A 288,358-nucleotide genomic window follows, 5' to 3' on the forward strand; every position below is an offset into this window, starting at 1 on the left:
TAGGAGTAGAATTGTTCCATTGCATGATACGTTTACATCTAACTGTTTAAGAAAAAGCCAAAATGTTTTCCAAAGTGACTATACCATTATATATTCCCATTAGCAATGCATGAGGTTACATTATCCACATCCTCACCAACACTTTGTATGTTTTCTTTTTTTAACCATTTTAGTCCACCTGTAGTAGTGTCTCACTGTAGTTTTAATTTGCATTTCCCTAAGATGTTGAGTATCTTTTCTTGTACTTGTTAGCCATTCATATGCCTTCTTTGGTGACATGAGTATTCAAATCTATTGCCTATTATTTAATTGTATTATTTGACTTATTATTGGGTTATAAGAGTTCTTTATATATTCTGGATCAAGTCTCTTATCAGATAAGTGATGTTCAAATATTTTTTTCAGTTTGTGGTGTGACTTTTAATTTTTTAATGCTATCTTTTGAAGAGTTTTAAGTTTTGGAGTGCTTGGGTGGCTCAGTTGGTTAAGTGTCTGACACTTAATCTCAGCTCAGGTCTTGATCTCAGGATCATAAATTCAAGCCCCATGTTGGGCTCTATGCCCAGGGTGAAGCCTACTTTAACAACAACAACAACAACAAAAAAGAAGTTTTAAGTTTTGATGAAGTCTATTTGATCAACTTGTTCTGTTACGGATCATGGTTTGAGTATCATATTTAAGAAATGCTTGCTTAAAAAAAAAAAAAGAAATGCTTGCTTAGTACAACATCACAAAGATTTTCTTCAATGTGTTTTAGCTATGATATTTAGATCCATGATCTATTTGAAGTTGATTTTTGTGTCTTGTGGATTAAGGATATTTTTTTCTTTTGCCTCAGGATCATTTGTTGGAAAAATGATTCTTTCCCCCATTGAATTGCCTCGACACTTGTTGAAAATGAATTGGCCATTCGTATAGAGATTTATTTCTTAATTCTAATTTTTAATTCTGCTTCACTGATATCTATATGTATCCCTACACTAAAACCACCCAATGTACTTTATGGTACATTTTAAAAATAGCTATATGAAATCCTATACTGTTCTTACTTCTCTCTCTTTTTAAGATTTTATTTACTTATTCTTTAGAGACACACAGAGAGGCAGAGACATAGGCAGAGGGAAAAGCAGGCTCCCTGCAGGGAACCTGATATGGGACTCAATCCCAGGACCCCGGGGATCACAACCTGAGCCAAAGTCAGATAGTCAACCACTGAGCCACCCAGGCACCCTGTTCTTACTTTTCAAAATTGTTTTGGCTACTTCAGGTTCTTTGCATTCCACATACATTTTGGGAACAGCTTCTCAATTTCTATGAGAATGCTTGCTGGATTTAGATAGAGATTGCATTGCAACTATTGGTCATTTGGGGAATAATTGCCACCTGTTAATACTAAGTCTTCCAATCCAAGCACATGGAATGTTTCCCACTTATTTAGCTTTCCTTTATCTTAGCATGTTTTCTAATTTTTAGTGTACTTGCCTTTTATTTATTCCTAAGCATTTTGTTCCTTTTATACTATGTGAAAATAATTATTAACTGTATAGAGATTCCTCAAAAAATTAAAAGGATTAGTATATGATCCAGTAATTCCACTACTGGGCATTTACCTGGAGAATACAAAAACACTAATTCAAAAAGATATATACACCCCTTGTTTATTACAGCATTTATTAGTCAAATTATAGAAGCAACCCAAATGTCCATTGGTAGATGAGTGGATAAAGATGTAGTATATATACACATGAAATATTACTCAGCTATAAAAAAGAATGAAATTTTACCATTTGCAACAATATGGATAGAGCTAGAAGGTATAATGCTAACTGAAATAAGAGAAAATCAGATACCATATGAGTTCACTCATATGTGGAATTTAAGAAACAAACAGAAAAAAAGAGACAACCTGAAAAATAGACTCTTCTCTATAGAGAACAAAGGGTTACCAGAGGAGAGGTGAGTGGGGGGATGGGTAAAGTAGGTGACAGATTAAAAGTATACTTATCGTGATGAGCACTGAGTAATGTGTAGAATTGCTGAATCACTGTATTTATACCTGAATTTAATATAATACTAACTACATTGGAATTTAAAGAATTATTTTTTGATTTTGTCTTTGGATTATTTGTTCCTGGCATATAGAAATACAATTGATTATTTTACTTTATCTTAGATCCTACAAATATGCTTAACTCATTTATTGGTTCTAGTAAACTTTTGTTGACTCTAGGATTTTCTCCATATAAGATTATGCCATCTGGAAGTAAAGACTAACTTCTTCCTTTCAATCTATATGCCTTTAATTTATTTTTCTGGCTTTATTGCATTTCTTTACTACAATGTTGAATAAGGGTAGTGAGAGCAGACATTCTTGCCTTATTCTTGATGTTAGAAAGTATTCAGTCTTTCATTATTAAGAATAATGTTAGTTGTAGCTGTAGATGCCTGTTTTATAAGGTTGAGGAAATTCCTTTCTGTTCCTATTTTGTTGAGAGTTTTTATCACAAATAGGTTTTTTTTTTTTTAAAAAAAAAAGATTTTATTTATTTATTCATGAGAGACACAGATTGAAAGAGAGAAGGCAGAGATACAGGCAGAGGGAGAAACAGGCTCCATGCAGGGAGCCTGATATGGGACTTGATTCTGGATCCTGGGATCATACCCTAGGCCGAAGGCAGATGCTCAACCGCTGAGCCATCCAGGTGTCCCTATCATGAATAGTTTTTGACTGTTGTCAAATGTTTTTCTGTTTCTATTAAGATGATTGTGTAGGTTTTGTCTTTTTTTTTCTATTAGCATGATGTATTACATAAATTGATTTTTGAATGTTAAATCAACCTTGCATTCCTGGGATAAATCACACCTGGTCATGGTATACAATCTTTTTTGCCCATTGCTAGATTTGGTTCACTAAAATTTTGTTAAGAATTTCTGTGTCTATGTTAATTAGTGATATTGATCTGTATTTTTTTTCTTATCTTTGTTATTGGGGTTATACTAGACTCCGAATGAGTTGGAAAGTGTTCCTTCCTCCTCCTCTATTTGCTAAAAAATTTTATGTGGGATTGACATTTTTTTCTTCAGATACTTGATAGAATTCAAAGCCATTTGGGCTTGAGCTTTTCTTTGTAGGAAGATTTTTAATTACATATTTGATATCTTTGTTATAGGTCTATTCAGCTTTTTTATTCTTTAGTCAATTTTGGTAATTTGCGTCTTTCTAGGAATTTATCCATTTCATGTTGGTGTAAAGTTGTCCATAGTAGTCCCTTATAATCCTTATTATTTTTGTAGGGTTGGCATGGATTTTTTTTTATCTGATTTTGGTAATTTCTGTCTTTTTTCTTGATCAGTCTAACTAGAGTTTATCAATTTTGTTGAGGTTCTCAAAGAACCAGCTTTTTTTTCTTTTTCTTTTTTTAAAAGATTTTGTTTATTTATTCATGAGAGACACAGAGACAGAGAGAGAGGCAGAGACACAGGCAGAGGGAGAAGCAGGCCCCATGCAGGGAGCCCGACGTGGGACTCAATCCCGGGTCTCCAGGATCAGGCCCTGGGCTGAAGGCGGCGCTAAACCACTGGGCCACCCAGGCTGCCCCAAAGAAGCAGTTTTTGTCTTTATTGACTTTTTAAATTGTTTTTCTATTTTTTATTTCACCGATTTTCATTCAGATCTTTATTATATCCTTCCTTAAGCTTCTTTGTGCTTTAGGTTTATTTTACTCTTCTTTTTCTAAAGTATTAAAATGGAAGCTTAGATTATTGATTTGAGATCTTCCTTTTTATTTATTATTTTTTTAAGATTTTACTTATTTACTTTAGAGAAAGAGAGAGAACAAGCATGTGGAGGAGGAGGGGCAAAGGGAGAGGAAGAGAGAGAATCTTAAGCAGACTCCACACTGAGCACAAAGCCTGACTTGTGGCTGGATTTCACAACCCTGAGATCATGACATCAGCCTAACTCAAGAGTTGGATGCTTATTAACCAACTGAGCCATCCAGGTGCATCTGAGATCGTCCTTTTTATTTAGGCATTTAAAGCTATAAATTTCCTCTAAGTGCTATTTTACATACATCCCACAAATTCTGATATGTTTTTATTTTCATTAGATTTGAAATATTTTTAAATTCCCATTATGAGTTCTTTTGACCCAAGAGTTATCTAGAAGTGTTGCTTAATTTCCATAGATTTGGGGATTTTCCAAATTCCTTTCTATTGATTTCTAATTTGTTTCATGGTAGTCAGTTATACTTTGAATGATTTAAGTCTTTTAATTTATTGAGACTTGTTTTAACACTGTCCATGTGGTCTGTGGTGGAGAATACTCCAGGTATCCTTGAAATAATGTGCTTCCTGCTATTGTGCAGTGAAGCACTCTATAAAATGTTAGGTAGGTTGAGATGGTTAATAATGTTCAAGTCTTCTATATTTTTGCCAATATAGACTACAAAATGTGTAGTCAGATCATAATTTGAGCTTTTTAATTTATTCTGACAATATCTGCCTTTTGATTGGAGTGTTTAGTTCATTCACATTTAATATAATTATTGATATAGTTGGATTTACATCTGGTATTTCATTTATGTATGTCTAAAACTTTTTGGGAGACCCCTCAGTAGCTTAGTCAATGGAGCTTATGACTCTTGATCTTGGGGTTATGAGTTTGAGCTCCATGTTGGGTATAGAAATGACTTAAAATCTTAAACCCTAAAACAACCTTTTTGTTACTCTGTTTCTCTTTTCATATTTCTCCTTCTTTCATGTTTTTTTTCCTTCTTTCATTTTAAGCAAAAATTCTAGTGTACCATTTGAATTCCTCTGTTGATTTTTTAATTTTACATTTTGAATTGTCTTCTTCATGGTTTCTGTAGGGATTACAAGTTTCTTTTTTCTTTTTTTTTTTTTTTAAAGATTTTATTTATTTATTCCTGAGAGACACAGAGAGAGAGGCAGAGACATACAGGCAGAGGGAGAAGCAGGCTCCATGTAGGGAGCCCAACGTGGGACTTGATCCTGGCACTCCGGGACCACGCCCTGGACCGAAGGCATACAACTGACCGCTGAGCCACCCAGGCATCCTGGGATTGCATGTTTCTTAATTGATAACAGTCTACTTCAGATTAATACTCATGTAATATTGGTAAAACAAAGGAACTTTATTACACTGTTTCCTTCTCCCTCCTTATATTTGTGCTTGTTAAGATGCTATTTGTAATGCTGATATTTAATATATTTTGTGTATTTACATTGATATAGTTCATAGCATGTATAGATTTAGCATACAATACAATGGAATATTACTCAGCCATTAGAAACGACAAATACCTACCATTTGCTTCAACATGGAAGGAACTGGAGGGTATTATGCTGAGTGAAGTAAGTCAATAGGAGAAGGACAAACATTATATGGTCTCATTCATTTGGGGAATATAAATAATAGTGAAAGGGAATATAAGGGAAGGGAGAAGAAATGTGTGCGAAATATCAGAAAGGGAGACAGAACATAAAGACTCCTAACTCTGGGAAAAGAACTAGGGGTGGTGGAAGGGGAGGAGGGCAGGGGGTGGGGGTGAATGGGTGACGGGCACTGAGGGGGGCACTTGACAGGATGAGCACTGGGGGTTATTCTGTATGTTGGTAAATTGAACACCAATAAAAAATAAATTTATTTAAAAAAAAAGATTTAGCATACAAATGTGCTATTACATCTACATATATATTTTTTAAATTTTATTTATGCGGGCACCTGGGTGGCTCAGTTGGTCAAGCATCTGCCTTTGGCTCAGGTCATGATACCAAAGTCCTGGGATAGAGCCCCACATCAGGTTCCCTGCTCTGTGTGGAACCTACTTCTCCCTCTCCCTCTGCTTGCTGCTCCCCCTGCTTGTGCACTCTTTCACGCGCGCTCTCTCTCTCTCTGTCAAATAAATAAATAAAATCTTCTTAAAAATAAAGATTTTATTTGAGACAGAAAGAGGGAGGGAGTGAGACAGTACAAGTAGGGGTGGGGGCAGAGGGAGAGGGAGAAGCAGACTCTTTGCTAAACAGGTAGCTTAATGAGGGGCTCAATGCCAGGACCCCAAGATCATGACCTGAGCAGAAGACAGACACTCAACCAACAGAGCCACCCAGGCATCCCACCCCTTTTCTTTTTTTAGGTACTGAAATGATACAAGCATACGCACCAGAATCTACCAACACTACTTGCAACTTAAAATGAGTACATGACATTAAAAAAAAAAAATCTTCTAGTTTGAATGGATATCATGGCAGCTAAGTTATTCAATCAGACGCATGCAGACACTTTCCAAAAAGTATCTTTGTCCTTATATTGCCAGCTGAAATGTGTGGTGGACAGAACTTCCTGACCAGAAAACTGAAGAATTTTAGAAGAGTTGGCCTGGTACAGATTTTAACAGAAACCAGACTGTCTTCAGATTTACAAATATATTATTTAGAACTTACTTAAAAAGGCCGGGGCACCTGGGTGGCTCAGTCTGTTGAGATTCTACCTTCAGCTCTGGTCATGATCTCAAGGTCCTGGGATCAAGCCCCACGGTGGGCTCCCTGCTCAGTGGGGAGTGTACCTCTACCTCTCCCCTCTGCTTTCCCCCCTGCTCATGTTCTCTGCCTCTCAAATAAATTAAATCTTTAAAAAAAATTAAAAAGCTGCAGAATGCCTTCCTTTAGTGAAAAGATTCCAGAAATTTTTGTTTCATACAGAATCCCATTTTTTTCTGAATACTGACATCAGCAATGCAACACTAGTGTACTTTTAGAGGGAAAAACTCTATGTAAGTGTTTCCAGATATCAGAGCTACTTGACAGAGATTTGACTGTTAGACACCAGCAAAGTGCCTCCATTCAGATCATGCCAGTTCAAACCCAACCTTGAACCTGGCTCTATGTATTTCATAAATCTGCCTTGCCTGGATATAAATAGAATAGCCAGCAGCAGCAGTAAAATATCCAAGTCATTATTCCTCTGTTTGTTCCATTTAGAGTGAAAAATATACATATTTTTTTCCTGCAGGCACGTGTTTATAAGTTTCTGTTCAGCAGGGGAAGCTCACACTGAGTTTATTTCAAGCATGCAGGCAGATGCTTTTATATGTATGTAAAGGGAACTGGCTAATAATCACATCAAGGAGGGGAATTTAGGTGGATATGTCCAGATAGAAGTGAGCATAGTGGCTGCACTGAAAGCTCTTACTAGAAAAGGAGAAAATCTCATCATCTCATCAAGCTGTTGGGGAGGGGCTTTGGAAAAGTACTGCTCCCAGTACAAAAGTGCCTTTAGTTACCTGCCTTGGAGTCACTGAAGGTGCGTTAGTGCCAAGGTTGCTCCTGTCCCCGCCTCCCCTGTGGAACACTATTACGCTTCAACTTCAGGACTTCCTTTCCACCTGCCAGTGATCATATGAGTGGTTTAGGAGAGGATGACAATTTAAAGTGATGTCTTTTAAGTAACGGGCAGGCAGTCCAATTGGACTATCACTAGGAGCACATCCTAATCCCTATAGGCCAGGTCATGGGGTAGCAACAAAATGCATTTTCCAAGATGGCAGTGGGATGAGTCAGGTGGAGAACTTGTGACCTTCTTCTTTTAGAGGTGTGGGCAGAGTTTGGAGAATAAAACATGCAAGGCCTGGGGACCCCGAGACTAGCAGCAATGGAGACACTAAAACCCCTTAAATGGAAGGGACAAAGGGAGAAAATGGTGTCACTGGGGAGCAAGTACTGTCCAGTGGGAATTCTTTTGGTTTTCTTCTAAAGTTTTTATTTAAGTAATTGCTATACCAAACCTGGCACTTGAACTCTCAATCCCAAGATCAAGAGTTGCATGCTCTTCTGATCAAGCCTGCCAGGCTTCCTGGAACTGCTTTCCTGGAAGGATCCAATTATTGCCCAAGATGGGACTTGAAAGCCAAGAAGGAAGGGGGAAGAATATCCTGACTTATCTCTCCTGCCCTCTAATTTCTAGCCTCCCATTTGCCAAACTCAACTAGAAGCCAAAGGCAAGGAGCTGAGTGATAAACTCCACGTGGATCTAACTCTGAGGTTGGGGCAGAGCCGAGAGGGATGAGGATAAATGGGTGGAGGGAGGTAGCAGGGATAATGAGAAAAACAGAAATTGCAATTCCGCAGCTTTCACTCTCCTTTAACTATTTTTATGGGAATTGGTCTTTTTTCAAGAAAAATTCATATTTTTCTTTTACGAGAAGTAGCTGTAATGTTGGAACTCTAATTTTTATAGGGTCTTCACATAAATGTCTCAATGTTGTATTAACTCTAAAGATATCAGCGACTGTGACTAAATTAATAACCAGAATTATCAGAGATTTTTAGAACTTTTGATCCAGAAATGTCATTTGGCACAATTTTTGTAGGTAAATAGCTTTAAAACATTGTTTATATTCCACAAGAACAACTCAAAAGACATTAGCATATTTTAATTAACACATTTTAGTAGTAAAATTATATTTAAATTACATTTTGTTATCCTCCTAATAGCTTTACAAGTAATTTTCAGACATATTTGAAAGTCTGCCCGGAGGGTTTTATTTAATATAAAACAACCAAATAATTTTGCAATATTTATAGAAAGTTTTGTGTAAACATCCAAATTTCTTTTTTTTTATTTTTTTTAAATTTTTATTTATTTATGATAGTCACAGAGAGAGAGAGAGAGAGGCGCAGAGACATAGGCAGAGGGAGAAGCAGGCTCCATGCACCGGGAGCCCAATGTGGGATTCGATCCTGAGTCTCCAGGATCGCGCCCCGGGCCAAAGGCAGGCGCCAAACCACTGCGCCACCCAGGGATCCCAACATCCAAATTTCTAAAGCACATCAAGCTCCAGTTTTGGATTCTATAATGAATGCATAATCAGTGAAGAAGGGACACAGAGTCACCTTATTATAGTTGTCTCTGCTTTATGGATAAGGATCAATCAGGTTCCTAAGTGTAGGGCAGACCCAGGGTCCCACTGCGGGCGATAGATACTGACCTATGAGAGCCAGTTCTGTGCATTCCTCTCAACTCCCTGGGCAGTGACTTCACATTGATAGTTTGAAATCTGCTGTGATAGGAGCTTCACACGTAGATGGACAAAAGGTGGGGGCGCCTGGGTGGCTCAGTTGGCTGAGCATCCGACTCTTGACTTCAGCTCAGGCCATGGTCTCAGGGTCCTGGGATCCAGCCCCGTGGGGGGTTCCTCGTGGGGCTCCACGGTGGGCAGGGAGTCTGCTCAAGGATTCTCTCTCCCTCTCCCTCTGCCCCTCCCTCTCCTTGCACTTTCTCTCCCCCCTCTCTAAAATAAATAAATGAATCTTAAAAAAAAAAGAAAAGAAAAGAAAGAAATGGGTAAAAGATACAAATAAGGGTTTTCTTTTTCTTCCTTTTTTTTCTCTCTTGCTCTCTTGCTCTTTCATTCTTCCTTTCATTTTTCTCTATTTATTTATTTGGGAAAACATAGAGGCCCACCAGTTATTTAGCTTTTCGCTTGGACCTGGTTGTACTTATAATGTATTTTTGACTAAGATTTGCTGAGGATGGTTGGGTCCCTGCCCATATGATTCCCAGGGTTTAACTATTTCAAATTTACTCTGTGTTCGGGGCTAATAATACTGGAAGTGTTCACCTTGTAAATCCAGTTGATACCTGCATTGGGTGAGGGGAGGTGTCTCCCATCAGTGGCGTTCTCCTCTGGGCCTTTAAACTGTCAGTCTCAGGGAGAGGAGGCCTCTTTGTTTCACCTCTGTGCCCAGGAGTGAGTTGAGCCAACTCCCAGCCACTACAGTACCTCCTACCCCATCAGCCTCTGCTCTGCCAGCCTCCCTCCTGCTTCTTCTAGGGTCCCTTGCAGCTTGCCTAGGCCCCTCCAGGGTCCTGCTGCCTGAGATCCTGATTTTGACTAATTTTAATAATATGTACTTTTTTGGGGGGATGAATATCATCCCTTTACCTTCTCCTTACACATTCCTTTTACTAAACGAAGGGGGTGGAGCAGAACCCAACTCACTCCTCCCCCACTTTTTCAGTACAGAAGCTACATAAGCTGAGGCAACCAGCCAAGATCCCCAATTAACCTAAACTATAATTTTTCTTCTAATACTTGAAACTTTGGCAAGTTCTGGGCATAAAGCCAGGTGCTTTCTATCCTAGGCTACAAAGGCCATCATTACCTAAATAGAATTGTGCCCAAAATAGAAAAGTCAGCTCTTTGTTAGTGACATTTGCTTTATGCCATTATAATTTACTATCTCTGGGCACCCTGATAATGATGAACTTCCTATTCAACACTTTCTTATTCATATTTAAGAATTGTACTGTTTTACCAGATAATAGGCAAATAGAAGTTTAAAAAATAAATTACTTTACACTTGACCAATAGAAGGTCTAAGTCCATGTAAATATGAGCAACTACCACCTTCTTGGCAGGTAAGTTTCCCCATCTGCAAAATGGGAACCACAGTGGTACCCACCTAGCTAGGCTCAAACAAGATGCCAAATAAAGCTTGCACAGAGCAAGCAACCAAACGTATTAATCAGTATTGTTAGGGTGGATCCATCCATATGTTCCCTTTCATCTAAACTTACTTTGAGCACATATGATCTTTCTGAGTCCAAACTAACCTCAATTATTAATCAGGTTTAAAATTTTTCTACCTTAGAATTGTTTGGGGTTCTTGTCATTTGTTTTACTTTTGTGAAGAGAGATAATATAAAGAGATCATATAATTTATTTAATTTTTTAAAGATTTATTTATTCATTCATGAGAGGCGCACAGAAGCAGAGATATAGTCAGAGGGAGAAGCAGGCTCCCTGCAGGGAGCCCAATGTGGGACTGATCCCAGGACCCTGGGATCATGACCTGAGGCTAGGGCAGATGCTCAACCACTGAGCCACCCAGGAGCCACCATACGATTTATTTTAAAATAAATAAAATATTTATTTTAAATATTTTCTTTAAAATATTAATAACAGATGCGTCAAATATTACTATTGGTGAGGGGTGGATATTAAACGTGGATATTAAAAGTTGTTTTTGAACACTATCCATTCTGTGTTTCTAGAAAGAATTCCAAGATGCTGAAGAAATTGCCATCTAAGAAGAGTTTAAGGTGAAATACAGAGCAACAGAGCCATATAAAGGGTTTTATAATGAGACAGAATTTATCACTCTGACTTTGATCTTGCCCTCCATGCATGGAATTCTCTCCTTATAGCAAAACAATGTAAAAGGTGAGGTGTGATCAGAGGAGCTTCCACAGCAGAATATGCAGAGATTGGAGGAGGGAGAGATACTTCTGTAACTGAGGAACACATTTTATTAGTAGTGATTTATATAATATCCATTTTTATTATCCTGCAAAATCTATGTATTATGTTGCAAACATTTAAAATTCCTCCAAGTATTGGGGCTCCTGGCTGGCTCAGTTGGTGAAGCAGGCACCTCTTGGTCTCAGGGTCATAAGTTCAAGCCTCATGTTGGGTGTGGAGCCTACTTAAAGAAAAAAAAAGAAAAAGTAAAGAAAACCAGGGGCGCCTGGGTAGCTCAGTTGGTTGAGATTCCAACTCTTGATTTTGGCTCAGGTCATGATCTCAGTGTCATGGGATCAAGCCCTGCGTGGGGCTCTGTGCTCAGCAGGGAGTCTGCTTCTCTCCCTCTCTCTCCCTTCCTCCTCTTTCCTTCCCCGTTCCCACTCCCAAGCATGCTCTCTCTCTCTCTCAAATAAGTAAATCTTTTTTAAAAATTCTCTAAGTACTCATTCACTTAATAAATTTAAAAACATATGAATAGAAAAAATAAGAGTTCCCTAGATATTTAAATGTTGATTACAACTTAAATTTTTACATCTAATATATCAGATTCTTGCAAATGCTTTAAAGCCTTTTAAGGATAGATATAGAACAGCACAATGATTGCAGAACAGATGCATACATGTATGCTATCAATAGTCATAAAAGGGTTAATACCACGATTTAGAACCCCCATTATCATTTTTACTCCAACAAGGAGATTCGTATCATAAAAGCCTGGAGTATTTCTCACCTAACTGCTCATCTTCTCAGATGGAAACCCTTGACATTCATCCAATTTCACTTGCCAGATTAGGATGCATAATCATTTCGGACCTTTTTCTGTTTTGAAACCGAAATGAGCATTCCTAGTTCATCCATATTTCTGTTGTAATTCAGCTACAGAGTAATGGAAGGTTTGTGCCTTTTAAGCCTTTCAGATATAAACAGATTTGCCTGAATCTAATAATCCAGGTAAGGGGAATTATAATCTAGAATTATCCTGGATGAAGAAATACCAATCAGCCATGTGTAAATTGTGCTGGTATTTCTCATACTTATGGCTTTTATTCACCATCCCCCTTTTTCCTTAATCTTTCTTCCCCCCAAAATCAGGCTCTTCTAAGAATGTAACCCTTCACCTCCAGTGAGATTGAAATACAAAGGGGTGGGATGTGCCCTGAAACAATCACTTTATGTTGTTACTGAACCACCTAGGCCCACTGCTAACTCAGGAAACGAGTCAGAGAGCCCTGGCGCACTGCTGCCGACCGCCCTGTCCCTGGCAGTCCCCGGGGCACCGGGCAAACCGAAGCATAGCTCCTGCCTTGGTTTGCCAGGATGCAAATTTGGATAAAGTTATCGCCAGAGACGCCAATAACTGAAGAGAGGAGGGTTTGGAGAAGAGAAAGGGGGAAACTTATTTTGAGTGCCAGCAGCCGTGGCAGGTGACAGGCTCAAGCCTTAACAAGCGGCCTCTCTGCCGTCAAGCTGGACACCCAGAGTTTTCGAGAGGTTCAGGAGGGTATGGGTGGGGTGTGCAAGAGGCAGGGAGCATGTGATTGTGGGTGGGGGGTGGTTTGTGTTCAGGATCATGGGCAGGGAAGGGGACAAAGTGTGGGGTGTGGTCTTCTAGGCATTCCGTGGCTATCAGGGTTTTTCTGCTCTGGCGGTTGGGATGCTCTGGTCATTGCAAAACGCTTTCATGGATGCCTCAAGAAAGTGCGATAAGAAATAGGCACCGTGGGTTTCAGTTAGAGCACTAGTTAAGCAGGCTTGTCTATATTTGCTTTTAATTGCTGGGGTCTAAGGTTGAGCAAGAGGGCTCACTAACATCAGTGTAGAGACAGGACTGCAGCTTGTTCTGGGAAAGACTTTCCCTCTGGACTTAGCATGACAAGTCTTCAGTCTGGACTCCGAATGAGATGGACTCTTTGAAGCAGAGGAAACTAGTTTCATCCAGGAGGCAAATGAACCAGATGCGCTTTTCAAGAACCACCAGAACAACCAGGAACTAAAAATGATGGGGTCATAGAGTTTGGATGGATGCTGGTAGGGTTGCAACCCCTGCCTGTGGGTGAGCAGAGCTGTTAGCTGCTGACCAAGAGTGTGTAAGCCACTCGGCCAGCTGTCCCGGTATCCAGACTGCCCTGGGACACACAGATGTGTTAAGGGGGGCGATTTATAAGAGCTAAAAAACGCTCTGCTTGGGTGAGAGGACTCCAAAGAGTTATCTAGAATGTCGCCTTCAGCAACAAAAGGACAGTGAACATGAATGGTGAAAAACTCACACAAACATTTTTGGAGATCAATACATATGTGTTAAGCCTTTTACTTTTAGAGAGAGAGACTACTGGCATGGATATTTTCAAGACAAAATGGAAAGCCAGGCAAAGATCACAAACTCTGAGGAAAATATATAATATAGAAGAGAAAGACCAGAATAATATGGGAAAAATAGTCCCCACAGGAAACAAATAACAAAATGAGCACTCTAGAACTAAAAAAGACCAGTTAGTATCTTCAGGAAGATTTTAGAGGATATTCAATCCGTGAAACTAAAACAGAGTCCCACAAAAAGGGGGCATTGCAGAATAACAAAGAGGATTCAGTAAAAATGTGATTGTCAAAATGGAAAAAAAAAAAAAAAAGCAGTATAAAACTTGAAAAATGCAAGTAAGGAATTCTAAACTAAAGTTAAACCCAAAAGGTAATGCATTGGAACATGTGAGAGAAAAAATGGTAAAGGGCATTGAAGTCAGTTGAGGGAGGTCCAAATCTGAAGAACAGTGTTCTATAAAGAAAGAGAGCAGAGAAGAAAGAAGTAAGGAAATCCTTAAAAGCCACGGAAGGGACAAAACAGGAAACAATTTCCCAGAACAAAAGGCTTTTGGGTTTCATATTGCAAGGGCTCCCCATGTGTCCATTTGCCTAGACAAAAAGGAGCCAGGCCTAGACTCAGTCTCCCCCAGTCCCTGCTGGTCTCGGGTCATTAATCCAATTTGGCATCTTCTACTGCGTCCTCCATCCCCAGACTCCGTGGCCTCTCTGGGTTTGCAAAAGAATAGCCCACCACACACGGAAAATCTAATAAGAAAATATTTTAAAACTATACCAAAACACCAGTGCTGCCCAATCAAAGGATGTCCCCTGAGACACCAACAGATTCTTTTCATCTCTTTTGGAAAACACTTCATAAACAAATTCATAATGAAAAGAAACATCTCTGTCTCTTTAATCTGTAAAAGTGCCTTAAGAAGACGTGCAGAAGACAGTGGAAAGAGAGGTTGAGCGCGTGTGTGGCTGAAATTCAGACACACCTTTCCTGAATTAGATATGAAATGAGAAGCTCCCATTGAAGACCATTCACTTGCCAACATACCAACTCCTGGAACAGAAGCCCAGGAGCTAGACATTTCTGAAATAAAGCCTATGGCTACTTTCAAGCATTTATCCCGAGAAGCATACTTTTATTTATTTTAAGATTTTAAGTAATCTCTACACCCTACGTGGGGCTGGAATTCACAACCCTGAGATCAAGAGTCTTATGCTCTAAAAAAAAAAAGAGAGAGAGAGAGACTCATGCTCTTACGAATGAGCCAGCCGGGTGCCCCAAGAAAGCATGAATAAATAAATCTGTGTCTCTCATGAATAAATAAATAAAGATTTTATTTATTTATTCATGAGAGAGAGAGAGGCAGAGAGACACAGGCAGAGGGAGAAGCAGGTTCCATGCAGGGAGCCCGACGTGGGACTCGATCCCGGGACTCCAGGATCACGCCTTGCCCCGAAGGCAGGCGCTAAACCGCTGAGCCACCCAGGGATCCCCAATAAATAAAATCTTTTTAAAAAATTAAACTGATCGCTTAGGTTTAACAGAGCATCGCAGTTACTCTGACATGTCCGTGTGTATTGGTTTGGTTGCGTGTGTGTGTGTCTGTGCACGCGCGCGCGTGTGCGCGTGTGTGTGTGGGTGTGTGTGTGTGTGTGTGTGTGTGTGTTGGGTTCCACAAAAACGTTGGGACGTGTGTGTCTTGTCCATCTCTCTACCCCGTTGTCTAAGACTGCCTGGCACCTTGTAGGTACACTGTTAACTGTGGAATGAATGAACAATTGAATGAATGAATGAATGAATGAATGAATAAACGAATGAACAAACAGAACTTCCTGCTGTGCAGTTTTCTTTGTACCTCAGGAGACTCCCCAGTCCAAGTGTGGTAGTTGGTGTTGACAGTCAAGCTCTCAGATGTGGAAGCTGGGCTCAGATGCTAGGACTTCTGAGGAGTGCTTCTTTCCCATTCCTCCTGTCAGCTCTGTAAGCATAAGTGGCAAAAGTAAATGGGGACAAAGGCAATATTTGCTATGATAAAACATAAATGTCCATCAGTGGAGAATGGGGAAATGTTGAGATTTCAGGAGGCAAAAAAATGATACTGCTTTATTTCCCTCTTGAGAGGGAAATTTTCTTCCTTTCTTCCCTCCCTCCTTCTTTCCATCTTTCTCTCTTTTTTTTAAAGACTTATTTTGAGAGAGTGTGAGCCAGCCCAGGGGAGTGGGATGCAGTTGGGTGTGGGAGGAGCAGAGGGAGAAAGAGAGACAGAGTCTCAAGCAGACTCCCTGCTGAGTGGGGAGCCCAATGTGGGGCTCAATCCTGCCACCCTGAGATCATGACCTGAGCCAATATCAAGAGTCAGATGCTTAACCAACTGGGCCACCCTCTCCCTTCTCCCTCCTCCCTCTCTTCCTCCCCCTCTCTTCTTCTCCCTGTTTCTCTTCCTCTCCACCCACATCGCTTTCTTTTTTTTTTTTTTTAATTTATTTTTTTTAATTTTTATTTATGATAGTCACAGAGAGAGAGAGGCAGAGACATAGGCAGAGGGAGAAGCAGGCTCCATGCACCGGGAGCCCGACGTGGGATTCGATCCCGGGTCTCCAGGATCGCGCCCTGGGCCAAAGGCAGGCGCCAAACCGCTGCGCCACCCAGGGATCCCCCCACATCGCTTTCTAAGGAAAAGTCCTAATTCCAAGTCCACATAGAGCTTCACTGGAGAATGTGACTGGAATGTGAGGCCACGTGTAGGCTTGCTGCTGGAGGCCAGCCGCAGGTGCCTCCTAGGGCCACCACTCTGACCACAGCCTAAAAAGGACAGGCCACTTGTGCCCCTTTTCTCCTCCTAGCCCCATGGATCAGATAAATCACTCCTACTGAGGGGATGGGATCACTCATACTGTTACACCCTGGGGGTGGAAATTCCCTCAGGAGGCATGTGGGAATAAGATTTCCCACAAGATAAATCGTCTGTGGACACCCCATGTTATAGAATGCATCCATTTACAGGAATAAAGTCAGGTGTGCACTTACTGACACAGGAAATGCTCCAGAGGATATTATAAGTAAAGGGGAAATTGCGATGCTATGTATGACTTGATTTTTGCAAAAATAAATGAATAATTTTAATCCATGTTAGCAAGAAAGAGGTCTATGCATAAACTTAGTGATGGCTGTCTTTGGGGTGGAATTATAGGGATGTCTGTTAATAAACTATAGTTGTGACGATATCTGAATTTTATATAATGGAAAGGCATTTCTTTTACAACAACTTGAAAAAAAAAAACGAGTTGAAGAAGGAGAATTAAAAAAGAAGTAGATTTTTCTTTATTTCTTCCTAAAATTGCCTTGAGGAAGAAGAGCCAAGCCAAAAGGATGTCTGGAATGACTGGCCATGCTGATGGCCTTGCCCATGGGTGCTAGCACACATGCTGAGGGCAAGGGGTTCTGGCCACCTGGTACCCTCACTGCGTCTGGGACAGGAAACCACAGTCTGGGGCCTGAATGTTACGGCCTCTGAAGGCACAGAAGAACAAGCACGGGCTTTGGTGTAGGTGAGCCAAGGCTCAAATGCTAGTGCTGCCATGTCCTTACTGTTTGAATTTGGGCAAATTACTTATCCACAGATCATGGTCAAAACTCATCATACTACACAGTTACAATGGGTGCCTTCTATTGTATGTAAATTCTGTCTGAATAAAGTCGATATTTTATTTTACTTTATCTTATTTTATTTAAGATTTTATTTATTTGAGAGAGAGTCTGGAGAGAGAGAGCACAAGCACGGAGGAGAAAGAGAAGCAGGCTCCCGCTGAGCAGAGAGCCCAATGTGGAGCTCCATCCCAGGCCCCTGGGATCATGACTTGAGCTGAAAATCAAGAGTCCGATGCTTACTGGCTGAGCCATCTAGGTGCCTCCTTCCTTTTTTTTTTTTTTTTAGTGTTTTTTTTCCCTCAACCAACAGTTATTATTTTAAACATTCATAAAAAAAAGATTATTTATTTATTATTTATTTTTGACAGAGAAAATGCACACAAGTGGGGGGAGCAGCTGGCAGAGGGAGAGGGAGAAGCAGCCTCCCCATGGGAGCCCAATGCGGGACTCAATCCCAGGACTCTGGATCACATCGAGGCAGACGCTCAACCACTGAGCCACCCAGGCGTCCCAACAGCCTGGTTTTAATAGTGTACTACTATAGCTATGTAAGATGTTACCATGGCAAAGCTGGGTGAAATGCATACAGGGTCTCCTGTTATTTGTGCAACTTCCTGTAATCACAGAGGTGACGCTTGACAGAGCAGAGCGGAGATCCTACAGGGAATATTGACCCTATGAGACTGAGAGACAGGCCGACTTGACACCTGAGAAGTTCACAGATGAAAAACCCATTGACAGGTTTGATCGGGACAGACCACTGAGAGGCCGTGGAGGCCCCAAAGAGGCCATGCGAAGCCGAGGCAGAGGTGGCCCTGGGAACTGAGCTTTTGACAGTTTTGACCTGAGAGGAAAACGAGATTTCGAGAGAGCAATCAGAACCGAAGACAACATGGGTGGATGTGGAGTTCGAACCTGGGGATCGGGTAAAGATACCAGTGACATGGAACAGACTGCACCAATGGAAGAGATCACAGGGGTAGAAGAGTCCCCAGGCCCCCTGGAGGAGGAATCTCCAGACAATGGACAGTGAACATCCAGTAGGAGTTGCAGGACCTGCGCACCCTTGAGCAGCTGCATGGCAGTCTGGTGGCTGACTATGCTATGAAATTCTTGCTTCTGCACTGCCCTGTCAAACTGTAAAGTTATCACTAAAATTCCTAATAAAACAGGTACAATTTTTTGATAATTTCAAAAAAAATAAAGCTTAAAAAAAATGTTGATGTATTGGAAGACTTGGTTTGATTCTATCATATCTCCCTAAACTGGCTAGAGTCAACACAATCTCACACGTTTTTTTTTTAAAGATTTTTATTTATTTATTCATGAGAGACCCAGAGAGAGAGAGAGAGAGAGGCAGAGCACAGGCAGAAGGAGAAGCAGGCTCCACGCAGGGAGCCCAACATGGGACTCGATCCCGGGTCTCCAGGATCATGCCCTGGGCCGAAGGTGGCGCTAAACCGCTGAGCCACTGGGCTGCCCAATCTCACACTTTTTAAAAGTAACTTGGCAAAGTGGTTCCAGAATTTATATGGAAATGTGAAGAACCAAGAATCACCCACATTCAAAAAATTCTTGAAAAAGAATGAAGGAAGAGAACTTGTCCTACCAGATGTGAAGATTTATTATAAAATAAGGAATAATAGGTAACAAGAAAGTATGGCATTGGCATAAGAATGAATAAGTTGATCAATGGGATGAATGGGAGTGAGGAACTATGAATGTAGAAACAGTTGATTAATGACTAAGCTGGCATTATAAAATAGAGGAAAAGATGGATTTTTCAATAAAAGGTATTGGAAAATCTGGGCATTTGTATATAAAAATAAAATTAGATCCTTATCTCATGCCTGACACAAAAATCAACTGAACCATCATAAAACTGCTTCAGTGAGCAATTATGAAGACACGTAAAACAAATGAAAAAACAAATTCAGGAAAAAAGCATATAAAGAATTAAATGGCAATTTTATGAAGGAAACATATAATAATCTAAATTTTAAAATTCCTTGGATGGACTGAATAGGAGAATGGAGAAGACAGAGGAAAGAATCAATGAACTTGAAACAGAATTTTACCACATGTTTAAAGAATAATTAATACAAATTCTACACAATATCTTCCAGAAAATAGGAAGAAATATTTCTCAACTCAGATGATGAGGCCAGTATCATCCTGATATCAAAACCTGACAAAGACACACACACACACACACACACACACACAAAACTACAAATGAATATACCTCTTGAATATAAAAAAATATGTATTTTGAGAGTAAGAGAGAGAGACACACACACATACACAGGAGCAGGGACAGGGGTGGAGGGAAGAGGGAGAAGCAGACTCCCTACTGAGCAGGGAGCCAGATGAGGGACTTGATCCCAGAACCCATTTAAGCAGACACTTAAATGACTGGGCCACCTAGGCACCCCTAGATGCGCATTTTTTTAAGATTTATTTATTTATTTATGATAGACATAGAGAGAGAGAGAGGCAGAGACACAGGAGGAGGGAGAAGCAGGCTCCATGCCGGGAGCCCGACGTGGGACTCGATCCCAGGACTCCAGGATCGCGCCCTGGGCCAAAGGCAGGCGCTAAACCGCTGAGCCACCCAGGGATCCCCTAGATGCGCATTTTTAAACAAAATATTAGCAAATAGAATTCAGTAATATATAAAAGAATTATACACCATGACCAATTATACACCAATCCTTGTTCCAAGGATGCAAGATTGGTTCAGTAATTGAAAATCAACCAAAGTAGGGGTGCCTGGCTGGGTCAGTTGGTTAAGTGTCAGCCTTTGGCTGGTCCTGGGATTGAGCTCACATCATCTGGTTCCCTGCTCAGTGGGGAGTCTGTTTCTCCCTCTCCCTCTGCTCCTCCCCCTGTTCATGCCCTCTCTCTCATAAATAAAATCTTAAAAAAAAAAAATCAACCAATGTAATTCACCATATTAACAGACTAAGTAAGAAAATTGCAGAGTCCTGCAGATACAGAAAAATATTTGACAAAATTCAAAACCCACTCATGGAAAAAACTCAGCTGGAAATAGAAATGGCCTTGATTTGATAAAAAGTCATATGCAAAAAATTTACAGAGAACATCATACCTAATGGTGTAAGAGTGAATGCTTTCTCATTTAGGATGAGAACAAGGCGAAGAAACCCACTCTTAACACTGACTCTCAACATGGTACTGTTAGTCCTAGCCAATGCAGTGCAGCCAGATAAGAAAAGAAAAGGAACATGGATTGGAAAGAAAGATTGAAAATGGTTACTATTTGCAGATGACATAATGATCCACATAGAAAATGCCAAGGAATCTACAAAAAAACAAAAACAAAAACAAAAACAAAAACAAAAAAAAAAAACAACCAAACCCAAAACCAAAACCCTCCTAAACTAATAAGTGAGTTCATCAAGGTTGCAGGATACAAAATCAACATACAAAAATCAACTGCGGGGGATCCCTAGGTGGCTCAGCAGTTTAGCGCCTGCCTTCAGCCAGAGCATGATCCCGGAGTCCTGGGATCTAGTCCCACATCGGGCTCCCTGCATGGAGCCTGCTTCTCCCTCTGCCTGTGTCTTTGCCTCTCTCTGTGTGTGTCTCTCATGAATAAATAAATAAAATTTTTTTAAAAATCAACTGCATGTCTACATTCTAGCATGATCACTTAAGATGTAATGTCATTTACAGCCCCGGTGGTACAGCAGTTTAGCACCGCCTCCAGCCTGGGGTGTGATCCTGGAGACCCGGGATCGAGTCCCGCGTCAGGCTCCCTGCGTGGAGCCTGCTTCTCCCTCTGCCTGTGTCTCTGCCTCTCTCTCTCTCTCTGTCTCTATGAATAAATAAATAAATAAATCTTAAAAAGAAAAAGGTATAATGCCATTTATACTCCCTCAAAAAATATACATAAACCCAATAAAATATAACATTTATATATAACACATTAACTTGCATGCTGAAAGCTACCAAGTGCTAATAAAAGATATCAAAGTAGATGTAACTAAATGGAGAAATACCACGTTTATGGAGTGAAAATCTGAATACAGTGAAGATTTCAATATTTCTCAAGTTAATATACAGTTTTAATGCAATTCCTATCAATACCCCAGGAATACTTTTTGTGAGAGAGGCAAAATTATTAAAACATTTACATGAGAAGTCAAAGAGACTAGACTAGCTAAAACATTTTGCAAAAGAAGAATGAAGTGAGAGAAATTAATTCCTTTCTAGGAGTTATTGCTGGGACAGACAATCATGTACTTACAGGCTTATGGTCCCCACCTGGCCACATAATAATAGGCCGTGGGCTTGGAACACTTCCTTACCCAGAGATGAAGAGCCCACACAACCTGTGCTGGGCTTATCACTTCATAGGGGAATATCTTTCCCCATTTCATGCTCAATGAATGCTCTTTTGTCTTTACTTGAAGCTTGTGCATCACATGGCACCTGCTCAACTCCACTGTATATCTGTCCTCCTTGGGGATGAGACAGTCTTCCACTATGGCACAAGAAAGGCAAATTGCTCTGGGTCAGCAACCAGGAGAGACCTGCTGGCCAAAGGGGATCAATGCCCACTATTGAAACAGATCTTGCTTGGCCTGTTCTCTATGCAAGTGAAGCATTATTCCACCCAGTGCTTGGCAGCATTGTGTTCTTACGGATCAAGAAGCAGTAGCCACAACTGTTTGGACTTTTATACCTGGTGGCTGGCATTGTGGTGATCCCTGTAGCCTCCATGTACTTGGAGTCCTCCTCTGGGACTGGTAACTGGTGAATGGTAATCTGCTTGCCACCTGTTGTTGTATACAGTATTTCAGACTGCACGTTACTGACGAAAGATAGGGTTAGATGAATGGAACAGAATAGAGATCCATAGATACACAGATTTTTGACAAAGGTGCAAAAGCAATTTAGTGGAGGAAGGATAGTCTTTTCAACAAATAATGGAAATGTAAGAGCAATCGGATGTTCACAGGCAAACAAATAAACCTCAAAAAAAAAACAATAAAAACAAACTTTGACCTACATCTCACAACTTATAAAAAAAAAATGAACTCAAAATGGACCACAGATTTCACTATAAAATACAAAGCTCTAAATCTCTTAGGAGGGATCCCTGGGTGGTGCAGCGGTTTGGCGCCTGCCTTTGGCCCAGGGCGCGATCCTGGAGACCCGGGATCGAATCCCACGTCGGGCTCCCGGTGCGTGGAGCCTGCTTCTCCCTCTGCCTGTGTCTCTGCCTCTCTCTCTCACTGTGTGCCTATCGTAAATAAATAAAAATTCAAAAAAAATATTAAAAAAAAGTTTTTAAAAAAAAAATAAATAAAAAAAAATAAATCTCTTAGGAAAAGAATATATGTGATGTAACAAAAAAATAGACAAAATGGACTCCGTTAAAATGTTTAAAGTTTGTGCATCAGTAGACACTATCTACAAGAGTAAAAATGCAATCCATGGGATGGGAGAAAATATTTGCAAATCGTATATCTGATAAGGGAGTAATATCCAGAATATACAGAGAACTTCTAAAACTAACAACACAAAACAACCCAGTTAAAAAATGGGCAAAGAACTTGGACTTTCCTCCAAAGGAGGCATACAAGTGGCCAATAAGCACAAGTAAAGATGTTGAACATCACTGATTATCAGGGAAAGGCAAATTAAAACTACAACTACATCTCTTGCCCATTAGGATGGCTACCATCAAAAACCCAGAAGACAACAAGTAGAGTATGTGGAGCAGTTGAAACTCTTGTACACTGTTGGCAGGAATGTAAAATGGTACAGCCACCATGGAAAACATATGGTGGTTCCTCAAAAAACTAAAATTAGAATTACCGTATAGCCCAGCTATATGGTAATATATATTACCATTTCTGGGTGAGACAGAATTCCATTTCTGGGTGAATTCCATTTCTGGGTGAATACCCCAAATAATTTAAGCAACATCTCAAAGAGATTATTTGTACACACCCATGTTCATAATGGAATGAGTCACAATAGCTAAAATGTGGAAGCAACCCAAGTGTCCATTGATGGATGAATGGATAAACAAGATGTGGAATACACATACAATAAAATACTATTTAGCCTTGAAAAGGAAGGAAATTCTGCAATATGCTACAACATGGAAGAGCCTTGAGGATATTATGCCAAGTGAAATAAGGTAATCACAAAAAGCATGATTCCACTTATAAAAAGTATTTATACTTCCTGACTTCAACCTCAAAATCATAGAGACAGAAAGTAAGAGGGTGACTGCCAGGGGCTAAAAGGTAGGGGGAATAAGGAGTTATTGTTTAATGGGTATAGAGTTTCAGCTTTACAAGATGAACAAAGAGTTTTAGAGATGGGTGGTAGTGATGGTTGCAAATGTATTTAATACCACTGAACAGGGGCGCCTGGGTCGCTCAGTTGGTTAAATGTCTGCCTTCAGCTCAGGTCATGATCTCAGGGTCCTGGGATTGAGCCCTGCATCCAGCTCTCTGCTCAGCAGGGAGTCTGCATCTCCTTCTACCCGTGTCCCCCTGCTTGTGCTCTCTCCTGCTTTCTATCAAACAAATAAATAGAATCTTTAAAAAAAAATCCATGAGATGTTTCCATAAAAAAAATACTTAAAAAAATACTGAACAGACACTTAAAAATGATTAAGATGGTAAATTTATGTTATGTGCATTTTACCACAATAAAAGAACTGAAAACAAAAAACAGAAAACCAAATTATTCAATTAGCAAAAGGCCCTCCGGTTAGAGTGATTTAACTAGCATGGTTCGAAGAAATAAAGTGCACCATCAGATGCTCTGGAAAAACCAAAGACAATGCTACACTTAGGGAAGAAACAAGAATAAAGTAAAAAGCAAGACAAGAGTCCCTATACTATTGAATAGAGTTATAAACTTCCTCCCAATGCAGTAAGAAGAATAAAAGAGGATTAGTTATTGGGAAAGTGGTGGTAAATGGACATGCTTTCGGAAGTTGTGATTGTCCATATGGAAACCAAAGGAGTAAAAAAAAAAAAAAAAAAGAGTGGGGCACCTGGCTAGCTCAGTCCAAGGACCATGTGACTCTTGATCTTAGGGTCGTGTGTTGAGCCCCATATGGGGTTGTAGAGATTACTTAAATAAATAAAACTTTGGGGATCCCTGAGTGGCTCGGCAGTTTAGCACCTCCCTTTGGCCCAGGGCATGATCCTGGAGTCCTGGGATCGAGTCCCGCATCAGGTTCCCTTCATGGAGCCTGCTTCTCCCTCTGCCTGTGTGTCTGCCTCTCTCTCTCTGTGTCTCTCATGAATAAATAAAATAAAATAAATAAAACTTTAAAAAAAGATTAAAATTCAGGCATCAGCAAGGTTGTAAAATATTAAAAAATCAGTTGCATTCCTATGCCTACACTCAAATAATTAGTTCAAAAAATAATAAATTGAGAAAGATCCAATTGCCAATGTAACAGAAATTTAAAATACCTAGAAATAAACCTTTTTTTTTTTAAAGATTTTATTTATTTATTCATGAGAGACACAGAGAGAGAGGCAGAGACACAGGCAGAGGGAGAAGCAGGCTTGACGCAGGGAGCCCGACGTGGGACTCGATCCCAGGTCTCCAGGATCACACCCTAGGCTGAAGGTGGCGCTAAACTACTGGGCCACCGGGGTCACCCCTAGAAATAAACCTTTAAATTGAAGTCTTAGATCTTACTGAAAATTATAACATTTGATTGAGGGACTATAAAAGAAGATCCAAACCATGGAGAGACCTACAATATTTCTAGATAGAAAGACTTAATTTTAGGGGTGCCTGGGTGGCTTAATCAATTAAGCGTCTGCCTTAGGCTCAGGTCATGATCCCAGGGTCCTGGGATTGAGCCCTACATCGGGCTCCCTGCTCAGTGCGGAGCCTGCTTCTCCCTCTTGCACCGCCCCTCTCCTCTTCTCATATGTTCTTTCTTTCATACTCTTCCTCTCTCAAAAAGAATCCTTAAAGACTTAATTTTATATTATAAAGATATAAACTCTCTCCAAATCTATTTCCCACAATCTAAGTACCAATGGGATTTTTAAAAAACTGAACAAAATTACTCTACAGTTTATGTGAAAAAAATTAAAGTGGGAAAATAGTGCTATTTTGGAAAAGAGTAATACTGTTGCATTACTATGTTTAGTAAGAAAATTTTCAAAATGTATTAACTTGTTGAATGGCAGATTGCAAATGGCAATTTCATTTGCAATGTGGAAGATTACAAAATGTTACAATATAATCTCTGTAATTATGGGGATGCCTGGGTGGTTCAGTTAGTTAAGTGACAGACTCTTGATTTCGGACCAGGTCATGGGTGGGGTGGGGGGCACCAGGACTGGGTCCTTGCTTAGCTTAGCTTAACGGTCAGCAGGGAGGCGGGAGTCTGCTTCCCTTTTCTCTCTCCCGCACCCTTCCCCCCATGCACACACAGTCTCTCTCTCAAAATAAATAAAATGAATCTTGAAAAAAAGTGAATTATGCATAGAAAGGGGTTTGGAGTAAATATTAACAAAATATTGTAAGTGGTCTCTGGGTGATGGAATGAGTAATTCCTTTTAGTTCATCTGCCTTTCCTAAGTTTTCTACAATAAGTGTATGTTGATATTATAAAGAGGAAAAAATGTTTACCATATAAGAACTCAGATTACATCTTTCCTTCTTTCAGAAAGTTTTCCCTTAGTTAACCCCATCCTTCCTGATCTGGGCTGCGTGGCTACACTTTGTTATTTCTATTATTGTAGATACAGTGTAACATAAGTCTTTGACTTTCTCTCTTCTAGGTTTGTGACCTTTTTATAAATGAAACTGTGTGTTTTATCTCTGCATCTCTAATACAGAGTCTAATTTGTAGTAGTTCCTCAATAAGTCTGTTGATTGAATAAGAAAAAATACGTATATACAAATAAGAAAACGTACAACTCCTTATACCACCACTAGAGGGAACCACATCCCCACCAAGATAGTTCTTGGAGCCTATTGGCTTTTCTTTCTTTTCTTTCTTTCTTTCTTTTTTTTTTTAGGCTGTTCAAATCTGAGAAACCTTCCAGAAGGCATTATTGAACCCACCTGAGGGAACTGAATTTAAACCTTTCCTAACAGTGAGGTGTCTATTCTATGATTGGATAGTCCCAAGATCTCCTACCTTGTCCAAACTCACTGTACTTAATATCTGTTCCATTCAGTCTGGCACTGAATCAAAAGCTATTTTGTTGGTTACCAAATTTTGTGCTGTGTCTGTGTCTTGCCTCCACAACAAGAGAGTAAGCTCATGCTTAAGCTCACTTCTCTCTCATTTGCCAGCCCAGTTCCAGTCAGTAAAGGTATGCAAAAATATTTCATTGAATTAAAAGGTTAACATTTTCCCTTGTGCCGCAGTAAGAAAATCTCATGCAAAATTCCAAATGTACAAAGCATAACAATTATGTGACGGTTCTAAGCACATCCTCAGATTACAGAGGGTTTCAACACAAAGTTACAATGGAACACCTCTCCTGATATACTTAAAATATGGCCTTGTTTTTAGAATTAAAGTGACAGCCACTTTTCCAAGGGACAATTACGATTTAAGTAGTGACTGTTGCTGATGAAAACCTGCAGGAAGGACAAGGCCATTTAAGGTGGGCCTCCCAAGAAGGCGTGATTGGAATGCATTTGATGTTAAAAAAAAAAAAAAAAAAGGAGGGGAGGAGGACTAACCCAATCTCAGAACTGCTATAGTATTATAAGGGCTGCGATGCCTTAGAGCAGAAGGAAAGGCCAGAGAAGGCAGGAGCTTCTCAAGTCTCCAGCAGCCTCCACTGGAGGCAGATGTCAGACTTGGCAAGCAGTCAGTGTGCAAAATACTCCCTAGTACGCATTCACTAGTATTCATGCTCATTACTGTTACTCACTACTATTTGTTAAAGCTTATTCAACAAATTGCACAGAAAATTTTCAACAAATTGTGCATGGCACAGGGTAGGTACTATACAAGCAGGCACTGTTACTATATGAGAGAAGGCATGCAGTCATGAGACTACCCTACAGCGCGATAATGCAGCTATGACTATGTGGTTTCTCTATTTGGATTCATTTCAATAAGTAACTTTTTGATAGTAAGTTAGCATTCTTTTTTTTTTAAGATTTTTTATTTATTCATGATAGACCTAGAGAGAGAGAGAGACAGAGACACAGGCAGAGGGAGAAGCAGGCTCCATGCAGGGAGCCCGACATGGGACATGGGACATGGGACATGGGACATGGGACTCGATCCTGGGTCTCCAGAATCACACCCTGGGCCGAAGGCGGCGCTAAACCGCTGAGCCACCGGGGCTGCCCAGTAAGTTAGCATTCTTTGTAAACATTTTGCTATGGAGAAAATGTCCTGGCAAGCTGGATGACTCATGTTATACTTTATTAATTGAGGATGCAAAATAAGGCCACATTTTCTTTAATGTTCCATTTGGAGGGACTTTCAACCTCTTCCTGACCAAATGAACAGAAATTAAGGCTTTCTCCCCATAAATATCATTAAGGACACGGGGTTTGTTCAACTCAATCAACAAGAATTTACTAAGCATCTGCTACGTGCCAGGCACTATTGAAAACATTGCAGTTAAAGCCGTGAACAAAACAGCCCCCAGAGACCCTGCTTTCATAGGACTTGCATTCTACAGGAAGAGACAAATGATCATTAAGGAATGAGTTAACCAATATTACAGCTGAATAGTGACAAGTACTAAGGAGAAAAATAAAGCAAACAAGAGGGATCTATGGGAAGGGGGAGAGGGGTGATGTAACTAGACAGAGAAGCCAGGGACGTCAGGACCAGAAGGAGATGAAGGTGGCATCCATGGGTATAAGAGCAACTATTGGTCTGTGACTCACCCACTGTGATTTTTTTGGTAAGTAGGGATTCAGATGTTCCCCAGTCCACAAATGTTACCCTAGGCTATCTCTCCTGCTGGCACTCACAACCATGGGGGGGGGCCAGCATCCCCCAAGTCCACCTCTCCTACATGCAGATGCCTTCTCTTAATCCTGGCAGTCCATGAGCCCCTGCATCCCCTGCTACTGGTGCCTCTAACAAAGACAATGGAGGCCCCCTGGGATCAGCTCATCCCCACCCCCACTCCCAACACACATACCTTCCTCCCTCCCCCCAATCTTTCTGAGTTGGGCCCAATGATCACAGAACATCCCTCCCTCTCTTGTTTATAACCTCCTAAAATGATAGGCAGAAAGGTCTTCCTTGCCCAAATAGACAATCCCCAGATACAATCATCCAATATAGATCTAATTCCTAAGGTCTGGGGCATTCCATCTCAGTCACAGGTATCTTCTTACCAGAGGACTCTGACCCAGGGGTCATGCAACTTTTTCTGTAAAGAGCCAGGCAGGAAATAGTCTAGGTTTGTGAGCCACATAATTTCTGTTATATATTCGTCTTTTTGTTTTACGATCCATTAGAAAAATCTTTTTTTTTAAAGATTTTATTTATTCATGAGAGACACACACACAGAGAGAGAGAGAGAGAGAGAGAGAGGCAAAGACACAGGCAGAGGGAGAAGCAGGCTCCATGCAGGGAGCCTGATGTGGGACTCGATTCTGGGTCTCCAGGATCACGCCCTGGGCTGAAGGTGGCGCTAAACCGCTAAGCCACCCGGGCTGCCCAAAAAAATTTTTTTAAAAAGTTCCTTGCTCGTGGGCTGTCCCAAAACAAGCCACAGGTCACCATTTGGCAACCCCCATTTCAATCCACTTGGGTTACCTGTATTAAAATTAATAATTGCCCTCACGGTTTATAAATCAGTCTTTTGTTAACATGTTTTTGTTGGTTCATTTAGCATTGATAGGATGCAATTATCTGCTGCATCAGATTATGTCTCATTTGTTAGAGGCATTCCTTTTGTTTCAGGGTGAATATCTATTATTTGAACAGCAGGTACCAAAGTTCCTCTTCAGGAATTATCTTCTTTGAAAAGACCTTAATCGATCACCTTGGATGTGGAGGTGATACTCCATGGGCATGGCTGGGAGGGAGGTAGTGATGAAAAGGGACAGCCCCACAGCTGCTCTGCAGGAGCAGACATTAATAAGCAGGTGAATTTTGGGGAAAGAGCAGATGAGAGCAGTGGAGGGAAGTGAGGCTGGATGGCATGGGAGGCCACTAGAGCCTGTGGGAAATGTGTCCAGAGAAAGCCCTGTGGCAGGGTGGCCTAAAGGCTTTTTTGCTTGTTTGTTTTTAAATCAACAAGGCTAATATTCCACTTTATTTGTATGGCAATATAAACCCCTTGCAGATCCCAAACCTCCAGGTTGTGGCTTTTTCTTTTCTTTTTTTTTTTTTTTCATCACAAGTGAAAACACAACTAACTTTAAAACGGCCCTGTTGTATTGTAAGATATGAAGCAGATCAAAGAGTTCAAGGAACAGCTGAAGACCTGAGGCTGCCCTGGGGACCCCAGGCTGGCCTGCTGCTCCTGGGGTCTGCAGTGGCTGCTGCTACCGCATCTGAAGCCTGGGAAGCTGGCTTCTGCTCTGCCAGCTGGGGAGGACACCCACACATTCCAAAGGGGCCTGCTGGGCAGACAAAACCAGAGATGCCCACTACCACAGCCTCCAGCAACTCCTGTGAGTGGCATGTGGGGAAAGAGGAACGGGGGGGGGGGGGGCAGTAGAAAGAAGGGACGAGAAACAGACAGGGAGAGCTCTGTGGACACAGGAACTGAGAACCAAAGGTGACTGTAAGAAATGAGTCCCTAGAAATGCACTCGAAGCCTAGGGAGGCCCCTGGAGCTTCCCAGCATGTTGGAAGTGTCTTGAATCAAACTTTAAAAAAAAAAAAGATTTTATTTATTTATTCATGTGAGACACACAGAGAGAGGCAGGCTCCCTGCGGGGAGCCCTGTACAGGACTTGATCCCAGGACCCCAGAATCATGATCTGAGCTGAAGGCAGACGCTCAACCACGGAGCCACCCAGGCGCCCCTTGAATCAATTTTTATGAAAAAAATCTAAATTATATATTATTTCCCTTGCCCCATCCCTGAATCTGTGGCTCTACTGAGCCTGTGAGATTAATGATCAGACCTGATATATGGGACAGGGACAGTACCTCTGAGGTCACTGCCTAAGCAGCCAGCTAGTGCCTCCCATTGAAATATAAAAGGGGTGCATTCTCTAACAACCCCGTATCAGAAAGATCTTCAGGACCTGGATCTAGGACTTGGGAATTAAGAGAGAGCTTTTTGAGACCCTCATTCTCTCATTTTATTTACCTGCCCATTGGAATGCTAAACCAAAGCTTCTCTGAGTGTGGTCCCCAGACCATGGTAGCAGCAACCCAGGAACTTGTTAAAATGCTAATTCTAATGCTAAATCCCCCAACTGCCCCACCTACGAGCCAGAAATTCGGGGGCAGGGGGATCTGCATTTTAACAGTCCTCTAAATGCTTCTGGTGCAGGCTCAACTTTAAGAACAACCCCCTTTGGGATTGCCCACAGTCACAGACAGTGAATGAAAAAAAGCCAGAAGATTCCCAGTGCACGTGTCTTACACGTCTCTTTCAAATCTCTTTCAAATCTCTCTACTGAAATTTGGACTTCAAATTTGTCCCTCATGCAGTAAGTAGTAACATTTCATTCCAATTAACCCTGCATCTGCGCCCAGGAGTGGTAGATACTTATACTCTGCCCCTGGAATTGTGTCACTGTTGCCAAGATTTGTTTTCCCTATTTCCACAAAGTCAACCCTGTTGCTTTGGATCTTGTCTTCCTCCAATTATTTCCTCTGAATCAGTCCAACAAGGGCCCATTTCTGCCTCATTCACTCTCTTGCCAGTAACTTCAGTTCCTCTGTCCCTACTGGTACCGGTTCTAGGATGCCTCTCAAACTCCAGGGCTTTAAGATCATTCAGGGGACACCTGGGTGGCTCAGTGGTTGAGCATCTGCCTTGGGCTCAGGTTGTGATCCCGGGGTCCTGGGATCGAGTCCTGCATTGGGCTCCCTGCAGGGCGTCTAGTTCTCCCTCTGCCTTTGTCTCTGCCTCTTCTTGTCTCTCACGAATAAATAAATAAAGTCTTTAAAAATAAAGAGAGAGAGGGACCTAGGGACACTTTCTTGCCTCACCATGCTGCCTGGCATCACAGGAGAGGAAGTATAGCACCTCAAGCTTCATCCAGAGGTGCACATGTCAAGGTCAGATTATATAAACTGAGTCAGTTCTTCCATGGAATGTTTTCTCAATTTTCTCCTCCTTAGTCCCTTCCCAGCAGCGTCTAACATGTCAAGCCACAGCATAAGAAGCTATGAAGTTGTTAGAGGAGAGACAAAAAGAGTAAGATTTCTAGGGATGCCTGGGTGGCTTAGCTGGTTGAGTGTCTGCCTTTGGCTCAGGTGGTGATCCTGGGGTCCTGGGATCAAGTCCTGGGATCCAGCCCCTCATTAGGCACCCTGCTCAGTAGGGAGCCTACTCTCTCTCTCTCTCTCTCTCTCTCTGTCTCTCTCTCTCTCTCTCTCGTTCCCTCTGCCTCTCCCCTCTGCTCATGTCTCTCTCTTTTTTTTCTCTCTCTCTCTCAAATAAATAAATCTTAAAAAACAAACCAAAAAAAGAGTAAGATTTCTAGTAGGACCTCCAAGACCAATGCGGATATTTGTCCTCAAAGGAATCCATGGCCATCTTGTTCTCGTGGAGTTTGGGCACCTGGTGACCTATAGCACTTTCCTACCATCACCTACATGCTTCTGGGTCAATCTGGGCCTTTCTAATATCTTGGCACTCCTCATGGGATTTCCTGGAACATTAATAATGGAGCCAAATTCCAAAACCGCATAAATCATACGGAAGGAGTGATGGCTCACCATGGTAGATACTAGTCTCGGGAAACGTGATTACAGGCTATCACCAGGCAGCCCTGTTAAGGGAATCATAAAATCAAGGCTGCTGGAGGTCTGAGACACAAAAGGAAGAGCAATACCAGTCAAAGCTGGGTTGGGTTAAAGGTACAGCTGTTCAACCCCTGCCTTAATGTTCAGTACGATGTCCTTGTGTGTGGGTGAGTGCCCTGTTTTAGGACTGCATCAGCGTGCTTGACTTTCTGCCCACCACCCCCTCAAGGGACAGCCCTGACACTCTGATCCTTCCAGTCTTTTCTCTCTTTTTTATAAAATTTTATTTTATTTTATTTTTTAGATCCTATTTTTCTTTTTTTTTTTTTTAAAGATTTTTTATTTATTCATAGAGATGCAGAGAGAGAGAGAGAGAAGCAGAGACACAGGCAGAGGGAGAAGCAGGTTCCATGCAGGGAGCCCGATGTGGGACTCTATCCAGGGTCTCCAGGATCACGCCCTGGGCTGCAGGACTCACTAAACCGCTGAGCCACCGGGCCTGCCCTTTTATAAAATTTTAAAACAAAATTGAGATCATACAGTATTTACAGTATATATGTATTTCCTTCATAATTTATAACATTTTCCAGCCATTGTTTATTTTTCCACATTAGCAGTTTATTGTGTATGGAGAGTTTCATTGTGGATAAATAGGTAACGCAATATAGCCAATCAGTTCTTATTTGGAGGCATATACGTTCTTGTCTGTATCGCCTTTGTAGTGCTTCTATCATTTATCAATATAAAAATAATCAGATTTGTTCCATGTAATATTCTGGTCCCAAATCCTATCTTATATGACTTTAATATTAGCACATCTAGATGGATCCCCTTTGGTTGCATTGACCTGTCAGTTCCACTTAGGGTGTGTGAGTGTGTGTATTTGTTATTGAGATAGATAGAAATAGATATATCAGGGGTGCCTGGGGGGCTCAGTCAGTTTAGCATCTGCTCAGGTCATGATCCCCTGGGTCCTGGGATCAAGCCCCACTGGGCTCCTTGCTCAGCGGGAAGCCCGCTACTCCTTCTCCCTCAGCTGTTCTCCTTGCTTGTGCTCTCTGGCCCACTCTCTGTCAAATAAATAAATAAAATCTTTTAAAAAAAGATTTAGATACATCATATGCATACTCATTTTGTAAACAGCTCAGGACTAAATTTCTTTTCACTTAATCTGAAAGTTTTTTTTTTTAATCTGAAAGTTTTGATAGAGATTTCAAAGCCATTCACCTCTATCATGACATAAGTTATACTCTGTTCTGTTGATTTATCTTGTGGTTTCTATTTTCACTGCTTCCTGGTTATTTCTCTCTTTTTTTAAAAAAATATTTTATTTATTTATTCATGAGAGAGAGAGAGAGAGAGAGAGGCAGAGAGATAGGCAGAGGGAAAAGCAGGCTCCCTGCAGGGAGCCCAACGTGGGACTGGATCCCGGGACATCAGGATCAGGCCCTGGGCTGAATGAAGGCAGGCACTTAAACCCCTGAGCCACCCAGGCAGCCCTCTCTTTTTCTTTCTTACTATAGTAATCAAGTTTACTTTTTTCCCCCATTTATGATTTGGAAATTATATAGCTTTGTGTTTTTTACTTGGGTTTACTTATTTTAGAACGTACAAATATATTTGGATTCTATTTCTTCATTAATTAAAACTATACAAGTAAAACATAAATACATTTGCATTTTTAAAGTTTATTTATTTTTTTTAATTTTTATTTATTTATGATAGTCACAGAGAGAGAGAGAGAGAGAGAGAGAGAGAGAGACAGAGACATAGGCAGAGGGAGAAGCAGGCTCCATGCACCAGGAGCCCGACATGGGACTCGATCCCGGGTCTCCAGGATCGTGCCCTGGGCCAAAGGCAGGCGCTAAACCACCGCGCCACCCAGGGATCCCACATTTTTAAAGTTTAAATCAGACCAAGGTATATAGGGGTGCCTGGGTAGTTTAGGCAGTTAAACGTCTGCCTTCAGTTCAGGTCATGATCCCAAAGTCCTGGGATCGAGTCCCACTGGGCTCCCAGCTCATTGGGAAGCCTGCTTCTCCCTCTCCTTCTGCCTCCCCCCTCTATCCCCTTTGTGCTCTCTCTTACTCTGCTGTCTCTCTCTCACTCTCTCAAATAAATAAATCTTAAAAAAAAAACAAAATATGTAAAATGAAAAGTGAATTTCCCCAATATCATAGCCCTCCCCACAGAGACCATTCCCCTAACTCTGATGAGTATTTATCCAGACCTTTCTGTGTGTATATGTGTGTGCGTGTGTACAGATTTGTAGATATTTGAAAAACACAGAGGATCAATATACTTTGATTACTTCTTGCCTTTTCATTCAACAATGTGCTTCTTTGTAAATAAGCGGATTCAGTACTATATCTGTTCTAACATATTGTCATTGTCATAGCTGCCCATGAAATAGATTTACCTAATTTATTTAACCTTTCTTCTGCTTACAGATGTTTAAGTAGATTCCCATTTTTCACTTATACAATGCTTTAATAAAAAATATTATTTTATATCCATCTTTGTGCACCTGTGCAAGTATTGCTATAGTATTAATACCTAGGAGTGAAATTACTGAGTTAAAAAATATGTACAGTTAAGTTTTTGATAGCTACGATCGAATTATCCTTCAAAACGTTGTACCATTATACACTTTCAAAAACTCGATGGGAGTACCTGTAGCCTCACATCCTTACTAATGCTGGCTTTTAACAGTCTAAAGGTTTTGCTATGTGATGGCTGAAAATGATATTATAGTATTGCTTTAATTTCTAGCGCACTGTGTGACAGTGAGGCTGTGAATCTTTTTGTGTTTATTGACCATTTGGTTCTTTCTGTGAACTCCACGTACTTTTATTTTACCCTGTACCAATGTACTTTGTCCATTTGTCTATTCTATTACTTATCTTTTTTTTTAGCAGCTTAAAACAACATAGATTTATTGTCTCACAGTTTCTGTGGGTCTTATTATTCATCTTTTTTCATATTAATTTGTAGGCACTCTTTGTATTATGGGTCTAAATTCTTGGGCTATTATAAATGCTGAAATTATACATTCACGGAGTCTGTGCCCTGATTTTTACTTGTTTATAGTGATGTTTGTTCTACAAAAGTTTAATATGTTGTTCTACAAAAATTTAATATATCTGCATCTTTTCTTTCAAAGCTTCTAGGTATCTGTCTGCCTTCCCTACTGCACAATGAGAAAGTCTACATTTTTTCACACTTTTTAATTCACATTTTAAAATTTACTTACAGTAAAATTCTCTTTGTCGTGTACTAGTCCATGAATTTGAAAAATTCATAGAGCCAAGTATCCACCACTACAAACAAGATATGGAACAGTCCCAGAGATCCCCAAATTCATCCACACCTTTCACCACCACCCCCAAACCACTGGTGACCACTGATCTGTTTTTAAGGATTTCTCACGCAAACGGATTCATAAAGTATGCAGCCTTTTATCTGATCTCTTTCACTTAGCATATGCACGGTGTTGCATGTATTAGCAGTTTGTTACTTTTATTGCTGGTTAGTATTCCATTGTATGAAAGTACCACAATTTGCTGATCCATTCACCAGCCAAAGGGCATTTGGGTTGTTTTTGGTTTGGGGCTATTACAAATAAAGACATAAGGGACATCACATAAAGGTTTTGGGTAAATATAAGTCTTCATCTCTATTGGCCAAATACCTCAGGAGGGACTACTGGATCATGTAGTGTGTGCTTAACGTATTGAGCCATCGAACTCTTCCAAAGTGACTGTACTATTTTGCCTTCCCATCCACAGAGCACAAGAGTTCCAGATGCTCTGCAGTTAGTATTGTCAGGTTTAAAAAAATATATATTCTAATAAGTGTATAGTGGCAACTCATTGTGGTTTTAATTTGCATTTTCCTCAACTAATGATGGTGAGCATCCTTTGTTATATTTATTTGCCGTCCATATGTGTTATTTACTGAAGTGTCTGTTCAAATATTTTGTCTATTTTTAAAAGTGGGTTATTTATTTTTTAGTGTTGAATTTTATTTTATTTTTTTAAAGATTTTATTTATTTATTCATGAGAATACACAGAGAGGAGAGAGAGAGAGAGGCAGAGACACAGGCAGAGGGAGAAGCAGGCTCCATGCAGGGAGCCCGACGTGGGAATCAATCCTGAGTCTCAGCATCTATCACACCCTGGGCTGAAGGTGGCGCTAAACCGCTGAGCCACCCAAGCTGCCCATAGTGTTGAATTTTAAAAGTTCTTTATTTGTTTTTTCAATAGAAGTCCTTGGCCAGATATATAATATGCAAATATTACCCCCAGTATGTGGCTCATTTTCTCAATCTCTTAACAATGTCATTTGCAGAGTAAATTTTAATTTTGATGAAGCCCAATTTATAATTTTTGTTATGAATCATGTGCCTTTTGCATTATATTTAAGAAATCTCTGCCTGGGGATCCCTGGGTGGCGCAGTGGTTTAGCACCTGCCTTTGGTCCAGGGCGTGATCCTGGAGACCTGGGATCGAGTCCCACGACAGGCTCCTGGTGCATGGAGCCTGCCTCTCCCTCTGCCTGTGTCTCTGCCTCTCTCTCTGTGTGACTATCATAAATAAATAAAAATAAAAAAATAAAAGCCTATCCAAGCTTTGCCATATTAAAAAAAAAAAAAAGAAATCTCTGCCTGACCCAAGTTCACAAAGATTTTTTCTGTAAGTTTTATTATTTTGGATTTTACATTTAAGTATATGATCCATTTTTAACTATTTTGATATAAAGTGAAAGGTTTCAATTGAGGTTGCTTTTGCATATGGATGTCCAGTTGTTTGAGTACCAACAATTGAAAATACTCTCCTTTCTCCATTGAATTGTGTTTGCACCTTTTGTCAAAAACCAGCTGGCCAATTTGGTCTATTTCTGAATCCTGTGTCTTTTTACCACATTACAGTACTACACTGTCCTGATCTCTGCAGTTTTATAATAGCTCTTGAAATCAGATAGTATGAGTCCTACAACCTTGTTCTCCTTTTCCAAAACTGTTTGGTTATTTTAGTTCATCTCCCGTATCAATTTTAGATATGATATCTAACAAATAATAATCCTATTGGGATTTTCATTAGTCTTGCATTGAATCCATACATTAGTTTTGAGAAAATTGGCATCTTCACAATATCGAGTCTTCCAATCCATGGAGACAGTATTTATTAGGTATTTGCTGTCTTTCATCAGTGTTTTATAGTTGTATTTACACAGAAAATGCATATTTTGTTAGATGTATACTAAATATTTCATTTTGAGAGGGTACTAAAATGATGCTATTTGGGGTGATAATATTGTTTTTAATTTTGATTTCATATTTGTTCAATTCGTTCATATTATTGATTTTTGTCTTTTCACCTTGTATCCTGCAAGCTTACTAAAATTACTCATTAGCTCTAGTAACTTTTTGGTAGATTCTTAGGGATTTTCTAAGTAGATAATCATGTCTGAAAATAAAGTTTTATTTCTTCCTTTCTAAGCTGTATACCTTTCCCTGCATTATTGCCCTCGCTAAAACCTCCAGTGTATATCTGAGTAGAGTGAGTGAACATCCTTGGCTTACTTCCATTCTCAGGAAAGTCATTTGGTCTTTCCTCATTAAGTTCAATGTAGGTTTTTTTTTTTTTTTGTACATGCCTTTTATTCAATTAGGGAAACTCTTTTCTAATGCTAGTTTCCTAAGTAAAAACATTTTTTAAATGAAGTATAATTGGTACAAGTTTTCTAAGTTTTTAATCATGAAGGGATTTTGAATTTTGCCAAATGCTTATTCTACATTTATGGAGATTATTACCCCAGTACTTTTAAATTTTTATGCTTAGATCCCTAATCCACCTAGAATGTATTTTTGCATCGCATGTGGAAGTGACTGAACTTTATTTTTGCCCAAATAATTAACTAATTGTTGAAACCATTAAATACATTGTCTATCACTTCACTCATTTGAAATGTCACTTTTACCATACATTGATCTCTCATAAACTGTTCCATCAGTTTATTGGTCTATTCCTCTGCCAATCTACAGTGAGTCAATTACCAAAGCTTGATGATATGTTTTAATATCTGCTAGAAAACGTCATTCCGGCTATTTTTCTCTTTCAGATGAATTTGAATCAGCTTGCCAAATTCCATACAGAAACTTGCTGATCTATTGTTCAGGACAGCATTAAAATTATAAATTTGGGGAAATTATTTTTTTTTAAGATTTTGTTTATTCGTAAGGGACACAGAGAGGCAGAGACATAAGGAGAAGCAGAAGCAGGCTCTCTGTGGGGAGCCTGATGCAGGACTCTCAGGACCTCAGGATTACAACCTGAGTCAGAGGTCGACTCTCAACCACTGAGCCACCCAGGCGTCCTAAACTTGGGGAAATTATTGTTTTATAGCACTGAGCTTTTCTGTTGAGAAACAGTATGTATTTCACCATTTATTCAGGTCTCTTTGTATGAACTTCAATTCCATTGTATGTTTTCCTTTATGAAGACCTTTCTTTAGTTATCTTACCAGTTCAAAAAGTTTCTTAGACACTTTTCTTGTTTTTTTCCAGGTAGATGGAAATATCATTTGCCCAAAGTGAGTTTTGTATCTTCCTTCCTATATTTATATCTTTTTTTTTTTGCCTGAGTTTTTATTTTCCATTATTGCATTTAATGGACATCTAGTTCAATGCTAAATGGGAGAGCTAGGAGCTATTGTTCCCCATTTTAATGGGAATGTTTCAAGTATTTCATGATTAAGCATTGTTTGTTGTAGATTTTTGGTAGAGACACCTTTTCAAATGTAGAATGCTTTATTCTATGACCTATTTACTGAGATTTCCTTTTGAAACTAGGAATGTGTACTGCATTCTATTAACTCCATTTTTGGGGGGCACTTACTGAGATAATCATCTTTTTCTCTTCAGAGAATAAAATGAAATCTATTAATGTATTTTCTATTTTCTGACTACTCTTCCACTCCTGGGATAAACTTAATTTGGGCATGATGCAGTATGCTTTTAATATCTGCTAGATCTGATATGCTAACAATTTACTTAGAAATTTTGTATTTATGTTCATCAGTGAAATTAACTTTTTAAAAATCCCATATTCATCTGATTTTAGAACTAGGATGATATCTACCTCTAGGTGAATTGGAAAGCTTTCAATCTGTCTTATGGGTTACAACCATTTATATAACTTGGAAAATATTTGTTCCTTTGTTTTGGTAGCTCTAGATTACAAAACTACTTGGGTCTGGTGCATTTGAAAACTTTTGGGGGGTAGCTTTTAAGTTAGTTTTCTATTTATTTTTAGGCAGATGGTCTATAGGTTTTCTCCTGCTTATTGAATCAACCTTGGTGATTTATATTTTTATGGATCATTTCAGCTTAATTTTTAATTGTATTTATTTAAAATTATACATAGCAGTCATTCAGCTTTTTCCCACATTTCTCGTTCCTTCCACTATTTATGTCTTCTTTTTTTAAAAAATTCTGATTCACCAAGAATTCATCTATTGGTTTTGACAAAGAAGTAGTAATTGGTTTTAGTACTGAAGCCCCATTTTAAAAAATTTCATCAATTTCTACTTTAATTCTTACTCTCTTTTATTTCTTTGGGTTTATTTTTCCTATTCTTTTTTCTGGCTCTTGAATCAAATGCTTAGTTTGTTTATTTTCACAATTCTGTTTTCTACAAGCACTTAAAGCTGTAAATCTTTCCATTTGCACCACTTTGGCAGCACTCACAAATCTTGAAATGTAGTGTACTCATTTGTTCATTCCTAAGTAGTTTGTAATTTCAATTTTAATTCCTCTTTAATCCAAGTTAATTAGAAGTGTGCTTTCTCATTTTCAAGAGGATAGAGGTTTTTTGGGTTTGTTTTTTTTTTTGGTCTTTTTTACTATTTTTTTTTTGTTAATTTTATGCATGTGGTCAGTGAATGTAGGTTGTGTAATTTCTACTTCATAGAATGTATTATTTCTACTTCAAGAATATATTTTCTTTGTAAATATCCCATAGAAGTTAAAAATATATATATACATATATATACACACACATATATATATCTCCATTATTTCCTGAGTATAAAGTTTCTTAGCAATGTTGATTGAATCTTCCATAGCCTTTTAAAATTTCTACTTAAAATATCAATTTGATTTTCTTTGTTATATCTGTTTCTATTAATCTTTAATTTCTGGGTCATTTTGTTTCAGGAGTTCCAGGTAGACAGCAAGAGCTCTTTAAGGTTTGGGGCTTCTTTCTTTTCCTTTCCAATCTGAGGGGCTCTGTGTTCTCACAGGCTTAGTAAATCCACTCACATTGTGACTATTGACACTTTGGGCTAATTCTTGCATCTTATTTTTGTCTTCTGTTTACTCTGCTTTATCCCCCCCCCCCTTTTTTTTTTTCCCTTTTCCCCTTTCGCTGAATTGATGACATTTTCCTAATTAATATTTTTTTCTTTTATGGTTAGGAAGTTATATATCCTATTTCAGTATTTCTAGTGGCTACTCTAATTTTTAAGCACCTACTTAAACTTGTTTTATAAAATCAATATCCTCAGTTAATGAACACAGATAAGCTTCTCTCTGAGTAAGTCAAGAACCTTTTCATGCTTTTCCGTTTCTCTTTTGCCCCTGCTACCTCCTCAGTAAAGATCATTAGAGTTTTTAATTCCATATTGTACCCCTTTCCCCTACTCTCCTCAATCAATAATGATTTTAAATTTTACCACAAGTTTTGCTGTGTTTTGTGTCCCTCAGCCCTTCCTCTTTGATTCCTCTTTTCATTTTCCTGAAATACACTGTTTAGTTATTCTTCCAGAGAGGGTGCTTGAGTGGTATATTTTCTGAACTCTTACATTTCTGAAAGTGTTTTTATTTTGCTCTCGCACTTGAATGATGAGTTCACCTGGGTATAGAATTCTAAGTTCAAAATAATTTTCTTTCAGAACCTTGAAAGCTTTGCTCCATTGTCTCCCTGCATCCACTGTTGCTGAAGTCTTCCCGCCTAATGGTCATGGATGTCACTGCTTCTCCTTGGGGACTAGAGAGCAGAATAAAAGGGACATCCAATTGGATGCCCCTAGGGCTGCATCCCCAGTCCATGCCACTTCTCAATCACTAATTCATTTAGCAAGTATCTTTGTGCATGTAATGTTCCAGGCTCTGTCCTGGGATTTGTTCTTAAAATATTTCATGCACACAGAAAAGTGCAGACAGTAATAGAGCAAACAGGAGTGTATCCACCATCCATGCTGACAAATCTTACCATTTTGCCTTCTCTGTTTTGGGTTTTTAAAAAATAAATAAAGCACTAAAGAATTCATTGAAATTCCATTCATTCTCCTTCTATACCACAGATAACTGCTCGAGATTTGGTGTTTACCATACCCATTAATGGATTATACTTTTCATATACGTATATACTATGGATATGCACAGCTAAACAGTATATAGTAACTGAGTGTTTATTACATGCCTACAGATAGTCTAATTATGTTACACATATTAACTAGTTCTCACTACAATTCAGTGAAGTAGGTGCTATTAGTATCTCCTTTTATGAATGAAGGGAAGTTACTTAATCAAGGTCACACAGCAGCTGACCAGCTAACTAAGCCATGGCACCAAAACCTGGCAAACTGGGTGTAGCATTTGTGCTATTAACGACTATAACATTGCTAATTTGTTAATAATTCCCATGCACTTAACCTTTATGTAAATGCTAATCATATTAGACACTTTGTTCTAAAATTATGTCTTTTTTCCTGCCCTATTTACTGAGCAGAAAACATTATCCATGATCTAGCTCATTTGGGTTCATCATTTATTTTTACTACCATATAGTACTGCCTTACATTTTTATGAATCTGTAGATTGCTTCAAAACTCTGCAGCAAATGTTATACCGAACATATTTGCAGCTGTTTCCTGGAGCCAAGGACAAGAATTTCTCTAAGGTATATACCGAGGTGTGCAATTTCTAAGTCACAGGGTATGCTCACTGTCATCCTTACAAGTTGTCAAATTGCTGTACCAACTTGTATTTCTCTGTGTGTAAGGACAAGGTCCTATGTCTTGTGCCAGGATTTGAATCTGGCTTATTAGACTCCACACATATTGCTGAACTATTGGGCTATTATACTGTAGAACCTTCTATCACCCACCTTTTTTCCATTTTAATACGGACACCTCAATTGGGCCTTTGCTCTCAGTCTCATTACGTAAAGATATTTGCCAATTATTTACCATGTGCTAATTCTTCCTGTCAATGGTTATTTTTTAAAACCCACAATGCTGCAGGCACTGAAAAGCATTTGAAATTAGTCCAATAGAGGCTCACCTGTTTTTCATAAGGTCATGTGTACTTCACTTAGACTTATAAGTTAGCACAAGCCTGAATGTAACATGCAAGGAGTCCAGCTGTGTTTAAAAGAAACCTGACAGTTAAGAACACAGGTGTTTCTACCAAGAATTGAAATAAAATCTAAAACAATAGATTTAAATTATTAGATTATATGAAAGAGAAAATACTTTTATAGTTTAATACTTTTAAAAATACCTAATGTCTTAACCATTATACTAAAAAAATACTATACAGATAATTATATATGGCATTTTGAGAAACTCTACCAAGAGTTAGAGTTCCTGTCCTCCAGAAATTACATATAAAAATATGTAGTTTTTTTTCCTTTAAAGATCTTATTTACTTATTTATTTATTTATTTGAGAGAGAGAGAGAGAAAAAAAATAAAAATAAAAAAAAAGAGAGAGAGAAAGAGAGACAGAGACAGAGAGAGCACAGGCAGGGAGGAGACAGAGAAGCAGGCTCCCCATGAGCTGGGGTCACAACCTGAGCCGAAGGCAGACACTCACCTGACTGAGCTACCCAGGCGCCCCAGCTTTTTTTTCTTAAAAAGTAGGCTGCAGGGCAGCCCCGGTGGCGCAGCGGCTTAGCGCCGCCTGCAGCCCAGGGCGTGATCCTGGAGACCCTGGATCGAGTCCCTGGACCAAGTCCCATGTCAGGCTCTCTGTATGATGCCTGCTTCTCTCTCTGCCTGTTTCTCTGCCTCTCTCTCTCTCTGTCTCTATGAATAAATAAATAAAATCTTAAAAAAAAATAAAGTAGGCTGCATGCCCAGCATGGAGTCCAACACGGGGGTTGAACTCACAACCCTGAGATCAAGACCTGAGCTGAGATTAAGAGTCGGACGCTTAGCCAACTGAGCCACCCAGGTGCCCCCCAAATATGTAGGTTTTTAAAAACTTTTTAAATTCTGTTGCTCAGCCAAGGATGCAGCTTCCAACGGCAAAAGCTTCAGACTCATAGATCTGACAGCTGGCTCAGCATCTCCACTTAGATGTCCACACAGCACTGCAAAGTCTCCAAAAGCAAACTCCCACTTCCCACCTTCTATATCCTGCTTCTTCAAAAGTCTTCTTTATCTCAAAATATTTATTTATTTCAGTTGCTGTACTGAAATTCTTGGAGTCCATCATGACTCCTTACCTCCTCTTCTCCCAGCTAGCAGGTATCCCACATGCTCACCGCAAAAGACACCCAGACTCTGAGCACATCCCAGCACCTTCCCTGCTACCACTCTGGTCTAAAGAACCAACATCTTCTGCTTGGATTTCTGCAGCGGTTAACTAACCATTCTCCTGCTCCACTCTGCCCATACTCTTGTCTATTTGCCACATAGCCACCGGGGTGAACCTCTAAAAAAAGTAATTCAAATCATGTCACTGCTCAAAATTCTCTGAGACTTGCCATCTCTCTTTACGTGGGTTTGTAAGGTCCTATTTGACCTGCCTCCCATCCACCCAGAATCCCTGAATTCATTCATCTCTTACCCTGATCTTACCACCTCTTTCCCTTCACTTACTCTGCTTCAGCCAAGCAATGGCAAAATCCTAACTCTCCAAAGACATCCACATCCTAAATACCCAGAACCCATGAATATGATACATTATTATAGTGATTTGACCAGATATGATAGTGCTTTGGATTATGGTATTGGCAGGGAAAATAAGAGAATAGTCAAGATACGTTTTGGAAGTAAAATTAACTCAACATGAAGATGAATTAAATGCAGGGGCTGAGACGGAGATATCAAGGATGACTCCTCAGTTTCCTGGCTTGAAGGACAGTCTGGATGAAAGTGCTATTTCTGGAGACAGGAAAGACTGCAGGGGGAAGAGATCTGGGGTAACAACCAAGAATTGAGCTTTTGAATATGTTCAGTTTGTGATAACTGAGACGTCACAGGAAGGGCAGGGCGTTATTAGAAGGACTTGGGACTACCTGACACTTCTGGAAAATAGACCTGGTGTAAAGATTATAATTTCATAAATTGTTGGCCTGCAGGTGTGCCCAAGTCATGGGAAATGTTAATAATTACATAGAGTGGGGAGAATGGAGAGAAGTGGGCATTGTATAGAATTCTGTACAACTTTACATTTTAAATATTAGGTAAAGGAGGAGAAATGAGCAATTAAGACTGAAAAGGAACAGTTAGGAAGATGGAAGTAAGCCCAAAAGAATGTAGTTTCAAAAAAAAAAAAAAAAAAAAGAATGTAGTTTCACATAAGCCAAAAGAGAATGTTTCAAGGATTACTCAACTGCTCTTGAGACTTCTAGTAATTTGAGGATTGGATTTAGCAACATAGATCAATGTTGATTTTTTTTTTCAGAAAAGAGGGTTTTTTTAAATAGTGGTAAAATATACACAAAATGTATCATTTTGACCATTTTTAGGTATACAGTTTGGTGGTGGTAAGTATATTCACATTGTTGTGCACCAATTGTTGCTCTTAGCAAGAATTTCTGGAGCAAAGTGAGGGCTACATATTGGAGCAGATTTTAATAATACATGGGGTAAGGAATTGGTGAAAATACAGAACATATTTGGCTCTTGAGACACCTGGCTTTGAAAGGGAATGTGGTCATGAGGCAATAGCTAGAGGAGAGTGGAGAGTTGAGAGACACACTTTTTAAATTGGAGATATTAGTCCATTATTGAATGTTGATTCAAATTATTCTGCAGAGGAGAGACAGAAAATGCTGGAGAGAGGGCATATGTGATGGATTGTGACCCTGAGAGAGCAAAAGGTAATTGGGCTAGAACTCATGAGAATGGACTGGACTTTGCCAAAAGGTGGGAAGGAATCTAGACGGAAGCAGACAGGTTTGCAATATTTCTGGGAATGCTGACTATCTTTTTGAGATTGGTAATCATGAATGAACACTAACCTGTCAGCTTATGTATTTCTATTCATTTATTTCCTATAAATCCACTTATTTCCTAAATCCTTTTATTGCCTATAAAGGCATTATAGAATACCTACTATGTGCCATCTGTGAGCCACTTGTGACCAAAGGGAGGGACAGGTCAGCCTCTCAAGATCTTCAGGAACATCTCTTAGATGTTGCTCCTGGAAGCTTCTGAATGGGCTTGGGACGGTATTATTTCTGTAACATTTATTTATTTTTAAATATTTTATTTATTTATTCATGAGAGACACACAGAGAGAGAGAGGCACAGACAGAGGCAGAGGGAGAAGCAGGCTCCCCGTGGGGAGTCCAATGCAGGACTTGATTCCAGGACCCCGGATCATGCCCTGAGCTGAAGGCAGATGCTCAATCACTGAGCCACCCACTCATCCCTATTTCTGCAACCTTTATTTCAAGACTACAATACACACTATGTTGAGAAATTATCCTTTTCCTACTTTCCATTTCAAATAATCCCCCATTATACTTCCAGAGCCAATTCCGGAGAGGTTACCAATGTGCATTGGTTACAGAATAGCTCACATGATAGAATGCCATCTGTATAGAGACCCCAAAGACTCTCATCAACTTGAACAACTGATGCCCTGTTCATTATCCAGTGAATCCCTTGATCCCAAGAAACAACAAACAAGAAAATTCCCCTCCCTTTACAGAGCAACTACCACACATAAGGCATTCCTCTCGGCAATTTCCACCAATTCTGCTGCTTCTCAGCCAGAGAAATCTCCTAGGAGGTCCTCAGCAGTGAGAGGCTGGATATCTTGCCCTGGGACCGGATAAGCTCCTTTAGCGACCCCCAAACCAGTATTTATGTTTTCAACCCAGACCCCTCACTTACATTGCTTTTTCTAAAATTCAGAGGATCATCTAGACAACTTGCAACATCAGCACCACATCCACAAATTAAGGAAAATATAAGCAAACCTACACTACAGTATAAGTTCCATAAGGGTGAGAAGTTTGATTTTTTGTTGTTGCTGTTCACTAACGTATCTCCCAGTTCCTGGAAGAATGCTTGGCATATAGAAGGCCATCAATGTAAATGAATGAAATATCTAGAACATATGCCAACACTACAGCAGAAAACTCACCAGCAAAATAACGTTTCCAGATCCTAACAACATTCATTAAAAATCACTTCTTTTTTCTGGTACCACTTACCTTAAACACAGAGGCACTCCTTCCCCCGCCCCCTTTTTTAAGATTTATTTATTTATTTATTTATTTATTTATTTATTTATTTATTTATGAGAGACCCAGAGAGAGGCAGAGACACAAGCAGAGGGAGAAGCAGGCTCTATGCAGGGAGCCCAACGTGGGACTCGATCCCGGGACTCCAGGATCATGCCCTAGGCCAAAGGCAGCGCTAAACCTCTGAGCCACCTTTTTTTGCCATTTTTTAAGAAAGATTTTATTTATTGATTTGAGAGAGAGGGAGAGCACAAGGGAGGGGTAAAGGGAGAAGCTGACTCCCCACTGAGCAGGAAGCCCAGCATAGGGCTGGGATTATGACCTGAACTGAAGGCAGATGCTTAATCAACTGAGCCACCCAAGCACCCTCCTTTTTTTCCCCCAAAAAAAATCTTCCCTAGGTGATTACCGATACAAAAGTAAATATTACCTTTTCTACACTGTTGGTAGGAAGTACCCTGCCATCCAGGAAAAGCACCCTTCTGAAAATTTAGTATTTAAGAAGTCACAGTGGAATTATAAGGCATTTATTTAGAACTGAATGACAACGAAGCCACTATTTTGAAAACTGGTGGAATACAGATAAAGCAAGGGAAATTCCCTGTAAGGGGATTTTATAGCCCCAAGTTATATTTTAGAAAATAAGAAAGGTTGGAAATTAACATAGTATTTATTTATTTATTTATTTATTTATTTATTTATTTATTTTCATAGTATTTAAATTAAAAACTTTTTTTAAAAAAAGGAGTAACACATTAAATTTGAAAGTATGAGAGGTTAATAAAAATACAGAAATTAAACAAATATACATATTTAAAAAGAAACAGATATGATCAACAAAGGCTGAACTATTTGAAGAGACTATAAATAAATATCTATAGGTTTGTCTAATAATATAGACAAATCTCTGTTCAGACAAAAAAATACAGGATTCCCAAATACATCAGGAATGAAAAGTAGGATATTAACTACAGAAACTAAACTATAGAGAATTTTTAAATAATAAGAGAAGGCTATGAACAATATTCCAACATTTTGAAGGCTTAAATATAGTATCTAATTTTTATATTTTTATTTAATGTTTTAAAAGGTTTGTTTATTTTAGACAGTGCATGCACAAGGGGCAGAGAGAGAGGGAGAGAGAGACTCTCAAGCTGACACCCTGCTGAGTGTGGAGCCTGGACACTGGGCTGGATCTCATAACCCTGAGACCATGACCTGAGCTGAAACGAAACTAAGAATTGGATGCTCAACTGACTGAGCCACTGAGGCACCCCTAGTATCTAATTTTTAGAGAAATGTGTGAATTATCAAAATTGACTTGAGAAGAAATTGCAAACCCAAATAAATTAACAACCATTAGACAAACTGAATTGCATTTTTAAAATACAGTGGTTTCTCAGATGAGTTTTACCAAACAATCAAGAAACAATATCTACCTCATATAAACTGTTACAGGGAAAAAAAAGGGTTATTTCCAAATGCGTGTTATGAAGGTAGTACAACCTTGATACCAAATATGGACAAAGACTGTGCAAGAAAAGAAAATTATAAGCTCAAATTACCTACAAGCATGTATGGTAAAATAAAAAAGCACTCAAATTGTGTGAAACAGTGTATTAAAGAAATAATAGTACATTATGGCAAAACTAGATGTATCTCAAAGAATGCAAGGATAGGTCCATATTTGAAAAAGCTATCAGTGACCCATTACATTAACATAACAAAGACAAAAACTATAATCATCGCAATAGTTGTAGAAAAAGCATTTAATAAAATTCAGTATTCATTGCATGGTTTTAAAATAGTCCTACTTAAAACTCAACTGGGATAGAAGGGAACTCCTTTACCAGTTAAATGGTTTCCCCCCAAAACTTACAACTATTATCATGAATAATAATGGCACATTAGAAATATTCTTAATGAGACAGAAACAGGAAAACAATCTTGCTCTCATCCTTACTATGTGATGTTTTATTGGAGGTCCCAGCCTATCCAATGAGGTAAGGGGAACAGTACCAAGAAAGTTATTTACAGATAATAAGACTAGCTATATAAAAATACAGTAGAATATGCAAATAAACCATTTAATTAATAAGGAAGTTCAGCATGTTTGCTAAAACAAGATTATTCCAAAATCAAAAATATTTTCATATGGCATCAATAATCATTAAAAAAACTTAAAAAGGACCCCATTTATAACAGCAACAAAAGCTGGAAGGTACCTAGGAATAAATTTAACAAAAAGTACAAGAGTTTTTATAAATAACTCTGAAATATTATTGAAGGATATGAAGAAATCAGAGTGATATTAATGTATTAGATCACTCAATTTTATAAGGCTATATCTCCCAAAATTTAATGTATAAATTTAACTTAGCAAAATACTCAAAAAGGTTTTTCAGTGGAAGCTGACAAACAGATGCTAAAGTTAGTACAGAAGAATAGAAGTTGCAAAATAGCCAGTACAGGGCAGCCCAGGTGGCTCAGCGGTTTAGCACCTGCCTTCAGCCCAGGGCCTGATCCTGGAGACCTGGGATCGAGTCCTGCGTCAGGCTCCCTGCATGGAGCCTGCTTCTCTCTCTGCCTGTGTCTCTGCCTCTCTCTCTGTGTCTCTCATGAATAAATAAATAAAATATTTAAAAATAAAAAAAATAGCCAGTACAGTTTAAAAAATGAACAGAGTGGGTGGGTGTGGGGGTGTGGGCGCCCTCCTAGACGCGAAGACTTATTATAAAGCCATAATAATTAAAACAGTGTGGTATTGGCTCCGAATTGGTTTAATCAGTGGAAAAGGACAAAGCAGGAACATATCCATGAATATATGAAAATTTAATTTTCACCATGGTGGCATTGCACATTAATGGGGGAATAAAAGACTGTCCGGTAAATCAGGTTAGGATTTCCATGTTGGGGAAAGAGGAGAGTAAAATTAAATTTGTAATTTACACCATTCAAAAAATAAGTTCCAGGGAATCAGTTTTATAAGTGTTGAGACCAAAACTTTAAAACGTTAAGAAAAAAAAAAAGGCTATCTTCATGGTATCAGGTATGGAGGGAATTCTTCCATAAGACACAAATGACACAAATGATAAAGAGATCAAGGAATATGACCACATTTTACATTTTTTATAGAACAAAAGACATCAGTAACAGTCAAAAGAAGAGCCACAGACTGAGACAATCTTCTGTTTATACGTATGAACCCCTATAAAACAAGGGAAAATGAAAACATACACTGCCCTTGGAAAAATGGGTGAGGACTGTAAAAAAATAAATCACAGACTCGAAACCTTAATAGTCAATCAATATATGAAGAAGTGCTCAGCCTCCCTAGTAGTGAGGGAAATGCAAATAAAACAACAGGATGCTGGGTTTTAAAAAGTCAAATTGTTAGAAATGAAAAAATTCTGAATCTAAAAAGTGGTGAAGGTCATGTGAGGGAGACAAGAACTCTCATCCACTGCTGGTGGATGTGTAAACTGAAGAACCATTTGGCAGTCTCTAATACAACTGAACATGTGCGTGTAGCCTAGCAATTCCCCATCTAGGAAGATTCATTGAGAAATTCTCACATATGTGCAAAGGACACATGTACACACATGTTCATATTAGCATTGCCCCAAATGCTGGCAGCAGCTTAAATATTCATCAATAGAGGAATGAATAAACAAGGCACATTTATATGCATAGATCTACAATATAGCAAGTAAAATGAATGAACTGATTTATATTTATCAACATGGAGAGAAAAAATAAAAACATACCATGAAGAAAAAAAAAAGTCAGAATATGTACAGTCTAACACCACACATATTAAAAATCAAATAAAACAATATTCTGTATTTTTATGAGTTTATAAACAGTAAAAGTGTAAAATCTATGTTGGAAAGTTACCTACTAAATTCATGATAGTGTTTGCCTTTGGAGAAAAAGGTGAAGAATGGTTTTGGGGGGGGCGGTACAAAGGGATTTGAGTTTTATCAGAAATCTTGAATTTCTTCAATTAGAAAAAATAAAAAGACCTGCAGCAGACCTGACAAAATGTTAATAGTCACCAATAGTATCATTAGGGACTTGGATGCCTGTGATGTCTCTGTGTTTTTAAATGTCTTTATATTTTTTTCCAAATAATCAAATTAAAAGAAAAGCAGCTAGTAAAGAATGCTTTGATAGAAATTTCACCTGTGTAGATAAATTGAATTAATTGTCTAAAATTCAGAGGCAAGGAACCTTATAATAATTACCTGTTTTAGAATGGAATGTCCATAAAAATAATATAGCTGATAATAAATATTAATAAAACTACTGAAATGCAAAAAGCAGATTCTATAGGTATCAACATGGATAGTTCTCAAAATCATATTGAGGAGAAACTTGTAAGTTGCAAAATGACGTGTACACTAGTGTAGCATTTATAAAGAAAATTTAAAATGCATAAGCATGGGTATATATATTTACATATAAAATTATAAGCAATTAGGTCATAAAGGTATAATAATAAATGCTGAAAGAATACACTCTTTATAATATTGATTACCTAGGGAAGTAAGGATGGAGAAAGTTGAATTAGGGAGGCAAATAAAGTGACATTTAGCTCTAGCTGCAGTCTTTAATATAAATTAAAAAAAAAAAAACCCTGAAGCAAATATGACAAATATTTTACATTTGATTATTCTAGGAAGTAAATACTCAAATGTATGTTACTCTGGATGTATATGCATCTTTAATTTCCAAAATAAAGAGTACTGAAGAATCACAAACAAAATGCACATAATTCAACACTATATAAGTAAAGCTTATGTATATCAAAAACCGTGCTATTACTATTTTTAGAAATCATCCTGTTTGCTTCCCTATATGTTTTTAATTTTTAAAAAATCAAAGGAGGAAAAAAAAGCAAGGAAGAAATGCAAAAAAAAAAAAAAAATCAACATATACCTGATCACATAAAAAGAAAACCCTCCACAATCACAATGAGCAGTTCTATCTACATCATGTGCTGCATTTTCTTATTTTTAATTTTTGTCAAAAGAAAAAATAAAAGATGTTGCCTAATTGGAAACGTGACTTTCTATTATTAAAATTGTGGGAGTCCATTTTAATGTGTTTATCTCGCTGCTAGTCTATAATTTATATCTCAGCGTGGAAATTTGTTTGTATGCCTGTGACAGGTTAATGCAGTTTAAACATGCATTTTCCTTTCGTTGGTTGAATAGTTAAATCGTTACTCAAAGGATTTTAAGTTTCAATTTCAACCATGAGAGGATTCTTTGCTTTTTCAAGGTTAGAAATGTTTCTGGTTCAAAGTGCTATTAATTAATGGCTACGTAGGGGATCTATTTAGGGAATTGGTACCGACTCCGGATTAACGGCGGAACTGCTCAATGAGAAAACTTTTCTGGATGCAGACTTGGGGTATTTTAAATTTGGGCTGACAGCGGTGGACAGAAATGCAATGTAATTCCAGCCCGCTCACCTAGCCATCGTAATCACGAATCGAAAGGCACATCAGGTATTAGCATTTTTTTCCTTAAAAAAAAAAAAAGTTTCTCGGACTCGGCCGGACACCCAGCTGGCGGGGGACCAGCGGGCGCGGGGGGGCGAAGCCGGCAGGCTGCCCAGAAGTTACGATCGGGGAGTTTTCTCTTTATTAAAATTACCTGGCTCACCAGCAGAGGCAAGAAAGCGAAGACAAGATAATTTCTCAGGCTGTTAAAAATGACTTAGCCCGGTGGGCCCCGCGTTCCGAGGGGGTGTCCTGCGGGCCGGGGCGGGTCCCGCCGCCCCCGCGGGCTCCGGTGCGTCAGGGGCGCGTCAGGCGGGGCGGGCTCCGCGCGGGCGGCGGCGGCGGCGGCGGCGGGCGGCGGGCGGCGGGCGGCGCGCACCGGGCCTCCTGCTTCTCGCTCCGAGGCTGCGGGACGGACGCTCCCGAGAACTCTCTCGCCCGCGGCCGGCCGCGCTCGGACGGCGCTCGCCGGCGGCCCGGCGGTGCCAGCATGTCCGCCGCCGTGGCGTGCCTGGACTACTTCGCCGCCGAGTGCTTGGTGTCCATGTCCGCGGGTGCCGTGGTTCACCGCCGCCCGCCGGACCCCGAGGGCGCGGGCGGAGCCGCCGGCTCGGAGGTGGGTGCGGCGCCGCCGGAGTCCGCTCTGCCGGGTCCGGGGCCACCGGGACCCGCGTCGGTCCCCCCGCTCCCCCAGGTCCCCGCCCCCAGCCCCGGCGCGGGCGGCGCCGCGCCCCACCTGCTGGCTGCAAGCGTCTTGGCTGACTTGCGCGGCGGCTCCGGGGAGGGCTTCGGGGAGAACTCGGGGGAAGCTCCGCGCGCCTCGCCCGCCTCCTCCGGCCCGACCCGGTGCTCCGGCCCGACCCTGTGCTCAGAGCCGGCCCCGACCGCCAGCGCGGCGGAGATCTCCGAACCCGCGCACTCCGCCGGCGCGCTCGAGGTCCCCGGAGCGCCAGCCGTCCCCGGAGCGCCGGCGGTCCCCGGGGCGGTCCCCGGCGCGGCCCCAGGGGCCTGCCCCGCCCCCGCCACAGGTCCAGCCCCCCGTCGGAGGCCGGTTACACCTGCTGCCAAGCGCCACCGTTGCCCCTTTCCGGGCTGCAACAAAGCCTATTACAAGTCGTCGCATCTGAAGTCCCACCAGCGCACCCACACGGGCGAGCGCCCTTTCTCCTGCGACTGGCTCGACTGCGACAAGAAGTTCACGCGCTCCGACGAGCTGGCCCGCCACTACAGGACGCACACGGGCGAGAAGCGCTTCTCCTGCCCCCTCTGCCCCAAGCAGTTCTCCCGGAGCGACCATCTGACCAAGCACGCTCGTCGCCACCCAGCCTATCATCCCGACATGATCGAGTACCGCGGGCGCCGTCGCACTCCCCGCGTCGACTCGCAACCCACCAGCCTGGTGGACAGCTCCGGCTCCGTCCCTGGCCAGGCGCCCAGCTTCACCACCTGCCTGTCAGACGGTCATTGCTGTTAGTCGTCCCCGCAAGGACGATCCCCAGGCCGTTGTCCCTGCCTTTTCTTTGCCCATCCCTCTTTTCCCAGTCATTAGACCAAGGCACAGACTGGTTCCTCTGCTTCGAGGGTTGGTCCGGGCAGGCACGTTGGACCCTGGGGAGGGACTGGGGGCCCGAAAATAGCAGGAATTCTTACAACACGTGTACCAACCTAAAAGGGAGGGTTGCCTCAGGACAGCCCCCTGGAACTGGTGAGGAGGGATGAACCCCCGTGCTCTCTCCAGAGTCCTGAAGAGTCTCCCTTCCATGGAACCAGAGATGTGAAACTGGAATTCTCAGGTGCTTGAGGAGCTCCCAGTCTCAAAGGACTCTGGTGTCTTACCCACCCACGAGGGGCGGACCTTGGAGAGGGTGTCAGGGGTGGCAGTCTTGGAAATGTCCAGGACTGGGATGGTGAGAGGCCTTTGGAAACAGAAATGATTTCTATTTCTGTAAATAGCAATGTTTACTAATTTATTTTTAGTATCTTTTAAACAGGGATCCCAGGCTGATGGGAGGTTGATGTCCTCCACTCCCCTAATTGCCCCAGCTACCTCTGCTAGGAGAGGCCATGTAAGAGTCCATGTGAATGTATGGCTGGGAGATGCTTCTTGGTGTCTGGGGAGTGGTGCGAGTCTGTTTGCAGGTCCTGTTGCATGGTTTGGACCCTGCACTTGCGTCATAGCCTTTCTTCCCATTTGGATTCCTACTTGGGGAGGGTAACTTCCTGGCTCACTCTCACAGTTAGATTGGTTTCAAAATTTGGAAACATCCATAGAAGCAACAGAAATGAAAGAGTGGTCCAGGCTAGTTCCCCTTTCACCCTCTAGTGACTTTGGGTGAAATAGGTCCACAACAAGACCTTTCAGGACCATTGTTAACATTCAGGGAAATAGGGGCATGTGGTTCCAGCTGCCCAGTCCAAGTAATCTCAGGTGTGGTAGATTCTATTCGTTTCTTAGTGGCTAGTGAGGGGGGGGGTTATTTCCCTTGGGAACTGTGCATTTTTGTTTTTGCAGCAAGTGAGTTGATGGTTTGGGGAGGGGAAGATGAGAGTGGCTTTCTCCAAAGATCTGGCTGCCCTGGATTTGGGGAAGGAACAGCAAAGTGAAAATTATTATCAAATAGGAGGACCCTTCTCCCTTGACCTTGAAGTCCCTCCAAGTTACACCCTCAGGACCCCTCTGCCCCAATGCAGGAATCAAGCATCAGCAGTATTTATTCTTCCTATATGTGTCTGCTGCAATGGATGAAGTTGTCGGCCACTCTGCTTATATATGTGTGAATGTGTATACATGTGACCTTTTTACTAGAGATGGGGCTGAAAGGAATTTCCTGCTCTGGTAAGGCTCCTGCAGCCCCCCTCCTGAATGTCTTGTAATAGTCCATCAATCCCATTTGTGGAGGGTGCCATAATCTCAAAGGACCATAACAGGCATCTAGGTAGACAAACTGATTTCCCCTGTTTTGCAGATGAAGACACCAAAGCCAGGATAAGTTCAAAGTCTCATGCTGAGTTGCTGGCAAAAGCAACTAGAACTTAGGTATCTGGCTTTCTAAGTGATTCTTTCCCTCAGGCTTGGTTACCTCAACTCCTCTCTGGGCCCTTAGCCAAAGGACACCACTCTCCCTTCCTGCCATCAGTATTCCCTTCCTCCCTCCCTAATTCTATCACTTCTGAATTCCTTCAGATGTCTAGTCCCTGCTGAATATTTTGCCTGTTGTGTTTAACCCCAAAGCCCTTTTCTTAGCAGGTTGAGTCCATTTCCTCCTTCCACATCATATGAACCTAAAATGGGAATTACTGTTTGGCATTTGGGGAGAGACTTTATTTTTTTTGACCTGGTAGATTAATTTTCAGTGCCAATTCCATTCTTTCACTGGTCCTGGGCATTCTGTTTTCCTCGAGGGAGTGAGTGATACATACTTGACATTGGGACTCTACTAGGTGCTCTTGCACTGAGGGAGAGGTCCTTAAGAAAGACCCAAAGGGTATGCCCTGTGACTTTGAAGGGGTCACTGTTTCCTGATGCAGACTAAGTAGGGTGGGTGGGGCTCTTTTTTGGGTTACATATGGGAAAAGGAGGCCCCCAATTGTGCAGGTGGACCTTGGTGGTGGGAAGAGTCCTCCCTTTGCTCTGTTTGTCTCTTCAGCTGGAGCTGGATAGGAAGGGCCCTCTGGGCCCTCTTGAGGATTGTCATTTCCCCTTTGTCTCCTTCAGTAGAAGATCTGCCATTGGGTAGATGAACAGCGAAGCTAACAGGACAGCGACTCCCACTGACTCTTCTGGAATTGGGCTTAAGAATGCTTGGCTTTTCCAACTACCTTTTGATAAATAGCTTTTGATTTTCAAGCTCCCAAGCAGTGTTCTTATTTGGGTTCTTCGACCTGGGGGACTTTTGTTTGGGGATGGTCTCTGACAATCTAAGTGTGGTATGTCTTGCAATGACTCCTCCTAGGGCTTGGGACAGTGGGAAGGGGGACACTCAAAACACTTAGAGTAGCCAGATAATGGAAGCAAGAATTATAGGCTAATCTTTCTTAGTCTTGGTATTGTTGTTACCCTTTCATTCCAGTAGCCAGACAGCTCTTGAGAAACAATTTTTAGTGAAATGTCTTGGAAGGGGCTTCCTGGCTTTATTGGTGTATCTTTTGCTAATCTAAGTTTTTTTGTTAAACAGATGGAGCTCAATTAGTGAATGAGTCTGGGGATTGGTTGGGGTCAGCCTGAACCTCTGGGCCCTTCCCCACCCCTGTCATCCTGAATTCTGATGTAGGAATGACCAAATCTAGCAATGGAATCTACTGATAGAACTCTTCTGAATTCTGGGTTGGAAGCTGGGGATGAATGCCGGGTTAGATCTTCGATGTGAGGGAATTGAGTCCCCAGTCCCTGGGAGGGTGTGAAGAGTACAGGCCTTGCCTTCATCCATAGGGACAAGAATCTGTCATTTGTCCCCATTTCTCTGTTCCTCTAGTAGGGAAACATACTGGGATTCTACTCTTGACCCCCGTTTCTACCTTTTACTCACTTTTCTGTGATGGAGACACAGGGAAGAGGGTCATTGTACACACATACACACGCGCGTGCACACACACACACACACACACACACACACACACACACCCTAAGCTCTCTTCTTTCTCTTGTACTTCTTTGCCTGCAATGTGTATGCGGTGCATTCATATCCAGCTATCACCTAATAAGCATACCTGCTGAGGCCCAGATCTGCCTTCCAGAGGCAGGTCTGAAGAGCATCTCCCTCTGTTTCCACTTTTGGAGCAGCCATGCCCCCTTGCACCTCTCCAGGTAAGTGTTTCCTTTGTATATTCTCTTTTGGGTGGGTAATCCTAATATCAGGAATTGGGAGTGGTAAGAGAGGCAAATGGTATTAGAAAACCCAATTCTGGCCATAGATACAGCTTCATCAACAAAATCCTGATATTTTGATCATCGTTTGTCTGATTCCTACATCTATTATCCAGATAGTTGAGAACTTAGAGGGAAAAGGAATAGGATTACTTTTCTCCCTTAAGCCCTAACACATGCAAATATGCATTGGCTGTATTTCTTGAGAAATAGGCACCCTGATGGGAATTAGAGAACCAAAATAAGATATGTGGAAATGGGACATCTGGTATACCAGAGCACAAATCTTTAGCACTTTAGTGATCTTGGACCGATGAGTTCTTTGGCCTTTTCAAGTCCTAGCAGCTTATATCAACTAGCTTCCACACCCAAGCTACTTTTTTTCAAGGTACTGGACATAGGACTCTGCAAAACTAGACTGCACAGGCCACTGTGGCTGATCTTGATTCATACAGGTATAGTTGAGACAGGCTTGCTGCAGAAGGGAGCATTATTTTAAAAAAAATTTTTTTTATTTAATTATTTGAGAGAGAGAGAGAGAGAGAGAGAGAGCGCATGGGGGGAGGGGCAGAAGGAGAGGGAGATTCCTAAAGCAGACTCCTGACTGAGCGTGCAGCCTGACATGGGGCTCAATCCCAGGATCCTGATATCAGGACCTGAGCTGAAGTCAAGAGTCAGATGCTTAACTGATTGAGCCACTAAGGCACTCCAGGAGAAGCACTAATGAATGGAACAATTTGTGCTGCCTTTACTGTCAGCCAGAATTGTAGGTGAGGACTTTAAGGTGCAATGGCATAAGTTCTGGGTAAACTGCAAAACACAAGTTTAGGATATTCTAGTCCTAAAACTGTGCTGGGGATTAGCAGGTAACATTAGATCAGTTTCACCCAATTTGATTCCCTTTAATCTTTTTTTTTAAAGATTTTTATTTATTTATTTGAGAAAGAGAGAGAGAGGGAGCTGGAGGAGGGCCTGAAGGGGAAGGAGAAGCAGCAGACTTCCCACTAAGCAGGGAGCCCTATGTGGAATTTGATCTCAGTACTCTAGGATCATGACTTGAGCCAAAGACAGACACTCAACTGGCTGAGCCACCCAGGTGTCCTGTTCCCTTTTATCTTAATTTGAACTGCGTCTTTTATATGGCCAGGGAGAGACCTATGGGAGGGGCCATGTTCTTTATTTGACAAAGGGTAGCCAGAGTCCCCTTCTGTTTATGTCCCAAGTTGGTGCCAGGTATGTTAACTATATAAGTCCTGACAGTGAAATTTCAGGGACTCAATCTGTGTTTTATCACAGAGGAATGGTGAATTTTAATCATTAATAAAAAAAAAAAGAGGATGCAAATTTTTTTTATATATGGGCTTGAGGTAGAGAGAAGCCATGCCATTATAACCCCAATAGGAAGAGTATTTTTAAAGGGTGTGCCCCTTTTTACTTTTTCCTAAGAATCAAGTCTTTGAGGAAATAAAGGAGGAATCTTATTTGTTTCAAGTATATGTTTAGATATTGAAGCCAAAATGGAAACAGTGGTGAAAAAGGAATAAAGACAGGTCATTTGGGGCACCTGGGTGACTCAGGGGTTGAGCGTCTGCCTTCGGCTCAGGGTGTGATCCTGGAGTCCCAGCATCGAGTCCCATGTTGGGCTCCCTGCATGGAGCCTGCTTCTCCCTCTGCCTATGTCTCTGCCTTTCTCTCTCTCTCTCTCTCTCTCTCTCTCTCTCTCTCTGTGTGTGTGTCTCTCATAAATAAATAAATAAATAAATAAAATCTTAAAAGATTTTTTACACCCTGGGCTGAAGACAGACACTCAACCTCTGAGCCACCAGGCATCCCTAAATACAATCTTAAAAAAAAAAAAACAGGTTGACTGAACTGGAGGAAGGGAAGGATTTCTTTAGAAGAAAGGTTGTGTTCTTAGAGGTTAGAGTTGACAACAAATGGAAAATAAAAAAGTTCAGAAGCTAACCAATATTAAAGATGAGACTAAAAAAGATGGTGGTAGTTTAGTCATTACTAGGTTAGAGGAGGTGATTGGAACCCAATGAGATATAACAGAAGAAGACAAACTCTGAGAGAAAATGGAATGCCTACTTCTGCCAGGGATCTCAGATCCAAGGGAATATTGACAGGTACCTACCTAAGTCTGTAGATAAACCTTTAGAAAATCATCCTTTGAACACAGATAGGTTGGATATGTCTACAGAATATGTAGACAATACTTTCAACTTTTTTTGGTTAGTCTCGGGGATATTACCATTGAAATGGAATAGGAGTACTCAATCAGGGCAGCCCTGGTGGCACAGTGGTTTAGCGCCGCCTGCAGCCCAGGGTGTAATCCTGGAGACCTGGGATCGAGTCCCATGTCGGGCTCCCTGCATGAAGCCTGCTTCTCCCTCTGCCTGTGTCTCTGCTTCTCTCTCTCTGTCTCTCATGAATAAATAAATAAAATCTTAAAAAAAAAAAAAAGGAATGCTCAATCAGTTGAGCATAGAACTCTTGATTTTGGCTCAGGTTGTGATCTCAGAGTCCTGGGATCCAGCCCCCAGTTGGTCCATGCTTTTCATGGAGTCTGCTGTCTCTCTCCCTCTGCTCCTTTCTCTCTCTCTAAAATAATTTTTTTTTTAAAAAAGAAAGAAATAAAAAAAAAGAAAAGAAAGAAATAGAATAGGAATACAAATATGGCTCAGAGAACGTACAGAGTTAGGTCTCTAAGGGAAGTCATTGGGTGAATGAAACACATGTAATATATCAAAGTAGTTAATAGAAATCAGGAAGAAAGAAGCATGATCATCTCATTTGATTCTAAAATAAGTATTTGTGAAAACTCAACACCAATTTGTGATTTAATTTGAAAAAACTTGGCAAACTAGTTAGAAAAAAGATAGTTTCTTAAATTGATAAAGAGTATCCATCAAAAGCCTACAGTAAACATCAAACTTAATGTTGAAAGATTCTAGGCATTCCTATTGACCATATAGTAGGATGAATAGTCTTTAAAAACTCCAGGCAGTTTTTAAAATACAACAAAAATATAAGCACAAATATAAAAATACAATAAAAATATAAGCAAAACTCATGCTTTGGAAAATGTAAAAGCAAACCTGTACATGACTCAGACAACAGGGACAATTATAAAATTTAGACCTGAATGAAAACCAAAAACACTATATAGCAAAACTTCTGTGATGCAAGACAATAGCTAGGGGAAAAAATGCTATTTATAAGTTTTAAATTGTTTATTAAAATATATATATATATATATTGAAAGTGAATGAACTTTTATCTCCAAATATTTTTTTAAAATTTTTTTATTTATTTATGATAGTCACAGAGAGAGAGAGAGAGAGAGAGAGCAGAGAGAGAAGCAGGCTCCATGCACCGGGAGCCCAACATGGGACTCGATCCTGGGTCTCCAGGATCGCGCCCTGGGCCAAAGGCAGGCGCCAAACCGCTGCACCACCCAGGGATCCCGAACTTTTATCTCCAAAAGAAAAGAAACAAACCCAAAGAAAGTAAAGGACCATAGACCATGCATTCTCAATATGACAGATATTTCCCCCAAAGTAACTAAAGTTGGGTTCTTGAGGAGTCAAAAAATGTTCGATATTACAATGTTTGTGGCCCTTCAAAAGGCCATACAACATGAACAGATAAACACTATATGGGTGGTTTAGGACTTGAGGAGGAGGCAATCATTAGGAAAAAAATGTCTTAAAAGTCTCCTAGAAGGGTGGTAATGAAAAAAGGTTGAAAGACACTGACATAAACACAGAACTTAGTGAAACAGAAGAAAAAAATGAGTACAGTTGAGCAAAGCTTTTTTTTTTTACATTAAAAAATAAGTGTATTTCAGGTCTGAAACACTGAAGAATGAGCATACAGACAAATAGTACAAAAAGCAAAAATTAGAACATGAAAGATGACTTAATACAGACATACATTCTTCTGGCAATTCTCTTGAGTTTACACATAAACATATTTTTAAATTTTTTCCCAACCTTCACGAAAGGCAAAACCTAGTGTTTTTGTTTTTGCAATATTTATAAATGAAACTGCTTTTGAAAGCATCCAATTTCTTTCTAAAATCATTTCATTAAAATTCACTCAAGTGCTGATGAGCAAAACCTTTAAAATCCTAATAAAAATAGATTTCTTTGGCAAAGACGATTAAGAAAAAAGAAGCCACAAAAAAAGTTATCAGGAATAAAAAAAAGGTGTAAAATCATAGTAACACATGAGCAGATTTTAGAAATTGTATCAGAGTAAAATAACTTTATATCAATAGAGTTTAAAAATATGGATAATTTTATAGGAAAATAGAAAATTTTAAGATAATCTAAGAAAACGAGGAAAAATCCGAAATTGAAATGATAAAGATGTAGTCTCCAAAATGGCATTTGGCATTTGGTCTAGGCAGTTGTATAGGCAAATTTTCTAAATTTTCAAGACACAGATAATTTTCATCTTTTATAAATTATTCCAAAATCATAGGAAAAAGATAGAAAATTATTCAACTTACTTTATATGATATAGTTAAGCTAATTGTAATACCAAAACAAGACAATTAAAAGACCAAAAAAACCCATAAAAAACAACCAGAAAAAAAACCCTAACCACTTTTATCTATAACGATGAGTGCAAAAATCCTGAGTAAAATATTAGATAATCTAATTCAGCAGTGAATGAAAAAATAATGCATTATGATCACATGAAATTTATCTTAAAATGCAATATTAATTAAATAATAGAGGTCTATCAATATAATTCACTTCATTAATTGAAGAAAAAAGAAAATCAATACCTTATATGCCAGCAGTAATCAATCAGAAAATGTAATAGATTAACTGATATCATAAACAGCAGCAATTAATGACATAAAGAACTTTTATAGGTAAGACTATAAAACTTTTACTGAGTGACATAAAAGAAAATATGACTAAGTGGAGATAAATACTGTATTTGTGGATGGTAAAACTCAATACTATAAAGATGTCAGTCTTTTTCTCAAACGTATTTATACTTAATGCAATTCCAGTCAAAACCCCCAAAAGATTTTTCATGAAACTTTCTCAAGGAAATATTACAGTAGATTGTGCGTGGGGGGGAGGGTGATTGGAAAGAAAGGGAGGAAGAATTGCTTTACAGATATCAAAATATTACAAAGTTGTGGTCATTAAAACAATGTGATACAGTACAGGAATAAACAAATAGGTGGACTTATATGAAGAACTCAGAAACTGGGCCACCCGGGTGGCTCAGTGGTTTAGTGCCGCCTTCAGCCCAGGGCCTGATCCTGGGGACCTGGGATCGAGTCCCACGTCAGGCTCCCTGCATGGAGCCTGCTTCTCCCTCTGCCTGTGTGTCTGCCTCTCTCTTTCTCATAAATAAATAAATAAAATTTTTTTAAAAAGTTAAAAAAAAGAACTCAGAAACAGATCTGTGAATATAAAAGAGTTTGACACATAAGAGAGATGTCACTTCAGTGGAGAAAAGACAGTCTGCTAATGCTATTAAGATAATTGGCTTTTCATGACAAAACAAAACACAAAATTACTTTCTACCTCAAATCTTTCAGAAAAACAAATTTCAGGTAGTAAATATCTAAACATTTTTAAGCTATAAAAAGAACTAGTAAGGAAAAAAACGTGGGAAATATCATACTGGAAAAGGAAGACTTACTAAGGACACAAACATTTTTTAAATACAAATTCAAAGAGGGAAAAGACAGATTTAACTGTATCAAAATTCTAAGATGTTTTATATCTGAAAACCATCCAAAGTTAAAGATCAAGCTACATTCTGAAAAAAAAATTTAACAGGCACTGGATTAATATCCAGAATACATAAAGAACCAAAACTGTGGTCAAAGGATAGCAACAAGCAATTTAAAGAAAGAACCAGGATTGAAAGACAGTCAGTGGATCTTTAGCCTTATGTATATAATGCTTTTGCTCTTTTAAAAGAATATCTTAATGTATTGCTTGCATAAGTTAAAATTAAAAATATATTTTCTGGAGGGGGAAAGTACAATTGGTTAAAAAAGAAAAGCAGGGGGAGCCCTGGGTGGCGCAGTGGTTTGGCGCCTGCCTTTGGCCCAGGGCGCGATCCTGGAGACCCGGGATCGAATCCCACATCGGGCTCCCGGTGCATGGAGCCTGCTTCTCCCTCTCCCTCTGCCTATGTCTCTGCCTCTTTCTCTCTCTCTCTCTCTCTCTCTCTCTCTCTCTCTCTCTGTGACTATCATAAATAAATAAAAAATTAAAAAAAAAAAGAAAAGCAGATGGTAAAATAGAAAATGATATACTGGGCAAATGTTAATAAAAGTAAGCACGTGTGACAAGATGTCAGAATCAAACAAAATTCAAAGTATAAAACAGTAGTGGGGCAAAGGATAGGTTACTTTATATGGAGAGAAAGTATAGTACACTAAGAATCTAAAGCAATTGAGAACCTTTTTACCCATATATTGGGGGTGTCAGCTCAGGACCTCTCGTGTCTATTCCAGGACTTGGACAGAGATTTCTTCCCCCATCCCTTACTAGGAATTCAGAGACCCACTTCCATTTTCTAAACTCATTGCAGGGAGATGGGGAGAATGCCAACAAAGGTTAAATCAGATAGGAACCAAGCCCAATCTAAATTCCCTCAGACCCTGAGGCACTCCTTTCCTTTCTCCTCCTTCAGAATACATTTTGTCCCTCTCATTTTTCCACAATAGCTCTTGATGATCTAGAGCTTGACATAGAATGCTTTCAAAATATCCTAGTTTAGTAAAGGGGATGAAAATAAAAACAATTTAAAAATGTATATTTACAGGATGGTAGCTAACTGCATCTATAGCTAATTGCACCTTATTAACAAGCTCCCACTTCTGTCAATGTTGGAGAAAGTTTAAATTTATCAGACTTTCAGGGCTGCCTCCTTCCAAGAGTCTCCCCCCTTCTTCCTACCCTGGTTTCTGAATGCTGACAGCTTATTTATTCCTGTGAGAGCAGAAAGGGAAGCAGTCTGAGGGCTGTATTCTGTGCTGCTCTCTGGTCCTCACTCATTTTCCTTGCTGTGTGGCTGTTCTGGGGATCCCTAGCCATATAGTACTTGTGCCCAGGGAGTTGCAAGAGGTTTTATCTGGTTCTTTTGGCTGCCTTTCTCATACTTCTGGAGCCTATGACCCTGCTGTAGCCTCTCATTGTGAGGTCTCTGCAGAGAGACTTGATCTCATCCCAAATGCAGACTTTGTCTGGATCTTGGGTTCTCCCAGCATTTCTGGACCCTCTTACCAAGGCATGGAAAATACAGTTCCATACACAGGGAACTGGAATGCGGATCCAGGTCCATCTGCCTAGGTACCTCTCAGCCATTTCAGAATTACTTCTGGAACGGTACCATATTGCCCCAGCACCACACTGAACATGGAGTGGAAGTGAAGGACCAGCCCAGATGTTCCAGATTCTACTTCAACTTATCTGGGGTTCCTGGTGTTGTGTCCATCTTCCCCATTCTGGGCCAAAGCCCAAGGAATGAAGGGGCTAATGGAGTCCTAAGGGATCTAAGCACCAAGGAAGCCTAGTCTCAACTCCTCTAACCTTCCCCCTATCCTTGGCTCTTCCAACTGGAAGAACACTTTACTTCCTCTCTCATTAGGTGGCAACTTCCCACCATCAAACTTCAACTTCCCTCTTCTATTGATTATAGTAAAACTTTTTGCCCAGGCTACATGATTTCCTCTTAAATATTTAAGAGTTTAAAACTCAGAATTTCTTTTACTTTCCCAACAAAGCCTTTAAGACTATTATTTAGCTACAGGCTTCAAAAGTTGAACTAGAATCATTATTTACTTTTGCATACCTGCTATAACAATCATGATACTCTCTGAGGCAAATGGATGCCTCTGGGTAAAATGGGAATGGTCACATGGGAGAAAATAAGGGGAAAAAGTCACATTAATATTTTTCAAAACACCGCCCTCACACCAATTTTAGTCTGATTAAAGATTAAGTGGTTAGTTCTGAAGGTGGAATTAAGAACAGGGTTTTCCCTCCCTCTAACTAATTGGGTCCTAACAAGAGAACGTACTTATGAAATGTAAATAAAACAAAAGGGAGTTTAGTCAGTCTTTTGCAGACCCCTAGAATCAGGAAAGGCTTAAGGGAAAGGAAGGATTACAATTATTACTGCCCTGAGCCAAGTATGTATGGCACAAGTAAGTGGCACAGAGGGTATCAGCAGTATCCTGTCACCCTGCTGGTCCCCAAGGAGTCCTAGGTCCACTCATCCAGTCAAGAGAGGGAAGGCATCTTGGTCAGTGGGTTCCAGCAGGGGTCAGCAATGGATTGGACTGGAGTGCATCTAGCAGCCCCAAAGGCGGTGCTAGAAGCTTTCCTTCTGGGGCTATGTGTGCTCATGGCTTTTCCCTAAAAGAATCAGGCTTTCATGGGCCAGGACTACATTTCAACAAATATTTATTGAGCATTTACAATGTGTCAGGTACCGTTATAGGCACTTAGGATATATATGTGGGGGGAAAAAAAAGATCCCTGCCCGTATGATTTTATATTCTAGCAGAAAGGATATAGAAAATAAACGAGTAAATTATATTGTATGTTAAACAAAAACTCCATAAATATATGGGATTAATAAAAACTAGAACAGGCTAAGTGGGATCAGGAGTACTGAGTGGGAGTAGGGATTAGATTGAGGTAATACTCTAGATAGTCTAGAGTGCAATAAGACAGGAACAAGGATTACTTGAAGAAGGTGATAAAGTTAGCCAGGGGGGAACTGTCTGGGCAGAGGGAACAGCCAAAGAAATCACCATAGGGAATGTGATAATAATTAAAAAAACAAAACAGGGGATCCCTGGGTGGCGCAGCGGTTTGGCGCCTGCCTTTGGCCCAGGGCGCGATCCTGGAGACCCGGGATCGAATCCCACATCGGGCTCCCGGTGCATGGAGCCTGCTTCTCCCTCTGCCTGTGTCTCTGCCTCTCTCTCTCTCTCTCTCTCTCTCTCTCTCTCTCTGTGTGTGTGTGTGACTATCATAAAAAAAAAAAAAAAAAAAAAATTTAAAAAAAAAAAAAAAAAAAAAAAAAAAAAAAAAAAAACAAAACAATAGCCAAACTGTGGAAGGAGCCTCGGTGCCCATCGAAAGATGAATGGATAAAGAAGATGTGGTTTATGTATACAATGGAATATTACTCAGCCATTAGAAACGACAAATACCCACCATTTGCTTCAACGTGGATGGAACTGGAGGGTATTATGCTGAGTGAAGTAAGTCAATCGGAGAAGGACAAACAGTGTATGTTCTCACTCATTTGGGGAATATGAATAATAGTGAAGGGGAATATAAGGGAAAGGAGAAGAAATGTGTGGGAGATATCAGAAAGGGACACAGAACATAAAGACTTCTAACTCTGGGAAATGAACTAGGGGTGGTGGAAGGGAGGAGGGCGGGGGGTGGGGGTGAATGGGTGACGGGCACGGAGGGGGACACTTGACGGGATGAGCACTGGGTGTTATTCTGTATGTTGGTAAATTGAACACCAATAAAAATTAATTTATAAAAAAAAACAAAACAAAACAAACAGAAAACCAAAACCAGAAAGGAGAGCAACATTGTAGGAGCAGGTTATGATCAGAAGGAAGAGGGGATGCTAGATCATATGGACCTTATAGGCCATTGTTATGATGATGGTTTTTTTCTCTGGGTGAAATGGAGAATCACTGAGGATTTTGAGGAGAAGCATGATATAATATTTTTTAAAAATATATTTATTTATTCATGAGAGACAGAGAGAGAGAGAGAGAGAGAGAGAGAGAGGGGCAGGGACACAGGCAGAGAGAGAAGCAGGCTCCATGCAGGGAGCCCTATGTGGGACTCGATCCAGGGACTCTAGGATCATGTCCTGGGCCCAAGGCAGGCACTCAACCGCTGAGACACCCGGACATCCCAAGCATGACATAATCTACTTTGGGTTTAAAAGGATCATTCTGACTGTTGTTTGAAGGATTTAAATGAGGAAATATGTTGGAAGACAATGTAATTAATCTAGGTAAGAGATGATGATGGCTTACAGAAAGTGATGAGAAGTGGTTAGATTCTGACTTTTTTTTTTTTTAGATTCTGACATTTTTAAAAAGAAAAACCAATAGACTTTTCTAAAGGATTTGCTATGGGGAGTGAGAGAATGAGAAGAATCAGAGCAACTAAAAGTTCTTTGACCTGAGCAGCTGGGAGGGTGGAGTTGCCATCAACTGAGATGAGGAAGGCTAGAAGTGCAGGCAGGTTTGTAGGGGAAGAACAGGTGTTCAGTTTTGGACATGTTGAGTATGTTAAACGTCCCAGTGGAAAATCTGAATAAGCAATGAAATAAGTCTGGAGTTGGAGAGAAAGGTCCGGGCTAGGGATAAAAATTTGGTAATGAACAGCATCTTTAAAGCTCTAGCTCCACATCAGATCATCGAGAGAGTGTGTGTGGAGGGAGAAGAGAAGGCCAAGACTGATCCCTAGAGCACTGAACAACTGAGAGAGCTGGGGAGGAAGCAACAAAGGACTGAGTTATGACTGGAGAAGTAGGAGAAAGCCAAGAGCATGATGTCCTAGAGACCTAGGAAAGAAAGTATCCAAAAAGAGAATGGTCCATTTTGTCAGGTGCTCATGCTATTTTCAAGTAAGTTGAGAGCTGGGGAGCTGGCCATTCACTCTAGCCACCAGATGGTCATTAGTGACCTTGGTAAGAGCACTCTAGTGATGGAGTGGTAGGAGAAAATGTCAGATTGCAATGATTTAGGAAAAATGGAGGAAAGAACCTGAAGACCATGATTATAGGGCACTATTTTGAGACATTTTTTCTGCAAATGGGAACAAAGAAAAAATGGGGTCAAGGAAAGTGATTGCTTTAAAAAAAAAAGTGAGGAAAAAACAGCCTGTTTATATGCTGATGAAAATGATCTGAAAATTGCTAATGCAAGACAGAGATGGGAAGAATTGAAAGAGTGATATTCTTAAGGAGGCAAGGGCATTGGGATCTAGTCCACAGGTGGAGGGATTAGTTTTAGTTAGGAGCATGGATATTTCATCTTTGAAGCAGCTGGAGATACAGACTCCTTACCCATTAAGGCCTGTTCAACATTATCATGGCCCCTCATTTGCTTTCCTGATGAATTTCCAGGTTGAACAGTAAAAGGAAAAGAACTATTAAGGGTTTTAAGGTATTACTTCGAGTTTCAAATCCTATATAGCTTTTTCCTCAGATTGTTAATATTTCATAATTTCTCTTCCCAGCACTCATCTTTAAGGATGAGTGGGACATTTTGATCTTCTATATAACTGGAGTTAGTGAGACAGTCTTCTAGACCATTTTGGTGACATTTTGGCCATTAGCAATAGTAGTGTCCTTGTAACAGGCAATCTTGCCTTGTAGCTCAGGAAGTCCTGAACATATATTCAGTCCTAGTTAGAGGACCACAATGATTGTGTTGAGAGTCTGGTTTATCCTGATGGAGTTCCTGTGGTATAGAAGTAGTTTTGTTCTGGAGTCCTAGAAAGTAGACCTACCTTCCCATCTTCCCAAGTATTTTTTTTTAAGATTTTATTTATTTATTTATTTATGAGAGACATAAGCAGAGGAAGAAGCAGCCTCCCTGCGGGGAGCCCGATGTGGGACTCGATCCCAGGGCCCCAGGATCATGACCTGAGACAAAGGCTCAACCACTGTACCACCCAGGTACTCCCAAGTATTTATATAGCTAACACAAAACACTCTCTCAGGCAGCCATCAGCTTAATGGGTTTGAGGTCATAGACAATGTCGCAGTGATATTCCCCTGGATTATTTATGAGGTTTGCCCTTGCCCCTCACTGTGTGTGTTTTAGGTCTAGCATTAAAGGGTCTCAGCATTCATTCTTTATACTTTATTGGAAACATAAGGCACTTTATTGACTAGGGAGTGGTAGGTCAACCATTCTGTTATTCCCCAGAATACCAAGTTTAGTTCAACAAAAGCTGAAAGCTTTTCTCCAGGGCTATAATTAGGAGCTGTCAGTGGCAACATGCACATTCAGAGACCACTTTTTTTTTTGAAGACTCCATATCCACCAGAGCTGTAGGGGTCCTCAAGGCACAGAGGCCAAAGAGCTCCAAGATAGAAGATTGATGGATGACTAGGTAAGCTGTAATAATACTGGTAACTTGACAAGTTTACAAGGCACTGAGTCTTCTTTGAAAAAGTCACCTTCAGGGGAAAATCCATGTGACAACAGGCATTTAATACTCAGAAGTGAGAAAGGCACTGAGATTTTGGAACTTGAGTATCTCAAATACCTCTGAATGCACTCCAGATAAGGAAATCATTGATAGAATCCTGCAAGAAAATTCTGAGGGAAAAGGGAACACCAGGAGAAAGGTCTTGCCATTCCACAAAGTGGTACAAGTCAGTAGAATTCAAGCAATGATAGTTAAATATGATGAGCATCACAAGTAAAGGGGATGCTGCTGGAGATCTAAAGGAAAACACTGACCATATAAATGGCAGCAAATAATTATTGTAGGTGTTATATCTGAGGCAAGCAAAGATGCAGACAAAAATCTCTCTGAGTCACCTATGGTCAATCTTTTTAAGAGGCCATATGGGAGAATTAAGAGATAAGAGGTAGGAAAGTGACCTCTACTAAAGACTGTCAGCCATAGTTGATGCCTTTTACTTTAAAACCACAAGGCATCAGACATTGCCATGTCATCTGAGGTCCCAGCAAGAAACACAGTATACTCAAATTGGGTCAGTAGAGGAGAGTTTAGTATATGTGCTGCCAAAGCGAGCACAATAGAGGAGAGTTTAATAAAGGTACTATCTTCAAAGGTGTGAGTAGAGGTTAAGTAAGGGATAGTTCAGTATGCTGAAGCTAGTAACTTGGGGGTGCTATTAGCATTTTTAGACTTAAAGGAGCAAGGAGAGGGGCCTTCCAAAACCTGAAAAGAGAAAGAAAACAAGAACTGTGTGGAGAGGTCACTGGACAGGTGCAATGTTCTTCACTTAAGGGGTGAAGCCAGCTTGTAGATACTACTAGGTGGGAATCAAAACAAAACAAAAAAAAAATCCAGATCTCACTCTCCTCCCTCGCACAGATCTTTTCTTACTTGTTCCCTATTGGTCAAACCCAACTAGAAGCCAGGGGACAAGAGGGTATTTTGATTGGGTCAAACTTCTGAGGATGAAAAGTAGAGTGTAGATATGGAGGGATATAAAAAACTATCTAAGAAAATGTCAGTAAAGTTGCAGGGCTAGAGGAATATCAATGGTGGTTTTTTGTTTTTGTTTTTTTTTTTACAACTTCTTTAGGTGACAGGACAAAATATCTATTCACTTAAGACAGGAGATCTTGACAACGCATTATGGAGCAATATGTTTCACAGACAATCCCCCAAGAAGAGCTACCATGTGGCTAGCATCGCCAATAAGATCAGCTTTGAAAAACATTACCTTTTACCAATTTATGATTTTAATGATCTTTTATCCTTATTACAGAGCAAGAGCAACACATTTCCATTGTAGAATATTTACCGTATTTATTTTATACATCTTTCTCTCTCTTTTTCATCACTATCTCTCTCTATGTATCCACACACACACCTAAATGTCATTTATACATACATATACATATATTTTTTCTTAAATCATTTAATAATAATTTTTAAATTTTAGCAGAGGCAAGTTATGCCAATAACCTCAAAACTATCAATATCCTCAAGTGTAATGGGGAATCCTCAAAATTATGAAGAAGAGAATTATAATGATAATAGAGTCCTTATCAAAGAATTTTCATCATATTGAAACAGACTTATCTAGAAATTAAACACCCTTAGACCTTTGTAAATATCCTAGGTTCTCTTTGCAGTCCTGAGGCTGTGAAGGGTCCTGGGTGACAAATGCCCAGCCATGTTCCTACTTATAGGGATGAGACTCTTTAAATTGGGCTAGCCTGAGTGGTATCAGGTGGCCATTAGAGGGCTCAGAGAGAGACCTCAGAAAGTCACCTTTGAGGGGGTGTCTCGAGGCATTAAGCCAGATTATGGGCAGCCAAGCAAGTGATGTTCCATTCCAAAGATATTGTTGCTTGGCATCCCACTTATTTAGAGTATAGTACATCATTGTGGGGAAGTCAGTTCCAGGTGTCCAATTGTTAATGCTTGGTAAAGGAGTTAGAGAAATTAGTCATTCCTGCTAGGACATAAACAACCTCCCTCACAGTGGAATCACTAGGGAAAGAAGAGAAATTAAGGCCTTCTGTTACCTGTCAGGTGCTGATTTAAGTAGAATAATGTATTGGGACTGGGTTAAATCTTTTTTCCGGCATAGCACATCACCTTGAGAATTGGCATAAAATAGAGCCAGATGCTAAAATGCCTTCCTAAATTGTTTTTCAGGGTTGAGCCTATTCCCCTGAGGTGTACAGTTGAGGATATCAGATTGTCTGTGATTCTAAAAGCCAAACAGCCAGAGGCTTAGCAACAGGGTCAAAGCCCTGCAGAATGGCATTGAATCGAATGTCAGTAGAACAGGTGACAAGAGAGTACAACTTGGGTTTATCAGTGAGTAGCACATGTCTATCTGATCCCACACTTGGCTCTGTTTTAAAGAGAAATTCCATTATCTTCCTAATAAAATGACACTTACAGGTTTCAATTAATTTGGGAGACTGTCCCTTGGCCAAAAGGAGAAAGACCCCTTTTAACATAGTAACTCTTCACAGAGTGATTTTCCTGGGAGTACCCAGCAGTGTTCCTCCTGTAAGGTAGCTGGCAGTTGGTTCTCTAGGTGAATATTTTCTTAGCCAAAGGACTGCCAAGGGACCTGCTCTGTGCTCTGAGATCAGAAGGAAAAAATGAAAAAAAAAAAAAAAAATAAAATTAAAAAAAAGAAGGAAAAAATGGAGGAGAAGTGGTATGGGAGGGCTAACAAGGAAGAGAGGAGGCCAGGACTACTTCTTCACCAAGTTCTCAGTTCCTGGAAGGAACTGCACATGGATCCTCCAAATGCTTATGAGCCTGAAAGTTAGCTGCAGAGGGTTGAAGAGATTGGGGGCAGTCTTTCAGGGCTGTCACAACAAGGCAAAGATGCACCACATAAAAAGAATGTGATGTGAGGACCCCAGCTGGAAGGTAGCCCAGGGGAGAGCTTGAGAGTGAGTCTGCTCACAGTGGAGCCTGTTGAAACTACCACCTTGTCAACACTGTGTCCATAGCCAATAGCCAAAGAGAGACATAGACAACCTCTTCTTGAGCAACCCAAAATAAGGTTCCTACCTCTGCTATTCCTGTTCTCCATTCTGTCACGAGAGGGGCATGTATCAGAGAGAGAGGCGTGAGAGCCAGACTGCCTCCCTCTACTCTAAGCCACTAGAAACCAGGGTGAATAAGGGCTTTAGGGAAGATCTGAAAATTACATATAAGATTTAAGTTGTGGAATGAACAACAAGGAGTCTTAAGAACTGAAAATGACTGTTCTGATAGATGAATTGCTGGGAATTTACAGGAAAGGAAGTTTAAAAAAAAAAAACCCACAGTTACTAGCAGTCATTAGGGAAATTTTTTCATCTTATAGCCCAAGAGTTGAAATTCTTCTCTAAGACACTTACATTAGGGGCAGCCTGGGTGGCTCAGCAGTTTAGCACAGCCTTCAGCCCAGGGCGTGATCCTGGAGACCCAGGATCGAGTTCCACATCAGGCTCCCTGCATGGAGCCTGCCGCTCCCTCTGCCTGTGTCTCTGCCTCTCTCTCTCTCTCTTTCTCTGTCTCTCATGAATAAATATAAAAAAAAAAACTTTAAGACACTTACATTAGACATCCAGACACTTATGTTCTCCCCTCCTCAGGCCCCTAGATTCTTTCCATAATCCTCTCTCCATTTTTGCCTTCTTAGTACAGCAGCAGCTTTATCAAGGATCAAATGCACACCAACCAACATCATAATCTCCTTTTAAATCTAATTATCAAGTGGCACATGAGGAGCCCTAAATGGTCGGGAGGTAGTCTCAGCTCCTAATTCAATGGGACCATTGTGGATCTCCTGATGAAACCCTTCCTTCCTTTGGTATTAGTAGCTTTAAACAAACAAAGCCCAAAGGACTGAGGTGGGTGGGGGAGGGAGCTTTGCAAATGATATAAGAATCCCACTCCAGCGTTTACCCTGACCTGTGTATTCTGACTTTGGAAGAATCGGCTTCATATAGAGTCCTGGTTCAGAGCACATGCCCCATCAAACATCCTGATCCTGCAAGTGTTGTCTCCCAGCTGACACAAAACCTGAGTTTTCTTTTTTTTTTTTTGTTTTTTTTTTTTAAATTTTTATTTATTTATGATAGTTACACACAGAGAGAGAGAGAGAGAGGCAGAGACATAGGCAGAGGGAGAAGCAGGCCCCATGCACTGGGAGCCTGACGTGGGATTCGATCCCGGGTCTCCAGGATCACGCCCTGGGCTAAAGGCAGGCGCTAAACCGCTGCGCCACCCAGGGATCCCAAAACCTGAGTTTTCAAAGGCCTTTCTACCTAGCAACTTCTTGATGATGTACCACATTATAAAACCAGTGGATCTCATGGGTGTAACAAACCTTTTGCTCTACTTCTTTTATGAAAGAGTGAAGTTTTTGGTCCAAAACAAAGTTATATGAAATATAGGGTTAGTGAGTGAATGAACACTAAATCCAAAAATGATGCTTATGGGAGAGAAAGAGCGGGCAAGGGAAACCAATTCATATCCAGAGTGTTTATTCCCATGGTGGGAATTTGAAGGGATTTGGCATAACTCATCTGCTACCATTCACCTGACTGTGAGGGCTCAAGTGTTGTTGCTACTCACAGGTTAATAACTTGAGACGGAAAAAAATCTTACGTTACTGAGCCTATGTATAAACTCCAAATCTGCCACTATTTCACCTCGTTCATGAGCCTATGAAACAAGCTCTCAGTGTTGGGAGAGTCCAATTGACATCCTTGGATAGGTCATTCTATCTACTTGACAATTTAGCCTTTTCTGCAATAGTAACATTTCAAATGGGCAGCTACAGGGAACACACATATTCTTACACTCTGGGTTCATTCTGAGCAGTTCATTCATTCATTCTCTAATATTCAGGTTCCCAGCAGAAACAAATGGCTCATGAAAATTAAGATATTTCAAGGAGGTAAAGAGGGTTATTTACAAAGCTGTAGGCAGCATGTAGCACAAAGGATAGCGTAGTACCCTGGTGCTGTTACCACACCTAGACCCAAAAAGCAGAGGTGGAAAGCCTAGAGGGAAGAAAAGAAGACCCAGAAGGATGACATCATGTAGAGAGGGCCACCTAGAGGAAAGCTGTGGCATTCATTTGAGGTAACCCAATAGGGAGAGAGCCAGGGGAGTAAATTATTTGACTTCAATCTCCTTCTTCCCTCTCATCTCCTACTGGGGTTCTTATTTACCAAAACCAACCAGGAGCCAGAGGACAAAGAATGCACAGCAAACAGGTCAGCCTTTCAGGGCAGAGCAGGAAATGGACGGAGAGGTGGAAACAAGTGAAGAGTGAGTCTAAAGAGGTACCCAGGAGATATCCAGCACATACTTCTTTAAAAATTATTTATCAAGGGCACCTTCTTTTTTTTTAATATTTTATTTATTTGAAAGAGACAGAGAAAGTACAAGCAGAGAGAGGAGCAGAGGGAGAGGGAGAAGCAGGTTCTCCACTGAATGGTGAACCCCATGCAGGGCTCGATCCCAGGACCTTGGGGTCATGACCTGAGTCAAAGGCAGATGCCCAAGAAACTGAGCCACCCAGATGCCACAGGACAGACTGGATTTAAATCCTTGTTCTGTCACTATGACTTTCTGCAAATTACTTAACCTCTCAGTTTTCCCACCTAAAAATAGGGATAGCAACAGTATCCACAGCTCTTAGAATGGTTGTAAGGATTAAATGAGCTAATAAATATAACCCTTAACACAATGCCTAGCATTAGAAAGTGCTCAATAACTGGTAGCTACTATTACTATTGAATTTATATTATTTCTTCTACTATCAAATTTCCACTGTCCAAGTGAGAGATAATGATATAAGAACAGAATTTGGGATAAATCAAGAAATATTTAGGAGGTAAAATCAGCAGAATGTGGTGACTGGTTGGATCCAAAAGATAAAGGAGAGTGCCAGGGAAACCAAATAGAAGATGAGGTAAAATGGGCCTGATTTTACTGGATAGTGGCTGGTGTTAGAATGGGAAGAAAAAGGCTAAATATGAAACACATATTTTTTAAAATAGATTTTATTTATTAATTTGAGAGTAAGCAAGAGAGCACAAGCAGGGGGAGTGACAGAGGGAAAAGGAGAAGCAGGCTACCCACTGAGCAGGGAGCCGCATGAGGGACCCGACTCCAGGACTCTGGGATCATGACCTGAGCCATAAAGGCAGACGCCCAACTGACTGAGCCACTCAGGTACCCTGAGACAGATTTTGAATAAAAAAAAACAAAAACAAAAACCAAACACTAATGGAATTGGCCTATGGGTTGGAGGATATAGGAAAATAATTGCAAAATACTTAAAAGGATTTTGGTTTTCAGCTGAGATGCTTTCTGAATAGGTTTAACCTAGTTGGCCTCTGAAATATAATGGCACTGAGATAGAAAAGAATTCTAGAACCTTAAAAATGCTTAAATTAAAATTCCAAAGGAAAAAAAATGCATACAGACTCTTCTGTCTTAAGATTACAGCCCTGAGGGATCCCTGGGTGGCGCAGCGGTTTGGCGCCTGCCTTTGGCCCAGGGCGCGATCCTGGAGACCCGGGATCGAATCCCACATTGGGCTCCCCGTGCATGGAGCCTGCTTCTCCCTCTGCCTGTGTCTTTGCCTCTCTCTCTCTCTCTCTCTCTCTCTCTCTCTCTCTCTCTCTCTCATAAAAAAAAAAAAAGCTTATCTCTAAAAAAAAAAAAAAAAAAAAAAAAAAGATTACAGCCCTGAGGTCAAGGGCACCTTCTATGTGCCAAACGGTATTTTAGATGCTGGGGACAGAGCAGTCAAAAAACAGACAAAATCTTTTAACCTCATGCAGCTCATCAAATAAAGTACTTACATAAAATATATAATATATATTTACAGTAAGAAAATAAAGCAGGGAAGGGATATAGAAAATATGGGCTGAGGAATATTAACACCATCTTAATAAGATGACAGAGAGGACTTTAGGGAAAACCTGAAGGAAGTCAGGAAGGGGGCCTGTAGATAGCTGGGAAAAGCAAACCATACATAGGGAATAGCACATGGAAAGGCCCTATGATGTGAGTGAGTATACCTGGAGTATTTGAGGAACAGAGAAAAAGGCTGGTGGGTGTGGATTGAGCAGGAAGAGATAATATCAGAGAGGTAAAGGAGTGCAAGAGACAAGGTGAAGGCCATACCATGTAAGGCTTTGTAGGACATTCACAGAAATTTGGCTTTTACTCCAAATTAGACAGGAAACCATCAGAGGGTTTTTGAACAGAGAGGCAGCTTGATCTGACATGTGGTTACGTCATCATTTTGGCTGCTGTGTTGAGATAGACCGACATGGAAAGGAGGATTGAGGTTAAAAGAAGGACACCAACTAGCAGGGTGTTGTAATAATCCATTCAAGGGACAATGGAAGCTTAGACCATGAAGGTATTAGGGATAGTGAATGGTAAAGGTGACAGGATTTGCTGAAGGATTGGATGTTGATTGAAAAGACTGATGCCAATCTTTTGGCATCAATCTTTTTTGGGGGCTACTGAAAAAAAAAAAGTAATTGCACTGGATGGATATTAGGGGCTCAGTTTTGGACATGTCATTTGATATTCGAGTGGAAATGTGAAGGTGATAGGTACATATATGAGTCTGGATTTTATCTTATTTTTTAATTAAAAAAAATTTTTTTAAAGATTTTGCTTATTCATGAGAGGCAGAGACATAGGCAGAGGGAGAAGCAGGCTCCCTCAGGGGAGCTCGATGCCAGGTCTCCAGGATCACACCCTGGGCTGAAGGTGGCATTAAACCACTGAACCACCCAGGCTGCCCTATCTTATTTTTTAAAAAGATTTTATTCATTTATTCATGATAGACACACAGAGAGAAGCAGAGACATAGGCAGAGGGAAAAGCAGGCTCCGCACAGGGAGCCCAGTGTGGGACTCAATCCCAGGACCCCCTGATCACGACCTGAGCCAAAGGCAGACGTTCAACCACTGAACCACCCAGGCATCCCATGAGTCTGGATTTTAATAGGCATTTGACAGTGCGGTGCCTGGACACCAAGGAGGGTTTGATCAGCTATGACAAGTACTGCTGAGAGTTTAAATAAGATTTGACCTAAAATTACTGTTGGAAGAAGCAATGCAGGTGACCTTTGCAAGAGAATTTTAGTAAAGTGTTGGGATATATAGCAGTTTGAAGGAGATCAAGAAAAATGAGAGGAGGGCAGCCCGGGTGACTCAGTGGTATCGCGCGGCCTTCAGCTCAGGTCGTGATCCTGAGGTCCCAGGATCGAGTCCCACGTTGGGCTCCCTGCATAGAGCCTGCTTCTCCCTCTGCCTGTGTTGTGTCTCTGCCTTTCTCTCTCATGAATAAATAAATAAAATCTTTTTTTAAAAATGAGAAGGAGGGATCCCTGGGTGGCGCAGCGGTTTGGCGCCTGCCTTTGGCCCAGGACGCGATCCTGGAGACCCTGGATCGAATCCCACGTCGGGCTCCCGGTGCATGGAGCCTGCTTCTCCCTCTGCCTATGTCTCTGCCTCTCTCTCTCTCTCTCTCTCTCTCTATCATAAATAAAATTTAAAAAAAACCTGAAACTTTAAAAAAATAAAATAAAAAATGAGAAGGAGAAATATTGGAAATAGTAAGCATATACAAAACTTTCAAGGAATTTTGCTCTAAAGGGAAGAAGAGGAAAGATGGACCTTCTCCCTAAACCTCATTGTCACCAATCCTCCAATCTTGACCAATTAAAATTTACCTTAAAAACTGAGATATGAGGGCAGCCCCGGTGGCGCAGCGGTTTGGCGCTGCCTGCAGCCTGGGGTGTGATCCTGGAGGCCCGGGATCGAGTCCCACATGGGGTCCCTGCATGGAGCCTGCTTCTCCCTCTGTCTGTGTCTCTGCCTCTCTTTCTCTGTGTCTATAAATAAATAAATAAATAAATAAATAAATAAATCTTAAAAAAAAACTGAGATATGAGTCTGAATAAGAAAATCTATCAACAAAATTCACAACGTTAATATACTAAAGAAAAAAATGCAGAAAAATCTTACACTAGTAGGTAGCAAAAACATTTGATTTTTGATAAACATCTAGTTATGGAAACAAAACTTTCAGAAAACTAGGAATAGAAGGAAATTCTTCACTTTGATAAAGTTTATATGTCAAAAACCAATAGCAAACATAATTAATGGACAAACTTTAGATCAGGAACAAGATTAAGATGCCTCATCTCTACTGTTGTTTACTAAAGGTCCTGGCCAACTTTATAAGGAAATAAAAAGATATAAGTAGCTGAAAGGAAAGAGATAAAACTGTCATTATCTGCAGGTGATATGATCATTGATCTAGAAAAAACAGTAGACTAAACAACCATTACAACTAATTTTTCTGGGCGCAGCGGTTTAGTGCCGCCTGCAGCCCGAGGTGTGATCCTGGTCTCTAAACCAATAATAGCCAACTAAAAAATGTAACAAAAATAAGAAACTATTCATAGTAGGATCAAAACTGTGAAGTAGCTAGGACTATATTTAATCCAATATACATGAGACTTTTATTAAGAAAACCTTAAAGTAAAAGAATATGAAGAAAATCTAAATAAATAGAATTTGATCTTCTTAAATGGTACAACTTGGTTGTATAATAATAGTTTAAAAAAACTAAAAAAGGATATAAAGAGGATTGAAATAGATTAAATTTCATGCTTTTGTGTGGTACAATTTTATGTTATAACAATGTTTCCCTAAATTATAATTTTAAGCAATCCAACTCGAAATTCCAGGTGGATGTTCTGAGGAAGATGATAGCCTGATTCTTAAATATGAAGAAAAGTCAACTTTAAAAAATCAAACCTTAAAAAAATGAGTGTGGAGGTGGAATTTGCCCTACCTGATATTAATAGATTATTGGCTCTTAATACCTGATATGAACTAGGTTTAGCTCAAGAACAAACAAATAGAACAATAAAATAAAACAGAGAATTAGAGACAACCATTTATAGATCAGAATTTTTTTAAAAATTTGAGAGACAGAGGTAGTGAGAAAACACAAGGGGGGAGGAGAGGGAGAAGCAGGCTCCCCATTGAGCAGGAAGCCTGACTCAGGGCTTAATCCCAGGACCCTGGGATCATGACCTGAGCCGAAGGCAGATAGATGCTTAACTGACTGAGCCACCCAGGTGCCCCTATGCATCAGAATTTGACATATACTAAATAAGGCATCAAAAATCCATGAAGAGATGAAGATGAATGTATATATGTATGTATGTATGTTTCTATGTATTGATAAATGTATTCATAGATGATGTCAAGGAAAGTGGCTCACTCTGTGGAGCAATATAAACTAAATTATCACCTAACATCATCACTATATTGAAGAATATAAACTGGATTGTGAACATCAAATTCAAAAGAGAATTCTAGATGAGTTAAAGTCTTAAATGTGGGGGGAAAATCATAGAAGAAAAATTTAGAATATATCTTTATATTCCAGGAGCAGGGACCTATTTTTAAACAAAAGTTAAAAAACACAAACCATTAGACAAAATATTGATGAATTTGATTACTTCAAATTTAAATCTTTCCAAAACCACAATAACACTTCACACCCACTAGAATGGCTATGATTTTTAAAAGTAAAAAAATAATAACCGTTGGTAAAGATGTGGAGAAATTGAAATGCTCATACATTGCTGGTGGGAAAGTAAAATGGTTCAACCACTGTGAAAACAGTTTGATGGTTCTTTTTTTTTTTTAAGATTTTATTTATTTATTTGTGAGAGACACAGAAAGAGAGAGAGGCAGAGACACAGGCAGAGGGAGAAGCAGGCCCCATGCAGGGACCCCAATGTGGGACTCGATCCCGGGACTCCAGGATCATGCCCTGGGCCAAAGGCAGGTGCTAAACCGCTGAGCCACCCAGGAATCCCTACTTTGATGGTTCTTCAAAGAGTTAAGCATAGTATTACCCAAGACTCCACAATTCCCCTCTGAGGTATATACCTTAAAGAAGTAAAAACAGATGCTCAAACAAGTGCATGTGTGTGCATGTTCATAGCAGTTCTATTCATAATAGCCAAAAGGTAGAAACAGCACAAATGTCCCTTAGTGGAAGAATGGGTAAGCAAATTGTGGTATACCCATTAAATGGAATATTATGGAGCCATAAAAAGAACAAAGTAGTGATATATGCTATTACACAAAAGAACTTGATGTTAAAATAACTTCATTATGCTAAGTGAAAGAAGTCAGACATAAAAAGTCACATATTGCATCATTCCATAAAATATCTAGGATAGAAAAATCCATAGATAGAACAGATTGGTGATTGCTTGAGGGTTGGCAGGACAGAGAAAAACTTAATGCCTAAGGGGCTTTACCTCAGAGGGATGGAAATGCTTTGAAACTAGATTGAAATGGGGTTGCAGGATCCCTGGGTGGCGCAGCGGTTTGGCGCCTGCCTTTGGCCCAGGGCGCGATCCTGGAGACCCGGGATCGAATCCCACGTCGGGCTCCCGGTGCATGGAGCCTGCTTCTCCCTCTGCCTGTGTCTCTGCCTCTCTCTCTCTCTCTCTGTGTGTGACTATCATAAATAAATAAAAATTAAAAAAAAAGAAATGGGGTTGCACAGCATTATGAATGATCTACATGTCACTGGATTGTTCACTTCAAAATGGTTAATTTTAAAAGAGATTTTATTTATTTATTTGACAGAGATAGAGAGAGACACACACACACACACATGGCAGGCAGAGGGAGAGGGAGAAGCAGGCTCCTGGCTGAGCAAGGAGCCCAATGCAGGGCTCTGTCCCAGGAATGACCTGAGCTGAAGGCAGATGCTTAACTGACTGAGCCACCCTGGTGCCCCTAAAACAGTTAATTTAAAAAGTCTTGGTCGAGGGATCCCTGGGTGGCGCAGCAGTTTGGCGCCTGCCTTTGGCCCAGGGCGCGATCCTGGAGACCCGGGGTTGGGTCCCACATCGGGCTCCCGGTGCGTGGAGCCTGCTTCTCCCTCTGCCTGTGTCTCTGCGCCTCTCTCTCTCTCTCTCTCTCTCTGTGACTGTCATAGATAAATAGAAATTAAAAAAATAAAAATAAAAAAAATAAAAAAAAAAATAAAAAGTCTTGGTCGAGGTACCAAAAACAAAAAACAAAAAAAATCCCACAACAAAACAAAATCTTTCTATCCAGGGGAAAAAAATTAATAGGCAGATAATAGAATTAAAGATTACTTATACTCTTTAAAATTGACAATGAATTTACACCTAGAATATACAAAAAAAAATCTTACAAATCACCAAGAAAAAGACAGCAACCCCAATAAAACAATGGGCAAAGACATAAACCAGCATTTGCAGAGAAAACAAAAAGTTGATAAAGTTGAAGAAATGCTCGCAGTCACTAATGATCAGGAAGATGCAAATTAAAATAACAGCAAGATATTAATTTATATCATTAGGAAAAAAATGAGAAAGTTGAGTAATACTAAGTATGAGTGGGAGGATATGTCTCAGAATATGTTCTTTTTTTTTCAGATCATGTTCTGCAGAAGTAGATCTTGAGATGTGGATTCATTCGAAACTAACTTTTAAAAAATATTTTAAATATATTTTTATCATTTTCTTTTTTTAAAGATTTTATTATTTATTCATGAGAGACACAGAAAGAGAGGCAGAGACATAGGTAGAGGAAGAAGCAGGCTCCATGCAGGGAGCCTGATGTGGGACTCAATCCCGGAACCCTGGGATCATGCCCTGAGCCAAAGGCAGATGTTCAACCACTGAGCCACCCAGGCGTCCCTGCAAGTCATTAATTAAGGAAGTCATCCCAGGATAAACTGGTAAAAGAGTGGGAAACAGAGGACAGAAAAATGGAAGAAACCAAACAGGAATGGACAAATCTTCCTTGACTTTCAACTTAAGTTGAAAATATCAGTAAGTAAAAAATGCACTTAATACACCTAACCTACCAAACATCATAGCCTAGACTAGCCTACTTTATTATTTTTTTAAATTTATTCATTTGAAAAAGAGAGAGGGAGGGAGAGCACCAGTGGTGGGGAGAGGCAGAGGGACAGAGAGAAGTAGACTCCTCACTGAGCAGGGAATCTGACCCAGGGCTCAATTATTTGAGGTGCTTAACCATCTGAGCCACCCAGGCACCTCAAGCCTAGACTATTTTATTTTATTTATTTTTAAGATTTTATTTATTTATTCACGAGAGACAGAGAGAGAGGCAGAGACATTAGGAGAGGCAAAAGCAAGCTCCCTATGGGGAGCGTGATGCAGGACTCTCAGGACCTCAGGATTACAACCTGAGTCAGAGGCAGACTCTCAACCACTGAGCCACCCAGGCGTCCCAAGCCTAGCCTACTTTAGATGTGTTCAGAGCACTTATGTTAGACTACAGTTGGGCAAAATAATGTAACCCAAAGCCTATTTTATAATAGTGTTGAATATCCCACATAATTTATTGAGGACTATAAGGAAAGTGAAAAACGGAATGGTTGTATAGGTACGGAATTATTTTAAGTGAATGGTTTGTTTGCCCTCGTGATCCTGTGGCTGATAACTGGAAGGACTGGCTGCTACTATCTAGTATTGTGAAGAGTATCTTACCAATTATCGCCAGCCTGGGAAAAGAGAAAAATTCAAAGTACGGTTTCTACTGAATGTGTATTGTTTGGACATCATTGTAAAATTTTAAAAAATCATCAAACCATCATAAGTCGTACACCATCTGTATTTCAGATAGAGTCCTAGCTTCAATTTGATCCCAGAGCGAAGAGTTCTGGAAAGGAAGTTACAGCTCAGTCTGAGTCGTTTTAAGGCAAAGGAGCTAAGCTTTAATACTTAAAAAAAAAATATTTTAGAGAGGGGGAAGTGGCAGAAAGAGAAGGAGAGAGAGAGAGAGAGAGAGAGAGAGAGAGAGTGAGAGAGTCCTCAAGCAGACTCCTAGCTGAGCAGGGGAGCTGGACTCAAAGGCTCCATCCCAGGGCCCTGAGATCATGAGGTGAGCCAAAATCAGGAGTCAGGTGCTTAACCAAGTGAGCCACCCAGGCACCACTGGGCTTTAATACTAACTACTGCAGCCACCCCTTGCCTACAGGATGCCCTGGGGTGACCTAAATCCCTAGATGCTTCTTATTCTCTAGTCTAAGGAACTCCAACAGCCCAAGAGCAATCCTCTAAAGAACATTTTAGGACTGGCTAGAAGCAAATCACACAGAAACTGAGAGATGAGCCCACAAAGACAGAAAAAGGGATTCATTAGTTTCCGGTTATAGCAAGAATAGTGTTCACAACAAGATACGAGATTTCAGGAACCTGCAGCACTACTGGTGGGAAAACAGAGTGAAGAAGCAATTGTGGAGAGCAACCTCACATTTCTTGGACAAATTATATTAGACGAACATATGCATATCATATGGTTTGGCATTTTTATTTTTGGATATATCCCAAAGAAATTATAATGGGGTTCATAATAGGAAGAATAGTTACTTGGATATGTCCACAAGGACTTGGTTTTTTACCCCAGGAGTCACTAATGTTATCCTATTACCAAGGCTTCACACAGGCTCCTTTTAGCATCATTGGATCACTGAATCATAAGAGCCAAGTGAGAGAACTACTTGTTTGCAGTCTGAGCCACCTGAAGAAACTTCTTGCTTTGGGCTCCACTCAAATCTGACAGTTTTCCAAAAGAGTCACCTGTTGAATTTGTCGCTACAACACACCCAAATGTGTCATTTGTTGCCTTCAAGTACTGTGCCATTTCCTTACTGTTAAGGCAGATCAATCCTTCACTTGAAAAGAGACATCCTCCCATCCCCCAAAACTGGACCCCTCACAAGATATATTGACTAAAAGTCCTTATATTTCCCATTTCCTGGCATACATGAATTTTAGCAAGGCTTTTAGGATACTCCCTGGACAAGCATAGTATTTTTTTGGATGGTGAAAGGATCAAAATTCTTGTATTGGTCTGGGTTCAGTCGGAAAAGTGGAAACTATGCTTGATATTTTGAAAGGTATTTAATAAAGGTAGTTACACAGCTGTTGGAACATTGAATAGGCAAAAAAAGAGAGGTTGAGAAAACTCAGAGATTCATATCTGTAGGAAGAAGTTTCCATCTCTAGAGCTAGAAGAACAAAATGGAAGATGTGATGTTACAAGAACTTAGAAAAGAGGATATTTCACTGCTAGTGCATAGATTGCCCAGACCATGTAAAGGGGATATGGCCAAACGGATAAAAAAGTATGGGAGGCTTGGCTGTTACTTATAACTGATGGAGCATAGTGAGATCATTGCTAGAGGCTGGAGCTGAAGGCTATGCAAACTCAAACTGGAAATAGGAAACTTTTTCCCTCCTCTACTTTCCAATTCCTAAAAGTGCCACCAATTGGCAGAACTTAACCAGAAGCTACCTAGCAAGGGGATCTGGAAAATGAAGTTTGTAGAATCCAGTCTCAGCACCATAGTAAAGGATACACTTGCAGCAAGATGGTTAAGGTATTTTCCTGGCCTGCCAGATGAAAGCTCCTAGTATTTTGTTTTTTTTTATCCTAGCCAAGATAACCCAACACCTACCTAAATTCACCTGGGTATCAAGCTTCTGTTAGTGGATCTATTTTGCAGGGGAGACTCTTGGACATTACCTATAACATGGAGATGTGATGGTACAGGAGGCAAAGTAGGTAGAGGTAGAGGAGATTTAAAAATAGGAGACTGGGGGGATTCCTGGGTGGCTCAGGGGTTTAGCCCCCGCCTTCACCCCAGGGCGTGATCCTGGAGACCCGGGATCGAGTCCCACATTGGGCTCCCTGTATAGAGCTTGCTTCTCCCTCTGCCTGTGTCTCTGCCTCTCTCTCTCTGTGTCTCTCATGAATAAATAAATAAAATCTTAAAAAAAAAAAAATAGGAGACCGGGACACCTGGGTGGCTCAGCGGTTGGGTTGCTGCCTTTGGCTCAGGTCGTAATCCCAGGATCTGGAATCGAGTCCCGAATTGGCTCCTGCAAAGAGCTCCTTCTCCCTCTGCCTATGTCTCTGCCTCTCTCCCTCCCTCTCTCTGTGTGTGTCTCTCATGAAAAAAAAAAAAATATATATATATATAATAGAAAACAGTGTGAGTAGAACACTCTCTCCATGCACTACATTCCTTTCTTTTTAGCCATTCTGTATTTTTATATTTTAGATATGGCTAGGTAAACAGTACATACTGGATTTTAAAACTTCAACCTGAGACTATCTATCCCATTGGTGAGATTAATCCGTTTATATTAATTGTGAATATCAATTTATTTGGGCTTGTTCCTAGTATCTAACTCTATGTTTTCAATTTACCATGTTTTTGCCTCTGCTTTTATTCCCCCCCCCCACTTTTTATTTAAACATTTTATTTATTTATTCATGAGAGACACAGAGAGAGAGAGGCAGAGACACAGGCAGAGGGAGAAGCAGGCTCCATGCAGGGAGCCCGACGTGGGACTTGATTCAGGGTTCCCAGGACCACACCCTGGGCTGAAGGCAGTGCTAAACCGCTGAGCCACCCAGGCTGCCCTTTTTTACCCCTTCTTGATTTACATTGTATCAATTTTTCTTTATTCTCTTCTATTTACTTAAAAATTTGAAGTTTCTTTTTTGAGATCTCCTACTTAAGTCAATAATTCTTCCCTGCAAACCAGATGTTCTATAAGCAGGGGTGTATTTTCTATGATTTTAAATGAAAATATTATAATGGGATTTATGTCAACAAAAATATCCTAATCAAGTTCCTAAAAGATGCCTAAAACATCTACCTATCATTTAAGAAGAAAAATCGTCATGTTAGGAAGAAAAATGCTTTGCAATTGCTTTCTGATCAGAAATGATATAATTGTTAAACAGTTGGTTTGATGCAATTATTTGGTCTCTACACCAGCAACATCTGAAATGCATATTCCTTTATCAATACTTGTGCTCTATAAAATGCATATGATTTCAACATTCTGCTAATTGTATTTGGAATGTAAATCAAATTATTACTTGCATATTTTTTAAATACATATTTTCAAAGTAGTTTTGAGTTTTGTTGGGATGCCTGGGTGGCTTGGTAGTTGAGCGTCTTGCCTTCGGCTCAGGTTGTGATCCTGGGGTCCTGGGGTCGAGTCCCACGTCGGGCTCCCTGCATGGAGCCTGCTTCTGCCTCTGCCTGTGTCTCTGCCTCTCTCTGTGTGTCTCTCATGAATAAATAAAATCTTTTTTAAAAAATTGAGTTTTGTGAACATGAATATGAATTATTCTTAGATAAGCAAAGGCAGACATATTGAGAGAAACACTTTTACAAAACTGGTATTTAAAAGCAAGGAAATATTCACAATATTAACAAGCAAGATATATTATGAGATATTTTAGGAATTATTCTTAAAATTTCAACATGCAATTTTTACAAAGTGAAGAAATATGACATCCTCCCGAACAGATGGAGTTTGGAAGATTGTTTACCTCTGAGCTTCCCCTACCACTTGCTCTACTATTGACCAGTATTTTGATTCTATCTTGTTTTCTTGGTAAGTATTCATTTTGATAGAATACAAAACTTAGAGAAAAGTTGCAAGAATAGTAACTGCCCTTAACCTTAAACCATTCTGTACATTTTGACTCATTTCCTTTATCACTGGTTTTTAGAAAAAAATTTAACCTTTTTTTTTTTGTTGTTGTTAAGATTTTATTTTTAAGTAATCTCTACAACCAATGGTTGGGCTCAAACTTACAACCCTGAGATCAAAATTCCTTGCTCTACCAACTGAGCCCAGCCAGGTACCCCTGGTCCTCAGAAATCTGAGCATAATATGCCTCAGTGCCTTTTTGTTTTTGTTTGTTCTGCTTTGCATTTGTAGCCTCTTGATTCTGCTGATTGTTATTTTCCCTCCAAATTTGGAAACTTCTTGGCCATTATCTCTACCCTCCCTCTCTTTACCAGGGCTTCTAGTTACACATTGTTTAGACTATTTGATATTGTCCTACAGGTCACTAGAGCTTCATTCAATTTTCTGTTATTTTTCTTTATATGCTTCAGTTTGAATAGTTTCTTTCATTATGTTATCAGATTTATATAATATTTTCTTCATTGGTATCTAATCTGCTAAGCCCTTCTGTAAAATTAGATACTATATTTTTTTCCTATGGAACATGTTCCACTCACTAAATTAGGTCATAAAAAGGCATACAAGGTTCTTCAAATATTAAAAAAAGTAGTCTCCTTAGATGTTTTTCTTTTTAAGTTTTTTAAATTTTTTTAAAAAAGATTTTATTTATTCATGAGAGACACAGAGAGAGAGGCAGAAACAAAGGCAGAGGGAGAAGCAGGCTCCCTATAGGGAGCCTGATGTGGGACTCAGTCCCAGGAACCTGGGATCACGACCTGAGCCAAAGGCAGACGCTCAACCTGCTTCCTTTTTAAATATATTTATTAGTAATCTCTACACCCAACTTGGGGCTGCAACTCACAACCCCCAGATAAAGAGTCACATGCTCCACAGACTAAGCCAGTCAGGGACCTCTGGATGTTTTAATTGAGTGAATTGGAGTATCACTGACCAAACAGTTTATTTATTTATTTTTTATTTTTTTATTTTTTTTTAATTTTTGACCAAACAGTTTTTGACAGGATAAAAGTATTTCTCTTCTGTGTGTGGATATGAACCCCTATGTTAATTGAGGTTTTGACTGGGTTAAGATTTTAATCTGATATAGTGTATGTGTATAGTTTTTTCCCTTTTTATAAATTTAGTTATGAAGCTTTTCAGGAGAATTTCCAAAAGTGCTCATGGACCAACATGGAATCTAGAATTCTTAAGGGTATCTGAGGGCTAACTCTAGCAATTTATCAAATGGACCATCTCCAGGACAAAGTCTCAGGCAAAGGTTAAAGTCTGTATGTGTTGAGTAGCTGCCTAAACCTATGCAGTGAGAGAGAAGAAGGAGGACTACTCTTTACCCTAGCATCTAGAATATTAGGAACCACTCAAAATGTCTGGACATCTATAAGGGCTAAAGAGAGCAGGCACTGGGGAAATAGACTGGACTCGCAGATCTAATTATTTAAAGCTCAAACATTGTTTTAGTCACTATTTAAAGGCTATTTTTTTCACAACCCAATTAATTATTTGAACGTCCAAACTACACGTAATAATGTAATGACTTAATTTGATCAGCTTTCCAATACCTATTTAGCTGTATTGGTTTCCTCAACTTCAAGTTAATACTTTGGCTCATACTTAAACCTGTCCTTAGAAACTCAAAAACCTTCAGTATTTGCTAATGGATTCCTGAACTATTCTTTATTCTTTCCCAAAGCTTTTATTCCCAGGAATCCTCAAAGAGAAGTACCCCGGACCCATTGTTCTTATTGAGAACTTTCTGGCTGTTACCATCAGAGGGCGACTTTCAATAATTTCCTGTATGTAGGCTCCCTCTTGGGATGTAATTCCAAATTGTTCCCTAATATCATTTCTTTCCTCTCAAGTTAAATCTCTTTGGGACCCAGTCATTTTCCCAGACCTACCATCATCAAAAACATCTCCCAACCCTTTCCTAGCCTATTCCCCAAATGTAAAAGCAGTTAAGTCCAGCTGTAAAATCAGAGGAACATTCTTCTTTTCTTTTATAGAAGACTAGCTTGGACATTTCAGATCTGTAGTTCTCCTTTCTTCATTCATCTGCTGACATGTCCTTAGGTGGCCCTCTGTCATTTCTAGAGCTAACATTCTCAAGACATAGTTCTCTCTTCATTTGAAATACCCACTAGGTTGGCCCCACCTGCTGATCAGGACCCTCCCATTGTTTCTGGGCCAGCTTGACTCCTAAGTGGAAGCATACCAGAGACAGGCTCCCTGTAGTGAATGTTCAGCTTTTGAGATGGTATTGTTTCATTCTTCTTCATGTAAGCAGGAGTCTCTTTCTCTTATCTAGTCATAGCTATATTGCTATGGTCTTCACAATGCAATTGGGTCATAACTAATGGATGTACCAGGGCCAAACTAAGCATACAGAGCAGAGCATGGGTAGGTAAGGGAATCCCTCAAAAAGGCTGTGGAAAAGCCTTATAGATCCCTTGATTCAGGTTCCACCCTGATATTTCCTTGCACCTAGTATTTCTTCTTTAAAACAAGATTAAAAGGAAGAACGTTTAGGTGGCTGTCTAGTTCCACCAAAAATGCCTATAAATCAAACCCCAAAGTCTCACATAGTCAATGTGGAACTTACAGTTGAGTCAGTTACTTTTTTTTTCTTAAAGATTTTATTTACTTATTCATGAGAGACACACAGAGAAAGGCAGAGACATAGGCAGAGGGAGAAGTATGCTCCTCACCAGGAGCAGATGCTCAACCACTAAGCCTCTCAGATGTCCCAAGCCAGTTACTTTTTAAATCAACAAATAGTTGCTGAGTGTCTACTGTGTACCAAGTATTGCTGTTCTAGGCACTAGGGATACAGTAGTGAACCAAACATGCAAAATTCTTGCCACATTGGAGCATACGTTCTCATGAAGGAGATGGATAATAAATGAATAAATATATACATTCAGGTAAAAATAAGGTCTTTGAAGAGTAATAAAGCATAATAAAGATATAGAATATAACGGGGAGTGAATGCCTATTTGGTGTAGTTACAAAGGTCCCTCCGCTAAGGTAACACTTGCCTTGGAAATTGAATGAAGTGAGGAAGAAAGCCAAAGGAAAGCCATAGGAAGTTCATGTTGAAGAGTGTTCCAGAGAATGGAATTAACAAAAGCCCTGAAAGGGAATGACTTAACAGTTCAAAGAATAGCAGTAAGCCTAAGATGGCAAGAGTTGCTGACATGATGAAGAGACCAGCAGGAGATGAAATTTCAGAGGGGCAGGAAGAATTAGAGTCTTGGATAATATGGTAAGAAGTTTGGATTTTATTCTAAATGTAATAGGGGGATCCCTGGGTGGCGCAGCGGTTTAGCGCCTGCCTTTGGCCCAGGGCGCGATCCTGGAGACCCGGGATCGAATCCCACGTCTGGCTCCCGGTGCATGGAGCCTGCTTCTCTCTCTGCCTCTCTCTCTCTGTGTGTGTGTGACTATCATAAATAAAAAAAAATAATAATAAGGGATCCCTGGGTGGCGCAGCGGTTTGGCGCCTGCCTTTGGCCCGGGGCGCGATCCTGGAGACCCAGGATCGAATCTCACATCGGGCTCCCGGTGCCTGGAGCCTGCTTCTCCCTCTGCCTGTGTCTCTGCCTCTCTCTCTCTCTCTCTGTGACTATCATAAATAAATAAAAAAAATAATAATAAATGTAATAGGAAGTTATTAAGCAGGAAATTTCTGTGATTTTTTTTTTCATTTAAAAGATCTACCTACAGGAACACCTGGACGGCTCAGTGGTTGAATGTCTGCCTTTTGCTCAGGGTGTGATCCTGGGGTCCCAGAATTGATTCCAGCATCAGGTTCCCTGCGTGGAGCCTGCTTCTCCCTTTGACTATGTCTGTGCCTCTCTCTGTGTGTTTCTCATGAATTAAAAAAAAAAAAAAGAAAAGAAAAGAAGTCTTTCTTATAAAATGTCTAGGATTTCCTAAGAGAAATGGAGCTGATAAGAACTGCCAACATGCAGTCTAATCTCCGCCTGATGTGTTGTTCACTCCCTAACATTACTTACCTTTTATTTCCTCTTCCACAAAGAAGACTCATATCAAAGAAAGCTTCAGCTGGGTTTAGGCAGCCCAAAGTGAACAGGAGCCTTGGTTTGGACCAGGGTGGTTGAAAAGCATTTAGATTTGGAATTTTTTGGAAGACGGAACCATATAGGACTTGGCAATGAATAGATTACGTGTGTAGTTGAGGGAATGAGAGGGAATCAGGGATAACTTCAAAGATTTTTGCCTAAACAAAGGATGAATGGCAATGTGATTTACTGAGATAGGAAAGACTGAGGGAGAAATGGGCTTGAAAGAAAGGGAGAATCGAGACTTTTTTTGAACCTACCAAGTCTGAGGATGCCTGTTATACATCCAAGAGCAGTATAAACCACAACTGCATATAGCTCCCAACTAAGAATGTAAGCTCCAAGAGGGCAGGGACTCTGGTCTGTTTTGTCCATTACTATCCTTGGAAACTAGAAGAGGCCCTGGCACATAGCAGGTGTTCAATAAATTTTTGTCCAATAAAAAGATGAATAAATGAATAAATATGAGTCTGAGGCAACAGATATCATTTATTAATACTGAATTACTGAGAGAAAGCAGGGCCCCAAAGGCCCCTTTCCTCTGTCAGAACTCAAACACAAATTTCTGGATTGGCCTGCCACATGGAGGAAAGAAGGACAAAGAGAATAGAGGGCCAGAGCCTAAACAGAGGAGGGAGCCAATCCATTTATGTGATTTTTTAAAAAAGAGTTTATTTATTTATCTTGAGAGAGAGAGAGAGAGAGTGCATGCATGCAAGCAGAAGTAGGAGAGGGCAGAGGGAGAAGAAGAGAGGCAGACTTCCTGCTGAGTGTGGGGCTTGTCAGGAGCCCAAGATCATGACCTGAGCTGAAATCAAGAACAGGAGGCTTGGGGCAGCCCCGGTGGCGCATAGGTTTAGCGCCACCTGCAGCCCAGGGTGTGATCCTGGAGACCAGGGATCGAGTCCCATGTCAGGCTTCCTGCATGGAGCCTGCTTCTCCCTCTGCCTATGTCTATGCCTCTCTCTCTGTGTTTCTCATGAATAAATAAGTAAAATCTTTATAAAATAAAAAAAAGAGGGCAGCCCAGGTGGCTCAGCGGTTTAGTGCCGCCTTCAGCCCAGGGCCTGATCCTGGAGACCCAGGATCCAGTTCTGCATCGGGCTCCTGACATGGAGCCTGCCTCTCCCTCTGCCTGTGTCTCTGTGTGTCTCTCATGAATAAATAAATAAAATCTTTTAAAAAATTGTTTCATTAACATAAAAATAAATATGTAGATAGATAGATAGATAGAATGGGAGGCTTAACCTACTGATCTATCCAGGCAGCCCCCCCACCACTACGTGATTTTTTAATGTATAAGATCTCCCCAAAGAACAAAAGAAGCCCAAATCATGATATGAACTTCCTTCTTTTTTTTATTTTATTATTTTTTATAATTTTTATTTATTTGTTTATTTAAGATTTTATTTATTTATTCATGAGAGAGAGAGAGAGGCAGAGACACAGACAGAGGGAGAAGCAGGCTCCATGCAGGGAACCCAATGTGGGACTCGATCCCAGGACTCCAGGATCATGTCCTGGGCCGAAGGCAGGCACTAAGACCCTGAGCCACCCAGGGATCCCCTATGAACTTCCTTCCTGTGGAAAAGCTAAGTGTGAAAGTGAGACAAAAGAGGCTTCCTGGAGGGCTCTCTCCCTGTCACCATCCTCTCACCCTGACTCTACAAAAATTGATGTTTTTAAAGCTTTTACCAACATTGGAATTTACTATATAGTTTAGTATGAAAGTGTAACATATAGTAAGGTGTATACATGATTTCGTATGATTACATATTATTCTATGTCACTGTTGCTGGCTCTCACAGCATGCAAAATCTTGTGTTATTTGGAAGAACTGGAAGAACCAAGAAAAATTTAAAAGAGGATAAGAGTCAGTTTCTTGGTGTTAGCCTCACTGAGATGACTATAACTTAGTGCTAGTTGCCCAAGTGCTAGTATAACAAAGTGCTACCTGTTGGCCACGGGTAGACTCAATTATAACACTCCATTGTGTCTCAATTGTGACATCATGTCTCCTATATTAGGATAGAATTCTGTAACATTAACAAATACTCTTCTTTCTTTGAGAGAGGTATCCAAATTAATCACATATATTACCTAAGTCATCTTGTCTTCCAATTGAGTCTTTGATGCTTGCTTGGATTTAAAAGCTAAGAATCTGCAACCTTGTTCTCTGGTTCCATTAAACCAGATCAGGAGAAAGGCTCTAAGAGACCAGAGAATGAAATGTGTCAGCCACGTTGAGCAAAGAGGTGCCCTCAATGCGAAAGCACATCCTCTGCTCCTTCATTTATCATTCCACCGAACCTGAAACGTTTAGAGATTTGCCGTGGTAGGCATCTCCAGTCACAAGATTTTTCCTGAGACCACCTTCTATCTCTTACTGTCCATTTCATATATTTAAAACTCTCAATTTTCCCCTTTTTGTTTCTTCTTTAGCCCTCATATCCCTGACACTCTAGTGCCAAATTGAATGAAAGTTCTGCATAGACAGCTTCCATTCTCTCTTGTGAGTAGATATCCCTATATTTTTAAAAAGTTTTAAAATTCCAGTATAGTTAACATACAATGTCAAATTAGGTTCAGGTGTACAATGTAGTGATTCAACAATTCTGTACATTACTCTGAGTTCATCATAAGTATACTCTTTACTCCTTATCACCTGTTTCACACATCCCCCCAACCACCTCCCCTCTATTAACCATGAGTTTGTTCTCTATAGTTAAAAGTCTGTTTCAAAAAAAAAAAAAAAAAAAGAGTCTGTTTCTTGTCTTGTGTATCTGTTTTTCCCCCTTTGTTCATTTTTTCCCCTAAATTCCACATATAAGCACAATCATATGGTATTTGTGTTTCTCTGACTTATTTCACTTAGCATTATTACATTCTTTAGCTCCATCCATGTTTTTGCAAATGGCAAGATTTCATTTTTTTTAGTGGCTGAATAATACATTGTATGTATACTACCTCTTCTTTATCCATTCATCAGTTGATGGACATTTGAGCTGCTTCCATAATTTGGCTATTGTAAATAATGCTGCAATCAATGTAGCGGGCATATATCCTTTAAAGTTAGTGTTTTTGTATCCTTTGGGTAAATATCCAGTAGTGCAATTTCTGAGTCACAGGGTAGTTCTATTTTTAATTTTTTGAGGAACCTTCAACTGTTTTCCACAGTAGCTGTACCAGTTTGCATCCTCATCAACAGTGCATGAGGATTCCTTTTTCTCCACATCCTCACCACCACTTGTTGTTTCTTGTGTTTTTAATATTAGCCATTCTGACGGGTATGAGGAGATATCTCATTGTGGCTTTGATGTGCATTTCCCTGGTAATGAGTGATGTTGAACATCTTTTCATATGTCTGTTGGCCATCTGGATATCTTCTTTGGAGAAATGCCTTCTGCCAATTTTTAATTGGATTGTTTTTCGGGTGTTAGGTTTTATAAGTCCTTTATATATTTTGGATCCTAACCCTTTATCCCATATTTCATTTGTGAGTATCTTCTCCCATTCAGTAAGTTGTCTTTTGGTTTTGTTGATTGTTTCCTTCACCATGCAGAAGCTTTGTATTTTGATGTAGTCCCCATAGTTTATTTTTCCTTTTCTTGCCTTGCCTCAGGAGACATATGTAGAAAGAAGTTGCTATGGCCGATGTCAGAGAAATTGCTGCCTGAGCTCTCTTCTAGGATTGTTATGCTTTCAGGTCTCACATTTAGGTCTTTAATCCATTTTCAGTTTATTTTTGTGTATGGTGTAAGAAAGTGGTCCAGTTTCATTCTTTTGCATGTAACTGTCCAGTTTTCCCAGCACCATCTGTTGAAGAGACACTTCTTGCCTCTTTTGTCCAAGACTAATTGACTATATAATTGTGAGTTTGTTTCTGGGCTTTTATCCTGTTCCATTGATCTATGTGTCTATTTTTGTGCCAGGACCACACTGTGTAGATTACTACAGCTTGGTAGTATAACTTGGAATCTGTAATTGTGATACATCCAGCTTTGTTCTTCTTTTTCAAGACTGCCTTGGCTCTTTGAGGTCTTTTGTATTCCCACACACATTTTAGGTTTATTTTTTCTAGTTCTGTAAAAAAAATGTTGGTATTTTGATAGGGATTGCATTAGATCTGTAGATAGCTCTGTGTAGTGTAGATACCTGCTTAACTCTACAAACAAATTTCATGGCCTTGAATTCCCAGATTCCCAATTTCCTACTATTCTTGATATTTCTCCATTTCTGGCAGTCTTTCTTAGCTCCCTATTTAAGCCAAAGTGGCTATTCCTGCTGCTACATTCTCCTCCTCATAAAATTCATTAGCTCTGAAAATCATTTTTCATTCATTCATCTCTGAATAATGCTAGTTCTGTTCAGATTTGGTGTTGGTCGAAGCTGAGATGAATGAATTTATAAATCCCAGTCCCACTCTGCCCACAGGTGGAAGACAGGTTGCCAGGCAAAACTCCCTGCCCAGTCTCCAGTTTCCATCAGGTTTTCATTTTTGCTTTTCTAAGGAGATAACTTTCTGAACCCCCCATTTCCTGGTTCTCTGGTATCTGCACCAGTGTAAAACACTACAGCTGTAGTATTCACTGCAGCCAAGGTGTGGAAGTATTTGCAGTACTAAACATTCCTACAGGCAAATAATAAATTGTTTATTAAACCAATAAATAATTCCTACAAGCAATTGTAAAAACATGCAAAAATACCAGGTTTGTTTGTTTGTTTGTTTGTTTGTGGGTTTGTTTGCTGGAAGCTAATTTGGAGACTATGGCTGGGGTCTGAATATAAATTTCGCTTCCTAATACATCCCCCCCGAACTGGAAAGACATACCTAGTCACTTATAAACAATAGGTGTCTCTTGGCAAAGGAAGAGCTTCTCCCCAGATTATTTACCACATGTTGCTGGTGGGCTGTTTATAAAAGGCAAAGACATAAATGGGATAAGTTACCCTTGCCTGGCACTGCTTTTTCATTGTATAAGGAAAGAAGGATGGATGCTACCATAGTAATACTTTCAAAGGGAAAGACGTTTCTATTTTATAAGCAGTTCAAAATAATAGGACAGGATGACAGTGGCCCTACAAAGAGTTCTTCCTGCCTTGTGTCCTCACTCACTGCTCTTTGCTCCTAGGGTTGTACCTTCCAGGATGCACTGTACCACCCCAGCACCCCATCCTGACTACCCAGCTGTCACCCTGTGAGGCCTCCATCTGGTTGTGAAAGGTTGTAGAGGTGAAGCAACGAGGGACCCACTCTTAGGTCCTGTAAAAAGGGACCACTGACCTGAAATTTTGGTTGATAGAGCTTCTATGTCTGAAAAAGAAGACAATCAGTGGAGAATGCGTGACACATTCACGTTGTCTTCTCCCAGACAGTCTCTGTTCAAGCAAATCCTGGCTCTGCCATGAACTCCAGCTTCGTAGTCTTTTTGGATCTAGATTTATCTGCCTTACAATCAGCAACATTAAATTGTGTATTAAGCTTTGGCATTTTTGTGAGATATTTTTCCTTTTTAAAAGATCTTATTTATTTATTCATGAGAGACTCAGAGGCAGAGACACAGGCAGAGGGAAAAGCAGGCTCCCTTTGGGGAGCCTGATGTGGGACTCAATCCCAGGACCCTGAGATCATGACCTGAGCCAAAGGCAGATGTTCCCAGTGACCCACCTGGGCATCCCAATTTTTGTGAGTTTTAAAAATCTTTTCCTGTACCTTCAAAAGCTTCAGTTAGACGCTGGCCTAAGGCAGAGGTTCTCCCTTGTCATGGTACTGTCCCTTTCCAAGGTTTCCATAACTATCTTTTCCTGGTTCTCTTCCAACCTCTGGCCGCTCCTTTTTGGTGTTCTCTGTATATCTGCTCAGAATGCTCTTCCTTTGGTGTTTCTGTCACCTGGGGCTGTGTCCTGTGTCTTAGTGTCTTCAGCTCACCATTTCTCTTGCTTGATCGCATCTACTCCCATGGTCTCCACTAGCACATGGATTTGAGGCTCCCAAATGGGTCACCGTATCCCAAACCTCTCTCCTAAGCTCCAGATCCATATTTTAAGTCATATTTTAGATAAAATCTCTACCTCTACCTCGTATTCAACCAACCCAAACCAAAACTCATCATTTATCTACCAAACTCACTCTACCACCTGCATTTTCTAATTTAGTAAATAGCACCTTCATTCACTCAAGTAATCAAGCTACAAATGTGACTATATCCATCAGCCTGTGGATCAATTGGTTAATAAGTCCTGTTAATTCTACCTTCCTAACATCTTTCAGATGTCCTTCATTTATCCCTCTTCAGTGCTGCTAGCTGGCTTGTAGCCTACATCAGTTTAGGTGGTTGTTCTTGTTGCAAACAGCAGAAATGAACTCTGGCTAATTTCAGAAGAAAAAGGGTGTGGGCAGGGGATATTTGAAAAGCTTTTGGGAAAGCTCACAGAATTGAAGGGAAAACTGAATAACTGTGCTTCAGGGAGGACTGGACCTGGGGACTTCAGAGGGTGGAGCTTAGCCCTTCTGCCTGGGACGCTGCATCAGACAACTCAGCTATAATCATTTTTCATCTCTCTGTGTCTTTATCAGATTCTCAAATTCCTAGTAGAAAGAATCTGGTTGGCCACCTGTGAATAGTTCTGGGCTAGGAGACAGGGGTGAGTAGCATAAATTTGTGACTCTTCTAATTTCTCATTCCTTCCTCAGCCCCACAACCTTCTCTCTCTCTCTCTCTCTCTCTCTCTCTCTCTCTTTGTGATCAAATTTATTTTTTGTTTCCATTTCACTTGCTTTGTTTTACTATAATTTACACAAGAGACTGCCAAGTAAACTAGATAGTTTACATTCACCACGCATTCCCTTAAATCTCCACAGTTGTTAGGAAAACATTAGAACCCGTGCACTGGGCATGGATTTCCATGGGCACCCACACTGTCAATGACGCTACAGATGCCAGTGAGAGTTAATTCCATTGAAGGAGAGGGCGAGACTCTATTTCACAAAATTAGAAATAGTCTTCCTTGCACCAAACATTTTGCAGACAATGATTATGCTTTGACAACACCTATCTTACAACAGCGCCCAGAGAGTAAACATCAGTCTTGATCCTGAGTACACGGAGGACATATGCGGTGTGGGGTTCAGAGCCAAGGCTAATAGGGCATCATGGTGCGGCAGCAATCCTACACACCCTCGTCTGACTCAACTGCCACCACCTTGGTGGGGCCACGGGGTGTGTGGGAAAACGGGGAGCAGGGCGGGCAGGGCTGTCAGCAAATCAGATTACAAATGTGATAGGACTACAGGGGCCGGCGTGTTGCAGGAGGGACGAGGGGTTCAACAAGACAGTTTGTGACGGGAAGGCTTCAGCAAGATCACTCAGGCCAAGCTTCCAGGACTGACAGGAGAAAAACTGGATTCGGACAGAGAAAGCTGATAAAAATCTTACTCAGCTGTGGTTCCTTTCTTAAAGAAGGAAGAAGAGAGACAGGTGGCAGCGGCTGCTAACCAGCATGTTCATGACACTTACTCATGACAGGTTCCAATGCCCACAGCCTTCTCAAAGGCTTTCCGATCTATAGTTCACACTGCCAGCGTCTTCATGTTTCTAAAATATATATTCTTCAACATATCTCCTGACTTAAAATCCCTTGGTAGCTCTTTATTACTCATAGAATAACCTACAAGCTTCTATCAGGGACCACACTCCAGGATTTGGACCCTGGCTTCCTCTCCAGTTTCACCTCCTGCTACCTTTCTGTTCAATCTTATGCTCTAGGCAGAAGCTATTTGCAGTTCCCCTACATAAGCCATGCTTTGTTCTATTCTCATGTTTTTGCTTGTGTTGCTGCCTGTTGCTCAAATGTCCATTTTCTCTTCTCTTCACCTGTTTAACTTGCACTCACCTTTCTGGGCTCACTTTAGGTGTTAGTTCCAAATATCCCAGGGTTTAGTGCTCTTCCTCTTTGATCCAACAGTATCCCGAACAGATCTCTGATATAGGCATTGCAATCTGTTACATTGAACTTTTTTTTTTTTTTTTTGTCTCTCTTCTTGGCTAAATAAACTGTGAGCTCCTCGAGGTCAGGGATTATGACCCATATTTGGCTCCCTTTGCCTAGTACGGTACGTAACACGTCATTATTGTAAATATGTTGAAATAAACCAATATTGATTTTTGAATGCCTAATATACAAAGCACTGTGGGGTAACAAATATATATTTATATAATTCACATGTCACTTTTAAGGAGCTTATTGCCTAGGAGCCAAACAGTACCTTACATAGAAGAAAAGTACAGGTAGACATACAAGATACTATAGAGCTGCAAGCACAAACAAAACAAAACAACGAAACAAACACAATGCCTGCAGGCTAGCATTTGGGATTGGATTGATCTGGAAAGTTCTTTTTTTAAAATTTTTATTTATGATAGTCACACACAGAGAGAGGCAGAGACACAGGCAGAGGGAGAAGCAGGCTCCATGCACCGGGAGCCCGACGTGGGATTCGATCCTGGGTCTCCAGGATTGCGCCCTGGGCCAAAGGTAGGCGCCAAACCGCTGCGCCACCCAGGGATCCTGTTCTGGAAAGTTCTCTGGGGAGGACAGACCTCAGTAGCAACAAAAAGAAAGAAGATTCAAATGGTTTGAAGGGTGGGGAGAGCATTTTAAGTATGGGGAATAAGAGACAGAGTTCACTGTATTTGAGGAATAGGGTGAAAACATTGGCTAAAGTAGAGGTTGATTCAAATATGCTGACAAGGTCAGGGTGTGTATAGGGAAGTCATAGGTTAGAAAAACGAACTGGAGTACATTGGAGCAGATCTTAAGTATGTCTTTGTGCTGACATCAACATAGAACTTCTCAGCATTCTAGATTGCCTGTTCATCACAATTCCTGTCTCCTCCAGAATCAGGGAAAGGATAAGACACATCAAAATGGAAAGTTTTAGTGCCAAGGAATCACCCCTTCCTCAGTGGAATAGGGTTTCCTGATGTCCTTCAAGGTATTGTACACCAGACCTTTCCCTTTTTTTGTTTTGGATGTAGTTCTTGTGTTTGTGTGATTTTGTTTTTTCCACCCTGGGTTGCAGAAAAGCAGCCCTAGATTTGTACCTCTCAGTTTGATGGCTTCTATTTATTGTAGATTCAATATACATGAATTGGACTCACGATTCCAGTAAACTAAAGGTGAGAAAAGGGTGAAAAGCTCATTAGTCTATTCCCCTTGAGGGGACATTCAGAGTTTAGCTCAGACTAGTCATAAACTCTAGACGATTGTCTTTAGGGTTTATGTCTAGACAATCAAACTAGATATAAACCTTAAACAATCACTTATTGGCAATATCAACACTAACACAATTTTTTCTCCAAACCCGTGGGCTTTATAGGAGCTTGGGCTGATAGGCCCATCAAAGTTCTTCTTAATTGCCAAGACCCCTATAATTCGATCCCATCCTACATGTTTGTTTTACTACCTAAAACAACAGCAACATATACCTTCTAAGTAGGCAACTTGACACTATCTTACAAGGTCCTGGCTCAAGCCCCGCATTTTTTTTTTCAAGACACTGAATACGTTTTTATTGAGCCTTTTAGTTTACAACAGGAGGTAAAAGGAAAGTCATTTCACCTTAACTAATATTTTACACAGCTGTAGTAAAATATCTCAAACTTTAAGGAATTATGATGGATTACATATATTAAAAGTTGGGGATTGGGTAAACAATATCTGAGTTCTTGAATTTTCCAGTTGACTCTCCCCTTACAATAGTAACCAGCTCTAGTTACATAAGTTTCTTCAAGGCCATGTTTTATTGTTGCTAATGTCTTTATATCTGAAGCATTGCTATTTCAATCAATATCCACTAATTCCACTTCAAAAATGAGTTTTGCATTTGGTGGAATTTTGGCATCAGGCTGTCCTTTCTTTCCATAAGCCCATTCTGGTTCAGTCTCTAGTTGAGCCTTTTCTCCTTTACTCATAGTTAAGAGTGCTTCATCCCATCCTCTGATAACTTTGCCTATTCCAACCTTAAAACTTAAAGGCTTGGCCTTTTTCTTCTTCTTTGAACTGGTTTGAATATTAGTATCAAAAACAGTCCCATCCTGTAGTGTTCCTGTATACCAGCAGTGAACAACATCTCCCTTTTTGGGAAAGTTGGTTTTATCTCCTTTTTTAAGGACAGATTTTGTATATTTTGGTGGACCCTCATCCAGAGTCTCTTCACACTTGGTTTCTTTGGGTTTATCTTCATTAAGCTTCACATTTTTCACCTGCTCAGACACTTTACTTATATTTTCAGTACCTTTGAAACACTTTCAAAAAGATGGTTGTAGGCTGTAACCAAATGGTCCTTGTTAGCTGTCTTGGCCACATTTTTAATGTTTCCTAATAACTTATGTTCTGCAAGGATCGAATCTGAACCATGGTCCTGTAGAAACTTGATAATGTCCTTCTTGGGTAGTTGCTCGCTGTGCAGCTGCTCCATGGTCCAGGCCCACTGTGGAACGGCTGCCGCCATCCTCCCCCGCTGCCTCCTCAAGCCCCACATTCTTTAGGAAACATCCCTCCAAGCCTCACTGACCTCTCTAAATAGTAGCCTGTACATCATCAACTTTTAGCTTCCCTTTTAAATTGTCTATATCAAAGAAGGTAGCAGCTCCCTGCCACTCTCTCCCCCACACCAACACATACACACTTTCCCCAGCTTCACAGGGGAAGCTGTTGCTCTCCAACTTTCTCCCACAATCAGCCCATGAATCAATTTTATTTCAGATCTTTATGTATTCTAAAGAAATTAGAATATCACCTTTAAATCATTTGGTTAACTCTCTCCATTTTATATATGAGGAAATCTTCCCCAGGAGATGAAATGACTTACTTATTACCATTTATTTACCAATAATTACCATTTATTTGTCATTCTTGTTTCACATTTAAAAATTATTTGTTTATTTATTCACGAGAGACACACAGAGAGAGGCAGAGGGAGAAGCAGTCTCCATGCAGGGAACCCAATGAGGGACTCCATCCCAGGACTCCAGGATCACTCCCTGAGCTGAAGGCAGAGGCTCAACCACTGAGCCACCCAGGCGTCCTTCTTGTTTCACATTTAATGGTCACTTTCTCTCCCCACCTCCACCACCACCATCCACCCCAGCATTTGGTACCAAAGTTCTTGAAGACAAAGGTCATCATGTCTTGTGCATTTTCTGCATTCAGAACAGCACCTACCAGTCTTCTTTTGTTTCCCATGCAGGATCAAGAATGTGGTTGGGCACATGGTGTGTGCTAAGGAAGGAATGGATTGAATTGAGCCCCTGCAGAACGTGGACTATTTGGAGGCGTTGAATTTGGCCTCTGGGTGAATACTTGCCTCAGATCAGCCCACTTAGCAGTGAACAGCAATGGGCCGAAAGAGACACGCCAAGTATGTAGTTTTGTTTGCCCAACTAAGTTATAAATACCATTTTATACAAATGTATGTTGTAGCCCATATCACTTTGAACAGGTCTAGTCCCAGAGTAGACTAGACCTCATTAAAAATGTTCTAATTGACTGCCTGTCTTCAGGTTAAAGCCCAGATCTGGATCTGTGTTTTATGCAGCAAATAGAGTAGCGTTATCAAAAGGAAAGTACCAGACTGTCCTTGTTGACACTACTGGGCTGAAGGAACATTTTTCCCACAGCAATCTGCCTTAAATTGGCCTTAAAGAAGAGTATATGGGATCCCATGCTGCCTTTGAAATAATAAAGAAGTGTTTTGAAAAGTGTTATAATAAAGACTATAGTATACTATTATGAAATAGCTTAAAGTAAGAGGACAGTCAAAAGGGTACCAACTTTAAGATGTTAAGTGGGGATGAACTTATTTTAGTCTATCCACAATATGTCACCTGTTCCCCTTGAGACTATTTTTAAGATCTCTGGCCTGAGTTAATGATGAAGTTGGTAGCCAGCAATAGATGGAAGTGAGCCATGCTTGGAGAGACTTGATACTAGATTTGGGATGATTTGTACCATTCTATAGCAGTTGACCTGCCAGCTACATAGCTTGGCTATTTCTACTTTTCTTAGTTTGGTCCTTGCACTGCCACCCTCATTTTTAGAGGAGAGAGATCTACTTCAGGTAGTCCTAGGCTCCTACTTAATGTAAGCTAGTTTAATACCCAAATAGGAACTATCTCCAAAGAAGAAGTAGGCCACTTATTTTAATTATTAGCCCAATCTTACTGATGGGCATCTTTCACTATGTTCAGGCACTAAATGGGTGTAGTAAAATTAGTCAAGGAATTGAAAATACCTTCTTACTAAATATCACAACATCTGACTCTCTCTTTTCTCCAAAAGGAACTGGTATCTGGGTAGGGGATTAGAAAGTAAGAGAAACAGGAACACCTGCTCAGTGGTTGAGCATCTACCTTTGGCTCAGGTCATGATCCCAGGGTCCTGGGATCAAGTCCTGCATTGGGTTCCTTGAGGAGAGCCTGCTTGTCCCTTTGCCTATGTCTCTGCCTCTCTCTGTGAGTCTCTCATGGATAAATAAATAAAATATATTTTTTTAAAAAGTAAGAGAAACAACAAAGATAAGATTATTTGCCATTGACAATTTTTACCACCTTAGTTCTAGATAGAGAAACCTAGATATGATTGGGTACAAGAGGGAGCAGTAATCCAAGCATGGTAATTAAGAATTGGAAATTTGTGCTTATGTCAGTAGCACGTACACTAAAATTGGAATGATGCAGAGAAGATTAGCATGGCCCCTGTACAAGGATGACATGCAAATTTGTGAAGTGTTCTATATTAAAAAAAAAAAGAATTGGAAATTTAGTGTGAATTCCCACTAATAATATCCCTTCTTGTGGAATCAGTTGTTGGCAAAGGTAGAGTTATTTTCCTGTGGAGAAGAATAGGCAGGTAGGCATTCAAAATAGTAGGTGGGTGGTCTTTAGAGGTATTATGAATGTCCAGTTGTCTAAAGGAATGTCCTTAAGCAGTCTATTAAGACACTTCCTTAAGTTGTCTAAAACTGCTATTTCAGAAGAATTCAACTTGCCAGATGTCATCATGTCTCCAAGAGGTCCCACTTGCTTAACTCTTCAAACTGAAGGTTTGTTTTCCCCCAGCAAGCAGGCTGGATAATGAATCCTATTCTTTATTATACATACATATTCAATTAGTGATCAGTCAAATTGGGCTCTTCTAAGTCAGGCTCCCAAACTGTGTTGAGGGAGATTGAGAACATGACCAGAACTCGGAGTAAGAAAATACAGTTAGATATTCTGCTTTTTTTTTTCAGGTTTCAAAACAGCAAATCAAATATTCCAGGAACCAGCTCAGTTAAATTTGAGAAAGCAATAGAGGTTGATAATGATGAGGTAAGAAAGAGCATTAGCAAATATTTATGTGCAATCTTTCTTTGGAGTTAGAGTACTTTATAAGTTGGGTTCACAAACTTCCTGCTGAAAAGCAAAAAGGAGTCAAGATTTATATAGAGAGCAAGGTTAGTTTATCCCAATTTTGTAAAAGAGAAACAGAGACTTAGAAAAGAGACAGGGACATATCAGCCGCAAGTCAGGGCTAGAGGCCAGAGACTGTAAACCTATCTTAGAAACCTGACTTCGCTAGACCTTATAGCAACCTCTTGCAGCAAAACTCCATTGGGTAGCTCGGTTGCTTCCCCAGGTTATTTTCATATGCAAGTGAATTTTCCAGGCCAACTTTTATTTTACCAGCCTGGATAGTATAATTCAACTAAAAACACATTCCACTTTATTTTATTTTATTTTTTTCACATTCCACTTTAGATACTGTTGTCAGTTTTGACACTTTAGTCAATAGCTGTAGACTAATTTGGAACCGAGATGCAATACCTCAGAAAAATTCAAGATTAGAAACATTTTCCTCAGAAAATTTCTCCTTCAAAATTAACAAACAAACAAACAAACAAAAAATCCTACTGGGGCACCTGGGTGGCTCTGTTGGTTAAGTGTCTGACTCTTGATTTTGTCTCAGGGTCATGAGATCAAGCCCTGTGTGGGGCTCCCTACTGAGTGTGGAGTCTGCTTAAGATTCTCTTTGTGTCCCTCTCCCTCTGCTCCTCCCCACCATCCCCCTTTCAAAAAAAAAAAAAAAGCCCTACAAAAGAAGTCTTCACATCTTTTTCTCAATTTTTTTCAGAGACTTCTATGCTTCTAAATGTATATTATAGCTGTGAAGCAGATTATTCATTTTTCCCTCCCCCCAAAGCAGATTATTCATAATATATCTTTGTTTTGAACAAAAGGACCTCAATTTTCCAAAAGGGTAATAAAATTAAATCATTGCATCTTTGGATCTCTTCTCATTGTTCCTAATGGAACATATGGTGTGATTCTGGTAGTCCTCCTCCTGGTCAGCTCCCCCAAACCCCTGGGCATTGCCAGCTCCTGGCATTTCCCTCCAGACCATGACAGCTCCCCTCATTGCACCTTTCTGTCCCACCCTTACTTCTTCCCTCTTTTCCATTCATGTTCCTGCTTTCCTTACCTTTTATCTTCATGTTCCCTCTCCCCTGCACCCCATTTTACCATATCACCTTCCCCAGGGGCATGGCAATCATTGGAAATGCTGATCTAAATACAGGATTGGGCCCACTTCTGATTTCTAATTATGCTCAGCCCAAAGGCCGGAACTCAGAGCTCTTATCTCCTGGTGTCCTCACCCTTTTGACTCATCTTTGGATGACCTAGGGCTGAGCTAGAGGCCAGGCAACACGAGGCTGAGCAGAGGAGCTGCAGGAGGCCCAGCAACTGCACAACCAGACATGACACTCCAACGGTCGGCCAGTCACCAGCACATCCACCAGCAGAGTGGCGGACAGAAGTATTACCAATGTTCAGTTATTTTTTGGTAACTCTTCTGGAAGAATCACGTACTGTAGAAATATTCCAAAAAAAACACAAATGCACCATTGTTTCTCCCTTCCTCCATGTCTGCTTCCATCTCAGCAGGCAACGGTCCCTGGGGCTTCCTTCCACTACAACCTGTAGGTTATTGCCCTTTTATAACTTGCTTTTCTCCTGAGAGGGTGTCTTCCATGTTGATTTTCACCTGATTTCCCATAAAAATGAAAAAGGCAGAAGGAAGAGGTGTGATGCCCTGGAGTGATTTGTCCCCACCTGAACTTTGATGCTGCCCTTATCCACTCCCCTCTCACAGCTTTACCTGACTTCATAAAGCAGGTCCACATTTCCATGTACAAGCTTCCCCATCAGGACCCCTCAGAACCTAGTTTTCTTTGCTGTGGCCCGCATTCCAGAATCCCAGGATACAAACCTTGAAGCACAGCATTTTCCTCACTTCATTTAAATCAGAGGCCAGTTTTTAGTCCCACTCAGGGCACGTGAGGAATGGAATATTGTTGAGGCTGAAACCACTTGAAACCACTAATTTCAATGATTGTCTCTAGATTTGTGATGCAGTCTGGCAATCAAAATTTGTTCTGAAGAACCTCCAGCATTACGCAATCCATCCAAATTTGGTAGGTGGAGAAAATATCCATCCCGCCCACCCCGGGGTTCCCTAAGAGTAAGGTCCAGCAGCAGTGCCCCTGCTACCCTGCTTCCCAGTGCTGCCAGCATCTGTGACCACGCAGGCTCCTAGGACAGAGATGCAGAGCTGTCCTAGGACACTGTGCCAGCGGCAGTGCTGAATATGGTTGACGGTGAGGGACAAGGGACGAACTGGGAAGAAGGTGGTCCCTGCAACTGATTTCCTTTTTCTTTTTTTGGAGGGGGTGGGGAGAGCACGAGCTTGCATATGCAAGGGTGGGGTGGGGATGGAAGGGCAGGTCCAACCTCTGTCCCTTCCCTACAGAGGCAGAAGACAAGCCAATTGATTGATTTCTTCATCTTCTCTGGATCTAATCCCTTTGTTTCTCTGGAAACCTCTGTGTTGCTCAGGCCTGGTACTACGAGCCTTTGAAGTCCACTGCTTTGCAGAGGTTCCTGGCTCAAAACAGGAAAATCAGAAGCTTCATGTTAAAAGTAGCAGAGTATGATCAGGATAAGACCTTACTGATTCTGACCAACAACCCACTTCCCTGCCCAACTGACCAGCAAGGAAAGGACATGGCACCAAAATACTTTTCCAAGGAGTTGCCGCTCAAGGTAATGGCACCGGGGAAGCATCCTGGCACCCTGAGGAAGGTCCCTGAGGAATTAGGAGCTAGCTTGAAGAAGGGAGTTAACATGATGGAAGATGGTGCTCAGGAGAAAGCTTCTTCCTTCTTACTCCTTGCCATGTACTACACACACATACACACACACACACACACACACACACACACAGAATCTGGAGAGCCTGGGAAAGACTCAGAACCAGAACTGTACAAGCTTGTGTCATGAAACTTTATTGCATGGTCCTAATTAGAAATTGTGCCTCCTGGCCAAAGACATTTAGTTTGTAATTAACCAAAGGTAATCTAGCCACTGGCTTCCTAGTTGAGTATAAAGTAGCAAAGGATAAGCCAGGAAATGAGGAATGAGAAACAGAAATAACTAAATGGGAAACTAGTAAAGGGTTTACCCTTTACACTCATTGCTTCTGGGTGTCAGGATCATTGCTTCTGGGTGTCAGGAGATGGGGGGAGGAACAGAGCGGAGCATTTACTATTATGGCAGCCAGATGTTTGGGACTCGGTTCTACATGATAGAAGTTCATGTTCAATGTGATAAACAATTGCTGAACACATGAAACAAAGAATGAAAATATAAAGATGCTTTCAGGACAGTTTCTATCTGGAAGGAACTTGGAGTCTAGTAGGAGACACTGATCAATACATGAGAAACATAAAAATTATTATAGGAGGATATATGGACAATAAAAGAATATGCAAAACAACAGAACAGAGTAGAACTTAGTATCTTTGTTGGGGGAAGGGAGTAATCAGGGAGGTTTTACAGAGGAGGTGACCCCTCACAAAAGAAGAGGAAAATATCCCCTATCTCCAGGAAGATTGGAGAAAGTGAGGTGCATTCATGGAGATATGAAAGAATAAAAGGGGGGAGACATAAAAGGTATAATCAAACTGGCATTTTAGAAAGACTGTTTTTGGAGGCTGGGAGAAAAGATGTGTTCACTGTGGAAGAGATGCAAATCAGAAAGATAAGTCGTGATGTTACTACAACAATCAAAGTGAGAGGTGCTGCAGAATTGTACTACATCAATAGCAGAGGAAGTGAGGAAAATCAGCTTAAAAGATGTTTAGGAATCAGGATTTAAGAAAGATCTTGACAGCCTTGAGAGCAGGCCTACTACAACAAGAAGAAATTGAATGAAGTAAGTGAAAGTGCAAACAAAAGAATCTAATTATCACAGAAATTACCCAAGACAGACCCTTTCTAGTACAATGTGGTGAATTCTGGCTTGTGTTTCCTTAGTTCCTAGATGAATGGCAGTAAAAGATTCCTCTCCAAACGGAGGGTAAAATGCTAACATGCTATGATACATGCTAAACGTGCTTTCGTTAACAAATTCATTGCCTATGGTTTCTTGGCTCTCAGGATTTGTGCCCTTTGAGCATAAATTCGGTGGTCAATTCTCATGGTTATGGGTAATATACACTTGACAGAGGAATGACTGCCGGGCCAGGGTTGTTCTACTCAAGGTAGAGAAGGAAATACAAGACTATGGTGTAGCTTGATGTAAGAAGAGCTTTCTCCCAACAGCCTTCCAAATCACATGCAGGACCTGATCATATTCATGAGCCTTCCAAATCACATGCAGGACCTGATCTGAGCCTTCCAAATCACATGCAGGACCTGATCATATTCATGAGCAAATTGTGCTACCAGCCAAATTGTATTAATAGACAGTGTTAAGGCACTGATTGTCAAAGAGTGACACCATGAGAATTCTACAGGAGATCTGGAACAAGTCCAAGAAGAGGGACAGGCCCAATATCTAGAACACTTCTTTCATATTCATGCTGCAACCCCCCTTTCTGTGCTACACAAATGTAACAGTCTTTAGTGAGCCTAAGATAGTATACAAAAGAAGCATTCTTTTGCTATGCCCAGGCATGTGTATAAGAAGGGGTAGGTTCCAGCAGGCAAATTGAAGAACAGAGCAAACATGTCTGTCACAGTGGTCGCTATCCTCACAGCCCCTTCTAAGTGAAATGGCCCTACCACCATTCAAGAAGAAAAGGATGCCCTTGTACAACTAGCTGGGACCTGGGAGGAGGCAGACCCAGTGAAGCAAAATTCATAGGCTGATCAGTACCCCCGTGGTGTAGATTGGTATCCCCAAATGAAAACAAACAAGAAACCCCTCAAAAGCTGAAAACCAAACCAACACCAAAGCCAACCAACATATCAGCGACCCAAAATCCTCAGACAGATCACAATCCTGCTTCCAGGCATCTGAGCTGGGAAAGGGGAAGATTAAGGCAATGGGAATGGAAGCTGAAAGGACAGATAGAGAGAGGCCATTAAAAAAAAAAAAAAAAATCAAACCAGGAGGAAGAGCATAGTGTAGGGACCATGAAAAGGAGGGGCAGCTGAAGTTCTAGGGAAATAGAAACAAATAAGCAGAAGTTACAGGTAGAAGAAAATACAGAGTAAAGGTAGGGAGTGAACATGGCAGAGAAAGAAGGAAACAAACAGGAAGAAAGTAGGAGACATGCTAATGATAGGGTGCCAGAGCTGAGGACCCAACTCACTGTGGTAATCCTTAGCTGGTGCTGTCCTGGATTCCAAAAACTTTTCCCCCCTTTTGAAAGAATATTTTATTTATTTGACAGAGAAAGAGTTAGCACAAGCAGGGGGAACAACAGGCAGAGGGAAAGGGAGAAGTAGGCTCCCCACCAAGCAGGGAGCCAATGCAGGACTTTGATCCCAGGACCCTGAGATCATGACCTGAGCTGAAGGCAAATGCTTAACCAACTGGGCTACCCAGGCACCTCCCACCCCCCCACCCCCCGCAAATACTATTCCACTCCTGTTTTTCTGCCACGAGGTCTAGCTCTGGTAACATTTCTGCTTTTCTTATAGTCAGAGTGTTAGCTGTATCTTAATTCCTAGACACATGCACTCTTACAGCAAAGCCTCTATTTATTGAGGTAATTTAAACACAGAAGTTCCTTAAAACCAGACGAGCTGGGCAGCCCTGGTGGCGCAGCAGTTTAACGCTGCCTGCAGCCTGGGGTGTGATCCTAGAGACTCTGGATCCAGTCCCACGTCAGGCTTCCTACATGGGGCCTGCTTCTCCCTCTACCTGTGTCTCTGCCCTCCCACCCCCTGTGTCTCTATGAATAAATAAACAAAATATAAAAAAAAAAGTGTAGGAAGAACCAATTCTTTTAAAAAAATAAATAAAATCTTAAAAAACAAACAAACAAACCTGAAGAGCTTAGAGAATGAATACAGAATTTAAAAGACACAGTTCAACAGGAAGTTTGGGGGGTTTTTCTTAGGAGGGTTTAAAATTTTGTGAGAGGAAGTTCAGAATGTGTCATTTCATCAGGCTGGCCATTCATTTATACTTCCATTGATTCAACAAGTATTTATTGAGCACCTACTTTGTGCCAGGTACTGTTTATGGGTGATAGGGATATATCAGTGACTACACCACAGTCGGCCTAAATAAAGTTGAATTCTAATGAGGTAGACAGACCATCAGCAAGCAAACAATCACACAGATACTATATAATGTGATAAGTGCCATGACACAGCAGGATGAGGGAATGGAGCATGATGGGTGTGATGGGCAATTTTAGAAGTGTAGTTAGACGAGGCTCTCAGAAGAGGTGATGACATTTGAACAGAGACTTTAACCAGGTGATGGGATGTGTCCTGCTGTTGCTAGCATATTGCTTTCATTTCAGGTTGCCACACATTAGGAAAAATATAAACAGTAGTTTTCTCAAATGAGTTAATAGGAAAAAGCAGGGGAATAGGGAGCCCAGAGCCAGATCCCATGAGGAAAAGCTCACAACATTTGCAATATTGAGCCTAAGACAGGAGAACGAGCTTAGGAGGAATGTGGTGGATCTCTTTAAATTCCTTAAGTACCCCAAGCAAGAGACACTAGATGTGTTCTCTTTGGGCTACAAGGTAGAAGTTACAGGGAGATGGCCAACAGCTGAGCAAAGAGGAAATAGGTTGAGTTTTTAGGAACAGGAAGATTGACCACTTGATAGTAATACTGGGAGGGGATAGAAAGGTCAGATGGTTAGACTGGGTGACCTTTGAGATCTTTTCTTAAAGCCTTTGATTCTATGACCTTTAGTAATGGTGAAATTATTGCCTCACAAAACATCCCATTCCCTGACCTTTTCACTGCAGACAGAGAATGGAAGGTGAATGAGGCAGTCATCTTTGGGAAAGGAAGGTGGAGTCCCATGGATTTCTTTCCCAGTTTATTACCAGATGCTTGGTTTCCTAAGTGATTCACTAATTGAATCCTTCTCAAAACTGGGTAACATCCTTTGCCATTCACTTCAAAGGGCCACTGGGCAAGTCCAGTTAATTACTTAAGACACTGACCAGGTTTTGGACATGTCCTCCAGCAACAACACAAATGGATACGGTATGCACTTCTTATCAGCAGTTTAGCTTTCTGTGGTTTCGGTTACCCACAGTCAACCCTGGTCCAGAAGCAGATGATCCTCCTTCAGCAGTAGTCTAATGATAAGTCACAATGCCTATGTCACTCATCTCGCTGCATCTCATCATGTGGCATTTTATCATCTCACATCATCACAAGAAGAAGGAAGGGTCAGTGCAGTACATTATTTTGAGAGAGAGAGAGACAGAGACCACATTCACATAACTTTTATTTCAATGTAATTATTCTATTTTATTGCTTATTATTAATCTCTCACTGTGCTTCATTTATAAATTAAACTTTATCGTAGGTATGGATGTATAGGAAAAAATAGAGTATATATCTAGGGCTTGGTCCTATTCGTGGCTCCAGGCATCCCCTGGGGGTGTTGGAATGTATGTTCCATGGATAAGGGGGTCTACTGTCCTAGCCCACTCAGGGAACCATTTCCTTTTCTTTTGGTTTCAGTCCCCACCTCCCTCTCTGGCAGGTTTTGTTGCATCACTTTAGGGGAATTGAAGATTAGTCCAGGAAATTAGTTCCGTTGGCTCCCTCACTTACTCTTCTTTCCTCTGCTGCAGGAAAGTTATCAGCATAAACCTCCTGGGACTGTCTGCCTACCCCTGATGTCTCAGAAAAAAAAGTTAAGATCTGGGCTGAAACCAACCTTTCCTGTGACCCTGTTGGAGGATCCTACATCCCAGCGAGAACAGTGGTTTAGGTGAAGTCCTGGCTCTTGTACTCATTTTCTTTCCTATCTTCTCCTTATTCATGTTACAATCTCTTTTCATCACACTTTAACAAAAGCTTTTCAATTGTAGGAAATATCTATAACGGCATAATAATAAGACAGCTTCCCTACATGACCCTCAACCTCATTTATACCCTAATGAAAAGAGACAATAATGCAAAGCTAAGGTTTTTCACTGAGAATGATTTTCAAGAGTGAAAAGAAGCACTCAAAGATCCTATGAGAGGACACCGAACAAAATTTTCTCTCAGTGCATGTGAAGGGCTGTAGCTTAAGAACAATGAGCCGAGAGATTTAATTTGAAACTAGTTACAGGAGCAGCTCACATCTAATTCCGGGAGAGAAGAGATTTAAGAGTTCCTTCACCAATTTACAATGCTAGGTTCTTAGAAGTGTCCCTTCCACTCCAAACCAAAGAACACCCTGTAGTGACTGTCCTTTTTTTCTCCCCCAGGATCAGAGTGTAGTGACTGGTTCCATTAAGCCCCCTGCCCTGGGATCTACTAAATGAGCTTTCTTTCTTAAGGTTTTCCACCGACAATGATTTCAAGAGTGAAGGGAAGTATTTAAAGGTCTGTGATTTGAGGAAACAGAAAAAAATGTACCCCCAGCTCAACTTTGCTTCAGTCTGTAAAAGAGATATGAGGAAAGATGGTAAGCTTCTCTCCCACCTTTTTTTTTATTTTTTAATTTTATATATTTGAGAGAAAGAGAGCACAAGCAGAGGGAAGGGGCAGAGAGAGAGAGGGAGAAGCCGACCTCCCACCGAGCAGGGAGCCCTATATGGGACTTGATCCCAGGACTCTGGGATCATGACCTGAGCCAAAGGCAGATGCTTAACCTACTGAGCCACCCAGGTTCTTTCTTTCAAAGCAAAAGCTTACACACATCTGAGATGTGGGCAGGAGGGACAACCTTTTGGGGACAAGAGATAAGGACAAATCAACATCTTTCCTGGAGGTTCTGGAGACTGTTTTTCCTTGTAGCCTGGAAGCTAAGAATTGTTAAGAGGCCCGAGTAATACTAGGCTTTGGACCCTGTTAAACCCTTAAATTTCTTCTCTCTCTCTTTTTAAAACCCCTACATTTCAAGAAAGCTCTAGCACAGTGTTTCCCAAATGGCATCACCTACCGTCTTAATAGTTTTGGCCACATTGATGTATTATTTGCCCTCTGGCTTATATAATGTTTTGCTTTGAAAGGTTTTTTGTTGTTGTTCCTTTCCTAATACTGTATCATTTACATCATGGGTTTGATATACTAATAACATGGTTTTTTCGACATATATTTAATCATGTTAGCATAGTAAAAGCTGTCGGAAAGCTGTTCTAGAAGGAACAAAGGATAAGTCTGTGGGTTTCAGAGGTTAATGAGTTTCTCTGGGGTCGAGGCAGGACATAGTATGGAAGGGGTTTGCGATAAGGTTTTATGGACGGGAATGCATTCCCTTACGTGTTATCAATCATTTAACATTTATAGGGCAACCAGAAGTGCTGAAACTTATCAAGCACCAAGACTGTATTTCCCCTTCCCCCCAACCCCAGCCCGAGAATAAATACGTAGGAATATTTATTTCCTTCAAGGGATATTCCACCCCTTCGCCAAGGCAAGGTTGGAACTTTATAAGCAAGAGAAGATGAACGTAACAGTTACTAGGACATTTAGTAAAGTTGGAGTTAAATCTTCAATGGTACTATATGTAGGTTATCAGCAGTTTGGTTTAAATCATTTTTTTGGGGGGGGGAGAATTTCTCTAGAATCTGGAATCTAATCTAGATTAGAATTTCTCTGATTTTTCAAGGGCATGAACCTTTCAGGCTCTATCCTATTTACATTTCAAGATTTTTAAAAGATCTTATTTATTTTTTCATGAGAGAGACAGAGAGAGGCAGAGACAGAGGCAGAGAGAGAAGCAGGCTCCTTGAGGGGAGCCGGATGCGGGACTTGATCCCCAGACTCGGGATCACCACCTGAGCCGGAAGCAGACGCTCAACCACTGAGCCACCCAGGTGTCCCCACATTTCTAAACAGAACACTTAATATCTGTCTGTAGCAATTAGTAGATTTCTGGGGATTTTACAGTTTCCTTCAAGCAAAGTTGAGTACTTACTTTACTCTGTAAAGGGCCCCTTTTGATGCTTTCCCTAAAGAAAGCCCATGGGGCTGTGAAGTTGAAACAATGCCTCCACTTCAAGCAAAAGGGACTGCCAGCAAACCCTCGTTCTGCCAATAGCCAGTCACGTTCCATGTTTGCCAGGCAACCAAAGAGAGAAAGATTACCCAGAGAATGTTTTAGATGGGGGCCTTAACCCGATGGGGGCTGATTAGGGGGCCCTGGAAGAGATAGACGGTAGGGCTTGAATCAAGGTGATAGCGGTAGGAAGGAGCAAACAGATTCAAGAGATATTGGCAAGACATAATGCATCAAAAAAGTGTGGAGGGATGGAAGCAAGAAGAGCCCACGGTGGAAGCTTCCAAGTACAGGCAGAGGTTAAAAGAGAATCTGCATCAAGTGATGACACTGAAGCCAAAGGTAGAAACAGTTTCTTAGCTACACTCGCAGACGGGAGAACCTGAGAACCATACACACTTTAGGAGGAGGCTGCGAGGGGTATGAATGCACCTTATTGGCTGTTCTCTAAGTGTCAACGTGCTTGCAGGTGGGATCGTTGGAAAGGGGTGGGATGACACCGGGAAGCCTCCCTAAACTGGCAGGGTTTTGATGAACGGAAGGAATCCAGAAGTGTAAAGAAGCTTGGGCGCGGGGGTCCGTGGTCCAAAATTTGCCCTCTCGTTAGGAGCAGAGACCTGCCTTCGTCCCTGCGGGTGGGTCTCCCTCCTGCCTCCCACTGAGCGTCCTCCCAGACCCTCTGGAAACCCGCACTGACCAAGGGGCCCCGTGCTTGGTTGCAGGCGCCACGTCAGCGAGCGACACGCCGACCCCCGAGGCGGCCCGGGCCCCGCGGAGCCTTCCGTCGCTCCTGAACGAGGAAGCCGCAGCGCCGAGCCGGGGGAGCGCGCCTTCCGCGACGGAAGGGCCCCGGCCCTCAAGCGAAGACAAACCCTCCAGGCCGCCTGCCGCGGTCTCCCGAGGCGCGGGGGCGGCCCGAGTCGCCGTCCAGGGCGTGCGGACCAAATAAAACCGCATTCCGCTCGCTCCGGGCTTGCGCCGCAGGGTCGCTGGCGGGCGGGCGGGCGGGCGGGCCCCGCCGTGGGCCCCCGCCCCGGACCCCGCCCCGCGCTGCGGGGGCCGCGACGCAGCCCCGGGGGCCCAGCGCCGGCCCCGCCTCCGCCCGGCTGCGGGAGGGGCGGGGGCGGGGGCGGGGCGGGGGCGGGGGCGTGGCCGCGGCCCCGGGGGACGGGAGCGGCCGCCGCAGCCGGGAGGGCGGGCCTTCTCCCCGAGTGACGGGACGGCGACCCAACCGGCGCCGGGGCACGGGGCCGGCCTTCCTGCAGCCTCTTCCGCTCGCCGGCTGCGGCGCCTGGGACGGTTGCGCTGGGTCTGGGCGCTGGGAAGTCGTCCAAGATGATTAAAAAATTCGACAAGAAGGACGAGGAGTCTGGTACGCGCTGGGCTGCTGACGCCCACCCTCGGCCGCGGGGCCCCTTCCCCGCCCGCCCGCCGCCACCTGCTCTCGGGGACCGCGGACCCGCAGGCGTGGGCGCCCGGTGCGCCAGGGGGCCGGAGCTGGAGCCCGCCCCTCCCTCTCTCCCTCCCTCCCTCCCTCCGCCGGCTCCGCTCGGCCCCGCTCGGCCCCGCTCGGCCCCCCGCTCGGCTCCGCTCGGCTGCAGCCCCGGGCCTGCCCCTAGCCCCTCCCCCGGGCGCCGGAGCCTCCCCTCGGGTCGCGCGCCCCCGCCCCCGCGCCCGCCCCCGGGCGCAGCCCCTCGGAGCCGCCTCCGCCTCCGCCGCCGCCGCCGCTGCCGCTGCCTCCGCCGCGCCGCGGGGGGTGGGCTCCCCGCCGAGGAGGCGGGCCCGCGGCGCGTGGCGGAGGGGCGGGTGCGCGCGAGCTGGGGGCGCCGGAGGTGGTCCGCGGGGAGCGTGTCTGGGCTCGCCGGGACCGTGCGTGTGTGTGTGTGTGTGTGTGTGTGCGCGCGCGTGCACGAACCTGGAGGCGCCTGGGCCCTTCCAGCCTCCCCGAGGACCCTCACTGTGCCCGCCTCCCAGGGGATTACGACTGGCCCACGGTACCTAGGATGCTCGAGTTGCGTTCTTGAGACCCGTCTTTGATCCAGAGCAAGTGGGGAAGACGCCAAGCCACCTAAAAACACCCCCCCCCCGCCCAACCCCCCAACTCCCGAACCACAAGCCCTCAGTGTCTGGTTCGGCTCTCCCATGGTGTGGACGCTTGGGTTTAGTGAATCTCCATGGCCCCTTCCAGCTTGATAGCACTCTTGGCTATAAACTCTTTTCTGCCTCGAAGTAATTGTTGGAAACACGGAAGATAGGGAAATCCAGAAGGGTCCTAACACAGTCTCATTAATCTTAGCTGTGTGAACATCACGTAGGCTCGCAACAGTCCTATAAAAAGAGGACAAGGAAAGAAGACACTCTTTTTGGGCAGGGATCGTGCAAAAGAGAAGTGCAAGATCCTCAGTAACTAGCAACGACAGCTAGTACCAGAATCCATATGATTTTATTCAGTTGATATGTGTATTCGTAACGCTGGTCACTGTGATATCCAAGTGGTCGCTTCATTTAGGTGAGATATCCCAAGCATTCAGTACCCTTCTAAGTTTGTCTTGGACAGCTATTGAAGACATTTTTTGTTTATAACATAGGTAGTGGCTCCAATCCTTTTCGGCATCTGGAGAAGAGTGCTGTCTTACAGGAGGTATGACTTGGAAGTATATTGTGTTCTTTCTTTCTATTCCATTTTGGAATGGTGGGCAGAGAGCCTCCGGAATATGATGACCCGAAATAAGAATTGAAGGATGTAATAAATGTGTTAGGAAAATACAGACCTGAGGGAAGAGGAAGAGGGGTTACTTACCATAGGAGGGAGCGTGTCTAGAGCTTATAGAAACGCAAAACTGTGTAGACACTCTGCCACATGTTGATAATTTTAAGTAAAATGCCAAAGAGATGTTTAGCGCAAGGTTACTGAAGGAAGTTAAAGATATTAAGCTAATTATATTCAGATGATATAGATAAGTATTACGATTCTTAACACACATAAAGCCCATAAAGTTGAAGTACTAGATGTAAGGGAAGGAGTTAGTATAGATGGAAAATAAAGACCAAAGTGTATCGTATACTGTGATAAATTGAAAACTGTAAGCAACTAACATTATGTGGATGTTGTGATCAAAATATGTAATAGTCTATTTGATTAAAGTTGATCTTTTGTAATGTGATAGAAATGACAGAAAACATGCTGTTTAAAAATGTTTTTCGTTCCCACAGGCTCGCATATTCAATGAAACACCCATCAATCCAAGAAGATGTTTGCATATTCTTACAAAGATTCTTTACTTACTGAACCAAGTAAGCTATTTTGATTTTCCTCAGATTTGTTTCCTGGAAAAGAAATACATAACATTCAGTGAAGTACTTTTTGGAAAGTATAGTTAATTTTTAAAAATTCAATTTAAAAGTATATAGTGTTTGATTAAGGTGATGATATGTAAAACTTCTTGAGGACAAGGATTATGACATATATTTCTATTTTATTCATGAGGTACTAGACCAGCTAAGCACATAATAGATTGTCAACATTGATTTGAATTTAACAAGTATTAATGTTAAAACATGTTTAGATTTGTTCAGAGGTCTTTATGTCCCTCCAAAAATACAGTACAAAATCTTGGACAAATCCCAGATATTTTACTTTTTTTTGAAGGGGGAGGAGTATAATAGTGATGTTTTTCAAGCTTTGATTTTAATGCTTAGATTTTATATTTATTATCCCTACTGTACCATGCCAAGTGATATGATTCTGAGCTTAACCATTTTGGGCCTTAATGTCCTTGAAAAGGACTATAGAAAATATATTGAGGATTATGATAATACCTGTTTTATAGAGTTGTAATGATTCCACAAGATAATGAACGTAAAGCACTGAGAATAATCCTGGATGTGCACATTCAGGAATAGTTTTCATTCAGTCATTCAGCAGATATTTATAATACACCTACTGATTCTTTTTTTAAAAGATTTTATTGGGATCCCTGGGTGGCGCAGCGGTTTGGCGCCTGCCTTTGGCCCAGGGCGCGATCCTGGAGACTCGGGTCGAATCCCATATCGGGCTCCCGGTGCATGGAGCCTGCTTCTCCCTCTGCCTGTGTCTCTGCGTCTCTGAGACGCAGAGACACAGAGAGAGAGAGAGAGAGGCAGAGAGAGACGCAAAGACACAGGCAGAGGGAGAAGCAGGCTCCATGCAGGGAGACAGACATGGGACTCAGTCCTAGGTCTCCAGGATCATACCCCCGGCTGAGGCAGTGCCAAACCGCTGGGCCATCGGAGCTGCCCACACCTACTGATTCTAATGCACTGTTTTAGGCACTGGGGATATAGCAGACAAAATCAACAAAACTATTTGCCCTGATGAAACATAGATTCTGCTTGTTATTACTGTTATTTTATTTTTCTTGTGTTTTTGATTGTTTTGTTTCAGACTAAAAAAATTTCATGGAATGTCTAGGACCTTAAAAAATATGATTTTGTTTTTTTAGATTCACACACACATGTACACACAAATACACATACATATATACTTCAGGTGGTTAATATATGGTGTTAAGAAGACTGGTTCCTACTTGAATTTCATGAGAATATCTTATTTTTACTTTATTTCATGACTGAAAACATGATGAAGATTTATAGTTTGCAAATGGAGACTGAGCAACAGGTTACTCTTTTTTTTTAAGATTTTATTTATTTATTCATGAGAGACACACACACAGAGAGAGAGAGAGAGAGAGAGAGAGAGGCAGAGACACAGGCAGAGGGAGAAGCAGCCTCCATGCAGGAAGCCTGACATGGGACTCGATCCTGGGTCTCCAGGATCACACCCTGGGCTGAAGGCATCGATAAACTGCTGAGCCCACCTGGGCTGCTCAACAAATTACTCTTACATAAAATATATTCTTGTACAAACATATCCTTCTGTGGTACCATATTAGAAACATTTAAGGCAAAGTCAGTTTGATTTAATTTTTCATAGCACACAATGTGTCCAAGTTGGCTAAATCCATTACACAAGCCTAGTTTTGAGTAGTTGAAGGTGTGCTGAATACAGCCTATACTTTTTTTTTTTTTTTAAATTTTTATTTATTTATTTACGATAGTCACACACACACACAGAGAGAGAGAGGCAGAGACACAGGCAGAGGGAGAAGCAGGCTCCATGCACCGGGAGCCCGACGTGGGATTCGATCCTGGGTCTCCAGGATCGCGCCCTGGGCCAAAGGCAGGCGCTAAACCACTGCGCCACCCAGGGATCCCTACAGCCTATACTTTTATATCGACTAGTACTTCTTTGATGAGCAACTCATGTTGAAACATTTCATTATCTTGATAAGGAAATTACAAGTATAATCTGATAAATAAACACAGCTACATAAACAGGTTTGGGAACCTTAGTTTTACCTTTGGCCTAATTCTTGGTATTGCTTTATGGAAAAATACTTTTACATTTCTGTCACAGCAACCTACTCGTATATTCTGAATTTCAAGTCTAAAAGTCAGAACTTAGGGTTTACTGCTGTGACTAAAAGGTGCATGGACTTCTGTCTATTCATTAAGTATTTATGAGAGAAGTCTCTTGCTGATGAGCATGTTGAGCACTCTGATTTAAGTAATTGTGAATTCTTATATTTTGTCTTTAATCTTCAGCATTTAAAGCTGTTCATCAAAAAAAATTTTTTTTAAAGATTATATTTATTTATTCATGATAGAAATAGAGAGAAAGAGAGAGGCAGAGATACAGGCAGAGGGAGAAGCAGGCTCCATGCCGGGAGCCTGATGTGGGACTCGATCCCGGGACTCCAGGATTGCCCCCTGGGCCAAAGGCAGGTGCTAAACCGCTTAGCCACCCAGGGATCCCCAAAATTTGTTTATTCTTATACCCATGACAGATAGACTGAAAACTAGTTATATTACATGTGAGATCTGAAGCCCTGAAAAGTGATTGAGCCTAATGCATTATGAAGATTGCTTTTAATGAAATTAAATATTGAAATGTTAAGGCCTCAGGTGGTCTGTAATCTGGAATTTTTTGACTGTGAGTGAAATAGGTTATCTAACATCTTGCTACTTAAAAAAATGGCATTCCGAGACCAGCAGCATTTGTATCACCGGGAGCGAGTTAGAAATGCAAAATTTTAGGCTTCACCCAGAGCTACTGAAGCAAGATTCTGTACTTTGGCAAGATCCTCAGGTGATTTATTTAAACATATTAAAGTTCTGATCCAAGTTATTTTCCAAAGCCTTGCTTTTATATAACTAATCCGGTTCGTGCCCTTTCAGTTGGTCCCTTTGTGCCATGTTTTTTGGATTTGTAATATATAGTTCTTCACAACGTAATATTTGTTGTACTACGGTATGTCAGGCTTTGTGCTGGGCATTACATTATAGGAATATAAAAGGTGTGATCTCTGCTTATAGGCAGTGTAGTAATAACATGCCACTCAACTTGCTACTACTTTCTACCTCTTTGTAAATTGTGGTTCTCTAGGGAAATTAAAATATTTCCTGCTAAAAGGTTAGAGACTACTATTCCAGAGCTTTTTATAACATGGTGTGTGATATTGAATTATTTCAAATAAGGAGTGGACAAAATGGCCATGCAGGTTTATAAATTAAAAGCCAGAAAAATAGCTTAGAGGCAGAATGTTTACAAAGAATTTTCTTCTCAAGTTCTAAAAGATTTTTGCAGAAATAAAGAGAAAGTCCTTAATATACTTTTTTTTTTTTTTTAAGTTTAAGAAATTGTTTAAATTTTCCCTAGGGGGAACACTTTGGAACTATGGAAGCCACAGAAGCCTTCTTTGCAATGACTCGATTGTTTCAATCTAATGATGTAAGTATATTTTATTATTTTAGACTGGAAAAGCTCCTTTTATTCTTTTTTCTTGGGGAACTTAAGAGTGTTCCAAATTAGAAAAGGTTGCTTGAAATATTTAAAATTATATAAGCATTATTTGTCTTCATAAAATTTTTAAGTGTTCATTAAATGCTGTATGAATATGAAAGATTGACAGATAACAGCACAAAGCTGTTCCTTCACAGATCTCATGCAGTCATAAAAGCTATTCATATCCAGCTTGTGGCATGCCATTGTGAAAGTGGACTGGTGTGGAAGTCAGTGGACGTAGCTACCACATCTCTAAGTTCCTAGTCAAGTTTCTGGTGGGCCTGGGGTTGCTGTTAGCAGGGCTGGCTGGTGAGAAGAACAGCCAGATGCAGAGTGGGAAAGAGGATATGGAGTAGGGAAAAAGAAGAGTAAGGACAAACTAAAGCTGCCAGCACCTCTGCATTTATTTCTCACTGCCTTAAGACACCCTGACTTTCAGAACATAATGGCTGCTGCTTTACTTCTGTTTTCTCTCTTTTTTAATTTAGTTTTATTTATTTCTTCATGAGAGAGACAGAGAGAGGCAGGGACATAGGCAGAGGGAGAAGCAGGCTCCCTGCAGGGATCCCTTGTGGGACTTGCTCCCAGGCTCCCAGGATCACAACCTGACCCAAAGGCAGATACTCAACTACTGAGCCACCCAGGCACCCTACTTCTGTTTTCTAAATGCGGTGCGTTTCTCTTTTGCCCAGCTCTAGCTCAGAACCTACAGGGAAGGGAGTTCTGGGAGATAGACTTCTCAGCTTTCTGATGACATAAATTGTCCAAATCTTGCAGTATTTTTGGTATGTACCACATATCTTCACAGGCCACGTTTTGTGCCCAACCCCTAGGAACTTCTAGGATTTGTGTGTAGTTATATGTTTGGATAATGATAAGCTTCCGGGGTAGATCTCAGGAACTCTGCAGTCTCTCGTAGGGCAACTGTCTCGGTGAGGCTATAACACATTCTTGAGGCAAAGGGAGACTGATTTCCTTAGAGAATGAAGAGCTGCTTCTACTTTCAGAAGAGGCTTGGGGAATTTAGAGAGTTCAAGGTACTCAGTTTCATCAGAATCTGCCTGTATGTCCCCATCCCAATTTTCAGGGTCCCACTCCTTCCCAATCCCAAGGTCTCCCTTTAATCCAAGATGCTCCACAGGGTGTGTATTGAATTTTCGTTGTCTTTCAGCCACATGGAGGGTTTGCTTTTCAGAATTCACAGCCTTGGGTCCACATGACACAGGCTTTTTATTTTGGTGTTATGGAAGACTTCTAGTCCGTTACCCAGACGTTGAGCTGTAAATTTAAAACTCCATATTCATTTCTTTTACTAAGTTCTCCAGTGTTCTTAGTAGCAACTACTCCATTATATCACATATTTTTACAAAATATTCTATGGCAGCAACTACTGGGTTACCCAAACCTAGTCTTTTATAGGTCCCTAATGATGCTTCTTTGCAAGTGATGATTTAAGTATTTTGCTTCTGCATGCCATGGCCTACGAGTTTCTTCTTTACCACTAGAAACAGGGTCATTAATGCCTTTAATCAAATCAGAGAAGCAATTTCAGATTTTTATTGTTAAGGTCTTATTTCCCTTTAATCACTTCCTGTACCAGAAATTCAGAGTTCAATCAGGAAGGCAGAACCACTGTGATTATTATAGGTTTATGTATTAGAAGAGTGAGACTAGAAAGCCAGGCATTTCAGGCTGCTGGAGTAGGGAGAAGGACTATTATAAAAGTTATGGAAGGCTGTCGCCTCTTTGTGGTTCTGTGGCTCTGTGAGTTTGCGGGCCAAAGTGCTGTTGCTCAGAGGGCTGGCGGCTGGAAAGAAGAGCTGGCCAATAGAACAGGGAAGAGGATGCAGAGCAGGGAAGAATCAGAATGAGGACAAACTAGAAGCCTCTAGCACAGGGGTTGTCTTAAGAAAATAATGCATGCAATAGTCTTCCAGAAAATGGATTGGGGAAATGTAGGTTGTTGGACAGTACGAATGACCCCTTGGAGTTAGTGGTCATGAATTGAAGGTATTACCTGGTAGCAGAGTGAATGTTTTTCTCCTGCTACAGGCTTCAGGTTGCAGTATGGAATGGTTAGAGATTAGATTTAATCAGGGTTAGGGTTTTGCCAGGTTAGTAAGCAGAGGGAAAAGCAAGGAAGTTGAGTGACTGAAATATTAACTATGGAATCTGGTTAGGAGGCAAGTAAGGACGGGGACTGATTGGGACAGTAAAAAGTTGATTGAATTGATTGGATTGTAGATCCTGATGGTGTGAAAGGGCTGCTGGAGTCGGGAGTGGTGGCTGGAGAGAGAAATACCTGGAAGTGGAAAAATGAAAATAATGATACTGTTAATTGTTGGGGATGATAGTAGAAGTGGGTGATTGCAGAAGGAAGGAGAACAGGACCATTGGAGAAGAGGCCAATTCTACCCAGTGGTTAGAGTTTTAGAAATATGGTCTGGATGAATATTGAAGTCACCCATAATTATTACTGGGATAATATTGGAGATAGCGATGGTGAACAAGGTACTAATTTATTTTTTTTTTTAAAGGGAAGTAACCAGAGGTCTAGATATATAGCCAGGAGTGGTGGCAGGTGATGCAACCTCAAGGCATAAGCTTTAAAGCCAGATATTTTTAGGGGTGAACAAGGTACAGTGAGAAAGGCAGTATAGAGAAATTTAACAGGTAGTGAGCTTCCCCACATTCAGGTCTAGTGGATGAGGGTTGAAGGAGAGACAACAGCCACCAATGGGAGGGCTGTGAGGGGGTGGTTCTCAGGGAGGAGCCAGGTTTCAATTAGAGACAAGATGGGGACTTTAGGAGAAGAGTTAAGGATGTAAGAGATTTTGCTGATGAAAGTGCCAGAGAACGTGGTGGAGGGTTTGGGAATTGATAAGGATGGAAGATAGTCAGATTAAGTGCTGTTCCCAGCTGGATGGCAAAAAGTGTCCAGGTGATGAATAATGACCCAGGGTATTTTAGGTTGTTTGTAGTGACAGGAAAATAACCACGTACAGCACACTGTGATTCATTTTGATGATCACTTAGGCAGAATATGGAATTAAGGGTGTATTTTTTTGGGGGGTAAGAAAGGGAGGTGGGGATTTTGCTGGTAGCATGTGGAGCTTCTTCCTTTAGCAGAGGGTAATTACTATCTTGATATTGGTAACCTCCTGCAAAGGTTTACATCTATATATATTGCATATATTTGTATCCATAATCTATACTTAGTATAAAAATATTATCACTAAGTGTATTTTGTATATATTTATTTTTTTGTATCACTAGGTGTATTCTTTTGTATCATTAAGTGTATATTTTTATATTTAAAAATATAAGTGGGGGCACCTGGGTGGCTCAGTTGGTTAAGTGTCTCCCTTCTGCTCAGATCATGATCCCAGGGTCCTAGGATCGAACCCCATGTTGGGCTCCCTGCTGAACAGAGACTCTACTTATCCCTTTCCTTCTGCCCACCCCCACCCTCTACTTGTGCACTCCCTTTCTCTTTCAAATAAATAAATAAAATATTTAAGAATATATATATAAGTGATTGGGGTACCTGGGTGGCTCAGTTGGCTAAGTGGCTGACTCTTGATTTCAGCTCACATCATGGTCTCAGGGTCCTGGGATTGAGCCCTGTGTCAGGCTCCATGCTGAGTGCAGATTCTGCTTGAGGATTCTCTCTCCCTCTTCCTCTGCCCCTCCCCCCCATTCTCTCTCTCTTTCTCTCAAGTAAATAAATCTTAAAAATACATATGTGATCATATTATTATTGCAGTTTTCAAAAAATTTTTTTTTGCAGTTTTCAAAATTAATGTTTTCAAGATTACTCTCTTGCTGCACATACTTCCACTTTATTCAGTTTCACTGCTACACGTATTCCCAGTGTGTTAGTATACAGTATCTCTATTTATTTGTCCATTCTCCCATTGGTAGATATGTGTTGCTTCTACTTCTTTGTCATTACAAATGATGTTATACATAATGCTTATGTACATGTCTTGTGCACATACTAAGAATTTTTCTAGGATAGATACCTATGACTGGAATTTCTAAATAATGCTAGTTATTTGATCTTATCAAGTTGATCTTTAACTGATCTTGTACTAATTTACACAGACATTGCTTCAAATCCTTACTTGTTCCTGATAATTTCTTATTATCAGACCTAAATGTTTGCTATTCAGAAGAATGTGAAATGGCATCTCTTTGTAGTCTTAATTTGCATTTTCATGATCATTGCTGAAATTGAAATTCTTCCTATGTATAGTGGCCATTTACTTTCTTCCTCTGTGAATTGTCTGTTCACATTCTTTGCTTATTTATATTTCTCTTGTTGACTTATAGGAAAATTTTTTTATTTTAGTATTTACAAAAACAGCTTTACTGAGTGTAACTTATATATAATAAAATTCACCAATTTTAAGTGTACGATTCAGTGAGTTTTGACCAGTGTATGGAGTCCTAGAACCATCCCCTCACTCTGGATACAGAAACCTCTCATCACTCCAGAATATGCCCCTGTATCCCTTAGTTGTCTGACTCCTGTCTCAACCCCTAGCACTTAGAAGTCAGTGATCTACTTACTGATACCACAGTTTTGCATTTTCTAGAATTTCACTTAAATTTAATCATATAGTATGTAGGCTTTTATGACTTTTATGTCTAGTTTCTTTCTCTGAGCTTATGGCCTTTGAGACTGATCCAAGTTTTTTGTGTGTATCAGTAGTTTCTCACTTTTATTGCTGACTAGTGTTGCATTGTATGGAGGTAGTCTAGTTTACTTATCCATTCACAAATTAATGGATATTTGAGATGTTTCCAGCTTATGGATTTTATGGACAAAGCTACTAAAAATATTGAAGTAGAAGTCTTTGTGTGTACCTGCTTTTATCTTCTTTGCTTAATATCTAGGAGTGGCATTGTTGGGTTCACATTTCCTTAATGATGAATGTATTAAGTAAGTATATGCTTATTTGACATCTGTATATCTTCTTTGGTGAAGTATTAGCTCAAATTTTTACTTTTTTTAAAAAAGTCATGCCACTTTTCCTATTGAGTGATAAGTTGTCTTTATATTTTCTAGGTACAAGACCTTTATCAGATAGGTGTTTTATAAAAATTTCCTTCCAGCATGTGGCTTGGATTTTCATTCACTTGTACTGTTGTCTTCTCCATTAAAAAAAAAAAAAAAAAAAAAAGGGCAGCCCCGGTGGTGCAGCTGTTTAGTGCTGCCTGCAGCCTGGGGTGTGATCCTGGAGACCCCAGATCGAGTCCCATGTCGGGCTTCCTGCATGGAGCCTGCTTCTCCCTCTGCCTGTGTCTCTGCCTCTCTCTCTCGCTCTCTCTGAATGAATAAATAAATAAATCTTTAAAAAAAAGTATAATTTTCATAGAATAAAGTCCTTTTTAGAGTATAGTTTTATGATTTTTGACAAATGCATATAGTAATTATTATCACCGTTGCAATCAAGATTTAGAATGTTTCCATCACTCCAAAGAATTCCCTCCTGCCTCTACATATGATCTATTCTAACTATCCTCAGCCCCAGGCTACCACTAATCTCTTCTTTCTGCATAGTTTTGCTTGTCTGGGAGGTCATAAAAATGATATCATACCACATAAACTCTTTTGAGTCACGTGGCATAATGCATTTGATGTTTGTCTGTGTTATTGTTTACATGAGGAGTTTGCTTCTTTTTATTTCATTGTATTCTATTTTATGGACGTACCTCAGTTTGTCTGTTTGCTGTAAGACTTGTGTGCTGAAAGTTACAATACTGCTGACAGAAATTAAAGAGACCTGAATAAGGGGAGATAACCATGTTTGTGGAGCAAAAAACACAATATTACAGTGTTAATTCTCCTCAAATTGATCTTCAGATTCAACGTAATCTGAAGGATATTTGGTTTGTTACCAGGGTTTGGTGGCTATGAATAAAGTGGCTAAAAACATTCGTGTCCAAATTTTTAAACATAAGTTTTTATGTCTCTTGGGTCAGTTCTTAGGAGTGAGATTGCTGCTGGGTGGTATGATAAGGTGTACACATATTTAACTCTGTAAGAAGCTGCCAATCCCTCTTCCATTTCCACCATCATTGCTGTTTGAAAGTTCTAGTGACTGCATTCTGGCTAGCTCTTGGTATTGTCTTTTTTTTGCCTTTTTAAATTTGTTTTTATTTATTTAAAAAAGATTTTATTTATTTATTTGACAGAGCACAAGCACACAAGCAGAGGGAGTGGCAGGCAGAGGGAGAGGGAGAAGCAGGCTCCCCACTGAGCAGGAAGCTCGACATGGGGTTGGATCCCAGGACCCCGGGATCACGACTGGAGCTGAAGGGAGATAGATGCTTAACCGACTGAGCCACCCAGGCGCTCTAAATTTGTTTCTTTTTAATTTTAGCCATTGAATAGCTATATAGTGGTATCTCTTTGTAGTTTTAATTTGAATTTTCCTAATGGCTAATAATCTCAAACATCTTTTTGTGTGCTTTTTTTGCTTTGTATATATCTTTCATGTTAAAGGATCTGTTTATATCTTTTTGCCCATTTTTAATAATTTGGTTGTATATTTTCTTAAGTTTTGAAAAGTCTTTGTGTATTCTGGATACAAGTCCTTTATCAGATATATTTCCTAAATATTTTCTTCCCGTCGTTGGCTTGTTTTTTTCATTTTTTAGTCTTTCAAAGAACAGAAGTTTTAAATTTTGAGGAAGTCCAGTTTATCAATTTTTTTTGTATTGTGGATTATGCTTCTGATGTGTATTATAGAAATCTTTGCCTAACCCAGCATCACAAAGATTTTCTCCTATGCCTTTTTTCTAGGCATTTTGATCCATTTTGAATTAATTTTTGCATATGGTACAGGGTAAGGATTGGATTCCGCTTCTCCTTTCACCATTTTCTCCTTTTTCTCCTACTTTGTTTTCTCAACAAACGGTACTGAAAAAAAAAAAGAAAAAAAAACAAAAAACAAACGGTACTGAATAGTTGCATGTCTGTATGGATGGAGGAGGGAGGAGGTTATTGAGTTACATTGGTACACTGGAACATTCTGTTTTATTTCATTGATCTATATCTTTATTCTTCTTCCAATATTACACTATCTTGATGACTATACCTTTGTAGTAAGTTTTAAATCTGGTAGTGCATGTGTTCTTTTTTTTTTTTTTTCCCCTTTTTGGAAAAAGTTTGGGTATACTGGGTTCTTTGCTTTTCCATATGAATTTTAGAATCAGCTTCCAAGTCTATATTTTAAAATCTGTTGAAATTTTGATGGGGATTACATTGAATCTGAAGATCAGTTTGAGAATTAACATTGTAACGTTGTGTTTTTTGCTCCACAAATATGGTTCTCTCCCCTTATTCAGGTCCTTTTAATTTCTGTCAGCAGTATTTGTAGCTTTCAGCACACAAGTCTTATACATATTTTGTGAATTTATCCCTAAAGTAGTTACGATTTTTTAAAATACTATTGTATTTATTATATTGTTTGTAAGTAGTTTCTAGAAATTAAATTGATGTTTTGCATATTGACCTGTTTTCTGTGATTTTATTAAATTCATTTATTATTGCTAGGAGTATTTTGGAAGATACTTTAATTTACTTTTTCCTTTTGAATCTGTATGCCTTTTATTTGTTTATCTTTCCTTACTGTCTTCTTGCACTGTTGTACACTATAAATAGAAGTGATGGTAGGGGACATCCAGGTTTTGTTCTTGACCTTATGGGGAAGGTATTTAGTCTTTCACCAGTAAGTATGGTGTTAGCTCATAAGTTTTTCATAAATGGTCTTTATCAGTTTGAGGAAGTTCCATTCTATTCCTAGTTTGCTGAGATTTTGTGTGTGTGTGCGTATGTGTGTGTGTGAATGGGTAGTGAATTGTGTCAAATAATTTTTCTATATCCATTGGATTATAATGGCTTTTCTTTTTCAGTATGTTAATATGATGAGGTTCATTTATTTATTTTTCTGGAAAATATAAAGTCTTTCATTATTTGTTAAAATTTCTTAAGGATTTTTGAGTTTGTGGGTCATGAAATATATTGATCTGTAGTTTTTTCTTATGAGATTTTTCTCTGGATTTTGTATTTGAGTAATGTTGGCCTTGTGGAACAAATTGAGAAGTGTTTCTTCCTTTCTTCCTCTTCTGCTTTCTGGAAGAGTTTTTGTAGAATCATTATTAATTTTTCTTGAAGTGTTTGATGGAGTTCAGTATTGAAGCTGTTTCTTTTTTTTTCTTGAGAGGGAGGGGAGGGATGGAGGGAGAGGGCAAAAGAGAATCTCAAGCAGGCTCCACATACAGCACCTGAGGAGCCAATAAAGGGCTCCATTTCACAACCCTGAGATCATGACCTGAGCCAACGTCAAGAGTCAGACACTTGACCAACTGAGCCACCCAGGCACCTCAAAACTGTCTTCTGTTAAGGGAAGGTTTTTGAAAATTAACTCCTTAAAAAGAAATGGATATGGTACTAGTCAGATTATTTAGCTTCTTCAGTGACCTCTGGTAGTTTGTGTCTTTCAAGAAATTTGTCCATTTCATGGAAGTTGTTGAACTTTGTTTCCCTAAAACTGTTCACGATATTCTTTTATTTTTTTAGTGTTTGTAGGATCTGTAGTACTGTCTCTTTTTTCATTCTGATATTGGTAAATTGTATGTTTTCTCTTTTATTCCTGGGAAGTTTATCTGGAGCTTTATAAACTTTATTGATCTCTTCACATAACCAGCTTTTTGTTTCATTGATTTTTCTCTGTTAATTGCTTTTCTCTTCCAAACTGCAAAAAAAATTGAATACTGAAAAATCAAGCCATAGAAGGGGGAAAGAAAGAAAGAAAGATCAATCAAGAAGGACAAAAATAAATCATGTAAGATGGTAGATATAGACCCAAATATATTATTATCTACGTTAAATGTAAACGAATAACAGAAAGAATGTTTATAAAAATTTACTATATACATATATGTATGTGTGTGTGTATCTATCTATCTATCTATCTATCTATCTATCTATCTATCTTCTGTTCTGTTTCTAGCCAGATGCAGTTAAGGGATTAGGTTTACCCTGCTACTGGAGATACCTAGAAAACCACACAAAATATATTACACAAAATTTTCAGACATTAGATTAACAAGTTTCCCAGGATTGTGATCTCAAGAAAAAAGAAAAACAAAGTGAGCTCTAGGATTGCATTAGTTCATTGCCCAGAGTCTGATTACAGGTATCAGGTCAGGAAGGGCACACTGACAAGGAGCCTAGTTATCTCTCTGAGTTGAGAAAACAGAATACAAGGAAACCAACCAAGAAAGCCGAATTTGTAGGGCAGAGTACTAGAGAGGGAAGAGGTCAGGGGAGAGGGAGAGAAGAAAGGAGGGAGGGCAGTTCTAGCAATTTGCTAAGGGGCTCTCCTTAAATCTTTGGATAAGAATTGATCTGTGCATGCATAAAAGGAAACTACCCAATGCCAAAGAAAGAATCACCAGAACACAGGGCTGAGAATAGTTCCTATTCTTTAAGCTTTTAAGCTTAAAAAGGCTTAAAAGCAAGCCTCAAAAGTAAAAGTCTGAGTCCAGGTAACTTGTTGGTGATGAATTTGTTACAATTCATAATATCTGAAGAGTAGAGTACAATACCATGTAAAAGAATACAACAAAATCAAGCACCTAACAACATAAACTTAACAATGTAAACCATCCAATAAAAAATTAAAAATTTGCAAAGAAGCCGGAAAATGTTATACATAACCAGAAGAAAAATGGATCAATAAACCCAAACCCAGAAATAATAGGATGATGGAAGAAGCAGATAGTGACATAATAGCGATTATATATAGAGAGCCTATAATGCCTAAGGATATAATAGAAAAACATAAGAATGAGGAGCAAAATGCAAGGCATCCAGAGAGACCCAAATGCACGTTCTAGAAGTTAAGGGGAAAAAAATTTATGTGAACTTGCATATATAAAATGAAAAATAGACCTCATGGGGTTAAGCAGATTAGAGACAGGGAAAAAATCAGTAACCTTGAAGACAGAAACTATCCAGAATAAAGCCAAGAGAGAAAAAAAGACTGTATAAAAATGAACAGAACATTACTGGGATAATAGCTTGGAAATTCTTTTAGTTGTTTCCCTAGAAATCGCAACATGATTATTTGCCTTTCAGAATTTAGTACTCATCTTTATCTTGTACCTGTTCGTGGAAGATTTGAGAACCTTAGGACACTTTTAATCTTTATGTATATGAATATATAAATATATATGTGTACATATGCATACACACAAACACACATACATATGTATATCATAACACATCCTTTCTTGTGGGTTGTTTTGGTTGTTGTTCATTGAGATTTATCCATGTCCTTAGCACTTTTTAAAGAAAGCCTTTATTTTTATTTTTATTTTTTTTAAAGATTGTATTTATTTATTCATGAGAGACACACAGAGAAAGAGAGAGGCAGAGACACAGGCAGAGGGAGAAGCAGGCTCCATGCAGGGAGCCTGACATGGGACTCTATCCTGGGTTTCCAGGCTCAGGCCCTGGGCTGAAGGTGGTGCTAAACCACTGAGCCACCCGGGCTGCCTGAAAGCCTTTATTTTTTAAGAGAAATTTTAGGTTCACAGCAAAAGTAAAAGGAAGGTACAGAGATTTTCTGGGTACTCCCTGCACATACAGATACCCCCATTAGCAACCTCCTTTACCAGAGTGATGAATTTGTTAGAATTCATAAACCTACATTGACATGTCCATAATCAAAGTCCATAGTTTATGTTAATATTCACTCTTGGTGTTAGACATAATGTGGATTTGGACAAATGTATAATGACATGCATCCATCATTAAATATTATACAGAGTATTTTCACTGACCGAAAAAGTCTTCTGTGTTCCATCTATTCATTTCCCATCCTAACCCCCAAACCCTGGCAACCACAGACGCTTTTACTGTCTTCATAACATTGCCTTTTCTAGAATGTCATGTAGCTGGAATTATATAGCATGTATCTTTTTCAGATCAATTTCTATCACTTAGTAATATGCATTTAATTTCTTCCATGTCTTTTCACGGCTTGATAGTTCATTTTCTTTTTAGTGCTGAGTAGTACTCTTTTGTCTGGATGTACCACAGTTTATCTATTCACCTACTAAAGGATATCTTGATTGCTTCCAAGTTTTGGCAATTATGAATAAAGCTGCTATAGAGCACCCAGCTGGCTCAATCTGTAGAGTGTACAACTCTTGATCTTGGGATTGTAAATTTGAGCCCTATTTTGGGTGAAGAGATTAAACATTTTTTTAAATTAAAGATAAAATTTAAAAAAATGCTATAAATGTCTGTATGCAGGTTTTTATGTGAGACATAAGTTTTCAACTCCTTTAGGTAAATACCAAGGAACATGATTGCTGAATTGTACGGGAAGAGTATATTTAGTTTTGTAAGAAATCACCAAACCATCTTTCCAGTTGGCTGTACCATTTTTATTCCCACCAACAATGATTGAGAGTTCCTGATGCCCCACATCCTTGTCAGCATTTGGTGTTGTCAGTGTTCTGGATTTTGGCCATTCACATGGGAATGTAGTGGTATCTTGTTTTAATTTGCCTTTCCCAAATGACATATGATGTGGAGCATCTGTAATATATAAACAACTCTAACACTTCAATACTTAACACTTTCATATATTTGTCATTTGTTCATGTTTAAGTGAAGTGTCTTACAGTCTTTGGCTCATTTTTAATCAACTTGTTTTTCTTATTTTTTACTTTTAAGAGGTTTTTGTATATTTTTGGTGACAATCCTGTATCAGTTATGTATTCTACAAACATTTTCTCCCAGTCTGTGGCTTGTCTACTCATCCTCTTGACATTGTCTTTTGCAAAGCAGAAGTTGTTTTTTTTTTTTTTTTAAGATTTTATTTATTTATTCATGACAGACAAAGAGAAAGAGAGAGAGGCAAGACACAGGCAGAGAAAGAAGCAGGCCCCACGCAGGGAGCCCGACATGGGACTTGATCCCAGGTCTCCAGGACCAGGCCCTGGGCCGAAAGTGGTGCTAAACCGCTGAGCCACCGGGGCTGCCCAGAAGTTTTTATTTTAATAAAGGCTTCTCTCTCTCTCTCTAAAAAAAAAAAGCGGGGGGTGGAGAGGATGCCTCTTTGCTCAGTCGACTAGGTGTCCAACTCTTGATTTTGGCTCAGGTCATGATCTCAAGGTTGTGAGATCTAGCCCTACATCAAGCTCCATGCTGGGCATAGAGCCTGCTTAAAATTCTTCCTCTCCCTCTGCTCCTCCTTGCTTCAACCTATATTAAAAAAGACTGGTTTATTCATTATTTCTTTTATGATCGTACCTCTTTTGGGGTTTATCTAAAAAGCCATCATCATACCCAAGGTCATCTGTGTTTTCTCCTATGTTTTCTTCTCAGAGCTTTACAATTCTGCATTTTATACTTAGGCCTGTGATGTGTTTTGGGTTAATTTCTGTTGAGAGTGTAAGGTCTGTGTCTAGATTTTTTTTTTTTTGCATGTGGATGTCTAGTTGTTCCAGTATCATTTGATAAAGAGACTATCTCTGCTCCATTGTACTGCCTTTGTTCCTTTGTCAAAGATCAATTGACTGTATTTATATGGGTGTATTTCTCAGTGTCTATTCCCCTCCATTCATCTATTTGTCTCTTCTGCAGCTAAGACACCATACTGTCTTATTAACTGTTCACCACTTTTCTTTCACTCTCCATTTCTTGGTATATTTCTGAGTTATCTAGAATTATTTCCTCCGAGCCTGAAGAACATACCTTTTAGAATCTTGTCCTTCCTAAACTTTGGATACTTTATCCTATGCTTGTAGGGCCCTGGGCCTGTACTTCTGTGGCTATGAGGTGTTTGCTTTTCTACTTTGGCATCTATGAATTTCACTTCATTTTACCGTTGGCTACATAGTTAAACTTTTTGCTCCTATTTTATTCAGCATTTCTGTGTTTATTTAGGCAGTATATTTAAGTGGTTACTGGCATATCTTTGCCAACACTTTGTATTATCATTCTTAATTTTAGCCATTTTGGTGGATGTGAGGTAATATCTGAAATATGGTTTTTTGTATTGCTCTGATGACTAATGTTGAGGGTCCCACACCCATTTTTTGTGCTTTAGCTGAATTTTTTGTGTCTCCAATTTTTTTCTGGTTTGTGGTAGATTTTTATTTTGGGGGTGGGTGAGGCAAATTTTCTTCAGCTCTGAAGTTTTGGTTCTTTTTGTTTTCTTCTCCTGGTAGCTTCATATGGCTGTCATCTGCCCCATTCATCTGACCTGGACTGGCTTTCTCTTTCTTGGGGTGATTTTTTTCTCTGTTCAGTCACCATGAGAATCCTCACTGTTTTCTTCTCTTCCCTTAATGGGCTCAATAGTCTCCACCAGGTTCTTTCACAGTTTGGAGTCTGTAGCTGGACTGATGTATTTGAGTTTCACTATGTATAAGAATTGTGAAGTTGCTGGTAGGGAATGAGGCTGGGCAGGCCAGAGGAACCAGTGCCCATAGTGTATGAATAAACCAGAGACCAAGTGAGTAGGAGCATAGATAAAACTTTACTAGTATTAAGTGAACAGTTACGTTGGACCCAGATATCCATATAAAAATCTTGATAATTGAAAATGGAAGTTGGTTATACAATCACACACACTTTAAGGAAAAGCATCTGTATATGCTGGACTGAGGATGATACAGAGTCTGCATGTCTCTCCATCCATATATGTAAAGAATTTTAAAGATACACTTTCTAGGATAAGCTTTTAACACTTGGAGAAACCTGTCTTTGGATTCACATTGTCAAAGTTTAGATCTCTGTATAAATATCATTTTTTAGGGCAGCCCCGGTGGCGCAGCGGTTTAGCGCCGCCTGCAGCCCAGGGTGTGATCCTGGAGACCCTGGATCGAGTCCCATGTCAGGCTCTCTGCATGGAGCCTGCTTCTCCCTCTGCCTGTGTCTCTGCCTCTCTCTCTCTCTCTCTCTCTCTCTCTGCATCTCTATGAATGAATAAATAAATAAAATCTTTTTTAAAAATATCATTTTTTAATTTTTAATTTACATTTTAAAATTTTAACCTAGATGTTTTTCACTGTGTCAGTGCATCATTTACTTGTTTAGGAAACAGTAGTGTTCTGAATGTTTTCTCATCCAGATATTTTTAAAAGGATTTTTTTGGTAGACGAGAATCTTATTAAGAATGACCTAAAAAATGTGGGCAGCCCAGGTGGCTCGGCGGTTTAACGCCACCTTCGGCCCAGGGCATGATCCTGGAGACACAGGATCGAGTCCCACGTCAGACTCCCTGAATGGAGCCTGCTTCTCTCTCTGCCTGTGTCTCTGCCTCTCTCTCTCTCTCTCTCTCTCTCTCTCTGTCATGAATAAAAAAAAAGAAAAGAAAAAAGAATGACCTAAATGTATCTACTTGAGTCTCTCACTTCAACTGTTTAAGAACCATTTCCTTGTAGTAATCTGCCTTTTATAAATAATTTTTCAGCAAACACTGAGAAGAATGTGCTACCTTACCATCAAAGAAATGGCTACAATCTCTGAGGATGTGATAATTGTCACAAGCAGGTATGTGAATGGTCAGAGTCTTCCATGGGGTACTTATGTATTTAATAGAATAATTGTTCCTTTTCTATTAACTTTACTTTTTGACTATAAGAAAACAAATAGGAATTTAAAAAATCTTAAAGCATTCTTTCCTAAAATGTGGTTTGTCATCATGTGAAAACCATGCCCATCTGATAAAGCAGTCAAAAGGCTGATGCTAATAGATTTGCTAATACGTTTTAAATGTTCATAGTGCTATGTAAACAGAACCAAAATGTAAATGACACATTAACATAAAATATTTACAATACTTTATACAATGAGTATAAATGAGTATACAATAAGTATTTCAAAGGCTAGTACATGTATTATGTAAAGAACTCTTCTACTTCAAAAAAATTCCAGTAATAATTCATAAAATAACCAATATAAAGGATCTGATTATTCTTTTTTTTTTTTTGGATCTGATTATTCTTAGTCATTCTCACTAGTAAGCAAAAAAAATTAAATTAAAAACACAAATGAATTGTAAGATTTTTACTCATCAAATTGGCAAAAGAGAAAGAAAAAAAAGCAGTAGGTGCTTGCACAAGAAACCGACATTCTTGTATATATAGGAACAGAATAATAAATTGATTCAGTTTTTTTAGAAAGCAGTTTGGGATCCCTGGGTGGCGCAGCGGTTTGGCGCCTGCCTTTGGCCCAGGGCACGATCCTGGAGACCCGGGATCGAATCCCACATCGGGCTCCCGGTGCATGGAGCCTGCTTCTCCCTCTGCCTGTGTCTCTGCCTCTCTCTCTCTCTCTCTCTGTGACTATCATAAATAAATAAAAATTTAAAAAAAAAAAAAAAAAAAAAAAGAAAGCAGTTTGACAGCATTTAGATGTTGAACATTTGAAAAGTTTTATCCCTTTGACTCCGTAATACCACATCAATGGAACTATGCTCAGAAGATAATCAGAGATAGCACAGGAAGACTTATATATAATGTTCATTGGGCAGCCCCGAGTCCCACGTCGGGCTCCCTGCATAGAGCCTGCTTCTCCCTCTGCCTGTGTCCCTGCTTCTCCCTCTGCCTGTGTCTCTGCCTCTCTCTCTCTCTCTCTCTCTCTCTCTCTCTCTCTCTTTCTCTCTATGTGTCTCATGAATAAATAAATAAGATATTTTTAAAAAAATTTAAAAAAATAATTTTCATTGAAACACTGTTTACACTAGTAGAAAGGGTAAAATGATATAAATGTCTGCCATTGTTAAATATAATTTAAATAACCATGTTTTAATCAGATTATGGGATTATTTTAATTTTTTGAATATGAAAAAGTCCTCAAAAAGTACTGAATGAGAGTTGGATTTAAGTCTGTGTTTTTTATATATAGTCTCTCTTTTAAAAATATTTTATGTACATATATAAAAAAATATATGGATGGAAATATATTGATATATTACCATTAGGTCATCTCTGGGTGTTTGGGATTGTGGCTATTTTCTTTAAAATTTTGAAAATTTCCAAGTGTTTCAGACTTTTATTAAGTACATATATATAACAAAATAATATTTGTATATTATATAAAATTATATATATGTTTATATAATATGTAATATTTGTTAAATACGTATATATAATGTTATTTAAAGAAGAACTGCCTTCCTAATTATTAATTATAATTCATTTAAGTGGATTTGGTTTTTGTATAACAGCATAAATTTTGGAGGAGGGTGCTTGTTTTTAACCAGCAGTTGTATTAGATCTAGTTTCAATTAGTAAAGCTTTCAGCTGAAAATAACGGAGAGCCAGATGTAGTCACTAGGCATAGAGTCGCTAGTGTTGGTTTCAGTAGTGTAACAGTGTGAGGGCTGGTGACTCTTGAATCTCACATTATTGTAAAATAGACGCCTGAATTACTGGCAGTGCCCCAGTCAAGGTGGGAGGGGTACTGGGAAGGGGGCCAGGGAGGACCAGCACCATCTGCCTCTTTCATCAGGTATGCAGTAGCTTTTCCCAAGGCAATTTGTAGATTTCATTTGCCACAGCTGTGTTACACGACTATCTTTAGGCCCAGGAAAGTGATTATTTAGCTTTTAAAGGCCAAGTATTAGGGGCAGGCAAGGGAGAAAGAATTGAAAATGGGTATTGGATTAGTTAGCTAACACTATCTATCTGCCACGAGTAACAAACTGAAAATCTTCACTTAGATTGACATACTCACTAAATTTTGGAAAAATTAAAAATAGGTCAGGGTTTTTTGTTTGTTTAGCTATTAGTACTTCCCTCTGAATCCTGTTAGGCTGCCATGAAGTGTGGTTTGCTTCTAGCTCATTTTAAGTTGATTAGTAGATGTAGTAAGCAGAATAATGGTCCTCCAAAGATCTCCCTAGCCTAATTCCCAGGACCTGAGAATATGTTAGGAATATTACACCGCCAAGGGGAAGTAGAGTTGCCAATTACCAAGTAGGGAGAATAGAATGATTATTCAGATAGGCCCGATAAAGATAAAGGTCCTTAAAAGTAGAAGAGAGAAGCAGAAGGGTCGCTCAGTCAAGACATGTGACAGTGGAAACAGGTCACAGATGCAGTGTTGCTGGATTCAGAAATGGGGGGGGGGGGGCTGTAAGCCAAGGAATGTGGGTGGCCTCTAGCAGTTAGAAAAGGCAAGGAAATGGATTCACCCCTACAGCTTCCAGAAAGGAATGTAACCCTGCTGACATCTTGATGTTATCCCAGTGAGATGTGTGTTGCATTTCTAATTTACAGAACTGCAAGATAAAGAAATGAATGTGGTCTTAAGTCTCCAAATTTGTGGTAATTTGTTACAGCGGCAATAGAAAACGAATTGATTTTGTAACCTATAAGTGTATCAAATCAACACTTTGTATGCTTTAAAATTATACAGTGTTCTATGCCAACTATAACTCAGAGTTGGGGGAAAACTACTGAGATTTTGGTACCTGGAAGTGGGTGCTGCTGTAACAAATACCTGAAAATGTGAAAGTGGCTTTGGAATTGAGCAGTGAGTAGGTGCTGGAAAAATTTGGGGGAACATGACAGAAAAGAATCTACATTACCTTGAACAGAGCATTAGTGGAATCCTGGATGCTGATGACCTTGGTAGACTCAGAAAGAAGCGAGGAGCAGGGTAAACATTTCTCACTGTAGAGAACGCTCAGATCATGTGAACATACTGGTAGAAATATGGACACTAAAGGCACTGCTGGGGAGGGCTCAGGAGGAAATGAGGAAGGTGACAGCAACTGGAGGGAAGGGGACCTTTATCCTGTATTGGCAAAAACCTTAGTAAGATTGTGTCCTGCAGTTATATAGAAATAGGACTTGTGAGCTTGGATGTTTAACTGAGATTTCCAGAGTGTCAAGGTGTGGCCTAGTTTCTTTTGACCACATAGAGTAAAATTTGAGAGTAGAGAAATAAATTGAGAAGATGCCTGTTAAAGAACCAGGAGTTCTTTACAAATATCAAATCATTATGTTGTGTACCTGAAACTGATACATTATATGTCAATTATACCCCCCCTCCAAAAAAAAAAATCAAGAGTTCTTGATTTGGGAAATATGCAGCCTACCCAAATGACAAAGTGTGCTAAGATCAAGAGATTCAGGGGTGCTTGGGTGACTCAGTGGTCAAAAGCATCTTCCTTCGACTCAGATCATGATCCCAGGGGTCTGGGATGGAGTCCTGCATCAGGCTCCCCACAGGGAGCCTGCTTCTCCCTCTGCCTCTCTCTGTGTGTCTCTCATGAATAAATAAATAAAATCTAAAAAAAAAAAAAAATCAGTAGCAAAGTGTGCTCTAGAGGAAAAGTCAAAAGAGTTACTCTGCAGGCTTTTACCAACACCTCAGAAAGATGAAAAGGTAAGAGAGTCTTCACTCATACACAACACTCTGAAGAGATCAAGGATGGGTGTGACTCAGATTCCCTCAGCATCTAAGCAGAAGCCAGAAAGAGAGATGGGACTGTTTAGGCAAGATCTGTGGCAGAGTCTCCTAAGGGAGTGAGCCCCTAGACTTACGTGGTAGTCCCACAGGCTCTTGAGAATCTTTCAGCAGCAGCACCACTGCCAGCCTGGACTGACGGGGACAAAGAGCGGATAAAGTGAAAGAAGGTTGTCAGAATCCCAGATTCTACAACAGGATACTGGCCAAGAACACTCTTGAGCTTTAAACACATGCCTCCCTGACAGAAAGGGAGGATGGCTCTGAAGGCAGGAGTGCAGGCCCATAGTGTGGATTTGAGAACAAATGAGAAATCTGCTGGCACCTGAAACCTTTTCCAGTTTGCTTGGCTGGATCTCAGAATTGCTTGGGATCAGTGACCTGGTTTCATTCCATTTTTTTTTTTTTAAGATTTTATTCATTCATGAGAGACACACACAGAGAGAGGCAGAGACACAGGCAGAGAGAGAAGCAGGCTCCATGCAGGGAGCCTGACGTGGGACTCGATCCCGGGACTCCAGGATCACGCCCTGGGCGTGAAGGCGGCGCCAAACCGCTGAGCCACCCCGGCTGCCCCCATTTTCTTTTTGTAAACAGCAGTGTCTGTAAGTGCTATCCTGAGGTGGCCCGACCCTTGTATGTTGGGAGCAGAGAACTTGTTTTCTAGTTTCACAGGCCCATAGGTGGAGAGGAATTTCGCCTCAGGAGAGTATGCCCAGTTGCATCTGTGCCTAACAGATGATTTTGATGAAAAGGTTAGGATTTTTGAATCGGTGAGATTTTTGATGAGGTTTTGGACTTCGAATTGGTGCTGTGATGCATTAGATCTGGGGGCGTCTTGAGATGGGGTGAATGTATTTGCCTGTGAGAGGGAAGCAACCTTGCTGACATGGGGATTTTATCCTGGTGAGCTCTATGTTGGACTGCTAATCCTTGGAACGGTAAGATAATAAATTTTTATTTTAAGCCACTAATTGTGGTCATTTGTTATAGCAGGAATAGAAAACTATTAAAGTAGATGACCACTGTGCATATGTGGACAGTTGTGTGACCTGGCTAAGAAACCATGGAGATTAAGAAAACCTGAAGGCAGACACTTCATAAAATAGTATACAGATGGCCAATAAGTACATAGAAATGTTCTCAATATTATTAGCCATCAGGGAAATGCAGATTAAAACCTCAGTGTGAGGGGATGCCTGGGTGGCTCATGGTTGAGCATCTGCCTTCAGCTCAGCGTGTGATCCCAGATTCCTGGGATCGAGGCCCTGGCAGGAAGCCTGCTTCTCTCTCTGCCTATGTCTCTGCCTCTCTCTTTGTGTCTATCCTGAAAAAATAAATAAAATATTTTGAAAGAAAGAAAAAGAAAGAAAGAAAGAAAGAAAGAAAGAAAAAGAAAAGAAAAAGTAAAACTTTAGTGAGATATCGTTCCATACCCACTAGAATCTCAGTTAAAATAACAAAACCTGACAACACCCAAATCAAGAGTCTGCTCCACACCAAGTATATTGTAGGTGGGAATGTAGAATGATATAATCACCTTATGCAGAAAACTTACAAAAGGAAAAAAATAATTTAAAGCCCTGAAAGATGGGGTGTGATCCTGGAGTCCTGGGATCGAGTCCCACGTTGGGCTCCCTGAATGGAGCCTGCTTCTCCCTCTGCCTGTGTCTCTGCCTCTCTCTGTGTGTCTCTTATGAATAAATAAATTAAAAAAATAAATAAACAAAGCCCTGAAAGACTCAAAGTTACTTGAACAAATGTAAATATTTTTGAATGGGTCAATTAAACATAAAGATTTCAGTACTCTCTAAATTTGTAAATTCAGTACACTCTAAATGAAAAAATCAACAGGCAACCACAGGCACCCCATACTCCAGTGTCAGAGAAGTCCTGGGGCAGACAGTGAGCCAGTTGGCATGTTTGAAATGATGACTACTGTTAGGCCACTTTGTATTATTTATGCCAGTGGACCAGCAGATAAAGACAAGAGGGCTGTACTCCTAGAGGTAACTGACCTTGATCACTGTCAGTAGCTAGGCTTGTTGCTATACAGACATGGAAGAGAGGACCGTATTTAGAATTCAGGGTATTTCCTTGAGTATATTTTGATGTGTTCATGCCTGAGACGGTGGTGAAGAGAGGATGGGGAACAACCAATGGTCCAGCCCTGGTAAATCTCCAACAAAGACCTCAGATCCTTTGTAATGAAGGTTTGAGTCACTTACTAGACAACTGACCAAGATGAGACAAAGTGCTGGCTAAGAGTGAGCGAAATAGAAAATGGGTGATTATGGGAAGGAGATGGTGACCATAAACGATGACTTTGGAATGTGTTGTGTAGCAGCAGGGATTATACCATACTCTGCTAACTTTCCTGTTTCTTGTAGAGATAGTGGATGGTTACCATCTTGAAGACTCAGTGATAGGGTAGATTTAATGGAAGACATGTTCAAATTTGAGAGGTGCAAAGGATGGACTCTCCTGGGTGCTGGTGTTGAGCCACCTCACGTTTTCTCAGGCCTTCTCTTTGATCCCAGCTGTGCTTGTGGTCAGCTATGCTGTGCAGGGGCCAGCTCCTTGTGTCAGTAGTACCTCACTCCAAGCATACACTGAGTGTTTCACTTCTTGCCCTGCAATTTCTCTGGCACTCCAATGTGCTCACTTGGGACTTACGTGTGGGAGTTACCATGTGAATGTTAACCGAATGGGGAGTAAACACTCTGGGATTAGCTCTCAGCCAGGGTCTAAGACCTAGTGGGTCAATTCTTTTCTCTTCATCCCTTGGAATTGTGCTTCCCACATGTATTTCACAAGGCTCCTTAATTTCTTTGTATTAGTTTCCCTCCTTCTTTGTTCACCTCCCTATCTTCACTTCTCTTCCCTCAGAGCACATTCCCAAATAAACTACCTGTCTGTAAGCCTTTGTCAGGGCAGCCCAAACTAAGACTGCAGTGCAGAGCAGCAGTTGGCAAACTGGCCCGTGGCTGAAACTGCTGCCTCGTTTTGTAAATAAAGTTTTATTGGAACACAGCCATTCCTATTTTTCATGTATTGTGCATGGCTGCTTTCATGTAATGCACAAGCCAAGGAGAGAGACCTCAGAAGAAACTGAACCTGCCAAGCCTCAGTTTTTATCTAATTAGAAACATTCAAATATTAGTAAAAAGATGGGTTGATAAATTATTTATATCCAAACAGTGGAAATCCGTGCTACTATTAAAATGACATTTTAGATATATATTTGGATATTAAAAATATATAGATACCTAAATTTTTTTTTAAAGTCTACCAATGGGGGGGTGCCTAGGTGGCCCCATCCAGTTAGTATCTGCCTTTGGCTCAGGTCATGATCCCGGGGTCCTGGGATTGAGTCCCTCATTGGGCTCCCTGCTCAGTAGAAAGCCTGCTTCTCCCTCTCCATCTGCTTATGCACATGCATGCTCACTCTCTCTCTGTATCATATAAAATCTACCAATGGGGAAAGATTCTTAAGATATATTAAGTGAAAAAGGGAGGTGCCAGAAGAGTAGAGATTCATTTGCATACATTTTAATGTCTCTATGGTTATATATATATATATATATATATATATATATACATTTAAAAAATCCCTTAAGAAAACATAAGCAGCTGTTCACAATGACTGTCTTTACTTGAGTGGCACTACAGGCTGGGGTGGGTGAGGCGAGACTTAGACTTTATATTTTTTATATCTTTCTGGATGTTTTCAAGGTGTGTACTCTTATATGAAAATACTTTTATAACTAAAAAAAAAATAGAGAAATTGGGCTATCAGTTCTTCACAACTTTCTCCTCTTGGCCCCTTGATGGAGGAGGGAGTTGGAGTTCTTGGCTATTTTGGATCCTGTGAAGGGAAGGCCAGAGGGGTAGGGGATGGATAGTCAGTTTGGGGGCAGGGTAAATATGTAGAGGACACAGGATAGGAAGATAAAAGGTGAATGATAGAGTATAAAGGCTAAAAAAAAAAAAAAAAAAACCTCTTTAAAAGTATGGACATGGGGTGTAGTAGCTCCATCCACACTCCTCTGATTATTTTTGCAACACAGTAGAAAGTTCTGGAGCCACTGACAGTTGTCATTTTAGAAAGCCATTAGTGAGAAAGAGCACAATGTCGTGAGTTAATCATTTTAGTCTGTGTCTCTTAAGGAGTTGTCTAGTCTGATGGGTTTTAAGGATTTGGGGAGGGATCCCTGGGTGGCGCAGTGGTTTGGCGCCTGCCTCTGGCCCAGGGCACGATCCTGGAGACCCGGGATCAAATCCCACGTCGGGCTTCCTGCATGGAGCCTGCTTCTCCCTCTGCCTGTGTCTCTGCCTCTCTCTCTCTGTGTGTGTGACTATCATGAATAAATAAATAAAATCTTAAAAAAAAAAAAGATTAAAAAAAAAGGATTTGGGGACATTTCAGCCAGTGGCTCTCTAGATCATTGTCTTTACTTTTTATGCCAGTTACCAGCATTGAAAATTATATATTTTGTTTATGTGGTAAAGTATTTTATCTCTCTTCTCATGAGTAGTTCAGCTCCACGAAGGTAAAGACTTTGATTTGCTCATTGCTGTATTCTTAGGATTTAGAACAGCCTTCTACCCAATAGTTTTAATATTTACAGAACACACTCAGTGAATATTTGCTGAATGAATAGCTGCATTAAGATAATTATGGGGACAATTGGAATTAGCTAGGGGTGGACTCCACAGGAGAGATGTTAATTGATTTCATGGCAACTCATTTGATTTTTCTTAGTCTGACTAAGGACATGACTGGAAAGGAAGATGTGTACCGAGGCCCAGCCATCAGGGCTCTCTGCAGAATCACTGATGTAAGTTCTCTTTGTTTACTGAGGCATAAAAAGGGACACTGTGTTTATCTACAGGTGGCCATGTAAATTTAATAGGATTCCCTAGTCTGACTTTGTGAATCTTCTGTATTAGGGAAACATGACCACCAGAACGGCTTTTGTGCCTCCAGGCTTTTTTTTTTTTTTGGTTCAGATTGTCTTTTCCTTTTGTTTATTTAGATTAATTTCTTTCTATATTTGCCCTCATGGAATTTTGTCATAGTCCGGGAACATTGCTTGCAGGCAACCAAAACCCATTTGAATTTAGTTTTTTTTATTTTTTTCAACTTTATTATAGGAAATAGATCTCTCAGAATTGAGGTAAAGCTTACAACAGACAGACCAAGAAATAAGGCAGCTCTAAAGAATTCAGCTGCAAGATTTCACCAGGCCTAGGCCGCCTCATTGAAATATTTGAGAGAACCTGGTTAGTCATCAGCCTGCCAGTGGCCTGAAACCATATAGATCTGAGTCGGGCATTTAACCTTGATTTAGTCCCTCAGATCTGGAGAGATGAGGTTATAGAGTATGTTAGGCTGTCCCTTTCTAGGAACTCTGAGTCAGAAAGGTTAAAATAAAGGGCAGGAAAAAAAATAAAGGGCAAGCTGGGCATTGTCAAGCATGTTGACTAATATTTCAGCTATATTCATGCTTGGGTATATTTTATGTGTATGTTTACAATCTTCTCAAGTTTTAAAGGTGTTAAAGAAAGAGCAAATGGTAAATCTGGATTCTAAGAGGAATAACAGAAATGGTACAGTGTTTTTTGCTGCTCACTGTTATTGCTAGTGCTAGCAATAAGGCTATTTGAATATTGATCTTAGGCTGTTTACACATCTTCATCCGCTACCACCTTCCCAGGGATAAACTTTCTTCCAGTTATATTTAAAAAGAACTTCATTTTCAGAGGATTTCATGTTGAGGGCTCACTATAGTAGTATATTAAACATTTAATTCTTAGGTATCTAAAATAGGGATTACATTTGATTTATAGGACCCTATGCAATCCATATAAATCACATCTCCTTCATACAGAGGGATCTTCAGAATTTCAAAACTACTCCACCCCCATCTAGGAATTTCTTTTATAACATCCCTGATAAGTTGAGCCTCTACGTACACCTTTCCTCGAACAGGGATTCTCCCTTTGAGACAGTTGATTTCTTTATTGAACAGTTCATTTTTTTCCTTCCATGTGCTCTTAAAATAGTCCTCTTTGAAGATTCCACTCAGTTGTCTGGGTCCTGCCCTGGGGCATAGGATTACTCTATTATATGATAATCCTTTTAATGCATTCTAAATATTTGCACAGAAACAAATAGATGACCGTTTTTTGTAAATTATTTTGAAGCGGTGATTTTGGGTGAAAATGTTTTGCTTCAACAGCTTTTTCTTTATGCATGTTATCAGGGAACAATGTTGCAGGCCATCGAAAGATACATGAAGCAGGCCATTGTGGATAAAGTCTCCAGCGTATCCAGCTCAGCATTGGTATCTTCCTTAGTAAGTGAACAAGTAGCTGCGGGGTTCTTCAGGGTGCTACAGTTTCTATGGCAGAAACAAAGTATCACTGTGACGTCTCACAAATGAAACATTCAGAAAGCCATATACATCTGTGTTAACTTTCTCCCATAGTGTTTTATCAGGGAGCATGAACATGGGCAGTTTAAAAACATGAAATTTTCATGTTGAAAGGTTTTGATAACCAGAAAGTTCCGTTGAATACACCATGAAGATGGGGGGTAAGGATGAGATGGCAGACAGGGAAGACATTGGCTGATTTTTAAAAATTTTTATTTTTTATTTATTTTTAATTTATTTATGATAGTCACAGAGAGAGAGAGAGAGAGGCAGAGACACAGGCAGAGGGAGAAGCAGGCTCCATGCACCGGGAGCCCGACGTGGGATTCGATCCCGGGTCTCCAGGATCGCGCCCTGGGCCAAAGGCAGGCGCTAAACCGCTGCGCCACCCAGGGATCCCAAATTTTTATTTTTTAAATCTTTCTCTGTCCCTGTACTTTCTACCTCCTGCCTCTTTTTCCTCTGCTTCCTTAGTGGTATCCTTCAATCCAACCTCCCATTCCGCTACTAAATTTCTTTTACCTTTTTTTCCGCCTTTTTTTTTTTTTAAAGATTTTATTTATTTATTCATGACAGATAGAGAAAGGCAAGACACAGGCAGAGGGAGAAGCAGGCTCCATACAGGGAGCCCCATGTAGGTCTCGATCCCGGGTCTCCAGGATCACACCCCGGGGCCGAAGGCAGCGCTGGACCACCAGGGCTGCCCTTTTTCCGCCTTTTTATCAAAACAAAATGCATTCATTACAGCCTTATCACATTGCATTTGATTAAAATTGGTTGTTCCTGTGTAAATGGATTAGGTTGTCAGAATTGCCAAAGGTTCTGAGTCTGGAATATAATTGGTCAAGTTTTACAGCAGGGGACATATCAGTATCCTGGGTTTTTTTGTTTTGTTTTGTTTTGTTTTTTTGTTTTTTGTTTTTCCTTCCAGGTGAGTTTCCTGGAAGTAAAACCTAGAATGTGCACATTACAGAAGCACCATTCTATTCACTAGCCTTTCCTTTGCTGTCCTTCCCCTCTTATAACGTCCTTTCATACACCTTTCTCAGCCCACAAACACACACTCGTCTTGGCAAAAGTTTCTGATTTATTAGTTGCCTTGCGAGTAGAGACTTGAAATTCCTAAAAGCTACAGAGTTGTCTCTTTTCCATATGGCAATGCCTGTTAGTGATTTTCTAAGAAAACCAGCTCATGCTTGCAAACCTCTAGTGACCATGCATGATATACTTTTCCTTTGCTCTGTGTCTAGCACATGATGAAGATAAGCCATGATGTGGTTAAGCGTTGGGTCAATGAAGCCCAAGAAGCTGCTTCCAGTGACAACATTATGGTCCAGGTACTGCCATTGAGTCACATTGGGTCTTGAGGCCAGCTTTCTTTACCCTCCATTTTAGGGGCAATGCATGGATTCCCCAGATGTGTATTAGCTAAAGGCTAATATTGAGCAGCCTATTAGTACATATTCTCAAGTGGGTATCCCACTAATTAGAATTATTGTCTGAGGTCCTGCTAGAGTTTTGTACAAGCTGTAGGAATGTTCAGGCAAGATTCTTACATTCAGTGGTAGTTGGAGATGCTTCTTCCAAAGGTCCCTCATGCTGCATTTCTGTCCTTTATTTGAAAAATAATTTGTGAAGAAGGCCGTCCAAGTCTAAGCTTTGCAGAATTTGGTTATCATAGGCATTAAACAGTGAAGAATAATTCTTATTTTCTGAAACTTAAAAACCATCTTGTTGGGAAGATCTCCTTTTGATATTCTTTAACTCCTAAATAAAAGGAACACGATTAAAATCTTAACTGGCAATTTTGTGTGAAGTACCCCATTTGTGCTTGAGAAGATACTTATTCATCCCTTTTCAGTGTTTACAACTTCTTATGTTAGCATATTTATTTATGAGTAAATAGAGCAGTAATTTTTCCCTTAAGAAACATTCTCGCTCTCTTAACTCTGATCGTTGTGTTTTTACACAAAGTGCCACGATAATTACACTCCTTAAGCCTGCTTTAGGAGATTACTCCTTTAACTACTAACATGGCCACAGATGACTTAAAGCCACAAACAGAGACCTGGGACCCAAGAGCCTTTGTACTAAGGATGTGTGGGGCAGTGCTGAACCTGCTAGAGCCATCTTCGGATTGTATGTCACCTCTTTTAATACTGTTTATCCAATCTGAATCTATAATTTCTGAGGGTGAAACTCTTATCCTTTCAGTCTTGCTTTTTGATTCAATATGAAAAAGATGTTCTATTTGTGTACGTTTGACTTGGGTATCTTTTTACTAGAAATCTAGTTCCAAATGATTTTATTTTCCTGGGAGTTTGTCATCTTCCTCCTCAGCTTCCTGTATGGTACATCTTTTTTCTTGTTCTTTAGTACCATGCATTGGGAGTCCTGTATCACCTTAAAAAGAATGATCGCCTTGCTGTTTCTAAGATGTTGAATAAGTTTACGAAATCCAGTCTCAAATCACAGTTTGCTTACTGCATGCTGATCCGAATTGCCAGTCGCTTACTAAAAGAAAACGAAGAGGGGTAAGTATCTTCAACTAAACCTAAGTAATTTTCTCTTTGCTGGTTAACATGCCTTCCAAGTTTATTTCCTTTGTGAATATTTTTTGGGTAGTGCTGATTTTACAGATGGATTTGGTGTTTTCCAAATTAAGAAAATTCATGGGATTCTAAGTCATGCAACTTTTTTTTTTTTTTTACCTTCATGTATGCTCTGGTATATATATTTAATAGATTACAATTGCCAATAATACAATAAGAAACTGAACAAAAAAACCTTATAGATCATAGGATGTGCAATAATTAAATATGAAAGCTGGAAGTGGCATTAAGAATCTTGTTTGCTCCTTTTATTTTTATAAAAGAATGTTAAAGTGCTGCATTTAATGATTTATTTAAAGGGCATGAAGGAGGAAAAGAGAATTAATTCCACATTTTTAAGGTTCTTACGTTCATGAAGTTGTATTATTTGATGGCAGACTTACAATATAAGGATGGATATTATAATCTCTTGAGTAACCACTAAAGAAAAAATAGGAGATCTAGCATAAATGTCAACAGAGAAGATAAAGTGGAATATTAAAAAAAAAAAAATTCAGTTGAGCTTCCTGCTTCTGGGAATGGTAGAACAGCTTGGTCATATTAGCTTACTGCAAATACTTACATCATTGGTACAAAACTTTGCCTCCCTCCCCAAATAGGAAAACCCACCACTATTTGAAAGTACTGGTGAGTGGTGAAAAGTAGGCAAAAAGTGGAGGGAAGTTGATGCCTGAAAGGCAGAAGCTATACTAAGTGAGATTTGTATATTTCCGTTTAGTCTTCTGAGATCCTCCAATTCCTGGATGTGGAATCACAGAAAGCCATAGTATTTACTGGACAGAGGGGTCAGAACGTAGTTTGAGATTAGAAGAGTGATGAAAACCTATGGTGGAAATCCTGGAAAGGAGGGAACCACAATTGGGGTAAGCCCCCAAATCAATCTCAAACTCTGCAAAGCTCCATGGTTGACTACTGAACTATATGTATGTAGGGGAAGACTAGGAAGTGCGGCAAAAAGTAGCTGTGAACCGAAAAAACTGAGTGGAGAATTCAGCTGCACCTCACGGCGGAAGAGATCAAGTTTGGAGTTTGATCCCAGCCAGATTAACTAACTGCCTGCTAGAGAAACAAAAATTCCAGAATCTTTGCATCCTGTCGTTCACAATGTTTACATGTAGTAAAAAATTGAAAGAAGTGCAAAGACTTTGGAAATTGTGACCAGTAGTTGAGAAAAAGCAGTCAACAGACACTGACTCTGATATGACCTGGACATTGGAATTACCAGACAAAAACTTTAACAGATTTATAAAAGATGTTTTCAAGACTTTAATAGGAAATAGTTGTAATAAATGAGCAAGGGAAATGCAAACTATAAAAAGGGAACTAAAAAGAAATTCCAGAGCTTTAAAGTTCTATACAGTCAAGATTCATCTTTTTTTTTTTTTAACTTAAATTTTAATTTTTAGTTTTTTTGGCTCCACACCCCGGGTGTACTAAGCAAGTCTGAGATCACTAGGGCAGGCTGTCGGGAAGGGAAGATCACAGGCAGGCTGGAACTCATGGCCAGAGGCTGAAGCTACTGCCCACTGGTGGAATTTGTCCTTTTACATTTTTACTATATGCAGCAAGATGAAACCACCCTTCAACACTTTCCTTGGGAATTCCCTCAAGTGAAGAGCCAGGTTCATCATTTACAAGTTATGCTTTCCACGTAACTGCAGGACACAGTTTCTCTAATCTCTCTGCCGACCTATAACAAGGACCTACCTTACTCCAGTTTACAATAACCTCTTCCTTCTTGCTCTTACAGGATTCTCCAAGACTGGATTTCTTTCTTTCTTTCCTCCTTTCCTGCCTTCCATCCATCCTTCCTTCCTTTTTAATTCCAGTATAGTGTTCTGTTAGTTTCAGGTGTACAATAGAGTGCTTCAAGAATTGCATGATGTCATCCATTCCTCATCGAGACAAGTGCACTTGTTAGTCACCATCACCTATTTCTTCTTCCCTGTGCCCCCCACCTTCTGGTAACCCTAAGTTCTCTATAGTTAAGAGTCTATTTCTTTCCCTCCATCTCTCTTTTTCCTTTGTTCATTTGTTTTGTTTCCTAAGTTCCGTAGGAGTGAAATAATATATTTTTCTCTTATTTTACTTAGCATTATACTCTTTCTCTTTTTTTTTTTTAAGATTTTTTTCATTTATTCATGAGAGACACAGAGAGAGAGAGGCAGAGACACAGGCAGAGGGAGAAGCAGGCCCCACGTAGGGAGCTGGACGTGGGACTCGATCCCGGACTCCAGGATCAGGCCCCAGGCCAAAGGCGGTGCTAAACCATTGCGCCACCTGGGCTGCCCAACATTATACTCTTGAGCTCCATCCATGTTGTTGCAAATGATAAGATTTTATTCTTCCTTATAGCTGAATAATATTCCATTGTGTGTGTGTGTGTGTGTGTGTGTGTGTGTACACACAACCTGTCTTCTTTATCCATTGATCTATTGACAAACACTTGGGCCACTTCCATAATTTGGTTATTATAAATAATCTGCAATAAACATTGGGGTGCATGTATCCTTTTGAATTAGTGTTTTTGTATTTTTTTGGGTAAATACCCAGTAGTGTGATTACTGGATCATGGGATAGTTATATTTTTTAACTTTTTGAGAAACCTCCATATTGTCTTCCCTAGTGGCTTCACTAGTTTGCATTCCCACCAACAGTGCACGAGTGTACTTTTTTCTCCACATTCTCACCAACACTTGTTGTTTCTCATGTTTTTTATTTTAGCCATTCTGACAGGTGTGAGGTGATAACTTATTGTGGTTTTGGTTTGCATTTCTCTGGTGATGAGTGATGTTGAGCATTTTTTCATGTGTCTTTTGATCATCTTTGGAGAAAATGTCTATTCATGTCTTTTGCCCATGTTTAGTTGGATAATTTGTTTTCTCAGTGAGTTTTAGAAGTTCTTTATGTATTTTTGGACACTAACTCTTAATCAGATATGTCATTTGCAAATATCCTCTCCCATTTAGTAGGTTGCCTTTTAATTTTATTGATTGTTTCCTTTGCTGTGCAGAAGCCTTTTATTCTGATGAAATCCCTATAGTTTATTTTTGCTTTTGTTTCCTTTGCCTCAGGAGGCATATCTAGAAAAATATTGCTACGGCAATCTCATGTAGGTTTTTTTTATGCTTTCAGGTCTCACAGTTAGGTCTTTAATCCATTTTGAGCTTATTTTTGTGCATGGTGTAAGAAAATGGTTTGGTTTCATTCCTTCATGTGTAGCTGTCCAGTTTTCCCAACACCATTTGTTGAAGAGACTGTTTCCCATTGCATATTCTTGCCTCTTTTGTCAAAGATTAGTTGACCTTCTATTTGTGAGTTTGCTTCTGGGCTTTCTGTTCTGTTCCATGAGTCTATGTATCTGTTTTCATGCACTGCCATATTGCCTAGATTGCTATAGCTTTGCAATGTAACTTGAAATCTGGAATTGTGATACCTCTAGCATTTTTGTTGTTTTTCAAGATTGCTTTGGCTATTCGGGGTCCTTTATAGTACATATTTTTATGTACAAATTTTAGGATTGTTCTAGTTCAGTAAAAAAATGCTGCTGATATTTTGATATGGATTGCATTAAATCTGTTGATTGTTTTGGGTAGTATGGACATTTTATTTTATTTTACCTTAAAGATTTTATTTATTTATTTGAGCAAGAGAGAGAGTATACACAAGCAGGAGGAGAGACAGAGGGAGAAGCAGGCTCCATGCTGAGCAGGGAGCTGGACCCAGGACTGGATCCCAGGACCCCAAGATCATGACCTGAGCCAAAGGCAGGCACTTAACCAACTGAGCTACCCAGGAACCCCTAACATGGACATTTAACAATATTTGTTTTTCCAGTTCATGAGCATGGAATATTTTTCCATTTGTGTCATCTTCAATTTCTTTCATCAGTGTTTTATAGTTTTCAGAGTACAAGGTTTTCACCTTCTTGGTTAAGTTTATTCTGAGGTATTTTATTATTTTTGGTGCAATTGTAAAAGGGATTGCCTTAATTCCTTTCTGTTTCTTTATTATTAGACTAATCAAAAATCACTGATTTTTTTTTAATCTGTGACCTCAATTAATTTATCAGTTCTTGTAGATTTTTGGTGGAGTCTTTAGGGTTTTCTATGTATAGTATATGCAAATAGTGAAAGTTTTACTCTTCTTACTAATTTGGATTCCTTTTATTCCTCTTTCTTGTCTGCTTGCTGTGGCTAGGACTTCCAGTACTATGTTGAATAAAAGTGATGAGAGTGGACATCCTTGTCTTGTTCCTGATATTAGGGAAAAGCTGAAAGCTTTTCATTCATTCATGAATGATGCTTTTTCTGCATCTATTAAAGTGATCATGTGGCTTTTATCCTTTCTCTTATTGATGGGATATATCATGTTGATTGATTTGCAAATGTTTAACCACCCTTTCATCATGGGAATAAGTCACTTGATTGTGGTGAATGATTTTTTTTTTTAATGGATCATTGGATTCAATTTGCTAATATGTTTTTTAAGATCTATTTATTTATTTTAGAGAGAAAGAGAGCATGAGTGGGAGGGGCAGAGGGAGAGGGAGAGAGAAACTCAAGCAGACTCTGCACTGAGTGTGGAGCCTGGCACAGGACCTAAGCTGAAACCAAGAGTAGGATGCTTAACTGACTATGCCACTCAGGTGCCCCAATTTGCTAATAGTGTAATGAAGATTTTTGTATCTGTTATTACAGATAGTATTTTTTTATAGTGCCTTTTATCTGGTTTTGGTGTGAGGGCAGGGCAATACAGGTCTCATAGTTTTCCACCCTCTTCTATTTTTGGGAATAGTTTGAGAGGAATAGATATTAACTATTCTTTAAATGTTTGGTAGAATTCACCTGTGAAGCCATCTGGTCCTGGACTTTTGTTTATTTGGAGTTTTTTGATTAAGGATTCAATTTCATTGCTGGTAACCTGTTTAAGTTTTCTATTTCTTTCTGACTCAGTTTTGGAAGGTTACATTTCTAGAAATTTATCCATTTCTTCTATGTTGTCCAATTTGTTTGGTATATAGTTTTTCTTTTTTTAATTTTTATTTATTTATGATAGTCACACACAGAGAGAGAGAGAGAGAGGCAAAGACACAGGCAGAGGGAGAAGCAGGCTCCATGCACCAGGAGCCCGACGTGGGATTCGATCCCGGGTCTCCAGGATCACGCCCCAGGCCAAAGGCAGGCGCCAAACCGCTGCGCCACCCAGGGATCCCTGGTATATAGTTTTTCATAATATTTTCTTAAAATCTTTTGTATTTCTGTGGTGTCAGTTGTTATTTCTCCTCTTTCACTTCTGAATTTTTGTATTTGAATCCTCTTTTTTGATGAGTCTGGCTAAGGGTTTATCAATTTTGTTGATCTTTTCAAAGAACCAGCTTCTGGTTTCATTGATCTGTTCTATTTTTAAATTTCTGTGTCATTTCTGCTGTAATCTTTATTTCCTTTCTTCTACACATTTTGGATTTTGCTTTTCTTTTTCTGGTTCTTTTAGGTGAAAGATTAGGTTGTTTATTTAAGATGTTTCTTGCTTCTTGAGGTAGTCCTGTATTGCTATAAACTTTCCTCTTAGAACTACTTTTGCTGCATCCCAAAGATTTTAGACTGTTATGTTTTCATTTTCTTTTGTCTCCATGTATTTTATTTCCTCTTTGATTTTTTTTTTTTTTTTTGGTTGACCCATTCATTGTTTAATAGCATGTCACTTAACCTCCATTCCAGATTTTTTCTTGTGGTTAATTTCTAGTTACATAGCATTGTGGTCAGAAAAGATGTATGGAATGACTTTGATCTTTTTGAATCTGTTAAGACTTGTTTTATGGCCTAAATGTGATCTGTTCTGGAGAGTGTTCCATGTACACTTGAAAAGAATGTGTATTCTGCTATTAAAGGATGGACTCCCAAGACCAGATTTCTACAGGTGGTCTGTGAACTCTCACTGGCAGTGTTCTTAAAGACCAGAATTTCTAATAGCAGTCTGTTTAAGGTGATTGAAGCTTTGTTCATCCTGATCCCCCCAAATTCTATCAGCCTCTACCCACAGCCTTCTTCCAGAGATAGTTCTACAGTTTAAGGTTTTTGTTACAGTAGCACCTCACTGTCAAGTTCCAAAGTCTGTATTGTTTTTATTGTCATAACAAATGATCACAAATATAATGGATATTATAATATCCCTTTATGATCTCATGATTCTGTAGGTTAGACATGAGTCTCATAGGCTAAAGTCAGAATGTTAGCAGGATGCTGATGCTTATTGGAGGCTTTGGGGAAGAATTCACTTTTAATCATATTTAGGTAGTTGGCCAAATTCATTTCTTTGTGGTTAAAGATTGGTAGGTCTCTATTTCCTTATGGCTGTCAGCCAGGGGTTGGTATGTATCATGAAAGGTAATGTATTCACAGGTTCCATGGAAGAAGGCATGGACTTCTGGGGGGCCATTCTGCCTGCCACACCAATGATAACTGAAATGGAAAATTGACTGGATAGACTTAGCACCATTCCAGAGATGGCTAACAAAGCAGTGAAAGAGTTAGTGAATTTGAAGACAGCAATAGAAAGTAACTAATTTGAAGAACACAGAAAACAGATTAAAGAAGAATAAACAGCTTCAGAGAACTGTGGGATAATATCAATTGGTATGCCTCTTGATATGTAATTGGAACTCCCGAGGGAGATGTGAGAGACTGGAACAAAAAAGCTATACAAAGAAATAATGAACAAATTTCCTAATATGCATTTATTCTAGCAGTGCAAGGTTCATTTAACAATCAAAAACCAACATAACATTCCTCATTTAAAGAATATAGGAGAATAATAACAGTATCATAATGGATGCAAAAAATCCTTGATAAAATTCAATGACAATTTGTGATTAGAAACCTCCTTTCAAAGCAAAGAATAGAAGGGAACATTGTTATGCTGATAAGGGTATCAAAAAATCCCCAGAAACTTTATACTTATTGGTGGACTATTACAGATTTCCCCTTGAAATTGTAAATGAAACAAGGATGCCTACTAACTGTATTTTTTTAAAGCAACATTTTGTTGGAAGTCATACTTGAAGCAATAAGTCAAAAAAAAAATGATTTGAAAGAGGACATAAAACTGTCTTTGTGGACAACATGATTATATATAGAGAGAATGTAAAATCTAAGCATTAGCTATCAGAATTGATACATGAATTTATTAAGGTTACTGGATAGGTCAATATCCAAAGTTGATTTTATTTCTATATTCTATCAGCCAATCAATAAAATAAAAATTTGAGGGCCTCCTGGGTGGCTCAGTGGGTTAAGTGTCTGACTCCTGATTTTGGCTGATTTTTATTTTGGTCTCATGGTTGTGAGACCAAACCCCACATTGGACTTACACATTGGGTGTGGAGCCTGCTTAAGATTCTGTCTCTCCCTCTGCCCCTACCCCCACCCTCTCTCTCTTCTTTTTCTCCCTCTCTAAATAAAATAAAGTAAATTTTAAAAAAAGATTTGAGAGGGCAGTCCAGGTGGCTCAGTGGTTTAGCTCCGCCTTCAGCCCAGAGTGTAATCCTGGAGACCCGGGATCGAGTCCCACGTTGGGCTCCCTGCATGGAGCCTGCTTCTCCCTCTGCCTGTGTCTCTGCCTCTCTTTCTCTCTCTCTCTCTCTGTCTCTCATGAATGAATAAATAAAATCTTTTAAAAAAATAAAAAGATTTGAGAGAGAGAATATGTGCATGGGCAGGATGAGAGGCAGAGGGGGAGAGAGAGAGGAAATAGATTCCCTGCTGAGCCTGACTTGGGGCTCTATTCCAGAATCCTGAGATCATAACCTAAGCTGAAAACAAGAATTGGATGCTTAACCCACTGAGCTGCCTAGGTGCCCCAGAATAAAATAAAATTATTAAAATATTGTACCATTTGTATCAAAATGAAATCCTTAGGATAAATCTACCAAAAATTGTGTACATCTCTACACAAAAATTATAAAAATGTTAAAGAAGTATGACCTGATTAAATGGAGGAATATATCCTGTTCTTAGATTAGAATATTCATTACCATAATATCTTCTTATTTTGATCTGTGGATTCAGTGCATCCTAAAGTAGAATCTCAGTTGGCTTATTTAAATACCCAACAGAATGCATACATTTGTGTGTCAAAAGACAAACCAAGGATAGAGGTATCCTATCCTCTATCCTTGGTTTGTGCTGCTATTCAGTCCAAATGGAAGAAGTCCAAATGTCTGACAAGGTTAGAATCAAAAAAGAAATTGTGGTGTATTCATACAGTCAATAGTGTACAAAAACAGAAATGAACAAAGAACTGTTAAATATAGCCACATGTATAAGTCTCACTAAGACACACACAGATACATTCTATATAGTTCTGTTTGAGTTAATTTCAGACCTAATAGGTACAACTAATCTATAGCATTAGAAATTCATATTTATTTTTAGGGCAGAAGCATGATCCTGCCTGGAAGGTGGCATGTAGGGCACTTCTGGAGTGCTTGAAATGTTCATTTTCTTTATCACTGTAGGTTTGTGATAATTCACTTAGGACTTAGTTATCTAGGGTTATATAAGAAATTACTGAAAAACTTAATCAGATTAAAAGGACAAATACTTATTTTCCCCACATGATTTCTGTAGGTCAGGGATTTGGGAATGTTCTTAGCTGGTTCCTGCTTGAGATCTATCTTGAGGTTGTAATCAAGATGTTGGCCAGGGTTGCGGTCATCAGAAGGCTTGAAGGAGGCTGAAGAGTCTTCTTCCAAGGTCAGTCACTCATATGACTAGTGCCTTGGTGCAAGCTGTTAGCAGGACACCTGAGTTCCTTGCCCTGTAGACTTTTCCATAGGGCTGTTCAATGTCCTCCTAACATTGTGGCCCCCAAACTGAGCACCAAGTAGGAGTCACAATAATTTTTATGACCTAGTCTTTGAAACCACATTTTAACATTTCTGCACTGTAATCTTGGATAAAAAGGTCAACTCTGTTCAGTGCTTGGGGAGTAGAAAAGTGAATGAATACCAGAAATTGAGAATCACTGGGGGCCTCTCCAAGTTTGCCTATTATATTAGTTTGCCATGACCACCATAACAAAATACCACAGACTAGGTGGCTTAAACAACAGAATTTTTTTTTTTTCAAACATGTGAGGGTTTATTTACAAGCTCGAGCTTGGGTCCAAGTGTACCCGACACAGCAGAGCAGGGACTTGGACCACAACAGAACTATTTTTGCTCACAGTTCTGGAATACAGAAAATTCAAGATTAGAATGCCATTAGGGTTGTGTCTGGTGAGAACTTTCCTTTGGGTTGCAGAGTGCCACCTTGTCACCATGTGCTCGTGTGATTTACCTTTGGTGCGTTTCTGTGTGTATGCATGTACGCACACGCACACACAGAGGTAGGGGGACAAGAGCAAATGCTCTGCTGTCTCTTCCTTAAAACCCTAGTCCTATCAGATCAGGACTCTACCCTTATAACTTACTTTAACTGTAATTACTTCCTTAGAGGCCCCATCTCTAAATAGAGTCACACTGTAGGTTAGGGCTTGACTATGAATTTGGGGGGGAAAGGAGGACACAGACATTTCATGTACTTTCTGTATTATTGTTATAATTTAATACAGAGTTAACTTTTTTAAATGTCTGATCAGTTCTTAGACCTATAGAAAGATAGGATCTTTAGAGTAAACACACATATGCACACACACGTGTGCATTTGCACACACATGCACAGCACCAAATGCTATGTAGAATACAGTGGTGCAAAGATAAGCAGGCACACTCTAACACTGAATGTTTTTTAACAAGGGTAAAGAGAAAATTTTAAAGGCTTATGAAAACAAAGATATTTCACCTATAGTTTTACTTTAGGTTTCTCTGTGGCATTGAATGGAAAGCAGCAGTGGAGCCGTGTCTAAATAGTGCTGTGGGAAAATAACTGTCAACCTAGAATTCTATACTCTGCCGAACTATCACTCAACTGTGAGGGTGAAAGCAAATTATTTTTAAACATAAGGGTTTACCATAAATAGTTTATTGATCAGTTTGTAAGAATTATTCATAGATTCACTCCCGCATGAACAAATACATGCTTAGAAGGCAGCAGTGGGATTTAAGAAGTAGGAGTGAACAATGGATTAGTATTAGCATTAGTAATTATACATAGATATTTTAACTTTTAAAAATTTAATAACAAGCTCAAAGATTCCAGAAGACAGAAACCTGATAAGTAATGATGTAGAAGGTAGTATTAAAAATAAAAGCATGCTAAGATTTTGGTTTGGTTTTATGTTTCGGTTTGGGTTTTTGTTTGTTTGTTTTTGTTTTTTGGGGGGGAGGAAGTTATTACTTATTTAAGTAGTCTCTATCCCCAGCATTGGATTTGAACTCTGGATCTTGAGACCAAGAGTTGCATGCTGTCCTGACTGAGCATGCAGGCACTCCAAAATGTTAATTATTAATGTTAGACTTTGTCAGAAAAATATATGGATTAGTTATTAAGAATATAAATAGAATGTAAAGCTTTAAAAATGTTGAAATACAAATGGAAGAAAGAAAACTTGGTCAAAGTTTAGTGGAAAACAATGGAGTATATAAATAGAAAATAAAATAAATTGCATGGAATTCAGCGTAAATTTATTAGTTATCTCTTGCCGTGTGACAAATTAGCACCAAACTTAGTAGCTTATCAGAGCCATCATCTCATAGTTTCTGTGGCCAGGAATCTGGAAGTGGCTTAGCTTCTGGTTTTGGTCCAGGGTCCTTCATGAAGTTGCAGTCAAGCTGTCAGCCAGAGCTGTACTCCCCTACATCTGGAGTATCCACTTCCCGTTTCATTCATGCAATTGTTGACAAGCCTTGGTTTCTCCCTGGCTGTTGGCCAGGTGCTTCAGTTTCTTGCTCAGGCAGGCCTCTCTGTAGGCTGATTGAATGTCTTCACAGCATGGCAGTGTCTTTTCCCAGAGTCAGTGAAATGAAGGAGAGGAGAGGCTCAGATGGAAGTCACAGTGCTTGATAACCTAATTTAGATGGTAGCATGCCATCACCTCTGATGTATTCTCTTGGTTACAGAGACCAAGCCTAGAATAATGTGGGAGGGGACTATGAGGGGATGTGGATTTTCAAAAGTGCAGATTTAGGAGGATCATTCTAGAGGCTGCCTAGCAAACAAAAATATTTCTATTATAATAAATGTAAGTGGGCTTACTTACATTATTAAGAGATTACTTATTAAAAGTGTCAAGTCAGGGGGCACCTAGGTGGCTCAGCAGTAAGCATCTGACTTCAGCTCAGGGCATGATCTCAGGGTGCAGGATTGAGCCCCATGTCAAGCTCCCTGCTCAGTGGGATGTCTGCTTCTCCCTCTGCCCCCCCCCCCCATCTCTCAAATAAATAAAATCTTTTAAAAACTGTCAGGTCATGTAAGCAAAATAAGACCTATTATATAGCCTTTTAATAAAAGGCACAGAGTGGCAAGGAAACGTTTAAAATGTATCAAAAAGGGACACCTGGATGGCTCAGCGGTTGAGCATCTGCCTTCGGCTCAGGTCCTGATCCCAGGATTCAGGATCAAGTCCTGCATTCGGCCTGTTGCCGGGAGCCTGCTTCTGTCTCTGCCTCGCTCTCTCTCTGTGTCTCTCATGAGTAAATAAGTAAAATCAAATAAATAAACAAATAAAATATTTTAAAGATACTATACATGCTCAATTATATACTAACACTGTATGTACTAATTGCTGCTTAGCAATAGTAATACAAGCCAGAATACAAGCAATCAGGATTTAGAGCATTAAAAATGACAAAATGGGATTTTGTATTTTGACAAAAGTAATGGTCTAAAAAACAATATAATAAAAATGAACTTGTATAAATAGTTGACCCTTTAACAACACAGGTTTGAACTGTGCAGTCTATTTACACATGGATTTTTTTTTCCTGATATAGTACAGTGCCATAAATGTATTTCCCTTCTGATGTTTTCTTACCATTTTCTTCTCTGTGGTTTGCTTTATTCTAAGAATATATTATACAATGCATATGACATACAAAGTATATGTTAATCAACTATTTATAATGTTGGCAAGTCTTCCAATTAATAGCCAGCTATTTGTAGTTAAGCTTTTGAGGAGTCAAAAGTTGTATGTGAATTTTTCTTGAAAATTTTATTTATTTATTCGTGAGAGACAGAGGGAGAAGCAAGCTCCTCATGGAGTAGGGACCCCAGTGTGAGACTTGATCCCAGGACCCTGAGATCAGGACCTGAGCCGAAGGCAGATGCTTAACTGACTGAGCCACCCAGGTGCCCAGTTATACATGGATTTTTGACTGCTTAGTGGTTTGGTGTCTTCATCCCTGAACTGTACTTAATAACATTGCTTCAAAATATGTACAGCAAAATCTTAGAAGAAATTAAAGGTTTTAGAAGACTATGAACACTCATCTCTCAGAAACTGACCAATCAGTTGTAAAAGTAAGATTGTAGTCAATCTGTATATCACTGATAACAAAAATGACCCTAGGGTTCATTTAGAACCCTATATCCAAGAGAGAATATGCAATATTCTTTAAATATATTAAGGTAAAAAACCTAGTATACATTTAGGAAAATGCATAAGACTTATACTTGTATGTACACTCTATATAATTTCTGTGGAACACCCATACAATGACCAAATGCTGATTAGTAGTACATTTTGGGTGTCCTGGAAATGCTTTCTATATCCTTCTTGGTCATACCTGCCCCCAGTCGAAGTCACTATTCTGATTTTTATGGTAGTAATTTCTTTGCTTTTCTTTAGATTTTTACCCACTGTGTTTGCAGCCATAAAAAGGAAAGTTTAGTTTTGTTTTGAATGTTATGTCAATAGAATCATGCTATGTTTTGTATCTTGTTTTTTTCACTCATAATTTCAGTGCAAGATTCACCCTTGTTTTTGCCGAAGCTGTAGTTCATTTTAATTGTATATTTCCTTGATTGAATTCCTCTAGGTTTATTTGTATTCATTCATTTTTTTTTTTTAAGATTTTCTTTCTTTATTCATGAGAGAGACACAGAGAGGCACAGACACAGGCAGAGGGAGAAGCGGGCTCCGCACAGGGAGCCAGATGTGGGACTCGATCCTGGGTCTCCAGGATCACACGCTGGGCCGAAGGCAGGCGCCAAACTGCTGAGCCACCCAGGCTGCCCTATATTCATTCTTTTATTAATGGGCATTTAGGTTGTTTTCTGTTATGAGCACTTATTAATGAAATAGCTGCAAACAGCATTCCTGTGTTATACCAGACTGTCTTATTACCATAGCTTTCTCTCTTTTATTCATTTTTATTTTTACTTATTTCTATAGATATGTCTCTAGGAATAGAATTGGTAGGTATTTGTTAGACTTTTTCAAAGTGATTATACCAATTTACATCCAGTCAGCAGGCTGAAATTCCCTGAGGCCAAGACTTGATGTCAAATTAAAAAAATTTTAATAATCAGAGGGGGTGGGGATCCCTGGGTGGCTCAGCGGTTTGGCGCCTGCCTTTGGCCCAGGGTGCGATCCTGGAGTCCTGGGTTTGAGTCCCGCGTCGGGCTCCCAGCATGGAGCCTGCTTTTCCCTCCTCCTTTGTCTCTGTGCCTCTCTCTCTCTCTCTCTCTATCATAAATAAATAAATCTTAAAAAAAATAATCAGAGGGGGTGTATTAGATTTTCTTTATTGAGATATAACTCATGTACCATAAAATAACACCTTTTTAGAATGTATATTCAGTGCTCTGTCATATATTCACAAAGTTGTGTAACCACCACCAGTAATTCCAGAGCATTTTTATCATCCCAAAAAGAAATCGTCAACCCATTAACAGTCAACCTCCCTTACCAGCTCCTCTCAGCCCTGGGAAAACATTAATCTGCTTCCTGTTTCTCTAGATTTGCCTGCTAGACATCCCATATAAATGGGATCATACAACACGTGGTCTTTTGTTTCTGGTTTCCTTCACTTATAGTAATGTTTTCATGGTTCATCTATATTACAGAAGTATCAGTATTTTTTTTATAGCTGAATAATATTCCATTGGGTGGCTATCCATATTTTACCATTTTCCTGTTGATGGACATTTAGATTGTTTCCACTTTTTAGTGGTTATGAATAATGCCACTATGAACAGTCATGCATAATTTTTTTATGTGAGTATGTTTTCCATTCTCTTGGGTATATACCTAGGAATAGAATTGCTTGGTCATAACGTAACCATGTGTTTAACTTTTTGAGGCACTGCCAAACTGTTTTCCAAAATGAATGCATCATTTTACCTTCTTGCCTATAGTGCATGAAGGTTCCAATTTCTCTGCATTCTCACCAACACTCATTATTGTCTCTCTTTTTTTTCTTTTAAAGATTTGCTTCTTTATTTTTCAGAGAAAGAGACAGAGCCTGTGCCGGGGAGGGGGTGGGGAGGGTGGGAGGGGTACAGGGAATGGAGTCTCAAGCAGACGTCATGGAGCCCAACTCCAGTCCTGATCTCATGACCCTGAGATCATAACCTGAGCCGAACCGAAGTTAGTGATTGGGCCACTAAGGCACCCCTGTCTTTTTTATTATATATCTCCTAGTATATGTGATGAGATATCTTACTTTTTTTTTCCTGTTGAAAAAATTTTGTTGAAAAAAATTGTACAAATAAGCTCCTGATTTGATAACAATAAAGGCATTTTCCTAATGACTAATAATGTTGATTATCTTTTCCTGTGCTTATTGGGCATTGTAGATTTTTTTTTTAAGATTTTATTTATTTATTTGAGAGAGAGAGAGTGCAAGAGAGAGCACAAGTAGTGCAGAGGGGCAGAGAGAGAGGGAGAAGCAGGCTCCCTGCTGAGCAGGGAGCCAGATGTGGGCTCCTTCCCAGGATCCTGGGATCATGACCTGAGTCTGAGGCAGACACTTAACTGACTGAGCCACCTGGCACCACCTCCATTTGTAGATCTTTGGAGAAAGATCTATTGAGATCCTTTGCTCATTTAAGAAAAGTGGTTTTTTTTTTATCTTTTACTGAGTTGTAATCATTGTTAAGTATACTTTGGATACTAAACCTTTATTGGATACATAATATGCAAATATTTCCTCCCATTCTGTGGTTTTTAGTTTCCTGGCTGTGTCCTTCCTTTGAAGTATAGAAGTTTTAAATTTTGATGAATTCTAGGTTATCTAGGTTTTGTTTTGGTTTTGGTTGTTTGTGTTTGGTATTATATTAAGAAAACAGTGGTCTAATCCAGGATCACAATGATTTACACACCTATGCTTTCTTCTAAGTTTTATGATTTTATTTTTCACATTTAGGTGTTTGATACATTTTGAGGTATTTCTTTATATAGGGTGAGGTAGGGGTCTAGTTTCGTTCTTTTGTATGTGGAGATCTGGTTGAAATAGGAGTTTGTAGTTGTCTCAGTACTATTTGGTGAAAGATTATTTTTCCACTGTATTGCCTTGGCATCCTTGTCAAGTCATTGCAGTTTGAATTTATAATTCCCTAATTACTAAGGAGGTTGGGAACCTTTTTCTATTTTTATAAACCATTTGGATATCTTTTCTACTGAAAAAAAGAAAAAAAACCTAGCTTTTAATTGGGTTACCTCCTTATCCTTATTGATTTCTAGGAGTTTTTTGGTTGTACATGTTGCAAAGCCTTTCCCACTTAACTTTGTTCTCTTTCTTGGTGTCTTGATGAACAGAACTTCGTTAATATAGTCAAATTTATCAGTCTTTGACTTTTGGAATAATGTTTTTGGCGTCTTGCTCAAGACCTCTTCTAGCCCAAGTTCTCAAATATATCTTCTATGCTATTTTTAAATAAGCATTATAGTTTTAACTTTCATTGTTTTAGGTCTATAATATACTTGGAATTTTTTTTGCATATGGTATGATGTAACAATTTAATGTCTTTTTTTCCTCCATATGGATACCGAGTATTCTGCTACCATTTGTTGAAACATCTGTTTATACCCACTGCTGTGCAATGTCAGCTTTGTCATAAGTCAAGCGTCCTTATAATACTCACTGTTCTATTTCTGGGCGCCAGGAGCTCTATTTCTGTTTCTGCACCAACAACACATTCTTTATTATCATAGCTTTATAATAGTGTAGATATATGGTAGAGCAAATCCTCCCTTATTCTGCCAATGTTTGCCAGCTCTTCTTTTGCATCCTTACTGTTCTGTGCATGTCTGTGTAATTTTACTAGGGATTGTTTAGCCTTGCCCTCAGTCAAGTTTGCCTCTTCCTGGGATACTCCCACCAAGATCATTAACAACCAAGGAGTTCTAACCTGGGCAATGATATTCCCCAGGTTTTTCATTCATTGAGATTTTAGGGCTATTTCTCACATTTAGTTAATGAGACCAGCCATCCCAAGCATTAGTCAAAATGACAAAATGTGTCTTTGACCTCGGACCCTTTGATTTACTTCCAGAAAGCCACCGATTTCTACTGACTTTCTGGAAGTAAGCCACAGTAGAAACCTGACCTGATGCCTACCTCGCTGTAACAGTTCTTACACAAATAAGCACAGACATCCAAGAAAAACCCACACGTAGCCTACTGGAGTAGCATTCATTGGAGGAAGACCATAGAGACCAAAACCATATCAGATGCACTGGGTGCCCCATTGTTCATTCATTCTAGTTCAGTGTGCAGAGGTCTATCAGGGCAGTTTTCACACCCTGAGAGAGGGATTATGACCCTTGGGCTTTTAAACTGCTTTAAGTACAGAAACAACAACCACTCACTGTTGTGATTAGAGGTAGGATGCAGAAAACATAGTATGATAGACATTACATCTGATGCCACAGGGGGAAAATTTTTGAGCCTATCATGAACAATTATATGCCACCAAATAGAACCTATTTTGACAGCATAGTTCTTAGGAAGGGCAGCCCTTCTCTGGCACAATCAGGGTTTGGGATCCAAATCTTGGAGCTGTATAGTGTGGCACTTTAGTAGCAGGAATCTTCCTCTTTCATGGTTGGAGAACTACCAGCCCCTTCCTTGGCATGAGGGGAAGGAGTTCCAGTCCAAGTTTTGTGGTTGACCAGAATTGATTGCCTTACACATTGGGCTGAGTCCAGTTGTCATGGAACTCCTTTTTTGAGTGGGCAGCAGGTCAGTTTCGGATGAAATGACCCTTCCCCCTCACTTGTTAATTCTCAGAATTTCTCTGGCAATTCTTTTTTATTTTATATGTATATTAACATTGATGGCATTTTAAAAACTTACAATTTTTCCCTATAAACTTCCCTCTTAGTACCACTTTTGTTGCCTGTTTCTGTTTGTCTCATGATGTTTTCTAATTTTATTTTTGATTTCTTCTTTGACCCATTGATTGTTCAAGAGTGTGTTGTTTACTTTCTACATAGTTGTGAATGTTCCAGTTTTCCTTTTGTTATTGATTTCTAGTTTCGTTCCATTGTGGTTAGAAAAGATACTTGGTATGATTTTAATCTTCTTAAATTTGTTAAGACTTGTTTTGCGACCTAACATGTAATCTGTCCTGGAGAATGTTCTCTGTGCACTTGGGAAGAATGTGTATCCTGTATCCTGCTGCTATTGGGTAGAATGTTCTATAGTGTCTGTTAAGTCCATTTTAGTCTATAACGTTATTCCAGTCTACTGATTTTCAATCTAGATGTTGTATCTATTACTGAAAATAAGGGTTTTGAAGTGTTTCACTATTAATACTACTATTAATATTATCGTATTGCTATTTTTCTCTCTAGATATGTCAGTCTTTGCTTTATATATTTAGGATTTTAAAAATTGTTTTGGGGGATCCCTGGGTGGCTCAGCGGTTTAGCACCTGCCTTTGGCCCAGGGTGTGATCCTGGAGATCTGGGATCGAGTTCCACATCGGGCTCCCTGTGTGGAGCCTGCTTCTCTCTCTGCCTGTGTCTCTGCCTCTCTCCCTCTCTCTGTCTCTCATGAATAAATAAATAAAATCTTTAAAAAATAAAAAAATAAAAATTGTTTTGCCTATTTTAGGCCCTTTGCATTTTTATATAAATTTTAGGATCAGCTTTGAATTTCTATAACAAAAGCCTGCCAGCATTTCGAAAGGGATTACACTGAATAGAACAATAGATCTACTTTGAATAAATCAATTTGGGAGAATTGCCATCTTGCTCTTGAGTCTTCCAGTCCATGAACAGAGACTGTTTCCGTATTTATTTAGATTTCTCAGTAGGATTTTGTAGTTTTCAGTGTAAAAGTCCTGCATTCTCTTATTAAATGTATTTCTAAGTATAATATTCTTATGTTATTATGAATGGAATCATTAATTTCATTTTGGATTATTGTTGTCAATATATAGAAACACAGATTTGATTTTTGCAGGTTGACCTTGTATCCTGTAACCTTGCTATGGTAATTTATTAATTCCGTGTGTGTGTGTGTGTGTGTGTACTATTCCCTGGGATTTTCTATATTCAGGATCATGTCATCTGTGAACGAAGACCATTTTATTACTTCCCTTTCAAACCAATGTCTTTGATTTCTTTTTTTGCCTAATTTTACCATCTTCAACTATCACTAAAATGTTGAGTAGCAGTGCTGAAAGTAGACATCTTTGCCTTGTCTCATAAGGGGAAATCATTAAGCTTGATATGCTTTTTCTGAAAGTGCCTTTTATTAGGTTCAGGACATTTCCTTTAGTCTCTAGTTTTTGGGAATATTTATCAAGAATGAGTATTAGATTTTGTCAGTTGCTTTTCTGCATCTATTAAGATATTGTGGTTTCTGTCCTTTATATTATTAATGTGGTATGTAACTTAAATCGATTTTCTGATGTTAAACCAGTTTTGCATTCTTGGGATAAATGCAACTTGATTATTGTGAATTGTGAATATTGATTATTCTTTTGTGTCTTGCTGGATGCAGTTTGCTAACTTTTGTTAGAGTTTTGTGTCTATTTCAGGGATGTTGGACTATAGTTTTTTTTGGGAAAACTTGTCAGGCTTTGTTATGAGTAATACTGGTATCACAGCATTAGTTGAGAAATAGTGTACTCTCCTCATTTATTTCCTGGAAGAGTTTCTGAAGCATTGGTATTATTTCTTAAATATTTGATAGAATTAACCAATGAAGCCATCAGGATGAGGAAAGATTTTAAATAACTCATAAGCCTGTTTAGATTATGTATTTCTTCATGAGTCAGTTTTGGTAGTTTGGTATTTCTAGGGACAAATCCCTAGAAATGACAGGTAGTTGTACATAATATTTCCTTATAATCATTTAAGTTTCTTTAGGGTCAATAATGTTGTTCCTTTCTTCATTCCTGATTTTGATAATTTTGGTCCCCCCCACCCCCGATTAGATTAGCTGAAGGTTTGTCAATTTTGTTGATCTTTCAAAGAACTAACTTGGGTTTCATTGATTTTTTTTTTTAATTCTCCTGCATTCTAGTCTATTGATCTCTGCTCTGATCTTACTTCCTTTCTTTTGCTCGCTGTAGGCTTGATTCAGTCTTCTTTTTCTAATTTCTTAATTATGGAAACCCAGGTTATTGATTTGGGACTTTTCTTCTCTGGTATCAGTGTTGAAAGCTATACATTCCCTTCCTACATTTCTTTAGCTACATCTCATAAATTTTGACATGTCTTTGTTTTCATTCAGTTTAAAATATTTTCCCATTTTCCATTTGATTTATTCTTGATACATGGGTTTACTTAGAAAATGTTAAATTTCCAAATATTTGGGAATTTTTCTGTTGTTTTATAATTTAATTCAATTGTGGTGGGGAAACATGCTTTGATTCTGTCCTTTTAAATGTATTGACATTTGTTTCATGACTGGCACTTAATGTATCCTTAAGAACTGTCCATATGCACTTGAAAAAAATGTATTCTACAGTCATTGGGCTGAATGTTCTAGGTTAAGTTGGGTGATTACATTGTTCAAGTCTTCTATAGCCTTGATGCTTTTCTGTCTAGTTCTGTTGATTATTGGGTAGGTATAGACATTTCCAACTATTGTGGTTATATGATCTATTTCTCCTTTCATTTTGTCAGGTTTTGCTTCGTGTATTTTGAGGCTTTGTTGTTAAATTTGTATATATTTATCATTGTATCATCCTGATATATTGACCTCTTTCTCATCATGAAATGTCGCTTTTTGTCTCCCATATTTTTTTGTCTTAAATTCTACCTGTGTGATATTAATAAAGACAGTCCTGATCTCTAATGGTTACTGTTTGCATGGCCTATTTTTTCCCCTTCTTTTTACTTTCACCTGGTTTGTATCTTTGTTTTTTTTTGTTTTTGTTTTTGTTTTCGTTTGTATTTTTGAATCTAATGTGTGTCTCTTGTAGGCAGCTTATACTTGGATCTTGCTTTTTTATTTTGTCTGGCAATCTCTATTTTTTGGTTGGGGTAATTAGACTATTTACATTTAATATAAGTATTGATATAGTTGGATTTACTTTTGTCGTTGTGCTATTCTGTATGTCTCCTGACTTTTTTTGGTTTCTCTCATCCTCTTTGACTGTCTTGTTTTGTATTAAATAAATATTTTCAGTGTATCATTTTAATTTTTCTGTCAGCTTTTTTCCCAGTAAATCCAATGATATACGGTTGATCCTTGAACAGTGTTGGACTAGGGGAGCCAGCCTCCCATGTAGTTAAAAATTTGCATATGATTTTTGACTCTTCCAAAACTTAACTGCTAATTGCCTACTGTTGACCAGAAACTTTACTGATACCATAAATAGCACGTATTTTTTTTTTTATTTATTTACGATAGTCATACAGAGAGAGAGAGAGAGGCAGAGACACAGGCAGAGGGAGAAGCAGGCTCCATGCACTGGGAGCCCGACGTGGGATTCGATCCCGGGTCTCCAGGATCGCGCCCGGGGCCAAAGGCAGGCGCCAAACCACTGCGCCACCCAGGGATCCCAAATAGCACGTATTTTGTATTATATGTATTATGTGCTGTATTCTTACAATAAAGTAGGCTAGAGAAAGGAAATTGTTATTTAGAAAATTATAGGGAAGAAGAAATATCTTTGCAGTTACTCTATTATAAAAAGTCTGTATATAAGTTGACCCCTGTGGTTCAAACCTGTTGTTCAAGGGTCAATTTTAATGTTACAATTGTTGCTTTATAAATTTTATGTCAAAGTAATTTAAAATGGGACGCCTAGGTGGCTCAGTGGTCTGCCTTCAGCACAGGGCATGATCCCGGGATCTGGGATCGAGTCCCACATCGGACTCCCTGCGAGGGGAGCCTGCTTCTCCCTCTGCCTATGTCTCTGCCTCTCACTCTGTGTGTGTGTGTGTGTCTCTCATGAATAAATAAATCTTTTAAAAAAATAAAGTAAGTTTAAAAGAGAAATGAAAAAAATTATCTATAGATCTTTATATCAGCTCACATATTTTTCATTTTTAGTGCTCTTCTTGATTATTCACATCACTAAACAGTGTAAATCTTTAAGTCTAAAGGATTTCCTTTAGTATTTTTCGTAAGTCTGTCAACAGTGCATACTTAGTTATTACTTCTCTGGGAATATCTTTCTTAGCCTTTGTTGTTTTTTTTTTTTTGTTTGTTTTGTTTTTTTGAGGATAGTTTTGTTGGAAATAGAATTCCTTTCTTTATCTTTCAGCACTTTGACTATGGCATTCTGCTGCACTGTTTCTTCCATTGTTTCAGGTGGAAAGTTAGCCATTGATTATATTGATGCTCCTCTGTAAAACATGCTGAGTATATTTTACCTTGGTGCTGTCAAAATCTTCTCTTTGACTTAACGCTTTCAGTAGATTGGCTATGGTGGGTCTCTGTGTGGATCTTGTTCTGTTTATCCTGCCTGGGATTTTTTGAGCTATTCAAGTGCATGGATTAATGCTTTCATCAAATTTGGGCAATTCTTATTCATTATTCCTTCATATATTCCTTTTGCCCCTTTGTCTCTCTTTTTTTTCTTAATTTTATTTATTTATTCATGAGAGACAGAGAGAGAGAGAGAGAGAGAGAGAGAGGCAGAGACACAGGCAGAAGGAGAAGCAGGCCCCATGCTGGGAGCCCAATGTGGGACTTGATCCTGGGACTCCAGGACCATGCCCTGAGCCAAAGGCAGGTGCTAAACCACTGAGCCACCCAGGGAATCCCCATCTCTCTCTTTTCCTTCTGGGACTCCTATTATGCAAATGTCCATGCCCTTAGTCATATTCCAAAGCTCTCCAACGCTCTGTTCTTTTTTTCCATCCTTTTTTCTTTATTTTCTCAGCCAAATTGTTTCCATTTACCTATCTTCAGGTTTACTGATTTCTTTCTACTACCAGTGCAAATCAGCTGCTGAATTGCATATTTGAATTTTTCATTAGTTATTGCACTTTACAAATCCAGAATTCCTCTTTGGTTTCTTTAAAAATACCACCACCACCACCACCACAACAAATGAACCCAAACTTACTTCTTTATTGATATTCTGTCTTTGGTAAGGTATGATTGTCAGGTCTTTAATTCTCTTTAATTCTTTTACATGGTTTTCTTTATTTCTTTGAACATGTTTATATTCATTGATAAAGTCTCTGCCTGATACATCCAGTACCAAATCTAATGCCTGGCCTTCCCCAAGAATAATTACTATGGACTTCATACTTTACTATTTCTTTACATGTGTCATAACATTTTGTCAAAAACTGGACATTTTAAGTATTGTGGCAATGCTGGTAATATTACATTGCCCTCTTGCCCAGCCTCAGAGGTTATTATTGTTGCTGCTTGTTGTTTTTTTAGTGACTTTCCCATACTAGTTCTGCATAGGACTCTTTGTCATATGCAGTTACTGAAGTCTCTGCTTGATTATGTCATCAGCTAATGAGTTGACAGATTTTCTTAAATGATTTAAGCCAATAGATTTCCCAACTCTTTTTCTAATGGGCACTTTGTGTGTTGGGGCATGGCGTCCATGCTCCAGCAGTTTACAGCTCTGCCTTAGCCTTCGCTTCCTATATGCACAGAACCTTGAAGTCAAGCATGGGTGAGAGCTTAGGGCTTGACTTGTCTTTCCTGGGTATTTGCACAGCCTTCTACATATGCACAGACTTCTGGATCCCCAGGAATATGTCAGAAATTGCCAAAATCTCCTATAGAGATCTTGTTTCTCAAATTTTCCCTTCAAGTTTTTTGGCCAGCCTCTTGTTTGCCCTAGGTGGAATCATTGCCCTTGGCAACTGCAGTGTTAAATAGTTGCCACTAATTTGGGGGGACAAACTTGCTGAGGATAGGGCTTTCCTCACTGACTGAGCTTTGAGTCAGATGAAATAAAGATTAGCTCCATGAATGGGGCTTTTCTCGGGAGCACCAGTCAGGTCAAATAGTTACAGTTCCCTGGGAGACAGGGCTTTTGAGGGTGCTCCAAACCCATCTGCCTCTTCCAATGGCTGCTAGTCTGTTGGCTTTCATAGCTACTGCAATTCTGAGGCTGCTGATTTCCAAAGCTACCATGAACCTGGGAAGAAGGAATTGAAATAGAGTAAGGGAAAGCATCAGAAAGTTTGCTGTTCTTCTGAAAATTCGTCTGTTTTTCATGAATAAATGTTTCTAGGATTGTTGCAAGTCTTTGGCTAATTTCTAGAGTGCTCAAAAAGTTGATTTTGAAAATTTATGCCAGTGTTCTCATTGCTTTTATGGAGGAATGGATTTTCAGAGGTTCTTCATCCATAATTCTGAAAGTGCTTTTGATCTGTCTGTGTTTTTAACTGCTATGCATATCGCGCTTGTTCTTTTGGATATCTAACGATGTGTTATGTATATTTGTTGTCAGCCATGAAAGTCCACTCTTTGATTTCATTGAGAGCTGCTTGCGAAATAAACATGAAATGGTTATTTATGAAGCTGCGTCAGCTATCATCCATCTTCCTAACTGTACTGCAAGGGAGTTGGCACCTGCTGTTTCAGGTCAGTTGTGTATTTGATAGCTAGGATTTTGTTTATATTTGCATGTTTTTGTTTTAAGTTCCACAGTTCTGCAGGATAGGTAGTAAGAATGATTTTTGAACCTTAGCTTTAATATATACACCTTTGCATTCTAATATGTAGATGATTTATTTTTGTTTTCATTAATTACCTCTTTTTCTGAAGTTACTATTTCCCTATATAAAACATTAAAAACCTTTTACTTAGAAGACAGGTAACTCTCATTCCTTTAGTTCTTTCATATTTAAAAAGCCCATTTGCTCTTATTCCTACAAATATTCCTACCACAAATTCAAGTATTAATGCCTATATGAATTCTTATATAAAAATAAACTTGGTTTTCTGGATTTAAACTTTTTATAGCTCAACAAAAAGTGTTTTTTCTATTTTTGATAAGTTTTTCATGTGAAGCTTTGATGCTGTGATCTAATTTCCTGATGCATACTTTGAATATAATTATGTACTGTATTTTCAGATATATGCAATATGATGAAATGAGCTATATTCATAAAGATCTTTTTTCTTTCTAGTTCTTCAGCTTTTCTGTAGCTCTCCTAAGCCAGCTTTGAGATATGCAGCTGTGAGGACCTTGAACAAGGTAGGTGTCCCTTTGCCAACTACTGACTTATATCAGTGTTTGATTGAGAAACATTACATGTGAAGCATTTGACGTTTTCCCCAAGATAGAAAGGTAGGATTTATGGTCTTCACTTCTAGAGCACCTTCCTTGTATTTGTGGCCTTATGTATGGCTATTTTTACCATTCAACTAAAGATTATAATTCATTTCTGACTTCCAAGCACTTTATGGCTGAAAACCACATTGTCCAATAGGATAGCCATCAGCCATGAGTGGCCATTTCCATTTAGATTAATTAAAAATTTAAAAACCCTGATAATTTAGCTCCTCAGTCACTCTAGTCATACTCTATCTGCTCAGTAATCACGTGGTTAGTGACTGCCATATTGGTCAATGAAAAAATATAGAACATTTCTATCACTGTAGAAAGTTCTCTTGGACAGTGCTGGTGTAACACAATGTGAGTCACATTTGTAATTTTATTTTTATTTATTTTTATTTTTTATTTTTATTTTATTTTTATTTTTTTTTTACATTTGTAATTTTAAATTTTATAGTAACCACAGTAACTTCTCCCTCTGTGTCTCTGCCTGAGTCTCTGCCTCTCTTGCTCTCTGTGTCTATCATGAATAAATAAATAAATCTTTAAAAAAATTTTTAAAGATGAAATTAATTTTAATAATATATTTTATTTACCTTCATATATATAAAATGTCATGTCAACATGGAATCAGTGTAAAATTATTAAAGATCTATTTTGCCTTATGTTTTTTCATACTAAGTCTGTGACATCCAGTGCTTATTTTATGTTTAGAGCATATCTTAATTTGGACTAGCCAGATATCAAGTGCTTAGTAGTCACATTTAACTATTGGCTACTATATTGGATGCCACAGGTTTAGAGGATACAGTTCAGAAACATAGAATGAATCAAATAACCATAAACATTTGAAATGAAAGTTTAATGTAGAAAAAGACTTGTCATAAGGCAGTATGTGATCTATTACAAATTAATTGCATCTTTACTGGAAAACCAAAGAAGAACCTTCACAGAATTTGAGTTATATTTTTAAGAGGTGATATAGGTCCACATACCTTTAGCTATAATCTTAGGGACAGATGTGTCTCAGAATTCAGTACTTTATGAATTTTAGGAAGGCAATATATTCTCTTATATATTAACTCCATTGAGCCTAGAGCAGTCCCCTACCATAAGGCACATTAATATTTTTTAAGACATTAATATTTCTTTGTTATACATATGACTATCCTCACTAAGTGGAATAAATTAAGATTTAACTCATATTATTTTGGGTCAGATTTTCATGTTAAATGAGTTTTGCTGAGTTTTCAAATTTTTTAAATCGTGGGTAAAGGATTCTATACCAATATTGAGACAGAGAGGTGAACAATTTTGACAAAAGCAAAGAAGCAGGAGAATGAGACATGTTTTAGGGAGTGTGAGCAATCCAGTTTGGCTGGAGTTTGTTTAAATACAGAAGTGTTTTCTAAGTGATAAGATATTAACAGTCTTTGAGCAAGCAGTGTTTACCACGGTAGATCCTTACATCTAGTAGATCCTTACATCTAGTAGCGTATATATCCATGTACACATGTATTATAAAGAAAAACAGGTCAACTGCAATAAAATACAGGCTGTGGTATTATTACAAAAATTATAGAAACCTAGAAACCTAGGAAGAGAAAGTGCTATGTTACACTATGACTCTGGCAGTTAATTGTTTGTCAAGTGATATATTATGCCTTATTAATTGAAAATGTTCTTCTTAAAACAATTACTTTTGACCTTATTGTCCCATTTAGTTTATTAAAAGCCACTTACCTTGATTAAAATATCTGTTTTCAAAAAAAAATATATCTGTTTTCCTCTTCCTTTGTTTTTTAAAGTTCTTGTCTTCATTAGTAGCAATTTGCTTAATTTATTTTTCTTGCCCTTCCACAAGGTGGCAATGAAGCACCCCTCTGCTGTTACTGCCTGTAATCTGGACTTAGAAAACTTGATCACAGACTCAAACAGAAGCATCGCTACCCTGGCAATTACTACACTCCTCAAAACAGGGAGTGAGAGCAGTGTGGACAGGCTTATGAAGCAGATATCTTCTTTTGTTTCTGAAATCTCAGATGAGTTCAAGGTAAAAGTTTAAATATGATCATGTTTCTCCCAGTCTCTGGCTTGCCTGTTTCTTAACAGTATCTTTTGATGAGCAAAAGTGTTAAAGTCTAATTTATTCATTTCTTTCTTTCACTGTTATATTGCCTTTGTCTACTTCCAAGCCTTAAAGATATTTTCTTATGTTTTCTAAATATTTTATGGGTTTAGCTTTTACATTTTGGTCTGTGACCCAATTTGAATTAAATATTTATATATTGTGTATGGTAAGTTCACGGTTTTTTTCCATACTAATATCTAGTCATTCCAGCATAATTTATTGAAAAAGACTTCTTTTTCCCCACTGCAGTGCTTTGGCATCTTTGTCTGAAAGGCAGATAATTATATAGTTGTAGGTATATCTGGGTTCCTTATCACATTCTGTTGATCTATTTGCCAATCCTATGCCACAGTGTGTTGATTAATGTAGCCTTATGGTATCTCTTAAATGTCAAGCCATGTGATTTTCCAACTTTGTCCTTTTTTAATATTCTAGGTCCTTTACATTTCCAAATAAAGTTTAGGATCAGCTTATAATTTCTATGAAACAAAGTCTGCTAGGATTATTCTTGGGGTTATGTTGAATCCATAAATAAATCTGGGGAAAACTGACATTGTAACAGTATTCTTCCAGTTCATGAATATGGTATGCCTCTCCCTTTATTTAGGTCTTCTTTAATTTCTCTGAGCAGTGTTTTATAGCATGTACTATATCAGTCTTGCACATCTTTTGTTAAATTTGTATCTAAATATTTTATGCTTTTTTTTACTCTATTAAAATTCCTATTTTATTGTCTGCTAGTAGTATATAAAAATACATATACATATATGCTTTATCATATATATTATATAAAATATATGTAAATATAATATTTAAATATTAAAATATAAATATATTTAATATATAAAAATATTTTTTTCTCTGTCATAACTTAGTATCCTTGCTCAGTACCCTTATTGGTTCCAGTAGTTGTTATGTATTCCTTAAGGTTGTCTGTAAATAATCATGTTATCTGTGAATAGAGACAGTTTTGCTTCTTTGTTTCCAAACTAAATGCCTTCCCTTTCTTTTTCTTGTCCTATTAAAGTAACTAGGATTTCCACTATAGTATTGGACAGAACTGGTGAGAATGTGTCAGAGCTGATAGAAGAACAGTAAAATAAACCTCAGTTAAAAGAATTAAAGTAGAAAGATTTTATTATTTCATTCTTATTCAATTCTCAGTTAAGAAGCATGACTGGCTCTATTTACTCTCTTCTATATATCTAGATCTTTTCTGAGAGAGAGCGAGAGAGAGAGCACAGGAGCAGTGGTGGGGAGAGGCAGAGGGAGAGAGAATCTTAAGCAGGCTACATGCTCAGTGTGGAGACTGTCAAAGGGCTTGATCATGACATGAGCCAAAATCAAGAGCCAGATGCTTAACTGACTGAACCACCCAGTCCACGCCTATATCTAAACTTTTAAAAAACAAACTTAGCCTATATATTCAAGTAGACATTTTGAATCTTGGGGAACTATGGGAGATTATAAAGGTCATTTTGTAGTATAGCTTACTGAATGAATCTCTTATGCTTAGATATTTATAATTTTCAATATTTTGCAGTCACAAGTAATGCTACAGTGGATAAACTTGTGTGTGTTTTCTCAGAATGTTGTAGGTATATCTCAGGGTCAGTTCCTAGAAGTTCATGTGCTAGGTTGAAGGGTAAATGAAAGTGTAGTTTTGTAGAGAATGCTAAATTCCACCAGCATGTGTAAGAGTGCCAGTTTCCCCATAGTCTCACCAATAGAGTGCATTATGTTTTGAAGTTTTGCCAACCCGGTGGGTGAAAAAGTATATTTCAGTGTATTTTTAATGAATTTCTCTACTTATGAGGGAAGTTAAACATCTTTTTACATTTTTAAAGATCATTTAATATTTCTTTTTGAATATCATTTACTCATCTCTTTTCTCCATTTTCTAAAGAAATTTTGGTCTTTTGTTTCCTCAGTTATTTCAGGCTTTTTATATATTAGGGATGTTAGTTCCTTATGAAATAAGTTTTGATATTTTCTCTCAGTTTGTCATTTGCCTTTTCTTATGTCTTTTGTTGTGCAAAAGTTTGTTATTTTTATGTAGTAAGGTTTGTCAATCTTGTTGCATTTGACTCTTGGGGATTAGAAAGCTTTTCCTCCAAGGACGCCTGGGTGGCTCAGTTGGCTAAGCATCTGATTTGGGCTCAGGTCATGATCTCAGGGTCATGAGATCAAGCTTCACGCTAGGCTCCACACCCAATGTTCTCTCTCTCCCTCTCCCTTTCCCTCCTCCCACTCCTTTAAAAAAAAGAAAGGAAGGAAGGAAGGAAGGAGCTTTCCCTTCAGACTATAGAATCTAATTGGGTGAATAAGGATTCACTTATGATTTCTTCTAATACATACATAGTTCCATGTTTTCATTTAGATCTCTGATTCATTGGATTTTATTATTATATATGGTATTAGAAATTGGATCTAATCTTCTCCTTTTTCAGTGATTATCCAGTTGCCCCCCCCCCTACCAATTTTATTTACAAGACTGTCTTTGCCCCAGTGATTTGAGGTACCACCTTTATCATATGTTAAAGTTCCATATGTATGTGGGTCTGTTTTTGGGCTTCCTGTTCTGTTTTGTTCTTTATTTATGTATCAGTACCACACATTATTAAATATACAGGCTTTTGTAGGATGTATTAGTATCTCTCAGTCCCCTGACATGGCTTTGTTTTCATTGTTTCCCTAGCTATCCTTAACGTGTTTATTTTTCCTTATGAATTTTAGTATTGTCTAGCTTTATGAAAAATCTCATTGGCATCTCTATTTGGATCACATTGAATTTATAAGTTAACTTAGGGGAAAAGAGACATCTTTTTTTTTTTTTAATTTATTCATGAGAGACAGAGAGAGACAGAGAGAGAGAGAGAGAGAGAGAGAGAGAGGCAGAGACACAGGCAGAGGGAGAATCAGGCTCCATGCAGGGAGCCTGATGTGAGACTTGATCCTGGGTCCCCAGGATCAGGCCCTGGGCTGAAGGTGGCGCTAAACCACTGAGCCACCCGGGCTTCCTGAGAAGAGACATCTTAGATGATGTTGAGACATCTTATCCAAGAACAAGGGTTATCTTTTCATTTGTTCAAGTCTACTGTTGTGCCTTTTAAGAATCTTTTATAGTATTTTTGTTAGTTTTAAATGCTTTTAAAATGCTTTTCGTATTTTATCTTGTTTGTTGTTGCTGCTAAAAATGATTGTATCCATTATATCTTCTAACTAGTTATGCTTATACATGCTCCCTTTGTATAGTGCAAGATCTCTTCCAGTCTCAGAAGATACAGTGTCTCCCTCTAAAAGGGGCAGTTTTCTGTGCAGCAGTAGAAGATATAACTAGTGCTTTCCCTAGAGCAAAAAGCAAGCATGCTCGCTGTCCAGGATAATAAAGATGTTTCCCTTCAGCACAAAGGTCTGGCATGCTTACTACCCTCTGTAAAATATTTGAGTTCCACACCTCAGGGTTCTTCTGTAATTAGAGCTACTGTGGCCCTTTACACACTGCCCTCTGCGAATTGGGGCTGAGGAACCTGGACTCAAAATGCTGATATTCTATCCACTGCTTTTGCTGTATTTGTCTTTCATCTCTGATCCAGGAGTCTTGTGTTCTCTCTACCAGCAATCCATGAAATTGTGGCATACTAACTTGTTAGCTTGTGGGTAGGGGAAAATCTCACACTGCTCACGTCTTGATGCTGGTCTTCAGAGTTGTGGTAAAATTTTCCTAGAAACCATTTTGTGAGGTAGTTCCTTGGTAATTTTCTATTTCTTCTAAGGAGATGGTGTATGCTTTTTAAAAAGAATTAATTTTTTTATTTGAGAGTGAGAAAGCATGAGCAAGCAAGGGGAAGGGGCAAAGAGGGAGAAAGAGAATCTCAAGTAGACCACGTGCCAAGCATGGAGCACGACGTGGGGCTTGATCTCAGTGACCCTGAGATCATGACGTGAGCCCACATCAAGAGTCCGACTGAGCCACCCAGATGCCCCTCTGTTTATGCTTTTAATCTTTACTCTTGACTTTAAAGATTTTATGTGCTACTGGAACAAAGGGTTGGGGTCTCTTGGATGAACTTCATTTTTACATGTTTTTTTTTTTTTTTAACCTATCTTTCATGAAGGAACACTATTGCCATTCCAGGTAACGACAGCACCGCCTTAGCTCCAACAGTAAGAGGGAAAGTATACCTGGTAGCTGAAGGTGTAAAGATGAACGTCCTGTGTTTGTTTTTCCACAGGTGGTGGTTGTACAGGCAATCAGTGCTCTCTGTCAGAAATACCCTCGAAAACACAGCGTCATGATGACCTTCCTCTCCAACATGCTCCGAGATGATGTAGGTAGACATGTTTTCATCATAGGAAGTTGCCCTCTTAAATATTTACAATTCCCATGAAACACCATACATTGTGTTTAAAACAGTTTTATCATCTCGACATGCCCCCAAAATGGTATGCTTAATTCTGGTTGCCATCTTATCGTTACTAAATGTGCTATCGTTTTAGTTTTCCCACTTGGAGAAAAAACACTTTTGTTTCTTTCAGAAGGGAAAGGAAATGAAATTTGAATATTAGAAGCTTGAGCCTGGGAGTAGAAGCATTTCTCCAAAAAGCGTCCTCAGAATGAATGGCAGTTTTCTCTTTTGCCAGGGAGGCTTTGAATATAAGCGGGCCATTGTGGACTGCATAATCAGCATTGTGGAAGAGAACCCTGAGGGTAAAGAAGCAGGTCTAGCCCACCTTTGTGAATTCATTGAGGACTGTGAACACACTGTTCTGGCTACTAAGATTCTACACTTGTTGGGCAAAGAGGGCCCCAGAACGCCTGTCCCCTCCAAGTATATCCGCTTTATTTTTAATAGGGTCGTACTGGAGAATGAGGCTGTCAGAGCTGGTGAGTCATTGGAACACTGATACTGATGTAACTGTTAATCTTTTGAATCCTTATTAACTCAAGGGGGTGGTGATAGGAAATTGGAAAATGAAGTTGCAAGGTCTATTTGACGGCAGGATCTTGGAGCATACTTAGGCCAGACGCACAGCTCTTTGTACTCCCATTTCCATCCTGATTTCCGCCTTATGTCAGAGATGAATAACCCTTGACTTTCAGTATAATGGGAATACGCTGATGGCATCATGCATTTTTTTCAGAGTTACAGCCATCAGTATGAATATCTAGGAATTGTGTATTTTTAAGTGACTTTTTATCAGGTCTTAGGAAATTTTTTTCACTTCCTTCTCCCTCTCTAATCTTTCCTTCCCCTTAGCCCACAAACAGGTGAAAATCTCTCCTATGAAAAATATAAATGTTCCTCTGATGCATTCTTACTAGCTACTGGCTTAGACATCTCCCCCTGCCACCCCATGAGGTAAACTTGTAGCTTTACAGGCTGCCTCCATGAATTTATTCTTCATTTTTTCTTCAACTCACTATAATCTAGCTCTCTCCTTAAAAACCCTCTGAAGTTATTTGTAAACATGACTTATAAGCTAGTTGGAAAATCAAGTCAGTCCCCGACATTCTTAATTTTGTTCACCTCTCCAGTGGACTTCTGACTAAACTCATCTTGAAACTCTCTCTCTGCTTGGTATCCACAACAGCCCACTTCTTCCATCTCTCCCCGGGGTTATTTCTAGAGCCTTTCATTCCTTAAAATACTAGTTTTTCTTGGGGGTCTGTCTTACCAACGCACGCTCTCTTTCTGGGGGTCACTTTCTGAGCTCCCCCGGTGTGCTGTGACCCTGCAGTCCTGTGTCTCTTTCCTGACCCGGTATGTCCACTGCCAAAGGCACTTCAAGTTCAACCCAAACTCAAATCTTCACCCTTACCATCCCCTCGGCTATGAAGACAAAAACTTCTGCACTTCTAGAACTCCCATCCACCCTCTGATAAAATTCTTTCAACCCTACCTCCTTAATATTCCTCCACTGTCTTTTGTCTCTGTTTTCACAAGTGCTGCTCTAGGCTCTCCCCCACTTCAGATGCCCGACTGGTCGGACTGCGTGTCGTCCCCCAGGTGTCTGGTCTGTTCTCTGCACTCAGCCACCACAGTGGTGTCTGCCTATAGAATCTGCTTACAGATTGGCCATAGTGCAGTCTGCGACACACACAAATTTATCCCATATTTAATATCCACTCAGAATTTTGAGGCTGACCCGTACCTGTTTTGTTTGCCCCCCTGCCCTCCAGCGCAGAGCCTCTGCTTTAGCCTCGCTTGGCTACATCCCTTCCAGTATTGTACTTACTTCCTTGGGCCAAGGGCCTTGGACTCATTCTCTGTGCTGGTAATGGTCCTTTCTGCCTTTTCCTCTTGGCTAATGCTACTTGACCTTCAAGTTTTAGTGCAGTGGCAGGTATCAATTCCTTGTCTGACTGCTCTATCAATTCTGATTTAAGTTCCTTTCTCTGTTCCTGCACAGGATCCTGTATGTCATCCTACCAGGACTTACTCTGCTACATTGTCATTATCTCTTTACTTACCTATTAGAGTACACCTCCTTGAGGTCAGGAACTGTGCCTTTTCTCTTTCTACCCCCAACACCTAGCACAATTCCTGGCCCAAGTTAGGCAGGCCAGTGAATCTTTACTGAGTGAAGTGAATTTAATAGTAGCATTTCTTTTTATGCTTGGGCTGGTTGGTTGAGTTCAAGCTGGGTTATATCACTGGTATAATAAGGGCTTGTGATCAGAGTGGAGGAGAACTCATAAAAAGTAGACGTGATTCTTTTTCCTCAGTGCATGGAGAATTTCCCTATTCATAGCTCCCTTGAGCCTGTAGATTTCTAATTATGCTCACATGGATCAAAGAAATAAAATCAAGAAACGCACAAAGTAAGAAAGTTTATTCCCGCTGAACATGTGGGAGCTTCTCTCATTTTTTTTTTGAATGATTATTGCTTAACTCTCAGAAACCAATATAGTATTTATGTTGTTTTATTTTATGCTTCGTTATAGCTGCTGTGAGTGCTTTGGCTAAATTTGGGGCTCAAAATGAGAATCTTCTCCCAAGCATCCTTGTACTCTTACAAAGGTAAGTAAAAGAATGTCTTTTTTTTTTTTTTTTTTTAAGAACACCGTACGGCTGAATAGAGAATTTCTCATATTAAATGCTCTGTGAGGCCCAAGAGTGGAACTGATGGAGTAGGTCAGGGGCAAATGGCACTTCTGTCACCTATCTAGTAATTTTGCATATGCTGTGTACACGTGATCTTGACTGAATTTCTGTTGTGTAAGTTTGAGGAAGTAACTTAAATGCCTGTGCCTCAATTTGCATAATAGGGGCCAACTTCAAAGTGATTCACTGTGGAGAGTTGAAAAATCAGCTTTTCATGGTTTCCATGACTCCCTATTTGATGAGGAAAAGACCTACTGTAGCAAATACCCTGTGATTACATCTTGTAATTGAAGCAGAAAAATTATAAGCCAAAGGCTGCTGGCTTAAATAAAACAAATTGCCATTTGAGTAGTAACAATGACTGGATTCTGAATAATTGTTAGTATCCTTGGAAAGCAGAATATTTCCATCTCTCAGTTATAGAGAAGTCTAAGTCTTCACCAGGGTCACGTGGTTGCATTTTCAAGACTAGACTCCAGACTGCTCTCACATTGTATACTTCCTCGTTATTTGAAAGCCTGCTCAGGTAGTGCCTCTTTGATTTGGAATGACCCTATTTTATTTACCGATTTAGAACAGTCTCCCAAATTTAGAGATTGTAGGATCCACTGGGGGCCATTGTGGGGCTCTTTTATAAAGGGTAGTACCATACGGCCTGAACTGTGCCCATTAAGTATAGTGGTAGAGAAAGCTATCGGAAGTTTTGGGTGTGCTATGACAGGCGTCTTCTGTGCCCTCTGGACAGGTGTATGATGGATACTGACGATGAGGTTCGGGACAGAGCTACTTTCTATCTGAATGTGCTGCAGCAGAGGCAGATGGCACTGAATGCTACATATATCTTCAATGGTCAGTGGGAGCCAAGAACGGGACAAATAACACCCTTGTTCCCTGTTCCCAAGGGCTGCTTTGGAAGCATTGTCTTATGATTTGCATATGAGCCGAATGCTTTAGGCAGAATGCTTGTTTTTTGTCTTCAAATGCACTGCCATTTCTAGAGGAACCTAAAGTATCTAGAGGCCCAGAGAGTATTGCTTGTTCCTGGTTCTTCTTGAGCTCCCTTTTGGTTGGGTTTACCTTTTTTCTTTCTGTTATGATTATTCCCACACAGCTAAGTTGCTTTCTTTTCCAGAAGGTGCTTCTAATTTGTTGGATTTTTTTTTTTTTTTAGGCTCTGCTCCCCTGCTTCCTTGGGCAAAATTATGAGGCAGTTTTATAAAACAGCCTTATTTTTAATTATTTTGGTTATAAAGTCTATGGTTGTACTTTTCTCTTTCTTCAGGAAGCTTAGGTAAATATTATAAATCTGGGCCTGTCTGGATCCTGGCAAGAAGTTATTTATAATGCTGAGATTTCTGTTCTGTAGGCCTCACCGTCTCTGTGCCAGGGATGGAGAAGGCCCTACACCAGTACACACTGGAGCCTTCGGAAAAGCCCTTTGACATGAAATCGATTCCTCTCGCTATGGCTCCTATCTTTGAACAGAAAGCAGGTAATTGATTAAGCAGAATGCTTAATTGTTAGCTTTTCTATTTGTGAGTAGTTTTACACCAAATATGCTATTAGCATATTTGCTCAAATACTTCTTTTGTTTGTCACTCCTGAATCTTATGGAACTAAGATGGATGTATATATTTTTTAATTAGGATTTCAAAAAGTTTTTTCCTGGGGCACTTGGGTGGCTCAGTCAGTTGAGCATCCAGACTCTTGATTTCGGCTCAGGTCATGATCTCAGGGTCAGGAGATCAGCCCCACCTTGGCTCTGAGCTCAGTGGGGAGTCTGCTTGAAAGATTCCTTCTGCCCCTCGCCTACACCTGCGTGAGTGCATGCACTCTTTCTCTCTCAAATAATCTTTTTATCTTATTTTTATTTATCTCTCAAATAATTTATTTTTAAAAAAAATCTTTTTTAAAAAATAAAGTTTTCCCCTGGTTTTTACATAGAATATGAACATGACTCAAATTTAGGACTTTTTTTTTTCTTTTTTAAAAAGATTTTATTTATTCATGAAAGACACAGAGAGAGGCAGAGACATAGGGAAAGGGAGAAGCAGGCTCCCTCTGGGGAGCCTGATGTGGGACTTGATCCCAGGACCTCCAGATCATGAACTGGGCTAAAGGCTCAACCACTGAGCCTCCTAGGCATCCCATGTTTTTTCCCCTCCTTCTTTCAATGTTAAGTGTTAATAGCATTTGATGTTAGTGGTCACTGTGTGTCTCTGAGCAGAGATTATGGTGTTACCTCCTGTTTTTATTTTCTGAAATAAAATTATTTCAAAGTCTAGTTAATTTTGCTATTAGAGGTTTGTGTTTTTGGGAGGGTTGAGGGTGCAGCAATAGCAGTTGGAGGTTTGTTGTGAAAGAATGTATGAGAAAGGATCATTAAAATATTTCCAAGGAATATGTAACTTTAAAACTCAACAACAGGGATCCCTGGGTGGCGCAGCGGTTTGGCGCCTGCCTTTGGCCCAGGGCACAATCCTGGAGACCCGGGATCGAATCCCACGTCGGGCTTCCGGTGCATGGAGCCTGCTTCTCCCTCTGCCTATGTCTCTGCCTCTCTCTCTCTCTCTGTGTGATTCTCATAAATAAATAAAAATTAAAAAAAAAAAAAGAAAGGAAGGGGAAAACAAGCTCTCCTCCTTATTTAAAAAAAAATAAAAATAAAAAAAACTCAACAACAAAAAAAGAAAGAAAGAAAAAGAGTTTAGTGGCTCAAATTGAGTATGAAAGACCTCCTGCTAACCTTCAAAATTTTCAATTTTTCTGTTGATATTATACAAGTAATTTTTCCTGTTTGAATCATGAGATTTGTTTTATAAATTTTTCCTCCTTTTAAGAGTAATTTTTTTGGGTACATCGTGGTCCATTTAAAGCAAATTCTTTATATTTTATAATTTCACAAATTTTATAATTTGGGCCACTTTATAATTTCACAAAAAACATTGACTAAATACATTTTAATTTGGGCATCTCTCTAAAAAAGGTGACAAAGAACCTACTGGTATGATTTGGGAATAGCTCTTTACATATCTGCTGGAAGTTTCTGCCCTCATTTCTTTCTGTCTCCATTTTTAGCTTGATAGTGGGAGGGAAGCTCACTTGATTGCTCATATCTGTCTTTGTAGAAATCACACTTGTGGCCACTAAGCCAGAGAAGGTGGCTCCTTCCAGGCAAGACATTTTCCAAGGTATGATGATTTGATGGATAGAAGTAATAGTCTTGCATCCTAGACGTTGTAAATGTAATGCAGTCCACTACTTTTATTCAATGTGATTAATTCTCAGTACAGGAAATCTTTGTATGACTGAATATTTATTGGTAATAGGTGGCAGTTGCTGGGGCTACCTGGAGTCCACAGGACTTTTCAATTTCCAACTGCTAACCTACTAACTGGGAACACTGCCCTAACTCTTTATCTTGGTTAACAGGGAACTCAGATTCTTACAAAATTAGGGATTTAGTTTTTTTTTTCTTCCTTGTAATAATTTAGTATAAACTCTCTTAAAAGATTATTTCACTAAAGTTTGGGGACATATTAGCTGAGCCTTCAACTGTTAGTAAGGCAGTGGAAACTTAAAACCTTTTAGGCACTCAGAGTAATGTCTCTTCCTCTCTCTTGCTACTTTCTTCCACCTTTTCTTTTTTTCTCAAAAGAACAATTGGCTGCCATTCCCGAGTTTATGGATCTAGGACCCTTGTTCAAGTCTTCTGAGCCCGTTCAACTTACAGAAGCAGAAACAGAATATTTTGTTCGTTGCATCAAGCACATGTTTACCAATCACATTGTGTTCCAGGTAAGAGAAGTGCCACCACTGGCTCCTCTAGTGGCTCCATGTGCTCAGAGCCGAGTATTGATTCCCCTTCCATTTATTACTGAGAAGTAACTTGTCCTTATTTCTGGGTTTTCTCCTAACTCCGTAGCTATAGAAATGCCTTCATATGATGGTTAAAATTTAAATGGACATGAAACCGAAATGTCTGAATATAACGTATTATAAAAATAATCATCATTTAACATCAGGATAAATTAAGCGGGTTGTTCCAAGAACTTGGATTTCAATTTGATTTTTAGCTATCAGACTTCTACCGTCTTGTTTGGTGGAGCTCAATATCAGGAAGAGAAGAAACTGATGAATAATATAAACAAAAAGAACTCAAGGCCACTGCTCTTTCCTCAAGAAAAATCTGAGGAGTGGACTGGCAGGACAGTTTAGAGAGAGAAGGGCTAGCAAGTTCCAGAGTAGAGTCATGGGTCATGGGTGGGAAGGAACAACATGCTGGAAAAACATTTTAACCCTCATAATGTTTCTGTTTGCTGACTTTTCAGTTTGACTGTACCAATACTCTTAACGACCAGCTACTGGAGAAGGTGACTGTGCAGGTGGAGCCATCAGATTCCTATGAAGTGCTCTGTTGCATCCCAGCCCCAAGCCTCTCTTACAATCAACCAGGCATATGTTACACTCTCGTGCGCCTGCCTGATGATGACTCGACAGCAGGTACTCACTCACAGGAGGGAACAGACGGGAGTAAAGATGCGTTACAACTTAAGCTCTTAAATGTCTGGGTGAATGTTGGGGCTTCAGGAATATAGTTCTTTTCCAGAATTAAATGTAATGATAATGATGGTATATTTATATTTATAAAATTAACTGGTGCTGCAGAAATTTTAATTTTATAACTAAGTCTCCGAGTAATATTTGCTGGACGTTTAATCTTAAAGACTGAATATATAAAGTGGTAGCTCAAAAAAGAACTCCAGCTTTCTGCTGGAACAGAGGAATCATTAAAATGAGGGCTCATGTACCTGATGTCTCCTGTGAAGGATCATGGCCTCCTTCTCCCTGATGTTTGTTTCTGGGGCATCCTAAGGACTTTGTATTTAGTAGGTCCATGGCATTTTTAAATAATTGTTTCTGAGGATCCCGTAGCAGAAGGCAGGGGTCTGACAGTAGGTCTCATCCTAATGAGTGGCTTAGTCAACTTCTGTGTATCCACATTTGGGAAGGGCATTGTAATTCTCTCCATGACCTAAAAGTAGTCTTGAGAGAGGGGTGGAGAGGCCTGTGAAGGAGGCCCAACTGCTAGGGCCAATAGTGTCTACAGATTTGGGGTTTGAAGTCTTGTGAATGTCAAGTATTTATGGTACTTGATTTTTTTTCCCATTTTCCCACCTGAATTCTTCTCTTGCCACATTCACTCCTCATCTCAACACTTATCCAGTTTTTACAGAAATAAGCACACATACTGCATTTATGTTTTGAACAATTTTTATTCCTAGTACAGGAAAAAACAATTTTTACTGCTAGTACACAAAAAAACAATTTTTACTATTGGTACACGAAAAACAATTTTTACTACTGGTACAGGAAAAAACAGAAGTTAACAAAATTCACAAATACTGGCGAAGGAAGTTACAGAGTTACAAGAAATCGTAAAAGTACTAGTAAATAGTTATCCCTGGTCATCATTCAGTTCTGTCTGGGGCTTAACCTACCTTCTCTTAGCCCCTCTACCAACTCCCTTTTTAGATGTTGATTCTGGGAGCCACTGCCCAATCTCATCTGTGTTGGACGATAGACCAGGCTACTCACTCTAGCACGAGGTAGATTCAAGTTGGCACCATTGCTGGGTCGGAATCCCAGGTGGTTCCCTCTGGCCCTCGGCGGACCTGCACTTCTCTTCTTCAGCCACTCTGGATCCATAACCCCCTGGGTAGGAAGGCACTTTCCTAACTGGCCTCCAATAGTTCTCCTTCAAGCATTAGGCCATCATCAGACTTTGACTTTTAATCACCTCCTTTATCCCTTTATGAAGTTTCTTTATCTCCATCCCCATTTGGCTTCATTTTCTCACCTGGTCTGTTTCCCTCTGGTTACATTGGTCTAAAGTATGTCCACCAGCCACTAAAGAAGCTGGCTGCACTCGTAAGTAAAGCTAGCTTTATTTACTCTTGTGTCCAAACTGGTAGCTGGGCCCAGTCTTAACACAGTCCTGTGGCTTTGGCCATCATCCTGGGAAACTGCATTTCTCTCTCTCTCTCTCTTTTTTTTTTTTTTGCCTATAGCTACCTCTCCTTTTTTTTCAAAATTCCTCCCTTTACTGTACTTCTAAGGTTTCTGTTTTTTAAGGATGCCATTACTTTGCAACTTAATTTTAAAGGGAAGTGAGATGCTGAACTCACTGAAGAATCCAGCTCTTCCCAACTGAGAATACTAGCTCCTCCCATTTCCCCAGGTTCACTTAGATAATTGATAACTCAGGTGCCTCACACCCCAGGGAGTGGTCTTAACAGAATACAAGAAATACAAGTTTTACAATATCAAAATACAGAAAACAACAATATCGAAATTACAGAAATTACATAGTACAGGAGAAAACAACCACAACAATAAGAGAAAACATTTCTACCAAGAGAAGTATATAGGGAAGGTTTTCTCACCCCTCTTTTCTAAGGAGTTAATTTATTTTTAAAACAGATCTTACAAATTAGCCCAGAGGTTTCAACCTTTGGTCTGCTGGCTATGGACTCTTTTGCTTGATGGTTTGTTAGTATTTTGTTTATAAAAATTTGGCACTTGGGGAATTTTCTTTGTTTCCTGTTAAACTTTTCAAAGGGTTTGCTAATCTGCTGTGTTAAACTCTTGCTTAGAGTTAAAAATTCTTGTCCTTCCATCTTGGAGAAAAGAAATGGAATTTTGTCTCAACACTTGGACCTTTAAAACTTAATTGTTAGTAGTCAATTTAGATTGGATCCATCATAGATACCTGCTTAAAACCAAACTCCTTTCTATTCTTTAGTCTTGGTTAGAAATTCTCACATTTTTAATCTATGGCCAATTCAAAGTCTTTGCTGTGCAAAGAACAGAAGTGAAATACCAGGGCATAGATGGTAATAAGTCTTCATACCACCCCCCACCCCCGCCCCCTGCATTTTCCCCACTGAAAATACTATGAATTTTTTCAATCACCTGAAGATCTACACATCACTTCTACTAATTTCAAAAAGTATATTTTCTATACAATCACAAAAAAAAAGTTACACAGACTGTAATTTCTATCAACTTGAAAACTGTATAGCATAATAGAAAGACAGAGATAGATAGATTTGGGAGATAGATTGGGATCTGGATTTTGACTCTGCTACATATGGACTGGGTAACTTAGACAGATTATTAGATCTCTGTAAACCTTTTATGATTGTTGTAACAATGAAATGAAATTAAATAAGATGATTAGCATGGTGCCAGACACATAGTAAATACTCAATAAATAGAAGTTGTTATTGCTTCAGTTCTGGAAGTATCCACCTTCTCCCTTCTCCCTTTATCCTCTTTAAAATCAAGTCTTCCACGGTTCACAGGACCCCCGCCCTTCAATCTCCAGAGAGTTGTTCCCACGATTATCCTGATCTTTGCTATATCTTTAAACTTTCTCTCACCCCCTTACTTTATATGTGTACAAAAAATCTAAACCCCATCTGACAAAACTGACCTGAACCCCACATCCAGATGGTCCTGTAAGTCCTTCCCTCAGATCACGGACAGTGATGTGTAGAAAGAGTCATCAGTGCCACAGCTTAGTCCTACCGGTCTCCTGTCCTCCAGCAGTTCCTCCTTCAGGCCAATGTGTTTAGAAAAGCCTTCACGGTAGCATGCGTTCTAAGCGTCCTTTCCTATCCAGCAGCTTGCTTTCCTCTGGGACTAATGTTGCAGGCAGGGCACAGCTATCGAGTGTGACAATCTGTAGACCTCGCCACTCGCTGGCCCCCGAGGGTGCCCCCTGTTGGACTTCTGTCCTACTGTCTCTTCAGAATCCCATGACCCCTCAACGGTCGTACTCATGGGCTGTCAGGCCTAGGACATCACATCTCTGAGCTCAGACCACTGCAGCCCATCTAAATATAAACTCACTCAAAAAGCCTCCATCAGCAAATATCCATCCTGAGATCCAGTTTAACAGTACAGGGGTCAGAACCTGTCACGGGGGACACTGATGACATTTCCTGACACGGGGATGCTGCTGCACTGTACACTCTGCTGCCACTTCCTTGACCTCTGTCCTCGCTTAAGCTACTGTAGGATTCCCATGGGCTCCGAACCCTTCCGCCCCCCCCTTACTTTCAGCCTGTCTTCCCATCCTATTTACGTGTTCCCTAGTCACACCATCATCAAGGTACAGATCTTTATTGCTGCCTCTCTTAAATGCTGACATCTCTCCAGAAGGCAACATAAACATGGCATATCCCCTCTCATTTCCTCTTTTCCCTTCTTTTGGCCTTAGGAAAAAAAACCTCTGCTTGTGAACAGCGCTCAGCCTTGGTTCCGCTTGGGAACTTCGTCCTTAACCTACTCTCATCACTCAGAATTCTTCTCATGACTTAGACGCATCTTCATCTTTGAACACCTAAAGCGGCTTCAGGCTTCACTTCACAGATTGACCAGATAACCATTTATTCTCCTGAACCCACCCACTTCACTGGGATTATCTGAGTTTGTAGGCAGCCGCCTATTTTTCTACAACTTATTTTTATAAATTTCTCTCATTTTCCTTTATCCCATTAACTATAATCAAATTAAAAGGCAGTGCTGTGCATCATAACCTTTAGTACGTGGCACAATAATTCAGAGAGTTATTTAACAAGTATACTGTCAGCCTAATTCCAATTTCATTTTAACCACTTCGCTTTTAGTTTTTCCTCTGCTCATTTCCACTGGAAAAACAGTAAATATATAGTGTGGTGCCGTCTGTAGCAGGCATCCTTACCAGTGCTCGGTACTGGGCTCACCAAGTCCACCTGTCTGCGCTGCACCACTCGCGCCTTAGACCCAGCTGTCCCGTAGTACGCATTGTCTGTGGTCCCGTGAAACAGTGCTTACCCTCGGTCGCAACCACACCCACGCCTTCCTGTACTCACTAGCATGCACCCATCATCTGGCCTCAATACCACACCCGCCTTTCCTCTTGCCCCATCAGAGCTGCCGATTCCCCGGGTGGGGAGTTCGTAGCCACTGTTTCATTCTCTATGATGCCCCTTTACCGAGTCTGAGCCCCTGAAGTGCCCATGGGTTCACTACTCCTCCACGCTGCCTATCCCTCTCTTGTCCCATCCACTCCCCCAAGTGTCCCATCTGCTCACATACCTCCACCACCTTCTCATGGCTGCCCCAGACTCCGCTGTCTCTCTTTTACTGTGTGCAGAATCACTGAGCTCAGAGACAGACTCTGGGCTCTAGCCTCAGCATCCTCTCCGGCTTCACTACTGCCTGCGGGCCCTGTGGACCATTGGCAGCTCTTTCCCTTGACACCTGCTCCCTACCGGGCCTGCCCTCCTGCTCCCTGACCAGCTTCTTCACCCCACTGTGCTGTGCTGGATCCATCGGTGGCTCAAATCACCGCTAAACCCTCTGCCATCTTGGAGGAGGTCACTCTCTGGGCTTTTCTCTGACCTTTCCTCTTGTCACCGTCCCTGGAGTGACAGGGTTGTCACCAGCGTTGTAATGGGCCACCACCTCTCCAGTCTCCTCCTCTGCTGGCCTCCTCCTCTGTCTCCCACGTGCCTCACTGGCTCTGCATGAGCTGTCCTGCATGAGCTTCCTCAGGGCTGGTCCCCACTCGGGGAGCACAGCCCCTGGTCCCTCCATGTCCACGCCCTCCCCGGGGCTCTCTGCCACCCTCGCACAGGCGACCCTGATCCTGTCAACAGGCCTCCTGGCCCCCCTGCGAGCACCACCCCTGCCATTCCTCACTGTGCTCCCCTGGGACCCCCTGTCCCATCCATGTCCTCCGCCCTCTGCAGCCCGGGCCCCTCCCTCTTGGCTTCTCTGCTGCATTCAGGGCAAAGCACCCGTCCTGACACCCGAGCCCCTGTCACTCCTTCAGCTGCTCTGTGAGCCGCCTCGCTGGACTTGGAGGTCGTGCCTCGTCCCCTCCTCCATCCCTCACCCGCTGCTCAGCCTGGCTCAGGGGCCTCTGCCTCACACGTGCCCCCCGGAGCCCACATGCTCTGGCCCACGCTCCCATCCCCCCGTGCACCCCGCTGCCATCCCGTCCCCCTGGGCCCCGCGGATGGCCCCCCTCAGAACCTGGCACGTGTCCACGCAGACCCCTTGGGTGCACTCCCTCTGACAGTGCCCCCAACTCTCCCTGCTGGTGCCTCTCAGCAGGCGCCTGCCCCCTCTGCCCGCCCTGACGGAGACTCCCAGCCCCCCGCCCCCCACATCCCACCAGAGGCCTTCTTGGCTACATCCACTTGCTCGCTGTCTGTCTGGGCCCGGGTCCTCCTCCCCCACGTCTGAGAGCCTGACCCTGGTGCCCACCCCGTCCCCACCCCGGCTCAGGGGCTCACTGCTCACCCTTTGCCTGTCTGCCCGCCCTCTGCTCGGCCCCTTCCACCCAGTGATTCTCACCCGAGGACCCATGACCCCCGAGACCGCCTACCAGCAACATCGTCCGGGTGTGGTTTTGGGTTTGTTCTTGGACTGAGCAGAGCACTGCTCCCCCTCAGATGTTCTGATAGGCCTGCCTTGGGGGCCATGCCCACAGCCCCCCTTGGGTGAAAATCACCCCCCCCCCATCCTCGGGAAGAATCACTGCCGTGGGAGTCCACCCCGACCCCTGGGCCGCACGTTCCCCCGTGCACCTCCAGCCTTCTACTTCCATCACACTTCTTCCTCAAACATTCCAACATGACCCCACTGACACTGACCCGGCTCTCTCCTCTTGGAACCACCACATTCCATCCCATAATTACTCTTTGATACGCAACATACCCAAACCCCGTGTGCGCTAGGGCTTTGTTCTTGTCATGCCCCCCCAGTGCTAACACCCCCAGGTCATTGTCTCTTTCCCTAGATTACCCCTTTGGATATGTCAGTGATTCCATCACCCTGCAAAGCCTTTCCCAATGTGTCCCTCTGTGGCTCCTGCCAAGTGTACCTTCCCTTCCACCTGTCAGGCAGCTAGTCTGCGGTGTCCTCTGCAGGTGGATTCACTGGTCTTTCCCATCCTCTCTCCGGTCTGCTCATCACCCTCAACACTGGACGTGTAATCAGTCCACAAGGTCACTTTTAAAAAGTGCCTTCTCTGCGCCTGGAGCTTGGCCCTTGTCTCCCCACACTGGTCGCCACATACACCCATTGGTCCTAAGGATTAGGACCTCCCTTCCAACCCCATCAAACCCACTTCCTGTCACCAACCCCACCCCTCCGGATCCGTAGTAAAGAGCCTGGCCGAAAAGTTCTACCCCTGCCACCACATTCAGGGCCGCAGGAGCAGCCCTGCAACCACCTCTGTGCCCTCCCTCCTTGCCCACACCTTGACTCGGGCTGCCACTCGCTGGCCCACCTCTCTGAACTTCCCTCTGGGGGCCAGAAGTCATTCTCGGCCACCTCCCTCTTCCCTGCTCCCCTCTTGGTGTCCCGCCTGGCTCCCTCCACCACGCTGCCCTCTCCTTCGACCCCTGGGTGCCCCCCCTCACGCTGCCCACCTCCCGTCACTCTGCACCGGGGACCCTCTGGACACTCCTCCCTGCCACCTTTCCACGGGCTGCGCGACTTCCCTTTCCTCTCAGCCCAGGGACGGCACCCTACCTCTTCTCCGGGACCCACGCACCTCACGGCTCCCCAGAGCCTGTCCTGTAGTTCATGGGGTCATCCCTTCGCCATCGGGATGTGCTCCCTCCCAGGACCTGCTCTCAGCTCACACTCTTTCCATCCCCTGCACAGGCCATGTTCTCTGTGTGGCCACCTGCTGTCCCTCATCTGGTCCTTCCTGCGGCTCTGGACACTGCCCCCTCCCCAGGGGCTCCCTATTCCCCAGCCTCACCCACCTCACCTTCCTCCTTCCTCTCTTCCTTTCAGTCAGTTAAGCCCTTGCCCACAGGAGCAGCAGGCCTGCACATTGAACTCGTCCTCCTTCCCTCACTTCCCCTGCTTCCATTCTTTCTGTGCGGGTCCCCCGTTGCACCCCCGTGCATTCCCCTGGCCCTGTGCCCCCCACTGACCTGTCCAGATCCCCCTTTGTCCTCCATCCCTCTTGGCCACCAGCTGATTTGAGCCCATCCTCTTGCTCTCCATCCCGGGAAGCCTTGTCACCTGTGTTGTCCAGCGGATGAAGCCTCTGTAGCCAGTGTCCCCAGACCTGAGCGTCCCGCCCCTTGCTCCCCCTCTGTGCCCCGTGCTGCCTACGTCATCCTCTTGGACTAAACCTATGGCATTCTCAGCCCTCCTCCCTCTGTGGCCACCTTCTTCCTCACCACTGTGCTGTCCAGAATCCATCTACTGTCCAATTCACCGCTAGGTACTCTACCTTCTCAGGTCTGCCATTTGGGAGAAAGTCGATACTTTTCTAGGCTTCTCTGTGACCTAGACTCGCCCTGCTATGATACCTCGAACGATTAGACAGGTAGCCACCTCTTCTTCCTCTCCCTCTGGCCCCCTTCCACTCTCCCCCCTTCTTCAGACTCCTAGGTGATTTCTGGCCTGTGCTTTTCCTCATGCATGGGCATCATCACACTCGGGCCTATTTTGGGGGTCAAGTTCCTGGTCCCTCCACGTCCGCGCCCTCCCCGGGGCTCTCTGCCACCCTCGCACAGGCAACCCCGATCCTGTCAACAGGCCTCCTGGCCCCCCTGCGAGCACCACCCCTGCCCTTCCTCACTGTGCTCCCCTGGGACCCCCGTCCCATCCACGTCCTCTGACCACCGCAGCCCGGGCCCCTCCTGCTTGTCTTCTCTGCTGCATTCGGGGCAAAGCACCCGTCCCGACACCCGAGCCCCTGTCACTCCTTCAGCTGCTCTGTGAGCCGCCCCGCTGGACTCAGAGGTCGTGCCTCGCCCCCTCCTCCATCCCTCACCCGCTGCTCAGCCTGGCTCAGGGGCCTCTGCCTCACACGTGCCCCCTGAGCCCGCACGCTCCAGCCCACGCTCCCATCCCCCTGCACCCCGTTGTGCTCTCGTCCCGCGGGGCCCCGCGGATGCCTCCCCCAGAACCTGGCACGTGTCCACACAGACCCCTTGGGTGCACTCCCTCTGACAGTGCCCCCAACTCTCCCTGCTGGTGCCTCTCAGCAGGCGCCTGCCCCCTCTGCCCACCCTGACGGGGACTCCCAGCCCCCCGCCCCCCACATCCCACCAGAGGCCTTCTTGGCTACATCCACTTGCTCGCTGTCTGTCTGGGCCCGGGTCCTCCTCCCCCACGTCTGAGAGCCTGACCCTGGTGCCCACCCCATCCCCACCCCGGCTCAGGGGCTCACTGCTCACCCTTTGCCTGTCTGCCCGCCCTCTGCTCGGCCCCTTCCACCCAGTGATTCTCACCCGAGGACCCATGACCCCCGAGACCGCCTACCAGCAACATCGTCCGGGTGTGGTTTTGGGTTTGTTCTTGGACTGAGCAGAGCACTGCTCCCCCTCAGATGTTCTGATAGGCCTGCCTTGGGGGCCATGCCCACAGCCCCCCTCGGGTGGAAGCCACCCCCCCATCCTCGGGAAGAATCACTGCCATGGGAGCCCACCCCGACCGCTGTGCCGCACGCTCCCCCGTGCGCCTGCGGCCTCCAGCAGCATCACTGACACTGTTCCTCCAGTTTCCCCATGTCCCCCACTCTGACATTGACCTGGCTCTGTCCTCTTGGAACCACCACATTCTTTCCCTCTCACTCCGACACCAATGTGTCCCAAAGCCCATGTGCACTAGCGCATCGTTCTCTTCACCCCCGACCCCACTCCACCCCCCACCCCACCCCGTGATGACACAAGGCACTGTGACAGTATCTCTGGTCCGATACTGGTCTCCGTGCTTGTCACTGTCTCCCTCCTACGTCACCCCTCCTGATTTCAGACCGATAACACTGTCCCCTGCAGAGCCCTGCCCCTGTGGCCCTCACGTCCCCCGGTGACTCCTGCCAAGCCCACCTTCCCTTCCACCTTTCCTGCAGCTACTGTCCCTTTGTCCCCTCTGGGTGGATTCGCTGATCTTTTCTGCCATCTGCTCAGCCTATAGTCATCATCCTCAACCCTAAACGTGTAAGCAGCCCACAAGCTTAGTTTAAAAAGATGGTTTTGTCAGTACATAGAGCTTGGCTCATGTCTCCCAACCTCCACCCCCATGCCCACTGATCCCAACCCTCCCCTCCCGTAAACCCATGTCATACCCCAACCCAAACACTGTCCCCCACCCCATGCCCCCCCACCTCATCCCTCCCCACCCGGGTACCCCTGTCCCCCCATCCCTCACCCACCCTAACCCCTCCCTCCCGCCCCCATTCACCTCCCACCCCAACCCCACCTCCCACCCTGACCCCGCCGGATCCATAGTAGAGCCTGGCCAAAAATTATCCCCTTGCCGCAGCATTTAAGACTATAGGAGCAGCCAGTGCTAGCCAGCCCTTCCCTCCCCGATTTCCTCATGCCTCTGCTCCCACTGGAGGCCCCGACACTGAGAATTTCCTTCTGATTGGCACCACTGGGACCTGCCTGGATTCCTGCCTGCTCTTCCCTCTTCACCTTACTCGCCCCCCCAGTTTCGGGTCTTCCCACCTCCCTTCCAACACACTCCACTCCATCCTCCCCAGTGCGCCCCCTCACGCTGCCCACCTCCCGTCATCCTGCACCGGGGACCCTCTGGACACTCCTCCCTGCCACCTTTCCCCGGGCTGCGCAGTTTCCCTTCCCTCTCAGCCCAGGGATGGCACCCTACCTCTTCTCCGGGACCCACGTACCTCACTGCTCCCCAGAGCCTGTCCTGTAGTCGAATGGGGTCATCCCTTCACCATCAGGGTGTGCTCCCTCCCAGGACCTGCTCTCAGCTCACACTCTTTCCATCCCCTGCACAGGCCATGTTCTCTGTGTGGCCACCTGCTGTCGCTTATCTGGTCCTTCCAGTGGCTCTGGACACTGCCCCCCCCCCCCCCGAGGCTCCCTATTCCCCAGCCTCAGCCACCTCACCTTCCTCCTTCCTCTCTTCCTTTCAGTCAAACCCTTGCCCACGGGACTTCACCCCAAGTCTTCCCCTTCCTCTTCCTCTTCCTTCCCTTGACTGGTGCATCCTTCTCTCCTCCATCAGGCCCGAATACCCACCCCTGCCAGGTCTGCCTCCATCCCCCTCTCCTCTCTGACATGGCGCAGATCTCCTCTGCCCTCTTGGTCATGCTCCTCTCACAGCACCCATCTGCAGACTTAAGACCCTCCTCTCATCCTCATCCCACTGCTCCTCACCTGGTCTCTTGTCTACCTGATCCAACCTCATGGGAAGGAGCCCCCAAGCCCCTCTCCCTGCCCTCTGCGCCTTCAGCACCCTCACGTCTTCCTAGTGTAACCCTGTGGTGCCCGCGCTGCTGAAGTCCCCAGTCCCCCTCTGGTTCCCTCACGGTGCCCCTACCTCCCCTAAACCTCCATCCTTCAGCCCCACGGCCCCACATTACAGAGGAAAGCACCACACATTTGGTTAGTAAAGCAAAATGTCCCCTCACCCTTGGTTCCCAGCCACTCCCCCCATGTCTAAGCGGATTTGCTACCCACATTCTGGACTCCATCCTCCTGAGGTGACAGCCATGGCTTCTGCATGGGGCCTATGCCCCCTTCCTGCTGCCGTCCATCCCTGTGACTCCTTTCCCCGCTGGGCTCCCGAGGGCCCTGGAGTATTCGGATGCGGAACTCTGGTGTGACAGTCCTGCTCAGCCTAGCTCTGCTCCTGCCCTGGCCATCGTACCGCACCCGCCACCCCTCTTGCCTTCAGAGACCTGCTGACGTCCCCAGATTGGGAGCCCCTCAGGCTGTGTTCCCCTTTCCTCGTGCCCCTGTCACAGATCTGGGGCCCCTCATACATTCATGATTTTCTCCCCGCTGGTTGCTCTGTTTTCCCATTAAGTTCCCTCACCCGACTCTCATTTGACGGACCACCTTCCATGGCGCCTGAGACTCCACAGTCTTCCTTGCACCCCGCTGCCTGCAGACTGACTTGGTTCGGCCCTTCCTCCACATTTGGTCCTGCTCTTGTCTTCCAGAAACCTCTTCATCTTCCCATCCCACTTCCCCACTACACGCCCATCATGATTTCCTAGCCTTTCCTCAATATCTCCTTCTTTTTGGACTAGCCTTCTTGCTCCTCCTTGCTGTCCCCTTCGTCCCCAATATGCTGTATTAAATCCATCTCTTGTCCCAATTCGCCCAAAGCCCCCTACCTTTTCAGGTCTGCCACTTTGAGCTCCTCTCTGAACTTTCATTGTCTTCCCATGCCTTTGCTGCCAGGGTTGTCTCCTGCATTTTCAGTGGGCCACCACCTGTATCACCTCATCTCCTGGCCTCCTGTGTCTCTCGGGTTCCATGCTAGTCTTACCTGTGTTGTGCTCTTCTTCCTGCACGAGCTTCCTCAGGGCTGGTCCTCACTCGGGGTGCACAGTCCCTGGTCCCTCCACGTCCGCGCCCTCCCCAGGGCTCTCTGCCACCCTCGCACAGGCGACCCCGATCCTGTCAACAGGCCTCCTGGCCCCCCTGCGAGCACCACCCCTGCCCTTCCTCACTGTGCTCCCCTGGGACCCCCTGTCCCATCCACGTCCTCTGCCTGCTGCAGCCCAGGCCCCTCCCGCTTGGCTTCTCTGCTGCATTCAGGGCAAAGCACCCGTCCTGACACCTGAGCCCATCACTCCTTCAGCTGCTCTGTGAGCCACCCCGCTGGACTTGGAGGTCGTGCCTCGCCCTCTCCTCCATCCCTCACCCGCTGCTCAGCCTGGCTCAGGGGCCTCTGCCTCACATATGCCCCCCTGAGCCCGCACGCTCCAGCCCACGCTCCCATCTCCGTGCACTCCGCTGCGCTCGTCCCCCAGGGCCCCGCGGATGGCGCACCCCCCCAGAACCTGGCACGTGTCCACGCAGACCCCTTGGGTGCACTCCCTCTGACAGTGCCCCCTAGTCTCCCTGCTGGTGCCTCTCAGCAGGCGCTTGCCCCCTCTACCTGCCCTCCTGTCCTGATAACCCCTGCCAACACCAAGCCTGACACCCCTGTACTCGGTGTCCACCCACAAGGCCATGGGTCCTGCCTGCACCCCTCCTCCTGTCGCCCTGCCTCCTTGGTAGGCGTCTCCCTCGACATGCTCTCTTCACTGTGGCCTCTTGTTCTGTCCCCCCTGCCATGGCTGTGGAAGGTGCTCTCTGCTCCTGTCCCTGAAACTCAACTACCTTTGTCTGCCACTCCCACGTCAGCCTTGCTGCTCGTGTGCTCAGTGGGTGGACTCCGCCTTGCTGGTGAATCCAGCACAGCCTCCACCATTCCAGGTGCCCTGTGGGCTGCACCCACTTGCTGCCCATCTGCCTCGTCTTGAGCCCTTGTCCCCTAGCCTCAGTTCTGCTGCCTCCACCTCTGCTGGTGGGACCTCATCTGCCCACGCTTCGCCTCTGCCCGTCTCCCCACTCTGCACCTCGCCCAGCAGTCCTTCCCCAGGACCCCACGGAGCCTGTCCCAGCAGCAGCAGCTCAGGTTTTGGTCTTTAGGTACCTGTTTGCTCATGGTCGGTACTGCGCAGAGCCCCGCTCCCCCTCCAGTCTTTTCTTGGGCTTCCATTGTGTTCCCACAGGCCCCTTGGGGGCAGCCCACCCCTCCTTCCCAGGGAGGGGTCCTTGCGGTGGGAGCCCAGCCCGCCTCCTGGGCTGCCACTCCCCTTGCGGGCCTCAAGCCCCCTATAGTTTGCCAGCAGTACTTTTCCTCAAGTCCCAGCACTGCCCACACCCACACCCGTGTGCCAGCTGCGCCCTGACCCCCAGCTGCTTCTAGCACTGTTCTTTCCTCACCCCTCCACACACTCCTCCTTCCTCCAACACTTAATGACTCTCAGGCCTGTGGTCCAGATCTGGTCCTTCTCTGTGCTTGCCACTGTCCCTTTTCCTGGGGGACCTACTGAGGAATGGTCCCACCGCATAGCTTTGTTCTTCTGGTGCTCCCTGCCCTGTTGACTGCTGACCAGACCTTTCTCTCCACCCATCCTCTTGTGTCCTTTCTGGGTGGCTTCACTGGTCTCCCCCTGCTCTCCCAGCCTGTAGTCATCACCCACAACACAGCACGTGACATCAGCCCACTGCTCCATCAGATGACATGGGTTTCACAGTGCCTGGAGCTTGGCTCCTGTCCCCTCCCTCCCCCTCCGCCACCAATGCCCACTTTGCCCTCCCATCCAACCTCATCACACCTACCCACACCCAGACCTGCCTGAACCCTGTCCCTGCCTCCCACACTGTTAGAATCAGTAGTAAAGAGCCTGCCAAAAAGTTCTACCCTTGCCACCACAATATTCAAGGCCACAGGAAAGGCCACCTCTCTTCTTCCGCTGTCCCTCCGTTAGTGTCCAGCCTTCCTCACATTTGCCACACTCTACTCTTCATCCTCTCCTCAGTGCCTCCCCTCACCTTGTCTGTCTCTGGGAGAGACGCTCCCAGTTAATTGCAACAAGACCCCGTTCCGATGTCCTTCTTGCCACCTTTTCTCATGGGACACTTTTCTTCCTCTCGTTCTCAGCCCACCTCTTCTCTAGGACCCATGCATCTCATCTCCAAGATCCCTAATGCCTGTCATGTAGTTGCACCGGGTCATCCCTTCTTCATAGGGGAGTGCTCCTCCATGACCTGCTCTCACAGCTCACACTCTTTTCATCATCTTGACAGGCCACATCCTCTCCCAAAACCGTCTGTTGTCTCTCATCCTGTCCTTCCACTGGCTCTGGCCGCTCTCTTTCCCTAGCGTCACCCCATCTCCCTTCCTTCCTCCTCTTTCTTCCCTTTCAGTCAAGCCCTTGTCCACAGGACTTCACACCAGGCCTGCCACTTCCTTCTGCTCTTCCTCCCCTTGCACTCACTGCTTCCATTTCTTCTCCATCAGGTCCCCTGATGCATCCCAGCCCCCTGCTCTTGTACTCTCTCTTTACTTTGACGTGGGCTGGACCCCCCTCTGCCTACTTCCCTCTTGGCCATGTTCCTCACAATACACACATGCAGGGTTTAAGGGCCTCCTCTCCCTCGCCATCCCATTCTGCCTCAACCCTTCTGTTGTCCACTCAATCACAGCTCATGAACAAAAGCTCCCTAGGTCCTCACTATCCAGACCCTTACCGTCTCCCTCTGTGTACCTCTGCTGCCTACATTATTGTCTTGGACTAGACCTAGGACACCCCACTGGTTTTGAGTCCCCTGTTCTTCCCAGTTCCCGACGTGGAGTCTCTGTGCATCATGCTAGACTTCCACCCTTGCCAGCCTCACAGGATTGTCAGAAGGTGTGAAATCTCACCTCCGCCGTGGTTCCCACCCACTACTCTGCCATTTCTAAGCATATTTGCTACTCACAAAACATTTTATTCAGGTGAATCCCTTCCAAAGTCCCTGAGATTACCTGCCATGCTTTCTGTGCAGGGTCTGTCATAATGTGCAAAAATGCCATGTCTCCTGTTTTACTCCCTTTTGGCTCTTTCCCCACCTCTGCCGAGGGCTTCAAACACCCAGTCTGGGGTGGCTTGATTCAGCTCTGCTTCTACCATCTGGCCTCAGTGCAGCACATGCCAGCCCTCTAACCCCCTGAGATCTGTGACATCCCCGGATTGGGAGCTCTCCAGGCTGCCTTCCCCATCCATGGTGCCCCTTCTACCAACCCTGAGTACCTTGTACATTGGTGAGGTTCCTTCTCTCTGCTCTTCTGTGCTGTCCCTTTCTCTTCCCATCGGCTCTTCTGACCCAACTCATATCCGCAAAATTGCTTTCTCATGAATGTCCACAACTACTGTCTGTATCAACGCTGGGCTGGTACTGAACCTTGCTTGGCCCACTCTTGTCTTCAAGAGACACTCTCGGTCATCTTCAACATCTTGTCCTACTTCCTCTACTACCTGCCACTCATGGAAAAGACTTAACAGTCTTTTCCTTGACATCTGCTCCCTCCCTAACCTGCCTCCTATTCTTTTTCATCCCTGATAGGCTGCACTGAATCCATCTGATATCCCAACTCACCCCTAAGCAACCAGCCCTTTTGGGTACACCATTTTGAAGACAGTGGTTGCTTATCTGGACTTCTCTCTGACCTTTTATCATCTCCTGTGCCCTTCACTAACCTAGAGGCCACTACCTCTACCACCTCATCCTCCTCTGGCCTCCTCCAACCTGTTTTGAGTTCTTACTTGCCTGACCTGCACTGTATTCTTTCTTCTGCACAGGCTTCTTCATGCCCTTGGTCCATCAAGGTAGGCAAGTTCCTAGATTGCCCACACCTCCCTCCTTTGGCTCTTTGACCTTCATTTCTCTTGAAGTACATCCCAGTATCCTCTGAACAAGCCTCACATGCCCTGGCTACCAGGATTCCTCACCTGCCCTCCCTCACTGTGCTCCCTTGGGACCTCCTGTCCCATCCACGTCCTCCGCCCGCTGCAGCCCGGGCCCCTCCCGCTTGGCTTCTCCGGTGCATTCGGGGCAAAGCGCCCGTCCTGACACCCGAGCCCCTGTCACTCCTTCAGCTGCTCTGTGAGCCGCCCCGCTGGACTCGGATGTCATGCCTTGCCCCCTCCTCCATCCCTCACCCGCTGCTCAGCCTGGCTCAGGGGCCTCTGCCTCACACGTGCCCCCCTGAGCCCGCACGCTCCAGCCCACGCTCCTGTCCCCCTGTGCACCCCGCTATGCTCCCGTCCCCCAGGGCCCCGCGGATGCCCCCCCCCAGAACCTGGCACGTGTCCACGCAGACCCCTTGGGTGCACTCCCTCTGACAGTGCCCCCAACTCTCCCTGCTGGTGCCTCTCAGCAGGCGCCTGCCCCCTCTGCCCGCCCTGACGGAGACTCCCAGCCCCCCGCCCCCCACATCCCACCAGAGGCCTTCTTGGCTACATCCACTTGCTCGCTGTCTGTCTGGGCCCGGGTCCTCCTCCCCCACGTCTGAGAGCCTGACCCTGGTGCCCACCCCGTCCCCACCCCGGCTCAGGGGCTCACTGCTCACCCTTTGCCTGTCTGCCCGCCCTCTGCTCGGCCCCTTCCACCCAGTGATTCTCACCCGAGGACCCATGACCCCCGAGACCGCCTACCAGCAACATCGTCCGGGTGTGGTTTTGGGTTTGTTCTTGGACTGAGCAGAGCACTGCTCCCCCTCAGATGTTCTGATAGGGCTGCCTTGGGGGCCATGCCCACAGCCCCCATCGGGTGGAAACCACCACCACCCAACCTAGGAAAGTATCACCACTATGGAAGTCCTGACTTCCAGAGCTGAAGTCTCTTCTTGTGCACCTGTAGGCTTCCATTGTTTGCCATGGAATCTTCTCCCTCAAATCCCAGCACTGTCCCCACTCAGTAGCCTGTCAGTAGTCTTCTTGGAACCACCATGTTATATTCCCTTCTATATTTACTGGTTGACTTGTGACATGCCCCAGTGCCCGTGTGTATCACAAGCATTGTTCTCACAGCTCCTGCCACACTCTTCTTGTTCCTCTACCATTTACGATCTCAAGTGTTTTGAAAATATCTTTGGTCCAGGCTGGTCTTTCTTAGCATTTGCCATTGTCCCTTCACCTACTCCTGCTCCTTTCAGACCTGTGACACTCTCACCCTGTATAGCCCTGGCCCTATGGTCCTCATTGCCTTCTGAGTTACCCGCTAACCAGACCTCCTACCTGCTCTTCTCTGTCCTCTCTGGGTGAAGTCAGCGGTCTTTCCCAGCTTCTCAGCTGTGGTCGTCACCTTCAACACTAGATGTGTAATCGGTCTACAAGCTCAGTTGAAGATGGGTTTCTCAGTACGTAGAGCTTGGCTCGCGTACCCCTCCCAATATCCGCCCCCCACCCCTAGCCCAGTAATCCCAATCCTCCCCTCCAGACCAACCCAGTAAAACCCAGCCCCCCCCCAGTAAAACCCACACACACCCAACCCAACCCCTTCCCTGCCTCCCACCCCATCCCTAACTCCCATCCCATCCCCATCCCCGCCTCCCACCTCATCCCCATCCCCACCGGATCCGTAGTAAAGAGCCTGGCCGAAAAGTTTGATCCTTGTCACAACACTCAAGGATGTACAACCAGCCACTGCTAGTCACCACCCCTTTTCCCTGATCTTTCCCCATGCTTCTGACCGCACAGGCTGCCACCAAGATCTGCTCTTCCTCTGGTAGGCTCCTGTGAGATCTGCCAGGATGCATCCTCTGTCCCCTCCTCCTCCTCCTCACTCCCTGTGCTGGCATCCACCCTGTCTTCCTTCTACCGTGCTCCCCTCTCCTTGGTTCCTTGGGTGTCTCCCTTCACCTGGTCTGTCTCCAGGAGGTGGCCCACCCATCACACTGCATCAAGACCCCTTTTAGACATTCCTTCCTGCAGCCTTTCCTCACGGGCTTCATTGCTTCCCTTTCCCTTCTCAGCCCATGGAAAGCACCCTGCCTCTTCCGTAGAGCCTGGGCATCTCACCCCAAGGCTCCCGAATGCTTGTCATTTAATTGTACTAAGTCATCCCTTCATCATAGGGGATGTCCTCCTTCTATGACCCTCGCTCAGCTCACACTCTTTCCATCCCCTCACAGGCCATGTTCTCTCTGCAACCACCTGCTGTCCCTTGTCTGGTCCCTCCACTGGCCCTGGCCTGCCCTCCCGTGAGGCTCCTGTTCACTAGCCTCACCCCCATCTCACCTTCCTTGTCTGTCTTCCCTTTCAGTCAAACCCTTGCTCATGGGACTTCACACCAGGCCTGCAGACCCACCCTGTCCCGTCACCCATGCTCTCCCACTGCCCATTGTCCAGTACCACACTCCTACTCTGCCTTCTTTACCTCTTGACCACATCCTTCACAGAACACCCAAATGCAGGGTTTAAGACCCACCTCTTCCCCCCACGCCCCATCCCATCTGCCTGGCCCCTTCTGCCGTCCACCTGGTCAAACACTGTGAACAAGAGCCCACTGCCCCCCAAACCCCTGGCATCTCACCCCCCTCTCTCCTGTTGCTGTGCACACTGCCTTCTTACACTAGACCTATGACATTCCTGGTTTCAAACGTCTTCTACTCTGTTTCTCTGGGCAGAGGCTCTTTGCACACCAGATCCCCTCCTCTGCCAGCCCCTGGCAGTAGCGGAAGCGTAAACTGGGTCACTGTTGGGAAATGTCACCTTTGCTTGATTCCTATGCACTCCTTCACCATGTCTGCTGCGTATCTGCTACTCGCACTCGAGACCCCATCCACGCGCCCGTCCCAAGACCCCAAGGTCACCTGCAGTGGTCTCTGCACAGAGTCTCTGTGTAAGACTGCCTGGTTTCCTCTGTTTTACTCCCCTCCTTGGGGCTCCTTCCCCCGCTGGCTCCTAGCTCTCCATACCACACACGCCACTCCTCCTGCCCTGTGAGACTCGCAGCTTTTTGGGATGCCTTCCCCTTCTGCTAGGTGCCCCCTTTACCCACTGAGTCCCTCGCATATTTGAAGTACTCTTCCCTCTCCTGTGTCACCTGTATCTTTCTCCTCCTGTCTACTCACCAGACCCAGTGCACGATCGCAGACCGCCTTCCCAGAGCGACTCAGTGAGTCCCTGTCTCCTCTCCGAGCGGGCTATGGGATGAACCTTCTGGGCCTATCCTCTGCCTGTTCTCCCACTCTTGTCTTTGAGACCCCCCCCCTCTGCCACATGTACAACTCCCTGTCCCCCTGCAATGCCCGTCATCCTGGGATGGATTCAGTCGTCTGTTCCTTGACAAACCTGTTCCCCTCTGACCTGCCCTCATGTTGGCCCCATTCCCCGCCTCTTCATCCCCAACTTGCTGCAATGAATCCATCTGCTGTCCCAGCTCATTCCTAAGCAAGCTACCTCTTCAGATCTGTCACTGGGAAGCGGTCCTTGTTCTCTGGGCCGCGTGCCCACATTTCACATCTCCCCATGCCCCGCAGTGACAAGGCTCTCTACAACATGCTCACCAGGCCGCTTATCCTGCCCTGGCTTCCTCCCACGCAGCCCGCGGCCCTGGCTCGCCCGATGCATCTTATGCCCTGTCACCTACGTCGGCTGCTACACACACCAGTCTCATTAGGGGAGAAACTCTGGATTCGTTATGTCCAGTGCCTCTTTGGGCTCTTTCCCAAGCTTCTCCTGCCCTTACTCACTAAACTTGCCCATTAGACCATCTTATGGACACTCGCACCTACCCCAACCTCCTAAGCCCGGACTTAATGTCTCACCTATTTTGTGCCTTCACAGCATACAAAAGAAAGAAAATGTCCACTTTAAGTCATGAAACATTGAGTTCCTCTGTGAGCCGCCCCGCTGGACTCGGAGGTCGTGCCTCACCCCCTCCTCCATCCCTCACCCGCTGCTCAGCCTGGCTCAGGGGCCTCTGCCTCACACGTGCCTCACACGCTCCAGCCCACGCTCCCATCCCCCTGCACCCCGCTGCACTCTCGTCCCGCGGGGCCCCGCGGATGCCCCCCCCAGAACCTGGCATGTGTCCACACAGACCCCTTGGGTGCACTCCCTCTGACAGTGCCCCCAACTCTCCCGCTGGTGCCTCTCAGCAGGCACCTGCCCCCTCTGCCCGCCCTGACGGAGACTCCCAGCCCCCCGCCCCCCACATCCCACCAGAGGCCTTCTTGGCTACATCCACTTGCTCGCTGTCTGTCTGGGCCCGGGTCCTCCTCCCCCACGTCTGAGAGCCTGACCCTGGTGCCCACCCCATCCCCACCCCGGCTCAGGGGCTCACTGCTCACCCTTTGCCTGTCTGCCCGCCCTCTGCTCGGCCCCTTCCACCCAGTGATTCTCACCCGAGGACCCATGACCCCCGAGACCGCCTACCAGCAACATCGTCCGGGTGTGATTTTGGGTTTGTTCTTGGACTGAGCAGAGCACTGCTCCCCCTCAGATGTTCTGATAGGCCTGCCTTGGGGGCCATGCCCACAGCCCCCCTCGGGTGGAAGCCACCCCCCCATCCTCGGGAAGAATCACTGCCATGGGAGCCCACCCCGACCCCTGGGCCGCATGCTCCCCCGTGCACCTCCGGCCTTCTACTTCCATCACTTGCCGCCAGCCCTTCTTCCTCAAAGCCCAGCACTGCCCCCACTCTGCCTTGGCCCAGCTCTCCTCCTGGACCCCCATATTCCCTCCCACATTTACTCTCTGACACAGATGTATTCCACACCCCCGTGTGCACTATATCATTGTTCTCTTCACGTACACTCCCCAACTCCCTCCCTGCCTCCAGCATTTCCTCTCAGGCATCATGACCCTATCAGTGCAAAAAACCTGCTCCTTTTCAGTGATTGCCATCATTCCTTCCTCTAAGTTACCGTTCCTCATTGCAGACCTGCCCCTACAAAGCCTTGCCCCTGTGGGCCTCATGGACCTCTGGGACTCCTGCCCAAGCACTTCCTTTCCACTTTTTCTGAGATACTCACCTGTGTCCAGTTGGTCTGGATTCACTGGTCTTCCCCCACACTCTCCCCAGCCTGCAGTTGTCACCACCCACATCGTACATGTATCAGTCCACAAGCTCAGTTAAAGAATGTTTTTCTCAGTGCCTTAGAGCAAAATTCATATTCCCCAGCCCCCCATCCCCGTGCCCATTAACCCGGACCCCAGCCCCAACCCCATCCTAACCCTAACCCCATCCCCGACCCCAGCCCCAGCCCCAACCCCGTCACTCCCACCCCATCCCCTCCGGATCCGTAGTAAAGAGCCTGGCCGAAAAGTTCTACCCCTGCCACCACATTCAGGGCCGCAGGAGCAGCCCTGCAACCACCTCTGTGCCCTCCCTCCTTGCCCACACCTTGACTCGGGCTGCCACTCGCTGGCCCACCTCTCTGAACTTCCCTCTGGGGGCCAGAAGTCATTCTCGGCCACCTCCCTCTTCCCTGCTCCCCTCTTGGTGTCCCGCCTGGCTCCCTCCACCACGCTGCCCTCTCCTTCGACCCCTGGGTGCCCCCCCTCACGCTGCCCACCTCCCGTCACTCTGCACCGGGGACCCTCTGGACACTCCTCCCTGCCACCTTTCCACGGGCTGCGCGACTTCCCTTTCCTCTCAGCCCAGGGACGGCACCCTACCTCTTCTCCGGGACCCACGCACCTCACGGCTCCCCAGAGCCTGTCCTGTAGTTCATGGGGTCATCCCTTCGCCATCGGGATGTGCTCCCTCCCAGGACCTGCTCTCAGCTCACACTCTTTCCATCCCCTGCACAGGCCATGTTCTCTGTGTGGCCACCTGCTGTCCCTCATCTGGTCCTTCCTGCGGCTCTGGACACTGCCCCCTCCCCAGGGGCTCCCTATTCCCCAGCCTCACCCACCTCACCTTCCTCCTTCCTCTCTTCCTTTCAGTCAGTTAAGCCCTTGCCCACAGGAGCAGCAGGCCTGCACATTGAACTCGTCCTCCTTCCCTCACTTCCCCTGCTTCCATTCTTTCTGTGCGGGTCCCCCGTTGCACCCCCGTGCATTCCCCTGGCCCTGTGCCCCCCACTGACCTGTCCAGATCCCCCTTTGTCCTCCATCCCTCTTGGCCACCAGCTGATTTGAGCCCATCCTCTTGCTCTCCATCCCGGGAAGCCTTGTCACCTGTGTTGTCCAGCGGATGAAGCCTCTGTAGCCAGTGTCCCCAGACCTGAGCGTCCCGCCCCTTGCTCCCCCTCTGTGCCCCGTGCTGCCTACGTCATCCTCTTGGACTAAACCTATGGCATTCTCAGCCCTCCTCCCTCTGTGGCCACCTTCTTCCTCACCACTGTGCTGTCCAGAATCCATCTACTGTCCAATTCACCGCTAGGTACTCTACCTTCTCAGGTCTGCCATTTGGGAGAAAGTCGATACTTTTCTAGGCTTCTCTGTGACCTAGACTCGCCCTGCTATGATACCTCGAACGATTAGACAGGTAGCCACCTCTTCTTCCTCTCCCTCTGGCCCCCTTCCACTCTCCCCCCTTCTTCAGACTCCTAGGTGATTTCTGGCCTGTGCTTTTCCTCATGCATGGGCATCATCACACTCGGGCCTATTTTGGGGGTCAAGTTCCTGGTCCCTCCACGTCCGCGCCCTCCCCGGGGCTCTCTGCCACCCTCGCACAGGCAACCCCGATCCTGTCAACAGGCCTCCTGGCCCCCCTGCGAGCACCACCCCTGCCCTTCCTCACTGTGCTCCCCTGGGACCCCCGTCCCATCCACGTCCTCTGACCACCGCAGCCCGGGCCCCTCCTGCTTGTCTTCTCTGCTGCATTCGGGGCAAAGCACCCGTCCCGACACCCGAGCCCCTGTCACTCCTTCAGCTGCTCTGTGAGCCGCCCCGCTGGACTCAGAGGTCGTGCCTCGCCCCCTCCTCCATCCCTCACCCGCTGCTCAGCCTGGCTCAGGGGCCTCTGCCTCACACGTGCCCCCTGAGCCCGCACGCTCCAGCCCACGCTCCCATCCCCCTGCACCCCGTTGTGCTCTCGTCCCGCGGGGCCCCGCGGATGCCTCCCCCAGAACCTGGCACGTGTCCACACAGACCCCTTGGGTGCACTCCCTCTGACAGTGCCCCCAACTCTCCCTGCTGGTGCCTCTCAGCAGGCGCCTGCCCCCTCTGCCCACCCTGACGGGGACTCCCAGCCCCCCGCCCCCCACATCCCACCAGAGGCCTTCTTGGCTACATCCACTTGCTCGCTGTCTGTCTGGGCCCGGGTCCTCCTCCCCCACGTCTGAGAGCCTGACCCTGGTGCCCACCCCATCCCCACCCCGGCTCAAGGGCTCACTGCTCACCCTTTGCCTGTCTGCCCGCCCTCTGCTCGGCCCCTTCCACCCAGTGATTCTCACCCGAGGACCCATGACCCCCGAGACCGCCTACCAGCAACATCGTCCGGGTGTGGTTTTGGGTTTGTTTTTGGACTGAGCAGAGCACTGCTCCCCCTCAGATGTTCTGATAGGCCTGCCTTGGGGGCCATGCCCACAGCCCCCCTCGGGTGGAAGCCACCCCCCCATCCTCGGGAAGAATCACTGCCATGGGAGCCCACCCCGACCGCTGTGCCGCACGCTCCCCCGTGCGCCTGCGGCCTCCAGCAGCATCACTGACACTGTTCCTCCAGTTTCCCCATGTCCCCCACTCTGACATTGACCTGGCTCTGTCCTCTTGGAACCACCACATTCTTTCCCTCTCACTCCGACACCAATGTGTCCCAAAGCCCATGTGCACTAGCGCATCGTTCTCTTCACCCCCGACCCCACTCCACCCCCCACCCCACCCCGTGATGACACAAGGCACTGTGACAGTATCTCTGGTCCGATACTGGTCTCCGTGCTTGTCACTGTCTCCCTCCTACGTCACCCCTCCTGATTTCAGACCGATAACACTGTCCCCTGCAGAGCCCTGCCCCTGTGGCCCTCACGTCCCCCGGTGACTCCTGCCAAGCCCACCTTCCCTTCCACCTTTCCTGCAGCTACTGTCCCTTTGTCCCCTCTGGGTGGATTCGCTGATCTTTTCTGCCTACTGCTCACCTGTGATCGTCTCCCCTCAGACTGGACCTAAAGTCAGATCACAGGCTGTTTAGAAGATGGTTTTCTCAGTGCCTGGCTCATGGCTCTGTCTCTCCCCCTTGCTATCCCTGTCCCTCCCAACCCTGCTCTCCTGTCCTAATGAGTCTAAGCCAGGGCACCCTACCCCACCCCAACCCCCACCCCTTCCTCACCGGATCTGTATTAAAGATCCTGGCCAAAAATTCTATTCTTGCCACCACATTCCAGGCCAAAGGAAGAGCCCTGCTGCATACCCACCGCTGCCCCCTCCTGCTCCTCCTTCCCTGCCTCTGTCTGGACCCACACTCCGGAATTCCTTCCTGTAGACAGGTCTGAGATGCGTAGGCTCCCTCCCTGCCACCTCCCTCTTCTCGGTACCTCTCTGGGCGTCCATCCCTTCCAACACACTCCACTCTTAGTCCTCCCCAGTGCCCCCCCCCACCCGCGTGTCTCAGGGATGCGACCTGTTCAGCTGCCACAAGGCCCCACTCACCTTCCTTCCCAGGAGCTTCCCCACACATCCTATTACTTCCCTTCCCTTCCTTGGCCCAGGTACACATCCTGCCTGTTCTCTGGGGCCCGTGGCTGCCAAGGCTTCCCAACGCCTATCATGTGGCCGCATCAGCACATCCCGAGCAGCTTGCCATTGGGATGTGCTCCCTCCCTCCTGGCACCTGCTCTCAGCTCACACCCTTTCCATCCCCTCAGCAGGCCATGTTCTCTTTGTAGCCACCTGCTGTCACACATCTCGTCTTGTCTGGTCCCTCCACTGGCTCTGGCCACCCTCTTTCCTTCGGCGCGCTCTTCCCTATCCTCACCCCATCACACCTTCCTCCTCTCTCTTCCCTTTCAATCAAGCTCTTGCCCAGGGGCCTCACCCCTGTCCTGGAGTTCCAGCTGGTCCTCCTTCCCTCACTCTGTGCCCTGCTTCCACTCCTGCCCCAGGTCCCCTGATGCACCTCTTCATGTCACCACTGTCTGTCTGCTCTCCAGGGATACTGTCCAGAGCCCTCCTCCGCCCTCCTCCCCTCTTGTTCCCGTCTACACAACCACACACAGGCTTTAGGACCCTCCTGTCACTCTCCTCCCCACTCTCCCTGGCCCCTCTGCTGCCCGCCTCCTCTCCCTCCTCCTCTCACCCTTCTCCCCACTCTCCCTGGCCCCCTCGGTCAGTCATCCACCTAACCAAGCCTCTCAGCCAGGAGCCCCGAGTCCCCACTGCTTGATGTCCACATTATCTTTTCAGATGCAACCTTTGACACACCGAGGGTTTTGACTGTCATCCCCCCTTCTTTAATGGACTCTCACTGCTACATGCCAGACTCCATTCTTTCAGCCCTGGAATCACTGAGGCATGGATTCAGTGATCCTCAGAAATGTCACCAGCCCCGGTCCCCACACACTCCCCCACCATTCCTAAGTGTACTCACTAGCCCCACACTGGATTCCCTCCCTCAGAGCCCAAGCTGTACCCCCGAGGTCACCAGCTGAGGCCCCCATTCTGCCTCGAGTGCCCCTTTCCCCATCCGATCCTAAAGAGTTCTAGGTCTTCAGATGCCCAGGGTAGGAGGTCTTTACCCTGCTCCACTCCTACCACCCCATCTCGATACCGTTTATGCCACCCTTCTGGCCTTCCTGCCCCCTGGAAATCTGTCAGCGTCTCCCTATTAAGAGCTTTTCATGACACCTTCCACTGTTTAGCGGCGTGCCCTCCACCCATCATGAGCCCCTGTGTTGCATCAGGTCAACCCCTTCTCCACTGCAGTCTGTCCAGGTCTGTCCCTGTTGCTTCCTGTCCACTCCCCTGACCAGCTGCCTTGCACCTGTCATATGGAGGAGTTGCAGCTCTTTCCCTTGACACCTGCTCCCTACCGGGCCTGCCCTCCTGCTCCCTGACCAGCTTCTTCACCCCACTGTGCTGTGCTGGATTCATCGGTGGCTCAAATCACCACTAAACTCTCTGCCATCTTGGAGGAGGTCACTCTCTGGGCTTTTCTCTGACCTTTCCTCTTGTCACCGTCCCTGGAGTGACAGGGTTGTCACCAGCGTTGTAAATGGGCCACCACCTCTCCAATCTCCTCCTCTGCTGGCCTCCTCCTCTGTCTCCCACGTGCCTCACTGGCTCTGCGTTTTGTCCTGCATGAGCTTCCTCAGGGCTGGTCCCCACTCGGGGAGCACAGCCCCTGGTCCCTCCATGTCCGCGCCCTCCCCGGGGCTCTCTGCCACCCTCACACAGGCGACCCTGATCCTGTCAACAGGCCTCCTGGCCCCCCTGCGAGCACCACCCCTGCCCTTCCTCACTGTGCTCCCTTGGGACCCCCTGTCCCATCCACGTCCTCTGCCCGCTGCAGCCCGGGCCCCTCCCACTTGGCTTCTCTGCTGCATTCGGGGCAAAGCACCCGTCCTGACACCCGAGCCCCTGTCACTCCTTCAGCTGCTCTGTGAGCCGCCCCGCTGGACTCGGAGGTCGTGCCTCGCCCCCTCCTCCATCCCTCACCTGCTGCTCAGCCTGGCTCAGGGGCCTCTGCCTTACATATGCCCCCCTGAGCCCGCACGCTCCGGCCCACGCTCCTGTCCCCCTGTGCACCCCGCTGCGCTCCCGTCACCCTGGGCCCCGTGGATGCCCCCCCAGAACCTGGCACATGACCCCTTGGGTGCACTCCCTCTGACAGTGCCCCCAACTCTCCCTGCTGGTGCCTCTCAGCAGGCGCCTGCCCCCTCTGCCCGCCCTGACGGAGACTCCCAGCCCCCCGCCCCCCACATCCCACCAGAGGCCTTCTTGGCTACATCCACTTGCTCGCTGTCTGTCTGGGCCCGGGTCCTCCTCCCCCACGTCTGAGAGCCTGACCCTGGTGCCCACCCCGTCCCCACCCCGGCTCAGGGGCTCACTGCTCACCCTTTGCCTGTCTGCCCGCCCTCTGCTCGGCCCCTTCCACCCAGTGATTCTCACCCGAGGACCCATGACCCCCGAGACCGCCTACCAGCAACATCTCCCCCGGGTGTGGTTTTGGGTTTGTTCTTGGACTGAGCAGAGCACTGCTCCCCCTCAGATGTTCTGATAGGGCTGCCTTGGGGGCCGTGCCCACAGCCCCCCTCGGGTGGAAACCACCCCCCCATCCTCGGGAAGAATCACTGCCGTGGAAGTGGGCTGCACGCTCGCCCGTGTGCCTCCGGCCTTCTACTTCCATCACTTGCTGGCGGCCCTTCTTCCTCAAAGCCCAGCACTGCCCCGGCTGCTGACACTGGCCTGGCTCTCTGCTCTGAGATCCACAGCATTCCTTCTGTGTTACTTTTGACACCTGACGTGCCCCACACCCCAGGCTACTTTACAGTTATACTTTTTATTTCCTGAGTCTGTCCTCCATTGTCATCAAGAACCATTATCTTTGAGTGTGACTTTTGTTTCTTTTTACTTAATATCCTATTCCATGCCTCATTCATTCCAGTGTTTAGTATTTCTTGTTTTTAAAGTGCTTACTGTTTCCTTTCTCTGATAGAACTTTGGAAATCTCCTCACCGCAGCTCTCATTCTTCTCCATAGTTAGTATTTTACAGGAGGTGCTCTAACCTCTTTTGCTCTTCCCTTGTTGCTCTATCCACTCTCTGCTGGACTCTTCATTTCTTTCTCTTCTAGATCTTGTTGAAAACTGGAGCCTCCCTTGAACTCATCTATAGAAAGGTAAATACACTCTAACTTCCTTCTTAGCCAGATTTCCCTCTTGTTCCCATTCAGTATGTTCTCTTCTTTCATTTACCCTTCATATCTCTTTAATTTACGTACTATGACACATTTTGCAAGATCCTCTGTCCAGCCACCTTAATTTAGTCACTCTGTACTGTTTTCCCTATGATGTATCAGTTTTAATGTACTCCCATTTTCTCGGGGTGTCTCTATATAGTAGTAAGCCATGTAATTTCCTCTCTTGTTCCTCTTTTATTTCTGTTATTACCGAGCACAGTTTTGTCCCTGAGAAAAAGCAAATATGAGACTCCTCTACTCCTGTACACCTGTTTCTGCACAGCCCATGTCGTTGTTTCAACCCCCGTCTTGTGGCCCCAACCCCCGCCCAGCTCCGCCCACAGTTGGCCCAGGATCGTCCTTCTCATGAAGTTTGATGCCCTTTGTAGTTGTGGTTGTGAACTTTTCAGCACCATTCCATGACAGCCTTTTCCCCATGTCCACTGGGTCCTGCCTCTTTACCCATTTTTTAACTTCTTTCCCACCTTTGTTTGGAACTGGATTAAATGTACAACTCAATCTACCTTTTCCCTCTGACTTTTGGAAACACTCACTCTAATGCATACAGTGCCTTCTGACTTATTTCCATCCTGCCCTCCTATTCTTCAACACCTTCAGCCAGTCTTCCATCCTGTATCCATCTCCTGTTGTATGCCCTACTCCTACTGGCCTCTTGTTTCTGGGTCTCCTTATTGGAAGCTGTTTTACCTTACGTTTCCTCTAGTTACTCTGAAATGTGGGCTAATCCATACAGTGCTCTTTTGACTTTGTTTCCAGCATATATATTCTTCCTCGTTCTGGGAGCTATAGCTACAATGCCAAACCTTGCTTCAGTATGTCCTTCTGCACATGACCTTCCCCATCTGAAGGTACATTTTGCTCTTCTACCTATTATCTTGTGTCCCCCTCCCCCCGCCATTTTAGCTTTTATTGACCATCCATATACTGGGTACCATTCTCATACACTTACTAAGAACTCCCTGTTTGCTTCCTCTTTTTATTCTACAGCCATTGCTCAATCTGTTTCCATAGTTCTTCTTTCCTAGAGATTTTGCTGAGTTGCTTTCGCTTCTGTTTATTACTTGCATCCTGTTAGACCCACTTCACTGAACCTATCTCTAACCTTTCTCTTTATGAGGCACACTTTTTTATGCAAACATATTTTCCTGGATACTGTCCCTCTGATGTCTTCTTTCTCCTCTCTCTCTTGAGAACTGCCTCACCACACAGTTCTCTTCCTGACTCAACTGCTATGTAAGTCAAGCAATTTTCATTACCCTTGGTTTAAACTATGCTGAATAACAATTTTTGTTAGTAAATCCTTATGTTGCAATACCTTAAATTTGAAAAAGCCCTTAATATCTCCCTTTTAAAAAATCCAACATTTCTCAACCATCACAAAACTATCACAAAAACTTTCAAGTATTTCTTATAACATAAGCCATTTTAAAGGACAACTACATAATTAACATATAATTCATTCATCAGTGTACGTGTTTGTGTGTAGCACACAGTGATCCCATGCTAAGGTAAAAGACTGTAAGTGCATTCTACTTTTAGGCTGCAAGAAATAATGAAAGGCTTTCAAGATAGATAACAAAGTCATGTATATTTTTTTAAGTGAAATATATAAGAAACTTTTCAGAAACGTTTACTTACCGATTGGCGAATGGCTTGAGTTTTTCCACGTATGTTGTACGGAGAGTGATGGAAACAATGCACAACACATTGAAAACCCTTGAGCGTAGGAAGCAAGCTACGGCAGAAAAGCTTCAACCACAGCAAACACACACCATCCTATAGCCTTGTGTGCACACAAGCATGCTGACTCACTGTGGTTTCCCAAGCACATGGGGATATAGAGATAAAAACTTGTCATGGTAACATGTAGTTAGGTAATGTGTGTAGTTGGCTGGTGATACCTGTGTCCCTCATTCTGGTCTCTGTAGGATTTGCCATTTTGAATCCTGCATATCCCAAACCTGGTCTAATTCATACCTCCCCTCCAACCAGCATCTTCTCTCCCTTCCTCTTTCCTCTTATTTTACATAAGTCTTTTCAGTTGCTTCTCTCACTTCCAGCCAGTCCTTACATGATTCCTTAATTTCTTGGCAAATTTAACATCATACCTACAGGCGGGTCGCCAATAATCTGAGTATCTGCCCTCCCAGCTCTTAAGCATTCGTCATGAGCCCCAACCACTCCTCAACCCACAAGCATTCATCTGATTCTACAGAAAAAGGATTCAATCCACACCTTCTAAAAAGTCAGTTTTTAAGGTTTCCAACAATGGCTTATCAGGGTTTATCTCAGTCCATCTCCTTCTAACCTTTCCTAGGAAGCAGTCACTCAGTCATAAATTTCCCACTAAGACTTCAAGAGCCAACCTATCCAGCTCCTATTCTTCTTCAGGCCCTGGATCCTCTCCCATTCCAGACACAGTTCTGAGATGTGACAGCTGCTCTGTTTCATTCATATCTGTTGTGTCTTGTTACCATGCCTTTTACTCAGGTGCTCTCTTAAATCCTACCATGCCCCTGTACTCATTTGCCATCCTCTTTTCCTCTGCATTCTGTCATGACCTTTGGCCCACATATGGAGCAACAACCATTTCTCCCATGGGTAAGATGATTCAAATAACAGCAATCCATCTGCAGGCAACTTGAACATTGCTTTTCTGTTCCTTTTCTCCATTTTCCCTTTCTCCTGCTGCTGCAAAACTCCCTACATTTCCTCCATCATTCTTTCTTCTTTCAGCTGGATCATTCCAGTGAACCTAATCACCTACTCTAGATAGGTACGGTTTCAATATTCCACACTTATGAGTCAACCTTCTTGGATTGTCCTTATTTCCTACACTCTGTTGCTGAGTCTGTTTCCACCTTCCATTCAGTCTGGACTTTCCTAAGATCCCTGCTCTGGCCGATTTTAAATCTGTCCCATTTAATCTCTCTGGCTTCTCATTCTATTGACTACACCGATTGCCTTCAATCTTTTTCCAACAAAGCTTTCTGGGCAGCAACACATCATATTCCAATTCTTATTTAGAATAAGAACCTCTTTCCTCGGCTGATTGACTGGTCCCTGGCTTAACATACAACTCTTCACTGAACTTCCATTTCTGATTGTCTCTCAGTATCCTCATCCTGGCCTTTAACGCCCTTCCTTCCCTGTCTACCATTTTGCAAGACTGCATGCTCTGCACCAAGGCTAGATCTCACTCTCCCCCTTCTTATTTAGATTTCAGCCTCAGTGCTTCTCTCCTGTTTCCCCCTACTGTTTCTTTTTAAATACATGTCTCAATAGTTTCTCTCACTTCCAGCCAGTTCTACTGTGATACTTTAATTCCTGAGCAAACTTTAGCATATTTCAACAACTTCTTCCTGATTTCCTTAGATTATTTGCTCCATCAGAGATTATTAACATCTATCACATTTTCAGCTTCCATCTCTAATCAGAGGGAGGGATACATTATTTTTATCTTGAGATATATGCCCTTAAAGACACCCACCCACTTCTCTCCAAATACAGATCAACCCCTCTTCAGATACCCTCCCACCCTGCTCTCCTGTTGGCCAAACAGGTTGCCATCGAGGGCTTTGCATCAAGATTCACCATGATTTTCCCCTCTATTTGTATCTGCCAAGTCTTTTAACGAAAATTGTTCCATCCCTCCCAAATCCATACACTTACTGCCCCACTTCATTAGATCCTAACGATGCTGTATTTGACTGAGTTTTTTTAAAGAAATAAAATATTGCACAGATCATTGAGATTTCCTCTGCATCACTTCAGAATCATTTACCTCTCCCTCACTACATAATATGAGACTTCTGTTTTTATAACTGTAATATTTATGTCTCCTTAAATAACATGGAACGCTATATTTGAGGCCTTAAAATATATATACATACACACCACACACACATATCTATACACACTTGTGTGTGTATATATAAAAATTCCTTTAAAAATTTTTCCCATTGGGTAGCCCGGGTGGCGCAGCGGTTTAGTGCCTCCTGTGCAGCCCAGGGCGTGATCCTGGAGACCCGGGATCGAGTCCCACGTCAGGCTCCCTGCATGGAGCCTGCTTCTCCCTCTACCTGTGTCTCTGCCTCTCTCTCTCTATGTCTCTCATGAATAAATAAATAAAATCTTAAAAAATTTTTTTTTCCCATCAAGACTTCAGGAGCTAATCTACCTTTCTGACTCCTATCCATACGCAGGTCTCTACTTCTCATTATATACACCATTCATTGCAACCTTAACACCAAACATTTTAAACAAATAGACCTCTCATAAGACCTGACCGATTTCTCCGTTCTGGGTTTCTTTGATTCACATCTTGCTTGCCTTTTTGCCATTCAGACTACTGAGAAATTGCTTGAATTTGTGCATGCTCCCATTACTTAATTAAAACTCCTTTTTTCTTTAGCACTCTACCATATCTTAACTACCAACCTCAGCTATCACATCGCTACTCCACTATACCACAGCACAGCACCCCGCACACCACATCACCTATATCCTCACTCTGCAGTAGACCTTAACAGTGGGCACGGTACCTGAGCTTTAGTTCCCTCATCATTTCTAACCACGCCCCAAAAAATACACATAATCTTGTCTACAGACAAACCGCTCACCCACGCTCCCTAACTGGTCGATCCTGATGTATTTTAAGGTTGCCAGCAACACCTTTTTAGGAGAATTCATCTTAATAAAACCCCCTTAAACCCAGGCTGCATTTCTTAGTAAACTCCATTTACTAAGTCTCTAATTCATCCAGTCGTCCTTTCTTGGCTCACAAACCCTCTTCCTCTTATTCCGTCATAACCCTGGTCTATAAGTAGGTGCCTAATCCAGCATCCTTCCAGAATCTGCCCTTCTTCACACCCTTCATTCACATCTACAGGAATCTCTACTTTGTTCTTCCATCCCTTTCCTCTTCATACTGTATTTTACCCTAGAGAAACATGCTGCCTTATCTTCCAGCTACCACCTTACTTCATATCATTCTTCCAGACTTCAGCTGTCTCTTCAAGACAGACAGATTTTGGGTGCTCACTGCTCAATCCACTGCCATCTGCCCTATCTTGGCCCTACATTCTTTATGCATCCCTTCTTCCTCTCAGTTCAGCATAAATTTCCATAGAATTCCTGCTACTGGTTTGCCTGCTATGTCCATCCGTCTCAGCCCATTTGACCTTTCGCTATATTGACCATGGAAAGTTACTTCAGGATCTTTCTAGCAGAGCATCCTGGACAGCAGAACTTCGAACTCCAGGTCCTACTTTGCCACATTCTTACCTCACTCTCTCTCCCTGTTCATACACAAGTCTGACAAACGTCCAACTCGCATCTCCTTGTGTTCCCTCTTCAGCCCTCATTAATGCCCTTTCATGCTGATTTCTCCTCCTGAACATTCCACACCCTTACCTAACCCACACACCCCTCTTTATCTAGCTTCCAGCCTCCATCTTTTGCTCTCTTTTGTTCTTTGTTCATACAAGTCTCAGTTGTTTCTCTCGCTTTCTGCAAATCTTAATGTGTTTCCTTAATTCTCGAGTGTGTCTTTAACATCCTCTTCTAGCACATTCTTTCCAGCTTCCCCTGTGTATCTTAACCTTTCAGGGTGATGAGTGCATATTCCTTTTGAAGTTCCCTCCCTTGGGTCCCCACTCCCTCACTCAAAGCCAAGTGTCTACTTTTTAGCCAAGCCCTTCCCTTAGCGAGCAACTGACCAGTCTTCTTCCTTTTTCCATCATGATATTTGGCCCGAGTACAGTGCCATATACGTCCAGTTAGTGTCAGTGACTATTTCCATGTTAATAATAAGGGATATCTTTGCATCTGAGGGCAATTTTAACTTTGCTATTTTATTCCTTTTTCTTGATTTTAATCTCATAAAAACGACCTTACCTTCAGCATCCCTCCTCCATTCAGAGACTATGTATGCACATGTCATCCTCATAGATTCAGACTCACCTCATACTGAGCCCTCACTGTATGTAGACTGTGGACTGGCTCTTCAGCTGCCTTCATCTAAGGCAGTTATTCTCAGACTGCAGCTTGGTAAGACACAACAGCCTCAGCAGCTCAGGGGAGCTGAAGAGCACGCGTTAAGAAGCACTGCTCTAAACATCTCCTTGGAAGGCGTCCTTTAAAAATCTCCCACCAAGGCACCAGGAGCGAGTCTACTTCTGACTTCCATGGCTTTGCGGGCCTTTCTTTCTCTCCGGTATACACACGAGCCCCTGCAGTGTGGCCTTAGGTCCACCACATTCGGCCATTGAGGCCCATCCTCGGAGCCGACAGGATCCCCCATTCTGGTGGTCTTTGTGCTGTGTTTTTCCTTCTTACCATGCCAGCTACTGAGAGTTGTTCTCTGAACAATGCTCCTCTTGGCTTTAAGAACTCCTCTTCCCCCCACACTTCAAAGTGCGGGGCCTTCCCCCTCCAGTCAGTACTTGCCATGCTTCAAGTGACCTTTTAATCTGGGGGCAGTTGTGATGGTGCTCCCCAGTTCCCGTCTCCTTATTACCCATCCTGCCCTAAAGAAATATGCCACCTTTTCTCGAGCCTCCTTCTCCCCCCCCCCCCTTTGGCTACCATCTCCACTTCACTCAGCAGATGTGGTCTCCTCAACAGCTCCCCACTAGCAAAACATCTCCACCTCACAGTGAATTCTAGAGCAACCTTAACGCGGCACTCACATGACAGTTATTTGTATCTCCCTTCAGTTGTTTGCCCCGCCACATCTTAATTCCACCCATACATACAAGTGACAAATGAAGTTCTATTCTAGTTGGGTTCCCACCACGATCACTAGCCACACATCTCCTGATACTCATCATCCCTGCTGCAGACATGCCACCCACACAGTGACCCTGGGTCCACATGCTGCCCTTGGTTCCTACCAGGGGCGCCTCCATCCTTGTCCTTCCCGTACTCCTCGCTAGAACGTCCCACTTCTCTTCAGGCCCTGTCCTATCGTCTTACCTACCACACGACATTTCAGTTTGGCTTTAAGACACATCATTTGACCAAACAACCATTATGCGATCTTACGGGATTTCCAGCTCCGGGCAACTCTATTCCTCACCCATTCTGGCCCTGCCGCCCCCCACAGCTCTCCCCACAGCATTCCAGGGACATAGTCTCCATTTCTCTCCTTTCTCAGGTAATCATCATCTTTGCTACAAGCATGGTACCACATCCTTCACGCCCAAACCTGCTGCTCGTCGGACGCCACGTCTCCTGCAGGCTCTCCCACTCTTTCCCCTGCATGGGCACCTCTGCTACCTACAGGGCTGCTTGTTTTGTCACCTCCCATCTTGGTATTGTTTCTTATGGATTCAGCTGTCTCGTTTGTCTTCCTTATCTGTCCATGCTCTTCCACATGCACCTGCACCCTCGGCTCAATCTCAACCTTCTCGAGACTCCTGCCACTGGCCTTGGCTGACCTCCATCCAGCTTAGACTCTAACTTTACACTGTTGGTCACACTGTCGCTTCACATGAATCCCAGAATGCACTCCCTTCTGACACCACTTCTTATTCAGCCACTTGCTTTTCCACAGCCCCTCTCCTTTGGTTGTAATCTAGTGTAGCTCCCAGCGCCCTCGTCCTGGCCCTTTGACCCTTCCTCCTCACATCTTCCATTCTGCCCCACATCTAAATGCCCTTCCTCCTTGGCAGCTAGCTTCTGCCCCCCCCCCACGCTGTTCTCACACAGGTCCGCCCAGGAAGTGTCTGTAACTCTAAATCCTCACACGGCAGGTTGCTTCCAAGGGCAACCACCTTTAAGAGCATGGCCCGCCCCAAAGTGAACTGTGACAGTTCACCCAGCTCTCCTTTCACTTGCCCACCCCAAGGGGAGGGGAGAGGAGTTGTGGGTGCCAACACTTCTCAGCCTTTGTAGGGCAGTAGGCTCTTCCCCCACAGACCCACTCTGCCTGCCCTGTGCTAAGTCAAGCCCCGGATCTCAGAAGTCCCCAGCAGTAGCTTCCCTATCATCGAAGGCCTTTAGATCCAAGCTTCCCTCCAGATGGGCGCTCTGAGAGCCCGTCCACTCCCGCCTCCTACTGTACCCCTGCTCCTCACACTTTCTTTATGCTACCATTAATGCCCAAAATGTGACCAGTGGCCTGTTTCAAGCTCTGACAAGAGGTTCTGTTCTAGGCCTCCCTCCTCCCTCATCTGCTCTGTGTCGTGGGCCCTCCATTACTGTGTCCTCTGCTCTGCTCTGGTCTCCCCTTCCTACTGCATCGTGACCCATGGCCATCCTTCCAGCTGACTCATCCTTCCTTCCTCCTTTCCATCCCAGACCAACTGCATGCTGCTTTTCCTGTACCTTTCCTCCTCTTCCCCTGCATCTGTCCTAGGGAAGAACCTCTTTTGGCACCCCCTTCCCGCATATAGGACTCCTGGGGATCCAGCCTTATCTCCCGGTGGGGTTTGCTCCTCTGCTGGCACTGGCTGCTCGAGTGGCACCCCCGGCTCCTGGGCTTCCTGCACAGCATGTGGGGCGCCTGCCCCTTCTCAGTTAAGGGCAGACATGCACAGATGGCTCCGATTAGCCCTTCTACCCCTTTCTGATTTCAGCCCCACTGACCACAGCCCCCATCTTAATCAGTCTTCCCGCAGGTGGTTGAGACCTGGCAACTCCCCACTGAATTTTTCACTCTGCCATTTGCAACGCTGCATGTCCTGCACTCCCACGGCTCTCTCCTGATTTTGTTTCCAGCATCTGGCTTTCCTCTAACTTCCTGTTTTCACACAGGTCTCCTCCATTGCTCTCATTCTCGTCAGTCCTCTTAAGATTAGGAGCCTCATGTCTGAGAATGTTAATGTACATCTCCCAGGCATTCTGCTCTTATTCCCTTTGCTTATTTGCCTGGCTTCATTCACTGAAGCCCTCCTCATTGTTATGGCAGTGGATTCAGTATTGCTCTCTTGCCACAGAAGGGCCCCCTCACTCCTCCCTCTTACTCCTCACTCAGTGTTGGCCATCCTTTCTAGCAACATCGATAGATTGTTACCAGTGGTTTTACCTGAGTTCACCTTAGCTGCCCTGTAACTTCTCCTTGTATCAGTGAAACCATTTAACTAAAAATTTGTTACAAAAGTTTCAGAAACATTCTAATACTATTTGCTTCCTTAATCTGTTTCTATGTGTCACTGACTTATACATTAAATATCTTACATCCTTACCTGTACATAAAATTGAACCAGTTTGCCTCAGGGCTGTGATCTAACCTGGTTCCTGATTGTCTCTTCACTCCTCTTGCTCATTCTCTTGTAGCCTACTTGCTTAATCAGAACCAAACTGGGATTCATATAATCTTGCATTACCCCAATGTCTATCCTGCCTCTCCATTCTTATTTGATCATGACCTTTGTCCCTACCACAATCCCATGCCTCTCCTCTTTTTCTCTAAATACTTCAACTGACCCACTCTAGGTCTGTGTTAACTTCCACTTCTTCTTTCTTCTCTCTTTCTCCTGCAGAAAACCCTAATTTAGCCACCATCATTCTTTGACCAACCCCCTATTGCACTGAAATCTCTAGTCTTAACAGGTACACTCTTTCCTATATGGGACAACCCACTACCATTACCCATTTTCAACATATTCTATTAAATTCCTTCACTCTCTGAACTCAAACCTGTTCTTCATTGAATTTCCATTGGTGGCTTTAGTTATTTCTAACATTGCAATCTGTTGACTGCCACAGCAAACCAAGGCCTATTGGAAAATATGTGGTCTTCATTTGAGATACAAGGTATTTCAAATTTGTTCGTCAAAAATTCTCCTCAGCACCCATGCATTAGCATATCTCTTCTCATTTCCAATTACCTCACGGCCTTTCTGGCCACTTTCCTTTTATTTGTGTATCTTCCTCTGCTTGCCAGATCCCTTTTGCATCCTTTGAGATCCTGTTAGACTGTTAAATTCTTTCAAATTTTTTTATTTCCCCAGCTGTTAATCCTGCACTGCCATAGAGCCCTCTATTAAAATTTAAAGAACCTATGACATAAGAGTTGTAGTGTCACAGATATACAGGCAGATCTCTCTCTCTCTCTCTCTCTCTCTCTCTCACACACACACACACACACACACACATTTAACTCGTAGACAATCTGCTCTTGGAGACAGAAGTCATGTCTCAGTCATCTTTTTACCTAAGGATCTGACACATTAGTTTATACCCTTCTATCTGATGTCAACATGCACTGACATTTACTATGTACTTGGCTGGGAGGAGGGAGTCGGGAGTTTAAAGTTGCGACTTTGAGCAGATGAAAGCCCCATTACTCACCTTATCATATATGGTCTTTACATTGGGGTCTGTTTTTTCCTGTCCTTCCTGTCCCCCAGATAAAATTTGCTTACTCCCCAATTTCTGGTATGTTTTGTACCAGACCCTAAAATGCCTTTTCTTCCTCCATACTTAATAAACCCCCTCCTTCCAACGGTTCAGAAAATCTCATCTTCTTCACAAAGACTCCCCTTTCCAAAAATGTGTCCCCAATCTCCATTTCTTATTCTACCAGTCATCCTCAAACATATAAGGCCTACTTGCTTCTCCATTTTAAGACACTGAATTTACCAATACTAGAACCTCATTACTGACCTGTTTACTGTAGGTTGAAAGTTGTCCTAAAGCAAATTCATTCTGGTGGCCTGTGGCCCCACTGTCAGCCCACAATCTAAAGATATAATATTGGTATTAAGACTCTTGATGTACTACTTAGTGTTAATTTAATGACCCATGTGCATTTTGCTCCCCGCCTTTTGTTTTTTGCTTTGTCAACTCCTAAAAGTAATGGTTCTTCTGTTTTTTCAACAGGTAGACCCTTTTGACAGGCATGGCAAAAAGCCCCCAAAGTTCTCCCCCCTGCTGCTTCCTTTATACAGATAACAAAAAACTGTTTTGCCCATGTCATCTTTTCTGTGCTATTCTAACCCACATGGGCTAATGGTTTTTAAAGCCATTTTATGAGATCGTCTCATTGGCCAGCCTACTACCCTAGAAAGCAGAACCTGTGTATGTCCCACTTGATAACAGAACACAGCGCCACGTACAGACAGTGCTTTCTGCACTACAGACGGAGGCTCTGTGCTTGTACCGCCCCTGACACCAGCTTGCCTGCTCTTTCTCCCCCCAGTTGCAGGCACCTTTAGCTGCACCATGAAGTTTACTGTCCGGGACTGCGACCCTGACACCGGGGTTCCCACTGAGGAGGGGTATGATGATGAGTATGTGGTGAGTCTCCCCCACACAGAGACTTACCCTAACATCCTTGCACTACCAAGTGACTTCTGCCTACAGGAAAAATTCTCTGCTGGCAACATCTGACATGAACTCATGGGGTTTTATTCTTCTCAGATCACAATGGAGGAAGAATAATCCTCCTAAGAGGAGTGTGTCATGCCCCCAGAGAACTGGGATTTACCAGTTAATGATTGATTAAAACAAAACTCACTTTTTGGTGTCTTTATAAGAGAGATAATGAAGACATGAAACAATTACATGATTTTCACGGAGGTCAATGAGTTTTATTTGAAATATTGGGGGGTTTTTTGTTTTTGTTTAGCAGCTTTTAGTTCGCTTATAATTGAGCCCCATCATGGACTGAAAAGCCATCACAGAATGTAGGGGAAAGTTTAACAGGTATCAAGCAGTTAGTGAATGTGAAGTTCAGAAGGCCCTGTATGGCCTCAACTCCACGGTTAGGTGTGAGAGCATGACTACTTTGTACCCCCCAGGGTTGGAGGTGTTGATCTGAATACAGCTCTTGCCAGATGTCCTGTCTTCTTGCTTTCCTTTGCTAAGGGCCTACCTACATTGTTAGATTTATCTAGACCACAGAACTTAAACTACTTTAGTGGTAAAGTTTTTCTGAGGCTCCTGCAAAGGCTAGAACACAGAATGATAAAACCATTCTAATTAGCCCCTGTCTTTGTGGTGTATTGAAGGACTTTCATTTACTGACCCCTGATCCTTACCTACCAGCTGGAAGATCTGGAAGTGACTGTGTCTGATCACATTCAGAAAGTTCTGAAGCCTAATTTTGCTGCTGCCTGGGAAGAGGTGGGAGACACCTTTGAGAAAGAGGAGACCTTTGCCCTCAGTTCTACCAAAACTCTCGAAGGTGAGAACAGTTTTGCTATTGATGTATTGAGGATAAAACCTAATGGGCATACTTATTATTCCAGAGTATCTCTTTTCTTTAAATATTTCATAAACCATTTTTGCTGAAAAGGCCAGGATCCTGTCTTCGTCTAGTTGAGTCAACCACGTTCTAGTCTGGTAGCCTCCCTCCACACATGACCAGGCACCCCTTCCCCTCCTCAGCACTTATTAGGACAGAGACACACCCCTAGGCGGAACTTTCCTGATACTATTGCATTTGTCTTCCCAACACAGAAGCTGTCAACAACATCATCACATTTCTGGGCATGCAGCCATGTGAGAGGTCAGACAAAGTACCTGAGAACAAGAATTCCCATTCCCTCTATCTGGCAGGTAAGAAACTTCCATCAGATTCCCCCTTTGGTTGGTTGTAAAATGGGAAGGGGTGTGCATGGGTATCTTGTGCCCTGCTGCTGTCCCCTTATCCCTTGATATGTGTTATAATTTGAAGTTCTGTCAATATGAATAATTTGTTTAGCTATGCAATTATTTGCAGGCTATCCTTAGGCTGTTCTTTTAAGGAGTAAACTTAGCCTAAAACACTTAAATCTCTCCCACAGATACCAATGCCACCATTTCCCCACCTTTGAGTACTCCAAATTAGTATTACTGAATACCTTCTATGTGCCTGGTATCATGGGAATACAAAAGATTATTTAAAATTTGTACACAGGATTCAATTCTCACCATAAGCACTAATCTCTAGAAAAGCTAAACTAAAATAATAAAAAGGAAATGCAGGCCGTGCATGACATATTTCATTATTCAGAGCTTTTTTTGAGTTAATATAGTTTTCCTTGCTTTTTTCTCAGGTGTATACAGAGGTGGCTATGACTTATTGGTGAGGTCCAGGCTGGCCTTAGCAGATGGAGTGACCATGCAGGTGACTGTCAGAAGCAAAGAGGGAACACCTGTAGATGTTATCTTGGCCTCTGTTGGATAAATGTTTACTGGGCGAGATGAAGTTGATGCATACTTCACTGTCAGTGGGCTTTTAGGCTAGTGGCATGAATTTCCCAGAATCATACTTTAAAGATTAATGTCTTTGGAGAAGCAAATTAAATATTTGGCCCTGAGCCAGCAGATCAAGCAAGTATCTGTCCTTGTGCATGTAAATTCTTTTCTTTTTTTTTTTTTTATTACACTTGGTCAGCTTTGGTATGATAGTACAGCTTTGGGTGATCTTGCAAATCAAATACTATCCTGTACCCCAGCTGCTTAACTTCATTATATTTTTTAATTTAATGTGTGTCTGAAAGCTCCTGACAATGTTGGAAAATATTTTATCCCAGAGGGGTGGTGGGGGAGGGGAAGCCAGAGTCCACTTTTGTCAAAATTCATTTTTATTAATAGAAAATAAACACTTATTCCAGTTTCAGTTGTTATACTTGAAGTTGCTAATAAAAAAAAAAAGAATTTAAAATAATCACTTAATCATCCTGTTTCGACTAAGACAATGAAGCTGTGGCTTAAAAAAAATTCAGCACCATTTGCTCATATAGGTCTTTCAGAATTTGTTCTTAAAGTTTCTGGAACTTTCCTGTCTGTTAAGTACAGGAGTTACTGAGCTACATGAGGAAGTCTCTCTGAGACAACCAATGAAAAGTTAAGTTAAGCAGTTGTCATAAAAGGAATCCCTGTATGGTAACCTGGACTATACAAAGATCCCCTCCCCTCCAGCTCAGGAGGGACATGCCTCTAAGCACTGAGGTATGAAGAGTCAGACTGTTATTTGCTGTTAGAATTAGCTAATAACAGTAAATCTCTGGCACGGATGCTACTGGTCTATAGTATCCTGTGATTTTAGGAACTTCTGTAAATAGTTTCGATTTAATTCACTTTATTCAGAAATTAAACCTGTTTAATAAAGTTCACTACTCTGCCAGAGTATCTGCTGGTTTAGTATCCTTAAAAAATATATATCATACGTGTAGGTAACTCATAGTCTTAAAGTATACTTATTAGAATACTGCATTATTCAAACCAAAACCTATTTTAACAACATGTTTATAATTAAAAGCAGCCAATGAAATGAAATTCCAAGTTATGACAAGGGAGACTCACTCTCACTTGAAGCTGTGTTGCTTAGAGAACTTTAAAAAAAAAAAAAAAAAAAAAAAGCATATGCCCTTAAAGTAATTCAAGGACAGGTCAGGAGACACCCTCTCCTCATTCTTTACTATAGGACTCCAGTTAAGGATGGGCCAGAAATGAGCCTTTCTAGATATTTCAGAATAGTCCATAGATGGGTTATAAAGACTTTTAAGAATGTCTCTGTATCTATCTGTGAGTAGTGCTTATCAGGATTTCCTAACAGCACAAAGGCAAGTCCATATACTCGCTCAGCTGTGAGAAGAATGGGAGGTGGACTGGGCGGATTGTTAGGACCATCCTTAGCTGGAGCTTCAGTGGGTTTTTTACTATATGCTGATCACCAATGTAAGTCTAGGCGGACTTTTGTGAGAGAATAGTGTTTGTGGCCAGGACCTCTTTTGGGCATCTCTTCCTAAGTAGAATACATAACAGATAAGGGAGTAGGGGAGGTAATACAGGGAAGCTACTCTTTCCAGCTCAGAAGGAGTTGATGAAGCCCATATATGCATTCAAGAAGCCCATGGGATCCTCTAGCTGTGGATAGTGGCTAATGTGGTCATCCAGAATCGACACTGTGGACCGCGGCAGCGTTTTCCTAGTGGAAGAGAACAGCATGTAGGTGAACTTGAGGCTGGAGGGAGGGGACGGATGCAAGCCAGTGGGCAGCCCCAGTAAAGGCCCTTGCGGACATACCACACTGGAAGGAACCAACAAAGAGCTTATTCACCTTCTACTTTGGAATTGCAGCTGAGGCCGATAAACTTGCCAATTTCATTTATGACATAAACAGACTAGTTCTTAAATGTTCATAACCCAACAGACAACAACTTGAAAGTATAACACTTGGCAACACCTGCCCAAGCAGGATGACTTCCAGCTCCTTAGAGAAGCATGAGGCATCAAACAAGTGGGACACTCAGCAACTCACTGTCCAAGTAAAGATAACAGAAGACCTTCCTTAATGCTGGGTGATGAGGGGAGGGCATTTGGTTTAAACTTAAATGTACACTATTTATTACTGGGTTGTTTTTGCTGGGCCAGGTGAAGGTATGAGACAGTCTTATGTGATATAGTCAAGATTTCATATTCCAACACCTTCTGAGTAAGTCCTAGAGAAAATAGCAACCAATGAGAAGGCACTTTCCCACAGTGTGCTCTTCTCAATCTCTCCTGTAGTCTGCTTAGCTGAGGTGGAGGAGTTAGCTTTATGATCAGCCTAAAGCAAACATTTCTTAAAATAGATCTGCTTCCACTCCTTGGTTCACATGGTAGCTTTTTCTTACCTGTACACCTAGGAATATGTAGTAACCATGACAATGAAAACAGACTGTATAAATCAAGATTCCCCAATTCATCCTTTTCTAATATGTTTTTCCTGGATGAACAGCCAGTGAGGGCAGTGGCTCTCCTGCTTACCACTGTCACCATGAGGAAAAAAACAAGGACCCTTTAGGGAGACTCACCTGTACAGCTCCAAAAACTCTGGATAGGGATTTACAGGATCCAGTGGCCCATAGATAAAATGAACTAGGAAAGACAAGAAGAATGAATTACTAAAGCTCTCACACATCTATTCTCCTACCCCTTCAAAAAAAAAAAAAAGTTTTCCAATCTTCTTGAGAAACAATTGTCATATATCACTGCATGTAAGTTTAAAGCATACAGCATGATGGTTTATGTATATTGTGAAATGATTACCACAATAGATTTAGTTCACATCCATCTCATAGTAACACAATGAAAAGAAAAAGAAATTCTGCTTATGATGAAAGTCTGGATCTCTCTCTCTCTCAACAACTACTATTAGCTGTCGTGGTCATGGTGTAGATTACATCCCTAGCACTTACTCATAAGTGCAGGGTTGTACATCTTGACTCCTTTCCTCCTTTCCCTTCCCCCCACCCCAACCTCTAGTAACCACAAATCTATTCTCTTTTCCTCTAGGTTGGTGGGGTTCTTTTAGATCCCACATATGAGATCATGCTGTATTTGTCTTTCTGTCTGACCATCTCTCAGCATAATGGCTTATAAGTCCATCCACGTTGTCACAAATCCTTGAGACTGCTTTACTATGGCCAAATAATATTCCACTGTGGGGTATGTGTGTGTATTGCAGTTCTTCATCCATTTGCTGAATGATGGACACGGAGGCTATTTCCATCTTGGCTACTGTAAACAATGCTGCTATAAACAATGAGGTGCAGACATCTTTTCAAATTAGTATTTTCATTTCCTTTGGATATATTCCCAGAACTGGAGTTGCTGGATCATATGGTTGTTCTATTTCTAATTTTTTGAGAATCTTCTATACTGTTTTCCACTGTGGCTATACCCATATCCAATCTCACCACTAATGTACAAAGGTTCGCTTTCCTCCACATCCACCCCAACACTTATTATCTCCTCTCTTTCTGATGATGGCCATTCTAACAGGTGTGAGGTCATATCTCATTGTGATTTTAATTTGCATTTCCCTAAGGACCAGTGATATGGAACTCTTTTCATGTACTTGTTGGCCTTTCCTAGATCTTCTTTGCAGAAACATCTATTCATGGGGGATCCCTGGGTGGCTCAGTGGTTTGGCGCCTGCCTTCGGCCCAGGGTGTAAACCTGGGGTCCCGGGATTGAGTCCCACATCGGGCTCCCTGCATGGAGCCTGCTTCTCCCTCTGCCTGTGTCTCTGCCTCTCTCTCTGTGTCTCTCATGAATAAATAAATAAAATCTTAAAAAAAAAAAAAAAAAAAGAAAGAAACATCTATTCGTGTCTTTTGCCCAGTTTTTAATTGGCTTCTTTCTTTGATGAGTGTATGAATTTTTTATATATTTGGGATATTAACGGCTTATCAAATATATGGTTTGCAAATATTTTTCCCATTTATTTGTGGTCTCTTTTGCCATCCAGAGCTTTTTTAGTGTGATGTAGTCCCGCTGACATATGCTAGAAAACCTAGCTTCTTTCAGTAAGTAGGTTACAAGGAACTTCTGAGAATAAGCCTAACAAGTCCATTTGGGACAGTTCTCCTATATACAGACATTTGGTCCCTCCCCCAGAGCTCTTCTGTGCCTGAACCAAAAAGCACTAAACCTCGCTATCCATGTTCTCTTCCAGCATACCGTCATTATCTAAAGGTCTCCCTCCAGTTATAACTGACCGCTGACATTTTAAATCAACCACTATTTTCTAGAGCACTACTATGTATGAGACACTGCACTGATTTTTTTTTCTTTTTAAATCTGTAAGATTGTAAGACAAATGAGCAGAAACCACCTACAGCCTCTTGATTAGTAATCTAAACCGCCTTCTGTCCCAGCCATTCAGCATGTGATGTGGCAACCACTGACACTGTGCAGCACAAAAGCCAGTCATACTCCCACTCCTGACAGCGATAGCACAACTACCTCTGCAGCAGCTTCTCACTATTTTATATACTGAACTCCACAATGCATATCACTGGTATTCCAGATTGGTGGGTAGGGCTGCCAGATTAAATAAAAGATGCCCAGTTAAATTTGAATTTCACATAAGTAATGATTTTTTTAGTATAAATATGTCAAAATATTGCAAAGCACATACTTATTCTAAAATTGTAGGTTGTTTATCTGAAATTCAAATTTAGCTGGGTGTCTTGTATTTTTATTTGCTGAATCTGGTAATTATTTTAACCCTCAGTCCTATCAAGCCCTATCAAGATGTAATAAAGAAATACTCACTGGGAATAGTTACAGAAGCAAGAGCTCCCACCCAGCGTCTTCTAAACTTCTTCCTCTGGTTGATGTACTGTAAGAGACTATAGGACAGAGAAGTCAGCAAAGAGTAGAACAAGAAATTTTTATTGTCATAGGAATGCAAAGGCATTCTAAAACGAAAGCTGCTACATTCTCATTTGGACCAAGTCATGAGCATTCTTTGTATATGACCAAGAACTCTCCATTCTCTGTCCTGTTGCTATGGAAAAGATACGACAAAGAAGGAGATGCGTATTTTGAGAGGTATAGGCTCCTTTTACAACCATGATTAGACATTTTGAGGCATTTAATACTCACAAAAAGCCCAAAGTAGGATTTGCCAAAGTGGATGGGCCAGTTACAAACTGAATTAGCAGTAGAATTTGCAGCTGTTTATCTAAATTTTGTGTGCCTCGTGGCTTATAGTCATGGCTCACTAGTCTCGATTTCCTTCTCCTTAGAAAGGACAGCACATGACTTTTTGTTTTGCCTTAGAGATCAGAACCGTCTTATGAGAAGGAACAAGCCAGAAAGGAACAGAATAAGCAATCCTTTACCTTTCCCCACTTCCCCCAAAAAAGCTTCTCTGGAAACCAAAGCAAAGTGTTATTTCTTACCTGTCGATAACTAAGTTCCCATCGTTGTTGCGAATCCCTGCCCACATGTCCCACAGCTCACTCTCAGAGGGGCGGGTGTACGGCCCAAAGACTGGGGTGAGACTGAAAGAGCCCGAGAGAGCAGGAAGATAAATGTGAGAAGAATCCAGAATGTCAAATATGACTGGAACTTCACAGGTCACGCTGTCTGACCCTTACCTGATTTATGAATTCCTTCTCCTACTTCCCTGGCAAATGGCCAACATCTTTGTTTTAAAGTATCAAACCCTAGGATTTGGCCCAGAATTTTAATGACAACTTTTCACTACATTGTTCCCAGGCTATAGTGAATCAATCTTTGACAATGACTTACCCTCGGGAGAATACAAAGAAGTTCATCAGTCGAGTGAGGATGGGTGACAACATGCCTCCATCTTTGAGAAGCTGTAGGTAAAGAAGTAAAGATTTGAGAGGAAGAAAACCACTAAGCAGGACAAAAGTTTTATATCAGGAACTAAAAAAGGATTTCAGTCAAATGTCCTTCCACTGAAACATTTATTGGCTTTTCATTTTTTGTTTTGCCTACCCCTTCTCTTATGGAAGACAAACCTATTTGTAATTCCCCGTAAGATTACATTTCTATACTTCACTAAATTCCTGAGGCTTCTAACTGATGTACTCAACTTTAGGATATGATCTGTTCAGACATCATGCTAATGACACAAAACTCTAGATAGCTGTATTTCTGCAAATATTCATTGATCTCTTACTCTCCGAAATGAGGCTTTACTTAGATGCTGCTTCCACTGCTTTATCAGCATAAGATGGGAAAAAAGTGACTTTATTAATGTAAATTCCTGAAGATTTTAACTATGGCCCATCATAGCAAGTATGGTCCTTATAAAGGTCATAGCATTCTTTATGTTGGTATAAATTTTAAAAACCAAAGACTTTGTGACTGGAGGAGCCAACCTTTTGGAGAAGGAGAGGACGGTGAGTCTCAGGAAATATACCTAGAGGAGAAAGAGACCTATTAGTCATTTACCAACAACTTCAGGCCAAATATAAGTCTCTTACCAGAAACTATCCTCCCTATTTACTCTTCCCTTTGGGGCCTTTACTGTCAGAAACAGGATGACAAATAAAACTTAGTTCTGTTATCTAATTACTTCTCCAGGGAATTCTGCATTTAGCAGGTTAAATTCTATCCCACTGGGATTACTTTCCCCATTGTAGGAGTAGAGAAGCAAGGAAAAGATAATGTCCATGATCATCCATAATGCTGATGACTAAGCCCTGACTCTCCTTGCCCTTTCTAACCATTCCTTAGAGCATCTAGTATTGTTAATGGTTTGCACTGCAAAAGAAACCAATGATTTTTTTCAGGGACCATAGGTCCGGGAGGGCTTGGGGTGGGAAACTAGGATTTTTCCCTTTCCATTTTTCTCCAGAGTCAATGGGAGAAAGCCATGAGTATCACTGATAAAGGGACAGACTCCTATCCCAATCTGCCCTTCCAGTATTTAGGGGACATGTGTACTTTCACAGATTTATAAGCCAGGCTCCATGGTCTAATGCCTCCTAAAGGTCTAATCAAAAGGTAACTAATTTCTAACTGAAACTTGGCCCTGCCATCAATGAAGAGTTTCTGCAACAAACCACAGGAGTATCAGAAGCACTTGGTGCTTCATCACAACTGTTTGCATAACCCACTGCAGGTGCTGCAGATAGTGCTTGCTATGTGATGCATTTAGAGAAGCACATGTTACTATTAACACAGCTGTTTATTCACTGTATGTTGATATAATCTGTTTCTTTTGTGATCCTACTCATTTTCTATATTTAAAAACATTATTCTGAGAAAGGGTCAATAAATGTCATTACCACCAAAGTAGTTCATGGCACAAAAAGGTCAAGGGCCTCTGGTTTAACTGCCTCTGGCTGCAGTCTCCTCGGATCACCACTTAGATGTCAAGGTGGTATCTCCCTGTGGCCCTTTAAGGCCACAGCTCACTTTCTGCCCACCACCACGGCAATTACCTCCATTTGACAGACAGAGACTCTTTATGGTAAGCCGGCCGGATCGATTCTGCTTGAACCTGGAAACAGGTGAGGGAAACACATCTAACTGAGTGCACATGCCAGGTCAACGGCTGCAGACAAATTCCGAGGGGGGAAAGGAGCTACACAAGGAACCTGGGCATGATGCACTTTCCCTGCATCTCAAACCAGGGAGACCTGCAGACAGCACAGAAGTCTATGACTTCACCAACCTGTAGAGCAGCTCCTGAGCCACGATGTCCCCATAGTCATGAGACAAAAGGTTGACCCTCCGGTTCTGGAGCCCCAGGTGTCGCAGAAGTGCTTCCACAATGCTGGCCTGCTCGAATATGGAGTAGTGGTGTGGTCTCTAGGAGGGGTGGGAGGGGCACAGAGGGTGAGGGCACAGGGTGAGGGCGGGGTGTATGGGGTGAGGGCATGGGTGCAGATCTGTCTGCTAGCCCAATCCCCTGTCCTCGCCCACCCCACCCCCTCCCCAACCCCACCTCAGCCCCACCTTAATGCCGCTTACTGGTTTGTCACTGAAGCCAAAGCCCAAGAAATCAAGGGCAATCACTCGATGAAACCTCAGGGTTAGACCTTCCCAAATCTACACAAAAAAAAAGACATGATGTGGATTTTGTTTCCTCTGACCTAAGCACAGCAATTTCTTTCCCATATTGGTTTAACAAACAGACTTTGATAAAGGGAAAATCTCACGAAACTACCACAGGCCCACAGATGATCCTCTTGGAGAACTCCAGCATTTTTAACTTGGCAAGGATCCTTCCCAGATCACAAGAGTTTACTCCCTTACAGTAAACGAGGAACAGCTCTAAATCCTACTTTATTAAGCAATTCAAATACATAAGAACCTTCCAGTGCTGACAACAAAATCTTTGATTTTGGATTTTTAAAGACACAATAGGATCTAGAAATCTGAATTCATTACCTTGTACCAGTCATAGCTGGATGTTGGAAAGCCATGTAAAAGCACAACTATCTCAGGACTTCCAACCACACCCACAGAGTCTGGGAAGAAGAAAAGAAATCAGGCTGACTCCCTATAAAAATAACTTTTAAAATATTAAAATCTAAGTAATCTAGTATAAAGGATAAGACACCCTGCTTAAATTAATGAAATAAAGAGAACATTGAAATAAAAAGAACATTCCTTTTTAAAATACAAGCTTACTGCTTTAAGTTAAAACGACATTTATTTTAATCTATATATTAAAAACTTGTAAATAGCACACTTTATATGAAAATACCAGAAGTCAACCTGCTTAATTTCACTTAGATTTTTTAAAGTATTTCCCCATTTCTTCCTCTATTCTATATTATCAATATGTAAATTGTTTTCACAATAAAAAGTAAACTTGCACAGTTACAAGTATACAATCACAACATAAACACTATAGATTCTTTGTGCGTTACCATTAAGGACCTCACAAAAATTCTCTATAATATAGCAACTCTTTCTCAACCTGGGGAATACCTTACTCTGTTTGTCTAGCATTTTTATTTCCCCCAGGGGAGAGCCAATCCAATATCAAAAGCATAATGCTCAAACTATTAACAATTCTAACACGTATAGAAAAGGATTAGTCAATATAGACATGAACATTTTTCAATGTAGAAACATCTTTTACATTAGCCAAATATTTAAACAGTAAAATGCCCTGCTCAAAGTATTAATTAATCTAATTAGAAGACTAAAAACATTCATACATACTGTTAGTGGCAGGACATTTGATAAGGTTTGCAAAAATAACTAGAAGCAATTTAAAAATATACTTATTCTTGAGAATCCATGCAAATAAAATCATTCCATTTACAAGTAGTATGGTTTGAAAATATATGGAAAAAGTAAAAATATACATGAAGAGTTCCCTTCAACATTGACTGTTTAAAACATTAAAAAACTGGAAACTAAATGACCAATATAAAGAAAAGTATATACTTACTTAGTTGAGTATAGCAAATGAGAGGAGGTCAGGAGCAATAATGAAAAACGGTTTATGACAAACATTTTTCGTTATTGCTCTTGACCCCCGCCCAAAAGACATCTTTCCCAATCTCGTTTCAGTTTCTTTGCCTGTAAAATCGGGTTTATGGCACCCATCTCCAAGTAGTGTTGTAGAGATATTTAATCTTAAAGATAATAATGAAGGTTGAAAGCATAATTCAATGACTAGCATATGGTAATTACTTGATAAGTAGCAGTCATAATAATTATCATTAGCAAATTAATTTATACAAAAGTAAAAGGTTTAAATCACATTTAGTTATGCATGTAACAATCTTTATAGAAAACAAAATGAAGTCAAGGATGGAAGCAAACAACCAATGGTGGGTCTATCTATTGAACACTAGGGGTGCTCAAAGGAGAAAACCAGTATCTATCAATACAAATGAGGCTATGAAAAAAATTATATACTGAAAAGCCAGTTCTACAGAAATCGGAATCTCAATTCTATCGCCCCCACCCCCCACTCCTCCCTGAAACAGTTTTTTTGTGAGTTTCTCTGCTATGGAGTTACTCAGGGGAATTAACCCATTCCTTCAAGCACACTACACAGATAAAGGGATTGTTCATCCCCCTCCCCTCTGATGGGCAACAGACACCGAGAGACACAGAGTAAGTGTCTCACTTATAATAGGTGCTATTATAAGTGCCAGGTGCTCCAACAATCCTCTTCTTACCTTGGTAGAAGATGCGCAGTCCCTTGTAGGTGAAAAATTTGCCCGATGACTTCCATGAGTGAAGAGCAGGAGAAAGCTGGGGTGGTGGGATGTGCAGATAGGCCGCCAGCAGGGGCACAGCTAACAGCCCCACCTGCACCCACCACTCCCTCATCCTGCAGGAGAATCAGAGACCTGGGGTAAGCAGCCAGATGATGCTGTATGTGCTCTTACAAGCCCCAAACTGATAAAATGGTGTGGGGAATTTCTATACCATACAGTGACTACCTTGCCCTTCATATGAACCATGGCAGGAAGTTTACCAAGAAGAATGTAAGCACACCTCTGCCTGCCATGCAATCACCATATTTGCTCACCATTCTAATTTTAAGGAAAAAAAAATATATTATTTTAATGTGAAATCTTCCCCCTCTCCTTCCTACTTTAATCCCTCAGCACCCCCCCATTCTGCTTTTCTCAAAACCTGAAGAACTTTTTATGTAAAGTAAAAGGAAGTTAAGTATTGTGCACCTTTTCATTGGCTGTTATCAAAGCTTCCCCAGAAAAAAAAAAAAAAATGACTTCGTTCCTATTTATTCTAAAAGCTCTACCACCCACCCACCAGCCCCCACCAGTTAAACGTTAAATATATAGATACATACATGTAGTTTTTTACCAATGTTTTAAAAAAGCATCACATGTCCTTTTTTTTTTTTTTTAATTTTTTATTTATTTATGATAGTCACAGAAAGAGAGAGAGGCAGAGACACAGGCAGAGGGAGAAGCAGGCTCCATGCACCGGGAGCCCGACGTGGGATTCGATCCCAGATCTCCAGGATCACGCCCTAGGCCAAAGGCAGGCGCCAAACCGCTGCGCCACCCAGGGATCCCTAGCATCACATGTCCTTAAGCAGAGAGCTATTTTTGAATTTTTAATATTTATCTACTCTCTGACCCCAGTGAAGCCCCACTTTGTACTACTCTCTGGATCTGTGCTGAGAAACTGCTCCAGGTAAACAGTCTGTGAAATTAAGAAGCTAGGTGCACTGTATATTTCACTGTAAGCAGCTTTGTCATGACCCACAATATCTAATCTCTTGAGAGGTCAGGGCAGCAGATTATATTTTTGCCTTTCTTGCTGTTCTTAGCAGACTCTTGGGTGGCTCCCATCTATTTAATTTTTTAGGATTGCCACCCCTACCCTGCATACCCCTCAAAAAGGGGCAGAGCTCACACCCAACATCTGAAAATTGCTTTTTTGTCTTTAGAAGGAAAGCTCTGGTTTGCATACCCAAACTTCTCACGCCAGAGACTTCAGAAGTCCAGGTCAGTCTATTCACAATGAGGAATGCTAAACAGAAATTAGAGACATTTCCCTCTGTTTCTAGTTTATGACTGAGAATAGTCACCAGGAAAAGAATTATTAGTAGAAGTTCTCTCAAACTAACCAGAATGGAAATACCTTCTAAAATGAAAAATGAGTCGTCAGGAAAATAGAGCTATAAATGAATTAGGGAAATGAACTGTTAAAGCCCTGATAAAAATGGCTTTGTGTGTGTACACACACCCTTCCACCATTTTGCCTGTAATCTGGCCACAATCCCTAACCATTACAAACTAATTCAGCTCACAGAATGCCCTTTTTTTTTTTTTTTTTAAACTCTAACACAAGTAAGGTTGGGGTCCCAGAGTGGTCAAATCACCATGCGCCTTAAACTCTGAATAGCGCCTCTGCCCATTTTTCTGGCATCACTAGGGCAGTCTTTCATTTGTTTGTTTCTCCAAAGCAGCTGTCCATAAAACAGACCAAATGATCTGGTTGTATCTTTCAAGTTAATATTACAAGTGATTTCCAAAAGATGCCCCCAAACATCATCAAATCACCATTTCCACCCCATAATGGTAGCAGGCTACAGCCCAGTATGTACTTGAAAAATGAGATGACAAGAAGTATCAGGTTTGGATATCATTAGCTATCATCTGTCCCGCACTTCAGCTCAAACATTTGCACGTTCATATTTCATCACTCTTCCCGCTCTCCCCATCCCACCACCCCTCCTTCTCCCCATTTCATTCATTCAGGGGTTCCAGTGGACGGATATCTGCAATGACTCAGCAGAGAGCCAGGGAGGGGCTACTAGAGGAGCAAGCAGGAGGAGGCTCCCAGCATAGGTGGGGGGTGGTGGTGGAAGGGGGGATTGGAGAGTGAAGGGGGGATTGGAGAGTGAAGGGGGGGAGGAGCTGCAGGGGGGCGGGGGACGGCAACAACTGTGCATTTTCCATTCCTGGACACCCCCACCCTCTGTATCTTCCTTCTCTTCCACTCTGAGAAAGAAAAAAGGCAATCTTTCAGGAAGCCGTTTTCTGGTTTAATTACGTTGGTAAAAATGCCCCTAACGACATTTTAGGATTTTTAGTAGGGAAGCAATCTGGCAGTCAGAAGCCAAAAGGGATTAATCATTTTTTGACCAAAATCTCCATTACTTGATGAGTCACAAATCAAGAGTATAATAAATTCAGCAAACCCCAGTAACAAACCTGGAAATGAATCAACCCTTCCGAGCCTTGATTTCTTCGTCTTGTAAAGAAGAAAAAACACATTTAATACCACCAAACCTGCCACCTTCCAGCATCGCGGGGACTGTCAACTACTTTGTAAACCAATGCAAACAATCCATGTGTAACATTATGACAGTTTGGTCACATCTGAAACATACTTACGCCTTGGTGATACGGTACTGCCAAGTTCTAGTCACACCTATGCAGTAACTCACGCCACAGCGATACCAGGGTCTTCAAACCCTAAACTGCGCCACAGCGATACGGGGGTCTCGAAATCCTAAATTATGCTCAGACGATGCGGGGTCTAGAAATCCAGTATCACGCCAGGGGAGTGCCGGGGTCTAAAAGCCCTACATCACGCCAAGGCGTCACCCGCTCTACAAATCCTAAATCGCGCCTGAGCAATATCAAGGGCTATAAATCCTAAATCGCGCCAGGGCGATCCCGGGGTCTAAAAATCCTAAACTGCACCGGGGCGACGCCACTGTGTAGAAATCCTGAATCGCACAGTTGCCAAGCCGCGGTCTAGAAACCCTAAATCGCACCCGGGCAAAGACGACGTCTAGAAATCCTAAATCGCGCTGGGGCAACGCCGGGGTCTAGAAATCCTGTATCTCACCAGGGTGACGCCAGGGTCTAAAAATCCTAAATTGCACCACGGCGACGATGGGGTCTAAAAATCCTAAATCGCATCCGAGCGATACCGGGATACAGAAATGCCCAAACTGGGAGGTGCCCACCCTGAATATCCTAGTCCGTGCAGGAATGACACCCCTCCCAGGCAGGCGGCCAGGACTCAGAGGGCAGGCCGGTGGGGTTTTGCCTCCGCCGCGGGAGTCGCGGCGCGGCCGCCCCGGCCCCGGCCCCGGCCCCGGCCCCCACCCGCAGGGTCCCCGGCGGCCAGCCCACAGCGTCCCGGGGCCGGCGGCCCGGAGCCAGCCACACCCCCTGGCGCCCGCCGCGCACCCACCTGCGGAGGCGATCTCGGCGCACCATGGCCGCGTCCTAGCCCATGCCGCCCGGCTCGCCGGCTTGCAGCACCGGGCACCGCAGCGCCCGCAGCGGGGCCGGCCGCCGGGCCCAGCCTACAGCCGCCGAAGGCAGCGCCGGCCGCGGCAAGCAGCGAGCGGCCACCCGGGCGTGCGCTGCGGCACTGCCCGAGCTGCGGCTGCCGCAGAGGAAGCGCCGGGCGCGCCGGTTGCCGCGGCAGTGCCGAGCGAGCGGGCACCGACTTTTAGAGCCCACCCGCGCCCCGCCCCGCCCCTGGCCCGCCCCGCGCCGCAGTGCCCCTCCCGCCGCGCGGCGGCCGCTGCAGGGATGAAGGGATGAAGCGTCCTTCTCGCAGCAGCGCCTCTAGGGGGCACCTTCCGGGTGGCCGACCCCGGCAGCACCCCGCCGCTCCCTCACAGGCCCCCCAAGCCTGGGCTTCAGGTCCTGCAGCAGCATCCTGCTCTGGCGAGTTGACGCCGCAGGAGATTCGACAACAGATCCCGAAATCCCGACACAGCCCCGCCAGCCATCGACCACCCCCACGGGCCCCCCAACTCCAGAGGGGGCCATTCGACCTCAGGTGCCGTGGGGCTTAGGACGGCCAACCGTGGCGCCTGCCCTCGGCCTGCACCACGCCCGAGGCGTGGGCTCCGAACTCCCAACTCCGCGAGCGCCCAGTCCACAGCAGCGGTGCTCGGGCGCCCCGCACCTCCCAGGTCCCTAACTCCAGGGAACCAGCAAGGACACAACCCAACCGCTAGGGCCTACTACCAATCCCATGGGCCGACTCGAGGGCCAGCGGCTAGGAGGCAAAAACGGCAACACTTGGTGCGAAGTCTGGGTTCTCTCTCCCGACCGTGGCCACGCGCTTCCTTTGCAGCAGCACTACGTGGCCCGCATGCCAGAGCCTCGCCGCAGCCCTCTCGCCGCACCCGCTCCCAGCAAAGGGCCCGTAGCACGCCAGAGAGAATGATCTTGACAATTAGGAGACCAAAACTCCCCCTCTTTAAAATGTACGGCTGAATCACAATGCAAGGGCCACAGCGGTACAGGCAAGAGGGAAAGGATTTTCTTCCTCATCTATAATCCGTTAAAAGGCATATATGACGCCTTTGAAAAGAAAAGTGTAGGGAATCATAGCGTCTACGTTCATTTTCTGGCTATGAACTTGAACTCTGACGAACGCGCGCGCGCGGGATGCGAGGGAGCCAGGCAGCCCAAGCAGTGCCGGCTCCCTCCAGCCGGGGCGCTGCAGGCCTCTCCTTCCACTCATGCCCGCCAGCCCGGGGCCATTCCACAGCCCCGAACGCAGCCGAGCCCACCCAAGGCCACCCGGCACCTAACACAGCACGGGGAGGTAAGGGCCACCAACCAGACACGGGAGACACCACTTATCAGTCAAACGTGCGGCACATCCTAGAGTACACTTCTACTGGTGTCCGATGGACAGGGTTGTGAAATCAAGCTTGTTTTTAGCACCTACAATGAGCTAAGGGCTGGGGATACAAAGATGAATGAGAAATGCCCCCTGTCCCTGAGCAAGACGCAGACAAGAACTGACACTGCTAAAATTTTCCCTTGAATTTCCTGGCAACATTTTGTGACAGGTTGGCCCCCTCCCCCTAACATGTAAGGCCCTCAAAGGCCGAGCCCAAGAATTATTCACCTTTTGTATCCCCAGAGCCTGCCACAGTACCAGCCACAAAGCAGGCCCCTAATAAATACTGCATGAATAAGTACAAGAATTTGAGGGCGCACAGGGGAGGAAGTAATTAAGGAGAGGGGGGAGGGTTGTCTTGAATGATGAATAGACGTTTACCGGAGAGACAAAGGGCATTCCAACCAGAGGGGACGGCATTTGCAAAGCACCCGAGGCACTGGACTGCACAACCTTTGGGGAAAACTGCAAGTCCTTTGGGTCCTGCACCGACAGGCAAAAAATTTGGCTACAAAGAGTATTTCATCCTAAGGAGTCTGGAATTTGTCCTAAAGAAAATAAGATGCCACAAATGGATGTAAACCCTTTATGGACCTAATTGGTTACTTACCAAAATATAAATTACTCCCTTTAACAACAGTTGAAGATTACCTGTTTTAACTACCATCTCTTAAGGACTGAATTAATTACTTAGCAAAAATTTAAATCAGCCCTCTCAACGAAGTAAAGGTTTTTCCCATTTTAATTAGGATGACAGTGACCTTTGCATTATTTTCTTTTCGCATTTGTTGTCAATGGAACCAATGAGTTCTGCGGATTCCACACTTTCATTCTCACCACACCAGAAGCACCAGGATCCAAGACAAGGCAGTTTTGTATTTAATGGACTGAGAGCTCACAAAGAATCTTATTCTGAAATCCACAGAACAAGTGGGCAGATAGGAGAAACTGTTGGGGGAAGGGGTAGGGAGGGGATCAAGGAAGCTCTTGAAGACAACAGCAATTCTAAGTCGGTGCTCAAGAGAAACCCTCCAGGACAGAATGGCTAGGAAAAACTTCCTTGGAGAAGATGGAATCGAGGGTTGAGGACTTCAAACCCGGAACTTGCTTAGATGAAGAAAACATTCCCATTTGGAAGACCCTCCAGTCCAGAGGCAAAGGAGTCTGAACAACGCAGAGAATACTGTGAGAGGTCGGCTTGACGGACGCCGGGAATTTGCTCTCCAAAAGTTGAAGGAGAAAATGCTAGCAATAATGCCCCAGGAGCCAGAGGGTTAATGAATTTCCTAAATGTGCCTGCCTTACTTAGAAAGAAGCTTCCTCCACCGGGGAGAATCTGGCCCAAGGTATGAAACAGTCCAAGTGCCTGAGAAAACATGTAACCATACATAAATCCAAAGTCTGCCTCCGGCTCGCTCTCAGTACAATCTTTCAGTTCTTGGATACAGACACTACACTACACCGACATCCCATGCAGCGCATTCCCTCAACCAGTAGCTTATCATACACTCCTGTCACATTCCAGTTCTAAGATGGTCCCACATAATAAGACCTCGGACGTGTGCAAAAATTAGTGTCGAAAGCTCAGCATTCATCGTACAACAGCAGTATGAGATCAGCGGGGCTGGTACCACAGAGTCAATAATCTTATTTTTTTAACGCCAGTCTGAGACCCATATTATGACAAGCACCAGGATGTTTCTGCAGATGATGAGACAGAACTGGGACTGCCACTTGGAAGAGCCCTCTATAATTATCGATTCAGATAAATGGAAGTTCGACATGGGAGAAATTTGGTTGAACAGCAGTGTGTGAGAGACTTGGGGCTTTAGGTGACAGTGAGTCAATGTGATATGGCTCTAAATACACCACTGTAGACTGCAGAATGTGATTAGAGAAGCCCTGGGAATAAATTAATCCTACTCTATTTTGCTAGTTAGACTTCACAGAAAGTGTTTCATTCTGTTTTACAAAGCAATTTAAGAGACACATAAACAGGAATTTGTTCAGAGACCACCTAAAATGCATTGCAAATTGTGTCACTGAAGGTATAACTGCTCTCATATTTTAAGCATGGATCTTCACCAATTTACCCCTAATCCTTACAATAACTCAGCAAGAGGACTATTTTCATCCACATTTTGCAGAGAAAGATAGAGCAGCTCAGAGCACTGAGCGTTAGTATGTAAAAGGCTGGGAACTGAACACAGATGTGTCTGGCTCCAAAGCTGGCGTTCTTTCCACTACCCCACACTGCCTCCCTGTTTAAAATAACTGGGTATGTTTAGTTGGAAGAAAAGAAGCCTTGTGGAGTAAGTGGAAGAAGGAAATGTGTTAGCAGTCCTCAAATATTTGTGGAAGCAGCATTAGACATTTTATTCTGTATGGTTCCAATGAGTGCAAATTGTAGAGAAACAGATGTCGATTCAACATAAAGAATTTTCCAACAGTCAGGTCTGTCTAGAGAGACTGAGCGGCTCAGCCATTTTGGGACGTGACAAGTTCCCCGTCACTAGGGACTGGGTAGCCCTGTGGCAGGTATGCAAGCTCTGGAGGAGTGCACGAGTGACCTTAATGGTCTTTTCCCACCTGACAGGAGTGGATCAGAGTGATATTGGAACTTGGCCAGGGTGACCCCTCTACTGAAGGGTCAAATCCAGAACTAGGTCTTCCCTGGGGGTCTCTCAGCTCACAACTCTTTGTACAACATGATGTTTCATGCCAAGAGCAAGACGAATTGAAATCATCAAAAGAATCACATCAACCTCCCTCTTGGCCAAATTTAATCAATATGTCCCAAAAGTGACTGGTATTTATTTTCCTCTTCAGGCTCATTTTTGGGTAAAAGTCTTTGGCTGCAGAAAGTTTCAAAAGATGTGCGGCAGAGAAGCAAAAAGTGAATAATCCATTAACCAGATAAAATGAACCTAAGTGACAACTGTTTCTATAGATTACAGTATCACTGGGCCCCCTAAAATATCTTGACACACCCTCAGCATTACTGGGCATATCTCCATAATCCCGCACCTGGTCCCATCCCACTCACTGGTCCATGCCTACAGTGCATCTTACACAGTCACACAGATAAATAGGCTGAAGGATTTGAAACAAAATTGTCTCTCGCATTTTTATAGCTCTTTGTCTTTCACGTATATTATCTCATCTGCTGCTCACCACAGTCCTCTAAGGAAAACAGCTACCTTCTTTCAGACAGACAAGCAATTTCCTAGCTGCCTGGGGAAGAGAGGACGACAGTACACAACTCACTTTAAAAAAAAAAAAAGAAGAAAAAAGAAAAAAAACTCCTTTCCACATTAGGCTATTCCCCCAGCCTGGATGACCAACCAGAAGCAGGTGCTTCGCTTTTCCTCGATGGCTCTCCGGCCTCACACCTCCTTCCTCCCGGCCGTGCCCTCCAGGGCCCCGCCCCGCCCCAGTCCCCCCGCCCCCACGCTCGCCTGGCACCGCCCCGCGAGTGGCTCCAACTCCACGTGGCCACGTCCCCGCACCCACACTCGCCCAGGACCACGAGCCTACGCGTCCCCGTCCCCGAGGGGGAAGACACAGCCTCCCCGGAGCGGAGTCCCGGCCCCCTGGGGGCGCGGTCCCGCCAAGGGCGAGGGTTAGGGGGCTTTTGCGTTCTCGCGCCACCCCGGGCTCCTGGGGGTGACGACCGAGGGCCTCGCCCATGTGGCCCTCGTGCGGCGCGCACACCTCGTGCAGCCACCCACGGACGCCAGCGTGGTCCTGCACGCCCTCCTGGGCTCAGGAGGAGCTCAGGGCTCGGTCCCCGGGGGGGCTGTGTGCTCCACGCACACCATCCACGGACCCCAGGTGTGGCCACTTCTCCCCCGCCCGTCTCTTACCTGATTCAGGTAAGACCTGGTCTACAAGACTCCATGTTTGGGGAAAACGGTTGCGCATGCACGTCCTGCGGCCAGAGGTTGTGGGCCTCACCCCAGGCCCCAGGGAGGACCCGGCCAAGCCACCGAAACCCCGGCCCTGGGCTAGAGGTCGTCACCTCCGTGCACCGGCAGGTCGCCCCCAGCCCGACATGTGCAGCCGCCTTCTCCCTGCCGGGCGTCAGCGCCACCTATTGGAAAGGGTATGAAATGGCAGGCTGTGCCATTGAGAAGGGTCGGCTGGATCGGATAAAGGAGAATAAACTTTTACGGGGCTTCATCTTTTATGTGATAAACTGAAGGCCCAAGAACAGATATTTGGGCAGATGTAGAGGTCTTTGGTGAGCCTTCCATATCTCAGCCATTCATAGCGCCTAACGGCTCACAATCCCCGAAAGGCTCCCCAATCTACATCTCCAGCTGTATCCTCTACTTCAAACTCAGATGCACATTATTTCCCTGCTTTCTGTTCTCCTTCACAGGAATGGTGCACACACATCCAGTACTCAACAAGGGCTAGGTTAAATTCACTACCCTTCCTCCATGTCCTCCTTCCCACTCTACAAATGGACTCCCAAGAACCCGGACTTCCTTCTCTATTCTCTATCTCAGTTAATGACATTACCATCTACTCCAGTCTCCCACACACAATCACCAATACCTGGGGCATAATGGAATGAGGCTTAAAAGCCTGGCAGCTTTGGGGATAGATGCCAGCACGTTCCTTCCTTCCCCTTCATTTCCATCTTACTTCCCAAGTGTCTCCTGAATTCATCTGGCTCCCCTCTGTTCCTACCACCATTTGCTCTTATTCAGGACTCATTATCGCTCACTTGGACTACTGCTTCTAATTGGTTTCCAGGTCTCCACCATCATACCTTTCTAATCCATTATTCACACAGCTGCCAAGGATTTTTCTTAAAACTCTTACCTGCTTCCCTATTGCCAATGCTAAATTCAAACTCTTTAGCCTGCCATGCAAAACATTACAAAATCTGGTCCTTCCCCTAGAATCTTCTCTCATACCATTCCCACCTATCCCATCCCCACCCCCAAACTTCATAATCTAACCAAACATTACTAATTGTAGTTCCTCCCAAACACTGTGGGTTTCCTTTCCCCATGTTCTCCATGCACACATATTCTTTCTCCCTACAAAATATACCCTTCCCCACTTTGCTACCTAAATATTTCATTCCTCAAAACTCAACTCAGTTGTCACATCCTCTTGCAAGCCTTTCCTGAAATCTTCCTACAGAGATAATCACACTCTCCTTTGTGATATCTGTGTCCCTTGCACACACTCCAACAGTTGCACTTACCACACCATATTGTGATGACACTAGCATCTCTCTCGTCTCTCCCTCCACACTGCTGAGCTCCTTGAGGACAAGGACAGCATCTTGTTCATTTCTGATTCCCTTGTGCCAATCCAGCATTTTCTAATAATGATAAGAATGAATAAGGCACACATTTGTTGATCAGTATGTGCCAGACTATGCTAAACTCTCTCTATATATATATAATTTAATTCTAACACATAAAAAGAACTGTTATTGTCCTTATTTTACCAATGAGACAATTGAGGCTTTGAAAGTTTGTGGAACTCAAATGATATATGAAAAAATCATTTTTAAAAAGTATCATTTAGATCATTTTTTAAAAGTATCAATACTTACAGAGTTAGTTTGATTTTTAAAGGGAAAACACACAACTATTCTACAGTAGTGGATAGAAACAGACTGTTTTAATTTAAAGTAATGGTACAGAAGGCCAAATAAATACCCTTGATGTCAAGTGAAATAAGAAAACAATCCTGCTGTTACTCTGTATGATCTTATTATATGCATGTTATGAATATTTTTATATTGTAAACTGATAAGTATTTTTTTCAAAACCCCTTCTGCATAAGTGGGGAAGGAGAGATCTAAATTCAAAGAGTCACCATCAGAATGCACAAGAAGTTGCTGGAGGAGCATCTGGATGGCTCAGGTGGTTAAGTGTCCAGCTCTTGATTTCGGCTCAGGTCATGATCTCAGGGTTGTGAGATCAAGCCCCCAGTGAAGCACCATACTGGGTATGAAGGCTGCTTAAACTTCTTTCTCCCTCTGCCCTTTCTCTCTTTCTCTCTCAATAATAAATAAAATTCTTTTTTTTTAAATAAAATTCTTTAAAAGAAGAAAAGATTCTCTCCTTTCCTCTCCCCCCTCTTAAAAAAAAATAGTTGGTGATGAGGATACCAAAATATTGTGTGAGATACCTGAGGTCTAAATGAGTTAATATTTGTAAAGCACTTCAAAGAGTGCCTGGCACATAGGAAGTACTATATTATTGCTACTGCTATTACTGTTGTTGCTGTTAAGATCTTCAATAGCTCCCAATCCAGTGGTACAGATAAGCACATAAGCTGGTAACAAGCAAGGTGATGAATGAATAATACAGCTATGTTCCCAGAGGGGGAAGGGGCAAGCATCTTCCCTGGGAATAGGAAGAAGGGCAGGGAAACAAGATGGTATCCAGAGATCACATGACTGAGGAAGGTGCAAGTTGCTCGCACTAGAGCAACACCACCAAACTTCTGCAGAAACATCTGCCAGCAAATGTTTTACAACTGAAGGTTCTATTTCTCCAAATATCTAATATTTGAAGTTTCCCCACTATTCTAAGCATTCTTTGGCGCTGGCACAGGGATGGCGCATTAACCACTGGGCAAAAGAATAAGACTTTCACCAAGTTGACATGAAAGTATGCAGGAGGGAGAAAGGTGAAGCTTATGATAGTGTGGCCCTGTACTCAAAGGAGGTTCCAACTCCATGTGGAAGTCCAACTGGGATAATCACAACTCCATGAAGGAAAAGCACATGCCCATCCCCCAGGCTCTAGTCCCTCCCTAGCAGAGGAGAGACAGCTGGGCGCAGCCTTGGTGATGTATGCCCTGAGCAAGAAGGAAGGGCTAGACAGCAGAGGCCCTCATCCAGCTTGGCAGGCACTGCCCAAGAAGGCCCACTTCTTTCCTCCAAACCCATGCCAGGTGTCTAGCACACTAACCCAGTGTTTCCTAAGCCAAATGGCATGGAAGGCTGCTTAAAAGTCTACATTCTTTACCACAGGCCATTAACTTTATACGTAGGCAAACATATTTATGTTCCTCCCGTTCTTCAATAAACAGAGTAAAGAAACTTTCTGTGGGTAGTTCACTCTGGGCCAGTGAAATGAGGGCAGGTATTCTGATGGGAATAACTAATGAGACACATACAGAAGAAAAAGTTAAAACATTCAACAGAGGAACACTGTTGGTGGAATTAAATAGATAAAACTTTTTTGGAGGGCATTTTGGCAACGGCTATCAAAATTGACCTAGCAATTCCACTTTGCCAAATTTATCCTATGTTTATACTCCTTGACATGTATTTAAGGATGAACAATGCTCCATTATTGGGGGGGGAGGGGGCTTTTTTAACTGAAAATAAGCTAAATGTCCATCTATAGGGTGCTACTTATGAGGCTAACACCTAAAGCTTCTGGATATACATGAAAATGCAAGGTTCAAAACAGTATATCTATTACAATCATACCTATATAAAAACACCCATTTATCATATATCTAAACATCTATAAATTTACAATATTGATATATTTGTATATGTATTAGAAATGCCTGGAAAGATACATATGTGACAAACTGGCAGCTTAGGGACAAATCTGATCCACAGGGAGATTTGTCTATTGTTTTTGTTTTGTTTTAAATTTAAATCTGAATGCCTTTAGGAAGGGCTCCCATATAGCCCTCTTAACTCTACTATCTTACACTTTTCAAATCCCTGAGTTGTTCCTTGCCTGGCCCATAAATGCAAGTGAGAAGACAAATGGGCATGTGTGGGGGTAGCTGGAGGGGTGCTTTAAGTTTTTATTTTCTGCTTCCATCTAATCTGCAAACATGACTTTTAAGACTTAAACGAGGGTGGGGTAGAGATTGACATCTTTCATTCTCAAGAGTAGGACTGGAGGAAAATAAGGATCCTGAAAGAAGAGGCACTGATTTGGAAGCTATTGCTATAGTCCAGATAAAGAGCAAGGAGCATCTGAACAAGGCAGTAAATGCAAGGATGAACTGTGAAACCCAGATTTGAAACTTCTTTTTAAATCCCTTATCAGCCACTGCAGTTAAAAGAATGCACAGGCTTTTCTTTTTTCTTCCTTTCTTTCTTCATCGTGAAAAATTGCAGCCTATGGTTTATCACATGGGCCACTGGGCAGGGCTCTGTTGTGCTCTGTGGGAATCTAGCTCTGCTCAAAGCACGCCTGGAGAGTCTCATTTTCCCATGCCTGCAAGTTAATTTCTTTCTCTTCACTGTGTTGATACCAGCTGTATAGAAAGCAGGAGTCTTTACCAAAAGGTATAGCAGAAATCAAACTCTGATGTCCCTGGACAGAGTCAACCAGATAGTACTGTCCTGGCACTTGTTGTCTACCTTGTAGAATCAGTGGTTTCCACAGTTAACTTTGAGAGAACATTAGAAACCCCACAGCCTCCAAGTAACAGTAAAGCTTTACCTTAAAATAAGAACAAGGAAAACTTCCAAATGAAACATTACCTTGTTTTTGGCAGTAGCTAAAAGACAGCCTGGTGTGAGAGTCCTGGATGCCATATTATGCTCTCTCACCTACTGGAAGTTCTTCAGTTGAATGAAATTATTTATTTGAAAAGGTTTTGTTGAAGTTAGGTTGGTATTTCAGAGACTTTCTCTTCTGTGGTCTGAGCAGTGGGGAATGCAGTATGGTACTAAGTTGGAGAGACTGGGGCATGAATAAAGTCAGATCCATGATTTACTCATCTCTTTAGCTGGTTCATTTCTCAAAAATAGAAAAGGAGAGAGAGGGATAGAAAAGAGGATGGGGAGGGGGATGGAACACAGAAGTTTTATAATTGTAAAATGGGTTACTGCCCATTCATAACCCACTCTACCCTCATTCCCACTATGTCTGTCTCAAAACATTATGCCTGTCACGGATGTTCAAGTCCTTCCATGCAAATCTGAATTCATACATGTAATTCAAATGTCTTTGCCTGATTGATAAATAAAATGTAGTATATGATACAATGGAATATTATTTGGCAATAAAAAAGAAAGTACAGGTACTTGATACCACATGGATGAATCTTGAAAAGATTGTGTTAAGTGAACAAGGCCAGACACAGAAGACCACATATTATATGATTCCATTTCTATAAAACATCCAGAAGATGCAAATCCATAGAGACAGAGAGATGAATGATTGCCTCGGGCTAGGGGAGAAGTAGGGGAAGAAGAATGATTGCCGATGGATATAGAGTTTTTTTGGGAGGTGGTGAATATATTCTAAAATTGATAGTGATGATAGTTACACAATTCTGTGAATAAGCAAAACACCACTGAATTGTATATTTTAAAGATGCAAATTATATGGTAGTTACATCTCAATAGAGTTGTTATTGAAAAATAAAAAGAAGATATATACCAAGGAAACATTCATGTAAAAATCTGAAGTAGCTAATAAAATATATTATTATATTTATATATAACATATTATTATATATATTTTAAAATATCTTGGAACAAGGAATATTACTGTAGATTAAGAAGAATTTCGGGGATCCCTGGGTGGCTCAGTGGTTAAATGCCTGCCTTCGGCCCAGAGCGTGATCCTGGAGTCCCGGGATCAAGTACCACATCAGGCTCGCTGCACGGAGCCTGCTTCTCCCTCTGCCTGTGTCTCTGCCTCTCTCTCTCTCATGAATAAATAAATAAAATCTTTAAAAAAAGAATTTCACAATAATGAAAAAGTAATCAATTCATGAAAAAAGTTCTAAGTGTGTGTGCATATGATAATAGAGTTTTGAAACAAGCAAAAACTGATGAAACTTAGAGGAGAAATAGACAAACCCACAATTATAACTGGGAATTTTCATATTCCTCTTTTATAGAGGAAATAGAAAATGAGACCAAACACTTGAACAACACTATCAATTTGAACTAAAGTGCCATTTAAAGAAAACTCCATCCAACAAAAGTAGAACACATAGTCTTTTCAACTGAACATGAAATATTCACCAAAACAGATTATAGTCTGGATCATAAAACAGGTCTCAATAAATTTAAAAAGATTGAATCAATATGACATATAGTTCTCTAACCACAATGGAATTAAATTGTAAATCAATAACAGAAAAATATATGGAAATGCTTAAATGCTTTGAAATTAAACACTAGACGTCCAAATAATCCATGGATCAAATAATAAATCACAAGAGAAATTATTAAATATTTGAGCTGAATGGAAATAAAAACACAACATATCAAAATTTGTGGGATACAGCTAAAGCTGTGCTAAAAAGGAAATTTATAGCAATGAATGATTATATTCAACAAGGAGAAATGTCTCAAATCAAAAATCTAATCTTCCATCTTAAACTGTAAAAAGAAGAGCAAAGAAAATCCAAGTTACTAGAAAGAAGGAAATAATAAAGAGCAATCAATGAAATAGAAAAAACAATAGAGAAAAATCAATGAAAATTAAAGCTGATTCTTTGAAAAGATCAATAAAATTAATAAAACTCTAGACTAATCAAGGAAAAGAAAAAGAACACAAAACTTACCAATACCAGGAATAAAAAAGGACAGAATACAGATCCTCAGACATTAGAAGGATGTAAAGGAAACATTATAGACAACTTTATCCCAATAAATCCAAAAGTTCAATGAAACAGACAAATTCTGTGAAAAATACGAACTACTGAGATCATTCAGGAAGAAAGAGATCAACTGAATATCCTTATATCTACCAAATAAATCGGACTCATGGTTAAAGAAACCTTCCCACAAAGAAAACTCCAAGCCTCGGTGGCTTCACTGGTGTATGCTACCAAATATTTCAGGAAGAAATAATCCCAATTTTACACAAAGTACTCTAGAAATAAAAGAGCCAGGGACATTCCCAATTCATTTTATGAGGCCAGCATTATTCTGTTGCCAAAACCAGATGAAGGCATTACAAGAAAACTAAATACCAATATCCTTATGAATATAGATGCAGAAATCCCTAACAAATCTCTGGCAAATTGAATCTAACAGTATATAAAATGAGTAACACATCATGATAAAATGGGATTTATCCCAGGAATGTAAACTTGTCTTAATATTCAAAAAACTATCATTGTAATTCACCACAATAACAGACTAAAAAAGAAAAATCATTTCAATAGAGGCAGAAAGCATTTGACAAAATTCAAACTCCATTCTTGATCAAAATTCTTAGCAAACTAGGAAGCGAACTTCCTCAACCCCAAAAAAGAAAAACCTATCTCTGACATTATTTTTAATGCCTTCTTTACTATATAGAGACCAAAGATGTCTACTAATCACATCTTTATACAGCAATTTACTGGAGGCCCTAGTCAGTGAAATAATACAAGAAGAAATAAAATCACACATATTGAGAAGGAGTAAGCAAAATTGCCTCTATTTACACACAACATGACTGTATATATTGAAAATAATAAAGAAACTATTAAGAAGCTACCACAGGGCAGCCCAGGTGGCTCAGTGTTTTAGTGCCGCCTTCAGCCCAGGGCGTGATCCTGGAGTCCCAGGATCCAGTCCCATGTCGGGCTCCCTGCATGGAGCCTACTTCTCCCTCTGCTTGTGTCTCTGCCTCTCTCTCTCTCTCTCTCCCCCGCCCCTTCTCATGAATAAATAAATATTTTTTTAAAAAATGCTAAAACTATGAAGAAAATATTTTTAAAAATAAGCTACCACAACCAAGAAGTGAGTTAAGATTGCAGAATACAAGGTTAATATACAAAATCAGTTGCATGTATATTTCCTAGCAATGAACAAACAGTAACAGAATTTTTAAAGACCATTTGTAGTAACATCCTAAAATTATGAAGTACTTGAGGATAAATTAACTAAAATATTATAAGATCTATATATTCAGGGATGCCTGGGTGGATCACTGGTTGAGCGTTTGGCTCAGGGCCAGATCCTGGGGTCCAGGGATAGAGTCTCACATTGGCCCCATGTGGGGAGCCTGCTTCTCCCTCTGCCTATGTCTCTGCCCCTCTGTCTCTCACGAATAAATGAATAAAATATTTTTTAAAAAGAGATCTATATACTGAAATCATTACTGAGAAAAATTAAGGAAGATCTAAATAAGAGTTATATGATGTTCATGGATTAGAAGACTCAATATTGTTAAAATACCAATTCTCCCCAAATTGATCTATAGATTTGACACAATCACAATAAAAATTTGAGCAGACTTTTTGTAGAAAATAACAAGCTGGGCAGCCCAGGTGGCTCAGCAGTTTAGCACCACTTTTGGCCCAGGGCGTGATCCTGGAGACCCGGAATCGAGTCCCACATCAGGCTCCCTGCATGGAGCCTGCTTCTCCCTCTGCCTGTGTCTCTGCCTCTCTCTCTCTCTCTCTGTGTGTGTGTGTGTGTGTGTGTGTGTCTCATGAATAAATAAAATCTTAAAAAAAAAGAAATCCTATTAAAAAAAATAATAATAAGCTGATTCTAAAGTTTATATGGAGTGCTCACTTTGGCAACACACATACTCAAGTTTATGTGGAAATACAAAGGACCAGAATAGCTGAAACCATTTTTACTTATTTTTTTAAAAGACTTTACTTATTCATTCATGAGAGACACAGAGAGAGGCAAAGACACAGCGGAGGGAGAAACCAGCTCCCTGTGGGGAGCCCAGTGTGGGAGTGGATCCCAGGACCCTGGGATCATGACCTGAGCCAAAGGCAGACGCTCAACCACTGAGCCACCCAGGCGTCCCTGAAACCATTTTTAAAATAAAGAACAAAGTTAGAGCACTTACAGTATCTTATTTCAAGACTTACTCTAAAGCTATATTAATCAAGACAAGGTGATGTAGGTGTAAAAATAGACCTATAATAATGTAACAGAATACAGAGTCTAGAAATAGACCCACATATATATGATCATTTGATTTTCAACAAAGTTCCCAGGCAATTCAGTAGTGAAAGGATAATATTTTCAGAAAATAGTGCTGGAACAAAACAGAGGTCTATTGGATATCCACATGAAAAAGATACATATACACACACAAGAAAAAGAAAATCTGGGTCTTACTTCATATCACTTACAAAACTTAATTCAAAATGAATCATAGATCATAACAAAAGCATATTCAAAATGGTCCACAGATCTAAATATTATAAGAACTATAATAGTTCTAGAAGAAAACACAAGAAAAAACTCTTAACAGGCTTGGTTAAGCAAAATAGCCTTAACTAGGACATAAAGATATAAAATATGACAAAAAATGATAAATTAGACTTTATTAAAATTAAAAACTTCTTGGGGCACCTGGGTGGCACAGTTGGTTAAGTGTCTGACTCTTGGTTTCAGCTCAGGTCATGATCTCAGGTTCATAAGATCAAGCCCACATCAGGTGCCCCATTCAGTAGTAAGTCTGTTTGAGATTCTCTCTCCCTCTCCGTCTGCCCCTCCCCCTCATGTTCTCTTTCTCTTAAATACATAAATCTTTTTTAAAAATTAAAAACTTCTCAAAATACATGATGATGAAAACAAAAGGCCACAGACTGAAAATATTTGCAATACCTGTAACTTAGAAAGGATTTATATCCAACATACCTAAAGAATCCCACAACTCAATAAGAAAACAACCCAGTTTAAAAATAAACAAAAGATTTAAACAGACACTTCACCAAAGAAGGTATATGAATAGCAAATAAGCACAAGAAAAGATGCTTAATATCATTCATCACTAGGGAAATGTAAACTGAATTCACAATAAATACTACTTCAGGCCCAGCAAAATGACTAAAATTAAAAAGACTGAAAATACCAAGAATTGATAAGAATATGGAACAACTAAAATTCTCATACATTGCTGGTAAGCATGCAAAATGATATAACCCCTTTGGAAAACAGACTGTTTCATGTAAAGTTAAGCATGTACTTAATATATGACTCAATTATTCACATACGGGGTATCTACCCAAGAGAAATGGAAACGTATGTTCACACAAAGTCTTGTCGGATGTTCAGAGCAGTTTTACTTGTAACAGTCCAATCTAGAAATGCCCTTCAATTTGTAAAGAGATAAATATGGAATACCCATTCAAGTGAATAATACTCTGCAATAAAAAGGAATGAACTACTATGTATGCAACAGTATAGATGTTTCTTAAAACAATTATGCTAAGGGAAAGAAGCCAGATACAAAAGTGGACCCTCACCAGACACTGAGTCTCCCAGAACCTTGGTCTTAGACTTTGCTAGCCTCAAGAACTGTGAGAAGTAAATGTCTGCTGTTTAAGCCTCTGGTATTTGTTACAGTAGTCTAAGCTAAGATACCAACAAAGCAGTATTCTCTGAGATGGACTGGAGAAGAACTAAGGAAGATGCCATCCAAGAGGAATACTTTCCTTGCCAAAACAGAAAGTAATTTGTAGAAAGGGGTACTTAAAGGAAATGACATAGGAAGTTGACTAGGAATGAGAAAAGGATTTCTGAGTCAAACTGAGGGTGAGTTAGATTGCACCATGTGACCATTCTGGGGTATGGAGATGGCCGAAACCCTTGTGGGGTAGTTTCTATGCACCACCAGGATTCAAGCTCCAGGATAAAGATACTGTACTTCTGAAGTATTCGGCCACTTTTGCTTGATGGTAAATAATTTTAAACACTTTTATGTTGATACAAATTCAAATGCATTATGAAGAGTTGCATGAATTCTTAAAATAAAAATTTCTTGCTTGCAATAACCCCTTTGTGCTGCTTCTCATTCCCTCCTTCACATGAATTCAATTTTTTCTGCTGTTAGGAATGCTTCAGTGGAAAATTTTAAGAGGTACTTTAAGGAACAAGGGCTGGGTATAGGGGATGTTCTTGGGAGCTTTTTACAGTGTCCAGACATTTTCCAGAGGAGAAATCAGGCAAGGATTCAGAATTCAAAAATTTGGGATTTTGAGGACAGGGCTAACATCTGGAGGGGTTGGCAGAACTAATGTGAGTATAAGCATTAGGGATTGAGGTTCGGGACTGTTCAGGCAAACCCTAAGAGCAGCTGCATTCCTGGGTAACATCTCATGTGGAAAGTATGGGATCCTGCCCTGGCTCGGGGTCTGGATTAGCGTCTCTTGGTAGGAGTAGGAATCTAGTGTTCTTGGAGGAGCAGATTCATTTCTGGGGTCAGGAGAAGTTCATCTCCAAACAGCGAGCTCTAGTGAGCCAGCTTCCAGCTTCAGAATTGGTGGAGGAGAGAGCCCAGAGGTTTTGCGTTCACAGGTTTAATGAAATATGGGAGAGCAACAAAGGGTCATAAAAATAAGGACATTTTAACACCAGAAAAGTTAGAAGGACAAAATGGAAATGACATTCCTTCCCTAGCAAAGGACAGTTAGCTGGCCCTAGGTCTTTTTTTTTCTTTTTTCTTTTCACATCATAAGGCAGAATAAAGCTTTATCACAGATCACATCATTCTGAGAAACTGGGAACCAGTGAAGCAGCAAGATGGGTCCTTCCTTTCATGCATTCTGGGATGAAATGAAAATTACCCCCAAGAGGACTTTATTAAAAAACAGAGGGATTGGGATCCCTGGGTGGCGCAGCGGTTTGGCGCCTGCCTTTGGCCCAGGGCGCGATCCTGGAGACCCGGGATCGAATCCCACATCGGGCTCCCGGTGCATGGAGCCTGCTTCTCCCTCTGCCTATGTCTCTGCCTCTTTCTTTCTTTCTCTGTGACTATCATAAATAAATAAAAATTTTAAAAAAATTATTTAAAAAAAACAGAGGGATTAGCTAACACTGCTGTAGTAATCACATTGCAATATACAAATATATCAGACCTACATGTTGTACACCTTAAACTTACACAATCTGATATGTCAATTATATTTCAATTAAAAAAAAAAAAAAAGACAGGGAAAGACCAGCTCATGGCAATCAGGGAAACATCTACATCTTGACCACTGGATAACCAACGACACCACTGCTCCTGTCTCTCCTGGGTGGGGGCCCTTTAGAAATCTTAATCACTAAGTCTTGACTATCATGGTGGATTTTAAAGGACAGGGAACAAGGAGTGGAATCAAATGGGAGAATTAAATTGGAAATATAGATGCTTGGTCTGAGGTAGATGAAGAAATTAAGAAATTACAAATCCAAAGGCAAAAAAAAAAAAAAAAAGAAAAGAAAAGAAAAGAAAAAGAAGGAAAGAGAGAAAAAGAAAAAGGAAGAAACACAATCAGCCTGCACCTGGAGCATTAGGTTCTGGAAATCCAATTTGCACATAAAGAGTGAAGGGGCCTTCACAAAGGGGGGCAGCTGCTGAGGACTTGCTAGTGAGCAGAGGACCGTTGCCCTGGAGACAGTCTTAGCTTAGAAATGGCAAATAGAAAAATAACAGGGGCTTAAGGGAGAAAGAAAAAAAAAAAAAGCACTACTTAGGATGGTTGAAATCTTAGAAACCAGACTAGACTACATGAAAGAAATGTACTTAAAAGGACAAATATAGATTTAACTGCTTTAAAAAATGAAAATAGGAAGAAGGAAAGTATTTTAGTTGTTTCTAGGTTAGGATAGGTGATCAGACACATGAGAAATTTAATACAGGGCATGAGAGAAATTTGTTAGGAACAAAAACTGGGATACGCCAGCCTATCTCCTAGCCTTTGTCCTAAGGGTAGGACCAGAATGTATACTTGGAAAGCCACTGATAGAGAAATAATAGTAAAGATAAATTCAGGGAGCCTCCTTATTGTTGCTCACAATAATGACTTGAAATGATAGATTTAAGAGGGGGAAGTCCAGAGTTATTAGCATGAAATCCACAGATACTAATTGGCTAGTTTCAAGGCAATGATCAAGAGGAAATAGTTTGGGCAAATATGGCCAGGAGGTTTGGGGATTAGGACTTGGTAAAAAGTTGGTCTAGGCATTGCCTACAAGGTGGCTAAGGGTTTTTGGTACTGAATTTGGAACCCTAGAATAGAGAAGGGATCCTATCTGGATGATCTGGAGCAAGAAGAGCCATCAAGGCAGGTCAAAGGGCTTATTAGACAACTGGGAGAACCAAGTCCAGGGATGGGCACAAAGGACAAGCATGGAGCTAAAAAGAATAGCCAAAAACCAAGGAAAGATGAATAGAGACAGTTGGATATCATATCAAATAGGGCTCCAAATGTCCATCAACTGATGAAAGGATAAGGAAGATGTGGTGTGTGTGTGTATATATGTATATATATATATACACGTATATACACACAATGTATATGTGTGTGTATACAATGGAATATTACTCAGTCATCAAAAAACCCTGAAATCTTCCCACTTGCAGCTATATGGATGGATCTAGAGTGTATCATACTAAGTAAAATAAGTCAGAGAAAGACAAATACCATATGATCTCACCCATGTGGAATTTAAGACAGAAAACAGGTGAACATATGGGAAGGGGGTAAAGAAAAAAGGAAAGAGGAAAACAAGCCATAAGAGACTCTTAATGATATAGAGAACAAACTGAGGGTTAATGGAGGGAGGGGGGTGGGGGATGGACTAGGTGGGTGATGGTTATTAAAGAGGGCACTTATGATGGGCACTAGGTGTTGTATGTAAGTGATGAATCACTGAATTCTATTCCAGAAACCAATATTGCACTGTATATTAGCTAAGTAAAATTTAGATAGATAGATAGATAGATAGATAGAAAGAAAAGAAAGAAAAGAAAGAAAGAAAAGAAAGAAAGAAAAGAAAGAAAGAAAGAAAGAAAGAAAGAAAGAAAGAAAGAAAGAAGAAAGAAAGAAAGAAAGAAAGAAAGAAAGAAAGAAAGAAAGAAAGAAAGAAAGAAAGAAAGAAAGAAAGAAAGAAAGAAAGAAAGAAAGAAAGAAAGAAAGAAAGAAAGAAAGGCAGGCTCTGGACAATTGCAAGAAGGGACTAAAGCAGTGGCTTTCAGAGTATAGTTCTCTGACCAGCAGCATCAATATCAGCTGGGATTTGGTAAAATGCAAACACTTGGTCTCCCTAAATCAGCAACTCTGGGTATGGGGCCCAGCAATCTGGTTTCAATAGACCCTCAAAGTGATAATAATGCACACTAAAGTTTCAGAACAACCCTACTAAACCATCCCTGACTCGCCTTTAATGGCTGCTGAGATCAGCTTGCTAAGGGCCAGGGCTCCTTTAAACCTCTGGGCTAGGGATCCCTGGGTGGCGCAGCGGTTTGGCGCCTGCCTTTGGCCCAGGGCGCGATTCTGGAGACCCCGGATCAAATCCCACGTCGGGCTCCCGGTGCATGGAGCCTGCTTTTCCCTCTGCCTGTGTCTCTGCCTCTTTCTCTCTCTCTGTGACTATCATAAAATAAATAAAAATTAAAAAAAAAAAAACCAAAAACCTCTGGGCTGGCCTCAACAGGAGGATAAATAGTAAGACTCACTGAAGGGGAGCCATACAAAGCCACATTGGGGTCTGACACTGGTGTCAGACTGGTGATGGGAGAGATCTGAAGCAAAATGACCCAGCTTGTAGAAGAGAGGCAGATGGAATTGGTTTAAGTAATAGAACTTTGGGAAGAATCAGAATTCACTGATAATCTCTATCAGAGAACTAACTCTAGAAAACTACAGGTCTGTAATAGAAAAATTAGTGAACCCAATAACAGAAAACAAACAAAAATGACCCCCATGGTCTTAATATTGAACAGGTCTTCAGATCAGAAGGTCGCCTGGAAATGGAAAAGGAAAATTTTCAGCCTGGAGACATCAGGTAGTAAAGCAACAAGAAGCTTTAGGCATCAGGAATCAAAAACATGCAGACATAACTGGATGGGGTCAGGGCACTAATGGAGAAGACTGTAAATGACTGTAATTTTCAGAGCTGTGAAGCCATAAATTGCATTGGGAGGACTGCCTGCTATTAGTGTAGCACTCTGCTCTCAAGATGAAGCAGCTGGAGGCTGTGGAATTGGTTAAAGTGATTCCTGGAAAAATAAAAGGAACTTGAATATGTAGTGTAAGAAGTCTTCTGCCACCCATCCAAAGAGATGGGGCCCAAAGCCCTGGACATAGGGACCTGGACCCTCTTCAGAGGTGAGACTGTCTTCATGCTTCTGCAAGTATGGAATTTCAAGGCTAGAAACTCAAGGACAGAAAAAAAGTACACAGAGTGCCAACTCTTACTACCACTAAACTTCTAGGCTTATAGAGAGGTAGCCAAAGGGCCCCGGCCTATGGGGGTAGTTACTACATGCAGGATGTAGAGAGAAAACAATACTTGCTCTGGAAATGGTTTTAGCTTTAGAAATGACAGAAGGCAAGCTAGGGACAGAACAGGGTTTAAGGAAAAGAAAATCCTCTCCAAGTTCCAACTCCATAAACTGCTGATACAGCAATAGGAAATAAAAGTTAAGATAAATGAGGGTGGATCAAGGCAATAAGAAACCCAAGAATGAGAACTAGGCAAGTGGGTGGGCCAGGGATGGAGGACTGCCAGAGACAGTCTATTTCAAAGGTTCCCTCAGTCCTCCTCTCTCCTGTTTCCTTTTCTTTCTTTCTTCCTTTTTTTTTTTTTTTTTGGAGGCACGGGGTGGGGGGTTGGGTGTTGAGTTTTTAACAGCTTTATTGAAATACAACTGATATACAACAAACCACAATACTTAAAAGCATAAGATTTCAGGAATCTTGACATACGTATATACCTGTGAAATCATCACCATTATCCAGAAAATTTCCTCCTGCCCCTTTGTAATACATTTCTTCCCTTCCACCACCTCTTATCTGCCATCCCTCAACCCCAGGCAATCACTGACCCAATTTCTGACACTATAGGTTGACAGAAATTTTCTAGAAATTTCCTATGATTTTTATATAAACTTTTTCTAGAATTTTAATAACTGGAATTGTGCAATATGTACTCTTTTGGATGACTTTGTTCATTCAACATAATGATCCTGAGATCCATCCATGTTGCCGTATCTGTAATTTATTTCTTTTATTGCTGAATACTGTTCCATTATGTGGAATCAACTATATAACCAACAAATATCTATTCATTTATTCATTTATCCAATCATCTGTAGATAGACATTCAAGTTGTTTCCATTTTGGGGTGTTATAAACAAAGCTGTATGAACATTCATATGCATGGCTTTGTGTGAACATATTTTTCTTAAGTATATGCTGATGATGTATTATTTGTTTTGGGTCTGATTTGCTAAACTTATGTTAAGAATGTTGTGACTATGTTCACAAAAGATATTGGCATCTTTCTTTTAATGTCTTTGTCCAGTTCTGGTATCAAAGTCATGCTGACCTAACAAGATAAATTGGGAAATGTTTCTTCCTCTTTTGTTTTCTGGAAAACATTAAATAGAATTAGTATTTTTCTCCCTTAAATTTTTGATAGAATTCATCAGTAAAGTTATGTTAGCCTGGAGAGTTAACTGGTTGGTTAGTTTATTTGTAAGAGTGGTAAATTTTTAATCTACAAATTTCAATTTTTAAATTTTTTTTTAAGAATCTCACTGCTCAGCGGTTGAGCATCTGCCTTTGGCTCAGGGCGTGATCCTGGGATCCTGGGTGGACTCCTACATTGGGTTCCCTGTGGGGAGCCTGCTTCTCCCTCTGCCTGTCTCTCTCTCTCTCTCTCTCTCTCTCTCTCATGAATAAATAAATAAATAAATAAATAAATAAATAAATAAATAAATAATCTCTACACCCCATATGGGACTCGAACCCATAACCCCAAGATCAACAGTCACATACTCCTCTGATTGAGCCAACCAGGCACCCTTACAAATTCAATTTTTTTTTAAGACTTACTTATTTAAGGAAGAGAGAGAGGATAAGAAGGAGGGGCAGAGGGAAAGACAGTCTTTTTTAAGCAGGTTCCTCACGGAGTCAATCTCATGACCATGAGATCATAACCAGAGCTGAAACCAAGAGTCAGAGGTCCAACCAACTGCACCACCCAGGCACCCCAAATTCAATTTCTTTAATAGATATAGGATCTATTTCTTCTTGAGCAGGCTTTGGTAGTTTGTATCATTATCAAATTTATTGGCATACATTTTTTCATAAATGTCATTATCCTTTTGATGTCTATAGGAGCTGTATGTAGTGATATTCCTTCATTCATTCCTGATATTGTTAATTTGTGTCTTTCTTTTCTTCCTGATTAGTATGGCTATAGGTTTATTTACTCCATTGATGTTCCAAAAAACAGCTTTTAACTATCTCAAAGAATGAGCTTTTAAACAAGTTTATAGGATTTTGACCCATTAATTAATTCCTTATCTCAAGAGCATTCCAGATCCACATCTAAGAAGACCTACCCATAGATGCAACTATAGTAACTTAGGCTTCAAAGAATTATGCTTGATCATTAATTCACCATCCATCAGGAGATGGGTTCCCAGCAGGATTAATAAGGCTAGACTTCCTGATACCAAGAAATTCAATTTTTCATTGAGAGACAAAAACCTACAGATATTCTTAGGTTAGCACTTCAGTTTGCTGCATACTATAATTTTCTAGGCATGTTGATGGTCCCTAGATGCCCTCCTCTCTATTAAGAACTAAGTATTAGCATGGCTAACTAAGGAAAAAAAGAGAGAAGATTAAAATGACCAATATTAGGAATAAAAGAAGAGAGACCCCATTTATATTTAAAGGATAATAAGGCAATGTTGCAAACAATTCTATGACTCCAAATTCAAAAGCTTATATTTATTATTTTTTAGAGGTGGGTAAGGAACAGAGGGAGAGAGAAAATCTTAAGCAGGCTCCACGCTGGGTGAGGCTAGATCTCACAACCCTGAGATCATGACCTGAGCCAAAGATCAAGAGTCAGATGCTTAACTGAGTCACCTGGGGGCCCCCAAAAGTTTTATATAATGGGCCACTTATTAAAAGACACAAATTACCAAAACTCATTACAGAAGGAATAGATAAGAAAGAATAGGTCTGATAACCCTATTAAAGAAAATAAATTTGTAGTTAAAACCTCTCCCCCCCCAAAAAAAAAAAATTCTAGGAGATGGTTTTACTGTGAATTCTGCCAAATATTTAAGTAAGAAATATACTAACTCTTTACATTCTCTTCAAAATACAAAAAGGAAGGAAATTCCCAACTTATTTTATAAGACCTACATTACTCTACAAAAATCAGATAAAGATATTACAAGAAAAAAAAAACTAGAAATAGAAGGAAACTTCTTCAACCTAAAAAAGCATATCTACAAAAACCTCTACATCTAACATCACACTTAATGGCAAGAGATTGAATACTCTCCTTCTGACATCTGGGACAAGGCAAGGATGTCCTTTTTATCACTCCTATTCAACATTGTACTTGAATTCCTAGCTAGTGCAAGAAGACAAAAAAAAAATACATAAAAGATATACAGATTAAAAAGGAATAAATAAAACCATCTGTAGTCACAGACAACATGGTTGTGTATGCAGAAAATTCCATAGAATCTACAAAAATACTCCTAGAACCAAGAAATGAATTTAGTAACATTACAATGCACAACGTTAACATACAGAAGTTAATTGTATTCCTATATACAGGCCATAAACAATTGCAACCTGAAACAGAACAATACATTATACCATTTCCAACAGCAATACCCCTAAAATGGACTGAAATATGAGTCTAGCAAAATATGTGCAAGATCTATATGTGGAAAACTGAAAAATGTTGAAAGAAAGGAGATATAAATAAAGAGATATTAGATGCTTATGGATTAGAAGACTCGATATTGTTAAGATGCTAATTCTACCAAGTATGGTCTATAGATTCAATGCAATCCCAATCAAAATCCCAGCCAAATTTTTGTAGATTTTTATAAGCTTATTCTAAAATCCACATGAAAAAACTAAGGAATTAGAATAGCCAAAAATTTTAGAAAGAAAATACAAAGCATATTACCTGATTTCAAGACATACTATATAACACTACAGTAATCATAACAATTATAGATGTAGATTTTTTTTTAAAGATTTTATTTATTCATGGGAGACACAAAGGAAGGCAGAGATATAGGCAGAGGGAGAAGCAGGCCCCCTGCAGGGAGCCCAATTCAGGACACCATCCCAGGATCTCAAGATCCCACCCTGAGCCAAAGGCAGACGCTCAACCACTGAGCAACCCAGGTGCCCCTATAGATGTAGATTAACTAGGATATTGGGAGAATACCTCAAGATGGGCTGTAAAGAGTGATAAATAAATCCAACTGCATTACAAATGTATAATAAAAACTACACTTGAGGGTGTGAGTAGAAAAGTAGCTGACCTAAGTAACTTCAGAAGCTACATTTTGACTGGAAGTTTTAAGGCTAAAAACAGAAAGAAATTATATATTTAAACTGCATTCTAGTTGGTTTATTTTTTCTTATTGGAGAACAGTTTCACAATTCTGAAATTGTCTCATAAGTATATGGGAGATGAACAATTAAGTAAATGGATGGTGGGAACCAAATTTCTCAATGTTGGAGAGGGAAGTAACAGAACAAAGAAAAGAAGGCTAAAATAAAAACTGTAGTACTGGTTTGGAGTCAGAGCCATCAATATGAATTCATGTATGTATTATGTATTTGAATTCATGGCTGTGTTACATATATATACACATAGACATACATAGAAGCAGGTATAGATATACTTGTATTAATGAGTTAGTATATATACATAAATTGCGTACTTCTGTCTGCTGAGAGGGCCTAAAACCAATGACAACCCAGTAGTAATGAACAAACCCAGTGGCCAAGTTTTGGTTTCATATATCATTTTCAAATTGAAATAAATCAAAACAGGCATCTTGGAGAAATGGCTGCTTCTAGGACCGAGGTGGAAAAAAATATAAGAAAGGAGAATCTTGAAAGAAAGAAAGAAAGAAAGAAAGAAAGAAAGAAAGAAAGAAAGAAAGAAAGAAAGAAAGAAGAATCTTATAATATCAGAAAGTATGTAAATGCTCAAAAAACAAAAGGATAGGGACATATCAAAGAGACAGAGGAACAAACCTGAAAGAGTTCCCAACTGCCAAAATCTGGAACAATTTGAGCAACAAAATGAATAACAGTGTTGGATTTTAACTAAAAACACAAAGTAGGGCAGCCCCAGTGGCGCAGCGGTTTGGCGCCACTTGCAGCTGGGGTGTGATCCTGGAGACGGGGGATCGAGGCCCATGTCGGGCTTCCTGTAAGGAGCCTGCTTCTCCCGCTGCCTGTGTCTCTGCCTCTCTCTCTTTCTCTCTCTCTGTGTCTCTATGAATAAATAAAATCTTTAAAAAATAAATAAATAAAATAAATAAATAAATAAAAATACAAAGTAAATAGATGTGAGTCCACACAGATATAAATGATCAATAAATAGGAAGAGAAATTTTTGCCACATAATAATTCATACACATTTTTCTTTTTCCCCCCCTCATTCCAGGTGGTATTTAATTTCTGCCTCCTTTGACTTAGTCATTTCTTAAGAATAAACTATGGAAAGGGAGAAATACTAACTGCACCATGAAGAAACCTGGCAAATATCACCTCAACCAAGTGATCAAGGCTAATACCAGCAGGACCTCATGTACCTCCTGGTAAGATGTAATGAGAAGGGCACCTCACCTTTGTGGTCTTACCTTCTTTAAAAAAAAAAAAAAATCAAAACTCTAATCTATGAGAAAAACATTAAACAAAATTGAGGTGCTTGTCTGGCTCAATCAGTAGAGCATATATGGCTCTTGATTTTGGGGTTGTGAGTTTGAGCCCCATATTAGGTATAGAGATTGCTTAAGTAAGCTTTTAATTTTTTTTTTAAAGAAAGAAAAACTCAAATTGAAACATTGTACAAAATACCTAATACTCTTCAAAACTCCAAGGTCATAAAAAAAAAAAAAAGAAAAAGAAAAGACTGACAAACTATCACAGACTAGAAGAGACTAACGATACATGTTTACTAAGTGCACTGTGGTACCCTAGACAGAATGCTGGAACAGAAAGAGAATATTAATGGAAAAAGTTCTGGAGTTTAATTAATAGAAATGAACCAATGTTGGTTTCTTAATTTTGACAAAGATACCATGGTAAAGTAAGATGCTAATAATTGAGGAAATGGTGAGGGGCTTATGAGAATTCTCTGTATTATCTTTGCATACACTTGCCAGAAATGGAAAGTATAGGAGCTAAATAAATTTTCTCATTTTTTGTAATTTCTTTTAAAAAAAGCATACTTGACATTTAAAATACTAACAATGTATTATTGTAGGATTTATATTTGTAGGAGTAAAGTGTCTGACAAAAGCACAAATGACAGGAGGGGTATATAGAAGTTTATAGTTGTGATATTAAATATAATATTCTTTGGAGCTGTAATCAGTTAAGATGGATATTATAAGACACAAATTAACCACAGAATAAAACAAAGAGCCATAACTGGTAATGCAATAGAGGAAACAAAATGAAACACTAAACACACACATACACACACAATTAAAGCAAAAGAAGGTAGAAAAGGAGAAAAAGAAAACTCAGATGAAACCAATAGAAAAGTAATAGCAGGGTGCCTGGGTGGCTCAGTTAAGCATCTGCCTTCAGCTCAGGTCATGGTCCCAGGGTTCTGGGATCTAGCCCTGAGTCAGGCTCCTTGCTCAGTGGGGAACCTGCTTCTCCCTTTCCTCCCCACTTGTGCTCTCTCTATCTCCCCCTTTCTCTGTCTCTCTCTCTCTCCCAAATAAATAAATAAATAAATAAAATATTTTTAAGAAAAGAAAGTAATAACAAGATGGTAGACATAAACCAGACCATGTATGTAATTAAATTAAATGTAAATGAATGAAAATACTCAATTATAAGGCAGAGATTGTCAGAGTGAATAACAAGACAAAACCCAACAATATGATGACAAGAAACACATTTGATATATAAAAAAAACTAAAATAAAAATAGGGAAAGAGATACAATATGCAAATATAAGCATACAAAATCTGGAGTGACTATATAAATATCAGAGAAAGCAGACTTTATTTTTTTAAGATTTTATTTATTTGAGAGAAGGAGCATGAGCACAAGCAGGGTGGGGGGGATGGAGAGATAGACTCTCAAGCAGACTCTGCACTGAGCACGGAGCCCAACATGGGGCTTGATCCCACAACCCTGAGATCATGACCTGAGTTGAAATCAAGAGTCACATGCTTAACCAACTAAGGCACCCAGGTGCCCCAAAAGCAGACTTTAGAATAAAGAATACTGCCAGAGATAAAAGCCTATTGCTGCATAACAGATTACCACAAGCCTGGCAGTTTAAAATAACACCCATGTGTTTGTTTACAATCTGTATATTAGAAGTCTAGTGCAGCATGACTGGGTTCTCAGACCAGGGTATCACAAGGCTGAAATTAGATAGCAGCCAGGTTAAGTTTTCATCTGGAAAATACAGGGAAAAATCTGCTTTCAAGATCACTCTTGCTAGAAGAATTCAATTCCTTTTGGTTGTATGAGTGAGCTCCCATTTGTTTGCTGGCTATAAGCCAGAGGTCACTCTTGGTTCCTGGAAGTTACCTCATTTCTTGACACGTGGTACTCTCCGTCTTAAAGCCAGCAACAAGGGATTGAATCCCTATTGTGCTTCAAATTTCCAACTCCTCTTCTGTGACTAGCTGGAGAAAACTTTGCTTTTGTGTGATTAGGTCAAGCTCATGCAGATAATCTCCCCATTTTAAAGGTCAATGGGACAATATAACAAACTATGCTAGGACTAAAATTCACCACACTAACAATCTTGAAGATTGATTATTCGGGTCACACATACGAAAGACAAAGGAAATTTCCTGGGTCATCTTAAAATTCTTCCTGCCACAAGGTCATTTCATAATGATAAAATAATCAATTCATCTAGACAGAGGAAAACTAAATGTATTTGTGTCTAATAACAGAGTTTCAAAATATAGGAGGTAAAAACTCAGGGAACTAAAAGAAGAATTCTACAAATTCACAGTTGTAGTTGGAGATTTCAAACTCCCTTTCTCAGTAATTGACAGTACAAATTAGAAAATTAGTTAAGATTTAGAAGACTTGCCCAACACTACTACCAAATTGACCTAGTTGACACTGTAGAGCACTATTCCCAATCATCATTTTAGAATGGCCGCTCTTTTCAAGTCCATGTGATAAGTCACCACGATAAAACAAAAACAAAAAAACATATAAAACTTAGTATAGAACAAGTTTCAACAAATGTAAAAGGACAGAAATCGTATAGAATGTATTCTCTAACCACAAAGCCATCCAACTAGAACTCAATAAAATCCCCATTATAGCAACTCCATTCATGATATGGAGACACTCCAACTTTATGTTTAGATGTCTACATGACAATTAATTCTTTGGTATGATCAAAGAAATAGTAATTAATCACAGAGTGGAAAATCCAGAGGTAAGTGGTGGAGAAGATTGCTTTCTTTGGGAGAAAGTCCAGGATAGAGAGTGACTAGTGAGTATGCAACATTTTATAAAGGGAAAGTTCTACCAGTGTAAGATTTGAAAGAGTTTCCACCCAGCATGAAATTTCAAAGAGGCAATAAAATGGCACATGTGCCTGTGAGGTCTGGGGGTGAGCAGGCTGTATTGGGATGCTACAAGAGGCAACAAACATGAGCAGGCAATTAGGCTTACAGGTATCTAGTACCAAATCAGATATATCAATAGAAGTTTTTCTTTCATATCTTCTTCAAAAACCCAAATAGGAGAAAACAAATGAGAATAAATAATCTGTGGATTAAAGATGAAATTATAAGGGAAGTGATCTTATTTTTTTTTAATTTTTATTTATTTATGATAGTCACACACACAGAGAGAGAGAGGCAGAGACATAGGCAGAGGGAGAAGCAGGCCCCATGCACCGGGAGCCTGACGTGGGGATTCAATCCTGGGTCTCCAGGATCGCGCCCTGGGCTAAAGGCAGGCGCTAAACCGCTGCGCCACCCAGGGATCCCGGGAAGTGATTTTAAATGTTTTAAACTGAATATACTAAATATTTAAAACTGAATGACAACGAAAATACAGTATATTAAAATTTTGGGGATTCAGCTAATTCAGTGCTTACTGAGAAACTTCAATTTTATTGAATAGAGGAAAATTAGACTCAATGACCTAAGCTTCCACCTTAAAACTCTGGAACAAGAAAAGAAAAGTAAGCCCAGGGCAGCCCAGGCGGCTCAGCAGTTTAGCACCGCCTTTAGCCCCGGGGCGTGATCCTGGAGTCCCAGGATCCAGTCCCATGTCCGGCTCCCTGCATGGAGCCTGCTTCTCCCTCTGCCTGTGTTTCTCCTTCTATCTCTTTCTGTGTGTCTCTCATGAATAAATAAATAAAATCTTTTAAAAAAAGGAAAAATAAAAAAAGAAAAGTAAGCCCATAGTCCAGAAAAGGAAAGAAATAATAAAGAACAGAAATTTACAAAAGAGAAAAGAGATAATGGAAAAATTCACAAAATAAAAAAAAGTGTTTCCCTGAAAAAAATAAACAAAATGGACAAACCTTTAGCTAGACTGGCTCAGGATAAACACAAATCATCAATATCAAGAATGAAAAGTGTCATCACCACAGATCCTGTAGATATTGAAGAGACAATAAATATTTTAAACAATTTTATGCTAATAAATTTAACAACCTAGATGAAATGGAAAAAAAATCCTTGAAAAATACAATTTGTAACAATGATACTTTTAGAAAGCAAGTACTCACAACACATTTTTCAAAGAATTTGTATCCAGAATATATGCTATATAATAGTAATATAATTATAGTATAATATAAAAGTAATATAAAATATATAGATCTTCCAATTCATTATATAAGAAAAACTGTCCAATTTTTAAATGGACAAAGTATTTGAAGAGATCTTTACAAAATAAGATCTATAGTCAATCTGCACATGAAGAGATATACAATATAATTAGTCATCAGGGAGATGCAAACTAACTATAATTTACCACTAGTACCCACTAGAATGATTATAATTTTTAAAATTCTAAGTGTTGGAAAGATGTGGAGAAATTAAAACTCATATATTGTTTGTAGGAATATAAAAATGGTACAAATACTTTAGAAAACAGCTTGGCAATTCCTTTTAAACATACACTCACCATAGAATTCAATAATTCTACTCCAAACACTGGAAGAGTAAAAACATGTCCACACAAAAGCTTATACATAAATACTCCTAGCAGCTTCAGTCATAATAGCTTAAATCTAAAAACAACCCAGTGTCAATTAGCAAGTAAATGGACACACAAATTGTGGTATAACCATAGTCAGCAATAAAAAAAAAAAAAAGAAACCGGGATCCCTGGGTGGCGCAGCGGTTTGGCGCCTGCCTTTGGCCCAGGGCGCGATCCTGGAAACCCAGGATCGAATCCCACGTCGGGCTCCCGGTGCATGGAGCCTGCTTCTCCCTCTGCCTATGTCTCTGCCTCTCTCTCTCTCTCTGTGACTATCAGAAATAAATAAAAAATTAAAAAATTCTAAAAAAAAAAAAAACAAAAAAAACCTACCGATGCCTGCAGCAACATGGACAAATCTAAAAAAAAAAAAAAGTATGCACAATGAGAAGAACCATGCCATAGGATTCCATTTAAATGAAATTTTAGAAAATGCAAATCTAATCTATAGTGACAGAGAGCAGGTCAGTGGTAGCCTAGGATGAAGGGAAGGTACATTGCCTGGACCCAGGCACAGAGGAACTTTTAAGGGTGACAGAATTGATTGCATGTGTGGTTACACAGATATATACATTTGTCAAAATTCATGTGCTTGTGTACTTAAAACTAGTGCATTTTATTGCATGTAAATCATAACTCAATAAATTTGAGTGTAAAAAATCTTCCCACAAGGAAAACTCCAGGCCCAGATGACTTCACTGGTTTTCATTAAATATTTAAGGAAGAAATCATACCAATTTTACACAAATGCTTTAAGAAAATAGAGGAGGGAACACCTTTCAACTCATTTTATGAGACTAGCAATACCTCAATACTGAAACCAAACAAGTTACAAGAAAACAAAACTCCAGGCCAATATCCCTTATCAACATAGATACATAACAGACAAAATATTAATAAATTGATTGTAGCAATACATAAAAATGATAATATATCATGACCAAGGGGAGTTTATCCCAAGAATGAAAGATTGGCTTAACATTTGAAAATCAATCAACGTAATTCAATATATTAATGGAATAAAAGAGGATAAAAACAAATGAGGCAATTTTGTAGGTACTCTAAGAATACTTTTTAAACAATTCTCCCTCCAGCTGAGTCTCATCCAATATGGGCTAATAGTATGTGAGTGGTTTGACCCCACCTGCCAATTTGCCTCACATCTAATCACGAATTCTTTCTTGAACAAGCTTTGCGTTATCAACATTCCAGGTCCATGCCTGCATGGTTGCAGGAGAGGGTTAGAACAGGCATTCAGGTGATAACAACACCCTTTCTTCCTTACAACTTTATTGAAATATTTCTTTTGTAGAAAGGGTTTACATTACTATGGCAATCACGCTGGATTCTGGGATTTATTGTTTTTTATTCTGCCAGTGGAATACCCAGACTAGGAGAATTCTTTCTGGTGCTCCTCTCCTCCAAAAACTTAAAAAGTTAGTAAAAGTACAGCCTGCCCACAAACTGGAGGCATCCAAAGGAAACGACTGCAGCCAGATTTTGCATTTAATAGCCACCCTGAATCCTGGGAACCTGGTCTCACTTATCTGTGACAGGACTCAGCTTCTGTGCTTCCAGACCTGGTCCTTACCTTGATCCTTGCAGCCCCTGTGAGTCTCTTTACCTGCATTTCCAAAGAAGCTTCAACCAAGCCACTGACAGCACACAGACCATGTTAGCAAGATTTCCTCCACCAGGTAATTCACCACTCCAAATCCCAAACCACATTCCGGCTCAGGGAGCTCAGAGAGGGACTACCACATAAATGCTCTTACCAGCAATAAATGGGAAATGTCTGCAAGAGCCTGGAGGTGGGCCTGAAATCCCCTGTGAGGAAAGCAGGTGAGAGAAAGAGCTAGTGATTGTTTTGTAGTAACTCAAGAGGAATCAGCTTGAACCACAAACTCACCCAAGATGGGAGTTCAAGAGATATTTAAGAAACTGAAGTAGTAAACTCCATGCTTCTTGGGAAGCATGCTCAAGCCTTTCAACTGTTTATCCTCAGGTCCATCCTTGGTACCAGACTGTCTCTGCATGTTTTCTGCTCTTGCAGCAGTCCCTGAGTCATCTGCTGGCTTCCTCACCTCCTGTTGCTGTCAATAACTAGTGCTGGCCATAAAATTTATGATCTAAACTCGGACACTTTTAAGAATGTAAAGTGGGTACTATTAATAATTATACAGTAACAACAGGAATAAACTGGTTTTGTTCCAGGAAAACCAGGACATATGGTCACTCTAACAATGATCTCCCCACCTCAAGGAATTCTCTCTCTCTCTCAAAACTAACAGGGAGGGACTCCTGCGTGGCTCCGCAGTTGAGTGTTTGCCTTTGGCTCAGGGTGTGATCCCAGAATTGTGGGATCGAATCCCACATGGGGCTTCTTGCATAGAGCCTGCTTCTCCCTCTGCCTATGTCTCTGCATCTCTCTCTGTCTTTCATGAATGAATAAAAAAAAATCTTAAAAAAAAAATAACAGGAAAAGTCATAGACACCAACCAGCCACATCATTTTCTTCACTGCCCCCAGGAAAAAGCAGACACACTTGTAAAGGCTTTATCTCTACTCACTAGAGGTAAATAGACAATGGTAACTAAAACAACAACAATAACAACAACAAACTAATAAGGGAAAATTAAAAGAATATAAAGGTTTTAACTTATGGCCCCTAGTCTGAATAGCCAAATTTACTGAAATGGCAAATAAAATTTCATGGACTTTAGTTTTAGATTTTATTTTTCCCTTTATATAAATGATTATTACAAACCCATCATATGTGTATTGTGCAAAAATAGAGAATGTAGACAAACCAAAACTACAGAATAAAACACTACATGCCCATCATCAAGAGATTATTGCTGCTGAGCAATGTTAGCAAAGATAGTGGACTAAGAATCTCAAAATCTTCTCCTCCATAAAAGCAATGAAAAAAGTAGCAAAAATCATTAGAATCAATTTTTCAGAACTCTGGAAATTAAACAAAGGCTTACAGCAATCCAAAGAGCATTTATTCAAGAAAAACAGCTAAAACTCAGTAAGAACTATGAGTTTGTGATTATTTCACTTGCTCTATTCCCCTGCACCTCTCTCCAGCTTCATAGCAGCCTTGAAAACCAATAGTCTACAATTACAATGAAAACCAGCAGTCTGGTAGCCACTAGAGAGGAAGAAGGGAGATGGAGCTCCTTTAAAGCCTCATTTATAAAGAACTGTCATTATTTGACTTCTCTTCGTGGCTCCCTAGGAGACCTCACTTGCAAGCTAGCTTTATTTGACTAACTCAAGGTCATCCAGTCAAAAACCCTTCTCCCAGGACATTTGTTTAAAATAATAAGAGGTAATTGCTTAACTTCACAGCTACCTGGGTTATTGGATAATGGTTGGGACAAACAACAGATGAGCTAAAATGCTTTAAAAGGAGGCACCTGGGTGGCTCAGTTGGTTGGGCAGCCAACTCTTGATTTCAGCTTGTCATGATCTCAGGGTAGTGAGATTGAGCCCCACATTGGACTCCACATTCAGCCAGGGAGTCTACTCAAGATTCTCAATCTCCGTCTCCCTCTGCCCCTCCCCTACATTCTCTCTTTCTAAAATAAATAAATACATCTTTAAAAAAATTTTTTTAAATAAAAATCTTAAAAAGGAAAATATGGGAACAAAATGTCCATAGGGGTTATAAAAGGTCTGTATATTCCTGGGAATCTAGAAAGCCACATACATATGTGGGCTTGTGCTCATGGCCAGGGCTATGCACATGATCAACCTTAAGAACTCACTTTTACTGACCTGAGGCTCTGTACAAGCAGGAAATGAAGGCAAAGGAAGAATTTTCAACTGTCTGGCTGAGTGTTGAAGGCATGCCCCAACATACATATTGAGCTCCTCTGCAAAGATTAGGAGACTTACTAGTTCCAAGGAAATCTCTGTTTATTGTTAGTTGACCACTATGCTAACAGTTCAGAGAGTTCAATAGTCACAACAAAGAATACAGACTTTACAAAATTTGTTCAGAAAGCCACTAAACAATAACAAATATATTGTTAAGAAACTCTGGCAAAGAGAGATTTACAGATTATATTCCAGAATTGCCAACCTGAATTCCAGACTACCAGATATTATGATATTATTTTAAATGCCCAGTTAAAAAGAATAAAGATAAAAACTAAAATGGTTAGTTTTTAGTAAAAACAAGACATGAAAATAAGAACATAGATGAATATACAAGGGAGAAAAGTAATCAATAGAAACTCTCTGAGGAAGCCCAGACATTGGGCTGAAAGGACAAAAATTTAAACTGGATATTACAAATATTTTCAAAGAATGAGAAGAAGCCATATGTAAAGAACTAAAGGGAAGTTTGAGAATAATGCCTCCTCAGATAGAAAATATTGATAAAGAGGTAGACATTATATTTCTTAAAAAGGAATCAAATAAAAAATTCTGTAGTTGAAAAATACTATAATGGAAATGAAAACACTCAAGGGGCAGGCAGAACAAAGAATTTGCAAATTTGAAAATAGTTCAATTATCTTATCCAGGCTGAAAAATAGAAAGAAAAAAGAACAAAGAAAAATAAAAAAGAATCTTGGAGACCTGTGAGATACCATCAGCAATTCAACAAAAGTTGGCAATTTCAAAAACCCGCTTTTGATAATGGGTAAAACAACTAGACAGATGAGCAAAGAAATAGAAGACAGAAACACTATGAACCAACTAGATCTAACAGATATCTCCAAAACATTCTACCCGACAACATGAGAAATCACAGCTTTCTCAAATGCACCTGGAACATCCTTCAGGACAGACCATATGTGAGATCATAAAACAAGTCCTAATAAATTTAAAAGGATTGAAACAATACCAACTATATTCTCTAACCAAAATGGGCTGAAATTAGAAATTGCTAACAGAAGGAAATCTGAGGAAGTCACAAATATTTGGAAATTAAACAACACACTCATAAATAACCACCAGGTAAAAGAAAATGTCACAAGGGAAATTAGAAAATATGTGAAATGAATGGAAATAAAACACAACATACCAAACTTTATGGGATGCAGTGAAAGTAGTGTTCGTATGGAAATATATAGCTGTAAATAGCTACGCATTGCTTCTTTAAAAAGAAGTTTTCAGGGCGCCTGCATGGCTAAGTCAGTGGGGTGTATACCTTTGGCTCAAGTTGTGAACCCAAGGTCCTGGGATCGAGCCTCACGTCAGGCTCCCTGCTTCTCTGGAAGCCTGCTTCTCCCTCCACCTACTTGTACTCTCTCTGTCAAATAAATAAATAAAATCTTAAAAAAAAAAGTTTTCATGTCAATCATCTAACATCCATGTTAAAAAAGTAGCAAAGAAGAGCGATCTAAACATAAAGCAAATAGAAAGATAGAGAAAAAAAAGATTACAACTGAAATAAATGAAATAGATAATAGAAAACAACAGATAAATTTAATGAAACCAAAAAGTTGGTTCTTAAAAAAAAATCAACAACATTGATAAAATGTTCACTAGACTGACCAAGAAAATAAAGATAGAAGATTCAAATTATTAAAATAAAGAGTGAAAGAGGGGACAATACTAGTGGCCTTACAGAAATAAAAATGATTATAAGGAAATTCTATAAACAGTTGTGTGCCAATAAATTAGATAACCTAGATGAAATGCACAAATTTCTAGGAAGACACAAACTCTCAATACTGACTCAAGAAGAAATAGAAATTTCGAAAAGACCTGTAACAAGTAAAGAAATTGAAATAATAACCAAAAACTTCCCACAAAGAAAAGCCCAGAACCAGATGCCTTCAGCAGTGAATTCTATAAATGTTTAAAGAAAAACTAACACTAATCCCTCATAAACTGTTGCAAAACATAGAAGAGAAAGGCACACTTCTCAACTCATTCTAGGAAGCCATTACTAGTCTGATACCAAAACAAGATAAAGATATTACATGAAAAGAAAATTTAAAACCAATATCCCTTATGAATATAGATGCAAAACACTTCAATCAAATACCAGATCACTGAATCTAGCAATATATAGGAAGGAATATACACTAAGACAGAATATAAGTTTCCTTCGACATAAGAAAATCAATGTAACACACTACATCAATAGAATAAAGCACACCACCACGTGATCATCTCAACAGACAGAGAACAAACATTTGACATTTCATGATAAAAATACTCAACAAATTATAAAATGGAAGGGAACTTCCTCAACCTGATAAAGACCATCTACAAGAAACCCACAATTGACATCATACTCAATAGTCAAAGACTGAAAGCTTTTTTCCCTAACATCAGGAACAAGGCAAAGGTGTCTGCTCTTGATGCCTCTCTTCAACACTGTAATGAAGGTTCTAGCCAGGGCAATTAAGCAAGAAAAAAAAAGACATCCAGATTAGAAAGGAAAAACTTTTTAAAATTATCGCTCTTTGTAGATGACATGCTGTTGTAATAGCAAATCTTAAAACACACACACACACACACGTAAAATTAGCACTAATAGATGACTTCAACAAGATTACAGGATACAAGATTTAAAAATCAATTGTATTTTTATACACTGGGAAAAAATAAAACTAAGGAAACAATTCCATTTATAAAGAATCCCAAAAATTCAGGGATGAATCTAACAAAGTGCAAGACTTGTACAGTGAAAACCACAAATATATTGTTGAAACAAATTAAAGAGGAACCAAATGGGATCCCTGGGTGGCTCAGCGGTTTGGCGGCTGCCTTTGGCCCAGATCGTGATCCTGGAGTCCCGGGATCGTGTCCCACGTCGGGCTCCCGGCATGGAGCCTGCTTCTCCCTCCTCCTGTGTCTCTGCCTCTCTCTCTCTCTCTCTCTCATGAATAAATAAATCTTAAAAAAAAAAGAAGAAGAAGAAAACCCAAATAAAAGGAAAGACATACTGTGTTCATAGGTTAGAAGATTTATTAGAGTTAAGATGGCAATACTCTCCAAGTTGATCTATAGATTCAGTGCAATCCCTATCAAAATTCCAAATGCCTTTTTTTTTTTTTTGCACAAATTGAAGGTGATCCTATAAGTCAAATGAAAATGCAAGGGGCCTAGAAGATCCAAACTATCTTGAAAAAGAAGAAAAAAGCTGAAAGACTCACACTTCTCAATTTCAAAATTTACCCAAAAAGCTACAGCATTCAAGATTCTGTGTGATTCTGCCATAAAGATAAACATATAGATAAATAAAATGGAATTGAGAGTTCAGAAATAAACTTATATATTTACGGTCAATTGATTTTTGACAAGGGTGCCAAGATGATTCAGTAGGGAAAAACTGTCCTTTCAACAAATGTTTCTGGGGAAACTGGATACCCATGTGTAAAAGAGTGAAGTTGGACACCTACCTCATACCATATATAAAAACTATCAACATGAGTCAAAGACCTAAGTGTAAAAGCTAAAACTGAAAGACTCTTAGGAGGGACCCCTGGGTGGCTCAGCAGTTGAGCATCTGCCTTTGGCTAAGGGTGTGATCCTGGGGTCCAGGGATTGAGTCCCACATCAGGCTCCCTTCGAGGAGCCTGCTTCTCCCTCTGCCTATGTCTCTGCCTCTCTGTGTCTCTCATGAATGAATAAATACAAAATCTTAAAAAAAAAAAAAACTCTTAGGAGAAAATATAGGGGTAAATCTTCATGAATTTATATTAGGCATGGTTTTTAAGATACGACACCAAAGGCATAAGCAACAAAAGAAAAAATAGGTAAGTTGGACTTTATCAAACTTTTGTGCTTCAGAGCACACCCATTAAGAAAGTGAAAAAACAATCCACAGAATGTGAGAAAATACTTGCAAATCATATGTATGATAAGAGTCTAGTATCCAGAAGCAACTCAATAATAAAGAGACAACCTAATTTTTAAATTGGCAAAGAACTTAGACGCTTCTACAAAGATATACAAAATTGCAAGTAAGCACATGAAAAGATGTTCAGGGATGCCTGGGTGGCTCAGCTGTTGAGCCTCTGCCTTTGGCTCAGAGCGTGATCCCAGGGTCTGGGATCGAGTCCCACATCGGGCACCCTGTGTGGAGCCTGCTTCTCCCTCTGACTGTGTTTCTGCCTCTCTCTCCTTGTGTCTCTCATGAATAAATAAATAAAATCTTTAAAAAAAAAAGAAAAGAAAAGATGTTCAACATCATTAGCTATCAGGGAAATGAACAGCAAAACCAAAATGAGATGCACAGTACGGCGGTTCTAATAGAAAAGATGGACAAAAACCCGCTTTGGCCAGGATGCGGAGAAATTGGAACCCTCACACAGTGCTAGTCGGAATGTAAAAAGGTGTAGTCCTTTTGAGAAACAGTTTGGCATTTCCTCCAAATGTAAGCCATGTGACCAACAATTCTACTCCTAGGTATATATTCAGGAGAACTGAAAACATACGTTCACACAAAAACTTTTATACAGTGTTCATAGCAGCATTATTCATAACAGCCAAAATGTTAACACAACCCTAAGGTCCATCCACTATTAACAGATAAATAAAATGGGGTATATCCATATAATGTAATATGATTCAGTCATAAAAAGGAATGAAGTACTAATATATGCTACAATGTAAATGAACTTTGAAAACATTATGCTACGTGAATGAAGCCAGATACAAAAAGACCACATACGTATGATTCCACATATATGCAATATTCATAATAGGCAAATCCAGAGACAGAAAGTAGTTTGTTGCTTGCCAGAGGTGGGGAAAGAGGGAGAGGATGCTGATTACTAGCAAGTATGGGGCTTCTTTTGGGGGTGATAAAGCTGTTTTGGAACTACACAGTGATGATTGATGATAGTGGCACAACCCTGTGAATATAGCAAAATCCTCTGAATTGGATACTCTAAAAGCATGAATTTTATGATATGTGAATTATATCTCAATAAAAAAATCTCAGAAAAAGTATCATATCTCAATACCCACATTAACATCTTTATGGATCTTTCTCTATGATTATAGGTAGTATGTAATATTTTAGCCAAAACGACATATCACTAACTATATATACTCTTTGAAACCTTCTTTTCAGTGGACTATCTTGCTGTTTCTGAAAGCTTCATTTCATCCAATACTTGATCCATATCAAAATGTCTCCATTTATTTAAAAAATATTCTTTAGGGATCCCTGGGTGGCGCAGCGGTTTGGCGCCTGCCTTTGGCCCAGGGCGCGATCCTGAAGACCCGGGATCGAGTCCCACGTCGGGCTCCCGGTGCATGGAGCCTGCTTCTGTCTCTGCCTCTCTCTCTGTATGACTATTGTAAATAAAAAAAAAAAAAATTTAAAAAAAAATATTCTTTATAGCTGGTTTGCCCAAATCAGTATCCTGCCCAAGATCATATATCACATCTTGTTGTGATGTCCCTTAAGTCTCTTTGAACATGGTACAGTCCCTTTTCTGTGACACTGGCTGTCAAAGAGGCCAGGTCAGTTGTCTTGCAGATATCCTACACTCTGGATTTGTCTGACTTCTTCCTTGTTATATTGTTCAGCTTGTTCTTCCATCTCCTGCTCTTCATATAAAGTAAAAGTTATATCTCAAATATATTTTGAAGTTAATTATATTTGGCTAGAACAGATCATAGGTTATATTGTATACTCCATATTGAGTCACATCAGAGGACACATAATATCTGGTTGAGTGTCTATTAGTAACACTAAGATTGATCCCAGGATATGAGAGTGATGACAGCCTGACTCCTTCATTGCACCTTTTTTTTTTTTTCACCTTGCCACTGGAAGGCTTCCTGTGATATATTGCTTCTGCACTACACATGTCTCAGCTCCCCAAATAACCATTCACCAAACACTTTTTTTTAACACCAATTGAAGCTCTTTGCCTGAATCCATATTTTCATTAGTTTCCAAAATATTGTTTTCCTTATTATAGAAATCCTTCTACACTTATCTGCTGGCATCCTTCTGGTGGGGCTTTTCCTCATCAGCTAGGTTAACTAGTACCCTGAAATACAGTTCCTACTAGAAAGGAAAGATAAATGCTTAATTCCTTCTATTTAATTATAAATGTTCAGGGTTTTTTGTTTTTGTTTTGTTTTTCTTAGAGTAGGGTTCACCAATCCCATCTTCTATCCTGTACCTTCTATGGATCTTCCTTTCAGCCTGAAAATGTATTCAAGGCCTCTCTCTGGGCCAGGGTTGGTCCATTTGGCATTTCCTACAGCAATGCCATTTACTTAGCCCCAAACTTTTCCTAGAACTCAAATCAGCCCATTGAAACAAAGCATGCCACAGAATATCTACCAGAATCATTAGTTGAGGCTTTAGGTTTTACAGAAATTGTCCAGGTATGCATTTCAACAAGACTAACTAAACCAGGTAGAGTCTGGTCGCCTTCTTCCATTCTTATTGTACTTGAGCCCTTGTCAGGGCAAGCCCTTGACAGACTCATCTCAACTCTAATCATGTTCTCTGAAAGTAGTCCGCCTAATCCTCAGCCTTTGGAAATGATTATTAAGGTAAATAAACACATGGGCTGGGAACTATGGTATGGGAAGATAAGAACTGTATCAGCAGGAGAGGCCGGATTTTTGAAGAGAGATAATCCTGAGGAAAGACCCTGCACATCAGCGTAGATTGAAGGTCCAAAGCCCATCCCCCTCCCCCCACACACACCTTTTTTCTTTGATGAGGAAGACATAAGTCTGAAGCAAGATGGGCTCAAATCTGGTGCAACTGTGGCTGATTTGAGATACTTTGTCCTCAGCCTGTGCTGAGTGAAGGTGCAAACAAAGGGGAACAGGACCTCATTGGCAGCCTCAGCGAGAGCTGGGAGAATGAGCACCTCTGCAGCCCCTGGGGTATATGAACTGACTGATATATAAACCAGAACACCAGTGCATTCATATACAAAGAGGACAGTCCTTGCCAAATGGACCAGATGTTCATGTTGACTGGTCAGCGCATTCTCTCCTGTTGGAAAATCTACATGGAAAGCCAAATTATAATCCAGAGGTTGTTTGTGAGCATGAAATCAGAACAAAGGCGGGGGGCGGGGGCGGGGATTGGATGAGCTCTGTGGCATCCATAGGGATAGAGGGTGGATTGCATATTTGTGTCTAACGGTCAAAAAACAACTCTTTCCCTTGACAGGGCTGGAGACATAATGACAAATGTTTGTTCCTTGGCTCTGCTTTTCAGCACTCCCTACAGACCACCCCCCTTCTGCTCACATATTCTTTCTTCAGCTGTTAAGGCCATTGATTATGTTACAGCTTTCCTCCACATTCCGTCATGCCTTGATTAAATTTCCAGGCGCTGCTACATCCTGTTTCTTAGGATGACATTTGCAGACATTTATTCACATCCATTGTATGTGGATTTCACTAGTTTAACAATCACAGAGTAATATTTATTATCAGTTTGGGGCATACTTCTCAATTACTCCCTATATCTTGGTACACTAGACAGCAGAAAAAAAGGTAAAAATGAAGGAGACTTCTCATGTTTTGGGTTTCTGTGTATCTCCATGAGCATTGTCACAGAATTTGATTCATTTGACAATACTTACTGTTTGCCTATCATATGCTAGGTACCATAGCAGGCAATAGGAATTTAAAAAATAGGATATGGCATCCCTGCCTTCAAGGAGCTGACAAGGTAGTAAAGGAGGCAGGCAAGGAAATCACCCATCATAGCACAGTATGATAGATACAGGGTGCCAAGGAGGCATTTAGAAAAAGCACCTCCTGAAGTCTAGGATGGGGGTAGGGTTAAGAAAAAGCTTTCAGAAAGGGATAGTTTCTGTCTTTATCCCAAAGGAAGAGTAAAGAGTGAGAAAAGGACTTTCCAAACAGAAAGAAGAACAGGCACAAAGACTCACAGGCAAGAGACAACGTGGCATATTTGAAGCTATTCTGTACTTAAGAATGGCTAAAATACTTCCTATGGTAAGAGATTGGGATGAAATGTAGGCAGAGGACAGAATTTCAAAGGTCTTGCTTGTCATCCAAAGAATATGGACTTTGAGATGATAAAACTATGGAGACTCACTGAAGGGCTTTAAAGTCTAGTTTGTCTAAAATTAATATAGCCAGTCCAGCTTTTGCTTTGTTTCATTCTTACTGTGAATAAAATATACATAACAGGAAGCATATCATTTTAAACATTTTTAAGTATGTATAGACCATATTTTGTTTATTCATTAGTTGATGGACACTTGGGTTGTTTCCACCTTTTGGCTAGTGTTAATAATGCTAGTATGACCACTGGTATACAAATATCAGTTTGAGTCCCTGTTTTCAATTCTTTGGGGTATATATCTAGGAATGGAATTCATGAGTCATATGTAGCTCTATGTTTACATTTTTGAGGAACCACCACACTGTTTTCCCACAGCAACTGCACCAGTTTTTACACTCCCACCAACACAAGACTTCTAATTTCTCCATGTCCTAACCAAGACGTCTTGTCTTGTCTTCTTTCTTTCATTAATAGTCATTCTGCTGGGTTTGAAGTGGTAATTCATTGTAGTTTTGATTTGCATTTCTCTATTGACTATTGATCTTCAGCATCTTTTCATATGTTTATTGACCACCTGCAATCTTTGGAGAAATGTCTATTCAAGACTTTGTCCCTTTTTAATTATTTGTTTTGTTGTTGAGTTATAGGAGTTCTTTATATATTCTGGATATTACTCCCTTATCAGATATGATTTGCAAATATTTCTTCCCATTCTGTAAGTTATCTTTTCACTCTCTTGACAGTGATCTTTAAAGCACATTTTTAGGGCAGCCCCAGTGGCCCAGCGGTTTGGTGCCGCCTTCAGCCCGGGGTATGTACCTGGAGACCCCACGTCAGGCTCCCTGCATGGAGCCTGCTTCTCTCCCTTTCCCTCTGCCTGTGTCTCTGCCTCTCTCTGTGTGTATGTCTATCATGAATAAATAAATAAAATCTTTAAAAAAATATATTTAAAATTTTGAAGTCCAACTTACTATTTTTTATTTTGTTGACTGAGCTTCTGGTGGCATATTTAGGAAATCACTGCAAATTCCAAGGTCATGAAGATATCCCCCCCATATTTTCTTCTAAGAGTTTTATTGTTTTTTGATTTTTTTAAAAAGATTTTATTTATTTATTCATGAAAGACACACACACAGAAAGGCAGAGACACAGGCAGAGGGAGAAGCAGACTCCATGCAGGGAGCCTAATGTGGGACTCGATCTGGGGACCCCAGGATCATGCACTGAGCCGAAGGCAGATGCCCAACTACTGAGCCACCCAGGCATCCCTCCTCCTCTTCTTCTTCTTCTTCTTCTTCTTCTTCTTCTTCTTCTTCTTCTTCTTCTTCTTCTTCCTTTTTTTTAGGTGTCCCTCTTCTAAGAGTTTTATACTTTTGGCTCTTCCATTTAGGTCTTTGATTCATTTTGAGTTCATTTTTGCATATGGTGTTAAGGTTCAACTTCATCCTTTTGTATATAGATCTTGAGTTTTCACAGCAGCATTTGTTGAACAAACTTTCCTTTCTATTTACTTTTAACCAATGGGTATTTTTATATTTAAAGTAGATCTACATTTCTTGTAGATAAAAAATAGTTGGTTTTCTTTATCTAATCTGACAATCTTTGCCTTTTAACTGCAGTGTTCATACCAGGGGTTGGTTAATTTTTTTCTGTAAAGGGCCAGTTAGTAAATATTTTAGGCTTTGTAAGTCATCCAGGCTCTGTTGCAGCTGCTTAACTCTGCCATTGTAGTGAGAAAGAAGCCAGAAAATACCTAAATTAGTGGATGAGACTGTGATTCCATAAAGCTTATTTTATAAAAACAGGCAGCAGGCTAGATTTGAGCTGAGGGTCATAATTTATTGACCCCCTGTTTTAGACCATTTATATTTATTTTAACTATTGACAGGGTTGGATTTAAACCTAACATCTTCCTATGCATTTCCTATTTGTCCCAGTTAGTTTTCATTCTTCTTTTTTCTGCCTTCTTTGGAATAACTATTTTTATTATCTACTTTATCTCCACTATGGGCTGTTAGGCTACAGTTCTTTTTTCTTAGTGGTTGCTCTAGAGTTTACAATATATATCTTAAACTTATTACAGTCTACCTTGAAATAATGAAGCACTTCATGAATAGTTTAAGAACCTTACAACAGTACACCTCAACCTTCTCTTTCCCAACATTTGTGCTATTATTGTCATACCTTTTAATTCTACATGTTATAAATCTCATAATACATTGTTACTATGTGTACTTAGTAAATTTTCTTTTAAAGAAAACAAAAAGGAAAATATTTTTTATATTTATTCTCATTTTATCATTTCTATTGCTGTTCATTTGTATATGTCCAAATTTTCACTAGTACTGTATGTACTCTTTCTGCCAGAGAACTTCCTTTAACATTTTTGTAATACATACAGGTTTATTGGCAATGAATTCCTTCAATTTTCATTTTTGTGAAAAAGTCTTCATCATTTTCATTTATAAAAGGTATTTGCACTGAGTATAGAATTCCAGAAAAAGATGATTTCTTTTTCCCTTTCTATATTTAATGTTCCTGTACTGTCTTCTACTTTGTATAGTTATTGGCAAGAAGTTTCCTGTAATCTTATCTTTCTTCTTCTGTATGTAATATTTCTTTTTTCTCTGGCTGTCTTTGAGATTTTTCTCCTGAAAGAGGAAAAATATTTGGGTTTGTTTTAGCTTTTTTTTCCATAGTCAATCCACCAGACTGACTATGATGTGTCTATAAGTGGATTTTATATTGATTTTGGTTTGGGGTATTTACATTGCCTGAGATTCTCTGAGCTTCTTGGAACTGTAGTGTCATCCTTCATTAGTTTTAAAAAAAACTATTAGCCATTTTATTTTAAAATATTTCTTTTGCCCTATTGTTTATCTTCTTGATGTAGTCCCACAGTTTTTAAATTCTATCTTCTGTATCCTCTATCCTCACCTTTTCCTCTGTGTTTCATTTTGGATAAGTACTATCTTTAGGGGGATCCCTGGGTGGCGCAGCGGTTTGGCGCCTGCCTTTGGCCCAGGGCGCGATCCTGGAGACCCGGGATCAAGTGCCACGTCGGGCTCCCGGTGCATGGAGCCTGCCTCTCCCTCTGCCTGTGTCTCTGCCTCTCTCTCTCTCTGTGTGTGACTATCATAAATAAATAAATTAAAAAAAATTTAAAAAAAAAGTACTATCTTTAAGTTCAAGGAGAATTTCATCAGCAGTATCTAGTCTGCTGGTGAGCACACCACAAGAATTCTTCATCTTTGATATTGTATTTTTTTTCTCTCACATTTCCTTTTTATAGTTTCCATTTTTCTGCCCCAATTCCCCATATATTCGCACATTTTCTACTTTTTCCACTAGACCTATATTAGTCATAGTTATTTAGAAGTTCCTGTCTGATAGATCCTTATTGATGAGATCTGGTTCTGTTGATTGTTTTCCTTCTTGATGATAAGTTCTCTCTCTCTCATTTTTCTTTTCTTTTTATGTTGTCATAATTTGTTATTGAATGTGGAACATTATTTGTAGACACCAGGAGAGACTGGAGGAAATAATATTTATGCTTGGAAGTGGACTTGCCTCTTCTGCTAGGCCATTATTGGGGGGCAAGGAGGTGAGTTAATTTAGTCAGTAATTGAGCTGGTTTGAGTTTAGTTGTTGCTATCCTTACCCTCAGAGCACTTTGTGCTTAGTGTGGTGAATAGGTTGCTGGAGGATTTTTCTCAATACCCTACTTTATCTTTGGCTTTCAATAGTACCTGCATATTTGCACCATTCAGTGAGGTTCCTCTCCACAGTTGCCTCCTCTTCATTACTGCTTGTTGCTAGGCTGTGATGGGGGGCAAGTTGTGATCCTTGATTCTCCTGGTCCAGCCTC

The 288,358-nt window shown here is 41.6% G+C and overlaps 5 protein-coding genes and 1 non-coding gene across 7 annotated transcripts; 4 read left to right on the top strand and 2 right to left on the bottom strand.

Annotated features, from left to right (window-relative positions):
• Positions 1-52,673: 52,673 nt before the first annotated feature.
• Positions 52,674-53,657, top strand: KLF14 (KLF transcription factor 14). The gene has a single exon (XM_055307352.1). It carries the CDS (start codon positions 52,674-52,676, stop codon positions 53,655-53,657), a length of 984 nt encoding a protein of 327 aa, XP_055163327.1.
• A 47,097-nt stretch (positions 53,658-100,754) lies between these two features.
• On the bottom strand, positions 100,755-101,522 carry LOC129498257 (peptidyl-prolyl cis-trans isomerase FKBP3-like). The gene is given in 2 exon segments (XM_055307556.1): positions 100,755-101,315; positions 101,318-101,522. Coding segments are annotated over 2 exon segments (669 nt in total). The 3' UTR covers positions 100,755-100,851.
• Positions 101,523-102,408: 886 nt separating this feature from the next.
• TSGA13 (testis specific 13) lies at positions 102,409-115,751 on the top strand. The gene is given in 9 exon segments (XM_055307353.1): positions 102,409-102,431; positions 104,304-104,382; positions 106,455-106,526; positions 106,948-107,160; positions 112,177-112,316; positions 112,873-113,000; positions 114,579-114,581; positions 115,259-115,333; positions 115,336-115,751. Coding segments are annotated over 9 exon segments (1,149 nt in total).
• On the top strand, positions 103,706-103,812 carry LOC129498305 (U6 spliceosomal RNA). The gene has a single exon (XR_008662097.1). It is a non-coding gene; the product is annotated as a U6 spliceosomal RNA (small nuclear RNA).
• Positions 115,752-115,802: 51 nt separating the features above from the next.
• Positions 115,803-228,296, top strand: COPG2 (COPI coat complex subunit gamma 2). Its single transcript, XM_055307518.1, has 24 exons — positions 115,803-115,908; positions 117,125-117,177; positions 117,750-117,830; positions 121,294-121,365; positions 135,930-136,009; positions 144,702-144,777; positions 146,206-146,298; positions 147,627-147,713; positions 148,753-148,910; positions 172,766-172,899; positions 173,448-173,515; positions 175,461-175,649; positions 179,963-180,058; positions 180,372-180,615; positions 182,677-182,752; positions 183,582-183,685; positions 184,203-184,328; positions 185,965-186,027; positions 186,495-186,634; positions 187,168-187,339; positions 226,180-226,277; positions 227,028-227,166; positions 227,442-227,540; positions 228,020-228,296. Exons 1-24 carry the CDS (start codon positions 115,872-115,874, stop codon positions 228,148-228,150), a joined length of 2,616 nt encoding a protein of 871 aa, XP_055163493.1. The 5' UTR covers positions 115,803-115,871; the 3' UTR covers positions 228,151-228,296.
• A 236-nt stretch (positions 228,297-228,532) lies between these two features.
• Positions 228,533-242,106, bottom strand: MEST (mesoderm specific transcript). 2 transcript variants are annotated; one of them, XM_055307521.1, is made up of 12 exons: positions 241,881-242,106; positions 238,370-238,524; positions 236,616-236,695; positions 236,196-236,273; positions 235,897-236,033; positions 235,664-235,722; positions 234,596-234,636; positions 233,997-234,067; positions 233,645-233,746; positions 233,013-233,089; positions 230,765-230,828; positions 228,533-229,896 (listed from the first exon to the last, which is right to left on the bottom strand). In XM_055307521.1, the coding sequence occupies exons 1-12, from the start codon at positions 241,904-241,906 to the stop codon at positions 229,779-229,781; spliced, it is 1,008 nt and encodes a 335-aa protein (XP_055163496.1). In that variant the 5' UTR covers positions 241,907-242,106; the 3' UTR covers positions 228,533-229,778. The 2 variants fall into 2 exon arrangements, with proteins under 2 accessions (XP_055163496.1, XP_055163495.1); XM_055307520.1 differs by having other exon boundaries at positions 236,181-236,273.
• Between the last annotated feature and the right edge of the window lie 46,252 nt (positions 242,107-288,358).

This window comes from Nyctereutes procyonoides, unplaced genomic scaffold, assembly GCF_905146905.1.
Source record: "Nyctereutes procyonoides isolate TBG_1078 unplaced genomic scaffold, NYPRO_anot_genome, whole genome shotgun sequence".
Classification (NCBI taxonomy): Eukaryota; Metazoa; Chordata; class Mammalia; order Carnivora; family Canidae; genus Nyctereutes; species Nyctereutes procyonoides.

What these genes read in the sequence shown, in the direction of transcription:
- MEST (XM_055307520.1), bottom strand. Translation starts at nt 241,906, where the DNA reads ATGGTGCGCCGAGATCGCCTCCGCAG. An exon ending in AACCAGTAAGCGGCATTAAG is followed by an intron (nt 236,034 to 236,180) that starts GTGGGGCTGAGG and finishes CACCCCTCCTAG; the next exon opens with AGACCACACCACTACTCCAT. An exon ending in GTCCTCTCCTTCTCCAAAAG is followed by an intron (nt 234,068 to 234,595) that starts GTTGGCTCCTCC and finishes CTTTACCTACAG; the next exon opens with CTTCTCAAAGATGGAGGCAT.
- KLF14 (XM_055307352.1), top strand. Translation starts at nt 52,674, where the DNA reads ATGTCCGCCGCCGTGGCGTGCCTGGACTACTTCGCCGCCGAGTGCTTG.
- COPG2 (XM_055307518.1), top strand. Translation starts at nt 115,872, where the DNA reads ATGATTAAAAAATTCGACAAGAAGGACGAGGAGTCTG. An exon ending in GAATGAGGCTGTCAGAGCTG is followed by an intron (nt 180,616 to 182,676) that starts GTGAGTCATTGG and finishes GCTTCGTTATAG; the next exon opens with CTGCTGTGAGTGCTTTGGCT. An exon ending in ATCCTTGTACTCTTACAAAG is followed by an intron (nt 182,753 to 183,581) that starts GTAAGTAAAAGA and finishes CCCTCTGGACAG; the next exon opens with GTGTATGATGGATACTGACG.